Genomic DNA, 263316 nt, shown 5'->3' on the forward strand with positions numbered 1-263316 from the left:
GTATGACTGCCCAGTTCTTAGGCAGTTTTACAAGGAAAATAAAGGAATGTGTTTTGGGAAAAAACATGACCACCTCACAATCTGACATACTTATTCTATCAAAAAATGTCAATATCAAAGGAGAAACTAATAAATTAAAGACCTACTGAGCATCACTAATATCTGTATATAAAACAATAAATTGAATTTTAGGTAATCCCCCCAAAACAAGATTGTTGTTTATTTTTTAATTTTCTTTATAATACTTGTAATATTTTATTTTGTAACAGATACATCTGCTCCATTATGTTAATAGCTTTTCATTTAGCTATGAGAGCTAGGGTAATCTGCTGTAGCCAGCGTATTACAACACAAAGACAGTTTCCCTAATTACCATTTGTCTTTCAATCTACATTTATTATCTACCAGGCTTTCCTTTACTGTATGCTTATAACAATTTTTGTGGCCACCTACATTAGTTCATATTTCTTCTGCTCCCCTTGATATCTTGCCTTGTTGCTTCACCATTTTAATGTTTTTTAATTGCGTTTGTGGGCTTCTAAGGCTAATAGACATCACATTAGGAAGTGCATTTGGCTTTTTGTACCAGGTAGAAAGATGTCATGTCTACTGTCAAGCGGCTCATAGACATTTCTCTTCACACACACACACACACACACACACACACACACACACAAAAACACACGAAAAAAGAGATAAGGAGGACCCAGAAAATTCCTAATACAAACCAAAAACCCAAAGGTATATGAGAAGGCACACGACTATTTTATTGGGTTGGCTAAAAGGTTCGATCAGTTCTTTCCATAAGATGGCTCTACTAGTGCTTAGTTGTCTTAATTTATTCGAAACAATTTAGTTAGACTGTATTGTGACAGCTGTCGTATCAGTGTGCATTTAAAAAAAAAAATCAAAATTGGCGAATTTCTGTGTAGCCATTTTAATATTGAAGATGAAAGAAAAAAAGCAACATTTTCGGCATATTATGCTTTATTATATCAAGAAAGGTAAAAACGCAACAAAAGACTTGTGCAGTGTACGGAGAAGGTGCTGTGACTGATCGAATGTGTCAAAAGTAGTTTGCGAAGTTTCATGCTGGAGATTTCTCGCTGGACGATGCTCCACGGTCAGGTAGACCAGTTGAAGTTGACAGCAATCAAATCGAGATATTGAGAACAGTCAATGTTATACCACGCGAGAGATAGCCGACATACTCAAAATATCCAATCAAACACTGAAAATCATTTGCACCAGCTTGGTTATGTTCATCGCTTTGATGTTTGGGTTCCACATAAGTTAAGCGAAAAAAACCTTCTTGACCATATTTCCGCATGTGATTCTCTACTTAAACATAACAAAAACGTTCCATTTTTAAAACAAATTGTGATGGGTGATGAAAAGTGGGTGCTGTACAATAATGTGGAACGGAAGAGATTGTGGGGCAAGCAAAATGAACCACCACCAACCACACCAAATGCCGATCTTCATCCAAAGAAGGTGATGTTGTGTATATTGTGGGATTGCAAGAGAGTCCTTTATTATGAATTCCTTCCAGAAAACCAAATGATTAATTCCAACAAGTACTGCTCCCAATTAGACCAACTGAAAGCAGCACTCGACGAAAAGCATCTGGAATTAGTCAAGAGAAAACGCATACTCTTCCATCAGGATACCGGAAAACCACATGGTTCTTTGATGACTAGGCAAGAACTGTTACAGCTTGGCTGGGATGTTCTGATTCATCCGCCATATTAACCAGACACTGCACCTTCGGATTTCCGTTTATTTCAGTCTTTACAAAACTCTCTTAATGGAAAAAATTTCAATTCCCTGGAAGACTGTAAAAGGCACCTGGAACAGTTCTTTGTTCAAAAAGATAAATTTTGGGAAGATGGAATTATGAAGTTGCCTGAAAAATGGCAGAAGGTAGTGGAACAAAACAGTGAATATATTGTTCAATAAAGCTCTGCGAAAATGAAAAATGTGTCTTTTATTTTACTTAAAAACAGAAGGAACTTTTTGGCCAATCCAATACTAGTAACTTCTTTTTTTTCCACACACACACAGTATTTTATTTTTACAAGAGATAAATAAACTAACACCAAGCATTGTAAATGGATGATCACAATAAAAGCAACAATGATTGCATTCACCAAACACGAAACATACTCATACTACGTTATAATATTGACATTCAGTCCAGTAATCCTCCACTGTAACAGCTCTTTTACTTTGCAGTGAAAATTGATTTGTATATTTTTTGCCTGAGTCCTTGTGGGATTTTTTTTTTAAATTCAAACAGAAAGCCACAAAAATTATAATCATCCTCATCAGTTCACTCAGTCCCATGTAATTAATTTTTTCATCTTGAGCTTTTGTTAGCACTTTTATGAATTCATCAGTTTTCCATTGGAGTTCTGAAAATGACTATTCATTCAGTTCAGCAGTATAGTCAGTTACCAGAAACCTGTACTTGTCAGAGTCTTTTCCATGAATTCCTTGAAGATGAAACCCTTTTATAAGAACATATTTGCAAAACATCAGAGTACACCCAGGACTGTCTGTAAATGACAAGAGACTTAAACATGACCACGGTTAAAGATTGGATGAAAGTTCATAATAATGCAATTGACAAGGAAATTTAGTTATTTCTGAGATATACATTTTAAAGTAATAATTAGAATTATGACTTATAACATTATACCAGAACATATAAGAATTTTAGAAATTTCATGTAATGTCTGAAACATTTATATTAACATATTTCCATACACATAACCCAAAGAAAGTTTAGTGTTAGTTTTTGTTTGTTTGTTTGTTTTATACTGCAGGTTCTTATTAGTTATCCATTTTATACACATCAGTGTATACATGTCAATCCCAATCGCCCAATTCATCCCACCCCTCACCCCCCAACCACCGCTTTCCCCCCTTGGTGTCCATACATTTGTTCTCTACATCTGTGTCTCAACTTCTGCCATGCAAACCGGCGCATCGGTACCATTTTTCTAGGTTCCACATATATGTGTTAATATACGATATTTGTTTTTCTCTTTCTGACTTACTTCACTCTGTATGACAGTCTCTAGATTCATCCACGTCTCTACAAATGACCCAATTTCGTTCCTTCTTATGGCTGAGTAATATTCCATTGTATATATGTGCCACATCTTCTTTACCCATTCGTCTGTCGATGGACATTTAGGTTGCTTCCATGACCTGGCTATTGTAAATAGTGCTGCAATGAACATTGGGGTGCATGTGTCTTTTTGAATTATGGGTATATGCCCAGTAGTGGAATTGCTGGATCATATGGTAATTCTATTTTTAGTTTTTTGAGGAATCTCCATACTGATCTCCATAGTGGCTGTATCAATTCACATTCCCACCAACAGTGCAAGAGGGTTCCCTTTTCTCCACACCCTCTCCAGCATTTGTTGTTTGTAGATTTTCTGATGATGCCCATTCTAACTGGTGTGAGGTGATATCTCATTGTAGTTTTCATTTGCATTTCTCTATAATTAGAGATGTTGAGCACCTTTTCATTTGCTTCTTGGCCACCTGTATGTCTTCTTTGGAGAAATGTCTATTTAGGTCTTCTGCCCATTTTTGGATTGGGTTGTTTGTTATTTTGATATTGAGCTGCATGAGCTGTTTATGCATTTTGGAGATTAATCCTTTGCCCGTTGATTCGTTTGCAAATATTTTCTCCCATTCTGAGGGTTGTCTTTTTGTCTTGTTTGTAGTTTCCTTTGCTTTGCAAAAGCTTTTGTTTCATTAGGTCCCATTTGTTTATTTTTGTTTTTATTTCCATTACTCTAGGAGGTGGATCAGAAAAGATCTTGCTGTGATTTATGTCAAAGAGTGTTCTTCCTATGTTTTCCTCTAAGAGTTTTACAGTGTCCAGTCTTACATTTAGGTCTCTAATCCATTTTGAGTTTATTTTTATATGTGGCGTTAGGGAGTGTTCTAATTTCATTCTTTTAGATGTAGCTGTCCAGTTTTCCCAGCACCACTTATTGAAGAGACTGTCTTTTCTCCATTGTATATTCTTGCCTCCTTTGTCATAGATTAGTTGACCATGGGTGCGTGGGTTTATCTCTGAGCTTTCTATCCTGTTCCATTGATCTATATTTCTGTTTTTGTGCCAGTACCATATTGTCTTGATTACTGTAGCTTTGTAGTATAGTCCGAAGTAAGGGAGTCTGATTCCTCCAGCTCCGTTGTTTGCCCTCAAGACTGCTTTGGCTATTCGGGGTCTTTTGTGTCTCCATACAAATTTTAAGATTTTTTGTCCTAGTTCCATAAAAAATGCCATTGGTAACTTGATAGGGATTGCATTGACTCTGTAGATTGCTTTGGATAGTATAGTCATTTTCACAATATTGATTCTTCCAATCCAAGAACATTGTATATATCTCCATCTGTTGGTATCATCTTTAATTTCTTTCATCAGTGTCTTATAGTTTTCTGCATACAGATCTTTTGTCTCCCTAGGTAGGTTTATTCCTAGGTATTTTATTCTTTCTGTTGCAATGGTAAATGGGAGTGTTTCCTTAATTTCTCTTTCAGATTTTTCATCATTAGTGTATAGGAATGCAAGAGATTTCTGTGCATTTATTTTGTATCCTGCAACTTTACCAAATTCATTGATTAGGTCTAGTAGTTTTCTGGTGCCATCTTAGGATTCTCTATGTATAGAGAATGTCATCTTCAAACACTGACAGTTTTACTTCTTCTTTTACAATTTGTATTCCTTTTACTTCTTTTTCTTCTCTGATTGCCATGGCTAGGACTTCCAAAACTATGTTGAGGAACCTCCATACTGTTCTCCGTAGAGGCTGTATCAATTTACATTCCCCAAACTTCCAAAACTATGTTGGACTTCCAAAACTATGTTGAATAATAGTGGCGAGAGTGGACATTCTTGTCTTGTTCCTGATCTTAGAGGAAATGCTTTCAGTTTTTCACCATTGAGAATGATGTTTGCTGTGGGTTTGTCATATATGGCCTTTATTATGTTGACGTAGGTTCCCTCTATGCCCACTTTCTGGAGGGTTTTTATCATAAATGGGTGTTGAATTTTGTCAAAAGCTTTTTCTGCATCTATTGAGATGATCATATGGTTTTTATTCTTCATTTTATTAATATGGTATATCATATTGATTGATTTGTGTATATTGAAGAATCCTTGCATCCCTGGGATAAATCCCACTTGATCATAGTGTATGATCCTTTTAATGTGTTGTTAGATTCTGTTTGCTAGTATTTTGTTGAGGATTTTTGCATCTATATTCATCAGTGATGTTGGTCTGTAATTTTCTTTTTTTGTAGTATCTTTGTCTGGTTTTGGTAACAGGGTGATGATGGTCTCATAGAATGCATTTGGGAGTGTTCCTTCCTCTGCAATTTCTTGGAAGAGTTTGAGAAGGATGGGTGTTAGCTCTTCTCTAAATATTTGACTAAAATTCACCAGTGAAGCCTTCTGGTCCTGGACTTTTGTTCGTTGGAAGAATTTAATCACAGTTTCAATTTCATTACTTGTGATTGGTCTGTTCATATTTTCTATATCCTCCTGGCTCAGTCTTGGAAGGTTATACCTTTCTAAGAATTTGTCCATTTCTTCCATGTTGTCCATTTTATTGACATAGAGTTGCCTGTAGTAGTCTCCTAGGATGCTTTGTCTTTCTGTGGTGTCCTTTGTAACTTCTCCTTTTTCATTTCTAATTTTATTGATTTGAATCCTCTCCCTCTTTTTCTTGGTGAGTCTGGCTAATGGTGTATCAATTTTATCTTCTCAAAGAACCGGCTTTTAGTTTTATTGTCTTTGCTATTGTTTTCTTTGTTTCTATTTCATTTATTTCTGCTCTGATCTTTATGATTTCTTTCCTTCTGCTAACTTTGGGCTTTGTTTTTCTTTCTCTAGTTCCTTTAGGTGTAAGGTTAGATTGTTTGAGATTTTTCTTGTTTCTTGAGGTAGGTTTGTATTGCTATAAACTTCCCTCTTAGAATTGCTTTTGCTGCATCCCATAGATTTTGGATCATTGTGTTTCCGTTGCCATTTGTCTCTAGGTAGTTTCTGATTTCCTCTTTGATTTCTTCAGTGATCTCTTGGTTATTTAGTAATGTATTGTTTAGCCTCCATGTGTTTGTGTTTTTTACAGTGTATGTATGGGCCTCGTTTTTGTATCCATTCAGCAAGCCTGTATCTTTTGGCTGGAGCATTTAACCCACTCATGTTTAAGGTAATTATCAATATGTATGTTCCTATGACCATTTTCTTAATTGTTTTGGGTTTGTTTTTGTAGGTCTTTTTCTTCTCTTATGTTAGAGAAGTTCCTTTAGCGTTTGTTGTAGAGCTGGTTTGGTGGTGCTGAATTCTCTCAGCTTTTGCTGTCTGTAAAGCTTTTGATTTCTCCATCGAATCTGAATGAGATCCTTGCTCGGTAGAGTAATCTTGGTTGTAGGTTATTCCCTTTCATCCTTTAAATATGTCATGTCACCCCCTTCTGGCTTGTAGAGTTTCTGCTGAGAAATCAGCTGTTAACCTTATGGGAGTTCCCTTGTATGTTATTTGTTGTTTTTCCCTTGCTGCTTTCAATAATTTGTCTTTAATTTTTGCCAATTTGATTACTATGTGTCTCAGTGTGTTTCTCCTTGAGTTTTTCCCATATGGGACTCTGCACTTCCTGGACTTCGGTGGCTATTTCCTTTCCCATGTTAGGGAAGTTTTCAACTATAATCTCTTCAAATATTTTCTCGGGTCCTTTCTGTCTCTCTTCTCCTTCTGGGACCCCTATAATGAGAATGGTTTCGCATTTAATGTTGTCCCAGAGGTCTCTTAGGCTGTCTTCATTTCTTTTCATTCTTTTTTCTTTATTCTGTTCCACAGCAGTGAATTCCACCATTCTGTCTTCACTTATCTGGTCACTTAGGTCACAAGGTCACTTATCTGTTCTTCTGCCTCTATTATTCTGCTATTGATTCCTTCTAGTGTAGTTTTCATTTCCGCTATTGTATTGTTCATCTCTGTTTGTTTGTTCTTTAATTCTTCTAGGTCTTTGTTAAACATTTCTTGCTTTTTTTTTTTTTTTTTTACAGCTTTATTGGAGTATAATTGCTTTACAATGATGTATTAGTTTCTGCTCTTGCATCTTCTTGATCTTTGCCTCCATTCTTTTTCTGAGGTCCTGGATCATCTTCACTATCATTATTCTGAATTCTTTTTCTGGAAGGTTGCCTGTCTCTGCTTCATTTAGTTGTTTTTCTGGGGTTTTATCCTGTTCCTTCATCTGGTACATAGCCCTCTGCCTTTTCATCTTGTCTATCTTTCTGTGAATGTGATTTTTGTTCCACAGGCTACAGGAATGTAGTTCTTGCTTCTGCTGTCTGCCCTCTGGTGGATCTAGTAACATTTTTTTAAATGGAGGGCATGGGGCGAAAAGGGTCATAGTAAAATGTTAAAAAACTGAAAGTAATACCGTTTTATCTGAGAGGTTGGCTTTTAAATTATTGAACAACAGAGACTGAATAAAAAACTTAGATTTATATATAAGCCCTATATGACACAAGCCAGAATCTAGATTTCATAATATGTTCATCATTTTCTTAGCAAATAATTACACTCTTCGGAATCAAATCCACAATTCAGTTTGGACTCTATAAAGCACAGCACAGTATTGTACTCATCACCAGTGTCAGGCTCCCTGTGGCCTGGGTCTTCTTCATGTTTCTAACTTAGCTCTTAATGCAGGAGTGTCAATTCATATTTCCTCCAGTTATATTTTCCTATTTTAATATGGATTTCAATTTTTTTTTTTTTTTTTGCGGTACGCAGGCCTCCTACTGTTGTGGCCTCTCCCATTGTGGAGCACAGGCTCTGGGCACACAGGCTCAGCGGCCATGGCTCACGGGCCCAGCCGCTCCATGGCACGTGGGATCCTCCCGGATTGAGGCACGAACCCGTGTCCCCTGCATCGGCAGGCGGACTCTCAACCACTGCGCCACCAGGGAAGCCCTCAATTTTTTAAACACTGATTTTGGGGAACAGACAGAACATCTGGCTTATATACTTATATGCTAATAACATCATCTTATACTTTTGCTGTGTATATTTTGTTTCAAGGACTATAGACATGTCAAATATAAGTGTGTTAATAAAGGAATCTGTGAGAATGGATCTTAAATGTAGGCTCAAGCATAAGATACCTCTTTTCACACCATTGTAAATGACAAGTAGATTGAGTCCATCAACTATAATTGTAGTCCATGGAGAATTTATAAGAGGCATGATTATGAGAGAGAGAGAAAGAGGTGGGGGGCGTAGAGATTGGTAGGGAGAAGGATGAGGGGAAGGGGAGGAGAGGATAGAGGAAAGGGAGAGAGGGGAGAGGAAGGACGGATAAATAAATGAAAGAAATGGGTGACTAAATCCTGCAGCAGATAATGCAACAGCTTTCCACTTCTGAGAGCTTTGCTCAGGAACTCTGCCATAAAAATCTTCATATGTTTCAGAGTACAGTACCTTGCATATACTACATGCTTAATACATAATTTGTTGTTGGAGGAAATCAATCCTCGTGGGTTTAGTGCCCCTCTCACTCTGGATCCTGATGATTCTCTGTGGTTATCAAGGCATGTCATATAACCAGCCTTTTAAGATTTAGGTTCAATTGCTAAGTTCTTCCTGGTCTCCAGAGTTAGCCTGGGGAAGGCAAGCCCAGAGCAGTACCCGGTCCTGGAGACAGTACTTGGTGAATGGTTGAATGCCTTCAAAACGGAGGCTTTTTATTTCTCTCTAAAGCAAACTCTGAATGAAAGCGAGTCTTAACAAATACAAATGTGATCAAACAGTAACAGAGATGTTGTGTTACTATGAAAGATAGTGCCAAACCATTTCATTTGAAAAAAGTAGTGATTTGATATTTTCATTCAAATCCCAATTGTTTCATGGGAAGAGGAGGAGACAATATTGCTTAAATTTTCTTTTACAAACAATTTGTAAAAGTAGTAAAGTCCTTGTCTGAAGAAATTAATATGGTTTATTTTTTCCTTCAAAAGTATAATTTATAGAGGATGTTGTGTAGTGTGCTTGAGTTATACCAAGTGCTTTTATACTGAACTTCAACTCATTAAAATACTTAAATATATTTATCTGCCATTTGACTATTCCATTTCCTTCAAATATTAGAAGATGCTATATTATGCTCAACTAATTTAATTAATGTGGAGATCATTTTTCCTATAAAACAAGGCTTGATAATGCCATTTCTTTGCTTCAGGTTTATGTAATAATAGAGAGGAAATGGAAATTTCATCATATTTAGTTTCAAATGAAAATCAAGAACAAATGGGAATTCCTTGTCTTCAGCTTGTTAAATTTTATGACCAGCTAGAGAATAAAAGTTATATTGATAGTTGACGTAAATCAAAGTTTGAATGTGTTGTTATATTTGCATTATACATTTAGCACAAGTACGGTCAAATGGTACTTGGAGTTTTTATATGGCTGCAGGCTACATAGAGTAGTTTTGAAGAGCTAGTTAGCTGCCTGCATGACCTGCTTAGGGATAAAACGTGGATTATAATTTTCCCCATAAGCGGCCTTTAGCAGCATTCTAGCTTATATTATGTTCACCACTTCTAATCCAGAAAGTCTTGACTTTGGATCATGTTTGTTTTCAGAACCATAAAACTTATATAGTTAAAATAAAAGGATGTGCAAAAAAAACCACTTAATGATCATAAACTCATCTTCTAGTCTCCTTGAAAAGTATGGTTATTTGAAGCTCAAAAGAGTTAATAACATAATCACTTGGAAGAAAGTCATTCAATGAAGATCTGCCTTTTCATCTCACACACAGACACAGACACACACACACACACACACACACACACACACACAGAAAAATGGTTGGCCCCTAACATATTTCCCTAAAGTATTCTATAGAAAATAATACCAGGTTGTGTCAAAGAACAGGCCTCAGGGTTCCCTGGGAAGTTTGTTAAAAATGCAGATACATAGGTCCCAGCCCCCAAGATTTGGTTTTTGTGGAAGATAAGGGAATAAAAACTGGACTTCTGCATTTTGAAATTCCTCTCCATAGAGTCTGATGTTCCCAAAGGTTATAAACCACTGTCCTAGAAGGCCATCACTGGTTGACAAGCCTTTAGAACAGCACGGTCTTGAACCCTAATGTGTATATAAATCACCAGGGATCTTAAAATGCAGACTGTGGTTCATCTGGGTTGGGGGCTGGAATTCTGTGGTTCTAACATGTCCCTAGGTGGTTCCAATGCTGCTTGTCTGTAAACCTCACTTTGAATAGCAATGATGGGATTTTCCTAGCCATTTTGTAGGTGAGCTAACAGGCATTGGTTTTGAAGTGCTCTACAAGAAACTGCAGTATTAATAGGAGGCAGCATTGCATTGTGAAAAGATAGTTCATCCAACAAGCATTGACTGAGAATTTGCTGCATGCTAGGTTCTTAGGCCTTTGTGTTTCTGACTCCCCTTAACTTTTCCTCGTGAGGCTAACATTTATGTGTCCTTTAGAAAATCTTCCCTCTTCCAGTAATCCTTGGCTGTGACGCTGCTGTGTGCTCCCCCTGCATACTGCGTTAACTTTAATCATAGCAGTTGTCATATTGGGTTACACTTATCTACTTTCTTATTTATCTTAGAATATAAAGCTCTTGTGGGCAATACTCATGATTGTACTTCAGACCTCAAAACTCTGTCCATGAAAGACAATCAGTGAATATGTAGGATTATTACTTAACTAATTAATTAAATAAGGTAACATAAGCAAAGCCTCAAGCTCCAACTCTATTTCCTTTGTAAATTCAACACTGACCTCCAGCTAGGTAAAAAGTGAGAGTAGCTGAGGGTTCTTGCCTGCCTCTGGAAGGCTCTCCTTGGCTGGCTCTGACCCAGAATTTTTTGGCAAGGTGATGACATTCATGTAGGCTCTCCTTAATCAGAAATAAATAGGAAAAGAATTGGTCAATCCCAGCAAGGAGCATGACTGGTTTTAAAATGCAACAACAGAACACTTACATGGACACAGAGGGCATTTGGCATGACCCTGATTTCCCTTCCTGAAGTACGGGATTTGGCAATCCACTTCCATAGCCTACCCAGCTCACATGGAGCTTCCAAGGCAGACAGAGCACATAGAAACTGCAACAGCACCTGTGGTAGTGCCTCAGCTCCAGCGCCTCACACTGCTTCTGCTCATGTGCTTATCTCCATAAAGTGCAACCAAACCCACATAAAGTTTTATGTTTTACTGGTTGCCTGTGACCTTACCTCTTATGGGGCCAGGGGACTGATGGTGAAATGGAGCGATTCGCAGGAGCAGCTGCAGAGCTGCTTATTGAGTCATGGTGTGGCCATCCCCTTTGCTGGGGAAAACTCAGTTATCTCTGATGTCCAGTATTCGATAGGACCAATTCTCTTCCACAAATACACTGGGAATTTCCCATTAATCACATGATATTTTTGTAGTAATCTTAAACCTAAAAGAGACTACAAAGAAAGAATACATAGAAAATAGTATTTAGCACATATTTATTGCACGCCTATATACACAATACATACATTGGGTTATAAAAGATACAAAGATCTTTGTATTGCAGTCACAGCTCTCAATGAATTTCAACCAGCCAGTAGTTTGAAAACTGAATGGAAGTTATTTTTGACAGGAATAAAGACGCAGACTTAGAGAATGGACTTGAGGACACAGGGAGTGGGAAGGGTAAGCTGGGATGAAGTGAGAGAGTGGCATGGACATATATACACTACCAAATGTAAAATAGATAGCTAGTGGGAAGCAGCTGCATAGCACAGGGAGATCAGCTCGGTGCTTTGTGACCACCTAGAAGGGTGGGATAGGGAGGGTGGAAGGGAGGGAGACGCAAGAGGGAAGAGATATGGGAACATATGTATATGTATAGCTGATTCACTTTGTTATAAAGCAGAAACTAACACACCATTGTAAAGCAATTATACTCCAATAAAGATGTTAAATAAAAAAAAAGCACCCTTGACACTCCAGCCCAATTAAGATTTTATTCTCCCCTTTGTTCTCCTCTCTTCTGAGAATGTACTTGGAATCTGGGCTGAAACTGCTTGCTTCTCCTTTTCCTCAGATCACCAGAGTGATGTTTTATCTGAATTCATGGTTGTGGCATGCTCTCTTAACACATGCTTTTAAAAGGTATCACTTCCTGGCCTCTGTCAGCCTTTCTTCCCTAGGCTGGACCTTACTCTTGTTTGTCTCTGAATTGCCTTTGATGAAATTTCCTCTTCTCAAACTCAGATACCCAAGAGGGCAAAGATGCATATCACGCATCCCTGTCCCTTTAGATGAGTAGTTCTCAAAGTGTAGTCTGTAGACCTCTAGGGGTCTCTTAGATGCTTTCAGGGGATCTGTGATATCTAAATGATTTTCATAATGGTACTAAGACATTGTTTGTCTTTTTTCGCTCTGTTGACATTTGCACTGATGGTGTAAAAGCAAAGGTGGATGACACCTTAGCATTTGAGGCAGTGACACCTACCTGTACTAGAAGTCGTATTCATCACTGTCACCATTTGACTTAAGAAACAAGATGCTGGTTTCATGTAAGAATGTCCTTGGTAAAGCTGTAAAAGTTTGCATTTTATTAAATCTTGAGCACACATCTTTTTAATATTCTGCATGACAAAATGAGGATACATGTAAAGCACTTTGAATATTTGTGTTGAGGAAGCACGTGCATAATTTTTTGAATTGCAAACTCAACTAGTCATTTTTTTCATGGAACATCATTTTTACTTAAAGAATGACTGACAGACAAACTATGGTTATTTAGACTTGGGTATTCAGTAGACACCTTCTGGAAAATGAGCAAAGTGAGCCTGTCACTTCAAGGAAAACAACTGACAGTATTCGAGCTTTCAAGGGAAAATTAGAAAGTTGCACCTGCCACCGTGAATTTGACAGCTTTCCAATACTTAAAGACTTCTCTGTTGAGATCACTGATGAGATTAAGAGGTGTGATTTTGTATACTGTATGATTAAATGTGTCAACGTTTGGAAGATCTGTATAACTCAGTGAACCAATATTTTCTATGACTAGTGTGTGATGTAACAGAATCATGATGGACTAAAGATCTATCCAAAGTGTAAAACAGGGGCTTCGCTGGTGGCGCAGTGGTTGAGAGTCCGCCTGCCGATTCAGGGGACACGGGTTCGTGCCCCGTTCTGGGAAGATCCCACACGCCGGGGAGCGGCTGGGCCTGTGAGCCATGGCCGCTGAGCCTGCGCGTCCGGAGCCTGTGCTCCGCAACGGGAGAAGCCACAGCAGTGAGAGGCCCGCGTACCGCAAAGTGCAAAACAGACTAGAGAATTTTAATATAATGAAGTATGAAAAGTTCATTGCTATGGTTTCAGATTCCACATTGCAGTTTGAGAAATTGCCACTTACTGAGTTTGATGTAGTATCAAGGAATATCCAAAATTATCTGAAAAGGCTATTAAAATACTCTTCCCTTTTCTGTTTATCTATGTGGAGCTAGATCTTCTTCATACACTTCGATCAACACAATGTAACACAACAGGATGAATGCAGAAGGACGTATGAGAATTCAGCTGTCTTCTATTAAGCTCAGACATTAAAGTGATTTACAGAAATAGAAAACTATGTCACTATTCTCATCAAATTATCTTAGTGTTAGAAAACATGATTATTTTTCATAAAACATTTGTGTTAACATACTGTTATTTTATTTTTAAATTAATAAACAAAAGATTTAAATATCTTTTTATTTCTAACATGGTGAATACCAATAGATAGAACCCACAAGAACAAAATATTTTTTAAGTACTCAGTTATTTTTGAGAGTGTAAATGGGTCCTAAGACCAAAACGTTTGAGAATTGCTGCTTTAGGTCACACACTTTTATATACTACTGATTGACTAAATGAAGTTCCAGTTAACTAAAACTTTGGAGGAGGTTATTTAAATTGGCCCTTCCCTGAAAGAGCATAGTCCTTGATTAACATTCCCGGCCCCTGCACGAGCATATCTAGAGGTAGGGAAAAACAGATACATTTTTCTGGGTACATGAGACATATTCAGTGTCTGAAATGAAACAATTTCAGTAAAAACACCAACACAAGCAAAGTATTAAAGACCTCAGGTTATGAATTCTAATCCAGTTCCTTCACTTTATTAATATGACAATGCCTCAGGCCTAGTTTTACCTTTAAATAAAAAAACTTCTATTTTAGCTGTTTGGAATGGTACTCTTTCTAAAAGATGTCACATGTGTTTTTGCATCTAATTAGGCTACTAAGGTGATTTAAATATTTTAAATGAATTGCGATCATTATTATTAATGCCCATTAATACAGCAGAGCTTACAGTGGCTTACAGCAGAGCCGCTAAGTCCCATTGAGCATGTGAAAGTTTTTTACACTTTCATTAAATGTATTCTGAGTCTTTTTTTTTTTTTTTTTTAAGATTTACATGTGTTTTTAAATGTTGCCTTTTGCTTCCTTGCTTTGGTGGTGTGTTAACTGTGACATCTTTATACAGTGTGCATGTTTGTCTCCCCATTTCTAATTTTCTGTAAACTAAACAAAATGCTTATCAGAATTGTTTAAAATTGAGCAAATAGACTGAAAAATGATCCCAGACACTTACAGTGATGTGTAGAAGTTTTAGTGAACTTTTTTATTGTATTTTGACCACTCAAAAGACTGTTGAGCTTACTTAGTTTTTTAGATAACTAAATTCCTAATAGATGAGGTACTGCAGCATAATAATCATTTAGTTAACTGTTGGGTGTACAGTTAATAAATATGAACAGAGACTTGAGAAACCCAAACAGTGAGTTCTAGTTCTGCTCTCTTTTCTGAGTCATCCTGATTATACTGACTACTTATTTATCTAATCTTTTAGGTTTTACATGTGCTTTTTCAATGAGGTCTTTAAAAGTTTTAAAAAAATATTCTGTATAAATATTTATAAAAAGAATCTGCCTATAGTTCAAAGCCTCTGTGCAATCTTTCACAATTTAATCCAACAAAAGAGTAGACAGGGACATGTCCTACCTAAGGCTCTGGTCCATCAGTGTTTTTCTGAAAGAGCTGGGATGTTTACATTCTTAGGGAGAAAAGAAGAGCAGAGAATACCATTCCATATTTGTACTTGGTTTTCTAGCATCAATGGTGGCTGCTTTATAACAGCTCATAGCAGTTATATTGCAGCATCGTTTCTGCCTGTGGAATCACATTGGTATGCAGATTCTTAACTATGCAGCCCCATGGATTAGGGCCCTCATTCCTGTTAAAGAGAGTTATTTAATTCAGGAATCTTTCCAAAGTTGCTACCAGGAATGCTTTTTACTTTTATGGTGACTTGGTCCCTAAGGATAAAGACAATCATCCAAAAGGAAAACTTTTTGCCCAGTATCTGAACCTATATTACTGACCAGAGCAGAAAAGTTCATAATCTTCAAAACTCAATATGAGAAACAGGTTATTGTGTTTGAATTGAGGAATTGAGTATAGAATAACTGAAAAATCCTAGTGTCTACTTGTATTTACATCCATGGCCCAACTTGAATATACATTTTAAGAATTATTTTCACTGTTTTTAGACAATTTGTATAATTGAATTTCTTATTCAATTCTTCATATACTTATCAATGCTTTAATGGAGAAAAGCCTTGCTTCATTTTAGGAATTATCTACTCTCCTTTTAGAACATTTGTCTCAACAACAGTGCATATTAATAATCATTTTACTTTATTCCCTCTAAGTTCTTCACAAAGCTTTTATTTCTCTCATATTAACTTCCTAGTACGTACTCTACAGTGGTTTTTCTGAACTTCATTGTCCTCAAGTTTTAATCCCCTTCTGCCTTTCCTCCTGTATTCTTAGCAGATGGTGACCTCGTACAATTTATCTGGTGTTAGTTCCTGCATTTTCCTGCATTGTCTCTCCTGTCTGTCTTGAGATATCAGCATCTGTGTCCATCTTTTTTTCTTTTCTGTATCTGAGAAATAGTTGCTGTTTTAGCTCTTGTCCTTTTTTACCTTCTATGTTTGCCCTCGATTCTATCTTTCTGTATCAACTCAGGGTTCATTTACAGGAAATAGAAAACTCTCTAGTTAATTTAGGGAGAAAAGGAATATAAGAAGTACTTACAGGATTGTTGAAAGATCTGGAAAGGCAGGCTTTAGGCAGGGCCTCCAGAAATGACTTCAAACAACACTGTAGAACTGGCTACCCAAGGGATTGGCAACATGTGCCACAATCAGGAAGCTAAAGGGGTCAGGAAGCTATTGGGCTGGCCCAGTGCTAGGTCTAGGATTACACACTTTAGCTGTGATCTGGGATTAAGAAACTGCCAGTAGAACTGCTGTAGCCAGAGGAAAATCATCTCCCAGATCTGCACCAGCAAGATGGATGCCTCACAGTGTAATGCCTCTCTCCATTTAATTCAATTTCAAGTGCAAGTTTCTCGCAGGTACACCTGCTTGTTGAAATTAAATCACACCCAGAACCCTAGCTGAAGGAGAGTCTGGGAAATGTTATTTTATCTTCTCAGCTTCTGTTGCACGCAAGGCACATTCAAGGGGGCTTGGGACAAAAGTCGAGGAATCCATTCAACTCTTTGCCACAGTTTTCTCCGACTTTTTGTTTACTCAGTTACTGGTTATATTTCTTGTTTATTTTCCCCATAGTCTAGATATGTCCTCAAGTCTTTTTTTTTCCATTTTGCTGTTTGAATTTCTGCACTGAATTCCAAGATGCTTTTTTCTTCCTACTATTAAGATTTTTCTTGGTTTATTATTATTTTTATTCCATTGTGTTCTGGTCCTTGTTTTCTTTCGCCTTGTCATTCGGAAACTGTTACATTGCTATTTGCTATTGATTTCCAAAAATATTGTACCACTGTGAACGTGAATTCCCAACAACTTGTAAACTCAGTTTTGTTATTAGGAAACCCCCCTTCAAGGGCTGAGGTTGGAGTTCAGAATTTGGAAAGCAAGCCCATTAAAAGTAGGATTATTTACTTATTTCTAAAACTTTAACCATCATCATTGCTCTTGCTGTACCTTCCAGTGACCATTCTGACCATTTCACTGGACAGCTGATAAACACAGACTTATCTAAGTCTTTGGTTTAAGAGCCAGTTGGGGTGAGGGAATGCTTATTAAATTTTGTCTTAGAAGTATGAGGGAAGTTTTGCCAAAGGCCTGAAGTGGAAAACTGAGGAAGGGCTGGGGCTTCAGAAAGAGCTACTAGATCATAGACTATTTTCCAGCTTCCATCAAAATGTTTTTACTTGTCTGAGATCATGTATTTCATCCTGTCTTAGTTATCTCCAGGTCCCAAGACTTTATTTTATGGATTAAGAATAGCCCTGCATAAGATAGGTTAATTTATGCTATCTTCTCTTTCATGTATTTTAATACGTATAGTAGTGGAATTTAAAGAGGAGACTGTCTTGGTTCTACCACTTACTCTGACATCTTCCAAGAGGACTTGTCAGTGAACTGTATGTGAAAATGCAGCCCATGAGACAAGATTTAGTTTCGCTAACAGGAATCTGACACACTTGATATGTCATATACACAATACAAAGTAGTTTAAGTACAAGGTTCTGTGAGAACTCAAACCTGGTACTTGCTTTCTAGTCAGTTCTGGAAGACGTGGACATGAAGCAATAATAAGTTAATAGAAATGGAGCTTTTTTCATTTTACCAGGGAATTATTTATCATAAAAGTAACTGAGCGTAGCTGACATTCTTCTCAGATTTAGTTTATGAAATGAAATAATGTTGTTAAATTTCCTAAAGAAGGCTTGACTTTACATTTTCACTTGGTTGCAGTAAAATAAATCTTTCCTGACGTGGATCAAGGGGCTGTAAACAATAAAACACAGTATTTGGTAAATATCTACATTACCAATATCTCTCTTAGTTTTGTGCTCTGATTAAATTGAGAGACACTGAAAGGGAATACAGGATTTATGGATAGAAACTCACTCATCTGACTAATGTATTAGGTGTGGAATGAGGTCTCTAAGGGAATGTTTTCAAAGAATGTTTCAAAGAAATATTACATGCTCACATAGGTACGTTGTTTCAAATCACAGTTTGCAAAACACAGTTTTATTCAATTTTGAATTTGTAACATATTGGGTCATAAAATTGACAATTAAAAATTAAAGATTGAAAAATCTTTAAAGAATATTACATATATATAACTCTTAAAATAATAAAAGAGGAAGAAGAAGAAGGAAAACAAAATTTAAAAAACCTGTCCTTCCCAACATTGGTGTATGGACTGACCAGGCAAGTTTCGGTCACTTCTTCCTAGTCTCTCCCATTTCCTCCCTGACTTTACTCACTGTAGGTCAATTGTTATTGCACTCCTCTCTCTCTTCACTGTAGGGCTCATGGTAGAGAACTTAGACTATCGACTAGGTAGGCAGTATGTGTAATGGTTAAAAACACAAGCCCTGGAGTCAAAATCCCTGTGTTCAAGTTCTGGTCCTAGCTGTGTGATTTTAGGCAAAGTACCTAACTTTTCTGAGTCTCTGTTTTCCGATCCATAAAAATGAGAGTAATGACAGCACATCTGAACACATACAAGTAGAAGTACATTTATACTTCTCATTAATGTTTTATAGGGATAAATGGTTTAAGGATGTAAAGGGCTTAGTATAGTAAGTGCTCAATAAAAACAAGCCACTAATATTTAAATATTTGTATTATTACTTCTGCTGGGAAACAATAAATAGGCTTGTCTTCTCTTCCATATTTCAGTTATGAAATGTGTACTCACTGAGGAAAAGACAGATAAAACATTGTTTATCTTAGATTATGATGAGATAATGCCAAATATATGGATAAAAACTGAAAATAAATCCAGATATTTTCAAACATCTTATAGACAAAGTACTAACATTTTACAGTTTTTCTTTTTACTTGGCATGTTCTTTTTGTTTGTGTGTGTGTGTGTGTGTGTGTGTGTGTGTGTGTGTAGGAAGTCAATGCATTCTTATTCATTAGTCCCTTCTTGAGCACTTCTATGAGCTGTATGTGCATCATGGAACTTAACACATATTATTTCTAATCCTTATTAACCATCTAGAGAGATCAAATTTATTAGTTCTATTTTACACTTTAGAAAACTAGAGCTTAAGGATGTAATGTAACTCATCTAAGTTCAGAGAGTTAGCAAGCTTTGGAGCCACACAATTGAATCCTATGTCTTCTTTCATCAGAGTTGGTGTTCTTTTCCACTAGGACACATATTTTATGAATCTAGGACTAATGGCCTGAGGAGAAGACTGGTTGATAATTTCACTGATAGAGATTCAGCATTATAAATAGTAATGATTTTTACATGCAAACTTACTCTTTTTACTGACAATGTATTTCATTTTAACAAGTAAGAATGTTTTCAGGGAATAGAATTTTTACTCAGATACATAATAATGCACAATTATACAAATTATAAAAATACATAATTATACACAATATAAGGTAAAGATCTTTTGTATCCTAATAAATGTTTATTCTTCATAATACACCTATGAACAGAACCATATTGGTGAGGTTGGTGATTGCAAGGGATATGTTTGGGCATAATTGACTTGGCATATAACCTTTGTTTAGTTTAGTCCTATTAAAAATGGAGAAAGAGTAGTCCTTTAGAAAAGTCTCTGCAGCAAGGAAAGTATCACCATATTTAACATGGTTCTTGAGGGAAAAAATATTTCCTGCTGTTCAGACAAATGTAAAAGGTCAGCTAAACACAATCACAGCAGTTGATTCCAAATGTTGACCTCAGAATGTATGCTCTGAAGGAATGCTAATGGCTCCTACCATAGTGCTTTTGCTTATTTGGATACCACTAAAAGCTCCACTTGACAAGCCTAATGATGAACTGCACTTTTCCCATCAAGCAACACGTGTTTGGATGATAGACAGCTCTATTAAGTTGTGGATTTGTTTTTTTTCCAAGGACCAATTTTTCATCTTGCTCTGCAAACCCATGAAGCTGCTCAAAACTCACACAACTTATTGCTGATAAATGGAATCCCAGCTTCAGGATTGGGCCTGGTGGGGGCCGGGGTACAGGGTATAATGATGCATCTGTTTTATCAACATAAAACCCCTTTGGTTCTCAAAAGGATGAATTTTCTGTTTGTACTCTAGTACATCTGACTCCACTGGATGAATGGTTTTATGCTTCAGAAACATGCTTTATTATCCACCTAATCTTATTTTATTTAAAAAAATTAAATAAATTTAAATGAAATGTGAATAACTCTATTCCTAACTTAAATGTTCATTGTTGAGCATTGTTTTATTCTTGACTTATTAACAACTCTCTCATGATTCTTTATTTTAATAATTTCATGCAAGACAACAAAAAATATATTTGGCAGTCAATAAACAAATATTTTTCAAAACTGGGTGAAATTCTCTTTCTCATTGCTTTTGTTGCTTCCTTATAGCCTTGGAAATATTGAGTTCATTTAATTTTTGCAATAAATTAGTGTATTCTTTCAAAACAAAAGGAATGAGATTGATTTTTCAGAAAAAGGGGAAGGCCTTCTTATAACTTATAACAATAAAAGGATAGACCCTCCCAGAACAAAACTAACTGAATCACTTCAAATTTCAATAGCAGCATTGCTTTGGCACTTAAAGATATGCTTCTGCTTCCAAGAGTATCATTTAAAATATAAATGCACTTGGAGATATAAACTTTAAACCTGTTTCAGTCAGCATATTAATTATCATTTAAGACCTTAGCAAGAATTTGTGGGCATCTGTTAGAGATAAATTGAAATACATTTTATGCCAAATCAGAAATGAGCCTGGCTATGAAAACATTCTTCAAGAAGCACTGCTTACCTGGTTTGGGCCTCTTTGGACTCAGAATCTTAATTTTAGTAGTCAAACAGGGATCCCCTTGGTAGAAAATGTATATAAGATTATCTTAAAGTATTCTTAAATTTGAGATTGTATGATCATGATACATGGTTCATTGAGAACTATTAAATTCACATTATAAAATGAAATCTAAACACATTAGTATCATTTAGGGTCCTAGCAGGAAATAGGTGGCCTGTTCAAAGGAGTAATTAAAGATAATGTAATGCAGGGACTAAAGGCAGGCTCAAGTGAACCAACAAATGATAATGAAGCACCCAGAGATCAAGAGCAGGAAGCTATTATTACCCTTAGGCCTGAAGATGAAAAGAGATGGTGTGTGTTATTGGAATATAACAAGAGTTAAGGCATGGTAGAGGGACAGACGGACAAGAGCTCTAACTGTCTAGATCAAGGAGCAAAGCCATTGCCAAATCGTGGCCCAGCAGGTCTTGCAGGGAGAACACCTCCCTCACCTCTCATTTCCCTTGCTCTTTGATCTCTTACTGGGGCTTCCTGTTGACCAAATCCAACCAGGAGTTGGCAGGCAAGGGAACTTGGTCACTGCAGTCTCTACAGGCCAATCCTCCCACTGCCATAAAGAGGCACCAGGGAGGGTAGAGAATGGGCCTGGAAGGGCAGATGGATAATAACCAGCACAGCAATTTACCATAATCATAATTATACAGAATGTAAACCTCCAGGAATAACTGAATGTTATTCTTCACTAAGGACTGGTGCGAGCTCTGTTGCTATTCTACTCCTCTGAATTTCTTTTCTTCCAGGATCTGAAGGTTCTCTTCTAGGTTTTTAGTCATTTCTTGTCCCACTGAATCTGTGCTGGAATATGATGCAATCCTTAGAGCAGGGATGTTTCTATTTTTTTGCAAAATAATCCCTTTTTTTTCTTTCTTTTTTGCTACAGTTTGCTTATTATCAAGTCCTGAATAGTTGATTTCAATGAAGGATTTCTTCCTCTGACGTAATTATTAATATCCTGCTGCCTAATTTCCCCATTTTACTGGGATGGCTTTCGTCAGTTCATTGAGCTGTACAGCTATCTCCTTAAATTGATTGTCCTGCCCTACATGTCCTTCTTACATTTGGTGTTCCATCCACCCTGGCAATGAGAAGGGCTTTTAAATTTTATTTTAATGGGAGAAGCCACTTTCTGATTGGATCAAGCTTCACAGTGTGAAATAATTATTTTTAACGTATAATCAGTTTAAACATCTGTCTTCCTCCATTCTTCACTATTCTTTACTTCTGCTTTTCTAGTTCCTTCACCATAGATTTGATTTCCTTTTTTTCTGTTTACTTAAAATGCTATGAATTAAATGTTGACATTATGGTGTATAATAAATTGTGCGTAATGGGTGAAAAGTGTTTAAGATGGACTTATAGGTTAACAGGTAAATTAAAAATCAGGGCTGCTTTTACAGTCTGAAGATCTATTTACCTCTCCCAAGTAGAAATTTCTCAGAGATAGTGGCGTGTTTTTTTATGTTATATAATTCTAACTGTTGCCTCCTTTTTCTCTCCACTCAGATCCGAAGCCAGAGCAAAGCCTCCGGGTCTGGGCTCTGTGAGGGGGATGAAGTGGTTTCTATCAATGGCAGCCCTTGTGCAGACCTCACCCACCCAGAAGTCATCAAGCTCATGGAGAGCATAACAGACTCTCTCCAAATGCTCGTCAAAAGGTAAGAAGATTCGTTGGAATGTATATTTTCTCCCGAAGCTACATGGGAAAGCTATAGCTCCTACTACCATATAAATTGTTATTTATGGGGAAATGAGGGTGCTCCGTAGGTCAGTATAGTTAAACAGAAAAATCATAGTGTTTGAAAAATGGCAATTCTAATCAACTGAATTTTCTGGTTAATTGAGAATTAACTTGAAAATTTTGTTTCAAGAACTCTGTTGAAAATCTTAGGTATTTTAGACTACTTCCTTAGGAAGCTCAGTATATTGAACATAATACTTCTAGGTCAAGATTTTTTGGTGGGTCAGGATCACTAAATTAAAATTCCTAGATTCCTACCTAGATTAATTTAAAATGTTTAAATGTCACAATATTATACTGTATAATATTTATTTGAATAGAAAGAGGATGCCTAGGAGAAGGAAAAGAACCAAGAAACCCTTAAAAGCAGTCCAATTTCTGTTTGCCAGAAAAACCAGTATTTGGATATGGGCAAAAGCTGATGGTTAGTTTTTGGACTATCAATGCAAATCACTTGTCAATTTGATCTCTCCAAATACCACCGTCCTCACCTAGTTGCTTAAAAATGCAGAAGTAAACTTTAAACATAAAAACGAAAGAAAACAATGAGGGTGATCACAAAAAACTATAGCATCAACATTTTTACCATGTGCAAATGGCAGTATAGTCCACATTAACTTTGCAGATGAGGCCCTGACCATGGCATCATAACGAATCCACAAAGGAACACTCTGGCTTCCTAGAGAGCAGCCTTCAGAAAGACAAGAGAAGGACTTTTCACACAGAATTTCAAAACCTTCTAGGTTTTGCCTTAACTCTGCAGAAAGACTACGTACAGCGTTACCCCTCTGATAATCATTCAATATGATTCCATTTCTATACAAATGTGAACTCACTTTGGCCAAAATTTTGTGAAAATAAAAGAAATCTAGCATTTGTCTCAGAATCTCCCATCTAAATATTTACCCTTCAAGCCCAGTGTTTAAGCCCCTGGGATCCTACTTATTTATAAAGCTGCCACTTGCTTTTAAAAGGGATCTAACAGGAATGTTGCCAAGTGTAGTCAAGGGTTGGACATTATTATGCATCAATCTCTGAGGTATCTGAAGTGTTCAATCACATCCAAAATGGGAGAAAAACCTTTTCTAACTCATTCCCTTGTAGTGCCTTTGCTGATTTAATGAGGCCAGTCTCTTCAGAACACACTTGTAGTCTGAGACATCCCCTACTAGTTTTTGTTTTGATTATGACTGACTACCATTGGGAAAGTCCTTGATGGTTTAAAGTTGAGTCTTAGGTACCTATTTACTTTCAGAAATAAATAGACTCGTTCTCTGCTACTTTTAAGAACTGGAATTATGATTATTGTTATTTTTCCTTTTAAAAAATAAATAAATAATTGACGAGATTCAAAATGGAATCTCAAATTAAAATCAGCCCAAAGGTAATCACCACCACCACCACCACCACCACCACCACCACCACCACCACCACCAATCTGGGTAACTGAACACTGTTTCCTGGAATTAAATATTTCTCTCACTCATGTAACTGTTGTCTATCCCTAGAGGACAAGCGATTTGCTTTTCCTGGACTATTGCCCAGAGATAGCTGGGTCAGACTACCTTAAAAAAATCCTCCTTTAACATTGTCTCTATTACGGTAAATTTCATTTAAATGATTATATATATATACCCATATAATTATGACACATAAATTGTGGAATTGAGTACCTATGTGCCCTGAATGGAAATGAGCATGTTAAGGTATAAAGCTTTAGCCTCTAGTTCTTTTATGATTTTTATTCATGTATAGCTATCCATTTTACCTTGGCTACCAATAAATGTTAACATTTATCTGACCCATTTGCCTGTATTACAGTGGTAAGGCTGGAACGAATTCAAACTTTTCTCTTCTCAGCTTCATAACTGATTGCTAACATAATTCAAAGTGATTTAATCTACTTCCATCTCAAGGCCTTCCTAAATTAAAACTCTCTGGCCTTTTGGTACCCTCAAATTCAGTTGCATACAGTGTATTCATCATTTTCTATAAAAGGAAGATCTAATTTGCTTTCAACATGTTTAAAAAATACTATATTATAATGTTTCTTTTTGGTATTACCAGGAAGCTTTACAGATTATTTGCATAGAGAAAGCTGCATTTCATTTGACTGTTAGTTTGTGTTTTGTTTATTTTTGTTTTGCTAAATGCAGTCAAAAGCAAAGTTAGGAGTAATTATTTTGAATATTAGTCTTAAATTTTACTACAACATAAATTCTAAGGTAAATTCCCTTGAGTAGAATAGAAGTAGGGGCTCACTCCCTTCAATTGATGACCCTGCATTAGTTAGGGTACATTTTGTGAGAAGAAGAAAGGGGCCAAGATAGGCGCTGCTGCTTCTTTAAAAAACTTACAAATGTAAGAAATGAAGGCATCTCCTACAGCTGTTCTGTGAATGATGCTTCTCTTCTAAAAGCAGCTAGAGTTTAAATTAGAGTTTTAGCAAGAAGTTGTTTAACCCTTAACTGACACTGCTTCTTGCAAACCCAAATTTGCAAAACCATCTGGGAATGGTAAAGGTCAAAATCAAAGGACTGTGGTGAACAGCTGTGGGCTCCTTAGCTGAGAGATTAAGGAACAGTTTGACTTCAGAGATCCTATAAGGAAAATGCTCCAAGAGAGCAAGTTCAAGTAGAGAAGGGGAGACATCTCAGATTATAAATACTCCATGACTCAATGATTCATTGCAGCATGGAAAGGATTTCTCTTTACACAAGAGTACTGGGCTGGGGTCCACTTATTACAAAACACATGCTCATTGGAGCTTAAAAAACAGCTTCTATTTCATTCCTTTCAAGAAAGCACAGCCTCTAAAAGAATTACTTGAGTTATCTGTATATTAATATTGCTCTGAAGCTGCTGAATATGTTTATGAGACTTTATAATGTCCAGACCTAAACTTAGTCAATAAGACATTAAAATGCTTTGTCATATTATAACAAGCATGGCTATTTGAAAACACCCCAATAATTATAGATGAAGGGCATCCATGTAGCTATAACTTGTGCTTTGAAAAAAATAAAAGCTGAATTTAGGATGGATTTCCGTTTCATAACCTTTTGTGAGCATTTTTGCTTTGCTTTAAAAGACAAGTTTATTTGGAAGATCTTTAAATAATAATATAAACATGTTGCCAATTTCTGTTTTCAAATATGTTGCAGTTGACATTTAAGAGGAAATATTTTTACTGTATCCTGTATTAGACATCATAAAAGTGTCAGGAAGTTCTTTGGCAGGTGTAACACACTCTGATTTAACTGTCTGGACTGATTTTTCTGTGTGCAGACCATCCAGTGGAATAAGTGAGACTTTGAACTCTGAAACTGAAAACAAAAACCATGAGCATCTCATCCATGAAGGGTACGTGGAAAGTACCACCCTACAGATTCGACCAGCCACAAAGAGCCAGTACAGGGAGTTCTACATCGCCCAGGTCAAGAGTGGAGCTCCCCTAGCTGAGGACCAAGCAAGTGGTGCTGGTTTTTCTGGGAGCATAAAAGAAGAAACAGGCCTGGCTCCTCACACGTATGACTCTAAAAGTGGACGCTTACCAGAGGAGGTTATCTTAAGGGAGAAGGCAGAAGCGGGGCAGCCAGGCACTGTGGTTGAGCTACAACTGTCCCTTTCACAAGAGAGACACAAGCGCACTAGTGCCCCTGTAGTGGCTCTCCTGGGAACTGAAAAATCTAAGCCTCCTGACCAAGATCCTAATTTACAGCATGACGGGATCGTCCACATAAATTCTGTCCCCACTAATGAGAAAGGGGAGCCTTGTCTGAGGTCCAGCAAGATAATCCAGATCTCCAGTGGCCAAGAGTTGAGAGTGATCCAGGGAAGTGAAGCAGGAGACACCGGGCTGCCCCGAGTGGAAGTGATCTTCGACTGCTCTGATAGGCAGAAGACAGAAGGGAGCAGGCTTCAGGCAGGAAAGGGGTGTGTGGATTCTCCAGTGGAAGGAGGGCAGTCAGAAGCACCTCCTTCTCTGGTATCCTTTGCAGTCTCATCAGAAGGCACAGAGCAGGCAGAAGATCCACGCTCAGAAAGGGATCACAGCAGACCTCACAAGCACAGAGCACGCCACGCACGTAAGTCCTGCCCGGGGGGCCACTGCTGGGCTGTTGGAAGGGGCTTGGGAGATAGGGTATTTTGCTCCTGCTTTGCCTGCGTGAATTTCTTTTTCTTTTGGTAAGATTTTCTTGTGTCTCTCATTGGCTTTTTTTTTTTTAATTTATTAATGCACAAAATAACAAACATGAAATTGTGGAAAATACCAATTTCTGAACTGGAAGTAATAAGTTTGAACTTTGTAGTAGATTTAAATGTTTTTAATGCATTTTCTTTTATTCCCAAAGACACAGGAACTGTTAAAGAAAATAATACTGTTAATGTGCCTTTTTGATTTGTCTCAGAATATTGTGATATTTCATGTTAAAATAGCATCTGAGAGTATCTGAAGTCATGTGGACGCTGAGTTTAACTGTCGAAAACTGTTGAGTCTGCTGCTGAGAGGTGTCTTTAAAATACAGTCTCCACCACTGATATTAAAAGCAGATCCTCGTTTTGAAAAAAAATCATTGTGCAGCATGATGATGCTTGCAGAAGTGAGTTTGACGGACAAGGACATGTGGAATACTAAGCAGTTACATGATCCTCTCCGTTTTGTAAGTCTTCACTAGACCACAAAGCGTTTCATCTACCTTCTAGACACAAAAGTCAATCCCCAGGGCCATGTGGAGGCATTTAAATGTCCCCCAACACAAAATATATTTTAAAGTCAAGGCTTTTTACAGTGTTTTGTTTTACCCAGGGGAGCGATTACAGATTGGAGAATGAAGATAAGAATGGCAGTTAGGTCTTATGATTTTTGCTATTTTCTTTCATGTGCTTTTTAGAAACAAATTTGGAATTTCACTTGAGGAGGTAAAAACTGACTGTCAAAGGCACTTGAATGTACGAATGATACACAAAAGTAATGATCTTGGTTATTCAAAGTATATTAAGTCTCCTAACTATTGTTATTCCTTTTAAAGCGTATTTTTAGCATAACCATTTGTAGTTGAATTGGCAAGTGATGTTAATCATTCCTTATACTTTAAGCATCTGTATGCATCTTCACATTTATAGCATATTAAACAAGTGCATTAAGGCAGCACTCACACATATTTTACATGTTGGCAGTGAAGTTAGCAACAACTGTGCAACTGTTACTGTCAATTTAATAGTAAGTTGTATAACACTAGTCAAAAAAGGAATTACATTTAGGAATGACCACACTTTTTACTATATTCTCGAAATAAAATTTGATTACCAGTGAATATCTGTAATTTTGTTATAAAACTATTCTGATTCTATTTTATTTTTGAAAAAGTAACCATTAAGTCTGATTTTTTCCAGTGAAAAATAGAGCTGATTTCCAATCAAAAAAATATTCAAAAAGATTTTCTGAAATTTCCATTTAACTATTTTGAGGAACTCAAAAATTATTTGTGAACCATGCTCATTTATCATGGAACACATGATTATAATTAGCTGGTACTATAAATTAATTTGCCACCAATTTATTTTTTATAACAATAATAATAAAATTAAAAATTGAAATATAGCTTTCCGTTATTTTAAAACTGTCAAGTTCTCATTTTACATGACTTAATTTCCGCATCAGTTTTTACCCACAGTTTAAGGGTCACTAGTAATATAATTTAAAAATTTCCCCAAGATTTACACTTATTCTTGCTGCAACTAAAGTAGTATTATATTTCCAAGATGGTAATACATTTACAAACAAATTTATCTAGACAACTTTGTAGCTAAAATTTCTTAAATGTATTCACAATAATCTTGTATTCTGAATTATTATTACTTATTGATTCGGTACCTTCAATTATTATTCATTCAGTTTTTTGACTTTATATTAATTTAGTAGCTGTGAATGCAAAGGCTTTGGGAGAATGGCAAAGTAGAAACAGAAAACTTAAATATTTAAACTTATTACATTGAAACATTTAGGTAAACAATATTTTCTTGTTTCCCCCTCCCACTTTTTAAAAATGCTTGGAAATGTTTTATATCAACATTTTATTTTTTAAATATGGAAATGCAAGGTATGTCCTAACTTGTTTTCAGAAAATATTATGTCCTTAAATTCTTTCCTTTGTAATTTTAATTACATCTGACTAACTGACATTTATTTTCCAGTGTTTATTGTTAAAGTGTAAGGAGCCATACAGAAACAAATTATGAAACATATATTCTAACCAACATATATAAAATGTATTTATAGGAAAAAATGAAATGGCATATTATATATATACAAATTATATCTGTATTATACCATCATGTATATCATTACAGAAGTATACATTTTAAAAGAAATAAGAAAGAGAAATGAGTTGGATTGTTTCAAAATTCAGTACCCAACTGTAAAAATGTTTTTTCTGCATTCATTTTCCCCCAGGAGAGTTGATTTCTGGGTTGCCATGGAGTCTTCCTTGAACTCGCCAACTCAATATAATTTTTGTATTTTCCCTAGGGCTCAGGAGGAGTGAAAGCCTATCAGAAAAGCAGGTGAAAGAAGCAAAATCTAAATGCAAAAGCATTGCCCTCCTTCTGACAGATGCCCCCAACCCCAATTCCAAGGGGGTGTTGATGTTTAAGAAGCGCCGTCGGAGGGCCAGGAAATACACCCTAGTCAGTTACGGGACTGGTGAACTTGATCGAGAGGCAGAGGAGGAGGAGGAAGAAGGCGACAAAGAGGATACACGTGAAGTAGCATTTCTGGGTGCAAGCGAATCTGAGGTGGAGGAAGAGTTGTTGTCTGACACTGACGACAACACACAAGTTGTGAACTTTGACTGGGATTCTGGACTAGTGGACATTGAAAAGAAACTGAACAGAGGGGACAAGATGGAGATGTTGCCAGACACCACAGGCAAGGGGGCCCTCATGTTTGCTAAGAGGAGGGAGAGAATGGATCAGATCACAGCCCAAAAAGAGGAGGAGAGGGTGAGTGGAATGCCAAGCAGAGAACCAGATGCTGCCCAGATGGATGGCCTAAGAACCATGATATCTTACCAAAGGAAGGAAGAAGAATCGGTGAGAGTGCAGAGATCTGCGAGCAAAAGCTACATCGAGGTGAGCCATGGCCTTGGCCATGTGCCCCAACAGAATGGCTTCACTGGGTTGTCCGAGACAGCAGAGGCTCAGAGGATGATCCCTATGAATAGAACGGCCAAACCCTTCCCGGGGTCCGTGAACCAGCCAGCAACCCCCTTCTCTCCAACGCGAAACATGACCAGTCCCATTGCTGACTTTCCTGCGCCTCCACCTTATTCTGCAGTCACACCCCCACCTGAAACCTTCTCCAGAGCAGTGTCAAGTCCGACAGCTGGCCCAGCACAGCCCCCTCCGTGGCCCCAGCCTGGCCCATGGTCCCAGCCAGCCTTTTACGATTCATCTGAACAAATAGCTTCCCGGGATGAAAGGATCGCGGTGCCAGCAAAAAGAACAGGAATATTGCAGGAGGCCAAAAGGAGAAGCACGACAAAACCCATGTTCACTTTTAAAGAGCCCAAAGTAAGCCCAAATCCTGAACTCTTGTCACTTCTTCAAAATTCGGAAGGCAAAAAGGGCACTGGGGCAGGAGGAGATTCCGGACCAGAAGAAGACTACCTCAGTTTAGGAGCAGAGGCTTGTAATTTCATGCAAAGCCCCACTGCAAAACAAAAGACCCCACCTCCTGTCGCTCCAAAGCCTTCTGTCAAGTCCTCATCCTCCCAACCAGTAACTCCAGTTTCTCCAGTCTGGTCGCCAGGAGTGGCCCCAGCCCAACCTCCTGCCTTCCCCACATCCAACCCATCACATGGCACCGTTGTTTCCTCCATCAAAATAGCGCAGCCTTCTTACCCTACTGCCCGGCCTGCTAGTGCTCTGAGCCTGGCTGGTCCCTTCAAAGGACCACAAGCATCGGTAGCCAGTCTGAACTACACTCCCAAACCATCAGCTCCCACACCAACGGTAAACACTGCTCATACCGGCGCAATGGGACCATCCAATGAGCTTCCAGGAATGAGTGGGAAAGGAGCCCAGCTCTTTGCTAAAAGGCAGTCGAGGATGAAAAAGTACGTGGTAGATTCAGACACCGTGCAGGCCCATGCTGCCCGTGCTCAGTCTCCCACTCCATCTCTCCCGGCCGGCTGGAAGTACTCCTCCAATGTCCGAGCACCTCCTCCTGTGGCCTACAATCCCATCCACTCCCCCTCCTACCCACTGGCTGCTGTCAAGTCCCAGCCATCAGCCCCACAGGCCTCCAAAACAAGCAAGAAAAAGGGCAAGAAACCCCTTAATGCTTTGGATGTCATGAAGCACCAACCTTATCAGCTAAATGCATCCTTGTTTACTTTCCAACCTCCAGATGCAAAGGATGGCCTCCCTGCAAAGTCATCAGTCAAGGTCAGTTCACTGCCAGCCATGAAGCAAGCTATTCCTCCTCGGCCAGTGAATGCTGGCTCGCCCACTAATGTGCAGGCCTCGTCTGTGTACTCAGTGCCAGCCTATAGCTCTCAGCCTTCCTTCTTTGCCGAGGCCACCTCACCAGTAAGCGCCTCCCCAGTGCCCGTGGCCATTCCCACCTCTCCAAAGCAAGAATCAGCCTCGACATCTTACCTTGTGGCACCAAGGCCGAAGTTCTCAGCAAAGAAAAGTGGTGTCACAGTTCAGGTGTGGAAACCATCTGTTGCGGAAGAGTAATCTTGTAGCTGAAGCTGAGTGTCCACTTTGCTTGAAACGAATTGTTTGCAGTGTTACTTGAGTCCCTGAGAATGCCTAGCAAGTCCTCAACTTAATTTAATTTCAGATGTCACCTCCCAATCTGGGTCCAAGGAGAATATTTTTAATGAGTCAAAAATCTAACTCAGATTGACTTAAAACATATTTATCTTCTTTGCACACTTAAAAAGTCTGGGAGCACCCCTAAATAGACATGGGCCATTATATTAAGTAAGCAGATCCTTAGGGTTTATGCTTTAGCCACAAAAGAACAGTGATCAGTGTTATCAACATTAGGACACAGTCTTTATGTAACATAACAGCTGTGTTCCTACAGTGAAAAGGTTCAAATGTAGTGAAAACATAACATGTATTGACGGACATTTCCTTTTTAAGTAGTGCTTTATCTCTATTACTAGTATTAAAGGATAAGAAATTTATCGAGGACAGGGATCAGCTCTGGTCTGTCAACCTCAGCCACCTGTTTGATGTTGCAGAGAAGGTACCTTGGGGACTGTTGGAATGTACATAGTTTAGTAAGGTAGGTAAGAAAGAGGGGATTAATAATTACAGAGTACTTATTATGTACTAGGCTCCTTGCCAGATGTTTTACATATATTAGCTCATTTCAGAAGACTTCTTTAAAGTAAACTGGATGGGTAAGAAGGATAATTATCCTTAGAGATTGATTCCCATCCTCTCTCCCCAGTTACCTAAGAAATTGAGTACATCTCCAATTGCCCATGAAGGCATAAGTTTGTTTTCCTCGCTGAGGCAAGTGGTAGAGTACAGTAAAATGGAGTAACATATAAAAAGGTGAGCAGGCTGCAGCTAAAGGTACATATGGCTATTGTTTTCCTTTGGGAAATCACATGATTGGGGCATGAAGGGTTACTGATTCCAGGGCCTGATTGTGAAGCACAAGTAGTCCCATGTGTGTGGAGGCCGTAGGGTGAGAACTCACAATTATTAGCATCATTTCTGAGTGATGTCACAGATTTTTTTTTCTTGTGTTTGTTTTGCTTTCTGACGACTGCTTCTCCCACTGTTCCTTGCAATTCTATTCTTGCACCTTCACTTTATTATTTATATTTGATGGACCAGGAGGATTCAGACAAGGTTACCTTTAAATTTGGATTGGTCATACACCATGCCATCATCCAGCTGGCTCTGAAGTTAATAATGTTACTGACAGTAAACCTGAAGAACTTTCTCATATCTATTTTAAGTCCAAGTCTGACCAACCATGGAAAATATTCAACATGAATTAATGTAGAGAACCACAAAGCACTTTTTTTTTTTTTTTTTTTTGCGGTACGCAGGCCTCTCACTGTTGTGGCCTCCCGTTGCGGAGCACAGGCTCTGGATGCGCAGGCTCAGTGGCCATGGCTCACGGGGCCAGCCGCTCCGCGGCATGTGGGATCTTCCCGGACCGGGGCACGAACCCATGTCCCCTGCATCGGCAGGCGGACTCTCAGCCACTGCGCCACCAGGGAAGCCCCACAAAGCATTTTTGACAGCTCCAAGGAAAACCATCTACTTGATACAAGAGATATGTCTAGAGACCTCTCATAAAAGCTTGCCTGGTGTGAGGGTACATGGTACCATTTTAATCCTCTGAAAATATCTGTATTCCTGTTCTTTTTCTGCTGTCACTGTCAATCTGCTATATTTTCACTACCCTATTAAAATATTACTTTCTTCTTTAATCTGTTCAATGTATTAAAAAAAAAATACTTCCCTGTATGAGCTGTTCTGACCTAAGTCATTTCTCTGATATTTCTCTTATATTGCTTCCCAAACATCTGAATTTCTTTTCTGTGAACATTTCCATTTCTCTGTACATTGTAAAACTGCAAGCTGTAGGTATTTGTATGACATAACACAGAGGAGAATTAAGTCAGCTACAGAACAATGGGGCTTATTCTTCTGCTTTTTCTCTGCAAAATCTTCCATTGCTTTTGGTGGCAATTTATGTAGAGGTTAGAACCACAGGATGTAGCTTGGCCTCTTATTTGCCTTTTTGGGAAATCAATTAGGAAGATTCATACAGGATAAAGGAAAAAGCAATCTATCCATTATATAAGGCTATTGTTTGTATTACTTGTTCTTTGCAAAGGAAGTCTGTTGAATGCTGTGCGTTTTGCATTCTTTTCTAATAGAACAACCAAAAAAGGCATCTTAAGGTGAAGCAGGAAAGGAGATCATTTTTGTAACTTTGCATTCTTAACATAGCATTTAAAGAACGGCATGAATTAGAGGGAAGAAAATGGAACACAAAGTAGTCAATTTGAGATCACTGGTTCAACAGTAGCCTAGAATGGTAATGACCCACAAGTATTTACAGTTGTCCAGTGGTTTGTGGTATAGGAATGAGAAGTGTTTGGGGTCCATTTCCTGTTGGACAGGTGGCCATCTTATCAGAGCCACTGTTTGGAGTTGATGACTAAAGACACAACTAACATGACTGAGACGTCATGGGGTTCCCAAAAAGCTTCTAAGAAGCATGTCAGGCATGCACTAAAAGCATCCACAGCTTCGACTGGGAGCTGGTAGCACAGATCTCATCTGGAACCATACAGTCCCAAATGGTGGAAAAGGCATGGGAATCCTCCAAAATTGTATCCACAGCAGAGTCTAACCTCACCCTGAGAGATGGGGGCTGGGAGGGAGAAGGACTGAGCTAGCTCCCTGGAGAAGCAGGGATTTATTTGCCTCTTCTCCCCAGCCGGGTAGTCCCGTGGGAGCTTGCAAGCAGAATAAGCTGGGTGTACCACCTTTCAGGTTGGAGTTCTGGAAATGATGTCAGTGCAGCAGGTGGGAGACTTAGGACTCATGACCTCAGCTTCCCTCCCACTGGGCACCCTTTGAATTCGGGGTGTTGGCTTTGTTGTGGTGGCAGATATTCGGATTGGTTGCTTGGCTAGTTTGAGGGTATGGGGAGGCAGTTTTTGTTTAGTTTAGGACCTTGCCTTTATCTTTGTCCTTTGTTAGCTTAATTTCTAGGTACAGCACCCCACCCATGAAGTCCAGTTGTCATCGTCAACACAATAGCAATGATCATTTACTGAGTGCTTGTGTTATGATAGGTGCCTTATATACATTATCCTAAGGAATCCACTGCATGGTTAACAGGCATTGGTATATAAAATAAAATGTAATCACAGTCACTCACTTACTGCAGGACCTTATGCAAATTTCTTTCCACCAGTGTCCCCTTAGTGATGTTTCAAACCTCTCTTCCTGGAATGTTGTGCCATAGTGAATGTGAGCAACACTAGATATACTAGGAAGAAAGGTGCTATGTAAATGTAAGTATACATATTCCTCTCAGTCTTATAGGAGGGCAGATTGAATCACAGAACTGGTAAGATTGAGAATCTGAGCACTGCCACTTTGATCTTAGAACAGTTACAGTCTTATTTCTAATATTTCAATAATAAACACATTCTGCTTTGAGAGAGGAAAATCACACTGTTCTGCATTTTGACTATTCATTGATAGTATAAAGCATACATTTTTAGGAATATGTTTTATAAGACACATTGGGGCTGTCATTCTGGAACATGTAAAATTTTGTACTTCAAAATATATCTAGCATGATTGTTAATGATTACATGTACCTCATTTAATCTTCACAAGAAGCAACTCATTTTAACCACAGGAAAACTGACTGAGTTACAGTAGTTCTTGAGAGTAAGCCAGGATTCTTTAACTCTTCTAGATAGTGCTGACCCCTTTCAAAAAGTGGGTTTCATAGGGCAACTGAGTATTATCACACAGTTGAATTCTAGCCTGGCCACAAGAGTCGCATCTGAGATGTCAAGAACAAATGATCTGCATTTAAAGGGAGTGGACTAAGTGATGTGGGGCCATTGTTTTGTTTACAGTTACTAGCTTAAAAAATTTTGAAGGCTCTTTGCTGCTGACAGGCATATCAAACACTCAGAATGCAGCACTTTCACAGACGTTTCTTGAGAGCACAAGACACATGGCTGTTAGTGTCTGAGTTTGGATTTAATCTTTCAAACAGAAGTCCCTCGCTGTGTATCATTTCATCCAGTTACAAATTCGAGAACCTGCAAGCACCCAAATTCAAAGAGTGAATTCCTGAAATCCATTGCTATTTTATGAGTCATCACTGGCCTGGCAGGAAGGGTATTTGAAGTCATGGTCATCAAAAAGAGGCGATTGTTTTCTGAAAAGCTAAACGCTTAAAATGCTTCCAGAGGGAAGCAGTGGGCTGTGTTCTCATTCCCTCCTAAAATCACAGTTGTTGAGTTTGTTTTAAAAATTGTTAAAAGTTCATGAGAAAAATATGTAAATTCTAAGAGCCAACATTATATTCCCAGAAGCACTGACCCTTGCTGGTCTCATGTCCCCTTATCACTGGACTCTGGGGGACACAAAGACTCGTGTAACACTTCAGTGCCGCTGAGTTTGTCAACAAGTATTCTGGGAAAAAGCAGAAATGAATTCTTCTCTAGACTTCCCACCAGGACTGGCCAAAGGCCATAAAGCAAGCTAGTAAATTCCCACAGGACCCAAACACCAGGCAAAATTGCTAAAAGAGGCCAGTCTGAGTTTAAAAAAAGGAAAAAAATTACAGGCCATCCTGTGGTGCATCAGACCAATAAAAACCAGAAGCCCCCAAATCAGACTATTCTTTCCTTGATGTTATCAGGTACAGCCAATTTCTTAAATTAAAAAAAAAAAATTTAATGTTTCTATGGTATGTATATTTGTACACTAAATTACCATTTGGCACTTGGAAATCATAGACCTTACTACTCAGAAGCAATGGAGTGAAGAGAAATTTAATTTTAAAATATCAAATCCTGTCAGATTCCTGATTTTACCAGAGCTTTGCCAGCTAATAAAGTATTTCTCAAGTACAAAAAAAAGTTAGACTTCTACAGGGTCCTATAGTTTAAATAATTGTTTGTTATTGATACACAGAATTTCTTAAATTTTCATTTTTTGGTTCTAAATGTAAAGTTCCTCATGTGTATCTCTGTTTATACCTCATTCTTGACACATTTATCTAAATTACGTGTGTGTTATGACTGGTAAGATATACATTCAGGGTCCTAATAAAAATAATCACAAGGACCTACTTTCCAGCCTACCCTTCTTCCTCTACCTGATAATAATAATAGTATTTAAAATAATAACATTCCAATATACCATGGAGGAATCCTGCTTTCACAGCCCCTACTTCTTGAGCTCCTTGATAATTATTAATGGTTGTTCATGGAAAACAAGCAAACAAACATAGACTTGCAATTAGCTCTAAGTTGAAAAGAAATGCACATTTTAGGTATAAACTGAGAAAATTTTTCTTCTTGCAAGTAAATATCAAAAAGCAAAAGTGTTTTTTTTTGTTCTTCAGGAGACATTTTAGAAGTCAGGGAGGCTCTTTGGTATCTTTATTTAGTGGAATGATCTGTTTTCAAGACCACCCAAAGGCCCTGAGTCGAGATTACCGTCTCAGTTAGGATGACATGGGTGGGGATGGAAGCTGTGGCAGCCATTTAAACAAGCTCATGAGGTCTAAGGAAAAGACAGAAGGTAGGGTGGGGGGGGTTGATGTATTAAGTTTCTACTAAAAGCCAGGAACAATGTTAATACTTTACATAAATTATAACAATAACTAACACTAACTGAGCACAAACTCTGGGCCCTGAATTGTGCCAAGTATCTTCATAGATTCTTTTTTTTTTTAAATGGATATATAATTGACATATAACATCACATTAGTTTCAGGTGTACAATAATGATTTGATACTAGTATATACTGCAAATTGATCATCACAATAGATCTAATTAACATCACACATAGTTACAAATTTCTTTTTCTTGTGAGAAGAACTTTTAAAATCTACTCTCTTAGCAACTTTCAAATATACAATACAGTATTGTTAACTATAGTCACCATGCTGTACATTACATCCCCAGAACTTATTTCTGATAACCTCAAGTTTGTACCTTTAACCACCTTCACCCATTTTGCCCACCCACACCTCCACCCCTCTGGCAACCACCATAGATTATCTTTTTAAATCAGTAGTCCTTATGAGATAGGTACCATCATAATCCTCAGTGTATAGATTATAGATGGGATTCTGAGGCACAAAGAGGCTGAATATCTTGCCCAAGATCACATAGCGTTAAGTAGTGGACCCTGGATTTGGTCTGGACCTACACCCTTAACCAATTACACTGTGATCTCATTTACTCCTCAGAATTACCCTGAACATGAAGGTATTATTATTATTTCCATTTTGTAGATGAGGTATCTGAAGCCCAGAGAGGCTAACCAACTTGTCCGGCAATCACTAAGCTTATAAAGTAGTAGACTAGGGTTGGACTTACATACTTATCTGACATCAAAGTCCAGGCTCTCCCTTCAGTACCACAAGATTTCCACAGTCTCATTAGACCCCAGAATCCCACTCTCTGAGACCTGTTAATTATGTGTTCAGCAAACCATGCACCAAGAGCCTACTCTACATATGCTTAATGGATGGCTTTGACCACTTGAGAGACATTAGAAAGGACCCTACTATCATAAGATTGCTCATAAAATCAGATGCTATGATAATATGTTGGAAGTGAAAACCAGTCTCTGAAAATTAAGCATCTGTTTTATAAGTAGAAATGATGGATTTGACAGTGATTTTGTATGAGTTCCCAAAATTCTTTCACTTATATCAGGGTGAAAAGGTGATATTCATGGGCTGGGGGCGGTGAGGAATGTCATTAAAAAAAATAAAGCAAAATCAAAGGTTCTACATAAAAGAAAGTACTCCCCTTGGCTTCATGCCTTTCCCACTAAAAGTAATTCAGGGAACTTGCTTATCATAGTGAATCAGCACCCAGCTTGGTTTGCTACTAAACCAATAATAACTTGAGACATTTCAACAGGAATAAGTCTACACAGAATAATGCTGAGAGAATCACAGTTTTCAGTGTTTCAAAATATATCAAAAAAGTAGTCGTCACTGGAATCTTAGAGTTCCATGAAGTGTCTCCTGGCTGAGCTAGCATTCATCCTGGATATGGATGAGGCAGCAAACCCTTCCTGCTGCAATGTCCTCAATGGAAGGTTTCTCGACAGGTATTTCTGTTGAAAAGTTCCCAGAGAGGACATTTTTATACCTTATGTTTTTTCCAGTAGTTTTTTGTTTTGTTCTGTTTGCTTTAAACTATGTCTCATTGTCATTTTGGAAACATCTCCTAAAGAACTACTGTAATGGATTCTAAATGTGGGTATGAACATTCTCGTCACTAACTTCAAGGAGAGAAGATGTGAACTTCTGAGTTAATTGTAAAAAACCCTCATTATATTTGCAGAGCTTTACTGCCTTAATTTAAAATCATAGATCCACTAATACAGTGATAATTACGAGGACTTACTATATGCTAGGTGCCATTCTAAAGACTTAACAAATTTTAACTTTTTTAGTCATCACAAAATGACTAGTGTATGAAGAAGGTACTATTATCATTCTACTTTACAGATGAGAAAATACAGTAAAGAAAAGTTAAGAAACTTGTCTAAAGTGATGGGGCTAAGACTCAAGACCCAACAGTCAGACTCCAGAGCTATTCTCTAATCACAAGGCTACATTACCTCACTTGATCACAAGACAAAGGTCACATATGAAAGGAATTGCCCATCAGAGGTGATAAGCTATACCTGTCTCAGGAATAACTCAAAAGTTACTTTATACCTTCCAAATCAAAGAAAGAAATGTTGAAAAAACTTCTTAGAGTTTGGTAGCCCCAAATGATAGACACTTGTGAACAGGTACAAGGGGAGGGAGAAAGGTGTCGTTTTTATTTCTACCAGCCTATTTGCTTCTAACTCAAATGGTAGGGGGAAGTCTAACATTTTGCTAGTTCCATTGAGTGAATACCCATGATGTGTTTGACTAAATTCCTCAAACACCCACTTCAAGCCATCATATATTACTATAGCTGTGCTAATTTACACCAGGTAAATTAAGGAAAAAAAGAATAGTGATGAGAAATCCCTCAAATTTTAGTAACAATAATGCAGAAAAATGTTCCTGCAAATATTTAAATTAAAAAATAAATAAATTAAAGCAATGATTTTGATTTAGGGGAAGCATAAGGTAACCTTTTTTTAAATGAAATTCACCTATGATTACATGAGATAATGCACATAAACACCAAGTACACAGAGACAACATTTTGTAGTGGGTAAGCGTGTGGACTTGGGCCAAAATGCCTGCAGCTGAATCCCAGGCTGCCTCTTGCTTGTTGGGAGACATTAGGCAAACGATTCAGCTTCTCTGTGTCTCAGTACGCTCTGCTATGTAATGGAGAAAATAATAGGTGTACCTCACGATTTGTGAAGATTAAACAAACCAATATGTGCGATGGGTATAAAACAGTGCCTGGTGCATAGAAAGCATTCAACATATGTTAGCTCTTAATATTCTTATAAAGGGCACTCAATAAACAATAGCTACTATTTCATAAACTACCAAGGAGGGAAACACACACAATGATTAAAAAAGTTCTTTTGTTTTCTCTGTTAATATGAATCCCAGTTTAAGGGATCTAAGAGAACTAAAATAGAAAAAGCAGCAGCAGTGTCTGTGTAAATCTCATATTGACATGAAGAATAATATATCCCCAGGAGTCTTTTACTGAGACATCTTTGTTTCTTCTCTACTGTTTTCTTTTTACTGAAGTTTTATTTTTCTATATTCCTCTGTATTCAGCCTATTGGTCAATTTTTTTCTCTTTTGTCATCATCTATTGTACTAGCATTGTTGTAGTGGTATACAAAGATGAGACCAGGATTCAAAAAGACTGGTACAGTATTTTTTAAAAAAGAAACTTAATATCAGCTTTGAGACTCACTGTGATAAATTCAAAGTACCAATATTAAAGAAAATAAGTGTGGTGTATTTAGCAATATAGAGAGAATTCTTAGGGGAAATGCTTGTAAATGAAATATATTCTCAAAATAGAATAGCTGGTACCCTGAGCAAGGTTCTAGTAGGATAGTTGAAGCTTAACTAGGCCTATCACACAGAAAGTGGAACAGTTGGCAACCCAATCCCCGAAGCTACCCCAATTCAGGCCTGCAACAGTTGGGGCTCTGAGAGAACCTGGCTGGCCTCTGACGATGCAGCAGGCAGCTGTTCTTATCCCTCCTCCTCAACACTGTCCCAGGATGAAGGGTCAGCAACCTGGTCTTTTTAGAGTAATTGACCCCCTTGCCTGAGAAGCGTGATCAGTTTCCGAAACCAGAAAGAGTGAAACCTCGGTCTGAACAGGGCAAACTCCCAGCTCACAGCGCAAGTGATGAAAAACAATTCTCAGAAGCTGAATGACTGATGTAGGGAGGAACTTAAAATTCCAGCTGCCTTTCAAACACAGGGAATTTATGTGGGTTTTCTGGTACTTCTAGAATTCTTCTGAGTCAGAAGCAGAAGTTAGGACGATCTTGAAGAGAGAAAAATCACAACAAGATGAGATTCTGAAAACTTCATCTGAATCTAAAATTGCTTTAGTTTCAAATACAGTTAAATTGACTTAGTTAAGTTTTCCTTTTGTGGAGTTTAATTACACTTTTTCTTAAAAAGTAAAAAACAACTAGGTTTCTTTCTTACATGGCATTAGTTCTTTTTTCTGCTAGCATATCTCAGTTTGATAAAGAAGTATTCACAAAACCATCCTCTAGAGCTAAAAATCACTAAGGAATTGGCTGGACTGATATAAATAAAATGATAATTTAAAGTATCATACCAACCCTTTCACAGTTGGAAGTTTCTTTCTTGTTTTAATCACACTCAGAATTTATTGATGGTCTGGCCCACTGGACTACTTGTTGATGCTTATCAGATGGTGCCACTTATAATCCTTCATATAAACTCAATATGGGCTAAATAGATTTTGAATTCTACATTATGAAATGTCCAGCAAAATGTCACAATTCATTTCAGGTGGTATTACTGAAATTAAGAGCAAAACAAAATATATCTCTTAGAACTTTTAATTTTAGTTTTTCACTTCAGTTCACCAACTATTTTCTTTATATACAGTGTTTTAGTGTGAGCAAACTATTGCCTTCACAGTATTATTATTATTTTTTTGGCTTCACAGTATTCTAATATGCAGTTTTCCAACTTTTGTTCCCAGGGAAAAATTAAGATTCCCCTCGCCCCAGGGAAATTATGATTCTAGTAGCCCCTGGATGGGGCCCAGGAATTTGTTTTTGTAACATATACCCCAGGTGATTCTGATGGTAATGGGCTGTGAACCTCACTTTGAAAACCAGTTTTCTGACACACAAAACACTGAAATCAACTTTATTCTTTAAAACCCATCAATAGTTTTCTAGTTCATTCAGTCCGGGACAGCCAGACTTGTAAACGGCACCTGCTTTCAAATGCTCTTGATGCCTTGTCTGAAGGGAACAGGCCCTGAAGTGCTGATCTTGACAGCTTTATTCTAAAAGCCCAGGAGGTGGCAGCAAACTCTCTTCCCGCTCAGAGAGTGCTTCACAGGCAACCATTCTAAAGTGTGTTGCAAATAATTTGCTTTGAACAGTCTTTTAAATTTGTTTTTTAAATAGAAGAATAAAGAGGGCCTTGAGATGTGATTTTATCTGACCCCCTGCTTCTAATCAAGTCTGAGAATAAATATTTCTAGGAATAGAATGATACAATTTTATCATCTAGAGAAGCGACTGTACAAAGTTCCCTGGCTGATTTTTCTTATCTCTGGGCAAAGGGATTGTATGACTTCCCTTGGCCGTAGGGCAGTAGAGTCTCTTATCTCCAATCAAAAATGTTCTTACTAATAACTGAAATCTCTCTGGCAGTAATCAAAACATTCTTATTTTGGGATCTAGACTAAAGGAGAATTTTGAAGCACTTTGAATGCTAATTAGCTTTTTAAAATGGAAACAAGTATGATTGTAAAATCTTCAAAACTAAAAAGAAGTTCGTGTGCTTTATGGATCACAGGGAAAGATCCCAATATTTTTGTTTAACCTTAACATTAAGACAATCAGATTGTGTGCTGGACTGACAAAATGCAAAGTCAGTCAAGAGGCTGCTTAAACATTAGAAGAGTGAACAGAACAAAGGGACAGGTAAGGCCCACTGAGTAGCAGCTTTGATCCTAACAGGAGTATTGTTTTCAGGCCTTTGACGCACTAAAGTTTATTTCTAAAACAAAAAGGATGGTGATGTGTCTGGAAGTTCTGTAATATGAGATATATGCTTGTACATTTACCAGTGGGAGGAGAAAAGACTAAAAAGGAGGTAGGAGAGCTGGATATTTGAGGAACTTTGGTATGGATGAGAGAGTAAAGGTCTCCATTGTGAAAAAGAAAAACAGGACTAGTGAATGGAAGTTACAAGACAGTAAATTTCAGTTTAACTTAAGAAAACTTCAAAAACTTGTGGGGAAGGAATGGAGAAGGAACTAACTAACATATGTGTTAGACATATAAAATGTGTTAAGGGTCTTAATCCATGTATTTAATTTTCACAACGACCTTATTTGGTGGAAATTATCCTCATTTTTTTTTTTTTTAATTGATAAGGAAACTGAAGCTCAGAGAGCTTAAGAAAATTGCCCAAAGTCACCCAGTCAGTAAGGTGGCAGACTCACCAGCTGAATCCAAGTCTATCTGTTTTCATAGCCTGTGATTTTTCCATTGCAATGCCTATCAGGGGTGTTATAAAAGGAACTCCTATACCTCATGGAAGCTTGATTGCAGGATCTCTAAAATGCCTTCCATCTCTAAGATTTTATAATTCTCTATATAAATAGCTCCTTAAAAACATTTGGGTTTTAAGTGTTGTGAGAATTTTGATGCAGTTCAATGCTTTTTAAAAACCAAGGTCAGTTTAAAACCCGACAAGACAAAATTTGTTTGTTCCTTACCACTTTAATTCCAGAATATTTGAAGAAAAAATCTTAAAGACATCATTTTTCTAATGAGACAAAAATCAGAGCTTAGGAGGTTAGAGAATAATTTTTCTTTCCTTGAAGCCCTGACCAGAAGATTTGCTTTGGTTCCAGTGTCTGTAAAGTGTGACTATAATTCCTCCTGTCTATTCTCGACACCCGCAGATACTTCCTGAGAATGGAGAGCATTCTGAAACTCAGAGACACCTCTAGTCCTAGGGCAGCCATTGGGCACACTGGAGTAAAGTAAGAAAAGGGCTTGCAATTCTGTAAAGCAGAACTTCTGCTATTCTTTGCTTATCATTTCACCTGAATCACTAGATCTCCATCCTTTGCTCTTAAAATGCACATGTTCCATTTTATGAAATTACGTCAAACATATCATGCATTCATACAAAAAGCAATTTTTTACAAAGAACCATTTAGTATTTACCTTCTTTGTTTTCACTATTCAACCTCTGTTTTGTTGTCTTCTTTTTTTTTTTTCCAAACTTCTGTGATATTCTACCTACCACTGTCAACCACGGGCAAAGTGAAAATCCTGTTTTGTGAATGGTGCATAGATGTTTAATTATCAGTGTATCATGGGGATGCATTGCATTGTCAGACTTCATTTTGTCTCATCTAGACTTCATTTTTTTTGCAAAAAATGTACTGGTCTAGACAACTAGTTGTAACATCAGAGTTGGATTTCATCTGGGACTATCTGACCCACAGTGAGAAATTGTAAGAGTTGCTCCCCCTACCCACACCTCCTTCAGGCTCTTTAAATGAAGGAATTGGGAGATAAATTTCCTCCCAGCTAAAACACACAAAAGCTCTAGCCTAGGTCACTAGCATATGTGATTCCAGGTAGTCAATCATCGCTGACCTATTAATTATATTTTAAAAAGGACTTATCCTCATTAGATTTACCAATATTGAGAGATGCAAGATTAAGGACAAGAATGGAATGGGAAAACAACCATCAACTGGAAAATCTGAATACCACTATCAGAAAGTGTCTCATAATATTTACAAAACAGATCAAAACAGATTTGAGAGGAACTTTTTGACTGGTATAAGTAAGGAATCTTTTTACAAACAGATAAGCTCTGGACATTGTTTTTCCATCCCTTCCCCAGCATTTTTCTTTTCTTTAATGGATAGTTGCTTAAGAACTTCAAACATACATCTTACTGAAGGATCTCTTCTCTTCTCTCAATCTCAAATGTATATTTATGATGGCCTAAACATGTTAATACCTCCAGAAGAATTTACCTTTCATATTAGGCTAAGACTATACAACCAAAGTGGCTTAGAGGGTTGATGAAGTGTTAGTTAGTTCATAAGGCTTTTGTTAATTCGTCTATGCATTTGTATGAATCAATACTGAAAGTGAAACAATTGTTTAGCAAGTGGATAGTCAATAGCTACCTAACATCATATCAAAATGAAGGTAAACTTGGTAATGAGGAGTGGTCAGGGAAATAATAAGGAATGAGATCTTTTGAATAAATGAGTGGCCCACATAGAAAAATTTGCTGTAGTATTAATATGCAATATTATGTCTAGATAATTACATACTGCCATTTTATAAGTGCATTAAGAAAACTATGCCAATAGGAAAAGCTGTAATAACTAATGTCAAGGGCAAAATTAAATATTTGCTCTCTAGGGGTTCCCTGGTGGCGCAGTGGTTGAGAGTTCACCTGCCGATGCAGGGGACATGGGTTCGTGCACCGGTCCGGGAAGACCCCACATGCAGCGGAGCGGCTAGGCCCGTGAGCCATGGCCGCTGAGCCTGCGCGTCCGGAGCCTGTGCTCCGCAACGGGAGAGGCCACAACAGTGAGAGGCCCGCGTACAGCAAAAAAAAAAAAAATTTGCTCTCTAATTTTGAAAGTTTGATAAGTAGACAAGCATCCTAATACCTTATGAGACATCCCCTTGAACCATTAATGGAACTACATTTATACCTGGGATTAGTATCTTCAAGTAAAGTAAATGCTTCCTAATTTTGAAGAAATGTACCTGGGGCACTTCTGATAAAAGATGTTTCTGTATTTCGCATTTGCATTTGAAAAGCACACCATCAGGACTATCACTGTACACTCTGCTTTAATCTATTTTACCCCTTAGTGGTCTTTTTTTTTAGTTGTTTATTTTTGGATAGTTTTGGGTCTTCGTTGCTGTGCATGGGCTTTCTCTAGTTGCGGCGAGCGGGGGCCACTCTGCTGCGGTGCGCGGGCTTCTCATTGCGGTGGCTTCTCCTGTTGCAGAGCACGTGCTCTAGGGCACGTGGGCTTCAGTAGTTGTGATGCGCAGACTCAGTAGTTGTGGCTCGTGGGGTCTAGAGTGCAGGATCAGTAGTTGTGGCGCACGGGCTTAGTTGCTCCATGGAATGTGGGATCTTCCTGGACTAGGGCTTGAACACTTGTCCCCTGAATTGGCAGGATTCTTAACCACTGCGTCACCAGGGAAGCCCCCCTTAGTGGTCTTTTATCTCTTCATTTGAAAAACCATCATTCACTTGAAACTCCCACTTACTTTATGGCGTTCTTGTGTCTCTAAAATGAACTGACATATATGAAATTATTGTGTAAATTCCCTCAAACAAGAAAGCTATCATTAAATAAAATGTACCATTTGTTCCAGAGAGATATGGTAAGGCAATTAAGCAAAATTTTTATCTACTCTGCACTTAAGGAAACAAGTTGGTGATTTCCCAGATGAAGAGTTATATTTTTTTTATTCCTAATTTTAAACATCACTCTGGAGCCATGTTTTTGACAAAGGAAATGTAAATATGATTTGGCACTAAATCTTAAACTTCTGTACCATTTTTTTTTTTTTTAGATTCCTATATATGTGTTAGCGTATGGTATTTGTTTTTCTCTCTGGCAGGAATAAAGATGTAGACATAGAGAATGGACTTGAAGACATGGGGTGGGAGGGGGAAGCTGGGGCGAGTTGAGAGTAGCATCAACATATATACACTACCACATGTAAAGTAGATAGCTAGTGGGAAGCAGCAGCATAGCACAGGGAGATCAGCTCGGTGCTCTGCAATGACCTAGAGGGGTGGGATAGGGAGGATGGGAGGGAGGCTAAAGAGGCAGGGGATATGGGGACATATGTATGCATATGGCTGATTCACTTTATTGTAAAACAGAAACTAACACAGTATAAATATTGAAAAAAAATCTTAAATTTTCCAAGAACAGTAGGTTAAACATTTTCCCCAAGGCCCAGGATATGAATCAAAGGATCTATTTAATAAGCTTAAAAATGTAATGGATAGAAGAACAGTTACAAAGATCAAGTAAGTTGTTTTCTTCATGCTGTATCCTCTGCATCCTTATGAAATAATGTCACATATTGTGTAGTTGTTGATGTGTCTGTCACTACCATTAACCAGCTTGGATTTCCCGTTTTTTAAAAATGTTATAAGGAATTGTAAGAGTAGGATTGCCTAAAAAGCTGCCAGTAGGAAATTTGGAGAATGTTATCATGCAGAGGGCCCGAGCAAGGTTGTTCTATAGCACCCACACATATCTTAAGAATTGTTCTTAATACCTTAACTGATAAAATTTTCCTCTGAGAAAGCCATTGTAGTTGGGAAATGAGTTTGCTTAAGGGATATTAGCTCCACTTCAAATAGCAGGCACATAAGCTATAAAAAATATCTCTTATCCCTACTTTCCTTCTAGGGACAAATGCACATTCATGGTAACTTTTCTTTTTGTGAATGAGGGAGGGAGGAGATGGTTGCCTGGATTTGTTACAGGAAAGAAGGTGTTTAGAATATTATGGACAGCTAAAGCTATATTCACATAGTTAAACCATTTTAAATGTTTTTTTTAAATTAATTAATTTTATTTTATTTTTGGCTGCGTTGGGTGCCCGCTGCTGCGCACGGGCCCCCTCCAGCTGCAGCGAGTGGGGGCCGCTCCCCGCTGCGGTGTGCGGGCCTCTCACTGCGGTGGCCGCTCCTGCTGCAGAGCACTGGCTCCAGGTGCGCGGGGCCCAGCAGCTGTGGCCTGCGGGCTCAGTTGCTCCACGGCATGTGGGATCCTCCCGGACCAGGTCTCGAACCCGTGTCCCCCGCATTGGCATGCGGGCTCCCAACCACTGCGCCACCAGGGAAACCCTTAAATGGGTTTTATAATTTATCATAAATATAATTCTAATTAGGGATATAGTATAAGTATTAATTTTATACTAATACACATGACTCTCTTTTATGAAGTGCTTTCTATATGCCAGGCACTGATAATTTTTCTCTACAAAAACCTCCCACAAGGTCAAAAATTCACTTATTTCATACAGGATCAGCATCCTTTATTTATTGTGAAATTCTCTATAGAAATTGATGAGAGCTGAACTTTTGCTATTATTCTTTTCAATAGTGTGAAATCTATATAACTTTTACTGTTTAAATCTTCTGAGGAGAGAAAACTTCTTTTCAGAAAATATTTTGAAATGTGTTTAAAAGATTTTATTTTTATGTTCAAACCAAATTAGACTTTTATAAAAATACACTTAAGGCTTTTCCCCAAGAATTATAAAAAATTAAAATGGCAATTCCAGTTACTTAAATATAATACAGTCTATATTAATAGGAGTATTTTCACAGATTATAATTTTGAGAGTGACATACTTCTTTTCTGAGGATAGAGGAAAATGAGAGGGTAGAAATTGCTGTTGTAGTAATTTTTTTCCACTAACATATATAATGCCTTAAAACACATTACTCAGATAAAATTTTATTATCTATGGCCTTAATTCTTCAATTTCCCTTTACAAAAATGAGCTGTGTAACTTCAGGTAAATCACCTAATTTCTATGCCTCAGTTTCCTTATTTGCAGAAATTGGGGATTATATATTTGCAGAAATTGGGGATTGTTGGGGGGATTAAATGAGTTAATAGACAAAATGCTTAAAACTGAGACTAGTACATAGTAAAAATTCTGTACACTTTAGTTATTGTTATCATTGCTTCTAAGATGAAAGGGACCACAGAAGTATAAGTGTAGATTCCTGCCTAACATCAGTCTTCATGACCTTAAATTAATGTGGTTATTTTTATTCTTCTATAACAGAAGGTTAAAAAAGATCAAGAAGTCTATACTTTGGCCCACCCAGAGCTAGCAGAGAGATGAGGTCAGTGGCGATGTTTCTGGCCAGCACTGCTGCCAGCGTTCTGGTGGGAGGGAGTCAGTGGCTGGCACAGCAATATCTGAGGCGTGCAGTGCTAATGCCACTTCAAAGGCAGTTCCCTCCTATTTTTATCCTAGGGCAGGAGCCTGCCTATGCAGTTGCCTCTTGAACAAAAGGTTCTGCCAGGTCTCTGACACCTTTTAAGGCCTCACAGACTCTTCTCACAATAACAAGAATAATCTTTTGTGCTACGTGGCATTTGATTTATAAACACAATCTCTACTCTACCCATAATCTTGAAACAGTAGCCAGCATTCTTACCGTTTTACAACCAAGGAAAGTAAGGCTGGGAGAGGTTGAATCATATGGGTAAAAAGAGGCAAAGGCAGGACTCCCAGGTCAGTGTGATGTCCAAATTCACATTCTTTCCAATATAACATGCTGGCTTCTATTGTCAGTTATAACTCTTAGCCTCTCTCACAAAGGGATTGCCTTCAAACCTAAAATAAAAATTTTTTAAAGTTTATTGTTTTAGAACCAAAAATTTAATCTGATAGTTAATCTAAGATGAATTAAGATAAATGGTTAATGGCAAAGCCAAGATGAGAAGCTCTAGCTACAAGACATTATCTCTTATTTTGATGTCTAAGTATGTTTATTGCATTCATGGAACTATTTAAGCAATGTATGGTTACTTGGCTACTTTTCTATTCAACAGTACAATTTATTAGTCCTGGTTATCTGCACTATTCTTGGTAAGCAGAATAATATTGCTGATTTCGGTTTAAAAAAATGGACACTTCCATTTTTTAGATAAGAGACAGCTACAACAGAATTTCCCCAAACTCCACTTCTTCCACCAGGAAGATTTAAGGTTCACTTGAGAAGGCAGGGAATATGTGATAGAGACTGTCTTATTAAGAGGCTAGAACAAAAATGACCTTAAAATTCTACTATCCCCCTGACTACTTAATTGTATCTAAATTACATCAAGGGAGCACTTGTCCTATACTTAAAGATCTCTAGGTAATGGAATTCTATATCCCTATGGAGAACTTCCGTCCAATGTTGACCTGCTTCCATCGTCAGAAAAATTGTAATCGAAAACTCTTTAGAGCTGGAATTGCCCCAAGAGATCAGATAGTAGAAACTGCCATTTCCCACACCTGCTTGCAATCTCACGATAAGTGGTAAATTAGCTTTCAGCTCTCTCTTCTCCAGCTCTAACCCATCCCAATTTCCATTATCTTTTTCTTCTTTGGTCTTTATTTTTAAATCTTACAAGTAGATTTTGGGCTGTCTTTAGGATTCATGAATCATTTTTCTAAGACTTTTCTCATTTGGGGAATCAAAGCAGTTTAAAACCCTTACACTTCCACTGACCTAAATGCAAATCATTTATTTGAAGCATGTTACAATCTTTTACCTGTTTAGAAAATCTGATTTTTCATAAACATTGATTAATCCTATCTGTCTTGCCAAACATGTCTTGATGTGCATATTGGTGTGCATGTATTGGGGGTGGTGGGATGGGTCTATTTGTGTGAGTCCCTCATCACATGTAAATGACCTGTGAGAAGGGCTACATCTTGGGACAGGACCAAAAAGTTTGGTGAAGATAAGTGAATTTCCTGATTATGGCAGTCTGATAAAGAAATTATTATTCATTCATTTCACAAATACTTACTAAACATCTACTTGACAGGCACCATTCTAGGTCAAGGGATGTCTTAATGAATAAAACAATAACCCCTACTTTATTTTTTTAAATTTAATTTTATTTATTTTTTTTATACAGCAGGTTCTTATTAGTCATCAATTTTATACACATCAGTGTATACAGGTCAATCCCAATCTCCCAATTAATCCTTGGTGTCCATACGTTTGTTCTCTACATCTGTCTCAATTTCTGCCCTGCAAACCGGTTCATCTGTACCATTTTTCTAGGTTCCACATATATGCATTAATATACGATATTTGTTTTTCTCTTTCTGACCTACTTCACTCTCTATGAGTCTCTAGATTCATCCACATCTCTACAAATGACCCAATTTTTTTCCTCTATATGGCTGAGTAATATTCCATTGTATATATGTACCACATCTTCTTTATCCATTCATCTGTCGATGGGCATTTAGGTTGCTTCCATGACCTGGCTATTGTAAATAGTGCTGCAATGAACATTGGGGTGCATGTGTCTTTTTGAATTATGGTTTTGTCTGGGTATATGCCCAGTAGTGGGATTGCTGGATCATATGGTAATTCTATTTTTAGCTTTTTGAGGAACCTCCATACTGTTCTCCATAGTGGCTGTATCAATGTACATTCCCACCAACAGTGCAAGAGGGTTCCCTTTTCTCCACACCCTCTCCAGCATTTGTTGTTTGTAGATTTCCTGATGATGCCCATTCTAACTGGTGTGAGGTGATACCTCATTGTAGTTTTGATTTGCATTTCTCTAATAATTAGTGATGTTGAGCAGCTTTTCATGTGCTTCTTGGCCATCTGTATGTCTTCTTTGGAGAAATGCCTATTTAGGTCTTCTGCCCATTGTTGGATTGGAACAACCCCTACTTTATTTTTATTTATTTATTTATTTTTTTAACCCCTACTTTAGATGGAGCTAAATTCTAGTGGGGAGAAGCAGATAAACCAAATAATTAAATAAACATTTATTATGTTAGATAGGCATAAGCCTAAGGGGAGAAATAAAGCAGGGAAGGGGGATAGGGAATCTTGGGGTTGGGGGGAAGAGAGAGAGAGATTGAGAGTAGCCAAATAGTGATCATAAGATATCTGAGTAAGGCCTGAAGGAAATGAAGTAGGATCACCCTAATTTCTGGAGTACTGTGTTCCAGGCAGAGGATCAGCGAATATAAAGGTCCTGAGGCATGAGGGTACCTGATCTGTTCAAAGGATAGCAAAGAGGCCAGCGTAGCTGGAGCAAAGTGGTAGGGAGAGAACAGGAGGAGATGAAATCAGAGGTATAAGGAGGGGTGAAACCAGCAGATTTTGTAGGGCCTTGTGGGTCAGTGAAAGAACTTTGTTTCCTGTTGTGAAATGAGAAGCGATGACAGAGTTTTAAACAGAGGACTAAGTGACATAATCTGACTTAGGTTTCAACAGGATTCTCAATATGGCTGCCGTATTGAGGCTAGACTAAAGGAGCAAGGGTGAACTGGGGAAAATAATTAGGAGACTATAGCAATAATCCAGGCAAAAGAGTATGGTGGGTTAGCCCAGGATGGTACCAATGGAGATGGTAAGAAATAGTCAGATGCTGGATGTATTTTAAAGCTGACAGTTCAGGTGTGGAGTGTAAGAGATGGGGAGGAGTCAACAATCACTCCAAATATTTTAACCTGAGCAAATGGAAAACTGGCAGATGCCTGGTGCTTTCTTCTATTCATGTGCCCTTTCATGGACCTCTGCTTTGTAGAAGTTCTAATCAGTGATTTATAAGTCAAAAGAAATGCCATTTATTCCTGTTGGCTTTTATTAGAATCTGCTTATGATAAAGTATATGTTTGTGATGAATATTTACTGATCATGTGTGTTTAGAGAGAAAGGAGTCGAAAGAGTTGAAATAACATTTGTCAGCTGGAGATTCTCTACTGTGTATGTGTAAGCAGGATTTCAGCCAAGAGAATTTTTTAGCTTATAAGGTTTATGGTATGAAACAGTTTGAACTTCAAAACGTATATCACATTAAACTTCTTTGGCTTCTAGGGCTATTTGCATTGCTTTAGAATTCACTTCTTTGTCCTAGGTAAACCTCAGATGACCTTTCCTTATTTTAAATGTCAAGTGTTTCCTGGCAGCTAAATTGGTTACTGGACAGTTTAACAAGGAAGCTCACTAAGCTGCTTCATTAACAAGCTATGTGGATAAGTCAACATCTAACTGACATAAAAGATAGTTCATGTCAAGCGGAGAAAGGCCCCCCGCTCCTCTGAGCTTTTCAGCTGACCTGAATGCAGGGTGCCCGGTGTCTCATCTTAAGAGAGAGGGAGTACATCTCATGTGATGTATTCCCTACTCACTGGTGCCTACTTGTGCTTGTGACAAATGGCAAGATGCCAGTATCAATTAATCCAAAATTAAGATTTCAATGACCCTTTCAAAAATTTCTAACATCTCATTCCATTTAGTTTGCTTGGATTCAAATCTTTTTTTGAAAAGATATTTTTTCAAAACAATTGCGTTCCAAGTACAGTGTCATATGTATTTGATTAAGAACCCTGATATGAGACTGCCTGAGTTCAACTCCCCCCACTCTAGCACTTTTTAGCTTTCTACCCTTACGGAAGTTACTTACTCTCTTTAAGTGTCACTGTCCTCATCTGGAAAATAGGTATCTTAAAAGTGCCTACTTCATGGGGTTGTTATGAGGAATATATGAAATATTCCATGCAAAGCAATTTAGCACCCGCCACTGGGCACACAGTAAGTGATCTACTAGTGTTGGCTATTGCTGAAGGCAGAAGCAGGAAAATGCTTCCTTTGTGTTTATCCTTTTGATGGGAATACATAACACTAGGTGATTCGTGAGTTCAGTGTGAATATTTGCAGCCTTTACTGCATGCATTTTATTGGACGAGCTAAAGACTGACATGTACTCTCATGGATTCAACACTTAAATGGCACACTGGTCTAAATACACAGAGACTGTTGTTCTACGTGCAATATTAACTATGCCACCTGCCAGATGACATGGCCCCTCAGTCAGTTTGAATGATATCTTCATGGGTTTGCTTTTGGTGATTGTGTTTCTGGAAGTACATCTACTTAAGGAGATCAAGACATTATATCTGCATTAGTTTTATCTAACAAACTGGCAGAAAAAGGATGCAGAAAACCTGAGGGAGTGAACACCATAGATGTTATTTTCCCTTCGTTGGAAAAGTGAAGAAAAGCATGAGGAGGTGAAGGTGCTCCGAGAGAGTGGAAGCAGCCTGGAATATGTGAAGGAATGGCTGGAGAGGAGTATAAGTAGATGTACTTTATGTTATCAGGATCAATGGGGTAAAGTTATGGGAGGTAAAGTTTGGTTCAATATATGGAAGATGTTCTGAACGATTAGAGCTTAAGCACTGCCTGAGATGCCCTGGAAATGAGTGAGGCACCTTCTCTAGGGCAAGGCCTGGGTGCGGTATAAGGTTTCAACTTTTAAGACTATTTGAAGTTATTAGATAAATTTCTTGAAATTAATTAGTAGAAAAAAACACATTTCATTCTATTTTTAACCTATATTTCACTTTAAAAAGAAAAATAAGAGAAAGAACTATATGTTCTACTGAAAATGATAATGTTATATAACAGAATATTAAAGTGGAAATTTCCCCCAAGGCCCTCAAATATAAGAGATGCTGCACACTGAAGTGAGATTCCAGATTAAAACATAGACTTTACAAAGAAAATAGCAGACATGAGTGCCCCGGTGTGTTCACGGAATAGCAAACCACTTCCACAATTCTTGAACTCCTTAGGTCCAGGTTATTAAAGGGGGTCAGAGTCTGGTAAGGAGAGAGGATTTTGTGAGGAGGAATTCTGGAATGCTGCAGATCAAGTGTGTGTTTGGAGTAGGTGGAGTTGGGGGGCCCTACCCTCTCACCTCCAGCCTTGTGAGAAAAGAGTTTCAAAGTGGCTTCTTAGGGAACTTGATCCAAGATGTCAGCATGCAGATGGATGGGAGGTCAGAGTGGGTGGGCTGCAGTCAGTCTGACTCCCTCCCAGGATATCTACAGGGTGAGAGATGGTGTGAAAAACTGTTTTGGCAAAGAACCAGGAAATCTGCTGCTGCACTCCCAAAGGCAAATGATGTGAGCATTCCCCATGGACCAGAGCAGTCCAGGAGTAAGGAAGAGATGGATGGGGTCGTCTTGGGGCCTCTCCAAGGGTGCAAACAGACCCTACTAGCTACAACGGTAGGTAGACAGCTTTCTAGGGGGTGCAGATTGAGTTACAAGTCAACCCCTAGAACTGAGATGAATTGGCATGAACCGAGGACTACAGATGAGCTATCTGATAGGAATAAGAATCTTCAAATATCCCTTGAAAGTTTTCTTCTCTGGGCCTCCCTGGCTCTGAGAGTGAAAAGCCAGAATATGATGTTACCAAATCAAGTAAAAATTTCTTTCTGCTCTTTTTTTCTCTATCCTGTCATTCTAACCCCAGGGGGCTGGAAGTCAGGGCTCGCAAGCTAGGAGAGGAAGAGGAAGAAAGCATGAAGAAGCCAACCACAGTGCCTTCCCTGAAGGAAGGTGATCCTCCTGAAATGGGCCGCAGTTGGGGAAGGAGAGGAGATTTAACTCTAAGAGGAGATCGGAGTTTGTTATTCCAGTGGCTGGAATATTCTATGTTGAAATCAAGTGGTTTGGGTGACTTAAGGTAATGATAGGACTAGTCCTAAAAGGAAGCAGAATGTCACAGGACCTGCTAAGTTTTCATCAAGCAGCAGTGAAAAAATTTCTTTCATTAAAAAAACTTGAATGGTAGTAGGAGACAAAAAGAAATAAGCATTTTGATGACACATCATACATAATAATACACAAAAAAATAACCAATTTAACATACTGGTTACAGTTAAGTGCTCTCATATCAAAACTAAATTCTTTTGATAATAATACAACCCAAGATAGAAACTCCAACACAGAATCTAACCCATGTGTGGCTAGGATTCTACCATCAGACATCTAAACTCCAAAACAGAAGAAACACTTCTGTTATTTTCAGGTCCCTTTGGTCATTTCTGGCTCAGGATAGATCACATGGCTTCATTTAGCCAGCCAAGCAGAGAACAGCATGAGCCTTGGGACAGAGATTGACAGAAGGAAATAGCACCAAAGAATAAGATGTGAAAATTGCTTTGGGGAAATACGTTAGAATTAGGGGTTTGGGTGCAGGCAGAGACTAGAGGCCTGAAATATTTTCGGCATGAACAGAAACAAAAATGTACCTAAAGAACTATTTATTTATACCACAGTTGCATCTCTAACCTAAGACAATTTGTAATTTTCTTCTATTGTTAGCATTTAAAGGAGCATGAAGTCACATTTGGCAGTCTGAGGAGTATATAGAAGAGCAATTGTCATTTTGTTCATTGAGGTCATTGCACTCTTCCTTTACGACCTGCACTGCTGCTATATTTGGCATATGTCTATTCTACATGAGACTTTTCTTAAAAGCTTCAATGCTATTTTAAATTTCTCTTCAGAAAACTATGACTTACTCTTTCAACATTATACTTCAAAGTTTTACTCTTTCTCCCCACATTCAACTGATTAATGTTTTTTGCCTTAGCTGAAAAACAATCCCTGATGTCTTTGTTTTTAGAGTATCATTCAACAGTGTTTTGAACTTTTACATTTCTGTTAAGATTCCATTCTTTTGAAGATTTCCCAACTAAGTGGGTAGAACAAAGACCAGAAACTAAAGTTCTCTCTTTCATCCAGTGTTTTTCATGCCCTATCACTGAGGTGTATGCCTTCACATTGTACTTAATACTTCCAAATATATTGATAATTATTTATTTTTCCAGTTATTAGCCAGTGATGTTAGTTACCTGTATGTATATTCAGGAGCCTCTCCTATATTTCTCTGGAGACCTGAGTCTTTTTGTTGCCATCCTTTACGTCTCTATTGTTTTAAAGACCAGACTAAAGCAGGTGCTGTATCTGATGGAAAACAGATATCATTGGAATGTGAAAAGTGTCCCAGGGACTCTATAGACCAATGTTGTTCTCTTTCTTCCAGAGATAAGGACAAAAGGGAGACAGACACATACTGTGGGAGAGAAGAGCTAATTCCTCTTTATCATGCTGAATGTTAATACTTCTCACAGTGTACAAAACTGGCTATTGGTCCTGTCAAGATAGGTAAAGAGTCTCTTCTCTAAATTGACCTCTGATTGACTAACTCACAATTGCAGAGCTAAAAACTGTACTGGATTGTATGCTTCCTGAGGAGAGGGACTTTATCTGAAGCATCTTTGTATCTTTAGCTCATGGGAAGTGCCTAGAAACATTAGGTATTCAATAAAATTTTTGTTAAATGAATAAATGAATGAAAACAATGCACTAACAATGTGGAATAGAAACCAAGTCCTTAAATAGTGACTTACTGGATTTAGATTAAGAGAAGGAGATTAATGAAAACAAGTTTTTGCTAAAAGTCAACCATTATTACTAAAGTTTTTTTTTTTCTTTTGGCTGCGTCCCTTGAGGGATCTTGGTTCCCCCACCAGGGATCGAACCCGGGCCCCATGCAGTGAAAGTGCTGAGTCCTAACCAATGGACTGCCAGGAAATTTCCCCATTATTACTAAAGTTTTAATGACTGAAAAGAGAGAATCAAGATTCATTATATTGACTCCCTTACTCTTTATATGCAAACCAAGATTGAACCACCCACCTTCTTTGTGTGCCTAATGGAATAACAACAACAGAAATACCTAAACATTTTAATCTGAGACATTTTGTCCAAATCCAGGTGTTGCTATTCATTTTAAATTTAAGAACTTGATTAAGAAAGAAAAGCTGTTGAAACCATTTATAGTATCTGAACACATTTTTAAGCATGGCAATGCTTTTTGTTCAAGAAACACAATGTTATGATACGTCCAAGTTGACTCATTTCTCTTAAGTGCGCCTTTGATACTTTTTGCCAAGAGTTTGTCTAAGGGTCTCATGCAAATGGGAATGTGTGAGAATATAATGTATATAACCAGACTTCAAGGTCCCTGGAAATACAGAATGGGTAAAAAGAGAGAATAAAAGAGCTTTCAGTAATTTATATTTCTGCATATTAGACAAACTGAACATTTAGCATATACAAGGGAATATTTCAAGGACACACACTCTCAAGGAAATAAGGAATGTAATACACATAAAAGGAACCAAAGCACAAATGACACAGTGGCTGAAATGTTTCCTTCAAGACATGGGCAATACACCACACTCAGGAAATAAAGATTGATGTGATTTTCACAAATGTATAAAAAGAATTTGGCTGGAGAAAGGCAATCTACTCCATCAGACCAGTAACACTGAATACCTCTAAGTAGTTTTTCTTTGCTTTTGCTATAATCAGTTGATCAATATAACATATTAAAAGTCACTTGGGAAAAGTACAAAGCCCAGTAGCTCATGGTCTGTTTCCAGAGTTATCAGTATGTTAAGTTTATCTGGTATCAGGAAGACAGGATTAGAATGAGGGTGGGCTGTGGATATAGATATGAATATGAAGAGTGCAGACAGAAGTAAGGGTGGCTCCCAGTGATGACAGGGCACCTGCCATGGTGGTTATGACTAAGAAAGATGGTAGCAATTGGAGCTATGGGTTTAGAAAAGGAGAGCAAGGAGGAGGTTCTAAATGAGGGCCAAGTCCCAGACCAGCACTAATAATACACCGGGTAGAGGCAGCCTATCTTGGCTTTAGGACTAAGCATTGTGGTGATTTGATTTTTACAGTGCTTAGTAATGGTGTGGAGAATACACTGGAATAACAGTCAATCAGCATAAACCAACATGAATGAGATATATTAACATTTTCATTATTTCTAGCAGAGTGGACGCTCTCTTTCTCTTCCTGGAAGACCAGTCCCACCCACCATCTCTACAACATCTCCTTGGGTATACCAGCCTGCTTATAACTACTCTAGCAAACCAACTGATGGGCTAGAGGAAGCAAACAAGAGACTAACTCCTGGGGAAGCAGCAGCCAAGTCTTCTTTTGGTTTACTGGATGATGCCTTCAGACCCAGAAACATTCAGGAATCCATTATGGCAAATGTGGTCTCAGCAGCTCGGAGGAAGGTGCTTCCAGGGCTGTCTGAGGATTGGAATGAAAGACCGTCCTATGTCCCTCAAACCCAGAAGGCCAATATGGGCTCATTTGGAAGGCAAGAGTATAATGTTGCATTCCTACCCAATAATAGTATGCCCACCAACTCCCAACATGATTCACAGGTACCATATGCATATTATAGGCAGCCTTCCAGAAATGATTCTGAAATAATGTCCATGGAGACCAGGTCTGATTATTGTGTTTCAGTAACCAATTGCAACTATAACCCACACCCTAGGGGATGGAGACGCCAAACATGAAAATTAGAAGAACTGATCGTGTGCCACTTATAATTTTTTTTAATGTTTCTTTGCAGTGGTTTTGACTTTTCCAACAGATTTAGATTCTCTTTTGATCTTGGCTTTTTCTCATAGGTCATTTATCTGAGTGTGTGTGTGTGTGTGTGTGTGTGTGTGTGTGTGTATGCACATGTGAGTGTGAATCACTTCCTTCTCTGCAGATGCATAGAGAATTTCTTTGAAGAAGAATTCATTTTCTGTGCTGATGGCACTTATATGTAATTCATAATCTTAATTCCATTTTTTTCATTAATATGGAGTAGTCTAGGCAACTAAACTCTCTCAATTAAAATGAAATTTAAGTATTTTCTTGTATGTGCCTTAGTCTAGGATGGAATTAATGAAATATGGTATGCTAACTGTCATTAGCAGTAACAGCAAGAATATAACATTGGAGAATTTTTCAATGGGGCTATGACAATGAGTAATAATTACATAAAAAGGATTTCCTTGGTGGTATTTTAAGCATTTCTCTGAAGTATATTTTAAAATCTAATAAAATTTGGTTTTTGGAATTGAAATACAGATGTTCTCAGAAAGAAATAAATATTTGAGAGTAAGACAATTATACATTTCAGACAGATTTTTGAGATAAATGGCGTAATATGTGGGGAATAGAAAGATTTAGGTACAGGATTTAGTTTTTTTTTTTTTTTTTTTTTTGCGGTACGCAGGCCTCTCACTGTTGTGGCCTCTCCCATTGTGGAGCATGGGCTCTGGACGCCCAGGCTCAGCGGCCATGGCTCACGGGCCCAGCCGCTCCGCGGCATGTGGGATCCTCCCGGACCGGGGCACGAACCCGCGTCCCCCGCATCGGCAGGTGGACTCCCAACCACCGCGCCACCAGGGAAGCCCTACAGGATTTATTTTTAATCTACTTAAAGCCAGTAGCCTGAGACAGGAATAGATTCTGGGTTCAGGCGTTCTCATTTGTCAAATGAGAATATCAGATTATTTAATCTCTTATATCCTTAACAGCTCTGATATTCTGAGTTTCTCTCATTTGTAGAATGACCCTTGATGCATTATTCATTTTTATTGCTCATCATATAAATATCAGATTAAGTTTAGGAGTGGATGAGGTCCCTGGTGTCACTACATGTATCATTAAAGGTCCAAGAGGAATTGTTGGGCAGCAGGTTTTGTGCTATGTGTTATGTGGAGTGAGGGTTGATGTGAAGAAAAAAAGCTATTAGTGGATTTAAGGAAGTGGTAGAGGATGTGTCTGTTATTATGCAAACGTAGGTCATGACCATTTATTTAGTTATGGAAAGCATGCCACAGAAGCCTATGCAACAAGTGGTGCTTCTTTAGAAAGACATCATTAGGATATTCGAAGGAAGTTAAACAGTTGCTTGGACAATTCCATGACCCATGCCTTTTTAGCATGACCATGAGACAATCAGTCAAACACCTGCTCCTCACTGCCATACCCACAAAGTATTAAATACAAGGAAATTCAAAGTATTTTACATCATAAACAAGCATTGAGAACATTTTAAAATGAAAACATCTTGAGTGTTCAAAACTTTCTTAGGTTTCTAAATATGATTATTTTGTTTTGTTTTACTTTTTTTGACTCTTGAATTTATCACTATGATGGTCTCTTTCACAGGATAAAATTTTTTAAAATTGCCAGGATACAAGTAATCCCTTATGTTGGAAACAAAGAAACAAAAAGTTGAAGAAATCACAGTAAATTCTATTGGTAATGGAGTCACCCAGATACTAATTTGTTCAGTTATTAAGAAGAGTACTTTCTAAATTTATATTGTTAAATTATCTTAAATTGATATAGCATTAATTCTCTCAAATTATAAGATATAATTATTGATTCCTAAAGAATTCCTATGGAATCTTAAAAAAATAATGTCTGGTATATTTATTAATCTGTCAGGAATTCTCAGGAATCCCCACATAAAAATTCTTATAGTGATCCAGTTATTCTACATGTCAATGTTTTAAGATATGCAGAATTTAGCAGAAAAGATTTTGTGTGACAGGATCATATCCTATTTTGTTGCTTTCTTTTATAATGCTAGAAGTTATTTCCTTTACTCCTTAGATATTAGATACTTCAATTCCAGAAGTTGATATACATTATATTATTCACTAAAACTTTCACTAGACTCAAAATAGAGAGAAGCAGACATTTTAAACTTAAACATTATTGTAAAACAGCCATCTCCCTCTTTGCATGCACTAGATCAAAATAATCATGGTATTAAGCTATTTGAATTTATTCTAGACATCATGAAAATGACAGTACATGGCAGGAAAGTTATGCATTTTTCATTCACAAGGAAATGACTGTCTCATATTTTTATTAGAAGTCAATGTTTCAAGAAGTCATACTTTGCAGACATAATTCTGAAAAGCAGAAGTGCCATTGTCAAATCATCACAAAATGTATGGGTATTTATCTCCAGTTTACTCAAAAAGGAGTAAAGTTAGATTGCTTACACTCAAGCTAGTGTTTGAGCTAAGGTTGCCATGCTGATATCTGATTCCTTTTGAGAATACCTAGATAACTACTGTTCTCACAAAAATAAAATCAGTTTGTCTTATATCCCAAATAATAGTCTTTTTAGAGAAGAGCTGTTGCTTTGTAAATATATACCACATGTGTTGTAAGACATTTTTCTACTAGTAGCAGTCACATAGGTACAAAGAGCTCTGTTCTACCATGGATTAAAAAGCATTCTCTAAAAGTACACTAATTTGGCACCTCCTTTCCATCTTGAGTTTAAATATATCATTGCATGTGTGTGAAGTGTCTGTTATTAAGATGACTTAAATACTGTGCTGTATTTTAAGTTTTATAACTGCACAATTCTAGTCCATTTATCTCTGAATATGTCTCATGTTTTGGCCCCATCACCCACACTGGAAAGGGCTACACAGTTAGGGCTCAAGCATATACATATATATATTAATCAATTGAAACTTTGGATAAAAAATATATCAAATAGGCTCAGTTATTATAATTAGATAGGAACTGTAGAAATGTTTGTTTTTAAGAGAAAGTAGATTTTCACATTTGATTTCTTTTTAAAGTAGAAGTATCTACACTGTCCACACCTTTTCTACTAAAATAGACTATGTTCTCCTGCTTATTAGCTTAACATTTCCACCTTTGTTAATCCCAATAGACTGTATTTGAAAGATGCATACTGAAAATCAAAATTGTATTAGTAATAAAAATAACTTGAAAATCAACTTAAACAGCCTTTTCATTTTTCCTTATAAAAAATTGTTTTGAAATAGTCTTCAAAGATTTAACCTTATCTACTACATATTTTTAAATTTTAGTTTCTACTGTATCAGCTTCCAGACACATCAAAAGAATTTCATGCTGGTTGGTAACATTTTAACTATAACATTTAAAAACTTAAAAAAAAAATATACCTCAAAATATGATCAATTTCACATGCAAGTTAAGAGGTTTTGGATCCATATTTTAATATTAGAATATTATTCTTTATTAATTTAATATTATTCTCTATTAATTCTTTCTTTCATAGTATTGAAAATCAGTCCTAAGCACAAGCATGGCCAGTGGTAATATGACTTGATAATGTGTTGATTGGATTTCTAAAACCACCCTGGACTCAGAGAATCTACCATGTTTGTCATTCCAGGGCTTCTGATCCCTCATCTCGATTAAACTGAAGCGTTCATTATAATAAAGCATATTTAAGTAAAGCTTTTAAAAAATGACTTTGGATTTTCCTACATACTATTAAAACCATCAGCTGGAATGTGAGCTCCCTGGTCAGTGATATTACGCAGCACAGCTTTTTGATACTTCTTTTTTTAAAAAATTATGAATAAAATGGCTGTTTTTGGCATTCTGATAAAACATATTTTTTAAAGGGCCAGCACTTGAAACCTTCTTTAAAAATGAGGACCATTTTAAAGATTTAAATAACTTAAGAGATAGTAGCACTATACTGTCTGTCAACTTAAAGAAAAACACACAACATAGAGTTGTGAGTTTAAGTTTTATTCAGGGTCTTACTGAGGACTACAGCCAGGAAGACAGTCTCTCAGTAGCTCTGAGAAACTGCTCTGAAGAGGCAGGGTAGGAGCCAGTATACCTATGAATTTTTTTGCTAGGAAATACTGGTAGTCAAGCAAACATCTTAGTAAAAGATTATTGCTAATCACATAGAACAGATATCTCAAATTAATGATTTTTGTGCTTTACTGCAAGAAACTGGGCTCACTGAAATTCTTCCTGAGATGTGCTTCCTAACTACCCAGGGGCCTGTTTATCCAAAGCACAGAATGCCTCATACTGTTTTTTCCATGCTGTATTTCCCTCAGGGTGCACTGTTCTGTCGGTGGGCCAACTGCAGTAGATTCCGACTTAACCCTTTGTATAACTAGATGATAGGTGACACTCTCTTCTTTTTTTGTTCACATGACTGAAGATGCTAATGCCATAGAAAAAGCCCCTTTTCTCTTAGGAATTCCTAGCACTCAGTAAACTATAAATCTCAAGACATGCCAAAAGATAAGTTATGTTATCTCCACGTGGAGCCAGCGGGCAGCCTGAGGCAAGGAGAGTCCAATTCCCTGGCTAGTCACCAGGAAGACAGCAACAGAGATGCTTCAGGACTAGCCAGTGTTTCCCTAGTCCACATGATACCAGAAGTATTTAGTGCAAAGTACATTTCCTCAGTGGTTTTGGAAAATAACAGGATCTGTGACTTCTCAAATTTAATGGAGCAGTATTTTTCACAAAGGGACATTTCATTATTCACAACATTATAAAATGTGACAGTTTATATTTCTAGAAAGAGTCTGGCAATCCCCCCTATAAAAATCAAGTAATTTTATGAAAACCACTTAAAGAGGAAATGCCACCAGTGTATCTTGCTCTGATATTTTTTTCCTCTCTAAAGTTGTAGTGAAGAGTTGCTACATTGTACCTTCTTTGTCCTTGACTTTTCTGTCACTCTTCGTTTGTTTTTTTTTTTTAATGTATTTATTTATATTTATTTTTGGCTGCGTTGGGTCTTCATTGCTGCGTGCAGGCTTTCTCTAGCTGTGGCGAGCAGGGGCCACTCTTCACTGTGGTGTGTGGGCCTCTCACTGCAGTGGCTTCTCTTGTTCTGGAGCACAGGCTCTAGGCACGTAGTCTCAGTAGTTGTGGCACACGGTTAGTTGCCCCGCGGCATGTGGGGTCTTCCCAGACCAGGGATCGAACCCGTGTCCCCTGCATTGGCAGGCGGACTCCCAACCACTGTGCCACCAGGGAAGTCCCTCTGTCACTCTTCTTAATAAACTGTCCTCCATTCCCACCTCCAGCCAAGAGGAAAAAGCTTCGCCAGCTCTTCAGGATTTTGAGATTTATGCTTATTACTTGAGGGTCTGAAAAGGCTTTGTAGAGCAGGACTGCCTCACCATGATGATTTGAATAAATGTGAGGTTTGCCCTAAATTACCAAATAAATTATAACGGGGTATATGTAGGCAAAGGCACAATTTTATGTAAGCCCAAACTGACCTTGAAGAACCCTGTCTACATTACTACGAACATTCAGAGGATCCTGCTTAGCCTTTCGTCAGCATCACCTCTTCTAGAAAAAATTATCCATTTAGACAACTGAGCTATAGGTGTATTCTGCAGGTATAGTGCATACGCTGGAAAGTAAAGTGCCATCCTTAAACTAGGGAAGATACACTGTTTGTACTGCCCCTACTCCCACTTGGATGGTGCAACCATTTTTTAAGCAGCATAGAAATCTATGACAGGAGTCCACAGCAGCTTTTCAGGACCCGGGGCCAATCCCTGACCCAGTCAGGACTAGCTTCATTTCAAGAAGTTGGTAGTTTTTCCTGTTATTCTACATGTCATTCATACCGTAGCCTTCTGCCAGACCAGTAAGTAAATAGGACAGAGAAGAATAATATTTTTAAAATAAATAAATAAATAAATAAATGGGGAGGGGTTTTACCTATTTTTTCATAACTTGGTTTTATTTGGAACTTTATGCCAGTTAAATTTTGTCCTTAAATTCGAATGATATCTTCTCTGGTTTCTATCTACAGTAACTACAGCTCTGATTATCAGCAATACAAAATGCCTTTAATTTATTGAAGCTGATACTTACTAGGGGGCTAAGAAGAGGAATAAGAACCCTGATTTTGTGATAAAACAGCCAAAGTTCAATGCTCAGCTAAGCCAAGCCCTAGGTCCAGCATGAATCTGATAAAGAAAATAACCAAAAAGAGGGCAGAGGTTTCATGTCCTGCAGTGTTCTGCAGTAGTGGTGTTTGAAAATCTTATAGTGTTTCCAAGAGAGATTCAACTTCCACAAGATGTTTTAATAAGCAAAGTATCTGGATTTCTCATTTTGCATAAAAAGGAAGACACTGAGAAAGAAATAAGAATTAACTGTTCAAGGACTAAAGCGCTATCAGGTAGAAAAAAATCAGAGGTATGAACAAATTCTACAGATATTTTACTTGAGGAAGTTGCAAAATGATTTGTAACACGTTTTTATTTCACCATTACCCTGCTATAAAATTAACAAAGCACATTAAAAGAGGGCCATTCCGAGATGAATAAAAAAGAAAGGGGGGTGAATTTTAGCCATAAGTATAAAACAAATGATTTTACTACCGTGAAGTCACTGATATTTATGGCACAAATATTTCCATAAAACATGCATTGCATTCACTTTAAGAGATCTCCCTTCAGGAATTAAATTACCCAACTTTGAATTTTTCCCAAGTTATTATTATTTGAAGTTACCAATAGTAAGATTTGATTTTAATCTAAGAAAATTGTGACTTTGGTGAATACAGCAGAATTATAAGGTCAGCAAGTAATGCTCACTCTGATTTTTAATTTCTGTGACAAAAGGAAACATTAAATTTTATCAGCCTGAGCAGGTTTAAAAACACTGAATGATATTTCTGTTCTGCCCTAGACTTTTTTTCTTGGTACAGTGAATGTACCCAGAATTGGGTTTAAAGGAAGAGCAAATTCAAATCCTTTCCCTAAGTGGAAAGCTAATATAAATGGGCTCACCATAGTCTATGGCTATAGACTCTGCAGATTTTAAGAAGAGAACCTGAGGAAGGAGAATGGAATGTCACAATTGGTGGACATTTAGTAATTCCGCTAGAATGTATCACTTTTAACCAGGGCACATAAAGCCCTTTTGTTGGCAGCTCCAGGAACTACTGTCATGGGGAGATGGATGCATTCACTTATCAGTCAGCAACCCTTTATCATTTACCTACTCAGGGCTAAATATAATGCTTCATGCCAGGGATGTATTAGTGAATAAAATGTGGCCTCTGTCCCCAGGGAGCTGATAGTACTAATAGAAGGTACAATGTAAGGAGACAAGAATACTGATAGGATTGTACACAGAGATTAAGAGAAGAGCAAAAAGCAAAACAAAAAAAATCCAGCCTTAAGGGTGGGAGGATTGCTGTATGCGGGGTAAAAAGGTCCTCAGAGAAGCCTTTTAGAAGAATTCATGGCAGAGTTGAGTCTTAAAGATTGAGTGACTGTACTCACCTCTATTGGTAGAGGTGAGTACAGCAAAGAAAGAGCCCATTCCAGACAGAGGGCACAGCTAATAAACTCCAGGCAGTTCTGTGTTATTGCTGGATAATAAAGGGAGAGTCAGAAAGCAGTGGATTTTATCCCACAGGGAAGGATAAACTTTTTCTTTTTGTAAAAGGCCAGATACTAAGTACTTTAGGCTAAGAGAAGCATATGGCTTTGACTCAACTCTACAAAAGTGGCTACAGCTAATATGAAAATGAATGAGCCTGGCATAATAAAATATTATTTATGGAGACTCTAATTGGAATTTCACATAATTTTCGCAAGTCATCAAATATTATTAAAAAAATTTTTTTTTCCAACCACTTAAGTCAGCAAAGGGCTGCTTCCAGCCCGCGCACCGCAACGAAAAGATCCCACATGCAGCAACGAAGATCCCACGTGCTGCAACTAAGACCCGATGCAGCCATAAATAAATAAATAAGGCATTAGGCCAAATTTGGGCTGTTGGCCATTGTTTGCCTATTCCTGCTGTCAGGCAACCATGGAGAGCCATTAAAGGATGTTAAACAGGAACTGGCCTGACCTAGTCCTCTTGGTAGGAAGTTCATTTTGGCAGCAGTGGGGAAGATACATTTGAGAGAGGAGGGTCCAAGGAAAGAAGGACATGGAGAGCTGTCAAGTCTTTCCTGTGAAAAGGAAGCACGGTTTGCCTCCTTGAACACTTTGTACTAAATCAGTCAACACTAGGGTACCCCCTAAATGTCCCTTCCCTTCCCCATTACTGCCCACTCCCTTCTCTGCCACAGTGCCTCCTCCTCCCATCTCACCCTCCTCATCTCACCACCCCTGTCCCAAACCCACAGCATGGCTGCCAGCTGGCCTGATCTTTAAAACTCTTTCAACAGAACAGAGAACAGGGAATTGTGCTGAAAGAATGACCCCCAGTAGCCCCACTTCTCTAATTTCTGGGAAGACAGTAATGGTTGAGTGAGCACTAGGGTGACCCAGCCTTCCTCCAAGCCATCAGTATATGTTACAGATGTGGTTACAATCTTTGGAACATTTATTTTCCAGCTGACAGGAATAAATCTTTTTTTCTTCTTTTGCATTTGGCAGATTAAGAAATGTGCCGTCTTCTTTTCCTGCAGCATAATCTAAGATTTTATCCTTTGCTAAATAGGATTTCAAAGCATTCAAAATTAAATATGCCACAAAAACGCTTTGATACTGAAATTATTTTAATAGATTAAGAACTAAAATAGGAATATCTTTGGTAAGTTTCCAAAACTCATGGACTATTAAAATGAGAAGGGGACCTAGACAACATATAATGGAACACAGGAGGGGTTTTGAAAGCCAAAATGAGTACCAGGTTCTCTTTCCTTTCAATGTTGTGTTCCTTCTTCAAAGAATTGATTGCAGAGCTTTTCTAACCCAATATCTGCTAAATTTAAGATGACAGTATTATCCTACCTTTGGTACAATGCCATTTTCAAACATGAATGTTGCTGTAATACCAATTCCATTTTAAGCTCTTAAGGCGCTTGATGTGTATAGACCTGAACCAATGTTATGTTGTTCCAGACACGGCCCATGTTAACATCCCTCCTCCCTTCCTGTTCTACAGACAAGAGATGATGTCATTGGCAATCGAGGGGATAGTTTTATGGTGCACTCTATCATTATCTCCATCCTAAAATCCTCCCAAAGTGGAGAAACACAAATGAAGAAGAAGGAGTGGAAGTAGTGGAAGATGTATAATATTTGTGCTTCTAAAAGAGTAAAGCAGAAAAAGTCAGAGTTGACTACAATAATAACTCATTCTAACTAAAGCAGCTCTGAAGTCTGGAAATTGCCAGTCTATTATACCCACATAAATAAACAGTTCAAGTTCAAGAATGATGTGAAAATCTTTCAACAGGATGATATGTGAAAAATTATGACAAAGTCACAAGAGTTTAATTATTATGGATTTTCAAAAACAGAAAAAAATTGGAGAAGTGTCACAAAATCTAGGCAATTCTGCCACACATTCTTCTGATCTGCTCTGATTTCATCACATATGTCAACCCAAATGAACCTTCTTAAACATGGCAAGGTGCAGATTTGCACTGGAGACTTAGCTGTTGCTTATCTATTTTCACAGAATTAACAACAGTCTTATTCAATAATCCAGAAAACAATTAATAGAGATTTATTTGACATAATTTACTTGAATGATTATTCTCTTTCACTGCATTCATCCAATCAGTCATCAAGAATACAGTAAGTAAAAAAAAAAAAAGAATACAGTAAGTATTTTTTAGGTGATAAGCACTCTGCTAAGTAGAAAGAGTGATGATGACGATAGTCACTATAGATACTGGAAATGTACCAAATCCTGTATTAAACGTTTTAACTCTATTGTCTCTTTTAATCTTCCTAACTTTTTACATTTGATACTGTTAATATCCCCATTTACAGATGAAGAAACTGAGGCATAGAATGCATAAATAACTGACAGGGTCATACTAACAGAAAGTGGTAGATCAAGGATTTGAACTTGGCCATTTCTGTTTCACAGCCCATTCTATTTGCACTTATCTATATATACATGATAAAAAGATGTAGACGGCATGGCCTCTCCATGTTTAGGAAACTAGATAGATAAATTTACAACAAAAGAAAAATTCTAAGGCATGTATGGGATCATGATGCTGAAAAGTATCATAGCGATTATCTAGTCAAAACTCTCATTTTCCAGAAAGAAAATTGAGGCCTAGCTAGGACAAAATGCCCAGTGGAGTGCAGAACCACTTTTCTCTACTCCTAGTGCTACTCTGCAAGTCTAGGTCCTCATCATCTGTTACCTGAACTATTAAAATAGCATCATACTGTGTCTCTCCATCCCCAGTTCCATTATTTTCTATTATAATTATATATAATTCTATTATAATTGTAATTAACTCAGACCTGTTAATGTTGAATTCCTTAAACTCTTCATAATGGTTTTCTTTTCCTTTTTCCTGCAGGCCCAGCTCTGCCTTATCAAGCACCAATCTATCCTTCTTCCTGCTCTGGCTCCCACCACTGCTCCAGCTGGTCAATAATCCATTTCCACAATCCTGCTGTTTGGGTTCCTTCCCTTATGTGTTTGAGTATACTCTTCCCTCTGTCTAAAATGCCTTCTCCTTTCCTAGCCTGTGAACTTGTTCATCCTTCAAGAAGCAGCTAAAATATCACTCATTAAATCATTTCGTTCTCCAAACTCCTCCCTCTGCATTTCTATAATATTTCAATTATACTCAATATTAGAGACAATGACTTGCTTATCTTTTATTCTTGCTTATCTTTTATTCTAACACCTAATAAATCACATGGATGACTCATAGTAGGTCTTCAATACATGCTTGAATGAATGAATGAATACACTGAGAGTACTATGGTTTCTTGATTTCCAAGTCAATTTTTGCCACAATAGCTTTCATTCAGTCTTTTAGTTCTTCCAGTAAATATTTATTATATTTCTTTGTGCCAGGTACTCTGCTAGGCACAGGGGTCACAGTGGTAAAAAGGCAGTTAATGTCCCTGCCCTCATGGAGCTATTTCTACCAAGAAATGCAGATAACAGAAAATAACAAGCAAATAATACCAGGGAAGTAACAGATAGCAGATAAGAGAGCGAATAACTGAGGAAGGCCATCTTAGAAAGAGGGGTCAGAAAAGCATTCTCCAAGCACGTAGTATTCTAATGAAGATCTCAAGGATAAGATGTCTAGCCTGGTAAAGAGTTGGGGCAGAGCATTTCAGGCAGAGAGGACTACAAGGCAGTAGGGAAGAAAATGATCACTATGATCAAGGAAAGAAAGAGGCTTATGTGGCTCTAGCCACATTCGTGAAAATGGTTGGAGAGGTAAGATGGTAAGGGCAGCCACAGCTCATGAATGCTTTGCATGCTTTGTAGGCTATAATGAGGAATTTGGATTTCCTCCTAAAAACCATGGGAGCTATGGAAGAGTGCCTAGCCAGTGGAACTGGCATTTAAATGCACATTTAACCTGTGCATTTAAAAATGAGGGAAATGAATTGAAGCAGGGCAAGGGTAACCATAGGAAGACCAATTGGGAAGCTCTTGCAGAAGTCCAGGCAAACAATGGTTAAAGCGGAGTCACTGGAGATGGAAGAAACACATACAGATTTTAGTTATATTTGGGAGATAGACTCAACAGGTCTTGGAAATGTATTAGACGTGGGCAGAAAAAGAAAGGGAGGCATTGCAGTTTATTTTTAGATTTTATGGTTTGAATCATTGGTTGGATGGCATAATTTTACTGAGATGAGGAAGACTTAAAGTGAGAAATAAATTTAGGAGGGAAAATAAAAAGTTCTATGTTTGTACATACTGAACTGATATTAAGAGTGGACATTTTAAACTTTACCATGGAAAACTGCTCTTAAAGTAAACAAACCACCAGATAACACTAAGAATGGCTAATGATCATTGGGTGCTTACCATGTCAGACTTTCTTTACATATTAAGTTATATAATTCCCCAGAAAATCACTCTATAAATAAGTTACTATTGTGACCTCCATTTTACAGATACGGAAAGTAAGGTATAGAATGGTCAAGTTACCTCCCCAAGGCCTCACATTTGTAAGTGGCAGATTCAGGATGCAAATCCAGGCATTCTGATTCCAGAGACTGGCCTTTTAATCTCTGTATAAAGAAAAAGTAATGACCTGGTGCCAGGAATGTAATTAAATCTTACTTATTTCTAAATAAAACCAACAGGAGCACAGCTCTCCACACATTACATGATAAGATTTATTATACACTGATTTTTTAATAAATGACAAATCTGTTGCTAAAATAAATCACTTTTCTTATCATGAATGCCATTATAGAAATCACATTATGTACTAGGCACCAAGTAGAGATTACTGCTCAGCAAGGACTTCTCCCAGAGGAATTAACTGGATCCCCATTTAGCTCTCTTATCCAGTGGCAATCACCTGCAGACACCCATTTCCATCCACAGTTACCACTTCAGAAACTATTTATTGACCACCTATAATGAGCCAGGCATTGGAGTAAGCATGGGATCTACGATTCCCTGCCTTCATGGAGCTCCCGACTAGAGACAGAGACAAAAAAAAAATGAAACCACCAATTAAACTGTGATATGTGCTGAATGTAGTACACACAGCTGGGGGACCCACCCCTACATGGGGGACAGTAGGTAGGATTTAATCAGGACACAGCTCAATATTTCTTAGCCAGGGAAGAGAAGGAGCTGACAGAGTACTTTGGACCTGCTACAGGAGCATTTGTGCCATTTGACACAGGTAGCAGCTAGTAGGTTTCCAAAACTTCCAACGGAGCAAATGTGGAAATGCCTTTACCTGTTCTTAACATGAGTGCTCCAACCCTGCCCCTGCCCTCCTCTTTCTGAAGGCTCTCCCTGAGTAACCCAATTACAACCACCTCATCGTGATGACAGATAATCCATATCCAAGCTTGACTCAATGATCCCTTCAGCTTCAGCCCTGAATCACACTAGACTTTACTGCTTGAGTGATTCTCAAACAGCATCGATTCAGAAGAGACTTCACTTCCTTTTCCCCCATAGCCTGCTCCTTTTCCTACATGCCCTGGTTCCACCACCATCCACCCAACTACCTAAGCCAGGACTGAAATCATTGCCCTAGTTTTCTCCTCACCCCAGCCCTTACTCAACACATCAGTCACCAAACACTGTGAGCTCCCTCCTTAGCATCTCTTGTTATTCGCCTGCCCTAACACCACCATTGTCACAGCATTCGATCAGCCCCTCCCAGCCTTTTACTGCAGTGGGGTCTTAAGTGTCTTGCTGCTGCATCCCCAGTCTGTTCTTCATACAAGTGCCATAATATTGCAAAAATGCACATCGTGTTCTTCCCTGGCATCAAAGCCATCAACAGTTCCCCATGGTTCACAGACTAAAGTCCCAACTCCTGTGAAGCCCTCTGGTATTTCATCTTTTCCTGCCTTTCAGCCTTACCTTTTGCTAATAACCCCTCTTCTTCTAGTGCTTCACACTCCTCCCACACCAAACTACTTACAATTCCATGAACTCCTTATGTGGTTTCAGACAGCAAGCTTCGGCTCATACTTCTCTCTCTGCTTTAAACGCCTTTCAACACTATCCCCACACCTCGACCCATCTTTCGAGTCTCAACTCACAGATCAACTTGTCTCTGAAGTTTTTTTTGATTACTCTGTCTCTGCCCCAAATAGAACTGACCTTTTCCTCCCTTATGTCCCCACCACTTCTAGGGCCAAATGTTTCCAGAGCAATTCATTATAGTGATCCCATCAGTCTAGCACGATGCCTGCCTATCAGATAGCTTCATCCACAACAACACAATTCATGGACCAGTACTTATTATCCAGCAGTAGTAGGTGCTGTGGCTAAATGTTGGAGAAGTGGAAAAGGCATATGAAACAATCTTTGCCCTCATAACTTATTTACAGTCACAAAATAAAAGTCTTCAGTCTAAAAGTCAAAAGCCCTCCCAGGATTCAGCCTGAAGTTAATATAGTTTAAGCTGGTTTCGTGTAGTTTAAGGGACTTGATTTATAGAGGCCCCTTCTAAAGTTCTGTGCTAATTTTATATGTTTAACTTTAGGTCTTTATTTTCTTAAAGTGGGCCCCAAATTTGGACATATTTGAGGCTCCACAAAACCTGCACCCACCTCTGGTTCCGAGACTTAGATGATTAACTGTAGTCACAAATTTTTGTAAATAAAGCCTAAAGAAAAGTCAACAGCGATTTGGGAGGGTTTGCGGGCGTGGCACAGGCCTCCTCCTGTGCCCGCAGATTGAGCGCTGAGTGGGAGTGGCTCAGCGCCACCCCCCAGTCCTCCCCTGGAGTAGAGCAGGAGGGTGGGGCCTCCGACCCAGAGTCTCCTACTGTCTCCCTCCTTTCCTACCGCCCACACGCCCTAAAAGAGGAGTGAACTAGAAAACAGTGAAGGAAAAGAAAGGTGACAAATACTTCAGGAACAGCAGAATACCGAGGTTCTGAGCTACAAACGGAAAATGCATCACGCTGGCTCACTCAGTGTCATCAGGTTCACACTGATCCTGTGACCTGACTGAAATTTCAGATTAAAACATGTTTGCTGTGGTGAAGAAGTGAGGGGAAGAGGGAGGTTCGAAGCAGGAGAAAAAGGGAAGAAGGACATATAACAAAGACAAAGAACATGACTAATGAGTCCAGTTCTTCCTTGTGTCATTTGTGGCCTCAAGGAATAATGAGCAAAAGGAATAATGGGCTGGGAATCTGTCATCCACATTCCTTCTCCCTACTTCACCCCTCCTTCAGCATTTTCTTCAGAATCAAGCCAGGCCCTTGACACAATAGCTCCATGTGACAAAAGGGAGAAAGAGTGTTGGCGAACCTAAGTTTGTGTGCCTGTCGCACAGGGAGGCCAAACAAACCGAACCATCCAAGTTTGGAGCAGAGAAAGGTTTATTGCGAGGGCCAAGCAAGGAGAACAAGCAGCTCATACTCAGAAGACCCAAACTTCTCGATGGCTTTCAGGGATGAGTTTTTAAAGGCAACACTTGGGGTGAAGGTTGCAGAGTGCATGACTTTCTTCTGATTGGTTGGTGGTGAGGTAACAGGGTGGTGTTTCAGGAATCTCAATCATTAACCTGGTTCTGACCAGTCTGGGGTCTACAAGCTTGTGCTCAGCATGAAGTCACCATCCTCCACCTGGGTGGGGGGGTCTTAGTTCCTGCAGAACAACTTAAAGATACGTGTTGGATTGTTATGGATATCCCTTGAGGAGGAACTAGGGATTAAAGGAAAATGACATACCAACTTTATAAATGAGCAACTAGACCCAGAGTGGTAAGGGACTCTTCCAAGTTTACACCATCAGTAAGGGCTAGGATTGTGTTTTATCACTGAACTATTATCGTTTCTTGTCTGCTTTTCCTTGTTTCTGCATTCTTTCACTTCCCTTATTAGTTACTGCTTGAATCCTTGGAAATCAGGGAAGGCCTAGGAGACTAAAGCCTTTTTCTGCAAACAAGAAATGGAAGGCATGGAGGGGCTTTTGTACCCGGGAGGGCCCCACAGGGCCCTGCTTGGTTTCAAGAGTAATGCATAGACTGACAGTTGGGGGGGTTGGGGAGGAGGGAAAGGCATCTGAGTCCACTTCCTGGTTCTGGCTTGGGTAGGACTTAGATCTTTCTAGGTCCCAGCACAGAAAAGACTATGGGTCCACCACTGCTCCCATTATGTAATTCAAATAACACTTCAATATTTTTAATGACACATAACTTACCTGTACACTGAAATTAGGACTACTGTTTTTCTAGATTTTGTGAGTTTTACATTTTGAACGAGCTGGTTAGAGCTGATCTCTCTCTCTCTCTCTCCCCTCCCTGATACATGCTTGGTTTGCCTATTCTAACACCATCCTGGCCCTTACTGACGGTGTGATTTTGGCAGCGTTCCTTATCACTCTGGGTCTGGTCACTCATTTATAAAGTTGGTGTGTCATATTCCTTTAATCCCTATGAGTTTATCAGAGATCATTCTCTTTCATCTTTTAAAGCAAAATAACTATTTAAAGTACTTCTGCTCTGGGGCTTCCCTGGTAGCGCAGTGGTTAAGAGTCTGCCTGCCGGGCTTCCCTGGTGGTGCAGTGGTTACGAATCTGCCTGCCAATGCAGGGGACACGGGTTCGAGCCCCGGTCGGGGAAGATCCCACATGCCGCGGAGCAACTAAGCCCATGTGTCACAACTACTTTAGCCTGCGCTCTAGAGCCCACGAGCCACAACTACTGAGCCCACGGGCCACAACTATTGAAGCCCATGCGCCTAGAGCCCGTGCTCCACAACAAGAGAGGCCACCGCAATGAGAAGCCCGCGCACCGCAACGAAGAGCAGCCCCCACTGGCTGCAACTAGAGAAAGCCTGTGGGCAGCAACGAAGACCCAGTGCAGCCAAAAATAAATAAATAGATCTATTAAAAAAAAAAAAAGTCCACCTGCCAATGCAGGGGACATGGGTTCGAGCCCTGGTCCGGGAAGATCCCACATGCTGCGGAGCAGCTAAGCGCATTTACCACAACTACTGAGCCTGCGCTCTAGAGCCCGTGAGCCACAACTACAGAGCCCACGTGCTGCAACTACTGAAGCCCACGTGCGTAGAGCCCGTGCTCCGTAACAAGAGAAGCCACTGCAGTGAGAAGCCCGGACACCGCAATGAAGAGTAGCCCCTGCTAGCCACAACCAGAGAAAAGCCCACGAGCGGCAATAAAGACCCAACACAGCCAAAACTAAAAAAATAAATTAAATAAAGTACTTCTGCTCTAGTTTGTGCCTCCTACTGACTTGTAGAGCATAGAGAATTCCAGTCTGGATGAGAGAAGACATCCTGTGTATGTAGTGATATGTTTCATTTTACTCATTCTGTAAATATTTACTGAATGTAAGGTCGGATCTTAACAAACGGCACCGCGAAACAGAGGAAAGCTTCAAATGCGCCTTATTAGGGAGCGCTCCCGGGCGAGGTTCACTGGTCCGAGAGAAAGGGGCCAGAGAAGTCGCACCCGGGCGAGGGTTGGGCAAGATTTTATAGGGGAAGAAGGGAAAGGGGTGTGGTGAATCTGGGAGGGCGCAGGGTATTCCTTATTTGGTGGTCTTTTCGGGTATCCTGGGGAACGGTTAGTCCCGCCCCTCGAAAGGCAGGAAGGCTGGGCCGGGTGCAAAGTCCCCAGGTCAGTTCCTGTAACTGGGTGGTCCGGAATGTCTCCAGGTCAGTTTCTGGAACTGGGTGGTCCGGAGAGTTTCGGTCTGATGCAACCTGTGAATGTGATTGTGTTCCCCTGCCTCGGGCCAGTTGGCCTTACACTGGGTACCTATCATTTAACAGCTGCTGAGTGTACAGTGATGAGTGGAGCAGACATACTCCTTGCCTTGTCCAGTTTACTTCAATGGAGCTTGCAGTCTATTGAATACAGTTGTGGAGCCTGGGAACAGCCCAGATATCTGATTTCCAGAACCTATCCTCTAGGATCTAGTATGGTGGTGAGGAAGCTGATTCTGCAGTCAGGTGGCCTAGGTTCAAATCCCAGTGCTGTCACTTCCTTGCTTTGTGACCTTGAGCAAGTTTCTTAGCCTCTCTGTCCTGCTATTTCCTCCAGGCTAACAATAGCAAGTCCACATGCCCAGGGTATATTTCCTGACACACATGACTGTTTTACTGCCAGATCTTGTGCTGTGGCTCAGGGTTGCTCAGGACTGTGGGTTCAAAAAAGACGGCTGTGTACTTCCTCCACAGAGGATGTCCAGCTTTAGGCCAAAGAGGGAAGGATGAGTCTTCCCAGTTTGTGTCTTACCCTGGCGTCTGGGTTAAGCAGCACTATCCAAACATCATACTGAGTTTTCAGAGAAAACAACCTTCCTGTTTTTACTCAAAGCCCATTCAATCTTCCCCACCCTCTCCCCTATGTTTGAAAAAGTATCCTTGGCAGCTTAAATTAGGAGATCGTGTGTAAATGTAACTTGGATTTCATCTGCCTCCTGGTCCTTCTCTTTGAGCTCCTCAACATCCTCCCCCAACCACACACAAAATAATGAATCCACTTCACAGAAAAATATTGCTGAGAAATGTGGACTTGACAAAGTATTTTATGGAAACAAAGGAAGAGAAAGTTCAGAGCACACACTCCAGAGCTGACCATTTGAAAATTCCTTGTAGACATTTTTCCATTTCTCTTTTCCAGATTCCCTTTCCTGCCAGGTTACCAGCAAAGGTGCCATTCTTTCTCCTCCTGGTGTCACCCATCCCCATAAAATTGCAAAGATGCAAAAATCAACCCTCAAGTTCATCCACGTCAGAAAATACACTCAGAAGATGTACTATGCTTACTTCTCTGGCTTCCCAACTTCACTGATTTCATGGCCTGAGTATTCCAGCTCATGAATACAAACAATCAAGAGTTTTTTCAACCAACGCTTTAAGCTGTTTTTAGCAACAGGCTTGGTCTGGGCACCCAAAACGTCAGGTTGCCCTTCACAGTTTGTGCAGTCTGATGTTGAGTCAAGTTGCCTGATCACATTGCTTGGTGATCAGCCTAATACAAAGTCATAGTGTTTAAATCATTATGCTGAGATTTATGTTTCAATGAGTCAGTTGCATTATCTTTCTGCACCATTTTTGCCTTAAGCAATAAAACACAGCTGTAGAAGAATGAGAGATAAAAAAGATACAGTTAACAAAGAATCCTAATTCTGGACCCCTTAAAGGAGTCCAAGCCAGAACTTAGACTGTTTTCATTGCCTTGCCCTGTTTAGGATTTTGCTTGGTTGGCCTTCACATTAGGAAAGTTGATTGTTTACAAATGTTTGAACATTTTTCTCACACACCCATGTTTGGGTGTGCCTTTGTAATAACAAAAGATGAGTAAAAGAATTTAATTTGATCCTCATTTTGAGCTAAATATTGAAAGGAAGCAATAAAAATTGGAAGTAGGAATATATACCTGGATTCCAGCTTGTGAGTTTGTTTCCACAACACACATGACAGAGGCCCTTAAAATAGAGTGTGAGACTATTCCAGTGTAAGACTGCAAGGGAAGAGAGATCACGTAATTCAAACTTCGCCCATCACTGATGAGGAAATCAAATCCCAGAGAAGTTATGTGACCTGTTTAGCATCACACAATGGAAGGAATTCCAGGTCAAGGTCTCCTGATTCCCAGGAACTTACTTCTTTCAATTATATTATGCTGTCATGTAATATGAAGGTTCCCTTTTTACCAAAAAATCATATACATGTTTAATAAACTTGGTAAATTTTGTTTATTTTGAGTACCTAATGCCAGAGATTTATGAAAAACAAGCAAAAACAATCTACTGGAGTTCAAAAATAAAACAAAAACCAATAGTTAAGAAAAAACCTTTCCATTACATGATGTAGGTTAATCTTTCTGTTTCCCAGTATCTTAGTTGTCTTTACCAGCACAGTAATTAGAAAACTAGGAAACACCAAAGTTAGTTAGGGATGTCATTATTATTAAAGAAAAAAATTTTATTATTTACAAACTTTATATTTTGAAATAGACTTAGGAATTTACTTAGATATTTAGAAATAAAAATTTTTCATCCGGCTTCTCGGCCATTATCACTACTTATGAGACTCAAATAAATTATAACTAAGGAGCTATAGAGCTGTGTGTAGGTGAGGTGGAATGTGAACTGAAGATCTGTCAGGAGTGAACCTCAGAATTTAAATAAGTGAGGTCAGAGCTAGAGACAGAGAGAGGAGACAAGTGTCTTCATCATTACTCATGATAAGGCAGCAGCAAATCACCTTGACTGAGGAACCATGAAGGTCTGTTTGGTATTAGGAGCAAATTACAGAAGTGATCATGTCAGGACAGCTCTGATGGATCTGATTTGGTGCATCCACTCTTATCACGTGAATAATTATATATTCAGAGTCACATATTTTTACCACAGATATCATACAGTTGTAATTTCCCTCTAAGGGAGCAATAATAACTCACACTTTAGATTGTTTTTGGATACATTAGAGCTTTAACCTCCTATTTCAAATACATAATCCAAGATTCTAATAGATAATTCCAGCTCTCTGTTGCCAGCACATTCCAGATTTCACAGGTTCACAGAATTTTTAGTCACCTAGGAGTAATCAGATCCAGCAGAGATTTGTGTTTGTTTTCTTTTGTTTTAAGTATAGGCATAGAAATTTCGCTTATCTAGTACTGGTTTTGCTCCCCATCTGCAAGAGATCAAAGTTAGTATGGAAAGTATCTCCGGCATGGGTAAGTTGTGAAATCAAAACAACTGCATGTGTCAGGAGAGTTTACTTTTTGGATAGACACTCATGAGCAAAAACTGAAGAAGGGGTAAGCATAATACATATTAAAATAAAATGTGCTCAGTCAACCAAATATAAAAGGAGATTACTCTATAAAAATCAAACTCCATAAAATGAGTAAAAAAAAAAAAAGGTTAAAAAAATGCCAACATTATTAGCAAAAATTGCCAAGAGTATCAAGAAATATGTTAGGTAACTAGTTGTGAAGGATGACTATTAAAAGAAATATCATTTCTTCCTGACAGAGTTTTTGCTCCAAAATGAACACAATGATACAAATGCTAGCAAAGAAAAAAATATACATTATTGCCAGAGAAAAAAAATTCCTCTAACTTAAGTTTCATATTTCCAAAAGTTACTTAGCTATTTTTAGCGTTTTTCCTCCAACTGGAAATTTGATGCATGTGGGGGAAAAAAAAAAGGTTAATGGAAGAAACAAATCAGAGGACAGAGTTTATGGAAAATAGAAGGATAATGAGAACAGAGAAGACTGAATCAAGATGGTGCAGGGATGATCCATTTATTCATTCTTTCTTTTTTTCTTTCTTCAACAAATAATTATCGAGTGCCATGTATTCTTCTAGGCACTGGGGATACAGCAGGGAACAAAATAAAGTACTTTCCTTTGTGTGGCTTGAGGTCTAGTGCCGGGTGGGCCAACTTTTTTATAAAGTGTCAATAGATATTTTAGGCTTTGTGATCCATACAGTCTCTTTCATGACTACTTAACTCTGTTGTAAATGTCAAAGCCATCAGAGAAAGACAGACAAATGGCCATGGTTGAGTTCCAATAAAAATTTTAAAGCCTAAATTTTAAAATTAAATTTTTTAATTTAAACAGATGGCAGGCAGATTTGTCCTTCAAGCCATAGTTTGCCAACCTCTGTTCTAAGTGGAAGGAGACAAGAAAATGTATAGTATCATTTCAGGTAATGATAATTGCCTTGAAGAAAAGTAAAACAGGCTGAGGGGATAGAAGGCAATGATGTGGGAAAGCTGTTATTTTAGATTGTTAGAGAAGGTCTTTGTAATGACAATGAAGCAGTGAACCTGAATGAAGTGAGGCTGTTAGACAGGATCCAGTGCACAAGTGGAGGGTTTGATTCTAAATAACAGCATGGATAATTAACCTGTTAAAATAGGAAAGAAGGCAAAATATAACATTACAGAAGCAGGTAAGTTGGCATATATGGTTGGAAGAATGTGGATGTTTTCCTGGATCACTGATGGAAAGTGAGGATTAGGGCTACAATGAACACACTTACCCTCTTCTCTTAGTGTTATTGCTATCCTTTATTCCCTGAAGACAATAAATTCAGTAAGTATTGTGGGCAGGTAAGAAATCTATAAAAGGAAATTTAATAGCAGTTTTAAACGGAGGCAAGAGATGTAGTTGAGGAGGAAGTACATTCCGGGAATGACTAGTGGATGGTGCAACAGCTTTGAAGAATATCATGTGACCTGGACCTAGGAATCAAAATCACATTGCTTGACTGAGAGCATGTATTCTGATGTGCAGTGACTGTTATTACTTAAGGAAAGTAGGAAGTGAGCAGAAGAATTCAGAAAATGTTATTAAAAGTTCAAATATTTAATCAGCAATATTATCTATCCTTGGGGGCCATGCAGGGAGAAGTAAAAGGCAATACTTAAAGAAAGGTGAAGTTTTCTATTAATTTTATGTAATCAAAACTCATGAGAAAAATTATGATAGAGACAACTGCAATATAGGAAAGAATATGGTATATAGTTCAGAATTGGGAACAGATATAAAGAAAAATTAACTTGATTTTTAAGAATTATCAATATGTATGTAACATTAATTTCTAAGCACTAAAGCACTACATATAAAATCTTACTTCATGAGAAATAAATTCTAGAAATCACTCATGTCCAGACAACAGTGATACCTGTAAGTTACAGCTAACAGTGCCTCCCCTGAAATATTACATCATACCATGTGGATAGTTAGTGGGTGTAAACTGTATTTCAAAATAAGAGGGCAAATGGTCACGCTGTCTCATTCCTTATGCCTGCTTACAGTTTGACCCTAGACTGCCTGAACTTCAAAACCTTTGTTCTCCAGGAACAATCAACTCTTAAGGCAATGTTTGTCCAAAGAAATTAGCAACTGACAAGGAATCTTCACTTCAAGATCTAACTTCTCAAAATAAAACCATGAGGTTTGTATGCTGACCATAGAAACAAATCCTAATTCAAGCTGATGTCCCGTCAGAGAGCAGCAGTGATGGTCACACTGAAGAACAAGCCCTCTTGTCCGGTACTAAAAGCCCATGGGTTTGAAGGGGAAGCAATGGAGAAAAGGCAGATTGAGTTGCCAACGTACAACACTTATAACCAGGAAGTTCCATGCTCCCTTTTCAGCTAAGTAAATGACTCACTGTTGTAATCTTGAGTAAGTCACTTAAATTCCAAGTAGTCAACTTCCTTCCACCTAGTAACAATGACTTAATACTAAGAAATCCTGAAAATCTGAGACAATGTCTTTTTTGTGATTACCAGCAGCTAAGAGTAATGGATGACTAAAGAAAAAAAGGACAGAAAGATCGACAAAGCAAAAGTAATTCATTCTTTATTATAGTATCTCTACCACTAAGTTACTAACATTTTCTCTAGAAATGTTCTTTTTGAGGTATTTTAGTGTGGGTGCTGGAATAGTTCATTCAAGAGCTAGGATTCAATTTTTTCTACTCAAACAGGTTTTCAGACTATGGATCTTTGTCTAGGTGAGAATAAGTGTGCCAGTGTCTTTTCCTGAATTCATATACTGTGTGTTCATGAATCTGAGTCCTAATCTGCTAGTTTAATTAAAGAACTCTCACCAATTTAACAAAAGTTCCACTTTAGTTCAGGAAGCATGACCTCACTTATTAGGATTCAGATTAGTCACTAGAAAGAGTGAGGGCTTCGGGCAGGTCACTTTTCCATAATATAAAAAGTAGATTTAAAAATTTGTTTTATTATTATTTTTAATAAACAAATAAAAAAGGAAAGAGTGTAACATAGGGATTAAGTATGTAGATTTTAGAACTTATAGACCTGGCTTCAAATCCTGGTTTTGTTTACTAGCTATAGGTGGCAGGAAAGCTACTTAATCACTCTGTCTCAGACTTATTTGCAAAATGGGGGCAGTGAAGCCTCATCCATTCATATTGCTGTGATAGTTAAACAAGAAAAATACGTGTACAAAAAATTACACATAAAGTATATATATATAGCAAACATGAGTTTAGAATAATTTTATTTATTTACTTTTCAGCTACTCAATGCTTTTAACAAATTTTTCTTTAGAAAGAAGCAATTTCTCAAATTCCTCACAAATACCCACCAAGTTTTGAGTAGGTATCACATCAGTGTTTTGCTTTTCCTTGGGGACAAATATGAATTTTATATCAAATCCTAGAGCTTACCTCAAAGTATTATTTCATATCCTCAAAATATTAAAATTTTCAGTTATTCTAAAGAGGTTAGTATTTGCACATCAGACATCAAAATGTAGATCATTGTTCTGGCAAATAATATCTTGTAATCTAAGAGTTTAGCAAAGCAGAAATGTCTAGGAAAAATAGGAATAAAAAAATAGAGGGACTAATCCTTACCTTCTTTAGCCTGAGAGTATAAATAATCCAGTCTTGTAATTACATAGCACTTTATGCTTTGTACAATAAAAATAAAACAAAAGGCACTTGTGACAAACACTGTTCTCTGAGAGCCAATGACATGCCTCCTTGCCTGTCACATTTCCTAAGCCAGGGCTTGAGAAATCAGGTGACTTGGCAAAGAAAAATAAATAACATGTATATTCATGGAAAGCCCATAAACCAGGACTGATGAGAAACTTAAACTCAAGCAAGAGTCTACTGCCCTATTATTGTTTTTGCCTCTTGCTCCTATTGCCTTTTATTGTCTCTATTGATGGCAAAAGAAACTGTGAGCATGGTAAGGAAAAAAAGAGATAGCTAAAGCTGACTTGGCACTCAGTCCTGGCAGTCAATGAGAACACAGAATTTGATCTGACCTTTTTAAAATCTTCACTGTAACTTTGGTCTCTCTCTTAACTGAATTATGGATCTAAGGTTGGTTTTGTCTTTAATGTTCTTCACTGAATATTTTTATTAAATGAGTATTTGTTGTTGTAATTGTTGTTACTGCTGCTTTGATAATTAGTTCAATAAAAATGGCCACATCCAAATGGTCAAGGACAGACCATTGGGAGGAAGTGGCCAAGATGGTGGAATAGGAATACCCTGAGCTTACCTCCTCCCATGGGCACATCAAAATTACAAATATTTACAGAGCAACTGTTAATGAGAAGTTTTAGAAGACTAGGAGAAAAGATCTTCTACAACTAAAGATATAGAGAAGGAACCACAATGAGATGGGTAGGAGGGGTCAAGATGTGGTATAGTCAAAGCCCATAAGCACAGGTGTGTGACCCACAAATGGGAGGATAATTACAATTGCTGAGATTCTTCCCAAGAAGTGAGGGGTCTGAGCCCCACATCAAGCTCTCATGTGGCAGAAACAGTAATCTGAAAGGGGACTGGGTCGGACCCACTTGCTGATACTGGAGAGCCTCCCAGAGAGGCAGGAGGCAACAGGAGCACACTCTGGGGACATAGACACTGGCGGCAGCCATTTTTGGGAGCTCGTTGAACCACAGGGACACTGGTGCTAGCAAGCTCCATTTTGAAATCCTCCCTCTAGTGTAAGCACCAGGACCCAGCACTGCCCACTAGCCTATCTGTACCAGTACTGGGATGCCTAAGGCCAAGCAACTAGCCAGGCAGAGACACAGTGCCACATACTGGCAGGCCTGCTCCCTTATGACCCTCTGAGCCTGCAGCCACCCCAGATCCAAGCCCTGTCCACCAGAGAGTCCATGACCTGGCCCTGAACACCAGTGCACTGGCACTAGCCCCAGGACCAGCCCCACCCACCAGTGAGTAGGCACTAGCTCCAGGACGCCCTGGACCCTGGCCTCTCCCACCAGTGGGTCAAACACCAACTACGGGACCCCCCCACAGGGTCCTGCAGTCAGAGACCCCAATACCTGGCTCTACGCATGAGTGAGCCAGCACTAGCCCTGTGTCCCCATGGGCCTCAGCTGTCCACCAATAATAGGCTGACACCAGATCTAGAATCTCAGGGCCATGCGGCCAGAGATCCCAGGACTCGAGTCTGCCCAACAGTGGGCCGCTACTAGCCCCAGGACCCAGCCCACCTGCCAGCAGGCAGGCCCCAGCCCTGGGACACCCTGGACTCCAGCAGTGACCCCCAGCAAGCCAACAGCAGCTCTGGGACATCTTGGGCCCCTCATCCAGCTGCCTCTGGAATCCAGCCCCACTCATCAGGAGGCCAACACAAGCTTTGAGACACCATGTACACTGCAGCCAGTGTCTCAGGAAACAGCCCAACACACCAGCAGGTCGACACTAGATCTGGGATCCCCGGCCCTGCAACCAACCACTCCAGAACCAAGCTCTGTCCACCACTGACCCAGCACCAGCCCTGAAATCCTCTAGGGCCCCGCAGACAGTAGCCATGTGACCACGCCCTGCCCACCAGTGGACAGCAACTTCTGTACAAGACAGGATCTGGCAACTAACTGAACCAGGCACTAGCCACACCTACTAGACCACCCACAGTAGTCAGGCCACCACAAAAGAAGTACCCATACAGTCCAAATAGGAGGCAACCCTAGAACATATAGCTCTGGTGACCAGAAGGGAGTGGGCTGCTGGGATGCACAGAACATCTACAGAAGACCACTTCCCTAAGGTTAGGAAACATAACCAACCTACCAAATACATAGAAATTTTAAAAAGCAAATTAGGCAAAATATGTTCCTTTGTTTGGAACATATTTCTCTGTTGCCTCTTAACAAAGAGTTAGAAATATAAAGAAGTACCAAACCGAGCTTAAAAATACAACAACCAAAATGAAAAATACACTAGAAGGAATCAATAGTAGATTAGATGATACGAAGGAATGGATCAGCAAGCTAGAAGACAAAGTAGTGTAAATCACTGAATCTGAATGGCAAAAAGAATAAAAAGAAATGAGGACAATTTAAGAGACCTCTGGGACAACATCAAATGTACTAACATTTGCATTACTGGGGTCCCAGAAGGAGAAGAGAGAAAGGAAGGAGCAGAGAACATATCTGAAGACATAATAGCTGCAAACTTCCCTAACCTGGGAAAGGAAACAGACATTCAGGTCCAGGAAGCACAAAGAACCCCAACCCAAAGAGGACCACCCCAATACATACCGTAATTAGAATGGCCAAAATTAACAATAAAGAGAGAAAATTAAAAGCAACAAGGAAAAGCAACAAATTACATACAAATTACATACATAAGGCTACCAGTTGACTTTTCAGCATAAACTCTGCAGGTGGAAGGGAGTGGCACTATATATTTAAAGTGATGAAAGGGAAAAACCTACAACCAAGAACCCTCTACCTGGCAAGGTTTTCATTCAGATTTGTTGGAGATACCAAAGTTTTATAGACAAGCAAAAGCTAAAAGAGCTCAGCACCACCAAACCAGCTTTAAGAGAAATGTTAAAGGGATTTCTCTAAGTGAAAAAGAAAAAGCCATAACTAGAAACATGAAAATTATGAAAGGAACAATCTCACTGGTAAAGGTAAATATACAGTAAAGGTAGTAAATCAACCACACAAAACCTAGTAGGAAAGTTGAAAGACAAAAGTAGTAAAATCATCCACATCCACATTAAATAGTTAAGGGATACCTGAAACAAAACGATGTAAAATATGATGTAAAAAAACTGTAATCATGGTAGGGAGGGGAGTAAAAACTCAGGGTTGTTAAAATGCATTTAAACCTAAGAGATCAGCAACTTAAAATAATTATACACACACACATACATCTATATGTGTTTGTATGTATATAGCTATATATAAACCTCACAGTAACCACAAACCAAAAATCTATACAAGGTACAGAGAAAAAAGAAAGGAATCCAAATATAACACTAAAGATAATCATCAAATCACAAGGGAAGAGAAAAAAAGAAGGAACAACAAAGAAAGACAAAACAATTAACAAAATGCCAGTAAGTACATACCTACCAATAATTACTTTAAATATAAGTGGATGAAGCTCTAATCAAAAGACATAGAGTGGCTGAACAGGTACAAAAACAAGACCCATACATATGCTGCCTACAAGAGACTCACTTCAGATCTAAAGATACATGCAGACTGAAAATGAGGGGATGGAAAAAGATATTCCATGCACATGGAAATGAAAAGAAAGCTGGAGAAGCAATACTTATATGAGACAAAAGAGACTTTAAAACAAAAACTGTAAAAAGAGACAAAGAAGGACACTACATAATGATCAAGGGATCAATCCAAGAAGAAAATATAACAATTATATGCCAATAAAACCTAGAAGAAATGCACAAATTCCTAGAAATGTACAATCTTCCAAGACTGAACCAGGAAGAAATAGAAAATATGAACAGACCACTTACCAGCAATAAAATTGGATCAGTAATAAAACAACTCCCCAAAACCAAAAGTCCAGGACCACATGGCTTCACAAGTGAATTCTACCACACATCTAGAAAAGAGTTAACACCTATCCTTCTCGAACTGTTTTAAAAAATCACAGAGAAAGGAAAACTTCCAAACTCATTCTACAAGACCAGCATCACACTGATACCAAAACCAAAGATATCACAAAAAAAGAAAATTATAGGGCAATATCACTAATGAACATAAATGCAAAAATCCTCAACAATATATTAGCAAACTAAATTCAACAATACATTAAAAGGATCAAGTGATCAAGTGGGATTTATCCCAGGGATGCAAGAATGGTTCCAATCAATCAATATATCACATTAACACACTGAAGAAAAACCATATGATCATCTCAACAGATGCAGTAGAAGGTTTTGACAAAGTTCAACATCCTTTTATGATTAAAAAAAAAAAACTCTCAGCAAAGTTGGTATAGAGGGAACATACCTCAACATAATAAAGGCCATATATGACAAGCCCATGGCAGCTAACATCATACTCAACAGTGAAAAGTTGAAGGCATTTCCTCTAAGATAAGGAACAAGACAAGGATGCCCACTCTCACCAATTTTATCCAACACAGTATTGGAAATTCTAGCCATAGCAATCAGATAAGAAAATCTAAATTGTACTCTAAATTGAAATATAAAGTGGAAAGGAAGAAATAAAACTATCACTGTTTGCATATGACATGATACTAAACATAAAAAAATCCTCAAGATGCCACCAAAACTAGAGCTCATCAATGAGCTCAGTAAACTTGCAGGATACAAAATTAATATGCAGAATTCTGTTGCATTTCCGTACACTAACAATGAACTATCAGAGAAATTAAGAAAATAATCCCATTTACAATAACATTAAAAAGAATAAAATAGGCCTTTCTCACCTTCTGAGATGGCCCATACTCTGTCTGTGGAGTGTATTTCTCTCTGAATAAATCCACTTCTTACCTATCACTTTGTCTCTCGCTGAATTCTTTCTGTGATGAGACGTCAAGTACCTGAGCTTTGGGGCTTCCCTGGTGGTGCAGTGGTTACGAGTCCGCCTGCCAATGCAGGGGACACAGGTTCGATCCCTCATCTGGGAAGATTTCCACATGCTGCGGAGCAACAAAGCCCATGTGCCACAACTACTGAGCCTGCGCTCTAGAGACCGCGAGCCACAACTACTGAGCCAGTGAGCCACAACTACTGAAGCCCACTCACCTAGAGCCCGTGCTCCACAACAAGAGAAGCCACCGCAATGAGAAGCCCGCGCACCGTAACGAAGAGTAGCCCCCACTCACCACAACTAGAGAAAGCCCGCACGCAGCAACAGACCCAACGCAGCCAAAATTAAAATAAATATAATAAATAAATTTTAAAAAAAAGAATAAAATACCTAAGACTAAATCTAACTAAGTGGGCAAAAGACCTGTAATTGGAAAACTATTAGACGCTGATTAAAGAAATTGAAGACAATGCAAACAGATGGAAAGATATACCGTGTTCATGGATTGGAAGAAATAATACTGTTAAAATGGCCCTACTACTCAAGGCAATCTACAGATTCAGTGCAATCCTTATCAAAATACCAAAGGCGTTTTTCACAGAACTAGAACAAATAATTCTAAAATTTGTATGGAAACACAAAAGATCCTGAATAGCCAAAACAATCTTGAGAAAGAACAAAGCTGGAGTTATCATGCTCCCAGATTTCAAACTATACTACCAAGCTAGAGTAATCAAAACAGTAGGGTACTGGCACAAAAACAGACATATAGATCAGTGGAACAGAACAGAGAGCCCACTTATATAGGCCATTAACCTTTGACAAAGGAGGCAAGAATATACAATGGAAAAAAAGACAGTCTCTTCAACAAGTGGTGCTGGGAAAACTCGACAGCTACATGCAAAAGAATCAAACTGGACTACTTTCTCATGTCATGCACAAGTACAAATTAAAAATGGATTGAAGACTTAAATGTAAGACGTGAAACCATAAAACTTCTAGAAGAAAACATAGGCAATACTATCTTTGAAATCAGTCTTAGTAATATTATTTTGTATATGTCTCCTCAGGCAAGGCAAACAAAAGCAAAAATAAACAAATGGGACTACCTCAAACTAAAAAGCTTTCAGAAAAACAAACAACTGATTAAAAACTAGGCAGGAGATCTGAATAGACATTTTTCCAAAGAATACAGATGCCCAACAAGCACATGAAAAGATGCTCAACATCACTAATCAGGGAAATGAAAATCAAGGCCACAATGAGATATCACTTCAGACCTGTCAGAAGAATAGCTATCATCAAAAAGACAACAAATAACAAATATTGGTGAGGATGTGGAGAAAAAGGAAGTCTTATACACTATTGGTGGGAATGTAAATTGGTACAGCCACTATGGAAAACAGTTTGGAGATTCCTCAAAAAATAAAAATAGAACTACTGTATGACCAGCAATTCCATTCCTGGGTATTTATCCAAAGAAAATGAAAACACTAGTTAGAACAGATATATGCACTCCTATGTTCATTGCAGCATTATTTACAATAGTCAAGATATGGATGCAATCAAGTGCCCATCAATAAATGAATGGATAAAGAAGATGTTGTATGTATATATACAATGGAACATTACTCAGCCATAAAGAAGAATGAAATCTTGCCATTTGCAACAACATGAATGGACCTAGAGAGTATTGTGTTAAGTGAAATAAGTCATAGAGAGAAAGACAAATACTGTATGATTTCACTTATATATAGAATCTTAAAAACAAAAACAATTGAACAAACACAACAAAACAGAAACAGAATCACAGATACAGAGAACAAACAGGTGGCTACCAAGAATGAGGGGGTGGAGGGAGGAAAGAAATAGGTGAGGGAGATTAAGAGGTATAAAATTCCAGTTGGAAAATAAAGGAGTCACAGGTATGAAATGCAGAGTGTGGGGAATATAGTCAATAACCATGTAGTATCTCTGTATGGTGACATATTATAACTAGAATTATCGTGGTGATCATTTTGAAATGTATAGAAATACCAAATCACTGTGTTGTGTAACAGGGACTAACATAATGTTGTAGGTCAATTATACTTCAAAAAATGAACAACCAAACACATAAACTCATAGAAAAAGAGATCACATTTGTGGTTACAAGAGGCAGGAGATGTACGGAGGGGGAATTTGATGAAGGCAGTAAAAAGTACAAACACTTTGTAAGATAAATAAGTACCATGGATGTAATGTACAACATGGTAAATATAATTTACAATGCTGTATGTTATATATGAAAGTTGTTAAGAGAGTAAATCCTTAGGGGGGAAAATGGTCAAGCACAACTAAGTGTATATGTTTTCTTATCATGAATGATATATCCTATGTTAACTTATACTATAGAGTGCATTACGTAGCCCTTGTAAATGAATTCTTCACCTGCTAGTTGAATAGAGTTAAAAAGGACTTATCAATCACAGAGAGTTATTATTAAGAATACTGTATAATCAGAATTTGGGGGCTTGAGGTAAGTCATTTAATTCAATGTCTTATTTCTATGCAAAAATTGCAATTTATTAAAGTCTACATCATATATGAAATACATGATTTTACGTATATGAATACATAAATACTTTTTCAGTATAAATCTACTTTTAAGTAATGTTATTTGGGAATTAAGGTTCTCGGTCAAGAATTCTATGATAACAAAATAACCAATATTTTCCTTAAAAAAATGAAATGGATTAAAAATTTTTAAAAGCTGTTGGAATATGTAATGGTAGCTATAATGTGAATTCAGAAGCACAAACAACCACTTTCTCTCATTCAGGAAGAATAGGCCATATTATTCTAATGAATAAGATGACAAAGGATATAGTTAAGCCAAATGAGCTGGCTATAGTTCCAAAATTAATTCTTCTGGGAGACCATTAAAATTCACATTTGAAAAATATCCTTCATGTTTCCACTTCTTTGGCTTTAATTCCTCAAAGTGGGAAAACTGGATCTGAGACCTAACAGCAAAGATTTCCAGCTAGTTTTAAGTGTGCAAGATCTGAACAACTTAACTTCAGCCTAGAACTTAGCTTATCCTGAGTCCACCTGGATGTTCAGCTTTTCTTACCAGAAAAACCAGTCTGGAATGATCAGATAGCATAAATCATGAGAGACAAGACAGAAAGCCAGAAACTTGCACCTGGCACAACTTGTCTACTACTGTCAGTATAAATGACATGTTGATTCCAGAAGGACCTGAGGACCCCAGAGTAGAGGCATGATGGATATTGTGGTTTGGTGGAAATAGCAGGGAAACTGGAATAAGAGTATCCATTTAAATTTTGGTTCTGCCTATTCACAGTTGTGTTAGTCAGGACTTTTGTCTGAAGTTGAAGAAACCCAGTTAGAAGTAGCTTAGGCAAAGGAAAAGGTGGCGTTTATTGGCTCAGGAAACCAAATGGGCAGAAGGATAAAAACATAATTGTCATCGGGGCAACTGGATCAGAGACATGAATGCTGTCAGCTCCCTCTCTTTCATCTCTGTTTCTGTCTGTATGTCAGCTTCCTTCTCGTGGACCAGTGCTCTCAATGTGCCTACCACGACAACTTACAGTGGCTTCCTCTGGCTTTCATCTAAATAGCATCGCAATCAGAGAAAAGGATGTTCTCCCCACATCACCTCTCTCACCTTTCTCCATCCATCTCCTCATCCAAGTTAAAAAGGAAAGACCCTAATCTATAAGAGAGATTCCAGGCTCTATTCGTGCATTCATGAGTTGGGTCAGGAAGATTATTATTATTAGTCCAGCTTAGGTCAAGTGGCCACACCAAGGTTGGTTAGGGTAGCTCAGAAGATTGAGGTTATATAAGATGAGGCAGCTGCCAATCAGACCACATGTTGGAGAGGAGGACGGTTTTCCATAAGTAAGAAGGTAGCACGGACATGAAACCCATGAGAAAAGCAATCCTGGTGACTTGACTCTACCACAGTAGCCCCTGGGTCTTAGGCCAAGTTTTTTAACTCCTTACCTTCCTAAACTATAAAATGGGTAAAATTATAATACTTATTAATTCACACAATTATTGTGGAGTTATTAAATTAATATATGATAAAGTATCTTGAAAAACACAAAACGCTTTAAAAAATAAATGCATTTTTAGTTTTTTTCATCAGACTAGTAGATTTCTGGAATCTGGTATAAGCCATCAAAGGACTTTTTCCCTTGGCCCCATTTTGTGCATCAGATTCCTTGGGAAGTATTTTAATAATTAGCAGGTTACTTGTTGCAAGTTGTTGCAAGATCAAATGTGAAAAGACACGTTAGTAAGAATTAGGTCCAACAACTTAAAACATCAAGCCTAAAAGAGCAAAAATGTATTTTATCTCAGCCAAAAAATATAGCTGTTTCTGCTTTATAACATAATATCTAAATTATGGATTAATACAAAGAAATGTGCTTTCTGGATAATGTACCTGAATATTTATCTTGAATAGAAAAATAAATTTTACTTTCTACTCATTACTCCAAGCATTCTGAATTTTTGTTTTTGACACTGATTAATGTCAAGAGATAATACAAATTTCATGCTGCTAAAAAGGAAACTGAGGTAGGAATATTTAGCAGCTCAGTGACGTTACTCAAGTGATGACATCAATACAAAAGCTTTGCTGTCCATCCTCACATTAAGGACTTTCACCATTTCTTCAATTGACTGTCCTTAACTTGGTGTACATATGGTCCTTGGTAAAGTGTGTAAAACAGGCAGCTGGCTCACAATTAACGTGTGTAAGGTCTCCCTAGACTTACAGTTTTTGTTGGATATTCCTGTCCTACACAACTTTTCTCTGGCAGGAGGGTAAAGGGATTTAGGGCAAAGGGTGAATTTCTCAGTGTCAACCTTGCCTACCACAACCTACCTGGACCCATCCTTACAAAAATAAAATGATCCTGCCTCATCCTTGGCATGCTTTACACAAACTCAAAGCTCACGTCCTCTGGGAAGCCTCCCCCGAACCCTCAAGGCTGTCAAATGACTCTCCTTTGGATCTCAGAGTACAGTGTGCTTGTACCTTGAATCAGTTATATCTCTTTCGGTACCAAAATGCCAGAAAACACAAATCAAAGCAGTTTAAGCAAGAAAAGACCATTTTCTTCAGCAAAGTATGCATGTCCAGTACTAGAACAGTGTGTAGCATTTACGCATTCAACAAATATTTATTGAGCCTCCACAGTGTGCCAGCCTTTATTCCAATAACTGTGGGAGCTAGTGCTTGAAACATATGTGAATAAGACTTTCATTCCCATCTGCAGGTGAGATTAAGAATTAATCTCTTCGTATAAACTTGGGCTTTTCCATGCCCATCAAGTTCCAATCGTTTCCCTTAACCACCACTGTTTTTGTCCAGCCATTATAAATGGGCTTCTCTCTTTTACTACTTCCCCCCTTGCTATGGCTAGGACTCTGTCCTGTACCCTGGTCCACTTGGTAAGAAATGAGCCCTTCCTTATTCCTCCATAGTCTCTTTCTCCTGAAGCCTATGTTGAACACTAACTCGATGAGCTACCTGAACTGTGATGCCCCGATGCATTTAACTTCGGGCACAGCCACTGTCCATTCCCTACAGTGGCTATTTCAACTTCCATTATTTATAAACCTCCTAGGACACCACTGCCACCTCCCTCTAAATAGGTGACCTCAACTTTATATCTGTACATCTTCGAAATTATCTGCACCTACATCCACTGTTTCCTCCTTTCCTCCTTCCATTATGAAAAAGCCCCCATTTTCTGGAAGAAAACAAACCCCCTCGACCTAGGTTCTGATTCCCATTGTCACCCTCTTGTCTCTTAGACTTTGAAGCACAACTTTCATTTGAATGTATAAATTCTTATAAATCTGACATGTTTTTCATATAGTACCTAGAAAATCCTCTATAGTAGCTAAAAGATAACAAAGCAATGTTCCCAGTAAGGTTTTTTTTAAACCAGTGTTTCACAACTCAGCACTGTTGACATTTTCGATGGGATAACAGCGGGAGATGGGAGGGTTCTGTGGATTAGAGGATGGTTAGCAGCATCACTGGCCTATACTCACTAGATGCCAGTAGCACCCCCAGTTGTAATAATCAAAACATTTCTCCAGACATTGCCAAATGCCCCGAGGGGCAAAATTACCCGTGTTTGAGAGCTACTATTGCAAATAATCAGAAAACAAAATGAAGGACTTGAGAGCAAGATCAGGAACTTTATGCTTCTGGATTCAGGATCAATCTGAGTTGTGTTATAGAGTTTGAACACCATTAATGATAAAAACTTTAAGGGTGAAAATATATTGTATAGAGACGAGGGGAAGATGGCGGAAGAGTAAGACGCGGAGATCACCTTCCTCCCCACAGATACACCAGAAATACATCTACACGTGGAACAACCCCTACAGAACACCTACTGAACGCTGGCAGAAGACCTCAGACCTCCCAGAAGGCAAGAAAGTCCCCACGTACCTGGGTAGGGCAAAAGAAAAAATAATAAACAGAGACAAAAGAATAGGAATGGGACCTGCACCAGTGGGAGGGAGCTGTGAAGAAGGAAAGGTTTCCACACACTAGGAAGCCCCTTTGCGGGCAGAGACTGCAGGTGGCGGAGGGGGAAAGCTTCAGAGCCGCGGAGGAGAGAACAGCAGCAGGGGTGTGGAGGGCAAAGCGGAGAGATTCCCGCACAGAGGATCGGTGCCGACTGACACTCACCAGCCCGAGAGGCTTGTCTGCTCACCCGCCGGGGCGGGCGGGGCTGGGAGCTGAGTCTCGGGCTTCGGTCAGAGCTCAGGGAGAGGACTGGGGTTGGCGGCGTGAACACAGCCTAAAGGGGGTTAGTGCACCACGGCTAGCCGGGACAGAGTCCGGGGAAAAGTCTAGACCTGCCGAAGAGGCAAGAGACTTTTTCTTCCCTCTTTGTTTCCTGGTGCACGAGGAGAGGGGATTAAGAGCTCTGCTTAAAGGAGCTCTAGAGACTGGCGCGAGCCGCAGCTAAAAGCGTGGGCATGAGACGCTAAGGCTGCTGCTGCCGCCACCAAGAAGGCTGTGTGCAAGCACAGGTCACTACCCACACCCCGCTTCCGGGGAGCCTGTGCAGCCGGCAACTGCAAGGGTCCTGGGATCCAGGGACAACTTCCCTGGGAGAACGCACGGCGCGCCTCAGGCTGGTGCAACATCACGCCGACCTCTTCCGCCGCAGGCTTGCCACACACTCCGTACCCCTCCCTCCCCCCGGCCTGAGTCTGCGAAGCAGCTGCTCCTTTAACCCCGTCCTGTCTGAGCGAAGAACAGACGCCCTCCGGCGACCTACACGCAGAGGCGGGGCCAAATCCAAAGCTGAGCCCCGGGAGCTGTGAGAACAAAGAAGAGAAAGGGAAATCTCTCCCAGCAGCCTCAGAAGCAGCGGATTAAAGCTCCACAATCAACTTGATGTACCCTGCATCTGTGGAATACATGAATAGACAACGAATCACCCCAAATTGAGGAGGTGGACTTGAGAGCAAGATTTATGATTTTTTCCCCTTTTCCTCTTTTTGTGAGTGTGTATGTGTATGCTTCTGTGTGAGATTTTGTCTGTATAGCTTTGCTTCCACCATTTGTCTTAGGGTTCTATCCGTCCTTTTTTTTTTTCCTTTAAAATAAAATTTTTTTCTTAATAATTATTTTTTATTTTAATAACTTTATTTTATTTTATCTTACTTTATTTTATCTTCTTTCATTCTTTCTTATCTTCCCTCCTTCCTTCCTCCATCCCTCCCTGCCTCCCTCCTTTCTCTCTTTCTTTCTTTCTCCTTTTTCTGCCTTTTATTCTGAGCCATGTGGATGAAAGGTTCTTGGTGCTGCAGCCACAAGTCAGTGCTGTGCCTCTGAGGTGGGAGAGCCAACTTCAGGACACTGGTCCACAAGAGACCTCCCAGCTTCACATAATATCAAACGGCGAAAATCTCCCAGAGATCTCCATCTCAACACCAGCACCCAGCGTCACTCAACGACCAGCAAGCTACAGTGCTGGACACCCTATGCCAAACAACTAGCAAGACAGGAACACACCCCGACCCATTAGCAGAGAGGTTTCCTAAAATCATAATAAGTCCAGAGACACCCCAAAACACACCACCAGACGTGGACCTGCTCAGCAGAAAGACAAGATCCAGATTCATCCAAAAGAACACAGGCACTAGTCCCCTCCACCAGGAAGCCTACACAACCCACTGAACCAACATTAGCAACTAGGGACAGACACCAAAAACAACGGGAACTGTGAACCTGCAGCCTGCAAAAAGGAGACCCCAAACACAGTAAGATAAGCAAAATGAGAAGACAGAAAAACACACAGCAGATGAAGGAGCAAGATAAAAACCCACCAGACCTAACAAATGAATAGGAAATAGGCAGTCTACCTGAAAAAGAATTCACAATAATGATAGTAAAGATGATCCAAAATCTTGGAAATAGAATAGACAAAATGCAAGAAACATTTCACAAGGACCTAGAAGAACTAAAGATGAAACAAGCAACGATGAACAACATAATAAATGAAATTAAAAATACTCTAGATGGGATCAATAGCAGAATAACTGAGGCAGAAGAACGGATAAGTGACCTGGAAGATAAAATAGTGGAAATAACTACTGCAGAGCACAATAAAGAAAAAAGAATGAAAAGAACTAAGGACAGTCTCAGAGACCTCTGGGACAACATTAAACACACCAACATTCGAATTATAGGGGTTCCAGAAGAAGAAGAGAAAAAGAAAGGGACTGAGAAAATATTTGAAGAGATTATAGTTGAAAACTTCCCTAATATGGGAAAGGAAATAGTTAATCAAGTCCAGGAAGCACAGAGAGCCCCATACAGGATAAATCCAAGGAGAAATATGCCAAGACACATATTAATCAAACTGTCAAAAATTAAATACAAAGAAAACATATTAAAAACAGCAATGGAAAAACAACAAATAACACACAAGGGAATCCCCATGAGGTTAACAGCTGATCTTTCAGCAGAAACTCTGCAAGCCAGAAGGGACTGGCAGGACATATTTTAAGTGATGAAGGAGAAAAACCTGCAACCAAGATTACTCTACCCAGCAAGGACTGCATTCAGATTTAATGGAGAAATTAAAACCTTTACAGACAAGCAAAAGCTGAGCGAGTTCAGCACCACCAAACCAGCTTTATAAGAAAAGCTAAAGGAACGTCTCTAGGCAAGAAACACAAGAGAAGGAAAAGACCGACAGTAACGAACCCAAAACAATTAAGAAAATGGGAATAGGAACATACATATCGATAATTACCTTAAATGTAAATGGACTAAATGCTCCCACCAAAAGACACAGATTGGCTGAATGGATACAAAAACAAGACCCACTTCAGACCTAGAGATACATACAGATTGAAAGTAAGGGGATGGAAAAAGATATTCCATGCAAATGGAAACCAAAAGAAAGCTGAAGTAGCAATTCTCATATCAGACAAAATAGACTTTAAAATAAAGACTATTAGAAGAGACAAAGAAGGACACTACATAATGATCAAGGGATCAATCCAAGAAGAAGATATAACAATTGTAAATATTTATGCACCCAACATAGGAGAACCTAAATACATAAGGCAAATACTAACAGCCATAAAAGGGGAAATTGACAGTAACACATTCATAGTAGGGGTCTTTAACAACCCACTTTCACCAATGGACAGATCATCCAAAATGAAAATAAAGAAGGAAACACAAGCTTTAAAGATACATTAAACAAGATGGACTTAATTGATATTTACAGGACATTCCATTCAAAGACAACAGAATACACATTTTTCTCAAGTGCTCATGGAACATTCTCCAGGATAGATCATATCTTGGGTCACAAATCAAGCCTTGGTAAATTTAAGAAACTTGAAATTGTATCAAGTATCTTTTCCGACCACAATGCTATGAGACTAGATATCAATTACAGGAAAAGATCAGTAAAAAATACAAACACATGGAGGCTAAACAATACACCACTTAATAATGAAGTGATCACTGAAGAAATCAAAGAGGAAATAAAAAAATACCTAGAAACAAATGGAGACACGACAAACCAAAACCTATGGGATGCAGCAAAAGCAGTTCTAAGAGGGAAGTTTATAGCAATACAATCCTACCTTAAGAAACAGGAAACATCTTGAATAAACAACCTAACCTTTCACCTAAAGCAATTAGAGAAAGAAGAACAAAAAAAATCCCAAAGTTAGCAGAAGGAAAGAAATCATAAAAATCAGATCAGAAATAAATGAAAAAGAATTGAAGGAAATGATAGCAAAGATCAATAAAACTAAAAGCTGATTCTTTGAGAAGACAAACAAAATTGAAAAACCATTAGCCAGACTCATCAAGAAAAAAAGGGAGAAGACTCAAATCAATAGAATTAGAAATGAAAAAGGAGAAGTAACAACTGACACTGCAGAAATACAAAGGATTATCAGAGATTATTACAAGCAACTCTATGCCAATAATATGGACAACCTGGAAGAAATGGACAAATTCTTAGAAATGCACAACCTGCTAAGACTGAATCAGGAAGAAATAGAAAATATGAACAGGCCAATCAGAAGCACTGAAATTGAAACTGTGATTAAAAATCTTCCAACAAACAAAATCCCAGGACCAGATGGCTTCACAGGCGAATTCTATCAAACATTTAGAGAAGAGCTAACACCTATCGTTCTCAAATTCTTCCAAAATATAGCAGAGGGAGGAACACTTGCAAACTCATTCTACGAGGCCACCATCACCCTGATACCAAAACCAGACAAGGATGTCACAAAGAAAGAAAACTACAGGCCAATATCACTGATGAACATAGATGCAAAAATCCTCAACAAAATACTAGCAAACAGAATCCAACAGCACATTAAAAGGATCATACACCATCATCAAGTGGGGTTTATTCCAGGAATGCAAGGATTCTTCAATATACGCAAATCTATCAACGTGATACACCATATTAACAAATTGAAGGAGAAAAACCATATGATCATCTCAAAATATGCAGAGAAAGCTTTCGACAAAATTCAACACCCATTTATGATAAAAACTACTCAGAAAGTAGGCATAGAGGGAACTTTCCTCAACATAATAAAGGCCATATATGACAAACCCACAGCCAACATCGTCCTCAATGGTGAAAAACTGAAAGCATTTCCACTAAGATCAGGAACAAGACAAGGTTGCCCACTCTCACCACTCTTATTCAACATAGTTTTGGAAGTTTTAGCCACAGCAATCAGAGAAGAAAAGGAAATAAAAGGAATCCAAATTGGAAAAGAAGAGGCAAAGCTGTCACTGTTTGCAGATGACATGATACTATACATAGAGAATCCTAAAGATGCTACCAGAAAACTACTAGAGCTAATCAATGAATTTGGTAAAGTAGCAGGATACAAAATTAATGCACAGAAATCTCTGGCATTCCTATTCACTAATAATGAAAAATCTGAAAATGAAACCAAGAAAACACTCCCATTTACCATTGCAACAAAAAGAATAAAATATCTATGAATAAACCTACCTAAGGAGACAAAAGAACTGTATGCAGAAAATTATAAGACACTGATGAAAGAAATTAAAGATGATACAAATTGATGGAGAGATATACCATGTTCTTGGATTGGAAAAATCAACATTGTGAAAATGACTCTACTACCCAAAGCAATCTACAGATTCAATGCAATCCCTATCAAACTAGCAGTGGTATTTTTCACAGAACTAGAACAAAAAACTTCACAATTTGTATGGAAACACAAAAGACCCCGAATAGGCAAAGCAATCTTGAGAACAAAAAACGGAGCTGGAGGAATCAGGCTCCCTGACTTCAGACTATACTACAAAGCTACAGTAATCAAGACAGTATGGTACTGCCACAAAAACAGAAAGATAGATCAATGGAACAGGATAGAAAGGACAGAGATAAACCGACGCACATATGGTCACCTTATCTTTGATAAAGGAGGCAGGAATGTATAGTGCAGAAAGGACAGCCTCTTCAGTAAGTGGTGTTGGGAAAACTGGACAGATACATGTAAAAGCATGAAATTAGATCACTCCCTAACACCATACACAAAAATAAGCTCAAAATGGATTAAAGATCTAAATGTAAGGCCAGAAACTATCAAACCCTTAGAGGAAAACATAGGCAGAACACTCTATGACATAAATCTCAGCAAGATCCTTTTTGACCCACCTACTAAAGAAATGGAAATAAAAACAAAAATAAACAAATGGGACCTAATGAAACTTCAAAGCTTTTGCACAGCAAAGGAAACCATAAACAAGACCAAAAGAAAACCCTCAGAATGGGAGAAAATATTTGCAAATGAAGCAACTGACAAAGGATTAATGTCAAAAATTCATCAGCAGGTCATGCAGCTCAATAACAAAAAAACAAAAAACCCAATCCAAAAATGGGCAGAAGACCTAAATAGACATTTCTCCAAAGAAGATATACAGAATGCCAACAAACACATGAAAGGATTATCAACATCACTAATCATTTGAGAAATTCAAATCAAAACTACAATGAGGTATCATCTCACACCAGTCAGAATGGCCATCGTCAAAAAATCTAGAAACAATAAATGCTGGAGAGGGTGTGGAGAAAAGGGAACACTCTTGCACTGCTGGTGGGAATGTGAATTGGTACAGCCACTATGGAGAACAGTATGGAGGTTCCTTAAAAAACTACAAATAGAACTACCATATGACCCAGCAATCCCACTGCTGGGCATATACCCTGAGAAAACCATAATTCAAAAAGAGTCATGTACCACAATGTTCACTGCAGCTGTATTTACAATAGCCCGGAGATAGAAACATCCTAAGTGTCCATCATTGGACGAATGGATAAAGAAGATGTGGCACATATATACAATGGAATATTACTCAGCCATAAAAAGAAACGAAATTGAGCTATTTGTAATGAGGTGGATAGACCTAGAGTCTGTCATACAGAGTGAAGTAAGTCAGAAGGAGAAAGACAAATACCGTATGCTAACACATATATATGGAATTTAAGAAAAAAAAATGTCATGGATAACTTAGGGGTAAGACAGAAATAAAGACACAGACCTACTAGAGAATGGACTTGAGGATATGGGGAGGGGGAAGGGTAAGCTGTGACAACGCGAGAGAGAGGCATGGACATATATACACTACCAAACGTAAGGTAGATAGCTAGTGGGAAGCAGCCGCATCACACAGGGAGATCAGCTCAGTGCTTTGTGACCACCTGGAGGGGTGGGATAGGGAGGGTGGGAGGGAGGGAGAGGCAAGAGGGAAGAGATATGGGAACATATGTATATGTATAACTGATTCACTTTGTTATAAAGTAGAAACTAACACAGCATTGTAAAGCAATTATACTCCAATAAAGATGTAAAAAACAAACAAAACAAACAAACAAAAAAAGAAACAAAAAGATATAACCAATATGACTCATAGCAAATGAGAGGACATAGCCAATCGTCATATTCCAGGCTTCGACTTCCCTTTGGTGGCTATTGTCTGGGTCTGAAATGCTTTATTGTAAGAAAAAGGAAGCAATGAGAAACGTGTCTTCAAACAACCTGTCTTGGAGAACCAGAATAATCTACCATACGTGTGGAAAAGAGCAAGAGAGCCTCATGGTCATGATGCACACAACAGGGCCCCGTCTTGAGAAACAATCACAGATTTGTTCTTTGTCTTATTCTCTTATATTTCAGACAACTGTGAACTAAATTTCAAAAACTTGGCTGGAATATCAGCTATTTTTTCTATTGAAAACTCTAGTTGTTTTGCATCATTTTGATTCATGGACCAAAAACACAGCTAGAAAGGTTACTTACTCTATGGTAACTAAGCAATAAAGAATTTTTTTCTTCATAAAAGAGTTTCACACAACTACGTTCTTCATCATTTAAGAGCAAAATTCTTTCATTTTTCGTAAATAATCCAAATAATAACTAACACTAATTATGCTCCAGATATTACTTCTAGTGCCCTTCTTAAACTATTTCATTTAATTCTCACAACAACTTTATGGGTTAAGACTAATATTAATTCTATTTTACAGATGAGGAACCTGAGCCTCATAGAGGTTAACTAATTTTCTCATGCGGATACACTCAGCAAGTCCTAAAGTTGGGATTTTAACTCAAGTAGTGTAGAACATCATGAGAGTTCGCATTTTAATCACTCTGCTATAGAGTCATTAAATAATTTATAATGCTCAAGGTCAAGCTCAGTATTTCAATCTCTTTAACCTTTTCCTCATTCTTTTTCCTATATTTGAATACCTCACAACCAACCCCTCCAACTACATCTAAGCAGTCACCAAATGTTGCTGTGTTTTTTTCACCTTTATCTTTTTCAGGAGGCCTATGCTCATATATACATCTGCCTAATAAAATTTTCCACTTGAATATCCCACATGTACTTTAAACTCACCATAACTCACCAGTATCTTAATCATGTATTTCTTATTACAGTGAATAATACCATTATCCCCTCATTTGAGGAAAAAAAAGTAATTTGATGGACATCAGAAATTAGATAATTTCTGCCTGTTGGACTATCTACCCACCAAACACATATGGGTTGCATACACATACACATGCATGCAAATACACACAGATACCACCCCACCCATCTGACCAAATCACTAATCCTTGCTAATTATCACCTAAACTATCACAAGTGTCTCTTTACTGATTTTCCTGCTTGCTTCTTATTTCACTCCACATCACCTCAATCTAACTTCTGTACTGCTGCAGAACGGCCTTCATGGTGTAAACATCTTCTGTCTTCTTTTTGCTTGCATTTTCATAATGGACTATAAGATAAATTCTAAACACTTTCACAAAGAGTACAAGACTTCAGAATCTGACATCTGCCTATCCACTCAGATAAATTTTCCAATTAATTTGAGTTTCCTTTGTCTGGAGTATCTCTTCTCTGGGATTCCCACAAATCCTACAAGCTTCACTTGAAATGCTGCTTACTTCATGAAGATTCCCTGTCTCTTGAAGGCATGTTTAGATACTACTGCTCGCCTTTTCAGTATTTTTTTTTAACATATCACTATTATAACTACAATACTGTTATATTGGTTGTTCACATGTCTGTCTTTTCACTAGGGTTTTGGGAGGCAAAACAATATATACACTTTAAAATTAGAAAAAAATTTAAATGTGATATACTGACACTATAGACACTTTAGAAAATTCAATAATGTCTAAAGCAGGGAAAAGTAAAATTATTTATATTTCTTCCACAAAGAGGATACCATTATTTTAAAAATATTTATTTTTTTCATACGAATACACATACAACATAAGTTATATATTTTTTATTTGTCTTAGAACATTCATGGTTTGGTTTCATTTTTTTCTAACAGCTAGCACAGGGCTCACAGCTAGCACATACAAAATAGTCTATTTGTTGAGTAAATGAATGATTCTAAATGTATGCCCTTTTCCTCTATTTCCCCAACTACTGTCTTATAATCATTCTTCTGAGCTACTCTAATTATATCTTCAATTGGTCTCATTGTCTCCAGTTTCTTCTCCCTTGAATTCATCCTCCACATTGCTGCCATGGTTATAATATAAAATAAAAATCTTGCAACATTATTGTCATATTTATGAATCCTTTGATGACTTTTATTTCCCATGAAATAAAATGTAATTCCTTATCAATCCAGACTTTTCACAATTTAGTCCTAATCTACATTCTTGATTCTTCTTCTGTTATTTCCACTTCCTGTATCGGCATCAATCTAGTCTAGTTACACTAGACAATTCACAGTTCTGAAAGATTCGCCATGGAGTCTCACTCTTGTGCCTCGACTCATGCTACTTCTGTCTAAAATATCCTTCCCTAGTCTTCCTCATCAGGCAAATATTTGATTCATCCTTCAAAGATAATTAAAAAAACAAAAAACAGAAAACCTCTTCTGTGAAGTCTTCTTCAACCCTACCTCCATTTTTGTTTAGCCAAATAACTTGCTCTCTCAGCTGTTTCCAAAGAAGTATTCCCCAGAGGTAAAAGTACAGTTCTGTAAAACTGCATTCCCTCACCTCCCCTTATGCACTCATGGAGGTTCAGATTTGGTAGGTCTGGAGTGGAGACAGGAATACATTCTTTTAAAAACACGCTACATCCCAAACCAAACAATGCGACTTCAGGGCCAGACTGAACTCTGGGTTGCTAAGTGCTAAACATTCTTTTTAAAGCATGACTCAGAATCGCGCTAGAAACAGAAGTAGAGCATGTTGGGGTCCATGCTTTCAGGTATAAACAAAACCAATCATTGTTTTTGATAGGTTTTATGGGTATGAGTCCTTAGGAAGTGAAATCAGACTCTTATTTCAAAGTGTTCAAAATACCAGAGAAACAGAAGGATCGAAAACAAAGTGAAACAAAGGCATACAACTATTAAATATTAAAAAAAAAAAAAGGAAAGGACATGAGGCCACATAAGCTGCTTCTATTATATTGTACTCATACAAAAGTGAGGAGATGAAGCAGTACAATGAAACTAGTTATAAGAAACTATGATATGTGCCCAAGAAGCCATCAAGGGCCTTGGCTCATTCAAATCCTAGAATGGAATTACTGGCTCTAAATAGGTCACTTAGCACAAAATGCTTGAGATTTTCCTCATTCACAAAGACATGCAACTCCTTTTAAAGATTTCAGTTCAAAGCAAGTCTGTGTAAAACCTATCCCCATTTTCTCTTGCATACAATATACTCATTCACTAAACAAGTGCCCAGAGAGGAAAAGTGCATTAATAGTTAATTTTTTAAATCAAGAGTTTTAGAGACAGAAGGCCTGTTAGAGGATCATCTAGACCACGCTTCTTAACCTTTTTCACAACATAGTGCACATGGAAAATTATGACTGTCTGGCACTGGGATAAAAAGAGGAGACTGCTAGGGACTAACAGTGATTGGCAAAGAGTTCATGCTGCTCCAGGCCACACTTGGGGATCATAGAGATCAAGATGTCATACAACCTCTGTAACCCATATTGCTTGAGAAGATATACTAGATAAACCAATACATCATAGAGATGAGGAAAAAACTAAGCCCAAAAGGGTGGCTTAATACCAGAGGGATTAACAAAATCGCTTAGTGGGAAAGTGAGTATTGGGTTTTCACAGGCCTCATATGAACAATGATTCTAATGCGTGCTATTCAGAATTCATCAATTCTGAGCATTGATGGTGTCATTTTGAGTGGTACACCAATTCACTGAGGTACCCAACATGAGCAATAGAAAAGACAATGAAAAGACAATGATCTCTCCCACAAATATCTGTACCATTTTCCAACTGTATTTAAATGTTACTTGAAAAAATAAAAGAGAAATTCATTCATAATTCTCTAAATTCATTGAAAAATTGCTAGATGAAATACTAGAAACAATTTTTAAATGAATGCAAGAGGCTTCCAGGAAAGCAGTAGTATGAATATAGGGAAAGAAGTGAGAACTGAAGCAGGTGGGTGCCCTGGGAGAACCTTTATACCCAGGCTGCCCAGAACTGTACATCTTCCAAGAGCAGAGAGCTCCATCTAGCATAAAAGCCATGCTCAGGAAAAGCCATTCACAGGGAAGACAGTTCACTAGAAACAAGTGAATAAATAACCCTTCACAGGAAAGAAAGAAAGCAGGAAAGAAAACTGTCTAGAAGAGAAGGGGAGAAAAGCTCTCCTGAGAATTTATAGCCACTGGAAGGTTCAGACATGGATTTAGGATCAAAATTTATACTGTTTACGTGGTAAGGAATATCATACACTAAAATTCTTCATTTCTGGACTCATTTAAACTGGACTCAGGTCTGTAATGTCCTCATACGTATGGCAGAAAGAAACACAAATCCTCCCTTGAGGAATGAATTTTAAAAGTTCAAAAGATTGTGTTTTATTTTGAATACAAGTTCACAATAAAAGAAAAATCACAAAACACATGAGAAACTAGGCCACCATAATCAAGTGTCACATAGATTATAAACAACAGGAATTTGGAATATTGGAAATGTACAAATACAAGGAATATATTAGAAAATAAATTAAATATATTTATATGTTTAAAGAAGTTTTAAAATGGGGGGGAGGGAAGTAAAAATATGAGTAATCAGCAAGAGATTAGGCAGAATTGGAGGAAGAGATCTCCTAGAAATAAAAAGTATGATAATTACAAGTAAGTATTCAATGTAAGAGTTAAATAGATAGTTACAATGGAGGAGAAAATTAATAAAATGGAAGATTTTTACTTAAAAGGAGAAATTACACAGAATAAAGCAATCAAGATAAAACAATTTTAAAAAAGAATTGAAGACACAAGGAGAACAGAGAAAGTCCAAAATATATCTAGTCAGAATTTTAGAACAATCAGGAAAATTTAACCAAAAGAAAGTAATGTAGCCATAATAAGTATCAAAGTATTCTTTAAAGAAAAATTACCACCAATAAAGAAGGGAACTGTATAAAAATAACAGGATATAATCAAAAGGATACCACATTTGTAAATGTATACTGTTTAATATCATAGCCTCAAAATAAATAACATAAAATAACTACAAAGAGAAATTGACAAGTTCATCAACATTGTGGGAAATTTCTACCTCATATCTCTTGGTCATTAATACTTAAAGTAGATAAGACAACCAATAAGGTTGTAACCAGTAGATAAATAAGTCCTGTAGATTTAGAGCACAGTATACTGAATACAGACAACAATATTGTATTATAATCACCAAACTTGCTAAGAGAGTAGATCTTAATTATTCCCACCACAAAAAAGGAAGTGATAATATGTGATATGATAAAGACTACAATGGCAATCAAATTATGATATATAAATGTATCAAATCAACATGTTTCAACCTTCAATCTACACAATGCTATATATCAAATGTATTTCAATAAAAAATAAAATAAAATGGAGGAAATTTTTTTTAAAAAAGAAAGACCAGTAAGAATGTAGATAATTTCAACAATACAATTAACAAGTTTGATTTCATTGATGTATATAGAAACCTGCCTTCAGTAATTGGAAAATATACATTATTTTCAGGCACACACAGAACATTTACAAAAATTGTAAATTTTTTTACAATTGTAAATTGTAAGTGTCTCACATTTCCTAAAGAATTGGTATCATACAGAACACATTTTCTGATAATAATATAATTACATTAGAAATTATGGCAGGGATTCTGCTTTTCCTATTTGTCCTGGACATGAGAGTTAGATGCCATTTCCAGTCCCTGGTAAATTTAGGAGGCTTAGCTCTGTCTTATGGAATGTGAGCAAAAGTGTTGCATGTACTGTCAGGCCTGAATACAGAATATCCTGTGCAACCTTCCATGCTCTTGCTTCCTCTTCTTCAAAAACGTAAGGAGCAGCGTGTTGAGAATTTTGGCAGCCTAAAAGGGAAGAAGCTTATTCTCTGTGTCATATACAGAAACATTCAGGTTGGACTTCAAATGAACAAGAAATAAACTTGTAGTGTGTTAAGCCCTTTGAGATTTGGAATTGTTTGCTGCTGCTGATAGTTTACTATGAGAACACAGAAATTAAAAATAAAATAAGAGCTAAAAATAATCCTCTCTCTCTGCAAATTTTTAAAAACAATTCTGGTAACTCAAGAGTTAAAGAGGAGAGTATAATAAATTTTTTTAGATACTGGAATTAAATAACAAATAACCCCCCACAAAAAGTTGGGGAGCAAAATAATATATAAAATAAGGAAATAGAGACAAACATATAATAGAGGAGCAACAAAATGAAATGTTGGTCTTTGAAAAGACTAATAAAATTAACAAACCTGTAGAAAGGTTGATCCAGGGCAAAAGAGGTAAGGTAAAAATTAACAGTATTAGAAATGAAAAAGGGGAACACTGCAGATACAGCAGAGGTTTTTAAAATAAGAGAATATTTTAAAAACTAAAAGATAAGAGACATTGACTGCTTTTGTTCTGGACTAAGTTGTCTGGAATGTTTGTATAACGAACAGTGTTGGAAGGTATAGTGTCTCCCTCTGGAGCAAACAGCCTTCATACTTACTGCCCAGTATAAAAGATTCAGGTTCCCTAAGCTTAGGGTTCCTTTTCTACAAGGCACCCAATGCATATGCAGGCATCCATCTGAGCCCATCCACATTGCCCCATGGGACTTGGAGACAAGGAGAATAGATGTAAACAGGAAGCTCATGCTGCTTGCTGTGCCTTAAGTAAAGTCTTTTATCTCTGACTCAGGAGTTCGTGTCTTCTGCCAGCATTCATGAAACTGTGGTAAGCTAACTTGGTGGCTTATAAGTATGGTAAAATCTCAGAACTCACACAGTTCTTGACATTGACAAAATGATTTTAATATGTATGTGGAAGATCCAAGACAAGTTAAGATCTTCTTAAAGAAGAAAAACAGAGAGGATACTACTTGCCCTGCCAGATATAGATTCATTATAAAGTTATAAAATTTAAGAGAGTGTGATATTGGGATGGAAACAGACTAACAGACCAGTGGAACATGATAGATGTCATAGAAACAGACAACCATATATAGAAACTTAATACTGATCCAATGATAATCCACTTGTGGGATGTAGAAATCCCACACTCAGAGATCCCTTAACAAAGAAGGTAGAAAAGGGTCTTTCTAGTCCTTGCTTGGCTCAGTTCATCAGTCAGTTAATGAGTCCCTGTATAAAAGGATGAAAAATTTAAAAAGAAAAACATCTAACACTAATAAAATTTTATAATTTTTTAATGGTATAAAAATGGCTGGGACTTCCCTGGTGGTTTACAGTGATTAAGACTCCACACTCAATGCAGGGGGCCCGGGTTCAATCCCTGGTCGGGGAACTAGATCCCACATGCATGCCGCAACTAAGAATTCACATGCCACAACTAAAGAGCCCACCTGCCACAACTAAGACCCAGCACAGCAACAACAACAAAAAAACCCTTAACATTTCAGCCAAAAAAAGGAAAAAGAGGGAAGAAAGTATTCTAGAGAGCAAACAATGAAAGTACAAATGCAGTACCCTCTAGATAAAAGGGAGTTTTGTGTATATGTATAGACTCATAGATTTCTTTTGTAAAAGTACCAGATGCAATAGTTCCTTCACAAACATTCTCCTCTGTGCTGATGGTATGGTTTGATAAAAGACCAGGGATAGCCTCTGATCTTTGCTACTTATAGTCAGAATGAATTGCTGTATATTAGACAAAACTGAAATTATCATTTTGAAACAAGGTATTTTCCAAGTCAAATAGCAAACATTAGATGAATTTATTCAGCCTCCTAGAGGTACATTTACAACCAAGTCATTTGGATGCTCTTAGAAATAAAAAGTGGTCATAAAACTGGGATATTCTAGAGGAAAGAAAGGACTTCCTTTATTTGACCCATAAATAATCTAAAAATTCTCTTTATCTACATGGTTTCCTCCAATTTTTATGGAAGCTGTTCCAAAATCCTTCTCTTTTTTCCCCTCCATGCACCCTATTGCCAAAACCTAAGCTCACGATTATTACTTGATCATACTCCTTCCTTCTTATTATCACTACCCAATTCCTTCCTTTCTAATCTGGCCTTTCAGAAGAAAAGCATTCTTGAGCCACTCCTCCCCTTTTTAATGTAAATGAAGGAGGCCCACCCAGCTTCTTTCAAATTTGAGCTCTCTGAGGCCTAATGCTCAAAATATTCTTTAGGAATTGGCATCCAAAGGGAAAGTTGTGAATACTTATGTTAAAATTTGTTCTTTTTATGCAAGTCACATTGTACACAACTTTCTCCTTAATTGGACTACAAATTCCTCAAAACCTGGAACAATATTTTAATCATTTTTATAAATGTCTGCCATAGGTATGACCTAAAGAAGCACTCAGTATGACTCTTGAGCCCCACAGCATGTAGTTTCTACTGTACCATCTGTGGTGTTTCCACATTTCATTTAGGAGCCTAGAGGGGATTTTGAGGGAAGAGGGTCCAGGAGACTATAATATGAAACAACATTCACACAGCTAGCAGACCATTTTTACTTAGATTGTATGTTTATGTCATTCATCCATTTATTAAAGTGTATTTATTAAGTGCCAACTTAATGTGTCAGATACTATTCTCAATGCTAGGGATACAGCAGAGAACAAAATAGACAATAATTCATGCCTTCATGGGGTTTGTGTAAATATGAAGACAGTGATTAGTATTATGGAGAAAAATATGGGAGGATAGGGAATTCTAGAGGAAGGAGGTGGTGTATTTTTTAACAGGGTAGACAAGGGATGCTTCACTGAGAAGGTGGCATTGAGTAAAGGCCCAATGTGGTTTGGGAGAGAGCCACACAGATATCTGTATAACAGAGAAGAGCCCATTTTGACTCCATGTTGGATCTGTTTCTTTGACTTTGGCCTTTGCTTTTTGTTGCTTTTGTTATTATAATCATACATAATGGCCTGCCTCAGGGAACCCTACCAACCTGTGAATGGCTGTAAGAAAGAAGAAATTGACATCCCCTCCCCGAGGCTGGCCATTTCAGGAAATGTTTTCCAAGACTGATGGCACTTTTTACTTTACTTCATCCCTGCCACTCCCTCTCTATTCTGCCTTTTTATTTTACTTCCCTCTTTGATTCTATAAAAGAAACTGGGGACTTCCCTGGTGGCCCAGTGGTTAAGAATCCGCCTGCCAACGCAGGGAACATGGGTTAGATCCCCGGTCTGGGAAGACCCCACATGCCGCTGAGCAACTGGGCCCATACACTACAACTACTGAGCCCACGTGCCACAACTACTGAAGCCTGTGCGCCTAGATCCCATGCTCCGCAAAAACAGAAGCCACCGCAATGAGAAGCCCACGCACCGCAACGAAGAGTAGCCGCCGTTCGCTGCAACTAGAGAAAGCCCGCGTACAACAGCAAGACCCAAAGCAGCCAAAAAATAAAAAGAATTAAAAAAAAATAAGATAAAAAAAAAAGAAACTGGCATCCAGACCCCATAAGATGGTTTTTGGGGACCCTAGTCCGCCATCTTCTTGGTCTGCCAGCTTTCCGAGTAAAGTCGTGTTCCTTGCCTCAACACCTCGTCTCCCTATTTATTGGCCTGTCGTGCAGCGAGCAGAGTGAGCTTGGACTCGGTAACATCTGGAGCAGTGTTCCTCTCAGAGGGAACAGCTTGGGATGTTTGAGAAAAGCAAAGAAGACTGGGGGTCTACAGCAGCAAAAGTAGGAGAGAGCATAGGAGGTGTGGTCAGTGAGTTATCAGATAATATGATTGTGGAAGATATATTTAGGCCATGTTTGGGACTGGATTTTACTCTAAGATAGGAACCGTTGGAGCATTTTCAGCAGAGGAGTAAAATTTATTTTACTTTTTTAAAAAGTTTTAGCTACTTTTCGAGAACAGACCTAAGTGAGATACATGTGGAAATATTACTGAACCAGGTCCATCTCCCTGATGGGCAGTAAGCCAAATGCCGAGATGCGGAGGTTTGCAACAAAGAAAGAGTATATTCATAAGGCAGCCAAGCGAGGAGACAGAGACAGGAGGACGAGTTTCAGATCTGCCTCCTTGAAGGCAAGGGTAGTGGAATATTTATGGGAGGGGCAGGGTGGTCTTAGGCGAGGGGAAAGGTGATTAGAGGTAGGGGAAAAGGTGAGGTAATCAGTGTCTTGTGCAGATGTATTCAGGTTACGTTCTTCTGCATAGAAATGGAGGTGCTTAGTATGATCTAAGTTTTCTAGCCCTCTGACATCAAAACGCCATTCGTCAGACACCTGAGCAGGCCCAGTTTTAAGGTTGGTGGTCTAATCTGTCTTAGCCAGCTCTCACCAGACAAGAGCTAACTCCAAATTTCTGAATACAGCTGGGCTACTTAAAGAGGAGAAAAAAAGAAAGAAAGAAAACAATGACTAAAACGAGCTTAATCAGTGAAGGCAGTTTACATGCAGAGGGATTTTAACAAGCTGTTCCCCTATCTGTTGCTCTGCAAGACAAGCTCAAGAATTCCTGTTAGTCATCAGCTTCTGTTAACTCTATGGGGCACAGTTTCAGGAATAGAAGATTGGCTTTGAGGTTATTGCAATAATCTAGGCAAAAGAAATAGATCAGAGTGGTAACAGTGGAAGTGGTGAGAAGGGGTCAGTTTCTGGATTTATTTTGAAGCCTTCAAAATCCAGGATATACCCAGGATTTGCTGACCAGATTTGATAAGGAGTATGAGAGAAAAAGGAAAGAACAAGAGATGAGTGAGTACAGGCAGAAAAGAGAAGAGGTTCAAAGACTAGGCCCTAAGCATTTCAGCATTAAGAGTTTGGGTTGCTGAATAGGAACCAGCAAAGAGGATCTCATCCAGTCTCAAGGCTTTAAGTATCATATAAGCACTGACAATTCTCAAATTTATATTTCTACCCCAGACTTCTTCCCTGAAATTCTAGCTCATATATCCCAATCTTCACATCTTCACTTGGATGTCTAATAGACATCTCAAAATTAACATTTCCAAATTTGAGCTTTTGACATTCTCCCCAAAATCCAATCCTCTCAGTCTCAGAGGGTGGAAACTCTATTCTTCCCATTGCTCAGCTCCCCAAACTTGGAGTCATTTCTCCGTCTCATATCTTATAACCAATTCTTCTGCAAATTCTATTGGTTCTACTTTCAAAATATATCCAGAATCTGACCACTCCTCACCACCTACACTGCTCCCCACCCTGGACCAAGCCACCACCATCTCTTGCCTAGATTATCGCAACAGCCTTTCTAAGTGGTCTGTCCTTGCTCCACTGTGCTCTGTTCTCCACAGAGCAACCAGAGTTGTCCTATTAGAACTGCAGTCATATCATGTCATTTCTCTGGACAAGACCCTCTAACAGCTTCCCATCCTAGAGTACAACTAAAGTCCTTATGATGGCTGATGAGGCCTACATTATCTCTGACCAATCTCCTAACTTCTCTCTCCCTTACTTTGTCCTAGTCACACTAGCCTCTTCACTGTTCTCCAATATACCAGACATGTTACCACCTCAGAGCATTTGTACTTGCTCCTTCTTGTTGGGATGTTCTTCTCCTAATATATACTTCTGGTTTTCTCCTGCATCTCCTTCAGATCTTTAGTTGAATGTCATGTTTTCAATGAGGCCTTCCTCAGTCATTCTATCGAAAATCACAATCCCTACTCCCAGCAATGTTGTCTGCTTTCCCTGCTTTATTGTTTTTCTTAGTATTTATCATTATCTAACATACAGTATTCTTATTTGTTTATCTTGCCCTATGCCTATTTCTCCTACTAGAATGTAAGATCCATGAAGGGGAGAATTTAAAAATTTTTATTTACTACCCAGTGCCTAGAATAGTAACTAATATGATAGGTGCTCAATAAATATTTGTTGAGTGAATAAACTAGGAGGGAAGAGAGGAGAAAACCAAGATTATATGGTTTTCTGGAATCAGGAATGAAATCTCTTCAAGAAAAAAGGTAATATTGATGCATTTTTGACTTAAGATGTGTTTATTTGAGATGTGTTGAAGCCATGCATGCCATTTTGGCATCAAGAGCTTTGATACAAAATAAGGGAGCTAAAGGTCCCCTAACCAACATCACTTCTTGACACACCACTGCATATCATGGAATCAGGAGGTAAGAATGGAGAATGGATTATTAAGCTAATGGTGGTGAAGGCCTTGTTAGAACAAAGCCTTGTTAGAACAAAGAGATTGAATATAATAATAGATGTATTGTACATATAAACATAATACAACATAAGCCCAGAAGAGCAAGTAGCCCAAGAGCAAGCACAAACTCTACTTAGGAAGGTCAGAGAAGGTTTCAAGGAGGTAGAAATATTTGTAGAAGGGGACTGTAGAAAAATCAGTGGAGACTCACCAAGTAAGAGAACTCATCAAGTAGAGGGAAAAACTATTGTTTGTAAAACTTCTAAGTTCCAAACAATGAAGAGCCTACCAACCTCAAGCCCAAACATAGTTTTAATATAATCTTATCAGTCATATAAAAATGAAAACAGGAGAGAACAGCAAGAAGACTGGGACTGCAGTTGCTTACAACTTTTGTTGCTTGCTTGGAATAGACAGCAAAGAATGAAACAATACCTAGTTATATATCCTCTGAACACATTTTGACAATTTCACATTTCACCACCCAACCTAACCAGATCTGTGCCTTGGGAACCAACAATCAGATTATTATTTCCTCTCTTTCTTTGGGTAAGAGGGGTGTGGTAGAGGTAGACTTCCATCCCCCCAGCCTAAAAATGACTTAAGAGCTTGATTAGATTGTAAGAGGGAAAAGGTAGAAAGAGGATTCTAGGATGATTCCTGGCTTGGTCTACTGGGCAGGTAGTGATAAGTATATTGTTTGAGATTGGGAATTCCTGATGAGGAGCTCATATAAGAGAATGATAAGCCCAGTTTGGGGCATGTTAATGTTGAGATGTTTGTGGGACACTAAAATGAGTTTTCTAGTTGCAATTTGGAATACAGTTAAGAAGGCCAGGAGATAGATTAGGATCTGCCATCAAGGAGGTCACTTGTGTCAAAAGTAATTTCAATGAACTGAGGGGGCACAGCCTAAGACTAATGAAATTGGGAAGTTGGCATGTCTGGATCTGTTCAGCACCTGGGCCCTGGTAAATTTACCCTGATGATGGCATGCTGGAAGGCCTTCTGATGGCACCACTTGGCCCAGATGCCAAACCTCCATGCACATTTCCTTTTCAACCTTGCATGGCACATACTTCTTCCCTCCTACTAGGATTTCTCTCCAATGATCAACCATCATAGACTTACATCTATCCTGAAGTGAACCACCCCAAATCTCAAATTATCAGAGTTTTTATTGTTTTACACAGCAATATTTGTTTCGCTTTTATCTCCAAACTGTCAAAGGTTCCTCTTTCTAAACACACAAGCACGCACACATGCAAATTGCTTTCTTTTTAGCTACTGAACTCTCTCTCCCCTTTAGTTCACAAACAGTTCTTTTAAATAAATGGTTTCCATTTGCAGCTTACACTTCCCATCCACTCATTCTTGCCTTAAATCCTTTCTATTTGGGTTCTGTTACTACCACATTAAAAAGTGTCTCTAAATTCTGCCAGTGACCTACTTCTTGCTAAATCCAGTGACCTTTTCTCATATGTCATCCTCTATAATCTCTGTGGAGAAGTTGACGGTGCCTTAAAATTCTCTTTTCTCTTGAACTTTGCTCTCCTGTTTTTTTCTTTTCCCGATTTCTTTAACTTTTTCTGATTCATCCTTTCAATAAACATTTACTAGGCACTGAATTTTTTACTCTTAAAATGTGTCATAATTTATGAGATAAAGTAGTAGGTGGATTTGGGTTCAGGCAAGCTACATGGGAAACCAGTAGATTAGTGGACATTTGCATGGGAGCATAGAATCAGAATAAGGAGAGTTATTCATACAATTCAGATTTTGTTAATGACATTAGGTTCTGATGCACTGGTAAATCACTCCCACATAGGATATATACTTAACAAGTATACCAGACCCTTCACTTTCTGACTGTTTTATTTCTTAGCAATTCCTCTTTTGATCTACACATGCTTTATTTATATTAATCCCACAGCTCAATTCATATTTATATCTTTCTCACTTAAGGAACTATTCTTTTTCTATCTGTGTGGCCTTCAACATGTGACTTAACCTCTCTGTGCCTTGTCTGCAAACAGGGGTTAAGCCATTATTTTTTAAGGTGACAACATATTTTGAATGTCATCCTTTCTCATGTTTATGCTAAAGTTAAACATTTTGGTGATAATAATAATAATGGCTAACATTTATTACACAATTAATATAAGCCAGGCATTGAGATAAGTACTATGCCATGCAACAGCCTTATGATGTTGATATTATGATTGTCCTTATTTTATAACCATGCTGCTGAGACTCTAGCATGTGATACATGGCTGTGAAGTCCAGATTCTGTCACTAAATTCCTTGACTATACATTCTTTTAAAAAACTTCATGTTTTCTTTAGTTAACTTTTGTTTAATTAGGTCATGCTAAATTTGTATATAAAAGCAGGGGTGACTTCTCGCAGGTGAGAAAACTGTCAAAGAAAATGCTCCTGTAGACAACAGGAAAAATACAGGTTGGCTAGAATCATGAAAGAAAATGTGACAAAGTTCTGGATAAATACTGGGATTATACAAGCAAAAGAAAAAAAATAATTTGCAGGTTTTCTTTGGCAACATCTTTCTTATTATTCCTGTAAATGAAACTTTCTCTCTTTCCAGGTTCCCAACCTTATTACGTTAGCTTCTGTCCTTGACAAGCTGGTTATCGGGCTCTGTTTACTTCTCCTTTTCTCCCCAGTTTACCTTAAGGCTTAATTTAAGAGCCTAGAAGGAAATGCTTAACTAAAAGACATAAATGTGCAGAGGAAGACAAGTAAAACACTGGGCTTGCCTATAAATGGATTATTTTGATGGCGTTGGATTTGATCCTTATTTTTGGCAGTGAAGGTGGTAAGTGTGTTTGTGTGTGTGGTACACGGGCCAGGAAAGGAAGGAGAGGTCTACACAGCAACTGGCACGTTTTCATTGTTTATGTTCAGCATTTTAATAACGTTAGTATTTGCACAGCTGAAGGAAAGGAAAGCACCCTGAGGATAGACACCATGAGGAACTCTAAAAGTTTGCAAACCAGAAAAACATGAGTTGGGAAAGAGCCATAAATGTTAATAAGTAAAAAGCACCTCAGCCAAGATAAACCTAGTGTTGGGATGCTAAATTCCAAAGGGAATCAAATAGGAGCACATTGAAATACTTAATCTGACAATCCTTAACTCTGTTTTTATCATGAAGGTATCACTACAGAGATATTAAGAGATCAAGAAGTTGGAGATTTCTGCACAGTATAATGAAAACACAAAAGCCTTTAAATGAGAACTTTTATTTATTTATTTTTTAATAAATGTATTTATTTATTTATTTATTTTTGGCTGCTTTGGGTCTTCGTTGCTGTGAGCAGGGGCTACTCTTTGTTTTGGTGCATGGGCTTCTCATTGTGGTGGCTTCTCTTGTTGCGGAGCACGGGCTCTAGGCATGCAGGCTTCAGTAGTTGTGGCACATGGGCTCAGTAGTTGTGGCTCGTGAGCTCTAGAGCGCAGGCTCAGTAGTTGTGGCGCATGGGCTTAATTGCACTGTGTCATGCAGGATCTTCCCAGATCAGGGCTCAAAGCCGTGTTCCCTGCATTGGCGGGTGGATTCTTAACCATTGCGTTATCAGGGAAGTCCCGAGAAACAACTTTTAATTTCATCTCTATAATTTACAAGTATGTTGCATGGGGGATTTTACTTAATCTCTCAGAACCTCAATTTCCTCATCTGCAAAACAAAGGAACTGCCTAGCAAACAGTAACTAAATAGTGGCTGTAATAGTTCTGTTTACTATTAGTTGGTGCCCTTAGGTCTCTGTCTTGTACTATCTCACTTTGGCCAGTAGGATAATCACCACAGCACTGCTTATAACTATTCTGCCTTTGCTATGGGATGGTAAGGAGATCAATTGTAAGCTGGACCTTATTCAATATAGGAAAATAGAAACCATGGAAGGCATGGCAATTAGCTATTAAGGAGAATGCAAAGGCTTTTTGCACAAACCAAAGCCCACGCTTCCATAGACAGCCTCATCAGCTGTGAGTTTTTACACCTTTTTTTAATCCTTTCAAGCAGATTCTTTCCTCCCAGGGTTACCACCATATCTAAGGCCCTGAAGGCTGGTAAAGAACAGATAGTCCTCTCAGATATGTCATTCAGCACTAGCCTGGGAGCTGCCCTGTTTGGATTCTCCGTGCAATAATCCCTAACTGAGCCTCAGTAATGGTAATGTGCTGTCTGCCCACCTAACAGACGGTCAGTCCCTACATCTTGGGCCCCCCGGATCCTGCCCTAACCTCCAGCTGCCTACAGTCACCTAATATAGACTCAAAATGGGACAAGGAGAAACACAGGATTAAAAAACAAGTGCCCAGTCAAAGGAATATCAATGTAGACATTGTTTACCACTTGGCTAAAGGGCTCATGTTTACCACTGGCTGAATAAAGTTGCCTTTCATGGGTCCTAATGGTGTGGATTTTTGTTAGGTGGTTTCTTGGGAGTAAAATTCACCTTATTTATTCTTTTTTTCTCTTTTAGCAAGTGGTAAAAGAGTTGGAAATGCAACTTCAGCAGGCCCAGAAATGGAAATGATTTGGTTATAGGGGTGTTGAAAAGCTCTGCCAAAAACTTCATGTCACTAGCCTCCTAAGGCACCAGGTTCCATCATTAGAATCCCATTATTCTGCCTACAGTAAAAGGTCCTGTCATTATCTTTAGCATCAATTAGTTTAAAATACTTAGGGCCTTGGGGGGAAAATAAAGTCCTACTCTGTTTCATTTGGGGTTAGGGAGACACTTCAAGGACAGGAATGATTAGTAGGACCAGTGTAGGTACTGAGACCCTGGGGGTAGGAGAGATTCTTCTCTAGTGTACAGGATGTGTGGGTGTGGAGAGGACACAGGGAGGAGGGCAGTCCTGGGTCTTAGAGGTGCGAGGGTGGGGGCTACAGCCAAAGAAAGACTGTAACATGACAAACTGGAGGGGAGTTTAATCTAGAGCCAGACCTCTGTGTAGATGAAACAGAAATATGTTAACTGCGACTTGATTTAAAATTGAAAGGCACTGACTTTCAGAATGGACCATCTGAAAATGCTGTATAATAACCATTAAAGTTCTTTTTAAAATTTAGCTGTTGGGACTTCCCTGGTGGCACAGTGGTTAAGAATGCGCCTGCCAATGCAGGGGACATGGGTTCGAGTCCTGGTCGGGGAAGATCCCATATGCCGCGGAGCAACTAAGTTCTTGAGTCACAACTACTGAGCCCGTGCGCCACAATTACTGAAGCCTGCGCTCTAGAGTCCGCAAGCCACAATTACTGAGCCTGTGTGCCACAACTACTGAAGCCTGTGTGCCTAGAGCCTGTGCTCCGCAACAAGAGAAGCCACTGCAATGAGAAGCCTGCGCACCACAACGAAGAGTAGCCCCCACTTGCCGCAACTAGAGAAAGCCCATGCGCATCAACGAAGACCCAACGCAGCCAAAAATAAATAAATAAATGTTAAAAAAAAATTTAACTGTTGTGTCATGAAGCAAATGGATAGTATACATTGTTTCAAAGCTATGATACCAGTGACTAATTCTTTCTTCTTTTGAGAACAAATAATAACTCAAAAACCAGAAAGCTATCAGAGATATGTATAAACGAGCTTAAAATATAAGGCAAAACAATTTTTGGTATAATTCAGAAATAAACAAAAACAAGTAAGTTATTCTATTCTTCAAAACTTTAAAAATCTTTTAAAATAATCTTTCATTTTGGAAACCAAAATCAACATAACAATTATTGTCTTTTGAGGACACCATTTCAACCTATAGAACTGTATATAACACAAAATTGGGAACATATAAAGGTGACCAAATAGGAAAATGGTCTTTCTGAATATATTTTAATTTTTTACTGAGTAATGCAGTTGATTATTCTAAGGTTCTAAATTCTTCCATATTGCAGGAATAAAATAGTAAAAGGAAAAAGTAACACTTACTAAACTTTTATTAAGTAACAAGAATTTCTAAAATTGTTACATGTAAAATGTCCATGGTTCTATGTGGTAGATACTGTAACCTCCATTTTACAGACGAAAAAACTAAGAGTTTGAGAGACTTTACTAATAGCACACCACTGTAAATGCTTAAGCCAGGAATATAAAAGCAATTTAGAGATCTTGAGAGGGAACTTAAATTCATTGGCTTGGCTAAATGTTTCTCACTGGTACCTAATTAATAAATTCAATGCAAACTTTTACTTAGAAGCAGTTGCAACAGGTTAGCTTACACCTACCATTTACTACCTTGAACTGTCAATCCTATGATCAGGCACTTATTTTGGTCGCATATAAAACAACTTCTCCCTTAAGTAGCCACCATCATCTTATACTCAATTGACTGTTTATTACAATTCTATTTCACCCAAGTGTTTGACATAACAGGAAAATAATTCCAAACTCATGCAGTCCACAATCTCCAACCCATTAATTTATTCATTCACTTAATGAATATTGAATGTCTACAATTCTTGCTGCTGAAGATATAAAGCCTAAGTCTTATGAAGTTCAATAGGAAAAAGAGATACCAGATAGATGATAGAGATTGATTGATAGATGGATGACAGCTCGCTAGCTAGCTAGACAAATAGATATAGGTATAGATAAAATAGTGTTATGCCCTTGTGGCAAAAACTGAGAGTTGTCACCCAGTAATCATTATCTTCTTTGTCAGTAAATTAACCTCTGAATTTAACTGGGCGTGGCCACCCAGATTAAATCTACATTTCCCAACATCTCTTGAGCTGTGTTTGGCTATGTGACTAAGTTCTGCCAAAGGGATGTAAACAAAAGAGATCTGAGCAATATCAGGACATGTCTGAAGGAGACCTTCATTACTTTTTCTTTTTCTTTTTCCTGCTGCCTTTCTCATTACTTTTTCTTTTTTCCTGCTGACTGAAATAAGAGCATGCTGACTAGAGCTGAAGCAATCATTTAAGCCCAAGGGGCTGCATTTTAGGGCCAATGAAGCAAAATGTTAGAGTTGGCTGCGCCCCTGATAATTATGTCAATCACACGAACCCTAGATTATTTACCTCTGGGCAAAATTTATGTGTGAGAAAAACAAACTTCCATCTTTTTGAAGTTTCTGTTTTTAGGGTTTTCTGTCACTCCCATTCGACTTTAATCTTAACTAATACAAAAATATTTAAAAAATAAAGCAGAGTAAGGGATTAGAGTGTGGCACCATGTGATATTTTATTTTATTTTTTTCTTTTTGCGGTACGCGGGCCTCTCACTGCTGTGGCCTCTCCCGCTGCTCCGGACGCGCAGGCTCAGCGGCCATGGCTCACGGGCCCAGCCCCTCCGCGGCATGTGGGATCTTCCCAGACTGGGACACGAACCCGTGTCCCCTGCATTGGCAGGCGGACTCTCAACCACTGCGCCACCAGGGAAGCCCCATGTGATATTTTAGACAGGGTGACTGGGGAAGGACTTTATGAGGAATCAATAGTTGGGGGGAGTCCTGAATGCATGAGTAAGCCAAGTGGTAGGGGGAGAGCATGTTCCAGGAAGTGGGAAATAGTAAGAGCCAAAGCCTGGATATGGGAGGGAACATGCTTCTGTGTTCAAAGACCAGCAAGGAGGCCAACATGGCCTACCTTCCCAACTTCTTATCCTGATTCCCAAACAGAAATCCTTGACTCCAGACCTTGCAGAGATCAGTCAACTTTGCAGGCACTGTTCTCTACAGGGTCTCTTCAGAAAGACTCATGACCCAGCTGTGAGTCTAAGCTTTTACTCAGATAGCTTCAAGGCTCAACCTCTAAGGCCCATTACAGAATGCTCCCCCACTTCACCATTCAAATATAACACATTTTTCTGAACTTACTATAGGTTCTCACTCTTGCTTAAGGGATGGCACTATTGATCTGCCCCATATTGCTTTCTTTCTTCTTGCAACTCCTTAGATATTATGGTCAATACTTTCATGTTAATTGTTAATAATCTATCATTCTGTTCTAATTGACGTATTCAATATGTATCTTTTGCCACCTCAATTAAGATGTAATGTAAGGGCTACATCTTAAAAAGTTTTAAAAATCTTTTTTGGCTAGTATCTCTTCAAACAGAAGGTACTCCATAAAAACCTTCTGTATGTTCATTCAAACATCTCACAAACTAGAAACACAATGGAGAGAACCTAATCTTTCTTGGTTCCTCCCTTTTGCCAGGAAGATATGAGTAGCTGAAGTATTTGGTGCTATATATAGTCAGTTGATGTCAGCTGGATGCCAGTCTCTTCAGAAAGGCTCAGTCCCCAGTTTGAGTCAGAGCTAGGGACCATGCTATCCCAGGCTCAAGGATAAAAACCATCGGGCCCAAGTGCCATCCATATTCCATCTCCAGTCTTTCCTCCACAAATCAGGATTCATCCTTCCTGAAAAGCACGGTCTAAGAGCAAGGTAAGTATACTGTTTCCTAAAATGTTCTATTAGTCAGTTGTCCAAGGAAGTTCAGAGTTGTGACTCATTAATGGGCTTTCTTTGCTTTAAAGGACAGCTGTTGATGCCAATATTAAAATACTACCACCAAAGAGTTCTGGTTTAATCTGGCGTCCTTTCTTCATTCTTACAATTTGCTGGAATTGATGTACTGTGATGTTGGTACAAATGAAGGCCAGTAAGGAAACAATGACAGATTAAAATAAACTGTGGAAAAGAGAGAGGAAGGGGAAAGGAGTCCAGCTCTTTCATTGTTTCTCATTGCCCAATAATCATTGTACTAGTATATAGATAAGACTGGGCTGGAAACTCTGAGAAACAGCCTCTGTTCACTGTGACATTGCCTGTCAATGAATAGCATGCTCTGTCACCAGACAAGGAATGGTATTAAAATCTTTCAGTAGAAAGCAATAATAAACTCTTAATAAAGAACAAACATGCTGTCTCTCAAAAGGATGATTATAAAACACTCCAAATGAGTTCTTGACATTGCCTCAATAATGTTCCTTTATTTTTCACAGGGAGGGAACAAAAAAATCATGCTATCACATAATACCATGGTGAAGCAGAGGAAACAGCAAGCATCAGCCATCATGAAGGAAATCCATGGAAATGGTATCAGTGAAAACTCTTCACAGCAATAATATAGCTCAGCATTAATGTAGACTCTTCCTGATGTTATTTAATATTCTATAGTTTACTTCCTTTAAATTCTTGCTATTCTGTCATAACAAACCTGGAGCTCTAGGGGGTGTATAAAAATCTATGGTAACTAATCCTTTTGTAGTCATCCTTTCTCATTTGAAAGCTATTTTCAGATGAACAACTGCTCTAAAGGAATGAAGCAATCTGACAGCTGATGTACATTCTACTTGGCTTGCCTTTCACATTTCACGTTATAAGTTAATATCACCACTCTCAGATCTTTTTTTCTCTTTTTTGGACAGGTCTCATACAATCTTGTCTTCACTGTCCATCCCACAGGATCTATCTTGATTTCTTTTACCTTATATTACATAAAACATTCAAAATCTGTTCTAGCGTCTTTTTTTTTTTTTAAAAAAAAGGTGTTAAGTTGGAATTTATATTCGTTGTGAACTTCTTTAACCCTGAAACCAGTCTTCATATTTAGTAACTGATTTACCGAGATATTCTGTGTGGAAATCTACTTCTATTTATAATTTCTAGGAAAATAGATTTCTTATAGTCTCAAGCATATAACTCAAAAAAATTTTAATATAAATTAGATGCAAGATGATATTCCACTCTCTTCTCTAAGTTCTAGCAAAACACTCTAGAAAGTAATGCTTTATCCATTGCATTTTGATTGTTATAAAGGAAATTCAACTTTGATTGTTATAAGGGAAATTGAGCAAAGGATAGCATCAATTTTAAAAGTTAATAAGTAGAATATCTAGATAGTTTTAAGGGCTGATTTGAGCCATTCCAGAATATATTTGTGGAGTTTTCAGGGCACCTCCTTATTTCCCTTCTATTAACAAGGAATGTGACCTTTTACCTGAACAATACTAAGACCTAGAGCAATGAGATCTTTCACCAGGTAGCTGGAAAAAGGCATAAGTATAGCATTTTCATATTTCACCTTCCATAAAGCAAGCTGAATAGAACCAATCAGAGACTGTGTTAGATGCTTCCGCCCACAATGCAGTCATATCTAAAGGGTTCTGTTATTAAGTTTTGTTTTCTATTTTTTTGCAATACAAAATCACCATACTGGATTCAACTTAGACCCATGTTTTACTATGATGTCAAACTAGCTTGGAATAAAGTGAAAATAATTCTGAATCAGACACCAGAACTAAATTTGTACCAATGCAAGGTTCCAAATTTCAGGCTTCTTTTACATTTTTGCACTTCTTTGTATTTCCTGCTTCATGTAGTTTACTTGAAATTGTTTTAATAGTTTCCTTGATCAATAAGGAAAAAATCAGATAATCACTTGAGTTTGAGACTAAATTATTTATCTTAAAACTAGGCTTGGGATAAGTTATCATTTTCTAATTGCATCATAATCATAAATCAATCCATCATTTTAATGTATTCCCAGTTTAAATCATGTGTTGGATTCTACTCTCTTATTTCTGACATAGACCTGTAAGAGTATCTTTTCCTTTTTTTATAATATAACTTTTGTTTTTTTATGAAATATAAAGAAAAAGTACAATTATATCTCAAGGGGAAAAAAACCCTCAAGACTATAATCTCACCACCAACAGGTCCAGGCCAAGTAAAGTCTGCTGAAGCCCTCCCTCCCAAGTCACGGGAAGATTTCCAGTCCCTTAAATGGAGTCACATGCTCTGCCTTTGTTTGGAGGTCAAGTACTACAGATAACAGGGATAATCACAGACTTCTTTCTTAACTCATCTCAGATAAAACAGCTGCAGTACTTTAGGAAGCAGTTTAAATAATTTCCCTCTTTTATTTCCTCTGACATCTTACATGGAACTTTGCTATTTGTATATGACATAGTGTTTAGAGATCTGGAGCTAGGGGAGTATCATTTTTTCTAAGGAGGCAGAAATGAGACATGGACTGCAGAGAAACCTTTCTGGGAATAATACTCCAAACTTTCAAACACTTCACACCAACAAAAACCTGGATAATTTAGGATAAAGCATGCAACTCTTTTGATCTTAATTCTAAGGCTAAGTAAAATTTGGACTGGATTGTCCTCTATAAAAATGAATAGAGAAGCTATTTGAAGTTCTTCTCCCACTCCCTTCTCCCCTTGTGCATCAAGATTTTTTTTTTCAGTATTATAATTCATTTATTTTTTATATCACTTTTCAAAGACATTTAGCCTGGAGGAGAATGAAATGTGACAATGAGATGGCTAAATGAGTTGTCTTCTAAACCTGAGCTAGGAGTTCAGTCCAGTTCTTGCTGTGGGGAGAGAGACTATAGCTGGTGAGCCTTGAGATGATCAGTAGGAAAATATAAGAATCAAAAAGGAGAGTTTTTCATCAGAGCACTCATTGAATCTGAAGGAGAAATAACCTCAAAGAATTACTGAGAAATCCTACCCATATAGACTAAAATACATAGAACTGGATAGCACAAGTAAAAATGTAGATAACTCACAGCCTCTACTAACTATACGCCAAATTGTTCACTCATTATGGATCCATAATGATTTGGTGTCAAATAATGTACCAGAAGCAAAAGTAATTAATAAAAAGTATCTCCTAGCACTAAGGCTCTATACCTTCAGACAGACCATCCTCAGCATCATATCATGATGAGCATCAACATGGTCATCAACATCAGTGTTAAAAGTGCTAGAGATGATGATTAGTAGCTGTTTTGTGTTACTACTGTGATGCAAAACCCAGAAGCTCTAAACAGAAATATCAGAGCCATGTTGCAACTGTATAACAAGTGCTATTCTAAAAGACAAAAACACCAAAGTACTTTGCCATTATCTGTCATGAATTAGTTGTGGAGGCAAGAAAAGATGGCTTATAATGGTTCCATGCCCACCAGCCCTGTGCTATTTACTCCTGATGCTGTACATATTCTCCAGTGGTGATCATGTTTCTCTCTCACTCAGTAACTCATTTGAGACCTGATTACTGAAGGAAGAGAGAGAGAGAGGGAAGGATAAAAGAATAGGAAGTAATAAGTCTATAGAGAAAGAGAATGGGGAATGAGAATGGAGGAAGGAGAGGCACTCTAGAGCAACTGGCATCCGTCCAGAAATGGTGGGGAAAATGAATAGGAATTAAAATTATCTAAGAACTGGGAGTATGCTGTCCCCTGATCTTAAGCACAGATATTGCTGACAGTTTAGAAGAAGAGCTTCAGAAATAAAAAGACTACAGTTGTTTCAGTCACCCTACGGTTTTCGCACCTGGGCTCTGTGAGGGCTTTTTTGGTATGTTTTTTGTTTGTTTGTTTTTTCCCTCATGACTGGTGAACAGCTTTTCCCAGCACACAGAAGAGGACTGAGCAGATTGTTTTTGCGATTTCAGGAAAAGAGTTTAGTCTGTGGTCTGAAAACAGGAAGCCAGGTTCTAAATGGAGTGCTGTTGTTGATATCGTACCAGGAGCCCTGAGTTCCAGACCAGACAGCAGATACCTCATCTGAAAATGAAGAGGTTGGATCTGTTGAGTCATCTAATTCTAAAATTTCATGATTCTAATATATTGAGCTATGTGCTCAAACATCAGTGTATTTGAGTTTTTCCACCAATAACAGAGGCAATGATAATATTAACACAAATTGCAGGGGTACTTTGAAAAGCATAGATATGATGTCTTGACTTTCAGACAAAAGATAATGTGAAGACCCCTTTTACTTTTCCTGTATAAGCATATCTTAAACTGTAATTAATCAAGTCATCAATATAAAAATGAGGACACCAGGAAGGACTTAAACACTACAGATCAAATGTAAAAAGTCTAGGGGAGAAAAAGAACTTAACCTAATGCTTAATGTACAAATTTGTTAGTTTTCTTTGGTTTAAAATTTCACATTAGCATTCTCATAACCCGAAGAAAAAGCATGCTTTATCTTGAAAATTGGTGTGCAATAATATGTTGTGAAATCATGGATTTTTCTAAGCATGCCATAGATTTCTAAACCTCTAATAACGCTCTCCAGCAAAGTAGCAGCAGAGAACTAGGCTAAATTCCAATTTATACCAAAGTTGAAATTACAATGTTTAATTCTTGCCATATTCTATCATCCTAGAAGAATGATGAACATCATTTCTTTGTTGCCTTTTTCACTCTAATATGCTCTAGATATACATCCTATAAACAGTACTAGGTGAATTACTGGTTTGTGTAACTCAATTTGCATAATTCAAAACATTGGTAATCTCATTTTTTAAATGTTTATAGATTTACACAGTTATTGAATGGTAATACATTAACAGTAAATTTTTGAACTCAAATCAAGGCAAGGAGATATGAAATAGGAAAATACAGAATCCCAGATGAGTTTCAAAATCAACTTTTTAATCTAGAGAAAATTATTAAAGATTACTAATAAACCTTTAATCAAATGTAGACTTTTCAAGTATTATTCAAAACCACAGTCTGGACTATTAACTTTTATATAATATGTATATATGCATGTTGCAGTATGCAATAATGTATATTTATGGACTATTATTCAATCTACACAGGCCAACTGTCTGTAAACAGGCAGAAGGGTCCTGTTAAGTGTAGAGAAAATCTCTTGGCTTCAATCAGGCTTTTAAGTAAATTGATAGAACCACCCTAAAGCAAATCAATTTCAGTTATCTCCCCTTCTGTGGTTTTGCCCATTTTACCAGAATTGCAGCTGCCCGTGAATCATGGCGAAACAGTTTTAAAAGATCTTTTGTCTTACTACTATTATTTATAAGTGGGTATCTTTACAAACTATGAATTGGATTCACTGATCTAACTAAATATGTAACTTTGGTAGGATCAAAATTACAAATTAAAAATACAGAACTACCTGTGCACACATAAATCCTTGTTGACTAAGTTTTAGAATGTTAACCTATGAAATAAATGTGAAAAAAAAATGTTTTTTGGAGGAATTTATGTTCAGTGTCTGCTCATAAGACTGCATATTGAAGAAAGGTTTGAAAAAGGAATTGATCACATTTTCAAAGATCACTGATACTCTCCCAATAAAATGCAATTTTCCATTTGGTTTCCAGTACTCATAGTAATATGGTTAAAGTGGAAGGAAAGTATATTCAAAAATCAAAAGTTTGAACTTTTTAATGTAAGATTTTAAATCTTAATTTAGCTACAAAAATAATGCACATTTGAGGACATTACTGAGAAAGAATATTGATTACAATTATTTAACATTTCTAGTAGATTGAAAAATGTGGAGGTTTTTGTGGAAATTAATTTGATAATGGTCAAGACCCTAAAGTTATATTGTAATAGTTTTTTATAATTAGATATTTATTCCAAAATAATCATTATTTCCTTAAAATAATAGCAAACTATAATAGATTAAGTCCTATAAAATCTTTAAAGAATAAATGGAAAATTCTGGATCACTATAAACGACATTAACAGGAAAGCATGCCTAGCAATATTATTTTCAATAGATGATCTAATGCCACAAAGACAACCTTCTAATCCATCAGGGCAAGGATATGAACCCTGAATAAGTTATATCATTTATCAGGCATCCAGATTAAACACACTGTTAAGACCCTGCACAGAGGTTTGCAATAAAGGGCAGGGAACAGCTGAACTTGGATTCTATCTGCTCAGTTGACACCATTCTTTTCACTCTGAAAGTTTAAGTAAATGAAAGTGTTCATACATTAGATTTCCCAACTCACAGATGGTCTGGAACTCCAGCTCCAATTACATCATAAACTTAACTACTGGAAGGGAAGGGGAAAAAAACCTTGGAGAATTTAGTTTATGTCTTTTATTGTTTGTTTGTTTATGCAAAATATATTGACTTAAAATGTTCCTATGTCTCTATCAGTTTGCTAGTGAATATTTAACTGGTTCTTTGGGGGGGAAAAATGCCTTGGTTTGTAGAATTTGCCAATTTCTGTGGTATAAATACTCTTGCCATGGCCAATTTTGAGCTACCATCAAGGAGAAACTGAATGCAGAGTTGGGAAGAGATGTGTGGTAATACAACACTATACAGTATTTCCACCATACAGATATAATAGATATAAGAAAACATCAAGAGCATAGATAATAGCAAAAAGGAGTAAAACATTTAGAAAGTGATATTTTTGAGTATTTATTGCTTTCTTTTTAATATAACTTATTATTAAGTTTATATAATTTAATTTTAATAGTGGTTATGTTCACTGAGTTTAACTACTGGCTAACAGAATTTCTGAAAATTTATCAATCGACTCTTGTGAACCAGTACAAGCCTGCTCCAGACACCACTAGATTTCTCATGCAGTGCTTGTGGTCCCAGAGATACAAAGGACCTTTAGATGGTCACTCAAAGCCAACTATTAACTCACTGTCTGTTACTTACAGAGTAAGAGGGAGAAAATTTAGGCTTAAAGGTAGTAGAAGGAAGTATGAAGAATAAGCAAAGAGAGTTGAGAGTTGGTCAATTATTTTGTGTGCCTTCTCCTCTTTCCTTTTTGTCTCTTTTATCTCCTCTCTTGTGGTATAAATTTACTAGTAATAATGGATTGTACCAACTGATTATTGAGGGTAGGTAAGTTCCTCATGGCTCTTGCTGCACATCTACTCCTTGTAGCAACTTGGGTGATGATTACTGTGTTTTGCTAAAAAGGAGTGAATGTTTCTTATGAGCCCAAAGGAGTCTGGCCAGAGGTATATCCATATTTTATACTTCTGCTCTATTTTTCCTCTCCTCTTCGAGGCCCCCACTGCTGGGCTTCTAGGCTATTCTTCTTTACTCTTTCTTGATTCCAATCTTAATAGACTTTTTGGACCTACATCAGTGAGATGAAGATCTGAAGAGAATAACCATAGTTAGCATGCTTTTAGTTGAAAATAGCAGAAAATCAGAAATGAACTAAAGGGAATTTATTGCCTCACATAACTGAAAAGTTCAGAGGTGATTTGATAAGTCTTCATCTGGCAGCTCAAGTATGCCATTAAGGACCAGGTTTCTTTCTCCCTCTGCTCTGATTTTCTTGGGGTAAGCTTCACCCCACATCTGGCTCTATCATTTTATCAAGTACATACCAACATTTTCCTGGGCAATATACATCCGTGCTTACCTGCAGCAGGAAAAGAAAGTATCTTTGGCACAATGTACACAAAGAAAAGTCCTGATATTTTGCCTCATTGACCTGGGTCAGGTCACACACCTGTTCCTGTATCAATCACAAAGGTTAATTAATTCCTGTCAAATATACCCCAGAAAACTATTGTAAATCTAAGTGGCCAGAGGGATGGAATTCAAGTAGGGCATGTGGTTATTTCAGAAACATTGGTGGAATCAGCTAATATTGGTGGCCATTAGGAAGAGGAAAATGAGATAAAAACATTTTCTCAAATTTTTGTCTTGGGATCCCCAAATTAAACTTATGCCATAGCTTGAAATTTAGAACTTATAGAAAATAACATAATAATATGCTATTCCTTTTTCTAGCTCCTCTATTTTCATTTAACTGTTTATAATGACTCAAATTGGCAACAGAAAAGGAGAGAAAGAGAAAAGCTGCATCCCTGTTTTGGTTTCCTTATGAAAAAACTTTGTAGCCTTAACTGTAAAGAGAGATTCCATTGCTATAATATAAAGACTGTTGTCTTTGCATTTTCTAGTGGCTGCCTGCTTTGGGGCATTTTTATTTCCTGAAAATGTCCCATTAAAAAATTTGTTTAAAAACATTATTTGTAATATATAAATACATTACATAGAATGTGTATTCCTAGAAGGTTAATGGACAAAAAAAATCTATTGATTTCAATTTTCTGTGTTATTATTTTATCCTGTTTCTCTCTCTTGCATTGCTAATTGAATTATTTTAAGAAGCATTTAAGAAGCAAAGGAGATTTCCCCTCCACCCCGTAGTATTGCATCAAATTACTATAAGCCATATTGTGTCTTTTTGATCATTTGTGATCTAAAGGGAACTTGCTATTTTGATTCCAGAATCAAAAAGCTGAAATAGTCCACTCCTGTCACACTTTCTAGAACACTGAGGGATATATTCATAGACACACTGAAAAACAATCCAGCTCCTTCCATGTTGCTAGCACACAGTAACAGCCTCCAAACACTTGCAAATAAACAATAGTGAATATTCCCTGTAGAACTCAGCAGAGCTGGCAAACAAATCCCAGGAAACTGTAAAATACCCTCATCTACCCTGTTGTGCACCTTCATTCCTCTTCCATAAGCTATTTCTGCCAACCCTGGGGACTGTAAAGCACAGAATTTTTTTTTTTTTTCACCTTAGAGAGTAGACAATGCCACTCTGCGCTGCATTAGGAAGGGCTATGGAAATTTTTTAAATTGAACATTTTTTTAATAATAGACTTTATTTTTTAGAGCGGTTTTAGGTTTACAGAAAAACTAAACAGAAAGTATAGTATAATGTTCCTATATACCCCTTCTCCTCCCAGCACACAGTTTCTCCTATTATTACCATCTTGCATTAGTGCGTTATACTCGTTATGATTGACGGACCAATATCGACGTAGTATTATTAACTGAGGTCCACAGTTTACATAAAGTTTCACACTGTGCGGCACTGTCCTATGGGTTTTCATGAATGCACACTGTCACGCATCTGCCATTACAGTATCATACAGAAGAGTCTCACTGCCCTAAGATTCCCCTGTGCTCAACCTCTTCATCTCCACTCCCTCCAGACAGCCGCTTGGCAGCCAGTGATTCTTTTACTGTCTTCCAAGGTTTTCTCTTTTACAGAATGTCATAGAGTTGGAGTCATATAGTAGCCATTACAGACTGGCTTTTTTCACTTAGCAATATACATTTAAGGGCCATTCATGTCTTTTCATGGCTTGATAGCTCTATTAAACTTTTAATTTTGATATAAATGTAGTTTACATGGAGCTGTAAGAAAGAATACCAAGCAATCCCACGTACCTTTTCCCAGTTTCCCACAAGAGCAACATCTTGTAAAAGTATAGTACAATATCACAACCAGAATATTGATATTCATGCAGTCAAGAGAGTCCTACCAATCACTAATGTCTCCCATTTATATATATATATCTTTTCATTTTAAGATGCTATAAAATGGAATCATACAGTATGTAACCTTCGGGGATTGGCTTTTTTCACTCAGTGTAATTCCCTCAAGATAGATCCATTTGCTGTGTTTCAATAGTTTGTTCGTTTTTATTGCTGAGTACCATGCTTTGGGTGGACCACAGTGTTTTTAACTTTTTACCTACTCATTAAAGTACATTTGAGTTGTTTCTTTTATTATTATTAAGAATAAAGCTGCTATGTATAAAGCTGTATGAACATGTATAAAGCTGTATGAACATAAGCTTTCATTTCATGTATAAAGCTGTATGAACATAAGCTTTCATTTCACTGGGATAAATGCCCAGTATTGCTGGTAGTCCTATGTTCAGTTTTTAACAGAGCCTATTAAATTATTTTCTAGGGTGGCTGTACCATTTTACATTTCCAACAGTGATGTATGAGTGATCCAGTTTCTCCACACCCTCCCCAGCATTAGATGCTGTCACTATTTTTCATTTTGGCCATTCTTATATGTGTATAGTTATATCTCATGGTTTTAATTTGCATCTCTCTAATGACTAATAATGTTGAACATCTTTTCCTATGCTTATTTGCCATCTGTATATCTTCTTCAGTGAAATATCTCTTCCTGTCTTTTGCCCATGTTCTAATTGGATTGTTTGCTTTTTTACTGATGACTTTTAAGAGTTCTTTATATATTCTAGTCTGTTTTCAAATATGTGGTTTGCAAATATTGTTTCCTACTCTGTAGTTTGTTTTTTCATCCTCTTAACACAGTATTTCTCAGAGCACAAGTATTTAATTTTGCTTAATTTATCAACCGTTCCTTTTATGGACTGTGCTTTTGGTGTCAAGTTTAACAACATTTTGTCCAGCCCTAGATCCCAAAGGTATGATCATGTAATTTTTCTTCTTTAGCCATTTAATATGGTAGAATACATTGATTTCTGAATATTGAACCAATCTTGTATCCCTGGAATAAACCCCACTTATTCATGGTATAGAATTCTTTTTCTGTATTGTTGAATTCTATTTACTAATATTTTGGTAAAGATTTTTGCTTCTATAAGCATGAGGGATATTGATCTGTAGCTTCTTTTTTTGTGTGTTGTTTCTGTTAGCTATCAAGGTAATAAACTAATTGGGAAGTGTTCCTTCATCTTCTGTTTTCAGGAAGAGACTATGTAGCATTGGTGTTAATTCTTCTTTAAATGTTTGGTAGAATTCTCCGGTAAAACCATCTAGGTCTGAAGATATCTTTTGGGGGAGATTTTAGAATTATAAATTCAATTGCCTTATAGCTATAGGATTAATCAAATTATCTACTTCATGTTGGGTGAGATGTGTTACTTTCTGCTTTTCAAGGGATTGGTCATATTTTTTCTGTTTTCAAATTTATGTGAATTTACATGTAGAGTTGTTCATAGTATTCTCTTTTTATCCATTTGCTATCTGCAGTGGCTGTAGTGATATCCCCTATTTTGTTCCTGATACTGGTAATTTGTATCTTCTACATTTCTATTTTTCTGTGTCAGTCTAGCTAGAGATTTGTCAATTTTACTGATCTTTTCAAAAGCCAACTCTGTGCTCAACTGATTTTTCTCTACTGTTTTTCTGTTTTTAATTTCTACTCTTATCTTTATTATTTTCTTCCTTCTGCTTGCTTTGGGTTTATAGTATAGATTTGATACTTTTCCTCTTTTTTTAATGTATGCATTTAGTGCTATAAATGTCCCTCTCAGCACTGTACTGTCTGTGCCCCATAAATTTGATATGCTCTATTTTTAATTTCAATCAGTTCAATGAATTTTTTATTTCCCTTGAGACTTCTTTGACTCGTGGATTGTTTAGAAGTGTGATTTTTTTTTTAGTTTCCAAATGTTTGGAGATTTTTCTGTAAACTTTTTGTTACTTATTTCTAGTGTGATTCCATTGTGATCAGAGATCATACTGTATATAATTTTGATTCTTTTAAATTTGTTGAAGCTTACTTTATGGCCCAAGATATTGGTCTATCTTGGTATATACTCCATGTGCACTTGGAAAGAATGTGTGTTCTATTGTTGTTCAGTAGAATATTTTATGCTGTTTATAAATATTTTATAAACAGTAGGATTATATCCTACTGGTTGATGGTGTTGTTGGTTTCTTTTATATCCTTGCTGATTTTCTCTCTGTTGTCCTATCACTTGTTGAGAGAGGAATGTTGAAGTCTCCAACTCTAATTGTGGGTTTATCTATTTCTCCTTTTAGTTCTATTAATTTTTGCTCCATTTGCAGCTCTGTTTTTTGGTGCATACACATTTAGGGTTTCTAGGTCTTCTTGGTGGACTGACACTTTAATCATTATATAACGTTCTCTGTCTCTGGAAATTTTCTTTGCTCTGAAGTCCACTTTGGAATTAACATAAGCGCTTCTGCTTTCCATTGATTAATGTTTGCTTGATATCTTTTTCTATCCTGTTACTTTCAACTTGCCTATATTGTTCAAGGCACTTACTTGATGTGAGTTTCTTCTAGACAGCTTATATTTGGGTCATGTTTTGTTTTTGTTGTTTTTTTGCAGTACACGGGCCTCTCACTGTTGTGGCCTCTCCCGTTGAGGAGCACAGGCTCTGGACGTGCAGGCTCAGCGGCCATGGCTCACGGGCCCAGCCTCTCTGTGGCATGTGGGATCTTCCCGGACCGGGGCACGAACCCATGTCCCCTGCATCGGCAGGCGGACTCTCAACCACTGCGCCACCAGGGAAGCCCTTGGGTCATGTTTTAAAATCCAGTCTGCTAGTCTCTATCCTTTAATTAGGGTATTTAGAGCATTTTTATTTAAGCTCTACTACTGATGTAGTAGAGCTTAAGTCTATCATTTTATTTTTTGTTTTCTGTTTGTTGTCTCTGTTTTTCCCTTCTGTTTTCTTTTTCCTAGCTTCCTACAGATTACTTGAACATGTTTCAGAATTCCATTTTTATTTATCTATAGTTTTTCAAGTGTACCTGTGTAGTTTTTGGTAGTTGTTCTATTACATTATGTGTGCTTAACTTATCAAAGTCTATGGATATTGTCATTTTATCAGTTCAAGTGAAGTACAGAAAACGTATCTACCTTCAAGTCTATTTACCCTCCCCTGTTTATAATAAAATTGTGTTAACTATTTTCTACATATATTTATATCAGAGTTTTATAATTTTTGCTTCTATGATCAAACATAATTTAGAAAACTCAAGAGGGGAAGGGAGGCTTACTGTATTTATCCACGTTTTTGCTTACTGTAATCTTTTTTTGTTCCGATGTTCTAAGATTCCTTATTTTATTGTTTCCCTTTTGTTTAAAGAACTTAATTTAGTTATTTGCTATGGTCTGAATATTTGTGGCCCCCCAGAACTCAAATATTGAAATCCTAATGTCCCTGATGGTATTAGGACATGGGGCCTTTGGGAAGTGACTAGGCCATGAGGGTGGGGTCTTCATGAATGATATTAAAGACCTTATGAAAGAAGCCCAAGAGAGCTTTCTTGTCCCTTCTACCATGTGAGAACACAGTAAGAAGTGGGCAGTCTACAACTCAGAAGAATGATTTCAACTGAACCTACTATGCTGGCACACAGACCTCAGACTTTCAGCTTCCAGGCCTATGAGAAATATATTTCTGTTGTTTATTAGCCACCAGTCTTCAATATTTTGTTGTAACAGCATGAACCATTTTTCTAGGGTAGGTCTCCAGGCAACAAATTTCCTAGTTTTCCTTCATCTGAAGATGTCTCAATTTCCCCTTTATTTCTAAAGAATATTTTCAGCAGGTATCAGATTCTGGGTTGACATTTCTTTTTTTTCAGCATTTTTGTGCCACTTCCTTCTGATCTTCATGATTTCTAATGAGAAATCCACTGTCATTCTCATTTTTTTCTCCCTATAGGTAAGTTGTCATTTTCCTCTGGCTGCTTTCAAGATTTTCCCATTGTCTTTAGTTTTTAGAAGTTTATAATATGTCTTGTTGTAGAGTTCTATAGATTTATCTTTTATAGAATGCTTTTAGCTTCTTGAATCTGTAGGTTTATGTCTCTTGCCAAATTGGGGAAGTTTTTAGCCATTATTTCTTTGTGTGCTTTTCCAGTCCCACATGCCTCCTCCTCTCCTTCTGGGACTTCAGTGATACAAATGCTGTATCTTTTGTTCTAGTCACACCAATTCCTAAGGCGTTCTTTTTTTTTTTTTCCCAGTCTATTTGTTTTTCTCTGTTGTTATTATTGGGTAATTTCCATTGTTCTATCTCTCAATTCACCATTTCTTTCCTTTATTCCCTCCATTCTGCTACTGAATCCATCCACTGAACTTCTTATTTTGGGTATTTTATTTTTCAGTTCTAATGTTTCCATTTGGTTCTTTACAACTTTTATTTCTCTGCCATGATTTTTTATTTCTTTGCTAAAATTTTCTATTTTTCTTTCATTTGTTTCCAGAAATTTGTAATTGCTCTTTGAAGTATTTTTATCATGGCTGCTTTAAAATCTTTGTTATTTAATTTTAATATCTCAGTCACCTCATGTTGGCACCTGTCTTTTTTCATTCAGTTTGAGATCTTCCTGATTCTTGGTATGACAAATGATTATTTTATTTGAGCCTGCATATTGTCATATTATGTTCTAAGAATTTTGCTCTTATTTAAGCCTTCTGTTTTATCTATCCTAGTCTGACACTGCTTCAGCAGGGGAAGGAGAGTGCCACCTCATCACTGCCAGGTGGAAGTAGGAAGTCAAGGTTTCCCAGTTGGCCCCTACTGAAACTTGAGGAGGGTCACTTAGTTACTAGTAGGAGGGGGTAGGAGTTCAGAATCCCCACCTGGTCTCCACTAACACTACAGGGATGGAGGGTTGTTACTGGCTGACAGGGATGAAAGTCCCAGCTTCCTCCTTAGCCCCTCTGATACCACCCTTATGGGAGCATCAGGGCACCTCATTACAGCCTTGCAAGGGTAAAATTCTGGGCTCCCCACTTGAACTTTGTTGATATGGGTGAGGCCAAAGTTTTTCCTGTGGTATTTGGCTGAAGTAGAGTAGCTATTGTCTAAAAGTTTTCTGTCTTTCTAGATTGCTTCTTTCCTGGTCTTGGCTAGTGAGAACAATCTTTTTTGGAGGCTTTTGGCTGCACCTTTTGGTGTTTCTGGGTTAATAGCATCTTCAGCTCCAAGTCTGGGAAATATGGGGCTAAAAGAAAACCCAGAGAATTCAGTACCTTGTTGTTCCTTGGATCCTGAGGAAGGACCTTGTTGTCCCTAGCTGGTCTGCCTTCTTCTCTCCAACTTCCAGAGTCTTCTTATGTTTATTTTATACATAATGTCCAGTATTTTTAGTTTTACTTAGTAGAGGTATAGGGAAAAGTAGATCTATTCTATCTTCCCAGAAGCAGAAGTCTTGATATTATAATTTTTATAATTAGTGGAGCTCTTCTCTGGGTAACATCAAAATATATAAACAAATTGATTTTTTTTCAAGGCAAAATGGGGAGAAAATTTGTAAGTAATTTTATTATTTTCTCCCTAAAGACCTCCAAAAGCCTAATTATTAGGGTTAATTTGTTACATCAGAAAATGTTGTCCCCATCAACCAGCATAATTATTTATTTTACAAATGGTCCAATTTTTCTTCTTTGCATTTAAGAACAGTCCACAGTGGCAAAAGAACTCTGTGGGTTACACAAAAAGATACTTCTGATTAAAGGTGCAAGTGGAGGAGTTTTATTTCTTTGGGATTTTAGAAAAGTCCTTCAGTACTAGAAATAGAAAATAACAGTTGTTTACTGAACATCTCCTATATTTAAGGCATGGGGGACACAAAGACAAAAACATAAAGAATGTGCAAGCCATAAAATAAGTAAAACAGAATCAAGTAATTGTGATTCAATGCTATGGGAATACAGAAAAGGCATGAATAATTATGAATAGAGATTTTAGAGAAGGAATTGACAGAAATGGCACATAAGCTAGATTGAGAAGGATTTGTTCATTTAATGCTTATCACCTACCTACTTTATGTTAGGCTCCTTGGTGCTAGATGCAGAATGAATAGCATTCTGACAGAGACAGGAAAATGGGTGGCATGGGCCAAAGGGTAGACATTCTTGTAACAGAGACTGCTAAAATTGATACAGAAAAATGTTGGGAGTCAAACAGAGCTTATGAAGAGAATTATGATCAGTGTTGTTTGAAAACTCACTAAATAAGGAAAGATTAAATTAATAGTGTCATTAGCTTACTTTCATTCACTCTTTCTATGTGCCAGGTATGATGCTAAGTGTTTGATAAGAAACATTTTATTTAATCCTCAAATCACCCCTATGCAGTAGGTGTTATTATTAGCCCCACTTTAGAGATAAGGAAATTGAGGTTTACAAAAAATAAGTAACATATCTATGATCATACAGTTAGAAAGTAGTAGAGCCAGGATTCAACCCAAGGCAGTCTGAGTAAAGAGCCTATATTTTAGTCACTATACTAGCATATAGCGGGCAATAAGCTATGAAATTTAGCAAAGCACTTAAAAATGCTTATCTTGGGGTTTTCATGCACATGAATATTGTTTTACAGATGTAGATGGCATGGACCTGGGCAAAAAAGTCAGCATCCCCAGAGACATCATGTTGGAAGAATTATCACATCTCAGTAACCGTGGTGCCAGACTATTTAAGATGCGACAAAGAAGATCTGACAAATATACATTTGAAAATTTCCATTATGAATCTAAAGCACAAATAAATGTAGGTATAACTTGATAATGTGGTATCTAAATAAATGGGCAGCACTTCTAAATTTATATGTGTTATTAGATTCTCAAACAAGTATTCTACAAATTTTCTTTTCATTGATTCTGTTAGACTTTTTTTTTCATGATAATGAATAGTTTAGGTGGATAAACAAAGGAAATATTATGCATGATATGAGTATCTTTTTAGTTCAGTACAGACATTGTAAGTTTGTAGATTTGGCACTGAAGAGCTCCTCTGTTCTGCTAAGATCAGGGAGAGGGAGTGGACATTGTGGTACTAAAAGTTTCCATGGTCTTATCACCACTGGTTAAATGTTTGGGATGGAAATATTTCCAAAGCACACAGTGCTCCGTAAAGTAAGTATAAGCATTTTATTGGCTGAATACATCCTGGCAGTAAAACATGCCTGGGAACTACAGACACAGTTGATCTCCTTTCAAAGCATTTATTCCACATTGTGTAGAGAAGTCTGTTATTTATTAACAACAAAACCAATGTGGACAAAACTCTTTGGACAAAAGTTTTCATCAACCAGAAGTTTAAAAAAGCAAACAAACTAATTAAATTACATTTTACATATTGCATGAATACCATATTCTCTTGTCATTCAGAGAGATTTTAGAGGAAGAAGTTCATAGTAGAAAAACAATTAGCTTTGGGAAAATGACTTTAAAAATAAAATACCAGGTATGAAGAATCAAAAAGCAACAGTGCATTGGTTCTAAATTTGAGGAGATGCTAGAGACTACAACAAATATTAGTTGTTTTTTTGTCTTTTGTGTTTTTTTTATTGAGGGTTTCTTCCTGTAGCTATGAAAAGTCTGTAAGTTTACTTATGAATTTAAACCTGAAACCTTTCCAGCTGCCATCACTAGTTAAGTTGTTTTGAATGGACAGCTAAATTCTTTACAGCAAACAGACTGGTTTCACTGATCTTTTATCATAATTACTAAAACACATTACAGAACTAACAACCGCACTCACAAACAATAAAATTTTTTTCATTCCTGAACTTTCTATTTCCCTTGTTATGATGCTGGTTAACAATAAATGGTTAGAGAACATCTTAAACAGTTTTTTTTCACATTAATGAGCATCCTTCAACACCCATGAATTGAATTTAGTTATAATTATGAATTCAGTTAGACATCAAATTTTACTCAACCATAGTATTTACACTTATGAAGGATGGTTTTCACTTAAAGTCATGGATAAATGCAATGTTATGCTACCCTATAATTATGCCCAGTATCATCTTATCAGAAAATGTCTGCAGCTAATACAGCATGAGCCTAGAATAACCCCTAACTCATCTGACAGAGTATAATTATATAATCATATTCTTTCAATAATGACAACAGAGAAGCATCTTTGAAGAATAATATGAAATATAGCAGCTTAAGGGAGATTCTCTGAAAAGTCATCTACAAGTCTAGACATCTGAAAAAATGAATAAATCTAGTTTTCATAACTTACATTTATATCTCTAAATATAATGCTTTAACTACAGTTCTGGTGGAAGGTACAATGAGATTTAAAATTTCCATTAGAATAAAGCATATTCTCTTATCACTAGTATTTCCAATTACTGACAATAATCTTATACACCTGTGGTCAAATGTTCTGGTCATAGGTAAAATGTTTAAGAACAGGTCTTGATAGTTTTTCAGTGTTCCTAGAAGATTGGGAACTAAATAAATAAAATAATCCCAAATAGCTATATTGAAATAAACAATTAAATGCTGATAAATAACATAGAGCAATAAACAATAATAATATATGGAATAAAGTCACATGTCATTGAGTTACATAACATACTCTGAAGTCTGATGAAATTTACTCTCTCTTCTTTAGAAATGAGGAAAGTAGTATTCAAGGAAGTACATATATTTATTTGGCTTAAGTAACACCATAATAAGTAGACTGAAACCCAGCTCTCAGAATTCTAGAGTTCTTGCACTGACACTTGTCATGGTATAATTAAAAGAAACTCTGGCCTGGAAACTGGAAGACCAGGGTTCAGTCCTGGCTCTCCCATAATCTGTGTAATTTGGAGTCAATTTAAAACTTTCTTTCCCTTTCTGGACCTGTTTTCTCATTTATAAAATAAGGGATTGATGCAAATGGTTTTGTAAGGTGTTTTCTGGCTTTAAAGATCTGTGTTCTCTAATCCTAATTCTAAAAATGACCTGCATAATAAATCACTGAGGAAGGTAGTGAGCTACATTGTATGATGACACATTTGCTTTATCACGGTATTAGATTGCAACTTGAAGCAAGCATTGATAATGTGACAGGAATTTAAAAAATATTAGGTTCAGGTCTAGTTCCATTCATTTATTTATACTTTTGGCAAAAATTTATTGATTGCCTACCATGTTCTAGAAACTATGCTGGGATTTCAAAGATAAATATCCCTTGTCTAGTGATAGACAAAATAACATTGAAAAATAGAAAACAACTATTTACTTATAATCTAATTCTTGAATCATCTTTATATGATTTATATCAAATTAACTTATTGACTACATTTTCTGAAATGAACTTTTCCTTTTACTGCTTCCCTTGAGTTATAGATATTGTCAAAATAATTATTTAACTTATATTTATGCATTTCTTATTTTATTATAATGTTCAGGACATCATTAGATGAAAATATAAATCAACTCCCTGGTAATGAATGCCATTGGTTTAAATATTAAGTGTTATTTAAAAAAAAAAGCATAGCTTTGGGCTTACTCTATTGCTGAGAAACTGGCAAACTGAAGCCACACAAAACTTCTTATGTCATAAATAACAACAGAAAATAGGCATTTTTAAAAAGAAATGAAGATACGTTGCTTGCTACATATGCCAATTTTGAAGCCCTAGTTCATGAACTGATCAACTTCTTACAGAAATAGGCAAAAAAAAAAAAAGGATGAAGAAAATGAGCATTAGAGTGAAAATAAAGTAGAAGAATGATTGATCAGAATTAAAAGTCCCTTCTATAAATCACAACAAAAGGATGTTAATCAAAACAATTCACATTTTACAGTTAAGACTACATCTGCTTTTAGTAACTATGGACTTTTCAAAATCCTTAAAATATTAGATAATACTGGGAAAAGGGGAAGTATACTGTAACAAGTAATTCTGAAATAAGACCAAACTAAATATATTGAGATTCTGAACATTTATTTATTTTGTTCAAAAAATAACTTTATAAAAAATAATTTAAGGCTCATATCATAACTAAAATAAGTCACTACCCAACTATTAAAAGGCTTTGTTTGTATACTTAACAATGACAATAGAGCTACTAGGTGTCTCCTGATAATTAATGACTATTTAGAAAGAGTTGATTTTCCTATCTATAAATGAGGTTAGTGTGACAATTTTTAAATTAATGTAGGTAGAATGATTTGTAAGTTTAGGTGAAATTCATTTCGTGGTCACATTTCAGTAATTTGTAAAAAGTAATTTTTATGCATGATACAATTAAACTTTCCATATTTATGTCAACTGGCTTTTATTTATAATTAAAGTTAGGGAGAACTTTTCTCTTTTCTAAGAGGTGGTGTAGGTTCAGAAGTGATAAAAGATATTAACCCAGTCAATTAAGTTGAACACTTAAGACAAGAGCTAAATTCAAAACATGGAAAACTGATGTATCTGAGTATAGCATTACTCATCTCTAGAAATTGTTTCTTATTGCCTGTTGAATAAAATGCAAACTTTCATGCCCAGTAATCAAGACCCTGTACTCACCTAGTTGATGTTGCCTCTCATGCCTTCTTGCATGGCTCCACAAGCCAGCTTACCCCTACTAACATTGCCCTACTCATTTCCACAGCAACTTTACCAGGGTGCTGCCTAGAGTAAGGTGAAGGTAAAAGGCACCTGGAGAGTGGCTGTGGGTGGGAGAAGCCTGAAAATGCAATAAACTTAATTTTCTTCATAATTTTATCAGGTGAGGCCTTAATTTATGGCCTTTAATTATAGTATTTGGATTTTAGGACAAAATAGTCTTTTATCCTCACATTTCTATAAAGTTGAATAAGTATTAAACTGTAAAATTGTACTTTACCTTATCATCTTATAAATAAATACAGAAATGAAAAAATATTTTAAAATACTTTCTGCTTATGTCACACAGAAGAAAGTCAAAATTGGTCTTTATTTGCTATGCCTTTCAATAAATTTTTCCTTCTAAAGTTAAAAGATGATTTGACTTTACGCACTTCTTAAATAGATTGGCTTTTTAAAAAGTATATATATATTTCTCATATATAATTAAAACAATACTTTACCATAGATATAAGTCCTAGCCATATTTCTGAGGATATAACCTATAACAATGTCTGTTTTTCTTTGTTAAAATGCAAACTGACTGTTTTTAAAGTGCTATATTGCCATAGAATAAATCCCAAATTATAAGAGTAAAACAAATTCACCTAAAACTTTAAAGACAAATGCTCTTCTAAGCATTTTATTTTCTAGAAACCCCAAATTCTTCCTTCTATAAGTTCATGCAGCTTAAAGTGCAAATATTTTTTGTTATATATGACTGCTGTCCAAATTTCAGATTAAATTTTAAAACAAGGCATATTAAAGCATATCATTAAATCCCAAGTATAAATAAAATAGTAATGTAACAATGACTAAGCCGTATGTTTGGTGAGTATACTGTATGATATTAAGTTAGTAAAGACTTAAAAATTAAATACTTAGATTTCCCTTTTAGGTATGTTGTGAATAGCAAATTACATAATGGATACAAAGCCCTAGACACAGTGCCTGGCACACAGTAAGGCTCAATTAATTAAGTGGATTGCCATCACAAAACAGATCTTAGATTGGTATCAGTAAAATTTCTCATTCAATAGCTCAACTAATTACAATATAAATTATTGAGACCTCATGTAACAATGAAGTGGCATTGTATTTAAATTCTAAGTATACGAATGGCATCCTGCACATATGATTTCTCCTATTAGTGTATCTAATATTTTTGAGTTTTCAGTTGAGTTTACTTTTGATCAAATACAGCACAATATTGCCATGCAGAATGAGAAATTGGATGGAAGCAACTTGGAAAGTGGTTCACAGCAAGCCCCATTTACTCCTCCTAACACCCCGGATCCACGAAGTCCCCCAAATCCAGAAAACATTGCACCAGGTAACTAATCCCCTTACAAATAGAACAATAAAGTTGTTATGCACTTAAATATATGACTCAAGTCATTTGGATTCTTTAGTAAATGGTATCTAAATGATACAGCTTTTCTCATTATATATCTACTTTGTAGATAAGTTCAGGACAAATGTAAAGATTTAGACCTAGAGGAGTCTTGTAAAACATTTACAGGAGTCTTACGTTCTTTCAGATGGTCCATTGTATTTGTTGGCAATCACCTATTATATTAAAAATTAAGTTGTTTGTAATTATACTGAAATCCTATTTGTATAGAACTGTACAGTTTATGAAGTGCTATGATACATATTTGTCTAATTTAATAATAACTCTATGACATTTATTATAATCCTCATTTTACAAATTAAGAACCTGAGGTTGTGAATAGCTATAAGCCAATATTGACTGTTCAAGAATTAAATCCAGATCTGGTACCAAATTTACAGATGCCTCATGTGAAGCGACCTTGTGGAGATTGCTTTTGTTATTTTCTGCTGTCTTACAGAACCTTAAATGCAATCCTTTAATACTGTATATTTGTTTATTATCTTAAAAGACAAGCAAATGCTATCCAAATCAGTATATGTTACTTAGAAGTACTGTTTGATTTTGAAATATTCAATTAGAAAAATTATCTGATCTATTTAGACAATAACTTTTCAAAATAACTTAAAGCAAATACCCTTAAGTTTTTCCTCAAGAATAATGTATAAAGTAGGTTTATAAAATTTTCAACTACTTTTATATTGAAATTAGCAATACTTATGTCATATGTTTGTAAATTAAACAGTTAAATTTAGCAAGAGTACTTCTGGAAATCTTCTCAAATAGCACTAGTGTTTTTGAAAATATATAAGTAAAGCAACTGTATAATATTAAATCTTATTTAAAAGTAAGTTGAATGTCAGTCACTGATGAGCTTAGACTTATCAGGACGTTCTTACTGAACACAATGAGAAAAGGTATTGATAGACATAATAAAGTAACACTAAAGGGAACCAAATACACAATTAGAATGCACAGAATTCTGAAGTGAAGCATTGCAATAGAGTTCTCAAATAGCTTTACAATTTTAAGTTCTCGAATACAACATTAAGCACATGGGGGAAAAAGAAGCTTTAGAATCAGACAGACCTGGGTTCAACCTGCAGGCTCCTTTCATTTCTGCCCATTTTACTACTGTGTTGGGAAGGAAAATAAATCTCTTTGAGTCTCAGTTTTCTCCATCTGTAAAATAAGGAAAATAAATCTCACTGCACATGGTCATTGTGAGAATTAAATGTGAAAATGTAAGTATAGTCCCTAACATATAATAAAGTATTCAGTTAAAATTAATCCTTTCCCTACCCACCTTTATATTCTTAATACTCAACAGACTATATACATATTCTTTTAGCTCCAACCACTATATCGCAACCTCTTGCTTTCTAATGTTTGGAATGGTAGGGTTTTTTTTTTTTTTTTTTTGCGGTACACGGGCCTCTCACTGTTGTAGCCTCTCCCGTTGCGGAACACAGGCTCCGGACGCGCAGGCTCAGCGGCCATGTCTTACGGGCCTAGCCGCTTTGCGGCATGGGGGATCTTCCCGGACCAGGGCATGAACCCGTGTCCCCTGCATCGGCAGGCGGACTCTCAACCACTGTGCCACCAGGGAAGCTCGGGTTTTTTTTTTTAATAGGAAACAGAAGACATATAGAAAAGTTTATGTTGATTCAATCTGGTACTCCCATTACTAAGTTAAAATGTTTATTATTAATCATTATCATAAACTATGAAATTGCAAAAGGAATATAAAAATTCATCTCTACCCTCAAGGAATCATACATAGGGAGACAGGACAAATGTCCACACTATATTTGTAGTCTCATTTTCTCTCTGCATATATAATTCAATGTCATATGTACATTTTATTTACCATCAGGAATCTATCTATTAATATCTATCTATCTATCTATCTATGTATATATATAAAGAGAGAGAGAAATTTTGAAAATACAAATTCATATAGCTATTTAAAGCTAAATATTCAATTATTAAATATTTGGATATGTCTGTGTAATATAGACTAAGAAAAGGGAGAGTTTGGAGGTTATCAGATAGCTTGTGATGAAGCAAGAGTAATGGATCCTTCCTTCTTGGTCGATGAGTTGAAAAGTATAACAAATTCAGGGGGCAAATTATAGCTTATCCCAGTTTAGCAAAAATTTTTATTGATTAACCTACTATGTCTCCACAAGCCAACTTATCTCAAATATGAATTACTAAGTCTTACAATGCCACAATACTGTAGGAATGAAGTTCCTTTGAATTTAAATAAGTTATATTAAAAATATATTTAAAAATCAAACAAAAATGTTGGCATATAGCATTGTTGAATTGTATTATTTCTGAGAGGTTAAACTATGTGGATTCTTTCTTGTAAATAATTCAGCGTATCAAAAAAGAAAAAAGTTATTAGTTAATTCTGTCTATTAAAAAATCTGAAAACCTGGAATGTTCAAAAATGTGAAAAGATTAGACCATTTATAGTTCCTCAAATCAATAGATTATTATTAGATTATTACAAAACCCTTAAAATGATCATGAACATGATGTAGAAGCTTTCAAAAGTATTTCAAACAAAATTGATTTGCAATAAAATACAAGATTCCATGTGCACTAGAATTATAGTTATGTGATCATTATGCTTATAGGTGAAGAAAAACTGGGGAAAAATTGTGTTTTGGTAGTGGGATTTCAATACATTTTAAAAAATACAGAATTTTAAAATTTCCAATTTCTATGTGGTTGACTCTGATCAATTTTAGGAAAGGAATAGGAAATAAAATGTGGTAGTCATGGTAATGGAGTTATGTATACTATACAAAGAAAAGACATGGTAAAAGGTAACTTTGCTTTCCTGGGAAAGTCAGGAGTGAATAAACAGAAGTGATAACCTCAAGCTAAGGCTTAAAATAGCAATTTGTAGGTGACAAGAGTTAGAGAGTATTCCAGGCACAGGGAACAAATGGAACAAGTAGGGAGGCATAACGGGATACAAGCTTCAAGTAGATCCACAGTTCTGGAACATAAAATGTGAGAGGAGAGGGCAGGAGATGAGGCTGGCTGGACAGCTAGGTAGGGCCATTTGTGTCATACTGAATAGTTTTCTTTTTTTGGCCACACTGCATGGCTTGTGGGATCTTAGTTCCCTGACCAGGGATTGAACCCAGGCCATGGCTGTGAACGTGCTAACCAGTGGGCCACCAAGGAATTCCCTTGCTGAGTAGTTTTGATTTTTGTCCTGGGAAGCCATCATAGAACCTGGAGTAAGGGAAGTGAGTGACCTGATAAAGTTTTCCACTTAAAAAGGTCACTCAGGCAGCAACAGGGAGGTGCCTGGATGAAGGGTTGAGAGCTAAAGGATAAGTATGAAGGCTACTGTGAAAACCCAGGCAAGAGATGCGCAGGGCCTGAACCAGGTAGGTAAAAATGGAAATGAGGAGGAAAGAGGTAATTTGCTAGAACAAGATCTCCCAATGTTCTGTTTGCAAATCACTTGCATACAATTTGTAAGCAATATCTGAAACTTCCTGTCTTTGGAGGGAAGACTCCATTATCAACATTTTAAGTCGGTGCCCAAGGTGATTCAGAAACACAAAGTTGAGGGCCCCTATTTTAGAAATCCTCAAATATAGTTGGTAATACTTATTGATTTGTTGTGGGAATAAGGAATTGTTTAGGACAGTGCTTCTGTCTTGGACATCTGAGGGTAGTGATAACATTTGCTAAGATGACCAATATACAAAAAGAAGCAGCATGTATTGGAAAATGGATACATGTAGGTCTAGATAGGTTATAAAGAGTGCCAGGAGAGTATTAATTTGGACAAATCTAATAGGTGGTTGAATAGAAGGGCCTGGAGATCAAAAACAGACCTTGGAATCGTCAATATGTAGGTCACAGTTAAAGCCAAGAATATAAATGAAAATTTCTAGGCAGAGTGTATAGTCTAAGAAAAGAGCTTTGAGTAACACCAACATTTAAGTGACAAGCGGAGAGAAGCAGCCTACCGAAGAGACTACCATTTGATACTGGAGACAATCAGAAGAAAATTAAATTACTGCAAAAAATAACTGTCTACTGGTGAAATTATCAAGAGTTTTTGGAAAAGAAAAAGTAATTTTTAGTGTAAAGAAAGGATAGGCATGGTTTGACAGAAGAAAATTGAAAACATTTTAGAGAAGGAAAAGAGCACCAGGGAAACCCAAAAGTAGGAGTGATCACATGGTAGAGGTTTTGACATGGTGGAAGAATATGAACGACATAACTAGGTGGTATGGTAGTATAGCTGGAGAGTAAACAGCTGTGCCTTTGAAGACTTGAAGAATGTCACTTAATGCATGTGAAAATGTTTTCACATTTATGCCAGGAATTTTTGTGACTTTTAAATGGTACTTACAGAAAATTTCTAGCTAATGTGAAAATAAACTGAGGAGGTGAGACTGGAAGCAGAAAAGTTAGAAATCCTCAGGAACAAAGTAAACAAGGGATGGACACATCAGGGAATAAGAAGGGCCTGATTAAGACAGTGGAAACAAATTGCTTCACCATTTTGAAGCTTGAACATTTTACAGACCACTCAGAAATTTAGGATAGTCAACACCTGAACGTTACTTCTAAAGAATCAGCTCCAGAGGAGGGAGATTTTGTCTCCATTGATATTTCCCCAGAACCTAGACCACAGTAGACACTCAATTTACATTTCTAAATTAATCCATTAAGTGTGGTATATAAGGCCTAGTATAAATTAATATAAGGGGCACAATTTTTAAAAAATTAAGTTAATAGTTTCACTGAACAAATACATACTAAGATAGTCAAGGAAAAAATTAACTATGATTTGGTAAAATTAAACACTAAGTGGTTTCTTTTGAAAATTCCATGAATTAAAAGGGGTTTAAAAATGTCTCACACTTTCAGACTACTCTTTTCTGAGAGATCATAAAAAGAATGCATTCTTCATAAATTTACCCCTGCATGAAAAATTAAACATGGGAAAATGTTAGGTGGAGTTTAGAAACTCTTAGGCACTCTGTTTACTTATTCTTGCAATATTTTTCCAAAGGATATTCTGGACCACTGAAGGAAATTCCTCCTGAAAGATTCAACACCACAGCTGTCCCTAAGTACTACCAGTCACCCTGGGAACAGGCCATTAGCAATGATCCGGAGCTTTTAGAGGCTTTATACCCTAAACTTTTCAAGCCTGAAGGAAAGGCAGAACTGCCTGATTACAGGAGCTTTAACAGGTAATTCAATTATCCTGGGTGACACTTCAGCATGCAATACCAAGGCTTTTATATCATGGTATGGAGAACTGAATGTTCTGGTAGAAAAAAATTTTTAAAGACTCTAAATAGCAATATGTAATATCTCCTTAGCCTAGGCAAAGACTCATTTTTGCAATATTATTAATATGTCAAACCTTAGTCCCTTTTTAGTATAACAATGAATGCTATAATACAGAAACAATCACTAAGATCATCTCTCACATTTTAAAATGTTATTTTAATAATAATTTCTAATTTGAAGGTTGATATTAGTTTATGTGTTGCTCCAAATGACAATGCTGTTCAAGAATTTCAGAAATAATTTGCATGCAGGACTGTGAGAATTACCATCTAACTCTAGGTTCCAATTTATATCTGCATAGGCTTTAAACCAGATTTAAGGTAATTTAGGGCCAAGACTCCAGCACATATACACACCAATACTTATGCTACCAAAAATACTGCCAAATAATATCTGCATTATAGTTTACACAATGGACATTTATTTTTCCCTGTTATCCATTTTTTATAATTTCCATATATTTTTAATGGTCTCATAATCCATTCTTTGACCACTAGATTTTCATTTTAGAGTAAAATATCTCCGGTATCCTGTCTCACACCCACTCAATTTATAGGTCACTTAGTGATTACTCACTTAAAAATTAATAAATTAAGGAGTACATTTTTGATTTACAAAAGAATGCCACAAAGGCTGCATCTAAATAGTGACCTTCCTTAGTACTTTTCAAATTATTGTACTAGTAACATTTTAGTTTTCACATATTGCTATAGTAATAGTATGAGTACTACATCTATTATTAGTAATACATTAGTAATACATCTACTAGTATTACATCTAGTACTACTAGCATTATTAGTAATGCTAATAGTATTAGTACTACATCTATTGCATAAATGAGGTATATCATAGAATTTAAGGAGGGTTTGAGGTGTGGCAAAGAAAGGATGTTGAAAGCCCATTCTAATCAATGATATAATTTTTTTCAAAAATGAGAATGTAGAAAATTATAAAAGTAAAACACTAGGAAGAAATGGAAACTAATGGAATACTTGAGGCTTGTTTTTGAGATTAGTGCTTTAGAGATGCCATATGACTTCTGTATACCTTGTGGCTTCAGTACCCCATGCCTGCTGAGCAGCTTGCTTCCAGTTCTACAAACACACTATAGTATCTGGGTTGGTTATAAAGAGATGCCTATTGATTGTATAAAGACCAAGTGAGTGCGATAACAATGAACACAATACTATATAATTAGGAAATGTAGCTCCCTGTGTTAAATCAAGGTTTTTGTAAATGTAACACTGTATGTGTGTGTGAAAGAGAGAGAAGGAGGGGGGAGAGAACTTAACTTGCTAGTAGTTCTCCTTTACCTGAGAAAATTTTATTTTAATATATCTATTTTTTTCTTTTTGTAAAAACAAATGAGAACAACAGAGACAGGGAGAGGAAGGGGGAGGAAATAAGTAGTTTCCGAATATTCTCAAAGTCTTTTGCAAAGAGTAAAATAATGCTCTTTGGTAGCCCCATATTATTATACATAATTACTAGATATTGTTAATAAAGCATGTAAGAGTGAGATACAGTCTTATAGCCTTCAGCAGTGGTAATGACTAGATGAGAATGGGCTCCCAAGTCTAATCATAATTTCAAAATAGCCCATAGTTTCATACAAATTTGTATTCTTATACTCATTTTGAGATATTTAAATATTTATGTTATATTTAAATAACACTATATTAAACCTATGTAACATGTGAGGAAAAGTAAACTAGGAGCAAGGAGGTTTCCAGCTCTGCTTCAAAAAGCTGTATGACTTTGGGTATGTCACTTAACCTTTCCTTGTATTAATTTCCTCATCTGTAAATACATTGTATGATTATATGATTAAGTACCTTTAAATATATTACATGTGTTATCTATTTAGTAGAGCAATTTATTTTAACTTCTATACAACCATTTTACATAATTTTTTACCTTATAGAATAATCAGTAATTATTATGGGTGTTTTATATGTCCAGCACTATTAATTTTTATAAATGCAAACCAATTATTGATCAACTGAAATAAACAACAAAGCATATATTAACTGAATCTGAGTGAAACAAGCTTGTTAGTCACTACATAGGCGATAAAGTGTAAAAATCATTTTAAGTCAGATCTATGTTTGAAGAAATTATGTTACAGGAATCACAGAGATGCACAGTGATCTTTTAGTAGAATATTCCAAATCTTTCAGTGGAATTTTTTGCTTCACTAACTAAAACTTGAAACTATTTTCAGAGATCTTAAAAATCTTACAAATGGCCTCTCACTTTGAATGCTTAACATCTCTGTTAAAAGATTTTCTTTACTTTGTGTCCGAGGGCAATAAAAATTTAAACAGGATATAGTCTCAATGGTGCCAAAGAAAAGAAAACTGCTTTTCAAAGAGCAACCTTTCACTGGATAAGTGGTAGGAGGTAGGAGATGGGTGATGAACAGAAGGGAATGTTTTCATTTACAGAAGAAAATGACCCACCAATTGGGTGGGAAAAACAAAACAGAACTGGATAAAAAGGGAAAAGCTAATGCACTAAATGCCAAACCCAAATATTGGATTTCAGTGGCATGGGAACATTTCTTTTTTCATTTAATTCAGAAAAAAAATAAATAAATAAGTAAAGGTGATTTCTGGAATTAATAAATACAAGATAAATTGACCAAATTCAGCCTAAATCTAGAAATGCTCAACTCCAGCCTCTTGTATCTAATGGATATCTATACTCTAAAACTCCCGCAAATGAATGTATGTCTTGTGCAATTGCTGGAGGCCCCACAATTAAAAAGACCGTGGCTGGTTTAATGTTTTGTTTTAATGTTTGAAATTCTTAACAATTTTTTAACAAAGGGGCTCGAGTTTTCATTTTGCACTGTGCCCTACAAAATTATGTGGCGGGTCCTGATCCCAAGTTCTAAACTTTACCCTAAGCTCCTCTGTATTCAGGAAACTTTCCCCTTAAAGTAACTACATTGGTCCATACGTGTTGTTTTCCCCCCTCACATTTCACTCTTCTCTTGTCTGTGAGTTCACTGAGGTTAAGACCTACTACAATCTTTGAATTCCTAGCATATAGCAGAGTGTCTAGATATAATAAGCAATCAGTAATTCGTTAGATGAATACATGGATGAATCAACAAATGAACAAACTATTCCTTTACAGTGGTAAATTTCTAAAATGACAAAATGTTGTCTTGGACATCTTGGACATCCAAGAATAAGTTTTACTTATGTACTGAGTCAAATTTGAGTCATAAAGACTCTTCAGTTCACTAAATCATGTAACAAAATGTGGGACATTAATCACCTAGTTACATCACGAATGTGATAGCAACCTGGTTTGACACCATTTAGACACAGACAAGTGGTTGAGATTCCTAAATATACTGCTCTACTTAGGAAGTGATCTCAGAAGGCCCAATACTCCTTAAGAATTATCTCGTGCAGGTACGATATAAGGTAGTATAGAAGAGAAGGCCTTCAGTGAGTTTGGATGCCTAGGTTTAAATCCTGATTCTACACCTTACTAGGTGGGTGACTTTGGGAAAGTCATTTAACTATCTGTGCTTCAGTTTCATCCATAAAATGGGGATATAAAAAGAATCAACTCATAAGGTTGTTGTGAGAATTTACTGAGACAATCATGTAAAGCTTGGTACTCAAAGTGTGGTCAGACCAGCTGTGCTGGCATCACCTGGGAACTGGTTAGAAATGCAGAATTTCAGGACACACACTAGATTGACTGAATTAGCATCTGTACTTCAACAAGATCCCAAGGTGATTCCTATACCAAAAGAGTTTGAGAAGCACTTAAAACAGTGTCAGGTGCACAGTACCCTGTCAATAAATATTAGCTTTATTACTATGCCTTCTGAAGTTTAACAGTCATAAAGCACCTGACTGATGATCTAAATTCTTAAAGTTCTTTTCCTAAACAATTTCTCTCACCTCCAGAGTAATGGTTTTAGGCCCTGGATGTGAAAGTCTATACTGATATGATTGCTGAAATACTACATTAGACTGAGGTTACTGCATCAGTCAGTGATCTGTTTTTATCCATATCTTCCACAGCAATTTGGGGAAAATATTATAAGGTCAGTTATCTTGAGAACAGATGCAATAGAAAGTAAAACATACTGTTCTTCAGAAGGGAGCAAAACACTGGAAGACAAGAAAATTATGGGCCAATAAGACATGAGATTCTATACTATATGACACAGTTACATCTGCTACAGCCTTTGTTGAGGTCACCTATCCACTCTGTGGACACTGAAGATCTTATCTGGCTCTCCCTCTTCTTCCCCAGTACTATTCCTGTCATCACTTTTTGGTGGCTTAAGTATCCACGTAAATAATCCACCGAACTCTCGGCCCTTTCATGTCCTTCACTGTCTTGCTTTTAAGGATCCGTCTCTCAATCCCACCTTAGTCACTCTTGGCTTTTCTTAAAGTTTGTCACTACCAATACCTATTATTACCTTCAAAATCTCAATTTCAAGCATCCCACTCTCTATCACATTTTATCTTTATTTTTCATTTATTCTTTATTTCAATAATGTTTCAATTCCACACATCAAAGCCATCTCACTTTTCAAAGTCTATCAATCACTTTCTCCTTACTTTATCAGACTCCATGGTCCCTCACTATTATCACCCAGAAATTAAGATATTCAAGAAAGATCATAGGTGATTGAGCTTTGAAGAAAATCAGATCTCTTCCAGGCTTTAAAATAGTCTCTGCAATACTGGAAAATCTATATAGTCTTGCCAATTCCACTGTCCAAACGTTTATAAGAATCTTCTAGGTACAATACATTATACAAGTACATATATTGAGTAAGTTACAAAGATACATCAGAGAGAATTCCGGTTCTCTTGGAGTGCAGGCTGGTAAGAAATACAACAGTCAGACCAGTGGATATAATGAAAGATGGAAAATAGGGTTACAGGGGAGGTAAAAATAGAGTCCATGGAAACTTAGGGGAGAAAGAGCTTATTTCTGGCTGTGGAAGATCAGGGAAAGCTTCAAGAAGAAAGTTAAATTAGTAAATACTTAAATATAAATTACTTATATAACATGCTTAGAACTTAAAGAACTTAAAGGGGATTTAGAAATGTAGTAATAAGGGCCAGAGCACTCCAGGCAGAGAAAAATGAATATGTGTAAAGGCAATGAGGTTGGAAAGCATAAGGAAAAGAGCAAGCAGTGTATCAGTTTGACTGGAACAAATAGTATGTGAAAGTGAACAGGGAAAAACCAGCATGGACCTTTCCATTGGGATGTCAAAGTAATTTTTTCCACACGTACACCAACCCTGTTCCTCTTTGTCTTCTATCAGCCAGTTGCTGAAACTCTAAACCTAGGAGTAATTCTTGATTTCTACATTTCTCTCACAATTTTTATCCAATTTGTCAGCAAATCCTGTTGACTCTACCCATAGAACACATCTTGAAACCACCCACTTCTTCAAGGAAAACACCTGAAATACAAGCTGCCATAATTTCTCACTTGAATTGCTACAATATCTTCCCTTCTTCCATTCTTGTCCACCTATAATTGTTCACATAGTAACAGCTGCCAGAGTGATCTTTATAAAAATTTAATCAGATTATACTTATCACTCCCCTGTTTAACACCTTACGATGGCTGCCTTTCACACTTAGAATGAAATCCATATTCCTTATTGGACAAAGTTCCACACAATCTACCTCTCTGTCCTCTCTCCTTTCTGCCATCCCCCTCACCTGTCTAACAAGATAGGCCTTCTTTCTTTTCCTGAAAAGATCAACATTATTTCTGCTTTAGATTCTTTGCATTAGCTACTCCCTCTACCTGAAATGCTGAAGTGCTTCAGGCATACGGTCCATAGCTAACTTCTGACCTTCAGATAGCAGTTTAAATGTCACCTCTTCAGAGATGTCTTCTCTACCTATCTAGTCATTCAGTTGTGCCCTATTATATCATCCTATTTTAATCTTCTCATAGCTTTTTTCATTATTGGATATTTGTCTATATGTTTATGTTTTTTAAAATTTATTAGTTTTTTATTGACATATAGTTAACTTACATGTTTTTTTTTATCTGTAATCCACTGTTGTTTTTTTTAATTTCTATTTTTTTAACATCTTTATTGGAGTATAATTGCTTTACAATGGTGTGTTAGTTTCTGCTTTATAACAAAGTGAATCAGCTATACATATACATATATGCCCATATCTCCTCCCTCTTGTATCTCCCTCCCACCCTCCCTATCCCACCCCTCTAGGTGGTCACAAAGCACCGAGCTGATCTCCCTGTGCTATGTGGTTGCTTCCCACTAGCTATCTATTTTACATTTGGTAGTGTATATATGTACACGTCACTCTTTCACTTTGTCCCAGCTTACCCTTCCCCCTCCCCGTGTTCTCAAGTCCATTCTCTACATCTGCATCTTTATTCCAGTTCTGCCCCTAGGTTCTTCATGACCTGTTTTTTTTTTTTTTTAGATTCCATATATATGTGTTAGCATACAGTATTTGTTTTTCTCTTTCTGACTTACTTCACTCTGTATGACTCTGTTTATGTTTTTTAATTGTCTGTCTCCTTCGCTAGAATATAAAAGCTTAGACTTTGACTACATTGTTCACTGGTATACCCCCAGCACTTAGAACTGTGCCTGGCACTGAGTGAATGAATAATTAATGGCTAAATCAAACGAAGCTAGAATGTTACATGGGACCTTGGATGCCAAGGTAAGGAAGGTGGACTTTATTCAGATGAGTAGAAGGATTCTGAGGTTTTTGAGATAGAGGTGGAAAGATGCAAAGATATACCTCTTGCCTTCAAAGAGCTTATAATTCACAGATGACCCAAACAAAATCATATTTTGAAAAAGAGAAGCTAACAATACAAAGTACCATATTATAAGCACCTAATGACTCACATAAGACAATCAACGTGACAGGAATTTGGTTAAGAAAGGGAGTGAGGGCTGGTGGAGAGGAGGCACAGAGGAAATATCTTAAGCAAGTATAACATTGTCAGAAAAGGCTCAAAGGCAAGAAATGTTGTGATGTCCAGGGAACAGATTAGTTCAGTCCAAAACTAAGAGTACGTACATAAGGACTTTACACCAATTTATTATCAAATATCTGTTTTATCATAAAGGCACGGTCCTTGAATGGAAATGCTTGCCTCAGAGGTCAAAAACTGAAACCCTACTAAGAATATAACACAACAACATGCCCATAAGACCATGCATTAAATTGTTTTCTATTTTCTGTCAAATAAATTTGAATATTAATTAATTTATTCTTTTTCTTTTCATTTCTCACAGAGTTGCCACCCCATTTGGAGGTTTTGAAAAAGCATCAAAAATGGTTAAATTTAAGGTTCCAGATTTTGACCTACTACTTCTAACAGATCCCAGGTTCATGGCCTTTGCCAATCCTCTTTCTGGAAGACGGTCCTTTAATAGGATTCCTAAGGGATGGATATCTGAGAATATTCCTATAGTGGTAACAACTGAACCTACAGAGGATACCACCATACCGGAATCAGAAGACCTATGAAAAGAAAGTTGTATGTGACACAAAAACCTGTAAACGTGAATGTTGCTGTTTTATTATTCTACTTACTTGCAAAGCCACTTACACTCTTCATTAGTAGCAATAATTTAATAGCAATTTAGCAATTTTCCTTTTATGACATTTAATTTCAATCTCAGATCAAAATCTAATAAATAATTAAAAATCTTATTTTAAAACCTTTTAAGTCACTCGTCTTTATTCATAATCTTGTTTTCACCTGGTCTAAGCAATCCAGCCTTTTCAATGAGAAAGTCCAGAAAAGTTACTGACAACAAAGGGTTTCATCTTTTTTGCCTTTAATATAAGCTATTACTGAATAAGTTTTTCAAATGGATCTAGAATCAAAATATAGTGCAAGATATTTAGATTAATTCAGAGTTTTATTTAAGGGATGAAAGCTATGGAAGTTGATATACAAACATTATTGATGGAGAAAAGGGTTGGGTTCTTCTTTTCTGACAAGCTTCCATGATAAAATAACTTGTCTAGATGAAGTCTTTTCATTAGTCGTTCTTAGAATTTCTAAAGTGCTTTGTATTTTTCAACGTGCTTTGAATCATTAGGTAATTGTTCCAGATGGCATTTGCCAGAGTTCAATTGGGTTATTATTTTTGTTTAGTATTAAGTCAAGGAGACTGAGAGACAATGACTCAAAGAACGTCATACTATTGCAGTTTTCATGATCAAGGTATACTTGGAATTCAAGTTCCACAATGCTGTATGTTGATTAGGTTCAACTTTATGTATGCATTTTTAGAAGAGTAATAACAAAATACATGCTAATATACATACAAATAAATATATGTATACGACGGGGGGAAAAAGAGAGTGTGTAATTTGAATTGGCAGCTTTCTTTGCTGAATCTTTAAACTCTGCTCAAATCCTTAAGCACGAGGGAGTATATGCCTAAAACACAAATAAAAACAAGAAATGGAAGAACACAAAAGCATTTGAAAGTAATATAGCACACATCTATCATGAAATATATTAATATATTTGTATAAAAGACTCAAACTAATATAAAGTTATAGATATATCTTAAAATATGGTTGAAGAAATATATGCCATGGAACTGGTAAGACATAAATATCAATTCTTCCCATTTCAATTCAGTTATTCCCAATTCAATTCTGTGATAGATGTTTATACCAGAGAAGAAATGTCTTATCCATAGAAAACTATCTACCACATTAAGTTTAGGAGGCTGGAAGAAGGAAAGTGTATAACAGAGTAATGAAAATGCTGTGTAGCAACATCGCATATTTACAAAAGAATCTGCATGTAATGTTGAAATTGGTGGTTGTTTTGATCATCTTCTAGTCTTTACAAATTTGCTTATGAAAAATGCAGTGCCTAGAAAGGAACAGTATCTTACTTATGCATATTATCACTGTAGAGAATTTGTATAATCTAAAGTATATCTTTAAGATATCTTAGTTTGGGGGAAGCAGGGGGTGGCAGGGGTGGTGGTAGTGGTATGAATTGGGAGATTGGGATTGACATGTATACACCAATATGTATAAAATTGATAACTAATAAGAACATGCTGTATAAAAAAATAAAATAAAATTCAAATATAAAAAAACAAACAAAAAAAACAAAAAAGGATACCTTGAGCTTCCCTGGTGGCGCAGTGGTTGAGAATCTGCCTGCCAATGCAGGGGACACGGGTTCTATCCCTGGTCTGGGAAGATCTCACATGCTGCGGAGCAACTAAGCCCATACACCACAACTACTGAAGCCCGCGCGCCTAGAGCCTGCGTACCACAATGAAGAGTAGCCCCCGCTTGCCGCAACTAGAGAAAGCCTGCGTGCAGCAACAAAGACCCAAAGCAGCCACAAATAAATAAATAAATAAAAAATTAAAAAAATAAACTTATATTAAAAAAAAGATATATTAGTTTTATTTATGTTTTGGTATTTACCTGTTTTAAAATAACGATGTTGGCATCTACGATAACTCTAGATATGAGGGTCCCATCATGCCATTTTTTTGTTCATTTTAATCTTTTAATAAATAATGAGTCATATTCTATTATACATTTTGATGAAATGGTTTAGTTCTTTATTAGCAATTTGAAATGTTACTACTTTTCATTAAACTGAAATTTTATTGCATTATTTTAACTATCTCCAAATAGTTAAACTCTATGCTCAGTGTCACCACTCTGTCAACCACCAAAAAGGGGCCAGCAATTAAATATGTTAGTTATAGAACAGTATTCTCCACATCATAAAGGAGAATTTTAAAAGGGGAAATCTTAAGTTTTTTTTTTAAGATTGGTTAGAAAATGATGGAATAGCCCTCTGCTCACTATCATATTTCTTCCTTTCCTGGAAGTATCTATTAATTCTAATTCAGTTGTCTGACACCTTTAGAAATGCCAAATTTCACAATCTCGTTGCTACACAATTAGAATTTGAAAGGAATTTTGGATGGGTTTTCCACTGACCTAAAAAGCAGCTAAATCTTTCAAAGTCTGAAGAAATATGATAGGCTTTTTAGAACAGCAGAAAGACTGTGGCATTTTTTCCACCCACATGAAAAATGAAATAAAGGAGAAAGAAAATTAAAAGAAAAAGTAAATGAATGAAAATAATATTTGCTGATGGACTACTAAATGCCAAGCACTATACTCACTGGTTTATAAAGGCTATTTAATGTGTATTATTTTATTTTATTTTACTTTTCGGCTGTGCTGCATGGCTTGTGTGATCTTAATTACCCAACTAGGGATTGAACCCAGGCCACCACAGTGAAAGCACTGAGTCCTAACCACTGGACCACCAGGGAATTCCCTATATTTTAAATATTATTTTATTTTCATGATTATCCTGTGAGAAATGCATTATAATCTCCATTTTATATAAGAAAATTGAGCCTCAGAGAACTAAGGTGACTAGCTTAATTCTAGCTCTAAAGTAGAAGAAATAGGTGAGTCTGGCTCTAAAATATATGCTCTAAGAACTCATGGTTCATAACTTCTGTTTCAGAATAATTTCAGCCTTAAACTATTTTATTATGTCTAGACAAATAATAAAAAATCTCCATTATATTAATTTTGGGAAAATATAGCTATAAATTGAGTAACTTTAGAGTCACCCTCTAAAGTCATTTAGGCACTCATAATCATAAAAAGTTGAACCTTCAGACTTTCAAACAAGTAATGTGCATGTTTAATTATGAAATCAGAGAAACACAAAAGCATACTCTGATTAAACCTGCTTGTTTCTGCTCAGCATTGTGCACACTTCTGATCGATATAAACTTTTTTGTTTTCTTTCCCCTGTAAGGGGCAAAGAAGGGAGAAAGAAGAAATAAAGAGGACAGAAATGCACAACACTAACCATAAGGCTGAACGAAAACATCTAGTGTGATAACACTCTAAAAACATTCCTTTAAATGAAAATGTTTTCAACTTTTCAAAACTTTAGAAGAATTTCCATTATACTGTTCAACAGACTGACTTCTGGGTCATAAAATATTATCTCCTATTTTATTTAGCCAATTTCTTGATGATCAGCTGGCCAATTGTTTTCTGGATAACACTAGGTCTGCATTAACAACTACAGCAATAGTTAGATCATTCTTGGCTTTTTTTTTTTAATATTTATGTATTTATTTGGCTGCATCAGGTCTTAGTTGTGGTACGCGGATCTTCGTTGCAGCATACGGGATCTTTTAGTTGCAGCATGCGGGATCTAGTTCTCTGACCAGAGATCGAACCCAGGCCCCCTTGCCTTGGGAGTGAGGAGTCTTAGCCACTGGACCACCAGGGAAGTCCTCATTCTTGGCTTTTAACTCTCCACTCCCTTCAATCATTTCTCAAGGCTGGTATTTTCCATTTCTTAACTCAATATTTGAAAGGACTAGATAACTTAAAATAACTAATTATCAGTTATTACAAAATCAAGGCAAATATGGACAATAATTTTTAGTCAAAATGACCATTTATCCACTTAAAATTTTACATTTTCTAAGTAGACCAATTTATAAATGTTTTAGCAGCGTGGAAATGGAGGGAGCCAATTATTCTCACAAAGACTAAAGTGGAGCAGAATGTCCAGTCATGAGTGTGAAAAGAACATCCTGAACTTTCCAACTCAGGGCACAGCTGTACCAGCCGACTTATTAATTCTGGAATTTCCTCACTCTGCTGCTTATGCAAGATAAAACTTACATGACATCATTGCAGTTTCCCAGCCACAACTGCTTTTTATTAAGCTTAGGAAAGTATTGCTCTGAATGCCCCTTTTCTTATGAAAAATACTTTCAACCTCCACATGCTCTATTCTGTAGGAAGAAGGGCAGTTCACTTTCTATGAAAGGTGGAAGAGTGCCAGGCTTTTGCCAAAAGAACAAGCAAGGGGAATCTATTCCAAACTAACTGATCAAAGCACTTCACAAATATATCAAAGGATTTTTAGAAAATTATAATGCTTAAAAAAGTTAAACTTTTCAGAACTAAGAAAAAAGTAAAATTGTGTAAGAATTTCAATGGCTTACACATTGAAGTATTATTAGATAAATAAAAGGGTACGTCCCTATTTGAATTCCTTAAATAAAAGAACTAGATTTCAACTCAGGATATAAATTTTCTCTGACTTCTCAATATAATGTGATTTCAATAGGAAGATTTGGTACGTATGGGCAAAGAGGGGGAAAAATTATTTCTAAGAGGTTACAATTCAGTTTCAAAAACAATGTGCTTATTATTCTGGATTGTGTAATATTTTGAAGCACATTTCAATGACAACTTAGGCAGTGTAGGAGATGGAGACAGCTCAGGAAACAGAATTGGAAAGAGTCAGAAGGACAAAAGGTAAGTTCAATTACTAATTGAAGAATTGGTATAGAAGCTGCAGCACTAGCAAAATAAAAGAATAGGGTGAAAAAAGAAAGGCCAGAATGAAGCATGCCGAAAGGAAATAACTGATATTCTATGGTTTCTAGAGCATTTTCCTTACCCCCTTTGAAGAAGTTTTGTTATATGTATATCAATTGTCTAATGTGAATTGTCACCCAAAATAGATAACTCTCATTACATTTTCTTTATCAAAACGCACTTATAAATTGCATATTAAAGCAGTTGTATTTAAATGTGCCAGCTATCTGCTAATCTACCATAAATTAGTAATATAATCTCAAGCAATTTACTTCACTCTGGAAGTTTTCTCCAACTATTTATGTGTTTCAAAGGCCACTTCTGCCTAAGACCTTCCCTGACCACCCTTAAGAGAGCACACTTATAACCCCTTATTGTGCTTTTATTTTTCCTTTATAGCCCTTATTACTCCCTAACATAATGTGTTAGTCTGGGTCCTCTGAGGGGCAGATGCCAAGATGGGGTTAAACCTTGCAAAAATTTTATTAGGAAAATTGCCCACATGAAAGAAAATGGGGAGAGAGTCAAAGAAAGGCTGGGAGAGACCCAAGGGACCTCAGATGGAACTGTATGGATATGTTCTAGACTGCCCAGCAGTCTAGGGAAGATTCAGCAAGGCTGTTGGAGGATCTGTGAGCCCAAGTCACCTGTAGGAGAGGTCCGGTGTTTCCCAGAAACGAGTTTGCCCTAGGGTCACTGTCATGGTCCCTCAGTGGCTGGGAGCAGACTGTGGAAGGCAGGCTCAGCAAGAATGCAGTGATGGAGGTCAGAGGGAGTAGAACTGGGGCCCTCAGACAACTACGTTAAGATCCACAAGATGTAGCCGCCACACACAATGTATGTATTTATTCCTTTATTATTTATCTCGCCCACTCGAATGAATGTTCTCTGAGGGTAGAGACTTTGCTTTTTTATTAACTACTGTATCCTTTGTACCTGGTATATAGTAAAGAACAAGAGAAGTTCGTTAAATGTATCTTAATTATGGGGATAATACTAGTATCTATCTTAAAAATTATATATTATACATTATATTACCAAATACATTGTAAATGCTTGATACATGTTAGCTATTATTATTAACAAAATAAAAAATTATCATGCAGTAAGAAAGCAAAGGCATTTAGAATGAAGTTAGATTAGAGGTTACACTGGAACTGCTTTGGGATAAATATATTTGGCCCTGATTTGGAGCTAAATATGTTGGCGCAATGAGTATATTAAATACATACATAATCAGAAACACTAATTTGGCCTGACTACTTTTTAGGATAAGCTTGTGCCAGCTCTATTCTCCAGACTCAAAACTGCAATTAAGGGAGACTTTTTAGGATCTTGCTAAAATAGTACTATTTCTTGTGAGCATTCACATATTTTGTAGGTCACTTGAGAATTTTAAAAAATCGATATAGTGGATACTTTCCTTGATCAGTATATACTACCTTTTTAGAAAATACATTATACAATCAGAAAGGAGTTCCTATGGACAGATGGCTATATAATCCTTCATTTTTTTTAAACTAAAATGGCTTTTCATTTAAATACCTGTTTGGAATATTTCAAATCAGGAAGTATGTTGCCCCAGAATCCTAATGTTTTCGCATAGTCATCTCTAGAGTACAATGAATAAAAACAATCACCCCAAGTCCCCTTCTCTGGTGGGTTTCCATGTTGCTTAAAGAAATTAGGCATCTGGTAGTCATAAGCATGGAAAGGAGGTGATTCCTCTATGAGCTGATGCTAACATAATGGAAAATTCACTTAAATACAATCAACCTGAAATAACTTTTTCTTCTTTTCCAACTTATCTTGAAAAAGAAGGAATACTTTCTAAGCTTAATTTTAAACTCAGTTCCTAATATTTATTTTACCTTACTTCTACCTATGTGAAAAATTGGAGCTAATGAAGTTTCTGTAACACAACTGATTTGCCTCAGGTTCCAGGCCTCCTGTGCAAGGCTGTCTTCTGAGCCATACAGCACTCTAGGCTCAGTTGCTATTTTGGAACATAAAGTCAAACATAAACATGGACCACATTTATTCAAAAAACATTCTTTACTTCTGATGCATAGAAAGAGATGTAGATATAGTTTATGGTTAATTACAATAAGTTTCCTCACAAACTCATCAAAATCTATTAAAAACACATTAAACTTATCATAATACTATAGACAACGTGCATGGCCCCCCTAAAATCAATATGGTGAAATCCTAACCTCCATGTGATAGTATTAGGAGGTGGGGCCTTTAGGAGGTGATTAAGTGATAAGGGCATAGTCCTCATGAATAGGATTAGTAAAAGAGACTCCACAAAGCTCCCTTGCCCCTTCCCCCATGTGAATACACAGAGAGAACATAGCCAAATATGAATCAGGAAGCAGGCTCTCACCAGACACCAATCTGTCAGTGCCTTGCTCTTGGACTTCCCAGCTTATAGAAATATGGGAAATAAATTTCTGTTGTCTATAAGCCACCCAGTCTATGGTATTCTGTTATAGTAGCCTGAACAGACTAAGACACATAGCAATGCAGAAAAATTATGTTTTTAGATGCATATATGTATAATGTATTAATTATGGTTAATGATCATAATTATCATAATGTATTAGACTATGCATTACTATGTACTAGCCTATGTACAAATCCATACCCTGATGTTTACTTAAGTGTCCTCTTGTTAGCATACCAAAAGGATATTAATGTTTAAGATATAATAGGAATAAGCAAAAAAGTTATATTTTACCAAATACAACCCACTAGTACTATGTTAATAGTGTAACGAAATACTCTCTTTGGTTTAAATAAACAACCATTTACTTAGAATCACAGCAATTTAGAATTAGACTCTATCTTGAAATACTCTAAATCAATTCCCTCATTTACAGAATAGAAACTTAGATCAGAAAAGTTAAGGAACTGGCTCAGTCTCACGTTGCATGTCTAAAATTAGAACCCAAGAGTCCTGCTTCTGATCTAACATTCCTCCCACTAACTTATTCTCTCTCATATCTCAGTGGAGAACACAATCATCCAGATGATGGGCACAAACCACCCACCTTCTGGTGACATAACATACTGTACATGATTTAATATTTATCTATATCTATATAAATATAGCCTTATATAATTTGTATACCTTATTTATTAGCCACAGAGAAATAAAACTCTGAATTGGGGTAATGTTAATAAAATGTGGAACCAGAGAGTAAAGGCTTTTTTTTTTTTTACAATATCAAGAAGTTTTACTTTAATCAGTAAAAAATTTTAATGTGACAATATCAAACCAAAATGAATATTCTTTCCTACCTGGAAGGGGGTAAATTTCCATACTGTATTAAAAAAAAAAAAGAGTAAACATTGCTCCTTCCACCAGAGACCTCTTGGTCCATGTCTTTCAACCTATAGTTGTGTTCAGTTAGGTGGTATAAAAATCAACTTAGATGCTTATGATCAGCAGCTTTTCAAATGAAACAGAATAAAGGAAAAGAAAACATCAGAGCATATCACTCATAGAAATAGTATTATTTCAGGAAACTACTGATTTTGCTTTATATATATGTTCATGCAAACTGGATCACAATGTAAAATATATTGCGTTTTCTAGGTTGCAGTCTAAAATGTTTGAAAGTTACTGTTGTACCTACTACTAAATGCTGTTTAAAATTTAAATGTCAGCACTGTTAATAGCAAGTGGAATGGCTTTTCTCCATCACATTAAAACTATTATAACTAATTTGATAAAGAGTTATTCAGAATTAAAAGAATTTGAAACAGTAGCAGAACAAAACTTGTAGAAAACAATTTAATCAGAAAACCTTGATTTAAAAATGTACAAAATGGTATTAACACACAATCCAGGGATATTACTTGCCAAGAGTTGGTTTGTTTTTTCCTCCAGCACAATTTCAGTTTGAGGGCTTGTTTTACAGATAAGAGACTAAAAAACTCAAGAGCACTAACAGTTAAGAAATAAAGAAATTAAATACTCTAAAATTTCTGCCTTTACCTATACTTCTTTGAATTATTTCTATCACTGAATATTTTCCAACAATTTTATTACTGTATTAAAAAATAAACCTTTTTTTCCTTTGACTGTGAAGTGAATTTCAACAAGGAAGTTCAACTTGAAAACAATGGTGCCCTGAATATTTTTGTCATCTTTACAAAGAAAATTGCTCTCCAGGGCAACTTCCTTTGGGTTCATGGCTTTAGCCAATACGCTATGAGCAAAAGATACGGTGTTATTTTACTATTGTATTTCTTGAAGAACTACCTCAAAAACAAGTCAGTCTAAGATATATAGTTGTGTGTGTGTGCACGCACACACACGTCACAGAGTAAGTTTGGTAAATTTCCAAACGCCATAGTGTTGTTCATAAAGTCAGAGTACTACCACAGATATCACAATTGAGAAAAAGAACATCTTTTCCTGTGAAGTGCTCTTGACTTCTTCCTTATGTTCCCCTTCCCGTGTCTTTCAGAAGGGCACAAAGGTGTCAAGTATGTTTATCACCAGTATTTGAATATAGAAGAAATCTGATTGCACTTTAAGAAACAAAAGAGTACTATCTCCTATGAAACTTTTAGAATATTTCAGGGAAAATATTTCACACCAGGAAAATTCTGTGACTAGGAATTGAATTTTAGCCCTGCTTCTATCAGTGTCTAGCATGAGCCTAGGTAACTTTACCTCCTCGAGCTTAAGTGTTATCATCTGTACAGTGAGGGATTTTAGCAAACTAATCTCTCAGATCCTCTTTATCTCTAAGATTCTAAAGAATTGTATAAATAAAACGTTATAAAACTTGTTTCTGAAAAAAATTAAAGAGAAATTATACTAATGCACAAAAATCCTAGTGAATCCTAGGCTTTCAATCAAAACCTAGATGTTTTCAGCCTTTAATTCTGGATCTGTTAGTATGGCACATATTGCCTTCCTCATTCCTACTTACTCTACTGTATTTCCATGGCTGTAACCAGATGTCATACTTAACTGATAAGTTCCTTTACTTAGTCATTCAGTTTGCTTATTGAGTGCCTCCTATATGTCAGACACTGTACTAGGTACCCCACTTTCACTGTCTCTAACATAAGGATATTAATAATAAAAGTTAAAAAATATAATTTGCATAAAACACTTAGTTCGTGGTGTATTTTGGAATTAAGTAGCAACTGGGAAAAGGCCCCATTTCACATCTTCAGCGTTTAGAACCACGTGGCTCAATCCCTTCCTTTATGGATTAAGAGGTTAAAAGAGGTGAGCTGACCTCCCACAGGCTCAGCTCCTTGAGAGCAAAAGAGTTCCATAACTCTCCATCCATTCTTTCTATCATATTATGCTGCTTCTGAACGTAAGCAATTCCACTATCTGTTTCTTTCATTCTTTCTCTCAGATTACAAAACGTTACTAGAAAAAAAAACATGCAAATAAATGCCCACAGGGGTGGCAATCCTACTAATCCTGTCAACAGCAACCCAGTTAGGGATTAGCTAGGACACCTTGCTATGTACAGATGAGGAAACTGCGTTTTAGAGTAGTTAATAACTGCTCACGGTCACACAAACAATAAATGGTAAAGTCAGGATTTGAACATAGGTCTGTCCAAGTCTAAAGGCCATGCTCTTTTATGATACCGTGTTGCCCTTAAACATGGTCTCTACTTGGCTTTCTAAACAATTTTAATGCTGCCATGAGGGTTAACGTGGGCTACAGCTGGAGCTGAATGTCAGGAATCCAGCCTTCATCAACATTTTCCTCAATGATTTAGCTGCAGACAAAGAAGATATAATTAATTCTGGCAATATAAAAACTGAGGAAGAATAGTGAATTTTAAGAAATACGGGCTAAAACCTAATAGGATGTTTTAAAGAAATGAACGAAACAGATGATGAAGATGCTTGTGTTCTGAGGCAATATAAGCATTTGTGTCCAAAAAAACTAATGGCATTAAAATTTGTGAAACTCAGCTTAATGCCAATTCATAAAAACAAAATAATGCAACAAAAAATTTAGTATTTTGAACATAAACTTATATTGGCTAACAAAGTGACATAGTTACAAAATAGGTTAAAACAATCTTACTTAAACTGTCCTGATAAAAACAGTGTCTGAACCAAAAAAGGAAATAATTTCCCCAAACCATAATCAAGCTAATTGCAAAAACCTGTTTTTATTTTTGGGCACCACATTTTTTCAGAAGTTGACAACAAAAGTGAATCCTGAATTCAGTTTCATGGATTATGAAGACTGTTACTGCATTCTCCAAGGGACATGTTGATGAGTCCACTGTCAGTGAACATAGGTAAGAGCCTCCTTAGATGAAGGCCCACATAGAGGAAAAAGCATCTTAGATGATGACAGAAAAATGTCTTCCTGTTACTGATACCTTAAATATATTTTTCACTTTTTTTTTTTTTTTTTTTTTTTGTGGTACGCGGGCCTCTCACTGTTGTGGCCTCTCCCGTCGCGGAGCACAGGCTCCGGACGCGCAGGCTCAGTGGCCATGGCTCCCGGGCCCAGCCACTCCACGGCATGTGGGATCCTCTCGGACCGGGGCACAAACCCGTGTCCCCTGCATCGGCAGGCGGACTCTCAACCACTGCGCCACCAGGAAAGCCCTCTTTTTCACTTTTGATTTTAGATCAAAGTCAAATAAATTTAAACCATGGGCTCAGGCATATTTATGTTCTTTAGTTCTCATTCTTTACATTCTACTTGTATTTTAATTTCCCATAGCTCTGATTCTTTTTCTTATTTACATTTGACCATTGTTTTATGTTATATACTAGAATTCATTTTATTTTATTTTTTAGAATTTACTTTAAATCTTTGTAGGATAAGGTGAAGTGTAATGAATGAATGAATGAATGAGTGGATTAGTTTAATATTTACAAGGCCTTCAAAAAATTGTTGAGAGAACTGAGTACTTTTAGCTTGAAAACACAAAAGATGTTTTCAAAGTTCAATAGCATCTTACGGAAAAGAGAATATAGATTTCTGTTGCTATAAAGGACAGAAAATAAGACCAGTGTGTAGAAATTACTAGAAGGTGAAGTTCAACTCACTGTGATGAAAATTTCTTAATAGTTAAAGAGGTCTTAAAAAGGAACAGGATGCCCCACAAAGCATCAGGTTTTCTATCACTGTCACTATATTTGAACAGACGTTGGACAACCACCAGCAGGAATGATCCTTTAGTGAGTGGGAGGCTGGACAGTTGGAATCTAAAGCCTCCTGCATCTTTGAGATTGTAATAAAATACGTGTAATAAAATACATATTACGGCAAGAAAAACAATACATAGATTCTTATAGCATCATGTTATCATTGATGACAGCAGTATTGGTAATCATAATAACAACACTAATGGCCATAATAACACAGTATAAGACTTTACAATTGCTTATATCTGGGGCATCATCAAAAGACATCATATATAAGCATTATTTCTCATCCCAATTTTACAGATAAGAAAATTAGGACGTTTCAAAGTGAAATAACAAACAAAGGTAATGAAATTGCCTAAGCTGACAATAAGTCAGCAAAAATTAAGGAGGTTATTGGCTAAACTACTAACTGTGGTTAACTAGCTAATGTTGACTCTAGTATATAAGAGGCTTAGAAAGGTTGAGATTTAAGTTTTGCCTAATGAAGAGCTGGCTGAGATGCCACGGATATTGAATTTGATCTTTTGATGTTTAACAACATGTCATGCTGCAGAGCTTTGAGGAGTCCAGGGAACACTCAATTCCTGAATTACCTATTTTATAAGAGGATAGAGAAACTTCAGGGACTCTCTCTCTCCCCACTCTCCCCATCTCTGCCTTATTCTTTCAGACCAGAGACTATAAGTGACAAGGCACACTGCCACAAGAACCTCTGAGCTCACAGTTTTATAGCTTTGCAATCAGAGAAAAAAGGGATCTTTCCTGTAAGCTCTAATTTGAAAACTCCTGGGAAAGAATGCTGATTAGCATGAATCACCCATATACCAATCACCAGAGCCAGAAAATGGTGAAATGCCCCACAAGGAGTTGTGCCCATCCTGTGGTTTAGTGGTGTGGATTACTAAAAGCAGGAAAAGACAAAGCAATGTATGTCCACAATACATATTTTCTTAATTGAAATAACTGAAATGTACAATAACCAGGCACTTCTAAATACATATTTGAAATGGCTTTTTTTAGATGTGCATATATTAAAAAATTAAGTCTTCTAAACTTAGACATTACTTGATCAAAAATATTATAATTTTACCTCATTTTTGGTTCTATTCTCCCTTATTTCTTTTTTTCCTTCCAGATTTTTATCATCTCACAGACATGAGTTAATTTGGCCATAATATGACTCTACTTCTGGTTCTGATTGTGAGAAGCTACTTAGGAAGGAAGGGTATTCATGGAACACATCTGAATACTGACCGCAGACCAGCAGCCTTCCAGAAGACACTCTTAGTGATGACAACTTCTTTCCAGGTGTCTTCACTCTTGGTAACTGTATATTTTAATTTTACAGAAAAAAAGAAAAAGAAGAAAAGAAAGCCTTATTGTTAAGTTTCCATTCAGTGACTTATTGTAGATACAGATTCAGGTGTTGAACAACTCTTTACTGATGCCTACTCTGTGCCACTGTATTAGACTTTACAGAAAGAATGATGATCAAGAGAGAGGTGTTTCATGGGATCTTCTTCCTAGATAGTGAGGAAGACAATAAACAAATAAGCAAATAAATAAGCTAAATAATCACATGTTGTGAAAAATGGTATGAGATGAATAAACAGAACACTGTGATAGAGGTAAGCAGGGAGTTCTAGGTCAAGGATGACTTTTCCAAGAAGATGAAGTTAAAACTAAAGTATAGAGGATGAAAAGGAGTCAGCCACTTGGAGACTCAGGGGAAGGTGCTGTAGGTCAGCGTTTCTCAACCTTGGCACTATTGACATTTTGGACCATACAATTCTTTATTGTGGGGGACTGTCTTGTCCATTGTGGGATGTTTAGCAGCATCATTGGCCTCAACCAACTGGATACCAGTAGTGGCACCCCTTCCCCACCCTAACTGTGACCACCAGAAATGTACCGGCCTTTGCCAAATGTCCCCTGGGAGAAAAAAATCATCCCCAGTTGAGAGCCACTGTTCTAAGCAAAGGGAATAAAGAATGTAAAATCCTTGAATAGCATGAGATGCTGTTAGGGAAGTAAGGATAGATCATTAGTCCATTCAGAGGTCTGCAGGCCTTGGCAAGAATTTGGATTTTATTTTATGTAAATAGTAAGCCATTGAACAATTTTAAGTTGGGGAGTAACACGTTGACATTTACAATAGGTTACTTTGGCTCCTGTGTGGGAAATAGATTTAAAACCATGAGGATAAATGAGATCTCAGGACCAGGCACTGTGGAACATTATTTATCTTCATTTAGAAGATAAAAGTAGACTGGAAAGTGTAAGAGAAAAACAGTATGAAAAGGAGCAACCAAAGAGGTTGGAGGAAAGCCATGAAAGAGGATGGTGTTACAAAAACTGGGAGGTGAGTCAAGGAGGAAGTGGTCGACTGTAACTAGATTTTTCTGGTTGGCCTCATCATCAAGTCACAGACTGAAGATTTCTCTGGAATTGCACTGGCTTAGCTCATCTTCTTGCCTAACTACAATTTCCTCTACAAATCTTCTGTATATAATTCCAAACTAAACAACCTGTTCAAGAACTTATAAAGGCTTCCTATTATAGCCCTGCATTGGCCTTGTTCATTCCTGTTTCTAAAACTTTGCTCTTGAAGTAGACATGTTTCCTCCTCAGTGCCTTCAAATATGCTTACCTATGAACCTTCCAAGCTGAAGCTCATATCTGATCTCCCACAGAAGCTTTCCCCAACAGTTTTCGTCCACATAGATGTCTCTATTTTCTAAAAAATCAACAAAACTTCCAGTTTTTCACTCTATCCGCTGAACACATTAGTTAAGGCTCATTGCCTGGAAATACAACAATGAAAAAATATGGTACCTGCTCTCTAGAAGCTTACTAAGAAAATAACACTTGTCAATATTTCCTTGATGCATTTAGGAAAAAAGGAGTCTGCCTCATATCCAATCCTGAGGGAGCCATTCAGCTATTTCTCTATACTGTATTTCACTTTACCTCACCCAGCTGATTCATGCTTTGCCACGCCTTTAGATGTTGATTACCTCCTGGAACTACTGGATCACAGCTCCTCAGGAAAGAATATTGCTACTCTTACCACTTATCAGTGACAGGGTGAATATATCCTCAAGATGGTACATCTCCCAAAGTCTGAGTTATAATCACTCCAGAATAATAGTTAAGAGGCGTTTAAGTATGGTGGTGCTGATAATGTAATCTTTGGGTAGGCCTCATTCAAACAGTGTAAGATGATCTTTGGCATTCCAACTCTACTCCCTTTCATGATCTCAAGCCAGTGCGAGGTGCAGACATTTTTATTAATTTGGTTCCACCCAATAAATAACTATTGAATCAAACATACACACATATCCCTCAAGGACAAACAGTAATTCTCAGAGGCAATACATTTAAAACCTATGTTGTGACATTTCTAACTACAAAGTTTTCTAGGAGCAACTCCTGCCCTAAAATGCAGTGCACTGTCAATTTTCCTTTTTTCTATGTTTGCTTCAGGCTGCCCTCTTGATGCTTAACTTGTGACCTATTATAAGTCTATCATTTAAAACTCAGTACTTAAATATGCCAAGAACTGGTAGAAAGTTTGAAATTACACGATTAAAAAAGTGTACAGTCAGGGTTTAGTCAAAATTTTTTTTAATTAATTCATTAATTTTTGGCTGCGTTGGGTCTTCATTGCTGTGCACGGGCTTTCTCTAGTTGTGGGGAGCGGGGGCTACTCTTTGTTGCGGTGCACAGGCTTCCCACTGTGGCGGCTTCTCTTGCTGCAGAGCACGGGCTCTAGGTGCGCAGGCTTCAGTAGCTGCAGCACGTGGGCTCAGTAGTTGTGGCTCGTGGGCTCTAGAGCACAGGCTCAGCAGTTGTGGCTCACGGGCTTAGTTGCTCTGCGGCATGTGGGATCTTCCCGGACCAGGGATCGAACCCGTGTCCCCTGCATTGGCAGGTGGGTTTTTAACCACTGTGCCCCCAGGGAAGCCTTTAGTCAAATTCTTGAGCAAGGTGAACTGAAGGGCATTCTTCTATAATATCGAAATGAGGAAGGGAGATAGTATGAATCTTCATTATCCACAGTCCAAATTATTTTTCAAGAGTGCTCTGTCAGTTACATTTGCAAAGAAATATAGTACAACATAATTGTTATAATATAAATAAGTCCAGAAATGGTGAAAGAAGGGCAAGTCTGTCTCAGGAAGTTATGAAAGGTTCCAGGGAAGAAATAAGTACTCAACTGAGACCTACAGGATCTTGAGAGAACCTAGTAGAATCAAAGAAGTGCAAGGAGTTCAGTACAGCTAGTGTGGAGTAAATGGGCAAGAATGGCAGATGAGATTAACAGTCTGGGGCCAGATCATGAAGAGGATGGGGGCCCCTGAAAAAATCTTGGTGAGGAATATCACGATTATATTTTCATGTTAGAAAAACTATTAATAGGCTGGAGGTTGGACTGGAGTGGGAAATAACTAGATGCTATTGCAATAGTCAAGGGAGATGAGTTAGGAGAGATGATTACTTGATGGATTAAGATAGTGAGAATGGAGATTAAAAAGAGAGGTGGATTTGAGAGATCCTTAAGGAGATGAGTCAACAGAATTTGATATTAGGATAGAGGAAATGTAACAGAGGGGCACCCATGGATTCTTGACTTGGGCAACTGGGTGCTATTATCTGAAATAGGGAATGAAAGCAGGCTAGGTTCCAGATGGTTGGGAAGAGATATAGCAGTAAGAATAGGGAATGGTAAAGATGCCCACGTCAATTTGGGACATAGTTAAGTACCTATATGAAATCCAAATGAAGATGCTGTTGCTTAAAAGTGTCTAACCTGAAGATATACATTTGGGAGTCCATGGTGCCCAGGATACTTAGTAGGTAAGTCCATCAGGGGGAAGAGATTGCTCAAGGAGATGAGGACTAACAACAAAAGAAAATGGATAGTTTGGAAACACAGAGGGCACACATAAGAAGAAAAATATTTAAAGTGCATCAAAGAGGTAGTTGCAGAAGCAGGAGAAAGTGGCACTAAGGAAACCAAGGGTAGAATTAATGGTGCTATTTTTTAAATGTAGAGTATTTTTTCCCTCATGCTCCAAACGTTTTAAATTTCCTGAAGGCAAGAACCATGTCTGAAATTTCATTTTATTTTCTTGAGTGCTCAATTCAGTGAAGGGAACATTAAATGTTCAGTAAATTCTCATTGATTCAGTCCCAGGTACTCTTCGCTTATACCGACCTAAAACGTTTCTTCGTTCTGTTTCTTCAAATAAACGTTTAGAGTTACCTACGAGTTTAGTTAAATCAGTTTTTATAATCTCTATGTTGTACCTGCAACAGCTTTGACATGAATTCCAAAACCTTACTACTTATTGAGAGGGATCTGTAGACAGTGGGTTTTTCATTTACTACTGTTCCTAAGAAACAAGTTATTCCAAAACAAAGTTTAGCCCATTCCCCAAGCGTTAGCTTGCAACTTAAAACCTGTTGAAAGCACAGTAAGGAGGCAGACACATTTTTCTCACCACAATTAACCATTAACCGGGTCAACGTGTTTATTAAGTCTTTCAATTTATTAACAGTCACGAAACAACCAGCTGGGGGATATACACTCATACCAATGGAAGTCATTTAACTGCAAACAGATGCTAAAGAGAACTGAGTATTCGCAAGGGTTTCGAGGCCAGGCAGTACAGGTTTTCTCTGAGGTAACAACTCCTAACTTAAAGCCCAGTCCTTGGTGGATTCGCGTCCCTGAGCTTAGAAAATACTGAATAAACAAACGACCAAGAGTATCGGAATAATCACCTCCACCTGAGGAGCTATCCCTTCCTCCCCTCTACACCACACAGACCAACCTGCAGCCACCTTTCTCCAACAGCTAAGCCACAGCGCTCCGCTCCCGCCTTAGGAAAAATGGTCAAGCTCCTGCTCTCGCGGGATCTTGCGCCTCCGAGTAAGTCAACTGGATCGCGCGCCCCAACGAACCCCCGCGGGAACACAGTTCGGCAGGTCCCGAAAGCCGGGAAATCGCGTGCGGGGGCGGGGCCAGCTCGTTGAGCATGAAGGCGGGGCCCGCTCCGAAGAGGCGGGGCGGGGGCGAGGCGGGGATTGGGGCGGGGCTCCCAGGACCTGTTGATCGCAGGTGTCACTGCCCTGACTGGCAGTGTTGAGGCGTGTGCGCATGCTCCGTGCGCACGATCGCGCTTTGGGCGGCGGAGAGCAGTCTCCTCTGCTCTAGTTCTCGGTGAGCCCCGGTTACGGTGGCTGCTGTTGGTGTGTCAGCCTGTTGTCAGCTTGAGGCGGAGCTGGGCCAGCGGGAGGTAGAAGGCCCGTATTTCTCTACCTGAGCCGCACGCTCCCCTCACTAAAAGGGCAGAGCTCAAGGTAAGTCCCCAAAACTAGTCCCTGGATGGAGGTCCAACGACCTGCTATCCCCATGGGCCTGACTCGGAGACCCTCATTCCAGTCCCAGGCCTCGTCTCTCCCCTCGCAGTCCCGCGACCTCCTCCCCCACCCCACCCTCCTCGGGGCAGACTTAGGGGTCTTTGCCCGGGTTCTAGCGCCCGAGGTCACGCAGCTTCCCCGCCTCCTTCCCGCCGCGTCCGGGATCTGGCGGAGATGCCTTTGGCCAGGCTGGAGGCGCGCGCGAAGGGAGGAGGTGCTGTACTTACTGGGTCGTGGTTGTTAGTTGCTGCTGTGTTTGAGGGCTGGCCAGGGGCAGAACCTGGGATCCTGCTGGGTCGTTTACTGCATTGGGATTATGAATATTACGCTTACCTGGCGCCTGCCCCTCACTTTTCAAGCCACTGCCTCTCCGGAGCAGCAGTTTTTGAAAGGGGTCCAGATAGTTATGTTGCCCTCTTTGGAGAAGAGATGATTCGTGAGAATCTTGGGGCTGGTGGTTTCTGGGTGGTAGTAGTAATTTAGAAAGTTAATGTTTAGTTTCTAAATGGCGACTTGTGGGACGTTTACCAAACTACTTTTAAACATCGTTGGAGAACAGGAAGTACTTGCACAGGTGTAATACCCTCCGTTTCTAAAGCCTGCAATCTGAGCGTGCTCTGAGGTTTTGTTATCCTGCTACAAGGTTTTCTTTATCAATGCGAAGCCTGATTAATGCTTGCAAAATGTACTGCAAGGCTTTATTTGTTAGATAGCAGAGTTGCCAAATGTTTTCTCATCTGGAAAAAAATATGTATTTTTTTGCAAGGAGTTTTCAAGGCTATTTCTGAGGGATGTTTAAATTTAGCAGGGTCTTTGTGATTAGGGTCTGATTCACTTTTCTGTTCTTTAAAGGAAAGCGTTGCTAATTCTCAATATTTAAAAGGAGGAGAAATTGCTAACAAAATTCTGATTGAAATGAACTTTTGGCTAAGTTAATACTTCTTGTTAGTTTAATTTTCTATGTCTTTTCAGTTCCATGATGACGGTCTAGGCATAAATCCTTAATCTTGTAAAGAGAAACTAAAACAAACGAAACTTATTTTGCAAAATCAGAATATATGATTTATCTACCATTGTCATAATTCCAAATAGACAAACTCACTGTAGGTAGGAGTTAATTATGTTCTGAAAAAAACAAGGTTTTTGTTTTTATTTTACATTTTAGACGTTTTTAAAATGAGGTCTTTGGACAATTTAGGTTCATGATTACTGGTGATAAATCATGATGGTGATTTATTCAACTCAACTCACTGGTAGTTAGTGTATTTTTTACTACAGTGTGAAAAATAAGCAACCAAGAACAGATCTTTCCTTTTCCCTATTAACTAAAAAAACCCTTTTATAAATGTATGTAGATTGCATATAGTTCATGGAACTTGACACCAATAGTCATTCATTAATATTATTTTCTTTAGAAGATACAAAAAAGTAGTTTTTACAAGGAAAGCAATTTTAATGGTGGAAGGGCACCATTTTTCACCTAGTTTTCTTTTTCTTAAAAAAAAGAAATCACAAAACTTATGGTTTTAGTATGTACTGTGGGTCAAGATCTTTTCTATTATTTAGTGTCATATGTTTATTTTAAACTGTGTAGTATCAAATACAATTTTGGGATCATGGTTTAGGAGTTTGTTTTAGCAAGACAAAGAGTTTAAAGATGAAAATTCTGTTTTAAGGTAGTGTACACATTCAAAAGTCAAAATCACAGTTATTTTCCCTGCTGGTACTGTTTGGAACTCACCTATCATGCTAGAAAGGACATTTTTTACCCCACAATTTTCCAAAAATATGTTTGAAATCTATAAAGTGGTAGATTGAGCTATCCTACAAGGATGTTTAGTTACTAAAATACTTAGCAGATCTTGGTATTTGACAGCTTTAACTATAAGGTTTTTCTTAATTATAAGCCCTAAGGCACGCTACAGTAAGGTAACTTAGATATTTCATATGGAAGTATTTTGAACACAGGGTGTGCTAGATGTGTTTGGGCTCAAAAGATTGTCAGTATAGCCTACTGTTGCTCATGAGCTCTTGGATTAAAGGAGGAAGTGTGCTAATTTATGTCATATTTGGAGAGATAGCTACAAATTAGTGATGATACATATGTAGCATTAGTGTATTATTAATTTTGTACAGATGTAACGATTTTAGAAAATTTTGCATTACAGTATATGCACACAATAGTAACAAGGAATGTTCTACCACAGATAAAATTTTCAGAGGTTATTTAAACTTTAAATAACTATTTAATATCCTAATCTTGGCTAGTTATTTTCTTTAAATAATAGGAATACTACATATATAGAATATTTAGGCAAAAGTATTTGTTCTTTGCTTTTGCAAGTTAATCCATATCCTCTATCAGCAGTTCTTTTATAAACTAAGGGTACATGATTAGAACTGTGGTCTGTGGTTAGGACTGAATTTTAATGTAATTGGTTTTCTTTGGAATCATATACATTCTTTTTTTTTTCTTCCTTTTTAATTTTAGTCCCATGAATTTTATTTTGTGCTTTACAAACATTATTCTGAGGAGTCCATAGGCTTCATTAGGCCATCAAAGGTGTCCATGACATACCCCAGAGTGCCACTAAACATTGCATATGGTTGAAGAAATTTTGTTTTAGATGAGTCACTTCAGAAAAGTTGCTTCATATATTTGTAATTCATCAGAAAATAAAATGTTATACAACATAAATCATATTTCAGTATCTTAGCTGTTTTAATGAATAAAGTCAGTTATCTGAGCTGTTGTGGTATTTTTGAATTAACTTGGAAATAATTACATTAGTCTTTTAGTCTTCTATTTTTTACAAATATTGACATGCAAAAAGCAGTTTGAAGAAATACTTTTCCTTTGGAATTTGGAAGTTTTTTTTTTTTACTTTTTGTGATTTTTCCAAGCTAGCAAATTTATTCAGTAAATATTTATTGACCTATTGTTGTATGCTAGGCACTAGAGATTGGAAAATTAATAAGACAATGTTGAAGTAGTCAGAAATAAGAGTTCTACCTTTCCTAAGCCTTGTCTTTGGCTATTCCCAGTCCTCCCCCAACTGCATTGAGTTTACAAAGATAAAACAGTCTTTTTCTTACACCCTTGCTTTTGCAACGTGCTGCTTCACTTCTCTTCCAGCTTCCCAGTCATCTATGCCACTCCTGTGAATTATCTTCATTTTTGGTTACCACTGTATTTTTTACATCTCATTGTTAAAGATTTATAGAGGGAAGAGGGAAAAACTAAGGGAATGAAGATGATATGTGTATTGCATTTTAAGTGTAAGGAGAATACTGGATGGACAGCACAAGGGTTGGTAATGCAGGTGCGGGGAGCATTCTTACGACCCAGAGACATGATGTGAGCAATGTCAAGGGGCATTTTGGGTGCTCTAGTTATTGTTTATGGCTGGATGGATTGTCGTGTTATTTATGAATTAAAATCGTCATTAAGGAAGTTTTGAATTATTTTTCTGAAAAGTTGTACGTAGGTTGAATTTTTCTAAATTAAATCTTCTCTATTGCTTACGTTGTTATTTCAGAGTTGCTTTCCCTTTATTTCTGATGCATTGCCTTCTAATATTGTAACTTATTTCTCTTTCTCTAGCCCAAACAGCTTGTAAATGAATGTTTAAAATAATACTATGGTGAATCCACTTGTAAAATGAAGCATTCCCAAACATTTTTTTGTAAATTAGAATTTTTCATATTTTAAGTTTTCTTAAAGTAGGATAGTTCTATAAATGAATGTGCTTTTTTCTACTAAGAATGACTTATTAATAGATTTTAAAATTTAGAAATTAATACTTTATTGTACAGTTTATCTGATGCCACTAATCTGGATTAAGGCTTTAGTCAAGATTGATATGTCAGTTTAAGGAAATGGAGAAATAATAAAATGGGGTATAAAATATCATAATACAGCTTTTACTTTTTCTTCAAATGTGTATTTATATTGTTAAAAAATCATTTTATATCAAAGATTGTGTTTTTGATGTCATTATAATTAGCTTGCCTTTACCGAGTACCTGCTATGTTTTGGGCATTTATTAGGTATTTTATACATGGTTGATGATTCTTATAATAATTCTATGAACCTTTTTATATAGGTTATGATTACAGATGATGGAACTCATCTGCTTTTAATGATTGAGTAGTTGAGTAATGTGCTTTGTTGGCGGAAGCTTTTCAGAGGTAGAATAATTGAGAATCAAGGGGTTAGTATCAAAACATGGATTCCATCCTTGTCAAGAACCCATCAGGGCATTGTTTGTTTACCAGGTACTTTGTGCTTTGGCTTCTTCTAAACTTCTCAGCCTGCATAATAAACTTCTGCCCCTCTAATGATGGCCCTCCCTGTTTTTAGGTGAGCAGGCTGTTTGAACCCTGGAAGATTTTTCCTCCTATAAGGTACTGCTGTATAGGCCTGAGATAATCTTACCTCCTTGTCAGTATAGTACTGACACTAACCTAGCTGCGAGGTGATAGGAAACTGTCCTGTACCCTTAGTGCGTAGGTCATCTTTGTTGATTTCAGAGGGTTTATTGATTGAGGTTTCACTTTATTTCCTGAGCTTCATTCAATAAGTATTTAATAACTACCTACCATGTACTATGCATTGTTCTAGATGCTTGGAATTCACTTTATATTCTAAGAGGATTGGGAGGAGAAACAATAATAAACAATAATAAAAACAATGAATCAATCGTATACTATATTAGTTGGCAAAGAATGCCAAGGAGAAAAGAAAATATAGAGCAGGGAAAGGGGAATTGGGAATGTGGAGTGGGTTGCAATTTTAAATAAGTATAGGCCTCATATAGAAGGTGATTTTTGAGCACGGCAATCATGCAGTGAGCCAAGGAGAAGCCCTGTGGGTATCAAGGGGAAGTGTATTCCAGGCAGAGGAATAGTGTAAAGGCTTTAGAGCGGGAGTTTTCATGGTGGCCCATGAAGCTGAAAAGGAGAATGTAAAGGGAAAGTAGTTAGAGATGAAGTTAGAGGTGAGAAGATGGACAGGTGTGACGTAATAAGAAATATATATTTGGTATCTGGCTGTTTCCTGGCACACAACTCCTAAAACTCTTGGAATCTACAAAGTGATAAATGTTTTCTGTGTGCTAATGAGATGACTGGTGGCTGGAGGTAAGCCTCAAAGTGGGAACTTATTGCCTGGAAACCAACCATGTGATTAGAGGATTGGAACTTTCAGCCCCCCCTTTAATCAAGCATGCCTACGTAATGAAGCCTCCATAAAAAGTCCTAACTGAAGGGGTTCAGGGAGCTTTTGAGTTGGGGAACTTGTGGAGGTGCTGGGAGGGTGGCGTTTGTTGAGAGGGCATGGAAGCTCCCCTTCCCACATACTTTGCCCTATGCGGGTCTTCCATCTGGCTGTTCCTGAGTTGTATCCTTTTATAATAAACTTGAAATCTACTCAGGTAAGCTATTTTCCAGAGCTGTGCTAACAAGTGAATTGAATCCATGGAAGAGGTCAGTGGGAACCCCTAACTTATTGGTTATTGATCAGAAATACAGATGACAACTTGGAACTTGTGGTTGGTGTCTGAAGTCGGGGGGGGGTGTCAGTCTAGTGGGACTGAGCCCTTGCCTTGTGGAATCCGACCCTAACTCTGGTAATGTCAAATGGAGTTAAATTGTGATTTCTGCTGAGAATTAGAGAATTGCTTGTTGTGTAAAAACCCACACATCTGGGCTCAGAAGTGGTGTGAGAGTATAGAATAAAGTGTTTTTTACTTTTAGCAGGTTTTTTACTTTGCAGGCCATTATAGAGACTTTTTGGTTTTTAATCTGAATTAATAAGGACCCATTACAAGGTTTTGAGCAGAGGGATGACATTATGATTTAATTTTAGAAGGATTTCTTGGTCTAATCTTGGGGATAGACTGTAATGTGTAAGGGCAGAAGCTAGGAGATAGTTAGGAGTCTGTTCTGGCAGTCCTGGGAAGAGCTGATGATGGCTAAGACCAGAATAGTAGAAGTGGAGGTGGTGAGAATTGGTCACATTCTGACTGAGATATGCAAGAAAGAGGAGTCAAAGATGATACCAAGATATTTCTTCTGAGCAACTGGAATGATGAAGTTACTATCAGCTAAGATGGGGAAGAAGATATAGGTAAAGCCAGAGTTCAGTTTGGGGCTTTGTCAAGGCAAAGGAATGTTAGGTTATGCCTGCTTTGGCATGCTTTTCTTCTGAACATGATGTCTTAAAGCAGATTGCCATAAGCCATTGCCTTTAATGTTCATACTCTGTGTCCTGGATACACATGCACTCTTGTTTTTCTCTAATTAGTTACCAGTGAAAACTTGTGATTAGTAAAAGCCAGAAGAAATAAAGCACAGTTCTTTATTGTACACAAAGAAACTGAGCAAAGAAAATACAAAACATTGAAAATTACTTAAAATTTGCTGTTTTTGGTGGTGGTGGTATAGATTGTCCTTATTACTTTAGTTTTATTTTCTGTGTTTGTTTTATAAATTTTCTAGTATAGTCTTCTCCAGTTCCTCTATTTGTAGAGTGACAGTGGTTTTCTCTGTCAAAGGACATCTATTCTTCGGTTTTCTTTCTTACTGTAATCCTTTAACTTTATAAAAATGAGATACCTCTATAACGAATGAGATTTTTTTATTGCTTTAACTTGCTACATATTTATATATAGGTATATGTATCTGTATACCTATAGATAGCTTGCAATCTAGTTATCTAAAATAAAGCCTTAAATACTTTTACTAATAAGATGAACAGTTGTAATATATCAGTGAAAAGTCTTAAGTGTGTCCTTGAGTAGCTGTATTGCTTATTTGTGAAAAGATATTAAAATGAAATTTCACTTTACAGTTTGATGGCTGGGCCAGGGTACTATTAAGAATAATTTCAATTGCTTTATTAACAGTGATTCTGTACTACTATACTACTACTATTCTATCCTACTATACCTAGACTGTAGGTATTTCTAATTTCCTTTATGCAGTATTTATATGTATTTTAGATATCTATATAAAAAACAAATACTATTTTATAATCAAAACCCAATATACTGAAAAGAACAAATAAAGGAGTCTCATGGCTTTATCAGCTATTGTGTTAGTCTCCTAGGGTTCCTGTCACAAATTACCACCAACGAGATGGCTTAAAACAATAGAAATTTATTCTCTCACAGTTCTGGAGGCTGGAAGTGCAAAATCGAGGTGTTGGCAGGATTGGTTCCTTCTCAGGGCTCTGCATAGAATCCTTCCTTGCCGCTTTCTAGCTTCCAGTGGTGGCTCTCAATTCTTAGTTTTCCTTGACTTGTAGCTGTATCATTCTAACCTCTGCCTGTCATCTTCACACGGTATCCTCTGTGTGTGTGTGTCTCTTCTTCTAATGACTTCTGCAAGTCTATTGGATTAGGCCTCATCCTGATGACCTCTTCGTAATCTAATTACATCTGCAAAAACCGTGTTTCCAAATGAGGTCATGTCCAGAGGTTCTAGAGGTTAGGTCTTCAAAATATCTTTTTTTTTTTCTTGGTGTCTGTGTGTGGGGACACACAGTTTAACCATAAAATGAGTTCAATTTAAGCTATTATTACCATTTACCTAGACTGTTCTAGTAGCCTAATCAAATCACTGTTTGTTAGAATTTGAATAAATTCTATGTAGCCTAGTCCTCTCCGTTTTAAAAATAGGGAAGGAAATTTACCTCAACTAAAGACTTTAGTGTGCTGTAGATTTCCTAATTATTTAAGATACTGGGCTTAAAATTGGGGGAAGAAAATGGAGTTAGTATCTAGGGTAACGAAGGAAAGAAGCCCTGGAATCTTGCTTTTTGGGGTTAACTTATTACTGGTAAAACACTGATTCATAAGAAAGCAGCAGTGATTTTCTTTCTGTCCTTTTTCTTTTTATTTCCCTTTCAAACTCCTGGCACATTTTCAAGTTCAAATTCAAAATTTTAAATCATAAGTTTGAAATACTTGCGTAAGATAAAATTGTCAATCCTTCTCAAACTTTTCCAATTAATTGAAGAGGAGGCAATACTTCCAAACTCATTTACAAGGCCAGCTTTACACTGATTCCAAAGGTAAATAAGGACACTATAAGAGAAGAAAACAATAGACCAATATTGCTGATGAATATAGATACAAAAATTCTCAATAAAATATTAGCAAACCAAATTCAGTAGCACATTAAAAGGATCCATCACCATGATCAAGTGGGATTGATCCCTGGGATGCAAGGGTGGCTCAACATTTGCACAATCAATAAGTGTGATATACCACATTAATAGAAGGAAAGTTAAAAATCATATGAGTATCTCAATAGATGCAGAAACAGCATTTAGCGAAGTTCAACTTACTTTCAATATAAAAGTTCTCAACAAAGTGGGCGTAGAGGGAACATACTTCAACATAATAAAGGCCATATTTTTAAGCCCACAGCTAACATCAGACTCAACTCCAAAGCTTTTCCTCTAAGATCAGGAAGATGAGGGTGCCCACTCTCACCACTCCTATTCCACATAATACTGGAAGTTATAGACAGGGCAGTTAGGTGAGAAAAAGAAATAAAAGACATCTGCATCAGAGAGAAAAAAGTAAAGTTTCTCTGTTTACAGATGACACGATATTGTATATAGGAAATTCTAAAAACCACCAAAAAACTTTTAGAACTTAAAAATAAATTCAGTAAAGTTGCAGGATACAAAATCAACATACAGAAATTTGTTACATTTCTATGCACTAACAATGAATTGTCTGAAAAAGAAAGAACTAAAACAGTCCCATTTATAATAGCATTAAAAACAATAAAATACTTAAGAATAAATTTCACCAAGGAAGTAAAAGATCTGTACACTAAAAACTATAAGATGTTTATGAAAGAAATTGAAGCCAAACAAAGAAATGGAGATACCCCATGTTCATGGATTGGCAGAATTAATATTGTTAAAATGTCTATACTACCAAAAGCCATCTATAAATACAGCACATTTCCTATAAAATTCCCATGGTATTTTTCACAGAAAGAGAAAAACCACTTCTAAAATTTGTAGGGAACCACAAAAGACCCAAAGCTATCCTAAGAGAGAAAAACAAAACTGGAGGCATCACACTTCCTGATTTCAAACTGTACTACAAAGCTATAGTAATCAAAACAGTATGATACTGGGGGAGTGGCCAAGGGTTGCAGAGTAAGAAGACCCTGAGCTCACCTCTTCCCATGAATACACCAAAATTACAAATATTTACAGAGAAACTATTGGTGAGTAAAACCAGAAGGCTAGCAGAAAATACCTTCTACAACTAAAGATATACACGAGACAGGTAAGAGGGCAGAGATGCAGTATAGTAAAGACCCATAACCCCAGGTTAGACACCCACAAATGGGAGGATAGCTACAACTGCAGAGGTTCTCCCCAAGGAGTGAGTGGTCCATACCCCACATCGAGCTCCGCAGCCTGGGGATCCTGCACTGGGAAGATGAGACCCCAGAACATTTGACTTTGAAGGCCAGTGGTGCTTACTTTCTAGAGAGCCAGAGGGCTGTGGGAAATAGAGCCTCCATTCCTAAAGGGTACATACAAAATCTTACATGTTCTAGGGCCCAGGGTAAGCAGTAATTTAAAAAGGACCCTGGGTCAGTCTGAGTTGCTGGTCTTGGAGGTGTTCCTGGAGAGACAGAAGGCAGCTGGGTCTCGTCCTGGCCATAGACAGTGGTGGCACCATTTTTGGGAGCTCATTCTACCACGTGGACATTGGTGCTGGCAAGCATCATTTTGGACTCTTCTCTAGCTTATTAGTGCTGGCACCTGGCCAGGCCCACTGGCCTGTCAGCACAAATACTAGGATGCCTCAGGCCAAGAAACTAGCTGGCCTGAGGCTCAGCCCTACCCACCGGCAGGACTGCTGCTATAAGATCTTATGAGCCCACAGCCACTGTAGGACCCAGCTCCGCATACTGGTGTGCTGGCACTAGCCCCAGGACCCCACAGCCAGGGACCTTAGAACTCCACCCAAGAGTGGGCCAGCACTAACCCTGGGATCCCCTGGGCCTCAGTCCCACCCACCAGCAGGCCAAAACACCAGCTCCAGGAACCTGTAGCCAGGCCCCAGGACCTGGCTCCGCTCACCAGTGGGGCAGCACTAGCTCCAGGATCCGCCCTTACCTACTAGTCACTGGGCAGGAACCAGGCCTGGGAACCCCTGGGCCCTGGCCCCACCCATCTGTGGGCAGACACCAGCCCCAGGACCAACACAGCCCCTCAGCCAGCCACCTTGGGATCTGGCCCCACCCACTGGTAGGCTAACATTAGCTTTGGGATACACCAGACCCCACAGCCAGCTGTGTCAGGAACGGGCTCTGCTCACCAGCATGCCCACACCAGTTCCAAGATCCCCTAGGGCCCTGCAGCCAGAGACCTGGGAAGTCAGCTCTGTCCTCCAGTGAGCTTGTGCTAACCTGGGATCTGCTAGGCCTGGCCTCACCCCACCAGCAGCTCGCCGCCAGATTGGAGACACGTTGGACCCCTCAGCCAGCTGCCCCAGGATCCAGCTCCACTCACCAGTGGGCTAGCAACAGCTTTGGGACACCATGGACCCTGCAGACAGCTGTGTCAGGAATTAGACCCATCCACCAGCAGGCTGACTCTAGAATGAAGACCCCCACTCCTGCAGCCACCCACTCCAAAACCTGCTTCCTCCCACCAGTGGGGCAGCAATAGTTACAGGACCACCTCCACCCCAGCCCCACAGCCAGCAGCCTTGTGAACTGGCCCCACCCACCAGCAGCTGGCAGTCTCCACACAAAACATGCCTGGCAGTCAACCAGAATGGCAGCCAGCCATGCCTACTAGACTGCCCACAATAGTCAGCCCACCACAACAGCACACTCCCTTCTGGTCGTTAGAGCTATTTCAAGAGCACACGGAACATTCTTCAGGATAGATCACATGCTAGGCCATAAAACAAGCTGTGGTAGATTTAAGAAAATTGAAATCATATCAACCATCTTTTCTGACCACAACTCTGTGAGACTAGAAATCAACTACAAGAAAAAAACTACAAAAAAGCACAAACATGTGGAGGCTAAGCAACCAATGGATCACTAAAGAAATCAAAGAGGAAATTTAAAAATACCTAGACACAAATGAAAATGAAAACACAACAAAACCTGTGGGACAGGAAAAACAGTTCTCAGAAGGGTTTATTGTGATACAGGCTTACCTCAGGAAAGAAGAAAAATCTCAAACAACCTAACCCTACACCTAAAGGAACTAAAGAAAGAAGAACAAACAAAACCCAAAGTTAGTAGAAGGAAACAAGTCATAAAGGTCAGAGCAGAAATAAGTGAAATAGAGACTTAAAAAAAAGCACTAGAAAAGATTAATAAAATTAAGAGCTGGTACTTTGAAAGGATAAACAAAACTAATAAACCAATAGCCAGAATCATCAAGAAAAAAGAGGAGAGGACCCAAATCAATAAAATCAGAAATTAAAAAGAAGTTACGATTGATACCACAGAAATAAAAAGGATCCTAAGAGATTACTATGAACAATTATACACCAATAAAATGGGCAGCCTAAAAGAAATGGATAAATTTCTACAAATGTACACCCTCCCAAGACTGAACCAGGAAAAAATAGAAAATATTAGCAGACCAATTACTGGTAAAGAAATTGGATCAGTAATTAAACAACTCCCAAAAAATGAAAGTCCAGGACCAAATGGCCTCAGGTGAATTCTGCCAAACACATAAAGAAGAGTTAACACCTATTCTTTTCAAACTATTCAAAATATTGATGAGGGGGAACACTTCCAAACTCATTTTACGAGGCCAGGATCACCCTGATAACAAAACCAGACAAAGATATCACAAAAAAAAAGATTACTGACCAATATCACTGATGAACATAGACACAAAAATCCTTAACAAAACAGAAGCAAACTGATTTCAACAATACATTAAAAAGGTCACATGTCATTGTCAATTGGGATTTATCCCAGGGATGCAAGGATGGTTCAGTATCTGCAGATCAGTGTGATTTCCCCATTAGCAAATTGAACAATAAAAATCATATGTTCGTCTCAGTAGATGCAGATAAAGCTTTTGACAAAATTCAATATCCATTCATTATAAAATTTCTCAACAATTTGGGTATAGAGGAACCTACCTCAACATAATAAATGCTATGTATGACAAGTCCACAGAAAACATTTCACACAACAGTGAAAAGCTGAAAGCATTTCCTCTAAGATCAGGAACAAGATAAGGATGCCTACTCCTGCCACTTTGATTCAACATAGTATTGGCAGTCTTAGCCACAGCAATCAGATGAGAAAAAAAATAAAAGGAATGCAAATTGGAAAGGAAGAAGTAAAACTGTCACTGTTTGCAGATGAAATGATACTATACATAGAAAATCCTCAAGATGCCACCAAAAACTACTAGAGCACATCAAAGAATTCATTAAAGTTTCAGGATACAAAATTAATATGGAGAAATTTGTTGCATTTCTATACACTAACAATGAACTATCAGAAAGAGAAATTAAGAAAACAGTCCCATTTACAATTGCATCCAAAAGAATAAAATACCTAGGAATAGATCTAACTATGGAGGTAAAAGACCTGTACTTGGAAAATTATGTCACTGATGAAATAAATTGAAGACAATACAAACAGATGGAAAGATACACTGTGTTCATGGACTGGAATAATTAATATTATTAAAATGATCCTACTACCCAAGGCACTCTATATGTTCAGTGCAATCCCTATCAAAATACCAATGGTATTTTTCACAGCACTAGAACAAATAGTTCTAAAACTTGTATAGAAGCACAAAGACCTTGAATAGCTGAAACATTCTTGAGAAAGAAGAACAAAGCTCGACATGTTATGTTCCCTTACCTCAAACTATACTGCACAGCTACAGTCATCAAAACAGTATGATACTGGTGGAAAAACAGACACATAGATCAATGGAACAAAATAGCCCATAAGTGAACCCACACTCATATTGTCAATTGATCTACAACAAAGGAAGCAAGAATATACAGGGGAAAAGACAACATCTTCAATAAATGGTCCTGGGAAAACTGGACAGCTACATGCAAAAGAATCAAACTGGATTAATCTGTTACACCATGCACAAGTATAAATTCAAAGTGGATCAAAGATTTAAATATAAGACCTGAAAGCATAAATTCTGTAGGAATACATAGGGAATACTCTCTTTGACATCAGTCTTAATAATATTTGGGGGGATATGTTTCCACAGGTAAGGCAAACAAAAGTAAAAATAAACAAATGAGACTACATCAAACTAAAAAGCTTTTGCACAGTGAAGGAAACTATCAACAAAAGGAAAAGACTACCTCCTGAATGGGAGAAGATATTTGCAAATGATATATCTGATAAAGGGTTAATATCCAAAGTATACAAAGAACTCATACAACATCTGAAAAACAACCTGATTAAAAAATGAGCAGAGGATATGGATAGACATTTTTTCAGAGAAGACAGACAGATGGCCAACAGGCACATGAAAAGATGCTTAACATCACTAATCATCAGAGAAATGCAAATCAGAAGCACAATGAGATATCACCTCACACCTTTCAGAATAGCTGTCATTAAAAAAGACAACAGATAACAAGTGTTGGTGAGGATGTGGAGAGAAGGGAACCCTCATGCACTATTGGTAAGGTTGTAAATTGGTCAGCCACTGTGGAAAGTAATATGGAGATTCCTCAAGAAATTAAAAATAGAGCTGCCAAAAAAAGAAAGAAAGAAAAAAAGAACTGCCATATGATCCAGCAATTCCACTCCTGAAGAAAACAAAAACACTATTTTGAAAAGATGTATGCATCCCTATGTTTATTGCAGCATTCTTTACAATAGCCAAGATACGGAAGCAACCCAAGTGCCCATTGTAGATGAATGGATAAAGAAGAGATGTTACATATACTTATATACATACAATGGGATATTATTCAGCCATAAAAAATGAAATCTTGCCATTTGTGACAACTTGGATGGACCTAGAGAACATTATGCTAAGTGAAATAAATCAGACATAGAAAAACAAATACTGTATGATTTCACTTATATGTGGACTCTGAAAAACAAATGAACATACATAGCAAAACAAACAGAGTTATGGATGTAGAGAATGAACAGGTAGTTCCTAGAGGGCAGAGGGTTGGAGGAAGGAAACAAGTAAGTGACGGAGCTTAAGAGGTACCAACTTCCACTTGCAAAATAAATGAGTCATGGGTATGAAATGTACAATGTCGGAAATATAGTCAATAGCTATGTAATATCTTTGTAAGGTGACATATTGTAACTTTTTTTTGAAATGTATAGAAATACCAAATAACTTTGTTGTGTAACAGGCACTAACATAATGTTGTAGGTCAGTTATACTTCAAAAATAAACAAACATAAACTCAATAGGCAAAGAGCAGATTGGTTACCAGAGGTAGGGGGTGGGTGGAGTGGGGAAACTGGATGAAGGTTGTCAAAAGGTACAAACTCCTGGTTATAAGATAACTAAGAACTAGCAATGTAATGCACAACATGATAAATAGAGTTAACGCTGCTGTTTGTTATATATGAAAGTTGTTAGAGTAAATCCTAAGAGTTCTCATCATAAGGAAAATATTTTTTCCTACTTCTTTAATTGTGTATCTATATTTGATGATGGATGTTCACTAAACTTATTGTGATAATCATTTCATAATGTATGTAAGTCAAATCTTTATGCTGTACACCTTAAACTTACACAGTGCGTGTGACAGTTGTATCTCAATAAAACTGGAAGGAAAAAAAAGGAATCTGAGTACCCTTTAGCTATCACTTTCTGTGCCCGTTCCCACTCGTTCTCCATAGCCCCCACTTTTCCAGTCTAAGCAACCACTTATCTACTATCTGTCTCTGGATTTCTCTCTTTTGGACATTTTGTATGAATGGAATCTTACAGTGTGTGGTCTTTTGTGACTGACTTTCAATTATCAAAATGTTTTCAGTGTTTATGTTGTAGCATGTTTAAGTACTTTGTTTCTTTTTATGGGTGAATAATATTCCATTGTGTGTGTGTATATACACACACACACACACACACACACACACTGTATTTTATTCATTCTTTAGTTGAACATTTGGGTTGTTTTTCCACCTTTCAGCTGTTACAAATATTGCTGTGTTAGCTCTTTTCTACACAGCTTCCCAAATATTTATTGAAAGAATAAATATAGAATCATGTTTAAATTCCTAGAATAAACCTTATTATTTTTTTAATGGTACATTATTCTTTTGACACAGTGATAGATTATGTTTGTTAGTGTTTTATTTATAAGTTTTACATCTTTAATCACATGTCACACTGGTCTGAGGTTTATCATGGTTTGATATTAAGGTTATGTTAGCTTCATGACATGATTTGGGGTTCTTTGTATTTTATTTTCATGTGGCCTGCGGTATTTTAACATTAGAATTAACAGTTCTTTAAAGTTTAGGTAAAATTTAACTTTGAATCCATCTGATCCAGATGGCATTTTCAATGGAAGAACTTTTGTCTCCTTTCCATTTTCTTGTAGTCTTTAAAAAATTTTTCTACTTCACTTGAGTTAATTTTGGTAATTTGAATTTTGCTATGAAATTACCTGCTCCTTTAGATATTCAAAGTTATTGTCATAAGATTTAAGTGGTATTCTTTTGTATTTCTTTTGGTTGCTCATCTATATGTGGTCATTTCTCCTTTATCAATCCTATTCATCGGGGCTTCCCTGGTGGCACAGTGGTTGAGAGTCTGCCTGCCAATGCAGGGGACACGGGTTTGTGCCCCGGTCCGGGAAGATCCCACATGCCTTGGAGCGGCTAGGCCCGTGAGCCATGGCCACTGGGCCTGTGTGTCCAGAGCCTGTGCCCCGCAATGGAAGAGGCCACAACAGTGAGAGGCCCGCGTGCCACCAAAAAAAAAAAAAAAATCCTATTCACGTTATATTTCTCTTTTCCTTTTTCTTTAATCATGCTTGTGAAGATTTCTTTTTATTAGCTTTTCAAAAGTTTAGTTTTAGATTTATTTTTTCTTTCTGTTGTTTGCCTATTAATGGGCTTGAAAAATCAGTCTCTTTCTCTCTGTCTCTCTCTCTCTCTCTCAAGGTTTCACAATTTTCATCCTACTTCCTTTCTTCCTCACATCATGTTTGGATTTTTGTGTTATCTATTGTTTTTCTTTCTGGGTTTTTCAGCCTTTAATTCTGGAAAAATCTTAATCTTTCTAAAAGTGTCTACTCTGTTTACTTTCTCCCCTTTCTTTCTGGGGATCCTTTTAGATAGTTTTTGACACTTTTAGATTTCATCTGTGTATCTTAGCTTTTTGAAAATGTTTATATTTTCCACTCTGTTTTTTTAATACTTTTAGGAGAATTTCTAGACCTGGACTTACTGCTCATTAGTATGATGTTTCCTTCTATTCATTTTGCTAGTTAACTCATCCTTTGAGTTTTTTCTTTCAGCAGTTTCAAAAATGTACTCATTCAATTGGTGGATATGTATTAAGTTTATTTTAAATTTGTGTTCCCTTTGGTCTGTTCATTCTGTTTTCTGTGGTGTAGATTGTTCAGTTTGTTGCCTTTCTCTCATAATGCTCATACTCTGCAAGTATCTGGTTATCTTTTTCCTGGGAGTACCAAGTGATAAGCTAGTAATATTTACATGATGAGAAGAATGAAAGCATTAGGCTCTGATTTGTGTTTCTTTGGATAATTTCAGAGAGCAGAGGTGGGGACGTAAAGGCTTGATTTGGGGTGATATGGCTTAAGAGTTGATTCCAAAAAGAACTTCCTGTTTACTCGGTTAAAGGCGTGATCTTCTCCAGGTCCTACCATCCTCTGTTCTATTTGTGGAGTAGGGCGAGGATAGAACACGCAGGGGCCTTGCAGGTGTCTGCACTTGTTATCACTTCCCAAACCAGCTGTTCTCTGATGCTTACCTGATTTTTTTTTTAACGTCTTTATTGGAGTATAATTGCTTTACAATGGTGTGTTTGTTTCTGCTGTATAACAAAGTGAATCAGCTATACATATACATATATCCCCATATCTCCTCCCTTTTGCATCTTCCTCTCATGCTTACCTGATGTTTTAATTTCCTTTACCCTCCAGATGGCCCTGGGGTGGTAACAGAGCTTTCCTGTTTCATTGCACTGTGTGGGGTGGGAATTCTCTGCCCAGAGCAATATGAAGAATGGAAAAGGTCACAACTAAGAAGACTTTCCCAGTCTGTAACACTTGGCCCTCTTTATCTCTTGACTGCTGTTTCCCTCACATTCTGGAAGCCAGTTACTTAATGTTTCTCCCTGTTTCTCCTTATACTATCTGTTGCTTTTGTATAATCTCTGGAGCTGGGTTGGAGGAAGGGAACCAGGAGGACATATAGTTTGACATCTTGCACAGGAACAGAAACTACAGTATTTTAAAATTATCTATTTGTGTGTGTGCCCATCACAAAACAACTCATTACGGTAGGGATTGTTTCATGTATCTTATCACAGTTCAGGGTAAGACCTGGTGCCTAGTTAAATGATTGTTGAAAGAATACCATTTCAAAGGATTCTTCCATTAAAAACACAAGTTAACTACCGATACAGAGCTTTCTTAATGTTGTAAAATCATAACTACATTTATTAAAAATTTGTATGAAAGTTTTTAGGATTATTTAGATCACTTTAGAGGAAGTTATAATCCACAGAATTACAACAAAAAGAAAAAAACTAACATAATGTAGTGTTTTATAATTCTTGAAACATTTAACCTATGTTAAACAGGGCTGTTATTCTTGTCCCCATCTTATAGATGAAGCTATGAATCAGAGATGACAAGAACTTATCTAAGACCAAACAGCTAATAAGTGATGAGCTAATACGTGGGGCTGCAAACAAAAGTCTCCTGACTTGAATTCTGTAAAGACTAATGCCTTTCTTCTTTATTCCTCAGTGCTTTGCTATCTTAGTGGGTATTTGATCAATGGAATTGAACTGACCTATAATGTTCTGTCCTCTCATGTTTTTGTGCTGTGAAGTGAAACTCAATGGCTTTCATCTAGAGTTTAAATTTAAAGCCAAAGTCCTTACACAGGGCTTTTGAGGCCCTTCATGATCTCTCTCTCTTTCCCATCCACCCTTTTCATCTATTCTCCTCTTTGTTCATATTTATTCTGCCACACTGGGCTTCTTACTGCCTTCCAGTATGCCACGCATGCTGTTCACTCTGCTAGAAGTGCCTTCTCCAGAGTGGCATCTTCACCTCCTTCAAATCTTTGTACAAAGGTAACGTTCTCAATTACAGTTTCTGAGACTATTCTATTTAAAAGTGCAAACCATCTACCATTATATACACTTCTGATCCCCTTTGCTTGAATTGTTTTTCCATTAGCACTCAGAGCATAACTCTTCTAGTACACTCTACAATTTATTATTCACTGAATTATGGTCTGTCTTTCCTCATTAAAATGCCAGTTCTAGTGCCTGGCATAGTACATGGCTCAATAAACACTTGTTGAAAGAATGAATGCAGAAAGGAAATTCAATTGATTAAACTAAACTTTGGTAGTAATACTTGATTGTTTTTACTTTAGAAGTTGAACATTTTGAAGTCCTTTTAGCCAGGAGTATGTGTTCATGAATAGTATGGAAATTTACTCTAATTCACTAAGATTTGTTTATCAATTTAATGTTTCTCCTGAGTTTTTTTTTTTTTTTTCGTGGTACGCGGGCCTCTCACTGTTGTGGCCTCTCCCGTTGCGGAGCGCAGACTCCGGACGCACAGGCTCAGCGGCCATGGCTCACGGGCCCAGCCGCTCCGCGGCATGTGGGATCCTCCCGGACCGGGGCACGAACCCATGTCCCCTGCATCGGCAGGCGTACTCTCAACCACTGTGCCACCAGGGAAGCCCTCTTCTGAGTTTTAACGCATGTCAATTTACATAAAATCTATTGACTTTCTTGCAGAAATATGATTCTCTGTAACATAGATAACAATATAGAGTCTCTGTAGAGTCTCTGTTTAGTAAACAGCAATATAGTATTGGTAGCAAAGTTAGTATTATTCAAAACACTGCCTGAGATCTAAGTTGATTCTAGTTTTCTTTAGAACATGAAACCATCATATGACCATTGAAATCTTGAAGTAGGTAGTGATTGATGTCACCTTGATATGTTTTGAAAATTTAAATGATGAACTGTGTTTTCATTTTCATATTTTAAGAACATTATTCTAATCATTTTATGATTATATATATACTATTTTAATTATGTATTCAATATTTGTATCCATATAGTAAAGTAGGAATTTTCTTTATTAGCCTTTACTTTTATTTAAACATTTCTTTTTTTTCTTATAGGTTTGCTTTGAGGTCACATTGATATGAAATATGAAGTCACCTTTAATAACTTCACCTGGGAAAGAGAAAGACTTCTTTCTTATTAAAGAAACACAAGGAAAACAAATGACCAAATGAATCATACCAAATGCTAACTCTACATCTTTTTGTATCATCTGTTTTTAAAACCATCAAGACAAATGATTTGTGCTTTAAAGAATATGATTTGTTCATCAATGTTACTTTAGCAGTTTTTAAAAAATCTTTTTCACCTTAAACTGTACTCTTATAAAATTTAACACAAAGATTTTTAAATCTTTACGACCTTATTTAAAATAGCTTTCTTTTTTAGTTTTCAGAATTTCAATGCTTAATGTATCCTTTTTTTACTTGACAAAGTCCTCAAAACTACAGCATCAGGAAAGATATGGACTTGGAAACTTATGTTATGGTAACAGACTGCAGCGAATTTAAGTGGATCATTCAAGAAACCATCCATTTTATCATCAGAAGTGTCACATAAGTATATAATTCTTAGCTTTAATGCAAACAAAGTTGCTTGAAAATGGCATGGGTAAAATTCTTACGGAAACCTGGTGGCAATCTTGGAAAAGCTTATCAACCTGGGAGTATGCTGTCCCTAGCCCCTACCAAAGGCTTGTTGAATGAACCAGGACAAAACAGCTGCTTTCTTAATAGTGCTGTACAGGTAAGACCAAAATTTCTTGTTAAATTTTTTTTTTTCTTGTTAAATTTTAAAAAGTGCCTTTCAGGAAATTCTTTGCTTAATCCTTCTTTAACTTGTAAATTAAGAATAAAGTTATTATTGACTAGAATGACTTTTTAATATCACTTTTAATAGTAGCAAAATATTTTGGCTGGGCATTTTGGTTTTTATAATAAATGGAAATGTTGTTTTCAACAGAATGATACATTGCTAGGATATAAAAATATCTTGTGGCTTAAAATGTTTACTTAGTAAATTAAGAATGTTTCTAAAATACATAAAATTATTTTTTTGAATTAGCTAGTCAACCTCTCTCTCCCCCCTTTTTTTTTTGTTTAAGAAATCCAGTAGGATCCCCATAGACAGCATAAAAAGAAACAAGCTGTGTGGATTGAAATGAGAATGCAGAGTTTTTTGTTTTGTTTTGTTTTTGCGGTACGTGGGCCTCTCCCGTTGTGGAGCACAGACTCCGGACGCGCAGGCTCAGTGGCCATGGCTCACGGGCCCAGCCGCTCTGCGGCATGTGGGATCTTCCCAAACCGGGGCACGAACCCGCGTCCCCTGCGTCGGCAGGCGTACTGTCAACCACGGTGCCACCAGGGAAGCCCAAGAATGCAGAGTTTTTAATCTCAGTCCCCCAACCCCCCCCCCCCCCCCCCCCCACCGCACCGTGACCTTAAATCCCCTCTGTAGAATCATAATTTGGACACCACTGTTGTAGTTAAATTAACGGTTAATTCATTTTGCTTCAGTCCTTGTTGAAATTCTTTTAATTAGCAAATATGTATTAATCCAACTTTCTGCCTTACATAAATATCTTTTCTTATGTATGATAGTTTTTATTTAACATTTTCAGATTTTTTTAGGGGCCTATATCCTTCTGACTGTTGATTGTATAGTACTAAGGATGAGGAAGATTTAGAATATTGGAATGTTACTCTATTGACGCTAGAATATACCTTAAAAGATTTTATTGAAAATAAATAGCTTTTCACGTGTTTTCTTTCTATTGCTTTTTTTTCCTCCTGAAAACTGAGAGTAGAAAGAGAAATATTGCTTAATTAACTCATTTGATAAATGAACACATCTAGAATGTGTCAAGTGCTCAGACATCTGACTCAGACTTGTGTTCTTAACTGTCTGCTGTCCAGGACATATGTCAAACTTGAAAGTTTTATAACTCACTCAGGGAAACAGAAGCAATTGGTATTAGAAAAGCATTAATTCTAGGTTATGTTGGGACCTTTAAATGACAGTCACTGTTCTGCCCTGGCTGAAGGATCCCTTTGGCATTAAGTGCTGTGACAAGGGCAGGAAAATATTTATTGAATGACACCTGATATAGAGAAATACCAGACTCCAAAAGACATGGAATTACATGCTTTTATTGAATCAGGCTCTGAGAAAGAGCTTCTGTCATTTCAAATCTTTTCCTATTAACCCTTTTCCAGTTCTTTTTTTTACATTTATGTATTTCCCTCTGTGTCTGTCCCTTTTTTTGGCTCCCAAAATACTGTGTATAGTTTAGGGAGATGAAAAGCTTATTATAACAAAAGAAAACTCTGAGCAAGGACACTTACGTGGTAAAGAAAATGGAGAAGTATTCCTATGTTGATATATTTAGGAAAAAAATGAACAGTCCACTGACCTTTGCCATGAAGGTTATTTCTACTTATCTACATAGCTACCAGTTATGGTGCTCATCACTCCTTTGTGTGGATCCAGCTTTCCCTCTGGTATCATTTCTTCAGCTTGAAGGATGACTTTTGTTATTGAAAAATATTTTCATTCATTAAAGAAGTTTAAGTTGACAGTTTTTCTTTTAGTATTTTAAAGATTTTGCTCATCTGTCTTCTGGCTTGTATTACTTCTCCTGGAAATCTATTGTCATTCTTATCTTTGTTCTTGTGTTTTTAATGTGCCCCTTTTTTTCTGGCTGCTTTTAAGATTTTCTTTTTTTAACTGGTTTAAAGCAATTTGGTTATGATGCGCCTTGCTATAGTTTTCTACATGCTTCTTGTGTTTGGGTTCATTGAGCATCTTAGACCCATGGCTTTATAATTTTAATCAAATGTGGATGGGCTTCACTGGTGACGCAGTGGTTAAGAATCCGCCTGCTAATGCAGGGGACACGGGTTCGAGCCCTGGTCCGGGAAGATCCCACATGCCGCAGAGCAACTAGGCCCATGCAGCACAACTACTGAGCCTGCGCTCTAGAGCCCGTGAGCCACAACTGTGGAGCCTGTGTGCCACAAGTACTGAAGCCCGCGCACTGCAACGAAGAGTGGCCCCCACTTGCCGCAACTGGGGAAAGCCCGCACGCAGCAGTGAAGACCCAACACAGCCAAAATAAAATAAAATAAAAGTAAATTTTTAAAAAATGTGGAAACTCTTTGACCATTATTTCTTCAAAATTTTCTATCCCTCCCCTCCTTTGGGGGATTCCAGTTATTGATACATATTCAGTTGGTTGCTTTAGGTCCCACAGTTCACTGATGTGCTCTTCATTGTCTTTCTCATTCTTTTGTTTTTCTCTCTTTCATTTTATAGGATTCTATTGCTGTGTCTTCAAGTTCATTAATTTTTTTCTTTTGCAGTGTTTATTTAATCTGCTAGTAATATCACCAGTGTATTTTTAAATCTCAGACATTGTAATTTTCACCTTTAGAAGTTTGCTCTGTGTCTTTCAAAAATCACTTGTGTCTATACTTAACATGTCCAGTCTTTTCTCTGACCTCTTGAATATATGAATACAGGTATAATAATTGTTTTAATGTACTTGTCTACTAAGTCTGTCTGTGCAAATTCTGTTCTTTTTTTTTTCTTTCTAGGTTTGGAATATATTTTCTTGTTTCTTGTAATGCCTGGTAATTTTTAAAAATTAATTTATTAATTTATTTATTTTTGGCTTCATTGGGTCTTAGTCGCTGCATGTGGGCTTTCTCTAGTTGAGGTGAGCGGTGGCTACTCTTCATTGCGATGCACAGGCTTCTCATTCTGGTGGCTTCTCGTTGTGGAGCCAGGCTCTAGGCGTGCGGGCTTCAGTAGTTGTGCCATGTGGGCATCAGTAGTTGTGCCTTATGGGCTCTAGAGTGCAGGCTCAGTAGTTGTGGTGCACGGGCTTTGTTGCTCCGTGGCATGTGGGATCTTCCTGGACTGGGCTCAAACCCGTGTCCCCTGTGTTGGCAGACAGATTCTTAACCATGGCGCCACCAGGGAAGCCCATGCCTGGTAATTTTTGATTGGATGTCAGACGACATTTTAAGTTTTACTTTGTTGGGTGATGGGTATTTTTATATTCCTAAAAATATTCTTGAACATTGTTCTGGGATAGGATTAGTTTATTTAGAAACAGTTTGATCATTTTATGTTTAAGCTTTGTAGGCAGTACCAGAACTGTGTTTATTCTGGGGTTGATTTCTCTGCTAGTGGGGAGGGACAGTTCTTTCTTTAACTGATGCTCTGTGAATTATGATGTTTTCCACTTTGGCTGTTGAGAACAGGCACTGCCCTGAACTGATATGTGCTTTGGGCATTACATCTAATCTTTTGGGATTTTCTTTCCTGGTCTCAGGTAGTTTCCTCACAGTGCTTACCTGAATACTCGAGAGGCCCCCTCGCGAGCTCTGGTGTTAACTGTGTGCAGCTCTCCCCACTGCGGCACTGTGTCCCACCAACTCTAGCTGCTTTGGCTTCCCTGAACTCCCAGCTCCATCCCTTCAACCCAGGGAATCTGCTGGCCCCTGATGTTAAAATGTTTAGTGTATAAACTAATTTAGAAAGCCAGTCCTCACTGACAAAACAGCTATTCAAGTAGACTTCTGTCAGAAAAAGCCTGACTTCATTTTTAAAAATTCAGAATATAAATGCTAATACGCAGTTTGATGAGTACTTTTTAAACTGCTGAGAAATAAATTGTGAAATACGTTTTGTAAGAAATTACTAAAAATGGACATTATTAAAATGTTTTGGATGTAATATAAGTAAGAAAAATGAATTTATATGCCATTTCCCCTTAATTTTTTTTTATTTTTTATATTATTTTGAGGTCAGGAATATGATGAAAGGTTTATATTCCTTTATTAAATGCATGTGCATATATGTATTAATCTTTGGGGAATAACTAAATAAGAAACATGCATAAACATTCAAAATAACTACACTAATTTTGTTAGGTACCATGTTAAAATGAAACATGGAAATAATGCAAAAGAAAAATGTTTATATTATAAAATTATATTGCTAAAAACTAATTAGTCCAACAACTAGCTTAGGCTTTAACTTAAAACAAGTGGTAGAATATAATCATTTTTAAATGAAATAGGATAAAGGTTAACTATAATGCAGATAATTTTTGGTATGCACTTGTGAAAATCATTTTTAAACTTTTATATTGAGTAGTATACAGAGAAGTCACATAAAATATTTTTTTCTGTAGTTTAGATCCAGTGTAAGTTAAACATTTTCCTAACCCTAGAAAACATTACATTTGAAAGACGTAATTCGTAAGCCTTATAAGCAGATTATAGAGTTTTCTCTTTTGGCTGAATAGTTTGAACTTTTATTTGATGAGAAAGTGGTACAGTTAAGTAGGTATGACATAACTGGTGTGGTTTTGAGTTCTGTAAGTTAAAAGCAAAGTTAAAATATTTAATAGCTAACATTTATTGTGCTCTTACTGTGCATTGGTACACTGTGTTTTATCTAATCTAGTTCTTACAGTGATCCTAAGAGATAGGTACTACTTTTATCTTCCTTTCAGTGATGAGAAAACTAAGTTTCAGGAAATATTTTGCTCAAGTCAGCCCAAGAGCTGTAAACAGTAAAGCCAGAATTAGAACCCAGGCAGCCTGTCTTCAGAGGGTGTATCACTAACTACAGTGCTGTGCACTTCTCACAGCTGTGCTGTCGTGACCTTCATCTTGACAAATGAATGAATTTTAATGTATATTTTATGGTATGATAGAATATGATATATAAGAATGTTATTAAACATTTTCAAGTGCTTTGCAAAACACTGAGTTATTTGTGATAACTAAATGAATCCTATTAGTTATGCTTTAAGGAAAAGCAACTATCAGAGAAATTCTCAAATGGCTTTCAGTTACTGAGTTATTAAAAAATAGGAAACTTTTAAAATTATTTGTTTTTATTAACTTTTTTTTTTTGGTTGGGAGAAATGTGAGATGGTGAATGGATTTTCTTGGTTTTATTATTTGAGGAAATATCTTAATTGTTTGTTGTAATAGTATTTACAGCAACAAATAGCAGGTTGCATTCAATGCATGCCACTTGTGTACTGGGCACTGCTCTAAACACTTCACATATTACATACATATATTTAATCCTTACAAGCAGTCTATGAGGCTGACACAGTTATCCCCATTGTATAAATTTCAGATTTTTCTAGAATGATTTTAAGTATTAGACTGATTTATTGAAACAACTACAGTCTTTTTTATTTTGTTTTTTTAGTAGTAAATGATGATTGGATAATTGCAGCAAATATATTCAGGTTATTTTTTAACTGCTGCTTCATATAATGCTGTACCCCCATGACTACACAGATGCCCCCTTCTTCACTCAATATACAATGACCACACAGGCCTCTGCCCTTTTTTCTTGCCACTACATACTGACCCTTATTTGGTACACCCTGACTTTTAACTGCAATTATATTTCCTTCCTAAATTTCAGTTCATTCCAAGTATTATAATCACTTCCTCTCTCAAGTCTCTGCCAAGTCCTGCATTCAGTATCCCTTGTTTCCTGTTCATATAAATTCCTTAACTGAGGAGTTATTTTTTTCTTGTTCTGTGCCTGTCATGGTTTTTACATGTGAATCCATAGTAATATTTTCTAAATCCATCTTTTATATATGAACTACAGGTATATAGCAGTTTTATACTTATTATTTTTTGTGGTATATATCTGATTATGTACAAGAGATTAAAAGAAGCTATTAGCCTCCCACAATTTAAAAAATATTTAAATCTGTCTTTCATCCCAGTGAGAAAAATATTACTGTGTTTCTTTCTTTCTTCACATCTCACTATTTTTTAGGTTTTATGGCAATTAGATATATTCCGAAGAAGCTTGCGGGTTCTGAGTGGACATGTTTGTCAGGGAGATGCCTGCATATTTTGTGCATTGAAGGTAACCTTTTAATAGTTCCGAAAAATTACTATTGTTTCTCAAAAGATTTAATTTTATTTGATAGTTTGGTTTGTTTGACATATTTGGTTAGTTTATTTGTAATTAAAGTTATTGTCAAGTGACTTACAGTTTTGAAGAGAAATTCTTAAAGTATGACTTATTCAGGTTTACGGATCCATTTTTCTGTGTTAGGAACATTATATTTTTCATTATTTTGAAATAATCATTTAACAGATGTTTTTTGAGTTACTACTGAATTCTGGGCACTGCTGTAGTTACTAAGGATACAGCAGTGAACGGAACTAATAAAAATCCCTGTTCTCATGTAGCTTATATTCTTGTAAGGGAGAAGAAAATAAATAAACAAAATATAAAGTATGTTAGGTAATAATAATTGCAAAGGAGGAAATATAAATCAGGGATAGGTACTAGAGAGTGTTGAGTAGCAAGGAAAGCCTCACTGAGAGAATGACATTTAAATCACAACTTGGAAAAGGTGATGGAGTGGACTAGAGCCTTCCAGGCAAGCAGGGACACAGCAACTGCAAAGGCCCTGAGGTGGGAGTGTGCGTGACATATTCAAGGAAACCTGACTGGTGGCAGAAGCTTTGTGAACAAGGGGGACAGTGATAGGAGATGAGCTCAGAGATAAGGTGAGTTGTGGTGACTTCAAAAATGTCTGCAGATTCTTTTGCACTCTTCTATTGAAAGGTGGAGTCTAATTCCTTGAATATGGGTTGTCCCTAATGTTTCATTTCCATCATATAGAATGTGGCAGAAATGAGGTTAGGGTAGATTAGAAAAAGTGATAAAGCTTCCACCTGGCTCTGTCTGTTGGGGTGCTCATTCTTGGAAGTGAGTTGCCATGCTATGAGGAAGCCAAGTTGGTCATAGCTACGGCCAAGTTCCTGGCCAACAGGCAGCACCAACAACCAGCATCAACCTCTAGACACTAGTGAGCGACCTTCAGATGACTCCCAAGTTCCAGCATTCAGACTATTACAGATGACTGCAAGTGGGGCAGAGTTGAGCTGTCCTCACCCAAACTGCAAACTTGTGACCAAAATAAATGTTATTTTTAGTACCTAAGATTTGGGGTGGTTTTGTTATGCAGCAGTAGATAACTGGAACAGGAGTCCAGATTGTGTAGGGCCTTCTAGACCTTTGTGAGTACCTTGACTTTTTCTCCTGAGTGATTTAGGAAGTCGTGGGATTGTTTTGAGTGGAGGAGTGATATAACCTGTGTTAAGTAAGTATAATATTTGGACTAGATCTCTTTGGCTGCTTGGATGAGAATATATAGATTAGGGACAAAGGCAGAAACAGGGAGTCCAGTATATATTAGTAACTCATTTATGTCATTGAAATTTTTGCCCAAGAATTTAAGATTTGATTAATATGTTTTCAGAAATAAATATTTCAGTCTTTTACATTCTTGAATATTCTTAGTACACACACATATACATAATACAGGAAAATAAAAGGTGGTTTTCATGCTTTATTTTGACTTACATTCCTAAAAAGGCTGTTTGAATAAGTCACCAAAGGAGGCAATTTTATTTTATTTTTAAAAATTTTTAAATTTAATTTAATTTATTTTTTTATACAGCAGGTTCTTATTAGTCATCAATTTTATACACATCAGTGTATACATGTCAATCCCAATCAGGAGGCGATTTTATATTCTCTTTTTTATATGGTAAAAATAGGGTTGATGAAGAATGAACTTAGATCAGATTACAGTATTGCATTTTATTTACTCTGCAGTAAATTTTGAATGTTTTGTCCAGTTGTAAAAACTAGTTAGATTTTCTAGCTCGGGTCTTCCCATAGCCTTACACATCACCTGCCTCTTTCCCCTGCTTGCGTCCCCTGCCTCAAAACACCTGTGCGTGCGCGTGTGCGCACGCGCGTGCGCACACACACACACACACTGCACTGTCCTCCTTGCCGTTTCTCAGAGCTGGCTTTCATCTCTGAGTGTTTTCATTATTATTCTTTTTGTCTAGAATGATTTTCTTCCAGATGTTCCTGTGGCTAACACCCTTATTTCCTTTATGCCTCTCCTTAAATGTTATTTTTCCATCAGTGAGACCTTCCCTGACTACCCTTGGTAATAGGTAAGCTCCCTTCCTCTCTCCTACCCCCAGCATGCCTATCCCTATTACACTACTTTATCTTTCTCTCTTGTATTGTATTTCTTTGTTTTTCTCTATTGTACTTATTACATTCTGACATATAATTACTTATTTGCCCTCTCCTCATTACTACAACTAGAATGTATGCTCCATGAGGGCAGGGTCTTTGTTTTCTGGTGTAGAACAATGCCTCACATATACTAGACAATCAAAAAAATAGATGTTAAATGTGTAGGATTAATATCTTAAACATTACCTGGAAAAGTTGACTACCTAAATAAGAAATGACTTTTGAAAATATTTTTCATTTTTTATCATTTGTAATTGTAGCTAAAACTTTTGGTTCTGAATATCTAATATCACTTGGCATCTTTCTTTTTTAATTTCTTATTTGTAAATTAAATTTTCTTGTATCAGTGGAACAGATTCTTGAAATATTTCCTAGCCTACCATATGTTCATCTTAAATGCAATTTTTTTTTGAGATGACATACCCCTTGAGCTAATTAATATAGAACTTAATATGATCAATCCTTATTTGGTGGTTTATCACACAGCAAACTTTATTTTTTCCCTACTTTCACTCACCTAAGATGATTGTCATAAAACTGGAACTTATTAAAAAGTTTTTCTTGCTTAAATTCACTAAAGAAAATAGAAGACCAGATTAACACCTATAGTTTAATGTTCTTGAATGATGTTCCCACTGTTTCAAGTCTAGTGAGTTCCTACTGTTTTATTTGATTATAGATGTTTATTTTTGTATAACATAATTTTAATTCCTGCAGTACACTTTAAGATTTAAAGCAACTTATCTCAAAACTCTTTCTAAATAACTTAGATCATAGTCAGCTAGGGAACAATTTAAAAATGGGCCTCATCTCAATCAGAATCTCTGAGGATGGGATCTGAGAACTTTACATGTTTAATTCTTATGCACTAACATTTGATTTAGAGACTTGGGCAACCATTTCTACATATTACTCATAGAAATAATTAATTTTTTGTATGGAATTTTAAAGCAAAAGACTGTTAGTTTGAGTATAGAGTTTCGAGTTTCGCTGTTGAAATGAAATTGCTCAAGTGTTTTTTAGTTGTTGGTGTTAAACTTACTGGTTGATGTATTTGTTGATTCCCAGACGATATTTGCACAGTTTCAACACAGTCGAGAAAAAGCACTTCCTTCGGATAACATAAGGCATGCTCTTGCAGAAAGTTTCAAAGATGAGCAGCGATTTCAGCTTGGCCTTATGGATGATGCTGCAGAGTGCTTTGTAAGTATTTCTGATAATCCTTAAGTTAGAATGGCAGTTCGCATTCCTTAAATTATGCACCTTTTGTGACAAATGAAACATAAATTTATAGCAGTGGAAAAGTATCAGAACTGCTCAGTAGATCCCTGTCTTACCTACCCTTCAAAGCTCAGTTTAAGTCCACATGTGTTTTGTGTACTTTTGCTTTTGATTATTTGTGCTGCTCTAATTTTTCAGTTAGGCTACTAAAATACTTTAAAATTTAGTTATTGGAGCAAAAAGGCTTATTATGTGTAAATCATAGCACTTAAGTCGTTCTGTTCCACGGGATTTACATATGCAACACACTTTCCCAGTAACATTTCTCATTACATGCAATGATTCTCTTTGGAGAGCACAGGATCTTGATGGGCAGCTGTCAGGGGCAACAATTCTGATATACACCTTACTCCAGGTTGAGAATCACTCACTGAGGTTGATGTTCTGAGACTGTGTTACCACCATATTGATAAGTAGAGCATTCCTTTGATTAGGGATGTACCTTATATACCTTCTTAAATATGCATGTTGATGTTTAATCATTTCAATAAAATAGATGTCACCTATATTTAAGATAGCTATTTCTTCTCTTAGTTTTATATCTCTTCAGCAAATTCTGTAAATTCTTTCATCAGAAACCCTTTTAAGGTTTGCCTCGCCATGTTATTTCCCTGTCACCATTTCTGTTTAGCTCGGGCCTCTACTCTCAGCATTATTTAAGCCTCCTTACTAGTGTCCTTTTAACCTATATCCTAAGAGTCTTTTTTAACAGCCACCATATTAATATAATTTTTTTCAGATAAATGCTTGCACTTCATATATTTCTGTGATTCACATCTGACTCTCTTCTGACATTTAAGGCTCTTTAAATTCAAACTCCAGTTTATCTCTTTGCTTCCTTCCTGAATTTTCCCTTCTGGTGAGATAGTTTCAGTCCATTCCTCAAACATGTCTTTTAAATTCCTGTTTTATAGCCTTTGCTCAAGTTCCTGAAATATTCAAAACTTTCCTAATCTATTATTTGTTAAAGTTCAACATAAGTCACATCTACTAGATAATGCATCATCAAAGCATCCCAATCCGTTCTCCAAATTTTTGAAGAATTTATTACTCTTTATAGAATTCATTTGGCATTTGTGTTTTTTTTTAAATGAACATCTCGAATGCTTAGCACACTTGCCATGTTGACTAAAATATGACAAAAACAACACACACAGTCATGAAATATGCTTTTCATACTTCTCATGTTTATAATTGCTCCACTGCTTAAAATATAAATGGATATATTTTGTACAATACTGAACTTTATAGTCTTACTTTCACTTAAGTGAAGTATACTAATCCATGATATGATTATTCATGGGATATCTAGAAATCCAGGCTTGAATAATTGAATAGTTATAAATGTCCTGGGGCAGAGGAGGGGGAAGTTAACTAATTAAAATAATCCATTGGTTAAGTTTTGGTAAAAAGGATAATTTGTTAAAGAAATTAATACCCCTTATTGATCTATATTACAAATCCACACTTTCATAAGAAGTTTGCTGAAGAGCAGATTACTTGCATTCCGGTTGTTAGTGCAGGTATTATAAGCCTTTATCATTGATGTTTTGATTTAAGTTATATAGACTATCCAAATGATCCAAGTAGGATTTTTTTTAATTAATTGCTTTTTCTCAATGTGAGAATGCTGGGAACATAGGAAATCTTGTTTTCTAATATTAAATTCTAGATGTCAGCCACCATGAATTGATTTTTTAAATCTTTATTAAAATCATGTTACATTATAATGTCTTGCTAAAATTTTTTTAAAATCGAATGCTGCAAAAGGTGAATAATTGAGCAACATTTGAAGGCTCGGTTAAAGAGGGAAGCTGAAAAGCTGACAATGTATATGGCACTTCCAAGTTTGACACTTTGGAAAATACTTAGATTTTTCAATTTGTAAAGTTAAAAAGAGTTGTATTTTGAAGTGTCCTATGCAAGATTTGCAACTCATTTGTCTTTTAATTTTTTAATTAGGAAAATATATTGGAGAGGATTCATTTTCACATAGTGCCAAGCAGAGATGCAGACATGTGTACCTCTAAATCTTGTATCACTCACCAGAAGTTTGCTATGACTCTGTATGAACAGGTGAGATGGCTTAACTGTTTTATTAGAGACTATATTTATGTTTTATGATTGATAAATTAGACATATATTTTTACCTGCAGTGTGTGTGTCGTAGCTGTGGAGCATCATCAGATCCTCTACCCTTTACAGAATTTGTGCGGTACATTTCTACAACGGCCCTATGGTAAGAACCTACTAAAGCATACTTACCAAAGATGTTAGTCATGTATGTGATCACATTGAGCCTTTATTTTATGAAACTGTAGCGTATATGAATATCTACTCTCTGAGATTAACAAATGTGCTACCATCAGGGGTACTAAGTGATGTCTATCTCAGTTGTTTCTGACTTAACCAAATATAGATGTCACTCAGTGAAATGTACAGAATATTAGTCAAAATGTGTATTTATTTATATTTATAGCAAGTTTTTGAAACCGTGAAGGAGAGCTTAAAATGACAAGTTCAAGGGTAAATGGAATTGTACTTGATTTCTTCATTTTTGCTAAGGTGTTACCTTTGTAGTGGCCATGTCTCCTGTCGGCTCCACAATGTCCCTGCATAGTGATGGAAGCTAGGGTAAGCAGACAAGAAAGAAAAAAGTGAAAATAATCCTCTGTTAGGTTTATTGCATTTAAGGCCATAACATTCACCTGAAATAAAAATTTGCCATGCTTGTCTGTCCCCTCCCTCCTGAGCCATGAAACATCAGCTTAGGGATCCAAAAATGATCTCTAGACTTTACATAGTAAGAGTTGTTTGAACACGGCAACAGGTATTTGAGAGTGTAAATATTTGATGTATGATAAACATTGAATGAGATCATAAATGTTTGCAGATACTTTAGTACAAAAGACAAAACATGGGTCAATAATTATTAATCAGAATGCATCAGTACAGCAGTTAGTTGCTAAATGCTACCAATATTTTTATCATTGCACAAAGTGAATATTAGGTGCTCATCCATTTCATTGTATTATTAAACTTCCTTGATTTATTTTGGATATAGCACATTATTTCTTAAAGATCATGGAGTATAGCAAGTTGGTAATTTGGATATATACAGAGTTGGGAAACATCGATTTAGAGGAACATTCTTTAAACTTCAGTCATTTGTAGTCAGTTTCATTCACTTTGTTTGAAGAGTAGGGTGGTGTTTGAATCACGATAGACCACAAATTAAAAGCTGTAAAACTTTAAGTCTACTTTGAAACTCTTGTGTAAAATGACAGTGCTCTGAGACAGTATCAGGTAATAAGAATTAGAGTTCCATCAGTCTCTCTCTGGTCCATGCCATGAATTGCTAAAGCCCAGAATTTGAATTCTAATTATAATCTCTCTCTTTTTATCGGCGATAAGTATTGAATGCCAGTTGTTCAATGCTTACTATGTTCCAGGCTTTACATAAATTGTTGCTTTTAATCTTAACAAAAACTTTTGTTGATCAAGAAATAGGCTTAATATGATTAACCTGGTAAATGGATGAACTAAGATTGAAATCCAGGTCTGGGTTCATTTCAAATTCAAAATGTATCTGGTTAACCACTACTCTGATGCTGTCAATTTTGTAAAAAACCATTATGTGCATTTTGAATGAGACTGTCAGATTTAGTGCTTTCTAGTCTACTTGTGAAGTGCTTTAGAAGAATTTGTACTTTTAGTTGTTATTGAATATTGTATATTACTTACCATTGAACTGTAAAATATATCCAGCTCTAGGACAGTTAAAATTACTATTAAGTAAAACCAGAGCACCACGAATGGAAACTAGTAGGCGTATTGAGCTTACATTATATATCTTTTTGGAAATGTTTAAATAGTTGTTTAAAGATACTTAATACCTTGATATGTAAAAATTTGACTCTAGGAGAAGTTGGATACAAAATGGCACTGATACCCTGCCTAGACTCTAATGAAATGGTTAGTAGTCATAATAGGAACAAAAGGCACAAGCCTCATTTAAGTAGCTTTGGTTGTGACTTCTGCATTAATCAGCAAAAGGCCCTTCTCTTAGCTGAAAATAACTTTGTTTATGGGAACTTTAGGCCAGAGAGGGAGCCTTTCCTAAAGTTTCTTGTTCTTGTTAGGCAAAAGTTTAAACTCAAGTCCCTGTTTGTTAAGTAATAACGTAAAAGAAACTGTTAACTTAGAATTACCTTCAGATGGAACATCTTTCCTCATTCATCTAATTCCAAACAATGGTATGATTTCATGTTATTTTATTCTGTTCTTGACCTTTTTTCATCATAACCTGCCAAATATCATAATTTTTCATTTCATGGAAATTTACTTCATGGTTAATTTTTCAAACAAAATTGTGTTTTAAGACAGAAAAAATGATCATACCTATATTGATAACTTAGTATTTTTGATGCAAATTTACTGGATATTTTTTAAGTTCATAGGCCAGATTTGGGACTGCTTCTTTCTTTTGTAGCAATGAAGTTGAAAGAATGATGGAAAGGCATGAACGCTCTAAGCCTGAAATGTTTGCAGAATTGCTGCAAGCAGCAAATACAACTGATGACTATAGGAAATGTCCTGTAAGTAGAATTTGGAGAACATTAGTGTGCTTCTGTATTTGTAAATTTGAAAACAGACATTCAGAAATTACCATGCGAATATTAATTATATCTGGAATTAATTTGGAGAATTTATTTTTTCAGTGTTTTCTTAGGTAACTCTTTATACCATATGAGCTCTTATTTCTTTAAAAACTTGTAACACTGTGAAGGATTTAAGGTAGCATATGTTGATTAAGTTCTGAAGTCTATCATTTGACTAAAGAGAATTTCTTTTTTGTTTTTCTTTAAATAAACATTACAGATGGTATTATTCTTCCCTCATGTAACATTATTAATGGCTTCAAGGGCTTTATATCTGCTATTTTTTTAGGTTGAATTCTTGTTTTAACAGATTTACAAAAATACCAAAGAAAAGTACTTTGATTTAAAATAAACTTTATGTTTAATCAATAATTAAGACAAATACTTTGCTAGAAGTCTATTTTAATATGCTGAAGAGATAAATTTCTGATACATGTTAAGAATGTTGTTGCATAATACAAACTGTATAAGGCATTACCTGTGGTATATCTGTTTTGATAATTTCAAAAGTTGTCTTTTGTGTTTTTCTTTAGAGTAACTGTGGCCAAAAAATAAAAATTCGGCGTGTTTTAATGAATTGCCCAGAGATTGTTACAATTGGTTTAGTCTGGGACTCTGAGCATTCTGACTTGACCGAGGATGTTGTTCGGAATCTCGCGACACATCTTTATCTTCCCGGGGTATATCAACTCTTTTCATTCTCTTCCTTTTTATTTTTAAATTCCTCTAAAACATCTTCATATATTATAAGGCACTTTGTTTTTCAGAACTAAATTTTCTTTCTAAAGGAAATAATTTGCAGATGTAACTCTGATAAAGTTAATCAAATCAGGCTAACTGGAATGCCTTTCTTGCTTAGACTAGGAATGTCTTTCAGTTACAAACTAAACCATCATGTGCTCTATCCCTGTATCATATAGAGTCATGATGATGTGATACTGTATGCGTGTGTGTATGTGTGTGTTTGATAATGATTATAAATATAAATATTAAGCTAGAAAAATTTAAGATTTAAAATTCATCTACAGCTCTTATCTCTTAATATGCTTTTTACCATCTTAATATATTTTGAATTGGTTTATATTACAATTAAACTTATAAATAGTTATCTTGAGGTAGTATGTTTAATGTATGTTAAAATATGTGATTCAATCATGAATTATCAGGAAATGTGTAATTTACCTCACATTTTGAGTTTATGTATGTAAAGTGTCAATTCTGTGTTAGAGATACTGTGCTACTAAACTAAGTTGTAGTAAATACATTTTATTGGACTTAATGTTTCTTGTGGACTAATTGAAAGTAGTAATTCTGTTAACAGGGCAATGTGGTGTCTTTAGTACTAATATAATATCAGTTTGGGGCAGTATGCATGAGAAATATTTTTCATAGAGAATCAAATGCATGACTCATCAAATAATTGTTCCTCATTTTAAAAAAGATACAGTATTAAATATACATTATTTTTAAACAGCTTTTTTATAGGGTTACTGATGAAAATGCCAAAAATAGTGAACTTCACCTTGTTGGCATGATTTGCTACACTAGCCGACATTATTGTGCCTTTGCTTTTCATACCAAGAGTTCCAAATGGGTATTTTTTGATGATGCAAATGTGAAAGAGGTAAGTGACGCTTTACTAACTGGAATATTTATTGTGATTTTTACTTTTTAGGAATAAATGATATAATAATGAAATAATTATATAAAATAATTATTATATGTAAGTATTTATATAAAATAGAAATAAGTGAATTTAATTATAATAGCATCATTTAAAGCCCTCCAGTATTAAAAATTAGAAAACCAAACAGATGAAGCAACTACTTTAGACACCGGACGACAGGCAGTTAAACAGAAAAAAGGGAAACCAACAAGATGAACCCTACAATGATCCCTGCCTACTGCCTAGAGGTAGTTTCTGGATTGCAGTGCAGCGAGGGAGAACCCAAACAAAGCCTAGTAGTCTCACTGAGTTGAGGAAACCGAAATTAGAGTTCAAGGAGGCCAAGGTGGCTAAAATTTGCTGGACAGATTACCAGAAAGAAAGCTGCACAGAGGGAAAGTCCTGGAGATTGGCAGAGGGATCCCCTTTAATCTTTGGCTGAATAGTGATCCACCATGTGTAGGGTAAATGAGCACAAGGTGGCAGAAGGGACCACTGGAAAATAATTCCCTAAACTCATGTGGGGCTAGAATAGTTTGCATCCGTACTAGCAAGAGTGGGTACACAGGACATCAAGTTGAATCCTCAGAAAAATATCACCTTAGTGGTGGGGCTAAATTATTCCTAGACTGAAGATTGCTCTGGACCTGACATAAAAAGCTTAAAATGATGCCTTCAAAGGACCAAGATGATACCATATGACATAACACATAACTACAAGTCAACAATTTAAAAGGAAAACAAAATAGTTCAATAGCCAAAAATGTAAAATTCAGTGAAATTTCAATATGCCATTTCAAAGTAGCATTCACTAAAAAATGACCAAATATACAAAAAAGTAGGAAGACATGACCCATGCCCTGAAGGAATATCAGTAACAACAGACCTTCTCTGCCATTTCATTTCTTCAAATCACATGAAATGGGGTGAGCAGGCAGAGTAGGGAAATGGAGCACACCTTCTTTTCTCTCAGAAACTTCATCAGCACCTCAAAAATGAGGGTTCATACTAATAACTGATCTCGGAGGTCAGTTCCAGGCCAGATCTGATATTAAATTGCCTTAGGAAAAAAAAAGACCAAAAGTGACAGAAGTAGACACATCAGATAAGAAGGTTAAAACTGCTGTTTGGCTATAGAGAGATTTATTAGATAACAGTCAGTAAACATGGACCATAAAACTAGCTGATAAATTGGACTTTGTCAAAACTTTTGCTCTTCAGTAAGGTACTGTTAGGAGAATGAAAAGACAAACCATAGACTGGGAGAAAATATTTGTCAAGCATATATCTAATAAAGGCTATATTCAGAATATATAAAGAACTCTTTTTTTAAATTTATGTATTTAATTTAGTTATTTTTGGCTGTGTTGGGTCTTCGTTACTGTGCGCGGGCTTTCTCTAGTTGCGGCGAGTAGGGGCCACTCCTCGTTGTGGTGCGCAGGTTTCTCATTGCGGTGGCTTCTCTTGTTGCAGAGCATGGGCTCTAGGCACACGGGATTCATTAGTTGTGGCACGTGGGCTCAGTAGTTGTGGCTCACGGGCTCTAAAGCGCAGGCTCAGTATTTGTGGCGCATGGGCTTAGTTGCTCCACGGCATGTGGGATCTTCCCGGACCTGGGCTCGAACCCGTGTCCTCTGCGTTGGCAGGTGGATTCCCAACCACTGCACCACCAGGGAAGCCCAAGAACTCTTAAACTCAATAATAAAAAGACAAATCAATTAAAAAGTGGGCAAAAGATTTGGACAGTACACCAAAGAAGATACATGAATGGCCCTTGAAATGATATTCAGTACATCATTAGGCACAAAGGAAGTACAAATTTGATTCACAATGAGATTGCATTACTCACCTATTAGAATGCCTAAAATTAAAAAGACTGACCATACCAAGAGCTGACAAGGACTCTTGTGAGGCTGATGGAAACGCAAAACTGAACAATCACTTTAGAAAACAGTTTTTCAGTTTCTTATAAATTTAAACATATATTTATCATACAACCTAGCAATTCCACTCCTGTGAAAGCATGTATCCATATATAATTTGTACTTCAATATTCATAGCAGTTTTACTCATAGTAACCAAAACTGGAAACAACTCAAATGTCTATCATCAGGTGAATATAAAGAAGTTGTACAACCATACAATGGAATATAATAATCAGCAATAAAAAGGAATGAACTAGTGATACATGCAACAATGTAGAAAAATCTCAAAAGCATTGCGCTGAATGAAAGAAGTGAGACACAAACAGCTAGATAATATGATTCCGCTTATGTGAAATTCTAGAAAAGGAAAAAACAAAGTGACAGAGTAGACCATTGGTTGCCAGGCATTGCAAAGGGGTACAGGGAAAGTTTTGGAAGTGAGGATTACATGATTGTAGACATTTAGCAGAACTCACTGACTTGTACAGTGTAATTGGATGGTTTTATTTTATTAAATTCGATAAAGCCAGTGAAAAAATTTGGAAATTCATATTCTGAAGTCCACACTTTGCTTGAATTACTTAGTACTTTGATATGGCAGTTTATTAAGAAGTTCCATCTTGAGTCAGTATGCAGCAACATTTTGGCACTCCAATTTTGCATCCTCATAGTTTAAATTGTCAAAATTTGAAGGAAGAACTGGGTAGTCACTATCTGAGTTTCAGGTTTCTTTTGTTTTCAAACTACTCTAGTTCTTCAGGTATCTCAGAATCCCAGGTAAAGAGGGTAAACAGCTAAAAATGTGTAATTTGGGGCTTCCCTGGTGGCGCAGTGGTTGGGAGTCTGCCTGCCGATGCAGGGGACGCGGGTTTGTGCCCCGGTCCAGGAGGATCCCATGTGCCGCGGAGGGGCTGGGCCCGTGGGCCGTGGCCGCTGGGCCTGCGCGTCCGGAGCCTGTGCTCCGCAGCGGGAGGGGCCGCAGCGGTGAGAGGCCCATGTACCGGAAAAAAAAAAAGTAAAAATGTGTAATTTGAACAAACTCCTCAAATTTTTTTAAAGACCCCTTCTCTAATAAAAAGAGAATATTCTAGAATGCTTTGTTTTTTGTTTCATTGGTTTTGTTTTGTTTTTAAATGAACTTTATAGAGGTATAATTTACAAACATTAAAATGTACCCATTCTAAGTGTATAGTTTGGATTTTGACAACTGTATACATGCCTGTTTAACTTCCACAATCATTGTATAGAACATTTTCATCACTCCAGAAAATCCTGTCACGTCCCTTTACTGTCCTCAACCCTGGGTCCCAGGAAATCATTGATCTCATTCTACAGTTTATGTGAATGGTCTCTTACAATAGACATTCTCTGTGTTTGGCTTCCTTTGCTAGGCATAATATCTTTTTTTTTTTAAATTTCAAGATACTTTATTTATTTATTTTAAAACAGGTCACAACACTAAGCTTCTGGCCCATTCTGCCAATGCACAAGCTACAAATGCTTGCTCAGCAGTTGAGGGGCACACTTTAGTAGCGTGTTTGAAAAGTGAATAAAAATCCATGTAAAACAAATGTTCAAATAGTTTCCATAGGAACACGGTTAAGTGTGACCACATCACCTAGTCTTACACATCGTTGCATCTTTGCCAACCCTATTTACATAGACATCTCAAAACTGGCAGAAATTAAGTTAAATGGTCCCCCCCAAACCCTTAAATCAAGCTAAACTCGCAGTTAACAGCTACAAGAATGGTATCTACACATTAATATGAGCTGAAGCACAGGCTTCTGGATGCTGTTTCATTCCACTCTCCCAAGCACAGGACACAGGCAGAGTGCCAACATCCTGCTCCTCTACTCTGAGTGGGAAGTCGTGGTTCTGGATTTGCTGCATCAGTTGCCATGTTGGCCCTGACGTCACATAGTAGATGGTCAGTCTCTGGAATCCATTGAAAGTAGAAGCAGCAGCGACTGCCATCCAGTCATCATACGGCCATCCAGTTGTTCCAGCACCATTTGTTGAATAGACTCTTATATTTCCCCATTAAATTGCTTGAAGTCTTTGTCAAAAGTCAGTCAACATGTATGAACAAAGCCTTTAAAATTTTGATAATCTAGATCTTGATATAGAAAGTGTACAATCTTGCCCATCAGTTTTTTAATGATAATGTTTATATGATTTTTATCTAGACTAGTTACTAAATAAAATAAAATTAATCATATAGTATGATGAACAGTTGAGCTGCTAGTGTCTGAGTATCTTTAAAATTTTTTAATATACAAAGTAATTTAGTCTCTGCCTTTTCATGTAACACATTGATTACAAGGTTTTGTTTTGTTTCTATTCATTTGTAATTTTTTAAGGTTGGAACTAGATGGAAAGATGTGGTCTCCAAGTGTATCCGATGCCACTTCCAACCACTGCTTTTGTTTTACGCAAACCCAGATGGCACAGCAGTTTCCACTGAAGATGCGCTCAAGCAGGTCATCCACTGGTCACATCATAAATCTGTTGCAGAAAATATAGGTAATTGTTTAAAAGTTCTTTTTAGTGTTTTTCTTTTATCACAATCACACTAGGAATACTAATGTACTGAATATGAAATGAATGTTGAGGATAATTTCAAAATTTAGTTTCAGTAAAGTGGAGTTCAGGAAAATTCTAATACTTAGAGTTAGTCTTTATAAAGAAACCTTTCCTCCTCTGTGGCCTCAGAAGCACCTTCAGCAGCCACCCACGACTATGGTCACACAAACACAGGAGGGGATACTTGGCTGGTAGCTCTTACTAGCAGTAAATATTGAGATTTAAAGTGAGTTAGTACACTGGAAAAGTCCAGAGCAGCGAGGCCATTTTTGAATGCCTTACAAAGCATGTAGAAGTCCTTAAAAGATGTCAGTCCTCTAAGTTTTTAAGTAATTTTCTCTATATTATTAAAAATGTCTGAAAAGATGATTCAAATATCTCTTCTGCTGGTGGAGAGGAGGAAGGGGATTATACAGTTTTGTTGGTCTTTTTAAGGATGTGAAAAGTCCTCAATTCATAAGTCGGAGAATTCAAAAGAAAATGGATTTGGTGATCAGACAAAACAGAGAGAAAATCAAAAATTTCAAGCAGATAGTATTTCATCATTTAATCGGAGCCACATTCAAACAAGTGGCAGTGGAGGAACAGGTATGTATTTAAATTGTCATTTTTACATTGTCCTTGAATAGTTAAGCTTCCCCCTCTCTTCATAGTTAAGCTTCCCTCTTTCTTCACTTACTGAATCTGTAATTCTTGGTAAGGACCAAGAGGAGAGTCCTTAACTAGCTTTCCTTGGCCATGAAGAGAAAATAAAAAGTAGAAACAAAATTTTGTATTTTGACTTAAGCATTTCTCCGAGACCTATAGTTTTATTTGAACAGTTTGACGTGACTAGTGTTTGAGTTTCTCCATGCACTCAAGGCTGTACGTGATAGGGTGGAGGCAACCTGGACTGTCACCAGAGAAAGCTATGATATGGCCTTTCCTTCAAGGAGTTAATTGTTAACTTGTAGAGGAAAAACATTTAGTTAATAGTTTGGCTCATATGCCAAAATTAAATGTAGTATTAGTGAATGCAACAATAGTTTGAAGTTACTATAGTTGTAGTTTATTTTTAACCTCATTTTTATTCAACTGTCTCTTGTTATTATCATTCCACAACTTTAATTTTCACAATCCAAGATCTGTGATTAGGGTCCAACATGAAACAATCATAGCATGATGTCAGTTATGGTTTAGAAATATGCAGAACTCTAAGTGGGTGGATGTTGAGGATGATTTTGTAAGGAACTTTTAAATATATTAATGAAATAATGTCTAACCCTAAAAGTAACCCATTTAATCAAGGGTGATAAGATTCAGAATTAACAATTACCATTTACGATAAATGCTTTTAAAAGTTCTTAATGGAACTTTTTCCATTTTATGTATTATTGATACTCTTATATTAAGCCATTATCTATTTTTCAAAGATACCTACTTTTACTAGAAACTGTATGTGTTTAAGAACACAAACATTGGAGCCAGGCAATTTGTGTTAATAATCCTGGTTCTACACGTACAAGCTATGTGAACTTGGGCGAGTTCTTAACTTCTCTATGCCTCTGTTTCCGAATCCAAAATGAAGATAGTAATTGTACCCACCTCAGAGAAGTATTGATAAATGAGTTTAGACACTTAGAATAGCGCCTGACACATACTAACCACTCAGTTACCTTTAGCTCTCATTATTTCAAGAAAAGTTCTCTTGTTTTCCTTTACATTCGCTGTAGAGCTATACATGAAGTTTTAAAACACAGCTTGCATCTCTAGTGTCAGCATAAATCACATTGAGTTTTTAGTTAAGCATAAAAATGATTTCGTTGTATAGTTTAATCTGTATTTTGTTAATATATAGCATCTTAAATTTTAATATAGTTCAATTTGTACTTTTATTGAGCAATTTGAAAAATGATCTGTATCATTATTAAAGAATGGTTTCTTTTACAGTTAAGTCAAGTCACAATGATCAAAGGGAAAAAATAAAAGACATTTCCAGAGAATGTGCTCTAAAAGCCATTGAACAGAAAAACTTACTTTCCTCACAAAGGAAAGATTTGGAAAGGGGACAAAGAAAAGATTTGGGCAGACATAGAGGTAACTTAAGAACTTACAGCATTCATTGGAAAAGGGGCAGCTAAAATCTTATTTTAAAGCTAAGTTTTATAATTTAATACGATTTAATATAATTTCTTTATATATTATATATATTTATTTAGATATTATGTATCTTAGTATGATTTCTTTAATATACCTATTAAACCTATAAATGTAAAGTTTTCCTAGTTCTTATTCAATTCTAGCCTGGAATACTTGTGTTTTTTATGTTTCAACTTTACTTTTAACTATAAATTCAATTCACCCGTATGGTACATTCAAATAATAAGGAAGGTTATAAAGTTAAGTGAAAAGAACTTCTTTTCCTGCAACCCTTGACCTTCACTCTGTTCCACTGTTAATAGTTTCCAGTTCATTATGAGCACGTCTTACTTTTTATGGTTTTATGCTCTTTTCTTTATGAACATAGTATAATTTAACTGATATTGCTAGACTTTAGAACTTGATTTAAGATTCTTGCTGCAGTGAAATCCTTTCACAGGTACTTTTTGCATACAGCCATTAGCATAAAATTCTTTCAGAATAATTGCTGGGTTTAGGGTATGTTTATTTATTTTCAACTTTGGTAGGTGTGGCTCAGTTGTCCTCCGAAAATACTTGACAGTCTGCACTCCCACCAACAGTGATTAGATGTCTGTTTCCAGCAGCAATTGGTTTAATAAATTTTAAATCTTTACCAATATAATAGGTGGGAAATATTTTTATTTTTATGGTTTTTATTAATTATGAATGAGATAGAATAGTTTTTTAAAATTGCTGTAATTATCTTATGATCTACTTTAGAGATCATTTTTTAAAATCATTATATAACCATTTATGTTATGATTTACTTATTACTGTTTAACATTTCTTCTCAAACAAGGTATTTGGCTTGTGACTAAAAAGTGGCTCTGAAGAGTAGCTCATTTGTATTTTTATTTATTTTTAAAGATTTGGTTAATGAAGACCTTCCACATTTCAAGTCTGGATCACCTCCTGCCCCAAATGGCTTTAGACAATATGGGAATCCACATCTATTTCATAGTCAAGGAAAAGGACCGTGTAAGCATGACCGAATTGCCCATCAGAGTCGAGCTTCTGCACAAACATTAAGTTCAAGTAAATCCCAGATTCTTGCTTCAGGAGAGAAAATAACTGGCAAATTTAAGAGTGACAGTGGTACTGGATATGATACAGACAGTAGCCAAGATTCTAGGGATAAAGGAAGCAGCTGTAATGGCAGCACTAAAAGCCGAAATCGAGGTTGGAAACCTATGAGAGAAACGTTAAATGTCGATAGTATTTTTAATGAAAGTGAAAAAAGGCAGCATAGTCCAAGACATAAATCAAATATTAGTAACAAATCTAAATGTAGCAAAGATCAGAGTTTTAACAGTTGTCCAAAAGAGAATCCAAAGCAAAAATGTTTAATGACTATATATGAAGATGAAATGAAGCAGGAAACAGGAAGCAGGAGTTCCCTTGAATTTAATGGAAAAGGAGCAGAGAAAAATAAAGCCCTCAAAGAAACTAAAGTTCATGGTGACAATTGGCAGATGCAAAGGACAGAGTCTGGATATGAAAGCAGTGATCATATCAGTAATGGCTCTGCTAATTTGGAGTCACCTGTTATCGATGGAAATGGTACAGTGATGGATATCAGTGGTGTTAAAGAAACCGCATCCTTCAGGTAATACACAAGTTATGTGAATGATTTCCCCCCACCATTCTCTGTTTTTAGTTATTTGAAGTAACTTTCAAAGGTTGGGGTCAGTTAAATGAAAAGGAAAGAGCTTGAGCTCAGAGTATCCTGGGATATTGCAGGTTATTTGATATATCAAGTTTCTATTTTTAATAGTTATTTCTTGATTCCAAAAATAACAACTGTTTATTTTGGGGAAATTTAGAAAGTAAAATACATTATCATTGTTGCCACTAAAAACTATTGATGTATATGTACTACAGGTTTTAAACCATAGATTTAAATTGGTGTATCTCAGTCATTAAGCTAATTGTTTAATTCTTCAACCTAGTTAATGTTCATTATCCCATTTCTAACATCTGTAACTCAGAGCTGGGGTTATTTTCTTCTGTCACAACCCAGTTCCATGAAAGAGATATTTTTCCTTTAGCAAGTATTAAAGAATACAGCCAAATAACTAAGTTTGTGTTCAATTAATTCTTAATTAATTCTGAAATCATCTATTATATTACTGTTAGCAGTCTATTTGCAGTTCTTTGTGTAACCTCTAAAACATGTCCACCACTTAGGTCAATTTAGCCACTATTTCTGCTCTTAATCAATCTAAAGCATCTTAATTTGATGTTAGCTGGTGTTTTATTACATTCATTATTGAAAAGCCAGATTTGCAAAAAGTGACGGCTCATGTTTTACCAAAATAATCACTGTAATAAAGACTTGGGAAGTTTTTTTACTTTGTAGGGTAATTTCATAATGCTTCTTCGAAAGGGGTAGCCTAGGGTATTAGAAAGATCAGAACTTCGTAATCAGATAGGCTTGGATTTTAATTATTGGGCAAATTAACTTGACTTTCACAGCCTTAATCTCCTATTGAAAAATGAGGATAATAACTCCTTTTAAGTATTTTAAGTTGTGAGATGTAAATTAATAATGTACATTAATCCCCTAGAACAGCACATGGTATATAATAATTGTTTAGCAAATGTTATTTCCTTTCTTTTTCTTGGGGTAAACTAAATAATAATCCATTATAGCTGATGTGTTTGGTGTGTGTTTTATTCTATTCTCTAGCAACCAGATTAAGACAAGCAATCTAAACATAGATCGTATGAACTATACCTCCCAACAGAGCAAAAACTACTTGGAAGGTAAAAATTTTATTTAAATATATTATCATAGTAGCAGTAAAGAATAAATCATGGTATTACGAGTAAAGAAGCTAAGGACAGTCCTGTTACTGATAAGTTTATGAGTAATGAGGATGGAAACTAGGAGAGTTTATGCTTGAAGTCTTAAAAGATGGGAATAGCTACTTCAGGGAATAGGAAAAAGGGAAAGTGTGTCAGTCAGGCTAGGCTAGGTTCTGGGCTGTGCAGTGGTAACAACTTGAAAATCTCCGTGTCTTAGTACAAGACTGTTTCTTGCTCACAGCACGTGTCCTGTGAATGTCAGCATGAAGTCTCTTCCTAGTAATCACTCAGGGCCTGAGGCTAATGGGACTCTACCAGTACTTCTTTGATCATTGCAGTACCGGGGGGAGAGGAGATTGAAGGGGACACAACATAGTGAATCACATGTAAGCTCTTAAAACTTTCAACCCAGAAGTGATAAATGTGCTTCCACTCACATCTGACTGGCCAAGGCAAGTCTTAACAGCCAGGCCTGATTTCAAAGAGGGTGGAAAAGGGTAATTTGCTGGTGCACTGCAGTATGTATGAACAGTCCTAATGTCTACCACAGGCGTTAAGGACAGATAGAAAAATTGATAAACAGCCTGCTAGAAAAGTTCACTTTGGAAACAGTAAATATGTAATGGTGTGACATTATTATAGGTGATTTGTTAGCAACACACAGAGGCCCAGAAGCAAAGAAAATTAGATGTTTGTATACAGAATTCGGCATTGTTACTGAGAGGTTATACCTAAAGGATCTGGGGAACAGGGATCAAGGAAAATGATGAGCAAGGGGATTATTGAGGTTGGAATCAAAGTCATTGTCTTCAAATTTTAGAATTCAGAGGATTAGAAGGGCTATAATTTTTCACGATAAAAAATAGCCATGAAGAACACATTTTAAAGTTTGTTTTTAGTCTTTATCATCCTTAAGGCTTTTGTGGAGATTATTTTTCAGGTTGCAGATATTGAATATGATTAAATGTTTAATTATTTTGTTTTCATCAAATGGCATAATATCAGAAGGAAACACTTATATTAAGGAAATAACCTTCCTTTCACATATAAAATGTCTCGCCTGTTTAAAAAATCTGATAAAAGTCTGGTAACCAAGTATTACGGGAAACAGTAAAAGGCTGGCCAGAAATCAACATCAGAAGTCAGTAAAAACTGAACAATAACTGCAAGTTCAGTGCTTTTTATAAAATGATGCTTGCTTCCTGATATTAATAAAAACACAAGGTCATAGAAATTTCGATGGTTAGGAGTGCATTGCTATAATAGCTTTGTTCTGGGTTTCCCCACTTAATATGAAATAGTATGTATGTAGCCAATTAAAACTAATTTTTTTTATTGTGGTAAAATATACGCCACAGAATTTGTCATTCTAACCATAGTTACCATTGTCTGATATTAAGTACATGTGCATTGTTTTGCCACCATCACTACCATCTATCTCCATAATTCTTTCATCTTCTCAAATTGAAACTGTACCCATTAAACAACTCCCCGTTCCCCCCTCCCCTGGCCCCTGCAACCTCCATTCTACTTTCTGTCTCTTTGAATTTGACTACTCTGGGTACCTCATATAAGTGGACTCATGCAGGGTTTGTCTTTTTGTGACTGGCTTATTTCACTTAGCACAGCGTCTTCAGAGTTCATCCATGTATCAGAATTTCATTCCTTTTAAGGCTGAATAATATTGCATTATATGATGTAACACATTTTGTTTATCCATTCATCTGTTGATGGACATTTGGGTTGTTTCTACCTTTTGGCTATTGTATATAATGCCCCTATGTATATTAGTGTACAAATATCTGAAATCCCTGCTTTCAGTTCTTTTGAGTATATACCCAGAAGCACAATTGCTGGATCCTGTGGCAATTCTCTGTTTAGTTTTTTGAGGAACCACCATTCTGTTTTCCACAGCAGCTGCACTATTTTACATTCCCACCAGCAATGCAGAGGTTCCAAGTTCTTCATATCCTCACCAATACTTGTTATTTTCTGGGGGTTTTTTTGGAGAATTGCCATCCTAATGGGTGTGAAGTGGTATCTTGTTATGGTTTTATGTACCCCACGTTTTATTTAACTACATAAATTGCATTACATTAAAATTATTTCTTGTTTAATAAACTTCAAAGCCTACCATAGTTCTTTAAGCTAGTGTTTGCTTAGGGAAACTTTATTAATGTTCATGCCTTGTGGTACCTGTATGTGTATTTCCCTCCCCTAGTCTTTGAGAACATGTTAAAGTGGGTATAGGAATTTTTTTTGCAAGCTAAAAACTGACCCTGTGTGGATTTTTTCCTTTTTTTCAGTAAGGCACAGTTTAATTTTTTGTGGCTTGGTATGATTTTCTTGGATTTCTCCTACTTCTTAATTATAAAATGGGGGTACACTTACATTATTGACCTGAAGAATGACTTTCTATCCACAGGTAAAAGACTTTTACAAAGTTAAGAAACCTTAGAAATTTTTTTATTTTCATATTTTGTTTGACATTTAAGTCAGCTTTCAATATTAGTCTGTACAAGTTTATGTGATGGTAGAGAAATTAAAATCTATAACAATGCCATTGTAATTATCTCACTGATAGTTTTTCATTGATAGAGATATTATATAGCCTATTATATTTATGGATTCTGCTGCAAACAAACATACCTACACTGCCTAAAGCTATTTGAGAACATTGTGAAATTCCACAATGCCACTTAGATTATTTTAGCTCCTCTTTTAAAAATGGGTCACTAATGGGGAGAATGTCAAATGCCTTAAATTACATTCAAAACAGAAGAAATGACATGTTCAAAAGCACATGGTCAGGAGAAACTATCACATATTGGAAGGATACAGCTAGTTTGTTATATACAAGGCTGGAATGCATACCTGGAAATTGTGAGATGATGGTTAGAGGGTAGAGAGAAGCCAAATCATGATGAAACTTTTATGCTATTTTTAGCATAAAAGTAAAATGGAAAAGTAAATGGAAAGGCATCTAAGGACAAGGAGAGTAGCATACTCCAGTTTGCATTTAGAAAGGACTCTGGTGGCAGTGTAGGGGGTGAATTTGGAGCAGTGGGAGAAAAATTATTTAGATGAATAATAGCCTAGGAGAGAAAAGATGAGGGTATAAACTAAGGCAGTATCAATGTCAAGAAAGAAGATTTGAGAGATTATAAGAATGTGTGGACAGTGGAGTCACTTTCTGTGACAGATGTGCACAGTGAGGGAAAAGGAGAAAGCTGGGGGTGGCCGTATTTGGGTATTACATAAGTGGATTCACCTTTTACCAAATGGAGGAATATAGGAAGAAGGGACAAATTTTGAGGGTGAGAGAGGATGGCAAATTTATTTTTGGATTTGTTTGGTTTGTCATCTAGGTAAGTAGATTAGTTAGGAACAAATGTCTGGAATGCAGGAAAGATTATGTATTGGTAGCCATCAACATATATGGGAATTGAATGCGGTAGACATGGACAACATCATGCAGGAAAATGGGAGATTTCAGGGAAAATAAAATAGACAAAGGAAGAAACATGGGGTTTGCTGACTAAAAGAGATGAGCTAAGAGTAGAGAGAAGGAGCAACTTTGGAAAAGAATGAGGAGTAGTTGGAAAGTATGAGAAAATACAGGAGAGGGAGTTAGCACATGGAAACTGGGAAAATGGAGAGCTTCAAAAAGAAAAGTGATCACAGATTAAGCAGAATAAGGATTAAAAAGTCCAAGTTTGGTTTAGCAGTTAGTAAGTCATTAGTGACCTAGTAAAAGCAGTATTAGAGAAACATTAGAATAGAGGGAACATTAGAATAGAAGCAAGATTAAGGTAGAACTGAAGTGTTTAGAAGTAAAGGGTCATGATGTTTGTAACTTACTCTCAAATGCTTCAGAAAAAAAAGTGGAGTAAAGTGTTAATAATAGGTGAATCTGAGTAAAGGATATGCAGGTAGGCATATCTTTCAACTTCTCTGAACTTTATGAAATTATCTTCAAATTAAAAGTTTTTCAAAAAAGGTTACAGTAGAATAAAAAGTAAATAAGAGAAGTAAATAAGTGCACATGTCTGTCAAAACCCTTGCTGTGAATAGTAAAGAAGCCCTACCTAAAGGAGAAAAATGAAACCAAGAGCTTAGTTTTGCATTTATGTTACAGAGGGTAAGGAACTAATGATGTACAGAGGGTGAGAAAGGTGTGAAGATAAGAATAGACCAGAACAGTAATTAATGGAGTAAGATCTCTGGAGGTAGAGTGAGAATGGAACTTCAAAGGAAAGCTTTGAATTAAGGGAGTAGTAGTTTTTCTGTAATGGGAGAGATAAAGGTGAGTGTTGGTACCATTCAGTGTATATTGTGTTAGATGAGTCAGTTGAAGGAGTTCATACCTAATGGACTCTTTTCTCTATGGAGTAAGGTTATCTACTGAATAAATATGTGTTTGGATATTTATAGATTGTAAATAACAAATCACAAAGGAATTATTAGGTCTTTCAGAAAACTTTTGCCATTTACTTTGAGGTCTGTAATACTTGGCCTAATCTCAGTTAATCATAGAAGTCAGGGTTAGTTCAAGCTGAGAATCTTGATCTTGCAAATGACAAGGAAGAGTGAAAGAAGTTAATCAGTGGTCAGAAAAATCTGTTAATTTCCTAAATTCTTATTGTAAAAAAATCTGTACCTCCATTATGTTAAGTGAAATATACTACCCTTAATGTTGTTAAATCCTAAAATTAGTAAATGAAAAAATTTTACTGGAAGAGTTTATTCGTATACATAAGTTTATTTCCTCTAAGATGTTTTTTGCAAACTTCAGAGTATATTCATTTAGAGAGTATATCTGAAGAATGAGGTACTTTTCACAGTTGGTTTTGTTTCTGTGCATACTAAATTTATTTTCTCTAAGAGTTTCATAGACCATTGAGAGGCACTTGCTGTGGCCCATCACCAAATGTTTATATGTTTTTTAAAACCATAAACTTTCAGTATTGAAATTTAATTTGTAACAAAATAGCATTATTTGCTTTTTCTTTAAATTATAATCCCAGTGAGGAAAGAAGTTACTGACTCTTGCCTTTTTATTTTGTATCATCCCCAAGTTTAGTATCTGATAGGGTAGATTATTACATATTAAAGTATCTCTCTGTTCCTTTTGGCATGTAGTAAATTTAGCCAGAAATATTTATATAGTTAAAGTTTTGTGATTTTTTTCTAAAATATTCAAATTTTGCTTAACTGTCTTTTTATAGTAAATCAGGTCATTGATTAGGTTATTGCTCTTGAATGTTTAGACTTTGTAATTGCAGTATTATTATTATAGTCTGAAATCTTCTGATACAACAAGAATGAGGATTACAGTGTCTAGACTAGCAGTTTGGTTTTCTTGCTATGTAAGTCTGTTTTAAATCTAGGTCACCTTTTCAGATTAAGTATATATATTTTTATTTCTTGACTATTGGGCTTTAGGTTTTTTGTATACAGTACCAAAATTAGCATTATTAATTAAAGCGTCTTGCCTTGATGTTGAAGTATTTTCTGTGCCAAGTGTTAAAATCTGACTATCTTAGATTTGCAAAGAACCTGAAGCCAAAATTCCCAGTAAAGACACATGGATGTCTATGTCAGCAGAGGAGAAAAATAACACATCTATTTTTAAGTTAGTTGGAATTCTGAAGTCAAACCACTTGGTTGAATGCCTGCCATAGTGATATTAAAATTTCAAACATATTTATAAAACCTCTGCTGCCTCCTGCTGCCCATTGCGTGGATACTTTAATAAAAGTAAAGAAATCTTTAAGAATTAAGTATTTAATTTTTTTTGTATTTGTGAATATTAAACTTGAAGTTCTGGATAAGTTAAGAAGTAAATAAACATTCCAAAGTTAAAATCACAGTGGGTGGGAAATTATAATGTAACTTTAACTTACAAATTTTTCAGACTTTACAGGTTGAAAAATAATCAAGATTCCTTCTGATATTACTTTTTTTTTTCTTTAGTCATAAAGTAGCTGTCAAAGAGAGAGGCTTAGTTTTTTTTTTTAACAACCATTTTTTAAACTGAGGTATAATTAATTTATAATGTGTTAGTTTCAGGGGTACAGCAGAGTGATTCAGTTATACATGTATATATATATCTATTCTTTTACAGATTCTTTTCCAGTATAGGTTATTACAAGATACTGAGTAGAGTTCCCTGTGCTGTACAGCAGGTCCTCATTGTTTATCTATTTCACGTATAGTAGTATGTGTATGTTAATCCCAAACTCTTTAATTTACTTCCCTCCCCCACCCTCTGCTTTCCCCTTTGGCGACCATAAGTTTGTTTTCTATGTCTGTGAGTCTGTCTGTTTTGTAAATAAGTTCATTTGTATCATTTTTTTAGATTGCACATACAAGTGATATTATATGATATTTGTTTTTGTCTGTCTGACGTACTTCACTTAAGAGGGAGGCTTAGTTTTTGAGACTCAGGCAGTGTGTCAAGGTTACAGGGTCATGAGACTCTCTGTGATATATTATATTGCCTTTTATTTCTGAGACTTTATTAGTATGGCACTTGGTGGATATAGAAATAGTTGGCGGAGGGGAAGGTAAGAAGAATTTGTCTCAGTTTATACTTATTTTGTCTTGGATCAGTGAGTTGGAAATATGGTGGACAGTGTGGAGGTGATTTAAAAGAAGAAAAAACAGTGTTTTTCATTTTTATTGGGAGCTGCCATTTACTGTGTGAGCAATATGGCATATAGGGTATTAATTTTTCATGTATATTACATTACTCTTTCTTGGAAATTACTTCTAAGATTTAACTCGCAGAGCCATATAATAACCAATATAGATTTTTAAAATAGGGTAATATTTAGATGTTATGATCAACTATAGGTTCCAGTTGAATTTTGAGTGACAGGGTAGTTTTAAAAAATGTACCTAGAACATCAATTTAGAGATAAAAAGGCATCTAAGATAAAGTTATCTATTGTTTAAAAAATAAAAGTTGCTTTTTTAATAACTTGATTTTGTTTTCTTTGCAATCTTTGGTTCACAGATTTGGTGTACAGTAGACTAGAAGCGTGAGAATGAGAGGAAACTGAAATAAATTAACATGATGAAAAGGTCAACTAAAAATAAGGGAAAATACAGAAAAATTTACTGGAATTGTACAGAAGGATAGGGAATGAATTGAATATTCAAGCTAATGCCATATATTTTGATATCTTCTGTGTGCATCAGCATGTTAAAGTATATCCTGTTATTTGATGTTCATACTAATGGCCTAGTTTCATCAGAAGGAGATTCTGTATAATGACCTTGTGTTTTAGGCATACATGAAAGAGAGCCTGCAGGTAGTAGAAAGAGCACTGGCTTTGCAGTTAATCCTGGGTTTGTTTGAGTGTTGCCACTTAACCACCTATATGGCATCGGTTAGGACACTTCATTTCCCTAAGTCTCAATTCCTTGGTTATAAAAAGGGAAGTTTTACAGAATAGTTGTGACTCAGATTTTAAAAAGACACCTATTTGCAATTAACTGGAACGGTTGTTTTCAAAAGGTATTGAGGACCTCAAACAGCTTTTGTTGCTATATCTATTAAGATTCGCTGTATTAGGCATTAAACCTGAAAATCTTAGATATTTTATTTATTCATTTAAAGAATGAATAAATCCTTTACTCACGCATGATTTTGAAATATCCATGTATCCTCATTTGGAAAATATTGGTTTGCTAAATTATGCAAGTCTTCCAAATGTTGATACATTTCTTTTTTCTTTTTTTTTTTTTTTGGTAACATTGTACCTGCAGTGCTTCTTGTTTAAAACTCATTTTTTTGAATTTTATTTTATTTATTTCTTTATATAGCAGGTTCTTATTAGTCATCAATTTTATACACGTCAATCCCAATCGCCCAATTCAGCACACCACCATCCCCACCCCCCCACGGCTTTCCCCATTTGGTGTCTATACATTTGTTCTCTACATCTGTGTCTCAACTTATGCCCTGCAAACCGGTTCATCTGCACCATTTTTCTAGGTTCCACATACATGCGTTAATATACGATATTTGTTTTTCTCTTTCTGACTTACTTCACTCTGTATAGCAGTCTCTAGATTCATCCACATCTCTACAAATGACCCAATTTCGTTCCTTTTTATGGCTGAGTAATATTTCATTGTATATATGTATTACATCTTCTTTATCCATTCGTCTGTTGATGGGCATTTAGGTTGCTTCCAAGACCTGGCTATTGTAAATAGTGCTGCAATGAACATTGGGGTGCATGTGTCTTTTTGAATTATGGTTTTCTCTGGGTATATGCCCCATAGTGGGATTGCTGGATCATATGGTAATTCTATTTTTAATTTTTTAAGGAATCTCCATACTGTTCTCCATAGTGGCTGTATCAATTTACATTCCCACCAACAGTGCAAGAAGGTTCCCTTTTCTCCACACCTTCTCCAGCATTTGTTGTTTGTAGATTTTCTGATGATGCCCATTCGAACTGGTGTGAGGTGATACCTCATTGTAGTTTTGATTTGCATTTCTCTCATAATTAGTGATGTTGAGTGGCTTTTCATATGCTTCTTGGCCATCTGTATGTCTTCTTTAGAGAAATGTCTATTTAGGTCTTCTGCCCATTTTTGGATTGGGTTGTTTGTTTCTTTAACATTGAGCTGCATGAGCTGTTTATATATTTTGGAGATTAATCCTTTCTCCGTTAATTCGTTTGCAAATATTTTATCCCATTCTGAGGGTTGTCTTTTCGTCTTGTTTATGGTTTCCTTTGTTGTGCAAAAGCTTTTAAGTTTCATTAGGTCCCATTTGTTTATTTTTGTTTTTATTTCCTCTACTCTAGGAGGTGGATCAAAAAAGATCTTGCTGTGATTTATGTCAAAGAGTGTTCTTCCTATGTTTTCCTCTAAGAGTTTTATAGTGTTCCGTCTTACATTTAGGTCTCTAATCCATTTTGAGTTTATTTTTGTGTGTGGTGTTAAGGAGTGTTCTAATTTCATTCTTTTACATGTAGCTGTCCAGTTTTCCCAGCACCACTTATTGAAGAGACTGTCTTTTCTCCGTTGTATATCCTTGCCTCCTTTGTCATAGATTAGTTGACCATATGTGTGTGGGTTTATCTCTGGGCTTTCTATCTTGTTCCATTGATCTATGTTTCTGTTTTTGTGCCAGGACCATATTGTTTTGATTACTGTAGCTTTGTAGTACAGTCTGAAGTCAGGGAGTCTGATTCATCCCGCTCTGTTTTTTTCCCTCAAGACTGCTTTGGCTATTCGGGGTCTTTTGTATCTCCATACAGATTTTTAAGATTTTTTGTTCTAGTTGTGTAAAAAATGCCATTGGTAATTTGATAGGGATTGCATTGACTCTGTAGATTGCTTTGGGTAGTATAGTCATTTTCACAATATTGATTCTTCCAATCCAAGGACGTGGTATATCTCCCCATCTGTTGGTATCATCTTTAATTTCTTTCATCAGTGTCTTACAGTTTTCTACATACAGGTCTTTTGTCTCCCTGGGTAGGTTTATTCCTAGCTATTTTATTCTTTTTGTTGCAATGGTAAATGAGAATGTTTTCTTAATTTCTCTTTCAGATTTTTCATCATTAGTGTATAGGAATGCAAGAGGTTTCTGTGCATTAATTTTGTATCCTGCAACTTTACCAAATTCATTGATTAGCTCTAGTAGTTTTCTGGTGGCATCTTTAGGATTCTCTATGTATAGTATCATGTCATCTGCAAACAGTGACAGTTTTACTTCTTCTTTTCCAATTTGGATTCCTTTTATTTCTTTTTCTTCTCTGATTGCTGAGGCTAGGACTTCCAAAATTATGTTGAATAATAGTGGTGAGAGTGGACATCCTTGTCTTTTTCCTGATTTAGAGGAAATGCTTTCAGTTTTCACCATTGAGAATGATGTTTGCTGTGGGTTTGTCATATGTGGCCTTTATTATGTTGACGTAGGTTCCCTCTATGCCCACTTTCTGGAGAGTTTTTATCATAAATGGGTGTTGAATTTTGTCAAAAGCTTTTTCTGCATCTATTGAGATGATCATATGGTTTTTATTCTTCAGTTTGTTAATGTGGTGTACCACATTGATTGATTTGCGTATATTGAAGAATCCTTGCATCCCTGGGATAAATCCCACTTGATCATGGTGTATGATCCTTTTAATGTGTTGTTGTTGGATTCTGTTTGCTAGTATTTTGTTGAGGATTTTTGCATCTATATTCATCAGTGATATTGGTCTGTAATTTTCTTTTTTTGTAGTATCTTTGTCTGGTTGTGGTATCAGGGTGATGGTGGCCTCATAGAATGAGTTTGGGAGTATTCCTTCCTCTGCAGTTTTTTGGAAGAGTTTGAGAAGGACGGGTGTTAGCTCTTCTCTAAATGTTTGATAGAATTCATCTGTGAAGCCATCTGGTCCTGGACTTTTGTTCGTTGGAAGATTTTTAATCACAGTTTCAATTTCACTACTTGTGATCGGTCTGTTCATTTTTTATATTTCTTCCTGGTTCAGTCTTGGAAGGTTATACCTTTCTAAGAATTTGTCCATTTCTTCCAGGTTGTCCAGTTTATTGGCATAGAGTTGCTTGTAGTAGTCTCTTAGGATGCTTTGTATTTCTGCTGTGTCTGTTGTAACTTCTTCCTTTTCATTTTTAATTTTATTGATTTGAGTCCTCTCCCTCTTTTTCTTGATGAGTCTGGCTAATGGTGTATCAATTTTGTTTATCTTCTCAAAGAACCGGCTTTTAGTTTTATTGTCTTTGCTATCGTTTTCTTCATTTCTTTTTCATTTATTTCTGCTCTGATCTTTATGATTTCTTTCCTTCTGCTAACTTTGGGTTTTGTTTGTTCTTCTTTCTCTAGTTCCTTTAGGTGTAAGTTTAGATTGTTTATTTGAGATTTTTCTTGTTTCTTGAGGTAGGCTTGTATAGCTATAAACTTCCCACTTAGAACGGCTTTTGCTGCATCCCATAGGTTTTGGATCGTTGTGTTTTCATTGTCATTTGTCTGTAGGTATTTTTTGATTTCCTCTTTGATTTCTTCAGTGATCTCTTGGTTATTTAGTAACATATTGTTTAGCCTCCATGTGTTTGTGCTTTTTACGTTTTTTCCCTGTAATTCATTTCTAATCTCATAGCGTTGTGGTCAGAAAAGATGCTTGATATAATTTCAATTTTCTTAAATTTACTGAGGCTTGATTTGTGACCTAAGATGTGATCTATCCTGGAGAATGTCCCGTGTGCACTTGAGAAGAAAGTGTAATCTGCTGTTTTTGGATGGAATGTCCTATAAATATCAATTAAATTTATCTGGTCTATTGTGTCATTTAAAGCTTTCCTTATTTATTTTCATTTTGGATGATCTGTCCATTGGTGTAAGTGAGGTGTTAAAGTCCCCCACTATTATTGTGTTATTTTAAAGTCTATTTTATCTGATATGAGTATTGCTACTCCAGCTTTCTTTGGATTCCCATTTGCGTGGAATATCTTTTTCCATCCCCTCACTTTCAGTCTGTATGTGTCCGTAGGTCTGAAGTGGGTCTCTTTTAGACAGCATATATATGGGTCTTGTTTTTGTATCCATTTAGCAAGCCTGTGTCGTTTGGTTGGGGCATTCAATCCATTCACGTTTAAGGTAATTATCGATATGTATGTTCCTATGACCATTTTCTTAATTGTTTTGGGTTTGTTTTTGTAGGTCCTTTTCTTCTCTTGTGTTTCCCACTTAGAGAAGTTCCTTTAGCATTTGCTGTAGAGCTGGTTTGGTGGTGCTGAATTCTCTTAGCTTTTGCTTGTCTCTAAAGCTTTTGATTTCTCCATCGAATGTGAATGAGATCCTTGCTGGGTAGAGTAATCTGGGTTGTAGGTTCTTCCCTTTCATCACTTTAAGTATATCATGCCACTCCCTTCTGGCTTGTAGAGTTTCTGCTGAGAAATCAGCTGTTAACCTTATGGGAGTTCCCTTGTACGTTATTTGTCATTTTTCCCTTGCTGCTTTCAATAATTATTCTTTGTCTTTAATTTTTGCCAATTTGATTACTATGTGTCTCGGCGTGTTTCTCCTTGGGTTTATCCTGTATAGGACTCACTGAGCTTCCTTGACTTGGGTGTCTATTTCCTTTCCCATGTTAGGGAAGTTTTCGACTATAATCTCTTCAAATATTTTCTCTGGTCCTTTCTCTCTCTCTTCTCCACTGGGACCCCTATAATGCGAATGTTGTTGCGTTTAGTGTTGTCCCAGAGGTCTCTTAGGTTGTCTTCATTTCTTTTCATTCTTTTTTCTTTATTCTCTTCCGCAGCAGTGAATTCCACCATTCTGTTTTCCAGGTCATTTATCTGGATACATTTTTTTATATATCTTTTTTTTTCGGCCATGTCACACGGCATGCGGGATCTTAGTTCCCCAACCAGGGATTGAACCCATGCCCCCTGAAGTGGGAGTGCAGAGTCTTGACCACTGGACTGCCAGGGAAGTCCCATTTCTCTCTCTCTATATATATATATTTATTTATTTATGGCTGTGTTGGCTCTTCGTTTCTGTGTGAGGGCTTTCTCTAGTTGCGGCAAGCGGGGGCCACTCCTCATTGCGGTGCGCGGGCCTCTCACTATTGCGGCCTCTCTTGTTGCAGAGCACAGGCTCCAGACGCGCAGGCTCAGTAATTGTGGCTCACGGGGCTAGTCGCTCTGCAGCATGTGGGATCTTCCCAGACCAGGGCTCGAACCCGTGTCCCCTGCATTGGCAGGCAGATTCTCAACCACTGCGCCACCAGGGAAGCCCTCTCTATATACTTTTAAAGAACAGATTTTAAAACATCACCACAGATATTATCAGGAAGTCTTTATAAGTATTGGAAAAGTACAGAACTCATGGTGGTAAATACAAATTTCCCAAAACTCTTACTTTCATCTAAAAGGTTAAATTTTATCATTGGCAATAAATACTGCCAGTTGTTTTATTCGAAGTGACAGGTTCACTTCTCTTATTTTCAGGAAAATTTCTGACACATACTCAAGTCTGAATAACTGAAGTTCGTTCATTGTCTTTTCAAGTAAAAAGGTGTTCAGTTGTAAAAATTAAATGAAATAATTATCAACTTCTTACAACTTGAGTAAGCAGTCAATAAATGGAAGCTAGTTAGTGGTGGGATAACATTTTATGTTATCATAATACCCTCCCACCCATTTAAATTCAGTTGATGTTCCTAATATTTCTGTGACGTTGGTAAAATAGATATCAGCATCGCATTACTTAAAGGCAGAAATCTAGACTGTAAGGTGGTATAAGTTTGTAAAGTTGGTTTTAGGAATATAAAGTTACCAACCAATAAGCTGTGAATCCAAACTTCAACTCAAGCCATCTGTCTCCAAATGTAGCGTTTTCCCACCATTTTGTCAGTAAAGAGTAAACAAGGGAAGCACAGCTACACACGACCCATCTAGAATAACACTTTTGGGGGATTGCTGACATTTTCAAGAGATAATAAATTGAGGATAGGGGCTTCCCTGGTGGCGCAGTGGTTGAGAGTCCGCCTGCTGATGCAGGGGACTCGGGTTCGTGCCCGGTCCGGGAGGATCCCACATGCCACGGAGCGGCTGGGCCCGTGAGCCATGGCCGCTGGGCCTGCGCGTCCGGAGCCTGTGCTCCGCAACGGGAGAGGCCACAGCAGAGAGAGGCCCGCGTACCAAAAAAAAAAAAAAAAATTGAGGAAAGAGCCATTGATTTTGTATAAAGGGTTCAGGAAAGAGGTATTATTTGAGCCGAGGCTTGAAGAACTAGTTTTCATCTGTTAATTTGGAAGAGAATTACCTGATTATAGAAAATCTTTTGTAAATTATGGAGAAGTATAGATGGAGTAAATTCTAAAAGATCACTTAAATAATTTTTTCTCATTCCCTTCCTCAGGCTTTAGAAAAGAACCCAAGAACCTGGAAGTAGCCTATAAATCTTATGAGTCCCACCCAGAATCATATCTACAAATAAAAGATCCTTTGATAAAAAGGTAATCCTAGCTATTTGGAATACTAAAATCTTTTAAATTAAATGCATGTATTATAGGAACTCTTTATCAGAAAGGCATACTACCTGTCACTACTCTGAAAGCAATGGGTCTAGAGCAGGGGTCCCCAAGCCCCGGGCTGCAGACTGATACTGGAACTGGGCCGCACAGCAGGAGGTGAGTGGCGGCCGAGTGAGCGAAGCTTCATCTGCCGCTCCCCATCGCTCGCATTACCGCCTGAACCACACGCTCCTTCCCAAGTCAGTGCAAAAATTGTCTTCCACGAAACTGGTCTCTGGTGCCAAAAAAGGTTGGGGACTGCTGGTCTAGAGTATTATGATGCATGTTTTATTGGGGATCATTAAAAGGATGTAAACCTTAATGATAGGGGGCCTACAAAGTACCTTGTACAATATATGATTGTTTGTTTTAAACCTCACAGCATTCTTTTGAGATGTATGGTATTTTACAAAAGAGAAAATTTGGGGCTTAGATTAAGTAATTTGGCCAAAGCAACGGAGTTGAGATTTGACTATAGCTCTTATCTACTTAGCAGAACCTCAACTCTTTTCATCTTTGTGCTCTAATTGAATTTTATGCAATTCACATGAGAAAAATAATTTAATCATATGAAGATAAATAATTTGCAATGTGATATCATTTTTCTTCACCTTAGAAGTTAACTATTACTTAAATAAAGGTAGTCTTTGATTAACCAAATTATTTTTAATTAGTATACTATCCTTATAGCATTATATATCAAAATTAAAGTACCTCTATTGCTATAAACTTTGGGTGGGAAGTGTTTTAGAATATTGAATTGTTTGCTAGTAACATTTTTCTTAAGTCTGTGCTACATTTTATCACAATAAATGTAATTTCAGTGTTTTTAAGTTGAATTTTTCTTTTTTTTTTGGCTGCACTGTGTGGCTTGTGGCATCTTAGTTGCCCAAACAGGGATTGAACCTGGGCCCGGGCAGTGAAAGCGCCGAGTCCTAACCACTGGACTGCCAGGGAATTCTCTGATATTTGCTTTTTTTTTTTTTTTTTTTGTGGTATGCGGGCCTCTCACTGTTGTGGCTTCTCCCGTTGCGGAGCACAGGCTCCAGACGCGCAGGCTCAGCGGCCATGGCTCACGGGCCCAGCCACTCCGCGGCATGTGGGATCTTCCCAGACCGGGGCACAAACCCGTGTCCCCTGCTTCGGCAGGCGGACTCTCAACCACTGCGCCACCAGGGAAGCCCCTGAAATTTGCTTTTTTAATTATACTTCTGGTTATAAATCTGATCTTGGTAATGACGGATGTTTCTAATAAACATTTATGTATTCTGGCATAAAGATTTTGGATTCAGAGAGTGTAAATTGTTAATGGTTGCAAATATCTTTCCATTTCTGCTATGTTACACAAATAACATAAGTGCTGTATTGGGAAGTTAAACTACAAATGTTTGTTTTCCCTCCAATTTTGCATATTTGTGTATGGTGTTTTAGCTTTGTTTTTGTTTTTCAGGTCACATATACGTGAAACCAATGGAAAGTTATTCCCTTCATCCAATCCACAAATACTCAAGGACCATACAGCAAGAGAGCATACCCACCAGTCAGATGAACAGAAACTTGAAAAAGCAAGTGAATACAAATTTTCTGAGTGGCTTAATATAGAAAATTCTGAGAGAACAGGTTTGCTTTTTCACGTTGATGATAATTCTGCTTCTGCAAAGAGAGTGAACAGTAATGGAACAGTCTCACCATCTTCATTGTGGTCTTCACACATGAGAACTGTGGGGTTGAAGCCAGGAACTGCTCCCCTCATCCAGCAGCAAAATATGATAGAACAGTGTTACTCTGAGAACTCTCTATCCAGGGAACATCTCATTCAGTCAACCAGCAGATCTGATGGTTGTCAGATGCCAGAACTTGTTTGCCAGAATACCCCACCCCCTCTGCCACCAAAGAAATATGCTATAACCAGTGTGCCACAGTCAGAGAAAAATGATGTGCCACAGTCAGAGGAAAATGATGCTCCACCTGCTGTCAAACCAACAGAGATGTTTAAAGCTAATTCTTCTAGTCTTCCAAAGCACAGTTTGAGTACAGCTTCAGAACCAGGTTTAAAAGTGAGTACATATGTGAATGATGAAAGACTTAAGGAAACATTTCAAGCAAAAGAGTATGTCGGCAACACATCAAACACCCCGTCCAGCTCTTCAGCTAATGATTTTCAGGCAGACTCGGGTACAGCTGTTGGTGCTCCTTGCCAGCCAGAAATAGACTCTAGTTCTACCTGTCCAAGTGAGACAGTTTCATTAACTACCTATTTTTCAGTGGATAACTGCATGACTGATACATATAGATTGAAATACCATCAGAGGCCCAAGCTCTGTTTTCCAGAGAGCAGTGGCGTTTGTAATGATAATTCACTTTCTCAGAACGAAAGAGGGCTAGGGCCTGTGTTACATAGTAGTCTTGGTTCAAACTGCCCTTCCAAGCAAAGATATAAACCTGGTATACATTGTAATAGATAAATGATGAAACCGACAGGCTTTTACTTCTGAGGCCATTAACTAGGAATCAAATGACCAAACCTAGTGCTATATGAAATTAAAACCATGGCAATATTTAACTCATTAATCACTTTAACTTTCTATACAGATATTTTATTTTGTGAAGATCTACTTATTGGATATTTTGGAATTCCCTCTGAATAGTCTTGGCATGCCTCAAAAAATAGAAAATCCGGGGGTATGCAGAAAGTCATTTATCATATGCTGCAGTTGAGTAAAAATGTAATTTGTCCCTGTATTTTCTGACTGGTAGACCCATAGGTATTAAACTAACCAGTACTCATATGTAGATTGGTAAACTCTGCTAACTGAAAGATAGATGATATGTAGCTTGTGTAGTCAAAGCAATATTTGCTTTGTGAGGAAGCACTTTCTAATGGGGAGCCAAAAGAGGACTTCACCCATTTGCTTTTGACTTCTGTGATAGTCTACTACATATGATCCCTTTAAGTGTCTTAAAATGTATCGACCCATGAAATTGATGGCATTTGGGGGAAAAAAGCCTTAATGATAAAACAATTTTTAAATTCTCAAGGTCAGAAGAGAAGACAGTTTTGCTCCTAGAATTTTTATCTTCAGAATATCCTTTGTTGTATGCATTCATAAACATTACTTCAGTCATGTAAGCTAAAAATACTTCACTTTAGTATATTTATTTATCTTGTTACATTTTTTTCTAATTTTATATGAAATGTGAAAGGTTTTTATTTTGGTTTGGTTTACTTTGGGCTGCTAATAACCAGTGTTAGGAATTAACCTATAGTCCCCTTTTTAAGAATATCACTGTGACTGCCTAAATTTTCCCTGCTATAATATTACCTGTTTATAGGTTGTCAGCCCATTTTAGTAATTTTCATATTCTTGAAAATCTTTCTGGGTTTCCAGATTAAATTTTTGCCTTTCATATAGATTTAATTTTTAATGAAATGTATTAATTTGAGCATCCCTCCCTTTTTTCTAAACAAATAATTTTTACCCCACCTATTTTCATGGAGAAGTCTTTCTTTAAAAAAAAAAAAAAGGGATTTTCCATTATTATGACCTTACAAGTGAAAATAAGTAATTGCCTTATTTCATAGTTGTCATTTAATTTTGTACTAAGCTGGTAAACTAATTGTAGTTTAGAATAGTTTTATATTTTCCACACTAGAGAATTGAGAATTTAAATTTTATATATAAAACATAATAATTCCATAAACTAATTAGTAAATTTAATATCTTGACCAATCCCATAAATTGTTAAAATATTCCAAAATGTAAATGAATCTTATTTTCTAGATAAGTAGAAAGTAATTGCTTGTAGAAGTCTAAGCTCCCTGAGTTATCAAACCTTGGCCAAATTTTGTCTTCCACCTAGAGAAGTTTTTAATAGCCTTTTCTAGCTATAACAGTAGGTGATTATTACTTTATATTCTTAATTTAGAAATACTTGAATATCAACTAAATAAAATTTTATCTTTTAAGAAAGCTTTTTTTTTAACATAGCTTTTAGTATGGGGGGTTTGTAAATATTGTAAATTTGTAAAATTGTATCTGAAATGTCACTGTATTTAATTACTGCTTTTATAACATTGTAAAATACTAGAAAAATGAGCTTCAAGTATTTTTAATAGCTTTCAAAAACTTTGTGTAGTTGTTTTGTCCAGTTGAAAATGTATTATTTGAAACATTTAAACTGATTTTGATACTTATAAACAATCTCATAGATTTGTATGGGATTCAACTCACAATTGAGTTGCAAATATCAAATAGAAACGTCCAATTTGGGCTCTTTTTAAAGTACTGTCCAGTTGAAACCTCCTGAATCATGTTATAGTACTAATAGACTAGAAACTGACCATTTGTTTTTGTTGATTCAACACTCCAAATATAGATTGAATATGTATTTACTAATCGTGCACATGTGAATTTTTTATTTCTAGGGTGTCTATTTTTATAGATGTTTTCTTCTGGTTATAAGCTTATTATAACTTTTAAAATAACACAGCCAACGATTGTAATGTTCAGAATACTTCAGAGTATCTTTGTGTGAAGTCAGTTTCTTCTGATTCAAAATTTTGGGGGGGGATAAACTGATTTTTAATTTAATATGGTTGGGACTTTTCTTTGCATTCATAAACTGTGGCTTCCTTTCACCTCTGTGAATTATATATTTTATGGGAAATGTAAGTCAATTTAAAGTTTAGGGGTGAACTTGGAATATCACTGATCAAAATATTTATCACAGGAGACTCCTAAGAGTTCAACCCCCTCAAGGCCTAAAGGAGCGTTCCCACAGGAGTTGGCAAACTTTCTTTAAAGACCCAGATAGTAAATAATTTAGGCGTTGTGGACCATAGGATCTCTGTTACTCAACTCTGCCACTGTAGTGTGAAAACAGCTGTAAGGTAACATTTACATAACAGTATGCAAATGAATGGGCATGTCTGTGTTCCAGTAAAACTTTGTAAGCATTGAAACTTGGATTTCACATCATTTTCACATCATGAAATAGTCTTGACTTTTTTCAATCATTTTAAGATGTTAAAAATCATTCTTGGCTCACAGGCCTTTAAAGAGAGGCAATACTTTGCTGGAGTATTAAAGTAAGTTACAGACATTATAATAAACATGTTTTGGCCACAAACATTAGTGTAGTTTGATGACCCTTTTCCTAGAGCATAATTACCTCTACGTTAAATGCCCTTACTAAATATTCTGTAGTCTCTGAATGTATTCCCATTACATTTAGGGACTAGGTCTATGGAGCACTTCACATCCTAAAATTTTCAGGTTAACAGAACTCTAAAGACTTCCTCACAATTGCTCATTGGCCAGTTGATTTCAAATGGTTATTAAAACAATCATTTCACTTATATGAAATTTACAAAGGAATTTATCAGACTAAAGTCACATTGATGTAAATACTTTTGATGTCTCTATTTTTATCACAGCAAGTTTGCCAATTCTTCTTGGTGTCCCATTTACCCAGTTAAAAGCCTTCAAGTATACTATGTTACCCTGAGATGGCACAGTTCAGTGGTAGGCACAATTTCATCTGTAGGAAATATTCAAACCTCATACTGCCACCATTTTGGATACCATTTACAGTCATGTCACAATACTACGATCTTTCTTCTTAGTAGTATCTTCCCTGTACTAGAAATTTTCAGAATATTCAATAGTTGTGGTAGAAGGCTGATTCTAGGCTCAGAAAGGTAGTATGGATTATAAATCTTTGTGTGTGACCTAACACACAAGTAATTTGTTAAAATGAAAGGAAATCAGACCCAATTTACCTGTATAATCAACATTTATTGGACAAAATTACTAGCAAGTAGCACAAAACAATTCATACAATCTGTTTGGTACCCTCAATGAAATCCCAGTTCTGTTTCTCTAGATGCTTCAACCTTGCCTAAAAAGTTCTCCTCAGGCAGGTTTGTTAGGTTCTCTGAAGGCGTAATTGTTAAACTTATAGTCAGCATTAGGCTAAAACCCTGCAAAATCAATCCCAGATTTCACACTAACCCTAAATGCCATTCTAAAGAACAGAGGATGTAGAGTTTACCAGATCTATGCCCTGCTTCTAAGGGACGGGAAAAATATTTAGGCAATTCCAATATATAAAATGTCACCAATTTCAAGGACAAGAGCCCATTTCTAACATCTGTTATATAATAGGAATAGCTTCTGAAGGGCTTATAGTAGCTGCTTTGGGAATGTGACCTTTTTGACTAAATACTAGCTGATCACTCCTGGGAAATAAATTCTTGTTAACATACTTAGATAAAAAAGAATGTAAGCTCCATAAAGGCAAGTATTTTTGTCTGTTTCGTTCAGTGTGGTACCTGGCCCACAGTAAGTGCTCAAACATTTGCTCAAAGAGTAAATATGGTGACTTTGCTGGAGTATTAAAGTAAGTTACAGACATTATAATAAACATGTTTTGGCCACAAACATTCTTAATGCAACCACAATAAAAATTAGGTTTGAAACACACAGTCCTACTTTACAGAGTTCAAGAGCTTAAAAGTGAGGGGAAGGATCCAGGTAAGACCCCATGCACTCTAGCCTTTCATTACTGGATATTATATACTTTCTCTAAGATTGTACCAACCTAGCAACCATAACAGAGGTCCACCTAATCTAAAAATTAAACTGGCACTTACAGCAAATATATTGTGGGCCTGCATTTTCTGTATAGCTTTTAACTCCTTTTTTCAAAATTCTTCCCTTGCTTTTGGATAATTTATTTCTAAATATTTCACCTTATTATTTCACCTTATTATCTGCATCATACTAAACCTTGGCCAACCCTTAAAATGTTAAAGGAAAAACAATCTATTTCCTAATGAGTATAATAAATCTTAATGTATAAATACTTTTTATGTTCAGCCCCTGTAAAGCCACCAAATAATCTGTAAAAAGTTTTAAAATGTGAATCAGAGCCGAGTTTTAAGAACTTAGCTATGAATGGCTGAGATCATTACCCATTTAATATAGTTCCCGCAAAGAATAACAGAATGTGTAAAATGAAATGAAGGTCCCTTAGAGTCTGAAATTCTTCTGGTGCACAATCCTGTCTTCTTTCTTCTAGAAGTTTGTAGTCATTTTCAGGATCCACTCCAGGAGCCAAAATTCTTAATTTAGGTATCAGGCAAACCATTCTGTAAAAACCAAATAATTGTCAACAATGTTTCCTTTTTCTTTCCCTTTAAATACTTTATGCCAACTTTTGAAAACTTTGATTGTCTTAGTCATTTGCCTATTCCTAAATGATTTTCATATTGATATGAGCAAAAAAAGGCCTGACTATTCTTTATAAGTCTTCCATTTTCTATCCAGAGCTGAAAATTCAGATCATTAAAAAAAACAAAAACAAACCAAAAAACACTGCATTTGAAGTATCACTCTACCAAATATCAGGAGGAGTGGGTGGAAAGGTTCTCCTTTACAAATGACAGAGGATTTTACAGAAACACCCATCTTCCATTGGTCCCACTGAACCCTCGGCCACACCATTCAAGAAATCCAAGGAATCAGAGACAATGGGGCCTCACCAACAGTGAGTTTATGCCCAAATTTTTGCCAAAATTGGGGGCTGGGGGTGAGAGAAGAAGACATAATTACCGCAAATTCAATAAGCATGATGGCTGAGAGAAATTTACAGTGCATTAAGGGTTAGCTCCGAAGTCCAAAGGAGCTGTTTAATGACTAAATGAGCTGCACCGCTTTTCCTCCTTCAGCTCACTGCTCCTCCCCTGAACTTGTCCCTTGTATCATCTCAGTCCTGTATCCTCCTTCTTGTTCTGCTCCCCCAAGCCCCTTCTCTAAGTCCCCTTCCTTTATCCTCTGCCAAAACTGTCTTCTCAGAGGGGGTGGCAATGAAAATGGAGAGCATGGATTTTCCAAATGGAATCTAGAGAGTTTTGTGACTCATCAGTTGGTGTTTTGGAGTGTGCGGGTGTGTATATAAAGCAAAGCGGGAAATCAGAAAATGAGACCCAGGCTTCCGGGAGGTGAAGTGAGTGAATAAAGTTAACATTTACTGAAATGGGGACACTGAAAAGTAAGGTCATCTGAGTACGAAGTCAAGAGTCCAGTTCTGGACCCATGTGAGATAACCGTGCACGGCCTGCTCACGGTCAAACCGTCGTACAGTTAACAGTAGCTTTAGCGGAGCGCTGACTGCTGCCAGGCAATATGCAAATAAATCGCTTTTAGATAAGTTGGCGATTTATCTAAAACACCACGCCACACCACACCCCTATGACCTGGTTACTATTGGTCCCAAATGGTAAATGTGAATATAAAGCTCCAAAAAGCCAAATAACGTCTCCAGTTTCTTCGTGGTAGTGCAGGAACTCAAACCCAGCCGGTTTCCTCCCAACATAGAACAAAAAAATTATGAAGCCAAGTTTCCTCTACACCTCATCTGAACACCCTCAACTGAGGTGCCAAGGAAGGACATTTTCACTCTGGTCTTCGTTCCACTCGCGCGCCTACCCTATCCTACCACTCGCCAGCTGGATGATGGTGGACAGGCCGTAACTTTCCGTAATGCAATTTCCTCGCCTCTCCCGCACCCACCTCCCCAAACTGGGGTAGATGGTCTCTAAGCCCCTTACCATTTCAACGCTGCGTTAAGAGTACTCACCAGGGCAAAAAATACACGAAGAAAAACAACACCACGTCTAAGAGGACGAAGAGCCAGAGATCCAGCCAGTAGGAATGTTTTGGTAACCGGTCTGCCCCGGACTGAGGCCGCACTTCGTGGTTCTGCTGCGGCCTCTCGGCTTCACCCAAGCCTCGCCGCTCCCGGGGACCATCCCGACCATCTTCGGCCGCCAAGCCCACCTCCATCTTGCAGCAGTCGCCGCGCCACAATCTGAGTAGTCGGAAATCCTCAGCTCCCGCTCTTCCGCGTTCACCTCGCCGGAGAAGTGGACGAAGTCCTACCCCCCCACCCCCCACAACGCATGCGCTGTTCCCCGCCCCGGAAATGGGCCCTGTACCCGCCCCGGAAGTGGGTCCTGTGCCCGCCCCTCCCAGCGCGCAGGCGCCGCCCGTCGGTCCGCTACCTCCGTGACTGCGGACGGACAGCGGTGTCTGCACCTGGAGGCGGGGGAAGCTGTCCGCCCGTTCCGCCCTGCAGCGTCCAGGTGGGAAGCCGGTTATTCAGGTTTCGCTAGAAGAAATTCACTCTGGCCGGACCGGAAGTCACTTCACGTCCCATTCCTGACAGGTGATTGACTCCACTTTGGAAGTGCCCATGGTCGCCTCTCCTTATCCCTGTATTCCTTTTGGGTCCTTATGCCAAGGTTTTAAAAGAGCCTCCTCTAATGGGTTTTGTACTGTCCCTGACATGTTACACTTATTTGATTAAATTCTGTAAACAGCTCTAATGAGGTTGACATCGTGTGAGCGTAAGTTTCTAAAGGGGCCAGAGAGCAAAACGTGAGAATTTTGTATGTATCTCAAAGGAGTGAATTTAAGAATAATCCAAGGGTTTGGGAGTGTGATCCCTCATGACATTAGAATGTTAGCAGAAAGAAAATGATTTACCATTGTAGGCAAGGGAAAATTCTCCTCTACTCTCTTTGGGTCTCCAGCTGGGCATAAGAATTAAATTGACGTAAGACAGGTTAACAGGACAAAAGCATAGAAGTGGTTTTTAGGGTTTTTTTTTTTTAACATGTACATGGGAACCTTCACAAGAGAATGAAGACCTGAGGAAGTGACCAGCGCAGAAAGCTTTTCTACCTTTTAGAAAAAGAAACATGTAAGACAAAGAGGTTTGCTTAGGGGTAGTAAATTGTGGAGAAATGACTAGGAAGATAAGGGTTAGTTTAACAAGGCTTGTTTGTATGGATTTTTTGGTCCAATTTCCCATCTCTGGTGATAAAAATATTTTTCTTCCTCCTGATGTAGGGAGGGCATCTTTTACGTGGGAATTTTATCTCCTTCAGGAAGAAAAAGGAAGGTCACAGTGCCCTTCTAGCACCAGCTGTTTCTCAGATGCCTTTAACTGAAAATATTCAATATGCCAAAGTGACATATTTTGGGGTGATATGCTCTGAACTCCTTCATTCCCCTGTCTGAAACTTCCCTAGAAGTTTCACATAAACTCTGAGTTAGTGGCTGTGGAGAGAAGAATTGGGTTAGCAGCAGAGTGGCAAGGGATCTGCAAAGGGAGAGAAGAACATAGATTAGAATGAGGATGAATAAACAGAAAATAACACATCTAAGCACACTTCCCCATATCCCATTAAATCAGTCTCCCATCCCTGGGAATAGGTCAGTCCAATAGAATGGCTGAGCCTCGTTTATCTGATGGAGGGTGTTTATCTTGTCTTCAAAAGGTGCAGATTAGACACTATTTGTCCCAGGTGATTTACATAGAAGCAGCATGCTTCATCAGTGATGGCACAAGCTCCTCTTTCTTGGGCTGTCAGTGTGTCCAGGGCAAGAAGATTTTCAAGTCCAGCAGAGGCTACTAACTTTTGACTGAAAGGCTTCTGACATTTGCATACCAATATTGAACTCTTGTTCTGTTACTATGGAAAGATTTAGAACTGCCTTTTCCAACTCATAAGTTCCAAAGCCTAAGAAAAAGGATCTTAGTGCTGAAAAGAACTTAGACTTTTGTATACAAGCCAGTTTTCTATAATATCTGGTCTAGTGTGTTTATGTGGCGCTAGTTTATGAACAAAGAAGCCAAAGGGGGTTTTTTTGTTGTTTTTTTTTGCAGTACGGGGGCCTCTCACTGTGGGATGAGAGGACGTGGGATCCTCCCAGACCAGGGCACGAACCCGTGTCCCCTGCATCGGCAGGCGGACTCCCAACCACTGCGCCACCAGGGAAGCCCCTCCAGTCAGCTGTTTAATAAATGGCTAAAGAAAGGGAGGGCTTTGTTACAAGGAACCCCTTTTTTTCTTTTCATCTGGGACTAGGGAGATGCAATAGGGGAGAAAATAGGTAGAAGGAAGTTTCTTGATCTGTGATCTTGGGAAAAACTGTCTACTTCATGATTTTGTCTGCTTCTGGGACCTGGAAATTGGTCCTGGAAATCCTTAGTTTAAGGTCACCTTAGGAATGGTCTTCCAGTTGTCCTGGGAGTGCTGCTGATCTGGGTCAAAGCTGGCAGCGCTCACATGAATCCAGGAGGATTTTTCCTTTATTTTGATGGCAGTGTAAGTGTTCAGCAGTTTGTAAGGGCCTTCCCAGCAAGATGACAATGCATGCTTTCTTCTAAAAACCTTGATGTATACCCAATCTCCTGGTCAAAGGGGATAGCAAGTCAGTGCATTCCATGCCCTTTTTACTGTCGATAATATCCCCCAAGTATACTAGTTAGTTCCTGTATATGGCTAGTCATAGTATCATATTGTTCACTTAAGTCCTTATAGTGTTCACTCAATCCAGAAATGGGAGGTTTAGAGACGCCAGTAGGCACAGGGTGACCAAACACTATTTCAAAAGGGGTTAATCCACACCTTCTATTTGGAGTATTCTGGATTTTTATAAGGGCCAGAGGTAGTGCTTCTGGCCATTAAGTCCAGTTTCTTGATAGACTTTTCCTAAAGTCCTTTTGCCTCTCCCGCTGCAGAGCACAGGCTCCAGACGTGTAGGCCCAGCGGCCACGGCTCACGGGCCCAGCCGCTCTGCGGCATGTGGGATCTTCCCGGACTGGGGCACGAACCCGTGTCCCTTGCATCGGCAGGCGGACTCTCAACCACTGCGCCACCAGGGAAGCCACTAAAGTCCTTTTGACGTCTAGATTTTTATGTTCTATTTGCCCTGAGGATTGGGGATGGTACAGGGCATGAAATTTTAATGAGTACCCCAAAGTTTTTGCAAGCACATAGTTTATTTCTGTTATAAAATGAGTTCCTTGGTCTGACTCAATCCATAAAGGAATACCAAAATGAGAAATAATCTAGTTATTAATTTATTCACTGCTGTGTGGTGTTGTCATGTCTAGTCAGATAGCATTTAGTCCATCTACTAGTATACAGACAATAAACCACTGGGATTAGCCTAGAGCTGGAGGTAAAACTGTGAAATCCATTTGGAGTCCTGCAAGGGACAGTGTGGTAGAGAACATTTCCTTGCCCACAATTCTGGTATCAAGGATGGATGTCACTAACTGGACACTGCTCACTCCAGGGCTGCTGCTGGTGACAGATCCTGGGACCTCTAACATAAGCCGGCAGAAGATGAGAATTCGACCAGTTAGTCTCCCAGATTTCTGCCTGTAGTATCCAATAAACGAGAATGGTAAGAGTCTCTTCTTGTCTTTTTCTCTTTCTGAATTTAGATTAACAGGAGAAAACATTTGTGTGAACTGTTTGGGGGGGTTATAGTGACTCTGGTGTCTTCTGTTATGAATACTCCTGTTTTCTATTTCTAATGGCTGTAGAGAAAGAAAAGCTTAAAAAACAATCTCCCTAGACCCCAGCACCCTCAGAGGGTATATTTTTACCCCTCTGAGGGACAGTACCCCATCAAATGACAGGGTCACCTGATCCTCAGCTGCACCCCAGAGCTCACCATTAAACTTACAGTAGAAAATCAGAAACTGGTTTTCTTAATTGACACCGGTGCAACTTTACCGTCAATTCAGAGGATTTATCTCTGTCACCCCGGATTCTATTCAAGCTGTCGAATTCTCTGGGTAATCTATTTCACTGTCCACATCTCAGGCCACCTCAATATCCTTAGGACTTTCATTTCTCTTATTGCTTTTCCATCATTACTACTTTACATACCTATGATAGTTTTCTTTGAGAGTTGTACAGTCATCAAAACTAATTGCTATTTGTTGCAGCTTCTCTTTTTTTTTTTTTTCGGTATGCGGACCTCTCACTGTCGTGGCTTCTCCCGTTGCGGAGCACACGCGCAGGCTCAGCAGCCATGGCTCTCGGGCCCAGCTGCTCCGCGGCATGTGGGATCCTCCCGGACCGGGGCACAAACCCGTGTCCCCCGCATCGGCAGGCGGACTCTCAACCACTGCGCCACCAGGGAATCCCGCAGCTTCTCTTTTATCTTCATCTTGACCTTTAGCAGCTCCCGCTATTAATGTTTCCACCCCACTCAGCCAACCTGGTGCCCAGCAAACACCCGTTGTTCCAGCCAGATTGATTTCTTCTTCTTCCTCATGGAAACTCTTCTCCTTTTGGCCTTTAGGCTTTGGCACATGTTGTCTTCATTAAACTGAAATGCTTCCCCACCTATCCTAATCCTTCCCATCCTTTTTCAGTTCAAATTGCCAACTTCAGAAAGTTTCCCTCGCTACGGTTCACGTTCATCTCTCCATTCTCAGTATTTTTAACACACCAATTGCAAAAAAGTTCACATTTAACTCATCTCCAACTACTTCATATGTCATGCTTTCTTCTTAGGGTGAGAGTTATCTTCTGAAAATTATGCAGTGAGTATTTGTTCCCATAGTTTTTTGCCTTTCTTCTGCATCAATTACCCTCTACATTCTGTAACAGCCACCTGTTGATGAGGTGTCTACTGGTCATTTTTCAAAACTTCTCTACCTTCAGCTCAAAAAACATTGAACTTTTCTTGACATAGTTTGGTACATTGGCTTGCTTTGTAGCAAAATTTTATGTAAATTATCTCCCCTATCAGAGTATTAAATATTCTTCAGGATATTTTACCTATCCTGTATTTTTACCGTCTTTGCAGCCTCTATGGTCTCTCAAACCGTACCTTGAATGTGGAAGAAATTAAATATTCAGTTATGTTTCTTGTATTCTGCAGCCACTAATACAATCTTAATTATCTCTTTTGTAACACAGTAGTATAATGATACCACTGAGATCTACCACTACTGATCTACCACTGTCAGTGAGGATACTTTCTGAGATTTTTCTCAAGTACCAGTAATGGATATACACTAATCCATTCCCCCATTTTGGATTTCATGTCTTTTATTTCAGTGAATACTCCTTGAATGCCTACTGTGTGTCAGGCACTATCTGAGGAGCCATAGGAGATACAGATGCAATAGTCATCCAATTCTTTAGAAGGACTGGCTGAGGACATCTCACAGATATGGGATATTCAAACACTCTGTCCCAGAGCCCTGGGGTTCTGCATCATGGTTGGGATGTTAGGAAGGCTAAGCAGGATTGGCTGTGAATAAACTGCCTACCCTCTTCCCCCTACCTACTCGCACACATACAGACTTCAACCTTAAGAGCTCAGTTTTGTTTATTTTATATTTTGGAGTTTCATAAAAGATTTTATTTCAAAATAAAGAGGGCATTCTGCTGCATTTTGAAGTTTAAAAACAACTTCAATATGGCCAAGCTTAATTGGTAGTCATAGAGGACAAAGATGTTAAAACCCACAGCCTTGAAGTCTCATTATGCTAACCAATAGAGCAATCAACCTTTGTTTTATTGAAAGGTGTTGGCGGGTTGGTCATTGAGGGTGCAGATTGAAAGGTTAGTCAATACATGACATGTCTTCTCTCATAAAGTCATGTAATAGGCTTCCAAGAGTAGACATGACAATATTGACATAGGTGTGAGCTAGAATAACAGTGTTAAGCAAATGGAGGCCCAGGTGATAACTGCTATATATAAAATATTAACCTGAATTACACTTGTTTTATAAGTGTGAGAAATGTCAACATGTTAACAGCAGTTAACTCTGGGAGATGGAATGACAGAACATTTTATTCTTTGTGCTTTTTCACAAAGTTGGGAAGATGGGAAGAAAGTTTTTTGAAATAAGTTAGGAAACAAGCAAGAGATAAGTCTAGGTCAAAATGATTACTTAAATATTTCTAACATCAGATCACAGGTACTAGGCACATAAGTATCAGGGGATTATAATGATTTATAACAGTGTTTTTCAAACTGTGTTTCATGGAGCTCCATGTTTCCTCAGGGAGAACTCAGGGACCAACATGAAATGGAGGAATAGATGCAGGGAATGAGGCTTCAAGCCTCTACTGGAGAAACTCAGCTTTTATGTTCATATCTATAAATATGCCCTGTTAGAAAACAGATTTATTTTTTTCTGCTCTGATGAGAACTCTGTCAAAAAATCACCTTGGGAGACCCATGTTCAGAATGGTAGAGTAGGCAGCTCCACACCTCTGTCCCTCCACGAAACATTGAAAATAAGCAGAAACAACCTGAAGTAAGTTTGCCAGAACATTGGAAACAGTCAAAGGTTTACAGAAACCAAGCAAATCCTAGTCAAAATATGTGAAGACATGGATAGAACTGAGGGAGAAATAGATCTACCATAATAATTGAAAATTTCAATACTCCACTTTCAGTAATGGGCAAAACATCTTATCTAGACAGAAGATCAATAAGAAAATAGAGGACTTTCAGATAAAGACAAATACTGTATGATATCACTTATATGTGGAATCTGAAAACTAAACTAGTGAATATAACAAAAAAGAAACAGACTCACAGATATAGAGAACAAACTAGTGGTTACCAGTGGGAAAAGGGAAGCAGGGAGGGACAATATAGTGGCTAGGGGAGTAAGAGGTACAAACTACTATGTATAAAATAAATAAGCTACAAGGATATATTGCACAGCACAGGGAAATAGCCAATATTTTATAATAACTATAAATGGAATATACCTTTAAAAACTTTGAATCACTATGTTGTACACCTGAAACTTATATTGTGAATCAGCTATACCTCAATTTAAAAAAAAGGAAAAGAAAATAGAGAGCTTGAAGGACATTATAAAGCAATGAGATGTAACAGACATATATAGAATACTCCACACAAAAACTGCAGAGTGCACCACATCAGTTGGTAACCCAGGCAGACTAAAATAGAGAGTGTATTGATATTAGAAACTGGGAAGAATAAATTCATTCCTCAAGGGAGGATTTGTGTTTCTTTCTGCCATGGGTATGAGGACATTACAGACCTGATTCCAGTTTAAATGAGTCCAGAAATGAAGAATTTTAGTGTATGATATTCCTTAACCACAGAAACAGTATAAATTTTGATACTAAATCCATGTCTGAACCTTCCAGTGGCTATAAATTCTCAGGAGAGCTTTTCTCCCCTTCTCTTCTAGACAGTTTTCTTTCCTGCTTACCTCTGTGAAGGGTTATTTATTCACTTGTTTCTAGTGAACTCTCTTCCCTGTGAATGGCTTTTCCTGAGCATGGCTTTTATGCTAGATGGAGCTCTCTGCTCTTGGAAGATGTACAGTTCTGGGCAGCCTGGGTATAAAGGTTCTCCCAGGGCACCCAACTGCTTCAGTTCTCACTTCTTTCCCTATATTCATACTACTGCTTTCCTGGAAGCCTCTTGCATTCATTTAAAAATTGTTTCTAGTATTTCATCTAGCAATTTTTCAATGAATTTAGAGAATTATGAATGAATTTCTCTTTTATTTTTTCAAGTAGCATTTAAATACAGTTGGAAAATGGTACAGATATTTGTGGGAGAGATCATTGTCTTTTCATTATCTTTTCTATTGCTCATGTTGGGAGTGAATTGGTGTACCACTCAAAATGACGCCATCAATGCTCAGAATTGATGAATTCTGAATAGCACACATTAGAATCATTGTTCATATGAGGCCTGTGAAAACCCAATACTCACTTTCCCACTAAGCGATTTTGTTAACCCCTCTGGTATTAAGCCACCCTTTGGGGCTTGGTTTTTTCCTCATCTCTATGATGTATTGGTTTATCTAGTATGTCTTCTCAAGCAATATGGGTTACAGAGGTTGTATGACATCTTGATCTCTATGATCCCCAAGTGTGGCCTGGAGCAGCATGAACTCTTTGCCAATCACTGTTAGTCCCTAGCAGTCTCCTCTTTTTATCCCAGTGCCAGACAGTCATAATTTTCCATGTGCACTATGTTGTGAAAAAGGTTAAGAAGCGTGGTCTAGATGATCCTCTAACAGGCCTTCTGTCTCTAAAACTCTTGATTTAAAAAATTAACTATTAATGCACTTTTCCTCTCTGGGCACTTGTTTAGTGAATGAGTATATTGTATGCAAGAGAAAATGGGGATAGGTTTTACACAGAGTTGCTTTGAACTGAAATCTTTAAAAGGAGTTGCATGTCTTTGTGAATGAGGAAAATCTCAAGCATTTTGTGCTAAGTGACTTATTTAGAGCCAGTAATTCCATTCTAGGATTTGAATGAGCCAAGGCCCTTGATGGCTTCTTGGGCACATATCATAGTTTCTTATAACTAGTTTCATTGTGCTGCTTCATCTCCTCACTTTTGTATGAGTACAATATAATAGAAGCAGCTTATGTGGCCTCATGTCCTTTCCTTTTTTTTTTTTTAATATTTAATAGTTGTATGCCTTTGTTTCACTTTGTTTTCGATCCTTCTGTTTCTCTGGTATTTTGAACACTTTGAAATAAGAGTCTGATTTCACTTCCTAAGGACTCATACCCATAAAACCTATCAAAAACAATGATTGGTTTTGTTTATACCTGAAAGCATGGACCCCAACATGCTCTACTTCTGTTTCTAGCGTGATTCTGAGTCATGCTTTAAAAAGAATGTTTAGCACTTAGCAACCCAGAGTTCAGTCTGGCACCTAGCAACCCAGAGTTCAGTCTGGCCCTGAAGTCGCATTGTTTGGTTTGGGATGTAGCGTGTTTTTAAAAGAATGTATTCCTGTCTCCACTCCAGACCTACCAAATCTGAACCTCCATGAGTGCATAAGGGGAGGTGAGGGAATGCAGTTTTACAAAACTGTACTTTTACCTCTGGGGAATACTTCTTTGGAAACAGCTGAGAGAGCAAGTTATTTGGCTAAAAAAAAATGGAGGTAGGGTTGAAGAAGACTTCACAGAAGAGGTTTTTTTTTTTTAAAAAAAATTATCTTTGAAGGATGAATCAAATATTTGCCTGATGAGGAAGACTAGGGAAGGATATTTTAGACAGAAGTAGCATGAGTCGAGGCACAAGAGTGAGACTCCATGGCGAATCTTTCAGAACTGTGAATTGTCTAGTGTAACTAGACTAGATTGATGCCGATACAGGAAGTGGAAATAACAGAAGAAGAATCAAGAAAGTAGAGTAGGACTAAATTGTGAAAAGTCTGGATTGATAAGGAATTACATTTTGTTTCATGGGAAATAAATGTCATCAAAGGATTCATAAATATGACAATAATGTTGCAAGATTTTTATTTTATATTATAACCATGGCAGCAATGTGGAGGATGAATTCAAGGGAGAAGAAACTGGAGACAATGAGACCAATTGAAGATATAATTAGAGTAGCTCAGAAGAATGATTATAAGACAGTAGTTGGGGAAATAGAGGAAAAGGGCATACATTTAAAATCATTCATTTACTCAACAAATAGACTATTTTGTATGTGCTAGCTGTGAGCCCTGTGCTAGCTGTTAGGAAAAAATGAAACCAAACCATGAATGTTCTAGACAAATAAAAAATATATAACTTATGTTGTATGTGTATGAAAAAAATAAATATTTTTAAAATAATGGTATCCTCTTTGTGGAAGAAATATAAATAATTTTACTCTTCTTTAGACATTATTGAATTTTCTAAAGTGTCTATAGTGTCAGTGTATCACATTTAAATTTTTTTTCTAATTTTAAAGTGTATATATTGTTTTGCCTCCCAAAACCCTGGTGAAAAGACAGACATGTGAACAGCCAATATAACAATATTGTAGTTATAATAGTGATATGTTAAAAAAAAATACTGAAAAGGCGAGCAGTAGTATCTAAACATGCCTTCAAGAGACAGGGAATTTTCATGAAGGAAGCAGCATTTCAAGTGAAGCTTGCAGGATCTGTGGGAATCCCAGAGAAGAGATACTCCAGACAAAGGAAACTCAAATTAATTGGAAAATTTATCTGAGTGGATAGGCAGATGTCAGATTCTGAAGTCTTGTACTCTTTGTGAAAGTGTTTAGAATTTATCTTATAGTCCATTATGAAAATGCAAGCAAAAAGAAGACAGAAGATGTTTACACCATGAAGGCCGTTCCGCAGCAGTACAGAAGTTAGATTGAGGTGATGTGGAGTGAAATAAGAAGCAAGCAGGAAAATCAATAAAGAGACACTTGTGATAGTTTAGGTGATAATTAGCAAGGATTAGTGATTTGGTCAGATGGGTGGGGTGTTATCTGTGTGTATTTGCATGCATGTGTATGTGTATGCAACCCATATGTGTTTGGTGGGTAGATAGTCCAAGAGGCAGAAATTATCTAATTTCTGATGTCCATCAAATTACTTTTTTTTCCTCAAATGAGGGGATAATGGTATTATTCACTGTAATAAGAAATACATGATTAAGATACTGGTGAGTTATGGTGAGTTTAAAGTACATGTGGGATATTCAAGTGGAAAATTTTATTAGGCAGATGTATATATGAGCATAGGCCTCCTGAAAAAGATAAAGGTGAAAAAAACACAGCAACATTTGGTGACTGCTTAGATGTAGTTGGAGGGGTTGGTTGTGAGGTATTCAAATATAGGAAAAAGAATGAGGAAAAGGTTGAAGAGGAGTGAAATACTGAGCTTGACCTTGAGCATTATAAATTATTTAATGACTCTATAGCAGAGTGATTAAAATGCGAACTCTCATGATCTACCCTACTTGAGTTAAAATCCCAACTTTAGGACTTGCTGAGCGTATCCACATGAGCAAATTAGTTAACCTCTATGAGGCTCAGGTTCCTCATCTGTAAAATAGAATTAATATTAGTCTTAACCCATAGAGTTGTTGTGAGAATTAAATGAAATAGTTTAAGAAGGGCACTAGAAGTAATACCTGGAGCATAATTAGTGTTAGTTATTATTTGGATTATTTACGAAAAATGAAAGAATTTTGCTCTTAAATGATGAAGAACGTAGTTGTGTGAAACTCTTTTATGAAGAAAAAGAAATTCTTTGTTGCTTAGTTACCATAGAGTAAGTAACCTTTCTAGCTGTGTTTTTGGTCCATGAATCAAAATGATGCAAAAGAACTAGAGTTTTCAATAGAAAAAATAGCTGATATTCCAGCCAAGTTTTTGAAATTTAGTTCACAGTTGTCTGAAATATAAGAGAATAAGACAAAGAACAAATCTGTGATTGTTTCTCAAGATGGAGCCCTGTTGTGTGCATCATGACCATGAGGCTCTCTTGCTCTTTTCCACACGTATGGTAGATTATTCTGGTTCTCCAAGACAGGTAGTTTGAAGACACGTTTCTCATTGCTTCCTTTTTCTTACAATAAAGCATTTCAGACCCAGACAATAGCCACCAAAGGGAAGTCGAAGCCTGGAATATGACGTTTGGCCATGTCCTCTCATTTGCTATGAGTCATATTGGTTATATCCTTTTGTTTCTTTTGTTGTTTGTTTTTTTTTTGTTTGTTTTTTACATCTTTATTGGAGTATAATTGCTTTACAATGGTGTGTTAGTTTCTGCTTTATAACAAACTGAATCAGTTATACATATACATATGTTCCCATATCTCTTCCCTCTTGGGTCTCCCTCCCTCCCACCCTCCCTATCCCACCCCTCCAGGTGGTCACAAAGCACTGAGCTGATCTCCCTGTGCTATGCGGCTGCTTCCCACTAGCTATCTACCTTACGTTTGGTAGTGTATATATGTCCATGCCACTCTCTCACTTTGTCCCAGCTTACCTTTCCCCTTCCCCGTATCCTCAAGTCCATTCTCTAGTAGGTCTGTGTCATTATTCCCGTCTTGCCCCTAGGTTCTTCATGACCAAGAAGAAATTTTTTTTTGATTCCATATATATGTGTTAGCATACAGTAATTGTTTTTCTCTTTCTGACTTACTTCACTCTCTATGACAGATTCTAGGTCCATCCACCTCACTACAAATAACTCAATTTCGTTTCTTTTTATGGCTGAGTAATATTCTATTGTAAATATGTGCCACATCTTCTTTATCCACTCATCTGTTGATGGACACATAGGTTGCTTCCATGTCCTGGCTATTGTAAATAGAGCTGCAATGAACATTTTGGTACTCTTTTTGAATTATGGTTTTCTCAGGGTATATGCCCAGTAGTGGGATTGCTGGGTCGTATGTTAGTTCTATTTTTAGTTTTTTAAGGAACCCCCATACTGTTCTCCATAGTGGCTGTATCAATTTACATTCCCACCAACAGTGCAGGAGGGTTCCCTTTTCTCCACACCCTCTCCAGCATTTATTGTTTGTAGATTTTTTTGATGATGGCCATTCTGACCGGTGTGAGATGATATGTCATTGTAGTTTTGATTTACATTTCTCTAATGATTAATGATGTTGAGCATTCTTTCATGTGTTTGTTGGCACTCTGTATATCTTCTTTGGAGAAATGTCTATTATGTCTTCTGCCCATTTTTGGATTAGGTTGTTTGTTTTTTGGATATTGAGCTGCATGAGTAGCTTGTAAATTTTGGAGATTAATCCTTTGTCAGTTGCTTCATTTGCAAATATTTCCTCCCATTCTGAGGGTTGTCTTTTCGTCTTGTTTATGGTTTCCTTTGCTGTGCAAAAGCTTTTAAGTTTCATTAGGTCCCATTTGTTTATTTTTGTTTTTATTTCCATTTCTCTAGGAGTTGGGTCAAAAAGGATCTTGCTGTGATTTATGTCATAGACTGTTCTGCCTGTGTTTTCTTCTAAGAGTTTGATAATGTCTGGCCTTACATTTAGGTCTTTAATCCATTTTGAGTTTATTTTTGTTTATGGTGTTAGGGAGTGTTCTAATTTCATTCTTTTACATGTAGCTGTCCAGTTTTCCCAGCTTTTTGAAGAGGCCGTCTTTTCTCCATTGTATATTTTTGCCTCCTTTATCAAAGATAAGGTGACCATATGTGTGTGGGTTTATCTCTGGGCTTTCTACCCTGTTCCATTGATCTATCTTTCTGTTTTTGTACCAGTACCATACTGTCTTGATTACTGTAGCTTTGTAGTATAGTCTGAAGTCAGGGAGCCTGATTCCTCCAGCTCCGTTTTTCTTTTTTAAGATTGCTTTGGCTATTTGGTGTCTTTTGTGTTTCCATACAAATTGTGAAATTTTTTGTTCTAGTTGTGTGAAAAATGCTAGTGGTAGTTTGGTAGGGATTGCATTGACTCTGTAGATTGCTTTGGATAGTAGAGTCATTTTCACAATGTTGATTCTTCCAATCCCATAACATGGTATATCTCTCCATCTATTTGTATCATCTTTAATTTCTTTCATCAATGTCTTATAATTTTCTGCATACAGGTCTTTTGTCTCTTTAGGTAGGTTTATTCCTAGATATTTTATTCTTTTTGTTGCAGTGGTAAATGGGAGTGTTTCCTTAATTTCACTTTCAGATTTTTCATCACTAGTGTATAGGAATGCAAGAGATTTCTGTGCATGAATTTTGTATACTGTTATTTTACCATATTCATTGATTAGCTCTAGTTGTTTTCTGGTAGCATCTTTAGGATTCTTTATGTATAGTATCATGTCACCTGCAAACAGTGACAGCTTTACTTCTTCTTTTCCGATTTGGATTCCTTTTATTTCTTTTTCTTCTCTGATTGCTGTGGCTAAAACTTCCAAAACTATGTTGAATAATAGTGGTGAGAGTGGGCAACCTTGTCTTGTTCCTGATCTTAGTGGAAATAGTGTCAGTTTTTCACCATTGAGAATGATGTTGGCTGTGGGTTTGTCATATATGGCCTTTATTATGTTGAGGAAAGTTCCCTCTATGCCTACTTTCTGGAGGGTTTTTATCATAAGTGGGTGCTGAATTTTGTCAAAAGCTTTCTCTGCATCTATTGAGATGATCATATGGTTTTTCTCCTTCAATTTTTTAATATGGTGAATCACATTGATTGATTTGCATATATTGAAGAATCCTTGCATTCCTGGGTAAACCCCACTTGATGATGGTATATGATCCTTTTAATGTTCTGTTGGATTCTGTTTGCTAGTATTTTGTTGAGGAGTTTTGCATCTATGTTCATCAGTGATATTGGCCTGTAGTTTTCTTTCTTTGTGACATCTTTGTGTGGTTTTGCTATCAGGGTGATGGTGGCCTCGTAGAATGAGTTTGGGAGTGTTCCTCCCTCTGCTATATTTTAGAAGAGTTTGACAAGGGTAGGTGTTAGCACTTCTCTAAATGTTTGATAGAATTCACCTGTGAAGCCATCTGGTCCTGGGCTTTTGTTTGTTGGAAGATTTTTAATCACAGTTTCAATTTCAGTGCTTATGATTGGTCTCTTCATAGTTTCTATTTCTTCCTGGTTCAGTCTTGGAAGGTTGTGCATTTGTAAGAATTTTTCCATTTCTTCCAGGTTGTCCATTTTATTGGCATATAGTTGCTTGTAGTAATCTCTCATGATGCTTTGTATTTCTGCAGTGTCAGTTGTTACTTGTCCTTTTTCATTTCTCATTCTGTTGATTTGAGTCTTCTCCCTTTTTTTCGTGATGAGTCTGTCTAATGGTTTAATCAGTTTTGTTTATCTTCTCAAAGAACCAGCTTTTAGTTGTATTGATCTTTGCTATCATTTCCTTCATTTCTTTTTCATTTATTTCTGATCTGACCTTTATGATTTCTTTCCTTCTGCTAACTTTGGGTTTTTTGTTCTTTCTCTGATTGCTTTAGATGTAAGGTTAGGTTGTTTATTTGACATGTTTCTTGTTTCTTAAGGTAGGATTGTATTGCTATAAACTTCCCTCTTAGAACTGCTTTTGCTGCATCCCATAGGTTTTGGGTCATCGTGTTTTCATTGTCATTTGTTTCTAGGTATTTTTTGATTTCCTCTTTGACTTCTTCAGTGATCTCTTGGGTATTAAGTGTATTGTTTAACCTCCATGTGTTTGTATATTTTACAGATTTTTTCCTGTAATTGGTATCTAGTCTCATAGCATTGAGGTCGGAAAAGATACTTGATACGATTTCAGTTTTTACCATGGCTTGATTTGTGACCCAACATATGATCTGTCCTGGAGAATGTTCCATGAGCACTTGAGGAGAAAGTGTATTCAGTTGTTTTTGCATGGAATGTTCTATAAATATCAATTAAGTCCATCTTGTTTAATGTATCATTTAAAGCTTATGTTTTCTTACTTATTTTCATTTTGGATGATCTTTCCATTGGTGATAGTGGGGTGTTAAAGTCCCCTACTATGATTGTGTTACTGTCGATTTCCCCTTTTATGGCTGTTAGTATTTGCCTATGTATTGAGGTGCTCCTGTGTTGGATGCATAAATATTTACAATTGTTATATCTTCTTCTTGGATTGATCCCTTGATCATTAGGTAGTGGCCTTCTTTGTCTCTTGTAATAGTCTTTGTTTTGAAGTCTATTTTGTCTGATATGAGAATTGCTACTCCAGCTTTCTTTTGATTTCCATTTGCATGGTATATCTTTTTCCATCCTCTCACTTTCAGTCTCTATGTGTCCCTAGGTCTGAGGTGGGTCTCTTGTAGACCACATAGATATGCGTCTTGTTTTTGTATCCATTCAGACAGTCTGTGTCCTTTGGTTGGAGCATTTAATCCATTTACATTTAAGGTATTTATCGGTATGTATGTTCCTATGACCATTTTCTTAATTGTTTTGGGTTTGTTATTGTAGGGCTTTTCCTTCTCTTGTGTTTCCTGACTAGAGAAGTAACTTTAGCATTTGTTGTAAAGCTGGTTTGGTGGTGCTGAATTCTCTTAGCTTTTGCTTGTGTCTAAAGCTTTTGATTTCTCCATCGAATGTGAATGAGATCCTTGCTGGGTAGAGTAATCTGGGTTGTAGGTTTTTCTCCTTCATGACTTTAAATATGTCCTGCCACTCCCTTCTGGCTTGCAGAGTTTCTGCTGAAAGATCAGCTGTTAACCTTATGGGGATTCCCTTATGTGTTATTTGTTGTTCTTCCTTGCTGATTTTAATATTTTTTCTTTGTATTTAATTTTTGATAGTTTGTTTAATATGTGTCTTGGCGTGTTTCTCCTTGGATTTATCTGTGTGGGACTCTCTGTGCTTCCTGGACTTTTTTAACTATTTCCTTTCCCATATTAGGGAAGTTTTCAGCTGTAATCTCTTCAAATATTTTCTCAGTCCCTTTCTTTTTCTCCTCTTCTTCTGGGACCCCTATAATTCAAATGTTGGTGCGTTTAATGTTGTCCCAGAGGTCTCTGAGACTGTCCTCAATTCTGTTCATTCTTTTTCCTTTATTCTGCTCTGCAGTAGTTATTTCCACTATTTTATCTTCCAGGTCACTTATCTGTTCTTCTGCCTCAGTTATTCTGCTATTGATCCCTTCTAAAGAATTTTTTATTTCATTTATCGTGTTGTTCATCACTGTTTGTTTGCTCTTTAGTTCTTCTAGGTCCTTGTTAAATGTTTCTTGTATTTTCTCCATTCTATTTCCAAGATTTTGGATCATCTTTACTGTCATTATTCTGAATTCTTTTTCAGCGAGACTGCCTATTTCTTCTTCATTTGTTAGGTCTGGTGGGTTTTTGCCTTGCTCCTTCATCTGCTGTGTGTTTCTCTGTCTTCTCATTTTGCTTAACTTACTGTGTTTGGGGTCTTCTTTTTGCAGGCTACAGGTTCGTCGTTCCTGTTGTTTTTGGTGTCTGTCCCCAGTGGCTAAAGTTGGTTCAGTGGGTTGTGTAGGCTTCCTGGTGGAGGGGACTAGTGCCTGTGTTCTGGTGGATGAGGCTGGATCTTGGCTTTCTGGTGGGCAGGTCCACGTCTGGTGGTGTGTTTTGGGGCGTCTGTGGCCTTATGATTTTAAGCAGACTCTCTGCTAATGGATGGAGTTGTGTTCCACTGGTTGTTTGGCATAGGGTGTCCACTGTAGCTTGCTGGTTGTTGAGTGGAGCTGGGTCTTGGCATTGAGATGGAGATCTCTGGGAGATTTTTGCCGTTTGATATTACGTGGAGCTGGGAGGTCTCTTGTGGACCAGTGTCCTGAACTTGGCTCTCCCACCTTGGAGGCACAGCCCTGACGCCTGACTGGAGCACCAAGAGCCTGTCATCCACACGGCTCTGAATAAAAGGGAGAAAAAAAAGAAGGAAAGAAAGAAGATAAAATAAAATGAAGTAAAATAAAATAAAATAGTTATTAAAATATAAAATAAAAGATAATTATTGAAAAAATTTTTTAAGTAAAAGAAAAAAAGAATAGAGCATCCAAACCAAAAAACAAATGCACCAATGATTACAAGTGCTAAAAACCATACTAGAAAAAAAAACGAACAGACAGAACCCTAGGACAAATGGTAAAAGCAAAGCTATACAGACAAAATCACTCACAGAAGCATACACACACACACTCACAAAAAGAGAAAAAGGGAAAAAAATATATCATCGCTCCAAAAGTCCACCTCCTCAATTTTGGGATGATTCGTTGTCTATTCATGTATTCCACAGATGCAGGGTACATCAAGTTGATTGTGGAGATTTAATCCGCTGCTCCTGAGGCTGCTGGGAGAGATTTCCCTTTCTCTTCTTTGTTCGCACAGCTCCTGGGGTTCAGCTTTGGATTTGGCCCCGCCTCTGCTTGTAGGTCGCCTGAGGGCCTCTGTTCTTCGCTCAGACAGGACGGGGTTAAAGGAGCAGCTGATTCGAGGGCTCTGGCTCACTCAGGCCTGGGGGAGGGAGGGGTACAGAGTGCGGGGCGAGCCTGCGGCAGCAGAGGCCAGCGTGACGTTGCAGTAGCCTGAGGCGCGCTGTGCGTTCTCCCGGGGAAGTTGTCCCTGGATCACGGGACCCTGGCAGTAGCGGGCTGCACAGGTTCCTGGGAGGGGAGGTGTGGATAGTGGCCTGTGCTGGCACACAGGCTTCTTGGTGGCAGCAGCAGCAGCCTTAGCGTCCATGCCCGTCTCTGGGGTCCGCGCTGATAGCCGTGGCTTGCGCCTGTCTCTGGAGCTCCTTTAAGCGGCACTCTTAATCCCCTCTCCTCGCGCACCAGGAAACAAAGAGGCAAGAAAAAGTCTCTTGCGTCTCCGGCAGCTCCAGACTTTTTCCCGGACTCCCTCCCAGCGAGCCATGGCGCATTAGCCCCTTTCAGGCTGTGTTCACGCAGCCAACCCCAGTCCTCTCCCTGGGGTCCGATTTGCGAAGCCCCCGCCCGCCCCGGCGGGTGAGCAGACAAGCCTCTCGGGCTGGTGAGTGTTGGTCGGCACTGATCCTCTGTGCGGGAGGCTCTCCGCTTTGCCCTCCTTATCCCTGTTGCTGCGCTCTCCTCCGCGGCTCCGCAGCTTACCCGCTCTGCCACCCGGCCCGCGAAGGGGCTTCCTAGTGTGTGGAAACCTCTCCTCCTTCACAGCTCACTCCCACTGGTGCAGGTCCCATCCCTATTCTTTTGTCTCTGTTTTTTCTTTTGCCCTACCCAGGTACATGGGGAGTTTCTTGCCTTTTGGGAGATCTGAGGTTTTCTGCCGGCATTCAGTAGGTGTTCTGTAGGAGTTGTTCCACATGTCGATGTATTTCTGATGTATTTGTGGGGAGGAAGGTGATCTCCACGTGTTACCTTCTGCCATCTTGAAGCTTCGCCCATGAGTTGATTTTTATAAAGCATTTTGAACAATATCTGGTACATTGTAAGCGTGGTACGTGTTACCTTGTAGTGGTAGTGTGGAGCTGGGAGGTCTCTTGTGGACCAGTGTCCTGAACTTGGCTCTCCCACCTTGGAGGTGGCTCTCCCACCTTGGAGGCACAGCCCTGATGCCTGGCTGGAGTATCTAATTGTAGTGTGTTCGAATTAGTGCTACGTTTTGCGGATAGAACATTTACTTACTTAGATTTTACGATTTTCTCTTTGAATTTGGAGCCAATTTGTATTTTGAAGATTTTGTAGACCCTGGGAAGTAGCCTTTTTATGTATGGTTACAGGTGAAAAAAGGATGAAAAGAATCTCAAATGTAAGTTAGGCCTCGTAGAATTCAGGAAAGGCTGTATAATCAGGCAACTTAGCAAAGATAGGCCAATGGAAAATATAATTCAAGATAGTATGTGTTTCTGTGAGAGCCTACTTACTTCTTTGTAATGCTTATCACAATTGTTTTTACTTGTTTAATATCAGTCTTCAAACTCAAGATGCTATGTTTCTGAGCTGGATTCAAATCTCCATGGGAACCAAATTGATTTGTTTACCTGTAAAAGTCATGTCATATGTGTCACCTGGTAGGTGCTTAATTCATATTTGTTTAAGAAATATGTACTTTTGGCCACTCAGGATCCAAGGAAGCTATAGTGAACAAGTTATATTTCTATTCATCAGAAGCAAGAATTCATTATCTCCATTTCTAAGAAGCTATTATTTCACCCTCTTTTCTTATATCCAGTTTCTGTTTACTAGAACTCAACATGATCCCTTTTGCCTCATGGCCTCTGTTGTCTGCCTTTCCTTCTGTACCTTTCTACTTTTGCCCATTGTCTGGGAGGAAGAAATTTTCCTCTACCCAACTAGGTTCTTCTGGCTAGTCCAAGAATTAAATTGACATGAGACAGATTAGCAGGAGAAAATTGAACCAAAATTAAATAACATGTAGACATAGGAGAGACCCAGGAACATGGAGTAACTTGCCAAATTGGCCAAAAGCTCACCATAAATGCCATCGTCAGCTAGAGATAAAAGAGGATGTTGGGACTTCAGAGGGGAGGAAGGCAGTGCTCATGGAGATGAAAAAGCAAATGTTTGATAAACAAATGTTTGCTGGGCCCTGCAGAGAAAATGGGACATTGGGTGGACTCTGATCTCTAGGCCCCTTTTGGGTGGACTCTGATCCCTAGGCCCCTTTTGGGTGGACTCTGGTCCCTAGGCCCCTTTTGG

At 37.2% G+C, this 263316-nt stretch overlaps 4 protein-coding genes and 2 long non-coding RNA genes across 14 annotated transcripts in view; 3 read left to right on the forward strand and 3 right to left on the reverse strand.

Annotated features, from left to right (window-relative positions):
* The window catches only part of LOC114902712, a 114532-nt gene extending 101378 nt beyond the window's left edge, over positions 1 to 13154 (reverse strand). For 3 of the 4 annotated variants that reach the window (XR_003795588.1, XR_003795586.1, XR_003795585.1), the window contains exons 1-3: positions 12562 to 13154; positions 11309 to 11527; positions 10854 to 10971 (exon numbers count right to left, since the gene is read on the reverse strand). This is a non-coding gene — a long non-coding RNA (uncharacterized LOC114902712). The remainder of the gene's footprint in view (positions 1 to 10853; positions 10972 to 11308; positions 11528 to 12561) is intronic. The other variant, XR_003795587.1, reaches the window with a different exon arrangement.
* The window catches only part of SYNPO2 (synaptopodin 2), a 169525-nt gene extending 110110 nt beyond the window's left edge, over positions 1 to 59415 (forward strand). The window contains exons 2-5 of one of the 4 annotated variants that reach the window (XM_029235195.1): positions 22499 to 22650; positions 26022 to 26821; positions 29266 to 31451; positions 58167 to 59415. In XM_029235195.1, the coding sequence (XP_029091028.1) occupies positions 22499 to 22650; positions 26022 to 26821; positions 29266 to 31451; positions 58167 to 58709 (3681 nt within the window). In that variant the 3' untranslated portion in view covers positions 58710 to 59415. Of the gene's footprint in view, positions 1 to 22498; positions 22651 to 26021; positions 26822 to 29265; positions 31452 to 54781; positions 55182 to 58166 lie in introns of those variants that run through there. The other 3 variants (XM_029235196.1, XM_029235197.1, XM_029235198.1) reach the window with 3 other exon arrangements.
* A 62227-nt stretch (positions 59416 to 121642) lies between these two features.
* On the forward strand, positions 121643 to 157065 carry MYOZ2 (myozenin 2). 3 transcript variants are annotated; one of them, XM_029235202.1, is made up of 6 exons: positions 121643 to 121882; positions 122447 to 122536; positions 138183 to 138352; positions 143393 to 143522; positions 148645 to 148828; positions 156229 to 157065. In XM_029235202.1, exons 2-6 carry the CDS (start codon positions 122461 to 122463, stop codon positions 156461 to 156463), a joined length of 795 nt encoding a protein of 264 aa, XP_029091035.1. In that variant the 5' UTR covers positions 121643 to 121882; positions 122447 to 122460; the 3' UTR covers positions 156464 to 157065. The 3 variants fall into 3 exon arrangements, with proteins under 3 accessions (XP_029091035.1, XP_029091036.1, XP_029091034.1); XM_029235203.1 differs by having other exon boundaries at positions 121643 to 121869; positions 156229 to 156651; XM_029235201.1 differs by lacking the exon at positions 121643 to 121882 and having other exon boundaries at positions 122366 to 122536; positions 156229 to 156596.
* Positions 144671 to 174521, reverse strand: LOC114902715. The gene is made up of 3 exons (XR_003795592.1): positions 174376 to 174521; positions 169790 to 169862; positions 144671 to 144764 (listed from the first exon to the last, which is right to left on the reverse strand). It is a non-coding gene; the product is annotated as an uncharacterized LOC114902715 (long non-coding RNA).
* A 243-nt stretch (positions 174522 to 174764) lies between these two features.
* Positions 174765 to 238089, forward strand: USP53 (ubiquitin specific peptidase 53). Its single transcript, XM_029235199.1, has 16 exons — positions 174765 to 174904; positions 194363 to 195050; positions 201132 to 201224; positions 204501 to 204635; positions 206676 to 206789; positions 206870 to 206952; positions 209206 to 209311; positions 209908 to 210054; positions 210849 to 210998; positions 215329 to 215491; positions 215987 to 216139; positions 217481 to 217627; positions 218579 to 219317; positions 220401 to 220477; positions 234414 to 234510; positions 236018 to 238089. Exons 2-16 carry the CDS (start codon positions 194907 to 194909, stop codon positions 237030 to 237032), a joined length of 3363 nt encoding a protein of 1120 aa, XP_029091032.1. The 5' UTR covers positions 174765 to 174904; positions 194363 to 194906; the 3' UTR covers positions 237033 to 238089.
* A 2262-nt stretch (positions 238090 to 240351) lies between these two features.
* On the reverse strand, positions 240352 to 243503 carry CUNH4orf3 (chromosome unknown C4orf3 homolog). The gene is made up of 2 exons (XM_029234642.1): positions 243211 to 243503; positions 240352 to 241720 (listed from the first exon to the last, which is right to left on the reverse strand). Coding segments are annotated over exons 1-2 (207 nt in total). The 5' UTR covers positions 243417 to 243503; the 3' UTR covers positions 240352 to 241719.
* Between the last annotated feature and the right edge of the window lie 19813 nt (positions 243504 to 263316).

This window comes from Monodon monoceros, unplaced genomic scaffold, assembly GCF_005190385.1.
Source record: "Monodon monoceros isolate NGI ecotype Baffin Bay Population unplaced genomic scaffold, NGI_Narwhal_1 Super_Scaffold_20, whole genome shotgun sequence".
Lineage (NCBI taxonomy): Eukaryota > Metazoa > Chordata > Mammalia > Artiodactyla > Monodontidae > Monodon > Monodon monoceros.

Excerpts from the sequence above, each read along its gene's own strand:
- MYOZ2 (XM_029235201.1), top strand. The coding sequence starts at position 122,422 with ATGTTCCTTTATTTTTCACAGGGAGGGAACAAAAAAATCATGCTATCA. Across the intron at positions 122,537-138,182 it reads GAAGGAAATCCATGGAAATG|ATGTAGATGGCATGGACCTG; the intron begins GTATCAGTGAAA and ends ATTGTTTTACAG. Across the intron at positions 138,353-143,392 it reads AATCTAAAGCACAAATAAAT|CACAATATTGCCATGCAGAA; the intron begins GTAGGTATAACT and ends GATCAAATACAG.
- USP53 (XM_029235199.1), top strand. The coding sequence starts at position 194,907 with ATGGCATGGGTAAAATTCTTACGGAAACCTGGTGGCAATCTTGGAAAA. Across the intron at positions 209,312-209,907 it reads ATGACTATAGGAAATGTCCT|AGTAACTGTGGCCAAAAAAT; the intron begins GTAAGTAGAATT and ends GTTTTTCTTTAG. Across the intron at positions 217,628-218,578 it reads AGATTTGGGCAGACATAGAG|ATTTGGTTAATGAAGACCTT; the intron begins GTAACTTAAGAA and ends TTATTTTTAAAG.
- CUNH4orf3 (XM_029234642.1), bottom strand. The coding sequence starts at position 243,416 with ATGGAGGTGGGCTTGGCGGCCGAAGATGGTCGGGATGGTCCCCGGGAG.